The sequence below is a fragment of the Ambystoma mexicanum genome, chromosome 5p (genome assembly GCF_040938575.1).
Source record: "Ambystoma mexicanum isolate Mex_15411 chromosome 5p, UKY_AmexF1_1, whole genome shotgun sequence".
Taxonomy (NCBI): domain Eukaryota; kingdom Metazoa; phylum Chordata; class Amphibia; order Caudata; family Ambystomatidae; genus Ambystoma; species Ambystoma mexicanum.
In genome coordinates this window covers 724,659,931-724,948,288 of record NC_090930.1, presented here as the reverse complement: position 1 = coordinate 724,948,288, position 288,358 = coordinate 724,659,931, and the positions used below count along the sequence as shown (strand labels likewise).

Here is a 288,358-nt window from a genome sequence, read left to right as displayed (position 1 = left end):
CACCCGATTGATGAAGCGTGCTTCGCGTTATTCTGCATCTGCAGCAGAACGCTCACCGAGTCTGTTCCAGCTTTTCTTCTTCCGATCCTGTACCTGCAAGAACAATACTTACCATTCCAGTATCCAGTCTTCAGCAGCGCCTGTAAAAGACAAGAAACAACAGGTTAGCACGACGACTTCACATGCAACGCATTCCTTACCTGGTCCATCGGCAGCGACCATTTCTTCACGCTGCACCTCCGCCAGTGGAGACAAAAGCATAGTTATTACTTACCGGCAATCCGCGAATTCCGGATGTTTTCAACACTGCAACCCAGCATCTGAAAGACAAAAGAAGAGACATTAGACAGGTATTTACTTACGCCCATCGCGCTCTCCACAATAGAGCGCCTGCAACTACTCCGGCGTTTTCCATCACCTCTTCAGCACAAACTCACAGCTGTGAAGGAAAGAGACAGTTAAAGCGCTTGCATATACTCACGCATTTCCAAGCGCTTCTTTCCAAGGCTCTGGCTCCAGCTTTGGCTCTCCTCATACCATCTTCTAACGCTAGAGCCCTGCAAAACAAATAGAACAAAGCATTATTCCGAGCCCTGTTCAATACTTACATGTCCACGCACCTAAAGACTATATGGACTAAAAGGTGTCCGGAAACTCACCGCTCGTGCTGTTAACGGCGGTTGCGATCCTCTGATGTTAAGAGGCCTACGTTTCACCCAGTGAAGGAACTGGCAACGGCACCCTGCACCAGACGCAGATGGAGAGCCCAGCATTCACCAATCTAAGGTGAGCACGTTTACCTGGGGGCTCTACGGAGAAGCTTAGACGAGAGAGAGAGAGAGAGAGAGAGAAGGACACTCAATTGCCCAGATCTTTAACCCCATATATTCTTTCATCTGCAGAAATCTCACCCTTCGAGTTCGACACACAGTGCGAAGAGGCTCAGCCCCAGAAGCCAATCGAGTCCTGCACATCACTTTTCGAGTCACAGACTCCTTCCTGCCCAGACCAGCGCCTCCGTGGGAATCAGGTGAGCGTTACAGAACGCGAAGCCCACCACAAAACTCCTACCCAGGCGCAATGGAAACCTCGGACACAGACCAACTGGCCCGATTGCTTGGGGAACTAAGAGCAGAGGTACATGCAGCTCGTCAGGAAACAAACTCTTTGAGAAGAGAGCTGATAATATCCAAGGAGCGAACGGAGGACCTCGCTAGGCAATTACTACAAACACAGGCAGGACAGACTCCTTTGCCTGCTCCAGGAGTAAGTTACCCTTCAGCATCTTCAAATCCAGTGCAAATCAATCTACCCGGTAATGTGCCTTTGGCTCCACCCGAACGCTTTTCTGGTGACCCAAAGAAATTTGCAGTGTTTATCAACCAGTGCCGCCTACACTTCTTATGTCGCCCAGCTGCCTTTCCAACAGACCAGACCAAGGTGGCTTTCGTGCTTTCTTATCTCAGTGGCAGTGCCGCAGATTGGTCGATCCCTTTGGTCACTCAGGATGATCCGGTCCTTCACGATTTGCAGGCCTTCCAGTCCAGCATGGAGAAACTGTTCGCAAGACATGCCCAGGGGCAGGCCTTGGACAATGAACTCCTTTCGTTATGACAGGGTAATCAAGACCTCTTGACTTATATTGCCTCATTCAATAGACTTATAGTGGAAACTCAATGGCCGGAGGATAAAAGAATAACGCTTTTCTACAGAGGCCTGCGTGGAGAGCTCAAGGATGTGTTAGCTCAAATTGTGAATCCTCCACAAGAATGCTCAGACTATATTGACTTAGTTGTCCAATTAGACCACCGATTACAGAACAGGAAGGCTGATCGTTCCAAATTTGATACCCGAGTATTTTCTAAACCACAGACCTCTACTAGGGGAGCCGACACCGTGGAACCCATGCAACTAGGGGGCATGAAAGGACCTTTAACTCAAAAGGAGCGGGAAAGAAGAAGACAGCTGCAATTATGCCTCTATTGCAGAAACTCGGGGCACTTTCTTCGAGACTGCCCAGTGAAACCAGCTAAGAAGGCTGTAGGAGCCGCAGATACCTGTACCCAAAATTCTGAGCAGGGAAACGACCTAGCCCGACAAGTGTAGAGGTCCTCTTGCCGAGCGTTAAAATCTGTCCCGTGACCTCGCATTTCGTGGTGCCTATGGTCCTCATTAGCCCAGAACGTCCGGATCGTTTGCATGCAATTGAAGCTTACATCGACAGCGGAGCAATCGGTAATTATGTGGACCGTGAAATGGTATCAAGGATGAATCTACCTCTTGTCCCTAAGGCAGTAAAAGACGTCATTACTACAGTGGATGGCACGGAGATAGCCTCCGGACCAGTAACGCATGCCACCCAAGAAGTGACGTTAGTGAGCCAAGATGGACACCGGGAGAAAATCGTGTTCGATGTGATCAAGGCCCCTCAGTTCCAGACCATTCTGGGAATTCCTTGGTTAGAGAAGCACAATCCTCAGATCGATTGGCGAGCAAAGACGGTTCAGTTTCCAGAATGTTTTACCACTTGTTATCCTCGTCCTGATGTTTCACTGGCAGCGATCTCTTCCGAGGTTCCCAAATTACCTCCCGAATACCAGGAATTCCAAGACATCTTTCGGAAGGACCAAGCTAACACCCTGCCTCCTCATAGGTCCTACGACTGTCAAATAGACCTGATACCCGGAACAACTCCTCCTTGTAGTAGGATTTATGCCCTCACCAAGCCAGAGAATCTTCACCTCAGACAATATCTGGACCAATACCTAGCTAACGGGTTTATCCGTCCTTCAAAATCTCCAGCTTCCTCGGCTTTGTTCTTCGTTCCGAAAAAGGAAGGAGACCTTAGGACTTGCATAGATTACCGCGCCCTGAATCAAATCACCGTTAAAAACAGATACCCGTTACCTTTGATCCCTGAACTCCTGGACCAAGTCAAAGACGCATGTATTTATACAAAGTTGTATCTCAGAGGAGCCTACCACTTGGTACGAATAAAAGAGGGCGATGAATGGAAGACGGCATTCCGCACCAAGTATGGGCTGTTCGAATATCAAGTGATGCCCTTTGGACTTTGTAACGCTCCTGCCGCTTTTCAGTATTTTATGAACGATGTCCTTAGAGAACTCATAGATGTGTGTGTTGTTGTCTACATTGATGACATCCTCGTCTATTCATCATCTGAAGAGGAACACCAGAGACACGTCAAAGAGGTTCTCGAGAGATTGCGTCAACATAACCTTTTTGCTAAGCTTGAAAAATGCGTTTTCAACGTAACTGAAGTTGAGTTCCTGGGATTCATATTGTCACCTGACGGAGTCCATATGGATTCAAAGAAAGTCGATGCAATCATTAAGTGGCCATCACCAACCTCTGTAAAAGGAGTTCAAAGCATGTTAGGCTTCGCTAACTTTTACCGCAGATTCATTCCTGAATTCTCTCGGATAGTCCAGCCCATCACCGCTCTGTTAAAGAAGAACAAACGTTTTGAGTGGTCTACTGAAGCAGAACAAGCTTTTCATGACTTAAAAGCTAAATTCATTTCTGCACCTGTTCTAAAACATCCTCGCCCAGAACTCCCCTACATCGTGGAAACGGATGCTTCTAGTCTTGCTATGGGGGCAGTTTTATCACAAAGAGATCCGGTCACACACCAATTACATCCTGTAGCCTTTTGGTGCCGCAAATTCTCGGCTCCCGAGATCAACTATTCAATTACAGACAAGGAACTTTTAGCCATCAGATCGGCCTTTAAAGCCTGGCGGCATTATCTTTTGGGAGCCAGACACACAGTCACCGTAATGACTGATCACCGCAATTTACAATATCTGAAGACAGCCAAAGCTCAGTCTTCCAGACAGCTTCGCTGGGCTCTGTTTCTGGCTGAGTTTGACTTTATAATTACTTATCGACCAGGCAGTAAAAACGGAAAAGCAGATGCTCTCTCCCGGATGGGAGTAGATGAACATTTGACCAATCCAGAACCAATACCCATAATCCCAGAACAAAGGATTTTGGGTTTGGTCAGCGCTCAATCCTTTGAAGACATCAAGACTACAGTCAAATCACTCCTAAATCCGGCCGATTTGCAGGACTGGCAATTAAAGGGAAAAGAATTCTCAGTGGATCAAGACCTACCATATTTCCAAGGACGATTGTACTTGCCCTGTGAGAAAATACAAAAACAAGTAATCTCCTGTTATCACGACTCTCTAATGGAGGGTCACCCTGGCATTACCAAAACCATGGAAAAGATCAAAAGACATTTCTGGTGGCCATCATGGAAGAAGGATATTAGAGACTTTGTAATCTCCTGCGGTGTGTGTGCCCAGAATAAAAGTCAGAAGGAGAAACCAGCCGGCCTATTACACCCATTAGACATCCCCCCCTGTCCATGGCATACCCTGTCCATGGATTTCATCACGGACTTACCTCCATGCTCAGGGTATAATACCATTTTAGTAGTCGTGGCTCTATTCTCCAAGATGGCTCACTTCATTCCCCTGAAGGGCCTACCTTCAGCTTCAGTATTGGCCCGAGAATTCTTAGAAAACATCGTTCGGTTACGGTTTTCCCTCGGTTTTGGTCTCCGATAGGGGAAGTCAATTCATCTCCCACTTTTGGCGAAGTTGCTGTCGTCTAGCCCAAATTGATGTAAGACTTTCAACCAGTCACCATCCCCAAACTGACGGACAAACCGAGAGGACAAATCAGACTTTAGAGCAATATCTACGTTGCATGCTCCAACAAACTGAAAACCCTTGGAAGGATATTCTTTGGATCGCTGAATACGCTTACAACAATTCGACTCATTCTGGAACCGGGAAGACTCCCTTCTTCCTATTATACGGACACCATCCTAGAACCTCTAACCTGGATCCTCCCCAAGAATTCGAAACACCTGCTGTGGATTACTTGCACTCGGAGATCACTCGTGCTTTTAAGGAAGCCACTGCCCATCTGCAAAGAACTAAAGCTCAATTCAAAAAAGGAGCAGATCGACACCGTAAAGAGGCCCCTCACTATGCAGTAGGAGACCAGGTCTGGTTATCCACTAAGCACCTGCCTCTAAAAGGACCCCGCACCTTCATCCCAAGATACCTTGGACCCTATCTCATCTCTGCCATAGTTAATCCGGTGGCTGTCAAATTGGAATTACCTGCGCATATGAAAATACATCCAGTCTTTCATGTCTCCTTATTAAAACCAGTACAACCAGAAACCCGATTGACTAAACTCCCAGAACCTGTTTTGGTAGAAGGAGAACTTGAATTCGAAGTAAAGAACATCCTAGATTCCAAAATCGCCAAATCTAAATTATATTACCTGATTGATTGGAACGGATACGGCCCCCAGGAAAGATCTTGGGAACCCTCAGAATATGTCCACGCACCTCGTCTGGTCAAGAAATTCCATCTGAATCACCCCCGACAAGCCAAAACCCCCGGAGAAGACACGCTTAGGAGGGGCCTTGAGGGGGGGTGCTGTCATGAGCCGGAACTATTTTCTTACCTGGATGGGGCAAGCTCCACGCCCTGGATGGATACAACACTGGAACTCTTCTGGAACAGGAACTCTTTTCTTACCTAGGCGGGGCCGTGGAGGAAGACGCCTCATCACTCTTAGGCTATTTAAACTACACCCGATTGATGAAGCGTGCTTCGCGTTATTCTGCATCTGCAGCAGAACGCTCACCGAGTCTGTTCCAGCTTTTCTTCTTCCGATCCTGTACCTGCAAGAACAATACTTACCATTCCAGTATCCAGTCTTCAGCAGCGCCTGTAAAAGACAAGAAACAACAGGTTAGCACGACGACTTCACATGCAACGCATTCCTTACCTGGTCCATCGGCAGCGACCATTTCTTCACGCTGCACCTCCGCCGGTGGAGACAAAAGCATAGTTATTACTTACCGGCAATCCGCGAATTCCGGATGTTTTCAACACTGCAACCCAGCATCTGAAAGACAAAAGAAGAGACATTAGACAGGTATTTACTTACGCCCATCGCGCTCTCCACAATAGAGCGCCTGCAACTACTCCGGCGTTTTCCATCACCTCTTCAGCACGAACTCACAGCTGTGAAGGAAAGAGACAGTTAAAGCGCTTGCATATACTCACGCATTTCCAAGCGCTTCTTTCCAAGGCTCTGGCTCCAGCTTTGGCTCTCCTCATACCATCTTCTAACGCTAGAGCCCTGCAAAACAAATAGAACAAAGCATTATTCCGAGCCCTGTTCAATACTTACGTGTCCACGCACCTAAAGACTATATGGACTAAAAGGTGTCCGGAAACTCACCGCTCGTGCTGTTAACGGCGGTTGCGATCCTCTGATGTTAAGAGGCCTACGTTTCACCCAGTGAAGGAACTGGCAACGGCACCCTGCACCAGACGCAGATGGAGAGCCCAGCATTCACCTATCTAAGGTGAGCACGTTTACCTGGGGGCTCTACGGAGAAGCTTAGACGAGAGAGAGAGAGAGAGAGAGAGAAGGACACTCAATTGCCCAGATCTTTAACCCCATATATTCTTTCATCTGCAGAAATCTCACCCTTCGAGTTCGACACACAGTGCGAAGAGGCTCAGCCCCAGAAGCCAATCGAGTCCTGCACATCACTTTTCGAGTCACAGACTCCTTCCTGCCCAGACCAGCGCCTCCGTGGGAATCAGGTGAGCGTTACAGGTATCCTGAGGCAATTCCTATGAGGACTGTTACAGCTCCGGCTGTGGCTAAGGCCCTCCTTGGTATTTTTACTAGGGTCGGGTTTCCTAAGGAAGTAATCTCTGACAGGGGGTCACACTTTATGTCCCACTACATGAAAGCCATGTGGAAAACCTGTGGAGTTACTTACAAGTTCTCAACAGCTTACCAGCCACAAACAAATGGGTTGGTAGAACGGTTCAACCGAACCATGAAGAGCATGATAGGTGCTTTAGAGGAACCCCTTAAGCGTAATTGGGACCTTCTACTGCCATGCCTTCTATTTGCTTATAGAGAAGTCCCTCAGGAGGGAGTAGGTTATTCTCCCTTCGAGCTTCTCTATGGTCACCCCGTCAGAGGTCCATTGGCCCTGATTAAGGAGGGGTTGGAGAGTGCTCCTTCCCCCAAGCCAGTCAGAGTGACTGACTATGTGATAGGTCTCCGGAGGAGAATGTCGCACATGATGACAGAAGCAAGCGATAACTTGAAAGCTGGACAAGCATTGGTCAAGCACTGGCACGATCAAAAGGCTAACATGGTTGAGTTTGCTCAAGACCAGCTCGTTCTCGTTATGATCCCAACAAGGCAGAGGGCCTTGCAAGACAAATGGATGGGACCCTTCAGAGTGGTGGGTAAACTCGGGGAGGTCAACTATCTGGTGGACTTGGGCAATCCCAAGGAGGCTCCGACAGTCTTCCACACCAACCGACTCAAAGCGTATGTCTCAAGACCTGATGTGAGAGCGTTGCTTCTAGCATCATCCGAGGAAGAAGAAGAGAGTGAAGCTCTTCCAGATCTCCTCAGAGGCTTACCTTTAGACGAAAAAATTGAAGGAGTAAATCTCGCTTCAAATCTGACACCCGAGCAATGAGAAGAGTGCAAATCTATGTTGAATCAGTTTGCCTCCCTGTTCTCGCTTTCACCAGGCTTGACCCCTTGGGGCCAGCATGACATACTCACTGGTGACTGTCTGCCAGTCAAAAGCAGAGGATACCGAATGTCAGAAAATGTACGAACCCACATCAAAGGTGAGGTCAGCAAGATGCTCGATCTCGGGGTAATAGAGCCCTCTACTAGTCCATGGTCTAGCCCAGTTGTGTTAGTACCAAAGGCCGGATCTAAAGAACTTAGATTCTGCGTGGATTATAGAGCTCTTAATGCAGTCACCAAGACTGATGCCCACCCTTTGCCAAGAACAGATGAGTTGGTGGACAAAATTGGCGCAGCCAAGTTCCTCAGCACATTTGACTTGACGTCAGGCTATTGGCAAATGGCCTTGACAGACCATGCCAAGGAGAAAACTGCATTTTCTACCCCCGTTGGCTTATACCAGTTTAAGGTAATGCCTTTCGGATTGAAGAATGCACCTGCTACATTTCAACGGATGGTAAACCAGGTTCTGAATGGGATGGAGGACTTCTGCATGGCATACTTGGATGACATAGCAGTGTTCAGCAATTCCTGGGAAGAGCATGTAACCGACCTGAGAGATGTTTTGCAGGCTCTTGGACGAGCCAATCTGACCATAAAGGCGAGTAAATGCCAAATTGGACAGAGTAAGGTAGTCTATCTTGGACATGAGGTAGGAGGTTGAGAAATAAGGCCTTTTCTCAGTAAGATTGAAGCTGTGCAAAATTGGACAACACCTACTACTCAGACCCAGGTGAGAGCCTTCCTAGGCCTCACTGGGTATTACAGGAATTTCATCGAGAACTATGGGACCATAGCTTCTCCACTGAATGTCATCTCCTCGCCCAGATTTCCTAAAAAGGTTAGATGGAACGAGGAGTGCAATCAGGCTTTTGAAAACCTGAAAAAGGCTCTTTGCCAAGCCCCAGTACTCAGAGCTCCTGATTACCGCCAAGCTTTCATTGTGCAGACGGATGCTTCAAATGTAGGAATAGGTGCCGTACTCAGTCAACTGGATGGGAAAGGTAGGGAGCACCCCGTTTGCTTCATCAGCCGCAAGCTGAAGGATCCTGAAACAAGCTGGGCAACAATCGAAAGAGAGTGCTTTGCTATCGTGTGGGCTCTGAAGAAGTTTAGGCCATACTTGTATGGTTCTACTTTTGTCATTCAGACTGACCACCAACCCTTGAGATGGTTAATGCAAATGAAAGGGGAAAACCCAAAACTACTGAGATGGTCGATCTGCCTGCAAGGGTTTGATTTCACCATTGAGCACAGGTCAGGGTGTCACCACCAAAATGCTGATGGTCTCTCTAGGATGTATGTCATCGACTAGAGGTATGAGATTCATCCAGGCGTGGATTAAATCCTCCTGTCCCTTAGTCTGGGGGGGGCAAGTGTTAGGGAGAATTCTCTGTTTAGGCTGAATTTCCTAACCTAGTGAGTCCCCCAGCAGCTTGGCTGGATTTCTGGAGTTTGTTTTTTTCCATCCTGCCAAGAGTGAGACTCTTTTTCTGCCACTCTTGGACATGAATGTGTGTAATTCCTTTGAATGTCAATGTGTTCTATGGGCTATGGGGTCTTTTACCCCATAGGGTCTCATATGTTTTTCTATGTGTGTTACACCGCACCCTCCGTGCCGTAGCACTGGGGCGTCCTAGCGGACCTCCATCATAGACTCCATACCCGGGGACTGACTACTGTCTCCCCGGGCATGTAAAGTCACCATTGGCTTTACTAGACCTTACTAACAGAACTAGTACACACCATCCTATTGTGGACGTACTAGTAGGGGTAATTCAATTACTCCTGGGTCTGTTATTCGAGGGGGCACTGTCCCGTCCCCCCTCGTCGAGTTTTGGCTGGTGGCAGTGGAAACTACTTGTTATATTCGACCCCGAATATAACCCTATGGGATTCTTCCCATTGTTGGGGGTTAATACTTTTTCTTGTAAATCTCTAACATACCACCGGTTTATTTATCTTAAATAAATCTATCGGTTGGTATTTTCTGCCAGAACTCGGTTTGTAAAATGGCGCCTGTGTTCATCTCTGTGACTCCTAAACCAAAGGTTGAGCCCTTTGTTCCACTTTTGGCGGGCCTCTACACAGAGGCCCTCCAAAGTGGTGCCATTCTGTCTGGGTACCACAAGGGGTGTGGGAGGGGTTTTAGGAACCCTGGACTGAGTTGCCTTGCCAACTCAAGTCGCACTCTGGTGTGATTGGCCCAAGTGGTGAGCCACCCCGCTCACCACTTAGCGTGTTTTGAGTGACAGCTAGGCTGAATGAATGGGGGTTTTCTGCATAAAAGCAGGGCTTTTGGGACTGGATCCTCAGAAGTCGCCACAGGACCTAAGAATCCGACGAGGGTAAAGCTGAGGTGACCTGCAACGACGACACCTCCGGTGGAGCCCTGCTGATCCGACTCACCACTTCCCGACGACAGAGGAGATCTCCCCGCCAGAGAGTCTCTTCCCCTGACTGGTGGGAACAACCAGTCCCCTTTGCTTTTTCTTCGTTCCAGGACGTAGTGGTCGAATTGCCCGTGCAGAGCACCCCAGCAACTGGATAGCCAATACCCCTGTACCGCGACCAAAAGGTGGTGCCTTGTGGCGGAGCACTCCGCGGCTGGTCTCTTCCCTGGTGGTGCAACGATCTCCAACTTTCCTTCGATGACGAGATCATCTCTTCTCTTAGCAAAGACCCGACGTGCATCCACCACCAGAAACAACTGCCCCCGCCGGAGCTGTCTCTCCACAAACAAGGTACCGTGTCCGCCTGGCTTCCCTTGTGTCGGTTAGTGTGAGGTGTCTGAATCCTCGCCTCTCCATTGGGTCGCCTCCAAGCTTTCTCACCTTTCTGTTTTGAACTGGTCCAATCTTTCTATAACAATTTGCGACAAAGACTCAAAGTGCATTTCCACTGTGATACTTTTTTTGGACACATCGCCTTGCCTCTCTCCGAGTGGGTCTGGCCTCTGAACTTTGCGATCTACAGGAGACCCTGCCTTACTTGCCTTGCATTTGTTCGTAAAAGTGTTGGTACCGAGTTGATTTCATACCCTGCCTTTTCTCTCCCGTCCTAACGAATACTAGAGTGCCATCTAGGTTAAAGCATTCACCTCTGTCTGCAAATAAGTGGTGCCGTTGAACCTAGACTTGTCAAACTATTGTTAGGGGGATTGATTTTTCTTATAGTAATTGTGCTTGAAGTGTTTACCGTATTAGTGCCAGTGTGTTTTCATAGATGTGTTTTTATAAATAAATAACTATATATCTTTACACCGAAGCCTTGTTCCGTGTTTGCTTGTTCTACTGTGTAAATTGACCTATTTTGTATACTCCACATACTGCCTAACTCTTCTTGAGGGAAGTCTGACTGCTCAGCCACAGCTACCAAGTGAATCTGTGTGGTACAGACTGCTACCAAGTGGGTTTACTGCCAAACACCTGTAGTCCTAAATCTTTTGCAGTGGTCCCAGAGGGAACTGCACAGGTTTCCGCCTAACAGTCTGCCCCTGATAAACCCAGCTTGGTCAGGATGTATCAGATCCGGGAGGATGGAGTCAAGCCTGTTGGCCAGGATCTTGGTGAAAATCTTAGCATCCAGATTAATCAAAGCGATAGGGCGGTAGGAAGCTCTGTCTTCCGGATTTTTATTTGGTTTCAAGATTAGGGTGACTTTAGCCTCCTCCATAGAGGGCGTAATCCTGCCCGAGAGGCGAAATGAGTTAAATAACGAGGTGAGATGCGGGGTTAACTGCACGCTGAACAACTTATAAAAGGCGGCCGTGTAGCCGTCCGGACCTGGAGCCCTACCTGGTGGCAGAGCCCCTATCACCCCCCGCACCTCCTCCTCGGTAATTTCTCGATTGAGGACTTCACGCATCTCACTGCTAATTTCCCCTAAGTGGATTTTTTTGAGGAAGTCCTCCTGCTTATCACCTGAAGGGCGTTGGGAGGTATAGAGTGACTCATAGTATTCAGCAAAGGCCTCCTGCACTCCCACATGGTCCGTGACCCGCTCCCCCATTGGCGACCTCAATGCCGTGATCGCATTTCTCGACCTTTTACCTCTCAGTAAACGCGCCAACAAGGGGCCAGTTCTATTAGCCTTTGCATAATACTGTTGTCGCACGTACAGCAAGGCCCCTGCCGCCCTTCTTAGTGCGCAGGAGTTCCAGCTGCCCAACCGCCCTTCTATATTCCCGCATTGCTCTTCGAGAAGGGGTGTCACCCGCCGCCTGCCTAGCCGCCTCCACTTCAGCCTCTAACTGCGATTCCAACACTTGCAATTGTTTCACTCGGTGGGCGGATATCGCTATTAATTCTCCCCTGAGAGTGGCCTTAAAGGCGTCCCACCTCACGTCTTCCCCCGTGTCCTCCCTCTTGTTGGTATCAAAAAAGAACTTAATCTTCTCTTCAAAATCTTTTCTGATTACAGGGTCCCTCAAGATGGCTCCTGGGAGTTTCCATCCCCAGATTCCCCTTCTTCTCTGACCCACATCCATCTCTAAAGAGAGTATCTTATGATCTGCAATCCCTATCGGGCCTGTGCATACCTCCCGAATAGCTCCAACTCGGGCAACCGAGACCCATATATAATCAATTCTGGATTGCGAACCATGGACGCCCGAGAGGAAAGTATGGCCCTCCTCGTCCCCCCTACACTCCCTCCAGGCATCACGTAAACCCAGCTTGCCCACTCTTTCTTTCAAATCCGCTGACATTGTAGCTCCTCCCCTCTCCCCGCTACGTCTAGACCTATCTTTCTCCTTATCCCAGGCAATATTGAGATCACCGAGGAGAACGATTTGGCCCCACGAGTACTCTTCCAGCAACTTCAAGACCCGCTGCAGAAAGGGTTCCTGGCCCGTATTAGGAGCGTATACTACCGCTATTGTCAGAGGGACCCCTTGACACTTCCCTTTTGCTACGATATTCCTCCCTTCCTTGTCCCTAAGCACCCCGTTGGGTTTGAAATCTACCGTGTTCCTGATTGCCAGGGCTACCCCCCTAGCCTTGCAGTGGCTCGAGGCGTGCAGAATCTGGTCAAAGCCCCGCAGTTTCAACCTGCCCTGATCCCTATGAAGTAGGTGCGTCTCTTGGAAGCCCATAATATCCGGCTTCTCCTTCTGCGTGAAGTGCTCCAATTTTTTCCTTTTAAGGGGGGTATTCAAACCCCGCACATTATGCCTTAGCCACTTAAGGGAACCCCTAGCAGAGGACGATCGGTAAAAGCGGGGGGTGTTGTGTCCCCCTTGTCCTGCATGCTTTTGCTCGTTGCCACCCACCCGAACCCTCCCCAACCCGCCCCCCTCTCCCCTGAAGGCCAAAACCTTCCCGCCCTCTCCTCCCACCAAACTCGGGCATCTTCGCCCTTTCTGCTTCCAACATGGTTGCACCCCCTAACACCCCTTAAACTAAAGCACCCTATAGAGGCCCACCACCACTGTCATCATGTGCCGAATCAAGGCTGCACGGGAGAGGTACTTCTTGCATCACCAGGTGTACCCTCCCTTCGGCGACTATTTCCCCTGGGGCCCCTTCTCCTCCTTTCTCGAACCGTCGTCCAGACCCAAGGCCTTGACCCAGAGCGACCACTCGTGCCCGGAGGACCCGCGCCGGGGGGTGTTCCTCCAGCTCGATATGAAGAAGGGCAGCCCCTTCTTGAAGGGATGTGATTCGTCTCTGGGACCCCTCCCAGTCGAAGAGCAAGCCAAAGGGGAAGGTCCACCTGTAACAAATCGATCTCTCCTTAAGAACCTTTACCACCGGGCCCATTTGTCGCCTCTTTAGGAGAGTACTGCTCGCCAAGTCTTGAAAGAGGGTGATCCGCTGACCCTCGAACATAATTGGCTCTCGTAATCTCGCCGCTCTGAGAACCGCTTCTTTCTGGGCATATCGAGTGAAAGCAGCTAGGACATCCCTTGGCCTCGCCTCCTGGCCTTTGGTCAGACGACCGGTTCTGTGCACTCGATCTAGCTCCACCGATTCTGGACTGCCCGTAGCCAATATGTCTGCGAAGATACCCTGGAGCACCTCTTTCAAGGACAAATCGGTCACAGATTCAGGCAGCATTTTGACCCGGATGTTGACCCTGCGGGACCTGTTTTCCAGGTCTTCCACTTGGAGTTCGAAATTCCTGGTGGTGACATCCAGCCTCTCAATAGCCTCACTATTTGCTGCATTTTCTCTATCCGCTTCTTGAAGACCTTTCTCCAGGATGTCAGTCCTCTCCCCCAGTTGACGCATCTCCTGCTTTAACTCCCCTACAGCTTCGCTCAAGTCTGCGCGCATTAACTGAAACTGCTCTTGAAAGGTCTTAGCCAGGTTTGCTTGCAGGGAATGCAGTTCTCCAATGAACTCCTGTCTGGGCATATTTGCCAAGTCCTCTGCTTGCCTTGTCACAGATTCCTTTCCTGTCGCGCCTCCCGAGGCCCCGTACCCCTCCTTCGAGTTCTGTGCCGACCACATGGCGTGGAGGGTACCCGTGCTGTCTCCAGAGGTCTGTAAGTGCTTTCCCCTTCTGCCTTTGAGCCTCGTGGTCATGCCGGTCACTTCTCCTCCAGATGGGCGGCTCCGATCCTTCCCTGACTTCTTCCTGGGACCTTAGCCGCGAACAAAAGCTGACCCCAGGACCGCCCCCGGAGCCAAAATTCATCCCCCAATTTCTAGGGGACCCACAAAGTCTGATCCCCTGCCTCCGCACCCAGGTGCCGCTCAACGCCTCTCCTTAGGGTAGTGGGTTGATACTCGCCGCGCTGAACTTGCACCCGATGGCCATACGCAGGACCTCCAGAACCCCGCCAGTCCCCTGGGGCAGGGTGAAGCGGGTCTTAAGTTCCCCGGTGGAGCGAAGCAGGCAGGGCCACTGATGACCGTCCTCACTCCTCAATGACCCAGGAGTATGCCGCCTCCCAACTCAGCCCCGGGGCTCTCACCTTCCAGCCTCCGATCTCTGCACAGGCCCAGGCCACCGGGTCTGCCTCCGACTGCGTCCTCACCTCCCGGGTCTCACCCTCCGGGGGGGGCCGGGTATGGGAGGCTCCACTCACCGCCGCCCCGGGCTATCCTCCTCAGGCGAACCTCCTCCGTCCCGCCACGCAGCCCTTGGCTGAGGGGCGCACCCCACCGGATTTGCCGGTGGCTTCCTCCTCCTCTGGCCGCCACCACTCTCCGACCTCTCCCGCCGGGGATCGCTGGGCCCCGCAGCCTCCCGGCCGCACTGGAAGCTGCCAGTAGAGAAGGCGGGAGGGCCGCGCAGGGCTGGAGACGCTCCTCCCCGGATCGAGCCCTGCGACGGCGCTCACCGTGGGGGCAGGTCCTCGGCGACTCCCTACGATGCGGTGCGGCACTCCCGAGGCTCTGGCTCCTCAACGCCACACACGTGCGGGCCCGCAGTAGCCGCCCCGGCGACTCCTCCTCCACTCGCCGGACACAGCGGTCCACTCCCGCTAGCTGCAGCGTCTCCGGCCCGCAGTAGCCGCCCCGGCGACTCCTCCTCCACTCGCTGGACACGGCAGTCCACTCCCGCTAGCTGCAGCGTCTCCGGCTCCCAACTCGCCGGCAACTCACTCCAACCCCCTTGAGGTTCGCGGGGGCCCAAACAATGCCAGCACGGGTCCGTTGAGGGGGTGGTGGGCACCTTCCCAACAGACGGGTCCAGGGAGCGCCGTCGGCACAGCTACTCAGTGCCGGCGGCCATCTTGGAAAAAAGATCTCACTCCGGGCAATACTTCTTGATGTATTGCTCAACTATTGCCTCTTCCTCACTCGGACAATAATTGTTACAATCTTTCTGCAACAATGTTCTCTGGTTATTTTGCCAATGTAGATTATACACTTTTTGAGGTATTGCCTCCTCTTTACTTTGGCAATGATGGTTATAGTTAGCTTGCTTCAGTATTGCCCCCTCTTTGTCTTGGCAATACCGTTGGTCTTGGTAGTAATGATTATAACCTCTCTTGTCTTGTCTTGCTACAACGTTCTTATTACGCCAATGCATCTTCCTTATATTAGTTTGGTATTCAAAATTGGTATCAATAGCCAGCGGTCGATTACAGAGCATACCGGGATTACCGGACAATGGTAAACTCATCGGTTTCAGCACACGTGTTCACACAATCCGCTGCCACTGTTTGTTTTGCCTCTTCTGCCGCCTTCTGCACTGCAGACTGCTTCAGTCTTTTTCCTGCGGATCGCACTGACTAGGAAAGGAGCTTTTCTCACTCCCAGTGCACTCTGGTACTCGCCTGCCACCGGGACACTGCACGCAATGAGGAGAGTTCTCTCCACAGGGAAAGTCTACTACAACACTGCGTCCCACTGCGCAACCATTGCACTTAAGTTCATCAATATTTGGAGAACCTCTCAGGACCGACATCCGCTTTAAAGTTAGCGTCTGCCTTCTTCTGCTGCAACTGCGACTTGTAGTCTCTGTAACAACTCCACCTTCTGTTTCTAATGGCCTGCACCTGAGGGGGTCTTATATATTCAAAAGTCCTGCTCAGGTGTGGGTCATGTGAGAAACCTGAAAGTGTCTCCCTGTTTAGTCCCCGGGGATCTGTCATCCAGTTGGCCAGGACATGGCCATCGCTTTTGGATCCAGTTCCTGGGAGTGGACCAGTGCAGGATGATCACCTGGATGGGGGTCCTTGGGGAGTGGGACACTTATGGGTGAGATGCAGTATCCCCTTTCTTTCAACACCTTTTCCCCATCCTACCAGGTAGGATATTCCAAAACACTGCCCCCCCCCCCCCTTTCCAACACAAACCCTTTTGCACAACATGATTTATGATTGGTTATTCATAACGCGCTTAATACCTGGAGGCTTCTAAGCGCGGACCCGGCGAACAAACCTGTGTTGCTCCATGTCGTCTTGCTTCCAAGGCGAGTGCGTTGCTCCTGAGCTATCCTCCCGAGACAACATGAAAGACAATTGACTAACACCCGTGCCGTTCACCTGACATGTCCCAATACAAGGGTCAGGCAAAGTCCGGCAATTGACCACAATCACACAGACCTGACGGCCCGTTCCCTTCCCCATAGGGATAAAAGGTGGAGCACGAGAGCACAGGTAGAGCAAGACACTGAGACAACATGAAAGACAACGGACTAACACCCGTGCCATTCACCTGACATGTCCCAATACAAGGGTCAGGCAAAGTCCGGCAATTGACCGCAATCACACTGTCAAGGATGGCACTCTGTCAAGAGTGGCACAGGGCCCCCAGGTAAGGTTTGGGTGGCTGTGCTGATGTAAGGTGACAGATAAGTACACACACACACAGCAGGAAACTCATCAAGAAAGAAAAGTAGGCAACTGTAGTTGTGAACAGAAAGGGGCCCACTCTGTCTGCTCATGGCTGGGAACAACAGCTGTGGGTGTCTGTTAAACAGAAAACGCGACAAGGGGAGGGGCAGAGGTTACCTGCCGGAAACCAACAGTCAAACTCTGTACAAAGGATGAACATAAGACACAAGAGAGACAAGAACAGAAATAACCAGGGACAAGGAAGTCTAAGAGATATCTAGCAGAAGGGAATGAAGGAAGAAACAGTACAATAGAAATGGGTAAACTAAAAGGGAGGACAGAGGAGTCAAGGAAGAGAAGGACAGGGATCAAGAACAAGGGGTTGCAAACACGGAAGAGAGCAAGGGAGCAGCAGGCAGGAAAGAGGGGGGCTGCAAACAAGGAAGCAGGGCTGCAGTACTGAATGGTACAAGGTACAGAAAAACTGTAGTGGATTGCAGAGGACTGTCGTAGGCTGCAAGGCAGAGAGTCCAGAGGAGCAGGACTAAGAGCTGTAGTAGGCGGCAGACAGAGAGCCCAGAGGAGTAGGTCAGCAAGGAGCGAACCCAAAGGAACAGGGCGTAGAGGCAGAGAGACCAGAGGGTCAGGGCTGAAAGCAGAAGAGAGTAGCAGGCTGCAAGGCAGGGAGCCCAGCGGAGCAGAGCAGCAAGGAGCAAGCTCAGAGGAGCGGAGCAGCGAGGCAGGGAGCCCAGAAGGCTATGGCTGTAGGCAGCAGAGTATAACAGCCTGCAAGGCAGGAAGCCCAGAGGAGCAGGGCTGTGAGGCAGGGAGCCCAAAAGGCTAGGGCTGTAGGCAGCAGGGTGTAGCAGGCTGCAAGGCAGGAAGCCCAGAGGAGCAGGGCTGTGAGGCAGGGAGCCCAAAAGGTTTGGGCTGTAGGCAGCAGGGTGTAGCAGGCTGCAACGCAGGAAGCCCAGAGGAGCAGGGCTGTGAGGCAGGGAGCCCAAAAGGCTAGGGCTGTAGGCAGAAGGGTGTAGCAGGCTGCAAGGCAGGGAGCCCAGAAAGAGCACTGGGACAAAAGCAGGAATATGCAGCAGCAGGAACAGCATACAAATTTGAGTCAAAAAGGGGCTGGGAGGACTCTTGATGCAAGAGGCTGAGCTCCTGCAGGCAGCTGCTTAAATACCGCTCTGTCCTGTACTGAGGCAGGCTAATTGGCAGCAGCTGGAGCAGCACACCTGAATACAATCTGCCTCCACCCTCTCTGGTCCTGAGATGGTGGAAGCAGCACTGATCCCTAGGCTTTCTGGGGATTGTGGCTCCAATGCTGACGAATGGGAATGGCCAGGAATTGATAGCTGTAGCAAGGTGCATTGTGGTACATGTAGTTAGTTGAGTAAAATAACAAGGCACCAAAGTCACGCAAATGGGAATTAAGTACCAAAGTGTGAATAGGGGTTGTTCCAAGAGTATTCTGAAGATAAATGAATAACAAATAGTCCATGATGGTTGCCAATGTGTGCGCCCATGGCGCAGGCATGACACACACAGACCTGACGGCCCTTTCCCTTCCACATAGGGATAAAAGGTGGAGCACGAGAGCATAGGTCGAGAAAGACAGACCGCACAACGTGAGAGCTAACTCAGCACGGCAGTTCAAGAAGAGGCGAAAGACGGCGCATACTCATAGGGTGACAAGGAGAGAAGCGACCTTTCCCTTTCCGATCAAGGCCTGTGAAACCTCCACAGATGAAAGAAAGAACATAAGGCCGCAGACAAAGGCCAGCGTGTATTGCAGCAGATGTCTATGGTACGTGAGACCCTCCTCCGCTTATAACCAAGGACGTTGGTCTCGGTGGTACCAACCTTGACTCCAAGGATAAAGAAAAGCAAGCGGTTCCTCACAGCCGTTGATTCGAGGGGAGAATCGATAACAAACTGAACTGTGTTGAACGAAAAGTAGCCAACTGCTAATTTGAACTTTGAGAGTCTTAAGAGGGGGAAAACCAGTAACAGAGGAGACCAGCACCACCTGGGTGCTTAGACAGGAAACTCTGGGTGATTACTGAATGGGAGAAAGACTACTGTCACCAGAAGGCTTTGGGAAGAGGCGAAGAGAGGTCAAAGTGATCATACAGGAGTCTTGTAAAATCCTCAATACCGTTGAAAGTCTTTGACCGAGATATGATTATGAAAGAAAGGTGGGCAAGAGTGAACCTGGCAGAGGGATGCTAACGAGAAGGGGTAAAGTCTAAAGTCCCATAATGAACTGTGTATCGTAAAGGTTGGCAAGAGTGAACCCGGCAGAGGGATGCTAACGGAAAGGGGCGAGGCCTAAAGTGCCTATGAACAGTTTGTTTTCAGGAGTGAACCAAATCGAGGGAAATTCACATGGCATTGTTTGAAAAGACAATAAGAGTCGTGAAAAAAGGAAATATTGCAAGACAAGGAGAAGTGAAGTGTCCCCCCTGTCATTTAGGGTCTCGGCCCGGCCGAGGGAGATCCAGCGGTGTAAAGTCATGTGAACTGTCCGTATAAGTTGGCGAGAGTGAACCCAGCAGAGAGAAGCCGACAACCAGGGGCAAAGCCTGAAGAACTGTTTAAAAAGACATTAAGATTCTTGAAAGCAAGAAGCATTGGAAGACCAGGGGAAGTGAATTGTCCCCCCTGTCAGTTAGGTCCGAGCCCGGCCGAGGGAGATCCACAGGTGAAAAGTTATCACCCAAAGTTCATTTGAAAAAGGAACTGTTTCGTTGTTTTGTTGAATCCAACTTCAAAGGGGCCTGCGCCCGGAAGAGGGAGACCCAGGGGTGAAGCCGTCACCCAAAATGTATGTGAGCAGAATTTTGTGTTTGTTTGTTGAAAGCATCAGGCCCTCGAAGGCAAGAGACTTTTCTTGGAAAGAGACTTAACCATTGAAGAACCTGATAGCTGGTACAGAACTGTTGACTCATGCTGCGAAAGCTCAAGTGTGTGCTGCGCTCAGGAGATCCACCTTGTCCGATGCTCAAAACGTGGGGAAGGGAGACCCCTGGCAATCACATCCTGACTTATTATTTGTGAACACTTCTTTCTTTGTTGAATACTTATCCCCCACTCTTTGTGTAATTAGTTGTAAGGATGTGGCAATAGGGCCTTCACAATATAGACCTTTTTATTTTGACACAGCGCCACAAGGACTGCCTTATTTTCAATTGATGGTAGACGCTTGCACCCATCTTAGATTTAATTTTAGGTTAGGCGTTTTTCCACCCTGCATTTAAAGTTTAATAAACACCCTTGAATTGTGATCACTTCTGTCTGTCTTTACTGTTGCAACCATGAGTTCCTTACAGTCATTAGAAACACTAGACTGCACTTTGCAGTTTAGTACCTCTGAGTCCCTTTTCCTCGTCCCAGTACTTAGGTCATTGTGGGACTTGAAGTCACAGATGTTCCGATTACCTTTTTCTTCATGAATACAAACTTCAACTTTATTGGATTTACTCTGGGTATTGAGTAGATCTCCAAAGAAGGTTTTTAGAAGGGTCAATGGTTGGTCCAGATTTAAGAATTATATTAATCAGAAGTCAGGGTATTAAGGTTCTGACTTCCACATGTATTGTTCACCTGTCAATCAAAAGAGTTTTCACTACCATCAATGTGGGTAGCTTTGTGAAGGGAAGTCTTACTCTGACAAGCCATTAAATATGTTGGCATTATAGAAATCTCCCTCTCTGAAGAGGATAAATACTGCGTGTCTCCTAATGAAAATCTCCTGCTCCCTTGGGGGCCTTCTCCTCCCATGTGATCCACCCAGCTAATACCACTCCCAGGGTCAGGATCAAGTAGAGACTGCCTTCCACTGGCCACCTGGCAGGAGACTTAACGCAGGGACTCTGTGTTACGCTCACCTTGTCTCTGCGGGGATGGCGAGCGCTGATGCGTGGAATGTCTGCTTCCCTGGTTAGAGGCGCTGCGCGTCCTTTGTTCCCTGGACTGGCCTTGGGCCAGCTCTTACGACAGGGGAAATGGTGGTGAGTGAGACTGTCTGTGCCTGCTGCCTGTCACCCCCACCCTGCTCCTTCCACGCGTGTTCCCCATCCCGGGGCGCTCTCACCTTGTGTATTTGGTTGGTGGGCTCTCCATCCTGCTTAGTCTCAGCAGGGCCGCAATGTCCTGTAGGATCCAGTTACTTCACTGACCCTTGAAGTCGAGTGGCAACCCAGTACTGCTGTGGTTGCAACTCGTGTTGCTTGTGTTGCTCTGCTTATTATTGTCTGTGTAATCCGTTGTATTGTATGTTGTCCATGTCCAGTTATCTGTGTTGTCCTTTGCTGAGTGCCACAGTTCATGCTCGTTTCACTGTTGTGACTCGTGTCGCTGTTGTGGCACTAAGCCCTCCTTGGTGTGCGTTTGTTTTTTGCAAAGCGTGTGAGCAGTTGAGCCAGTGGGTCAGGGTGGCCTGCCTTGTGTCTACGGCCCAGCGCGAGCTCAGGTGCGGTTTGTGTGATCTAACCTGTTCTTTCTTTCTCCTTTCCAGGTGCCTGTGAGCCGGCGCGATGAATGAATCCAGTCTATGGTGATGGAAGCGGTGAGTAATGCGCGGCGGTGACAGGGCGCGATGAATGAGCTCAGCAGTTAGCCTTGTTTTCTTTCTCTTGCTTCTGCAGGTGCCGGCGACCGAATAAAGCTGGAGTCCTCAATGAAAGCTGGAGTCCTCGACAAACAACCGGGTCGTCGCTGTAGGCACAGGTAAGTCAGAGCAGGTGAGTATGCGAGGCCCGATGGTTTACGGCTTTTCTTTGCAGGTTTGTAGAAGATTGCTGGCAGGAGTTCCTCGGAGAGCGTTACGCTGCTAACTGCAGAATAACGCGAAGCATGCCTTAGGGTGTGGATGGGGCTTATATAGCCAACCACGCCCTGCCACTCCCTTTGTGCAATTAATTCTAGAAGCTCTCTGCCACACCTATGATTGCAGACTAATGCACAAGCTAATGCCTTAGAGCCACGCCCTTAACTGCAATTAGCACAGAAGTCAATCACTCAGTGGCAGACCAACTATAGCTGTGTTTTCCTTGAGGTTAGCCCCATGAACCTGGTGCTAGATGCGCCAGGACTGTGTCCAGGTGGCCCTCCTTTGAGGCTTGATCTAGTCAGGGCCCTTAATGTGCCCCAATGTTCCCACTGCTACTGGGCTAGGGCGATCTGGTCTGCTCATCGTGACAGTACTCCCCCCCAAGGCTCTTCTCAAGGGCGGTTTTCACCATGGTCCTGGTTTGGTAGGGTGATTGTGATGAAAGCGCTTCACCAACCGTGGAGCATGGACTTGGTCACTGGGTTCCCATGTTCTATCCTGGGGTCTGTATCCTTTCCAGTCCATGAGGTAGTACAATGTGGACTTTGTCACCTTGGAATGCAGGATGTCCTTGACCTCGAATTCAGGCTCGCCATCCACAACCACCAGAGCTGGTAATGGTGTAAATCTTGTCCCTGGTGGCACTGGCTTTAGAAGTGAAAAATGGATCACCCGGTGGATGTGCATGTTGGAGGGTAGGGATAGTTTCATAGCAACAGGATTGATACTGGCCTCAATGGTATATGAAGCTATGTACCATGGATGACATTTTTTTGGTCCCTTCAGGGGTACGTGCTTAGATGCTAACCATAGTGCATCCCTGACCTGGTAAGCTAGAGCTTCCTTTCGGTGTTGGTCAGAAAACTTCTTTTGTCTTTCCTTGGCCTTGACGAGGTGTTCAGTTGCTTGCTTGAAAACACGAGTGATTGTGGAGTGCAAGGTTGTTACTGCTGGCATCTCCAGTGTATCAGGTGGATCGAAAACAGATGTCCGTGGGTGTCGCCCGTATACGGTGTAGAAGGGGGTCTGTTCGGTGCTGGTAGGGATGGAATTGTTGTATGCGTATTCTGCTATCCACAACACGTCTTTCCAGGTGTCTTCCGTTTGGTGCAGCATGCAACTCAGGTATTGCTCCAGTGTCTGGTTTGTCCGTTCGGCTTGTCCATAGGTCTGGGGGTGATGGCTTGTAGATAGGCGAACGTCCATTTGTGCAAGTTCACAGCTCTTTCTCCAGAACTTAGAAACAAACTGGCTGCCTCGGTCTGATATCAGAATCAATGGGAATCCGTGTAAGCAAACAACTTGCTCCAGAAACACCCTTGCCATGGTGCATGCAGTCGGCAGGCCTTTCAGTGGGATGAAGTGGGCCATCTTTGAGAACAGGTCTAACCCTACTAGAATGGTATTGTAGCCCTTGTGGGGAGGCAGGTCCGTGATAAAGTCGAGCGACAGCGTGTGCCAGGGTGTAGGAGGTATAGCCAGGGGACGTAGTAGACCCCCAGATCTTTGTTTTTGGGATTTGTTCTGTGCACAGATCCCGCAGGTTAGCACGTATTGGCCCACATCCCTCCGCCAGGTTTGCCACCAGTAGTTCCTCTTGATTTTGGCCATCATCTTGGTGATTCCCGGATGTCCCTCGATTAGTGAGTCGTGGTAGTTGCCAATGACTTGGTGTTGCAGCCTTTTGCTTGGGATGTAGAGACCTTCCTGGTAATAAGGTAGCCCTTCCGTGAGCGTATTATTTTGTCCTTTCGTCACTCTGGTTCCTGGCTTATAAGACGTTGAACTTCGGCCTGCAGGTCATCCAGAGGTGAAGCAGTGACAAGAGCAAACTGACCACAAAAGTGATGGGTGGAAGGTTTCGAATGAATCTAAACCACTGGCAATTGCTCTGGGCCAACCTTCCACACCACCGTTTTTTAGCCCGTCTGCGCCATTGCAAAAGGGGACCAGCCATGTGCAAATCAGTCAGCAGCTGCCGCCACCGAAGGTAGCAGCCCAGCCCGAACTGCTAGGCCAGGTCACCTCTGCACAGAAAACCAAGCAACCCAGACATCTTTCGGCCTTGTTGGACCTCCTCAGTGAGGTGCAGCCTGGTTCCCTGTGGCGCAGCGAGCAAGGGACCCACGTCTGGGCATACCCTCTCTAACAAGGAGAAACAAACTGACCACAAAAGTGATGGGTGGAAGGTTTCAAATGAATCTAAACCACTGGCAATTGCTCTGGGCCAACCTTCCACACCACCGTTTTTTAGCCCGTCTGCGCCATTGCAAAAGGGGACCAGCCATGTGCAAATCAGTCAGCAGCTGCCGCCACCGAAGGTAGCAGCCCAGCCCGAACTGCTAGGCCAGGTCCCCTCTGCACAGAAAACCAAGCAACCCCAGACATGTTTCGGCCTTGTTGGACCTCCTCAGTGAGGTGCAGCCTGGTTCCCTGTGGCGCAGCGAGCAAGGGACCCACGTCTGGGCATACCCTCTCTCACAAGAAGAAACAAACTGACCACAAAAGTGATGGGTGGAAGGTTTCGAATGAATCTAAACCACTGGCAATTGCTCTGGGCCAACCTTCCACACCACCGTTTTTTAACCCGTCTTGGCCATTTTAAAAGGGGACCAGCCATGTGCAAATCAGTCAGCAGCTGCCACCACCGAAGGTAGCAGCCCAGCCCGAACTGCTAGGCCAGGTCCCCTCTGCACAGAAAACCAAGCAACCCCAGACATGTTTCGGCCTTGTTGGACCTCCTCAGTGAGGTGCAGCCTGGTTCCCTGTGGCGCAGCGAGCAAGGGACCCACGTCTGGGCATACCCTCTCTCACAAGGAGAAACAAACTGACCACAAAAGTGATGGGTGGAAGGTTTCGAATGAATCTAAACCACTGGCAATTGCTCTGGGCCAACCTTCCACACCACCGTTTTTTAGCCCGTCTTGGCCATTGCAAAAGGGGACCAGCCATGTGCAAATCAGTCAGCAGCTGCCGCCACCGAAGGTAGCAGCCCAGCCTGAACTGCTAGGCCAGGTCCCCTCTGCACAGAAAACCAAGCAACCCCAGACATGTTTCGGCCTTGTTGGACCTCCTCAGTGAGGTGCAGCCTGGTTCCCTGTGGCGCAGCGAGCAAGGGACCCACGTCTGGGCATACCCTCTCTCACAAGGGGAAACAAACTGACCACAAAAGTGATGGGTGGAAGGTTTCGAATGAATCTAAACCATTGGCAATTGCTCTGGGCCAACCTTCCACACCACTGTTTTTTAGCCCGTCTGCGCCATTGCAAAAGGGGACCAGCCATGTGCAAATCAGTCAGCAGCTGCCGCCACCGAAGGTAGCAGCCCAGCCCGAACTGCTAGGCCAGGTCCCCTCTGCACAGAAAACCAAGCAACCCCAGACATGTTTCGGCCTTGTTGGACCTCCTCAGTGAGGTGCAGCCTGGTTCCCTGTGGCGCAGCGAGCAAGGGACCTACGTCTGGGCATACCCTCTCTCACAAGGAGAAACAAACTGACCACAAAAGTGATGGGTGGAAGGTTTCGAATGAATCTAAACCACTGGCAATTGCTCTGGGCCAACCTTCCACACCACCGTTTTTTAGCCCGTCTGCACCATTGCAAAAGGGGACCAGCCATGTGCAAATCAGTCAGCAGCTGCCACCACCGAAGGTAGCAGCCCAGCCCGAACTGCTAGGCCAGGTCCCCTCTGCACAGAAAACCAAGCAACCCCAGACATGTTTCGGCCTTGTTGGACCTCCTCAGTGAGGTGCAGCCTGGTTCCCTGTGGCGCAGCGAGCAAGGGACCCACGTCTGGGCATACCCTCTCTCACAAGGAGAAACAAACTGACCACAAAAGTGATGGGTGGAAGGTTTCGAATGAATCTAAACCACTGGCAATTGCTCTGGGCCAACCTTCCACACCACCGTTTTTTAGCCCGTCTTGGCCATTTTAAAAGGGGACCAGCCATGTGCAAATCAGTCAGCAGCTGCCGCCACCGAAGGTAGCAGCCCAGCCCGAACTGCTAGGCCAGGTCCCCTCTGCACAGAAAACCAAGCAACCCCAGACATGTTTCGGCCTTGTTGGACCTCCTCAGTGAGGTGCAGCCTGGTTCCCTGTGGCGCAGCAAGCAAGGGACCCACGTCTGGGCATACCCTCTCTCACAAGGAGAAACAAACTGACCACAAAAGTGATGGGTGGAAGGTTTCGAATGAATCTAAACCACTGGCAATTGCTCTGGACCAACCTTCCACACCACCGTTTTTTAGCCCGTCTGCGCCATTGCAAAAGGGGACCAGCCATGTGCAAATCAGTCAGCAGCTGTGATAAGAGCACCCAGAATCTTTTCTTCCGGGATGATAGCTACGGGCGCTATGTATTGTATATGCATCTTCACCCTCACCCATGTGGGACAATGCGTCTGCTTTTCCATTGCGCAGTACGTGATCACGTAGTCGTATTCTGCTAAAAAGAGGGCCCAGCGGAGCTGACAAGAAGACTGTGCTTTGGCTTATTTCAAGTATTGCAGGTTGCGATGGTCTGTAAGCACCGTGATTGTGTGCCTGGCCCATAGGAGGTAGTGTCTCCATGCCTTGAACGCCGCTTTGATGGCCAGGAGTTCCTTGTCAGTGATTGCATAGTTTAGTTCTGGTGCTGAGAACTTGCGTGACCAGAATGCTACCGGGTGTAACTGGCCGGTATCTGGGTTTCTCTGGGAGAGGATTGCTCCCATGGCGACGCTGGAGGCGTCAGTTTCTACCACATACGGGAGATCGGGCTGAGGGTGTTGCAGGACCGGGGCTGTGGTAAACTTCTGCTTCAGCTCCTGGAAGGCCTCTTCTGCTTCTGTGGACCAACTAAAGCGTTTGTTCTTCCGAAGTAGCGAGGTAATCGGATGGACGATCTGGGAGAATCCTGGAATAAACCAGCGGTAGAAGTTTGTGAAACCGAGGACACTCTGAACTCCTTTCAAGATGTTGGTGATGGCCAGTTTAGAATGGCGTCCACTCTGCGGGTGTCCATTTGAATGCCACGCGGGGTGAGAATGAAACCCAAAAACTCGACTTCGGTAACGTGGAAGGAGCATTTTTCTAGCTTGGCGTACAGATGGTGCTGCCTGAGTTTTTGGAGGACCGCTCGGACGTGGGCGACATGATCTTGCCTTGAAGCTGAGTAGATCAGGATATCGTTGATGTATACTAAAGCACAGACATCGAATAACTCCCGGAGCACATCGTTCATAAAGAACTGAAACGCTGCCGGGGCGTTGCATAGCCCAAACGGCATGACCTGGTACTCGTACAGACCATACTTTGTACGGAAGGCAGTCTTCCATTTGTCTCTTTTTTTAACCCTTACCATGTGATAGGCCCCTCTAAGGTCTAGCTTGTTGTAGATCTGGGTGTCCTTGACTTGGTCTAAGAGTTCTGGAATGAGTGGCAAGGGGTATCGGTTCTTTACCGTGATCTGGTTCAGGGACCTGTAATCTATGCAGGTCCTCAGGTCGCCTTCCTTTTTGGGCACAAAAAAAAGGGGCGAGGCTGCGGGTGACTTGGACGGGCGTAGGAAGCCGTTTGCGTGGTAGGTCGTTAGGTGGTTGGTTTCTTGTTCCGTTAGTGCATAAATCCGGCTACAAGGAATCTGTGCTCCAGGTATAAGGTCGATTTGGCAGTCGTAGGGCCGGTGTGGAGGAAGCCTGTTTGCTTGTTCCTTCTGGAAGTCATCTTGATAGTCTAGATATTCTGGTGGCAGTGTCCCTATCATACCAATCGTTGCTCTTCCCTTCTGGAGGGGCTTCACCTGTCCACCCGAGGGGGCTTTTTCTTCATAGCAAGTTTCTGCACAGTTACCAGAGAAGGTTAACACTCATAAGCACCAGTCGATTCAAAGATTGTGGGCCTCCAGCCAGGGTATTCCCAGGATCATCTGCAATTGCTGAGCGCTGATGAGATCAAACATGATGTTCTCCCGGTGACCATCCTGGCAAAGAAGGGTCACTTCTTCCATGCAGCGTGTTACAGGACCCGAGGATAATTGGGTAACGTCGACTGCTGTGACGTTTTCTTTTGCCAATTTCCTCCGGAGGGGTAGACCGATCCTTTCTGCAAAGTCTTGATCCAAGTAATTGCCAATTGCGCTGCTGTCCACGTACGCTTCCAATGCGTACATTTTGGACGGCTGGTCGTGACTTATCAGGATGACTGGTACGACTAGGTGCAAGGTCTGAGGTAATTCCTTATCCTTGCTCGACAAGCGGACCCCTATGCCTTCCGGACATTGTAGTTTCCCGAATCGGATTCCATGTCTTTGTCTGTGGCCCCCACTGTCTTTCTGGGTGGTTTCATGGGGCACTCACAAAGAAAATGGCCTGGCTCGCCGCAGTATAGGCATAGCTGCTGTTGCTTTCTCTTTTCTCATTCAGCTTTGGTAAGAGGGCTCCGCAAGCCTCCAATTTGCATTGGTTTGGGATGGGTCTCGGGTTGCCGAGGTAGAGCTTTTTTGGGTCGCACATACACTGTTCGTCTTTCTGACCGGGCTCAATCGGTCTTCCAGTCCTGTAGCCTGTGGTCTAGTTGCACTGCCAAGTCAATGTATTCCGCACACCCTTTGGGGTGGTTCACTACCTGAGCCAACATGTCCGTTAACTCTTCTCGCAAGCCCCGGTAGAAGAGCTTGGTTCTTTTTTCTTCTGGCCAATTAGTTTCAGCCACTAGCCTGCTATAGGTGGCGATGTACGTTAATAGATCCTGGTTACCTTGTCGTAGGGACAGCAGCTCGTTATCCAAGGCATGACGTCTGGTGTGCCGGGCGAATAGCTTCTCGAGCTCGTGTTGGAAACCCCTGAAATCACAAGGCAATGGATCATCACGGTTGACCAAAGGAATAGACCAATCTGCAGCACTGCCTTCCAGATAAGAGAGCACAAACACGGCTCTTGACTGGTCGTTTGGGAAGGCCCCCGGTCTGCACAGGAAGTGCAAACGGCACTGATCCATGAATATTGAATATTTGTTGGTATCACCTGTAAAGGGTTCGGGCGGGGCTAGGGGTACAGCTCCAGGGAGGACAACCTGCACGGGCATTGACTGCGGAGGTGCGGTAGACGGAGCGGATCCAGGCAGTGGGGCTTGCCCTGCCTGCGTTTGTAGTATCTGCCGGGTTAGTTCTTCCGTGCGATCGCGGTTTACAATGAGTTCTCATATCACGGCATTGGTTTCCTGTCGGGCGGCGTGCTCCTCAGCACGCAACTCCCCCAGCAACTGGGCTAATTGGTCGATGGAGTCTGAGGCTTCCATGACGCCCAGGCAGAGGTTCAGGAGTGGCTTTGCGTTCAGTTACGCTCACCTTGTCTCTGCAGGGACGTCGGGCGCTGATGCGTGGAGTGTCTGCTTCCCTGGTTAGAGGCGCTGCACGTCCTTTGTTCATTGTACTGGCCTTCGGCCAGCTCTTACGACAGGGGAAACGGTGGTGAGTGAGACTGTCTGTGCCTGCCACCTGTCACCCCCACCCTGCTCATTCCACATGTGTTCCCCACTCCGGGGCGCTCTCACCTTGTGTATTTGATTGGTGGGACTCCTTCCTGCTTAGTCTCAGCAGGGCTGCAATGTCCTGTAGGATCCAGTTACTTCACTGACCCTACAAGTCCAGTGGCAACCCAGTACTGCTGTCGTCGCAACTCGTGTTGCTTGTGTTGCTCTGCTTGTTATTGTCCGTGTAAACCGTTGTATTGTATGTTGTCCATTTCCAGTTATCTGTGTTGTCTTTTGCTGCGTGCCGCATTCTGTGCTTGTTTCACTGTTGTGACTTGTGTCGCTGTTGTGGCACTAGCCCTCCTCGGTGTGCATTGCTTTGCTAGGGTACAGCGCAAGCTCAGGTGAGGTTTGCGTGATCTAACCTGTTCTTTCTTTCTCTTTTCCAGGTACATGTGAGCCGGCATGATGAATGAATCCAGTCGATGGTGACGGAAGCAGTGAGTAATGCGTGGCGGTGACAGAGCGTGATTAATAAGCTCAGCGGTTAACCTTGTTTTCCTTCTCTTGCTTCTGCAGGTGCCGGCGACTCATGAAAGCTGGAGTCCTCGATGAAACCTGGAGTCCTCGACGAACAACCGGGTCATTGCTGGAGGCACAGGTAAGTCAGAGCAGGTGAGTATGCGAGGCCCGATGGTCTCCGGCTTTTCTTTGCAGGTTTGTAGAAGATTGCTGGCAGGAGTTCCTCAGAGAGCGTTACGCTGCTAACAAGGGTTTGGTGGGGCTTTTATAGCCAACCACGCCCTGCCACTCCCATTGTGCAATTAATTCTAGAAGCTCTCTGCCACACTCATGATTGCAGACTAATGCATAAGCTAATTGTTAAAAAGCAGGCTCCAGGCACTTTAAGATTTCTTCAGGTAAGTTTATTTCCAAGTTCTTAGTTACATATCCACATGAAGACATAAAGGACATAAGCTGTGACAATACCGGCTCCCATCACCCAGGGCCAGCCAGCTGTAACCGCTTCTACACAGAACACTCAGAATATTCCATCATCCACACATAAACATTCCACATGACATCTCGAGCTACCTCACCTCAGACAGGCACAATACAACACACCTCCCTCCTTTACTAAACCATACATGCACAGAACAAGTCACATACCAGAACAACACAACTACCACCTTCCAAGATATACGCACACGTAATACTCAACTGGCAAACAGACACTTCCACGGCCAAACCCAACCATCAAAACATCACACCCTGACAAACTACATTCCATTTACCAATAACAAAAATACTGTTATCCATCTGCCTGTTCCTGCCACAAACAAGCAACTGGGCTCTCACCCCAGGACCTGGCCAACCCTGAAACTGGGCTACTTCACCTACATTCCTGAACAACCACAAGACTGCTACACCTCCTACCACCTGCCCCCGCCTACAACAATGTGGGTGTCCAGGCTGCCACCCTGGAACCCCAGCAGGCCTCTAGACTGCCACTCTAGAGAACTGAGACCTCAAAGCCTCCAAAAAGACAATCACAACCTCACTCCAACAGGGATTCACAAAGTGGAAACATACAACATCACTGAGATCACAAACACCCATGGTCTTAATACCATACTCATTACACCAGACCAGGATGTACAAGCCTTCCAAACACATTGGGAGCGGTGGCTACGCACTCCCAATGCCAACATCAATGACTGGTAAAAACTAAACGGTCTTATAGCAAGGAAAACATCCTAACGCAAAAAAAGCTGTTGAACCCATGGATACAACGGAATCCACAATAAATACCACAAGTAACATAAAAAACAATTTACTCATCATCTCAGGACTTACCACACTCAATACCGACGGGTCATTACCAGGCGTCCCCAGCTACCCCTTTACCACCAGCAAAAAACCTAGAGGAGGTGCTACCTCCCTCACAGAACAACCTCAACCGCTGTTCAACCTTTACCGGAATCAGGTAACCCCTATAACCAGACCAATCCCCTCACATGAAATTAGAAAATCCTAACATCCTTAATGAAAGAGTCGAGGCGCTACCTCCCTCACAGAACAACCTCATCGCTGTTCAACCTTTACCGGAATCAGGTAACCACCCAAACCAAACCAAAACAATGTAAGGAAAACTATATACCCCACTGACATTACCCAAACAATTCAAACCATGTATTTCACACTGCAACACTTCCATGCTGAATGTGAGTTCAAGCAATACCCAACACTCACTGACTCTCTCCAACCTATCTGAGTCAGATTCATCATAACATGCATTCCAAAATCATAGAATGCTGCAACCATATGCTGTAAACAATACATAAACCGCATTAAAAACATTTGCGTTGTGCACATTTAAATACAAAACAATGTTGCTCATAGTAAGTAAAATCCCCAAAACTAACACTTTTATTAATTAAAACGTCCATAGCCATTTGTAGGCTCTTAAGCAACCCTATGAGTCCATAGCCATTTACACAGGCTCTACTGACATGTGCAATATAGCTGAAAATCCTCAAAATGATTAAAGCTATCACACTCATACACATACCACCCATCTTAAACTAACAGCAACGATTTATGCACATTAGTGTCCATGTGCCATGGTGCTTGGCACTCGAAACCTGCAATTCGTCAAAATAATTATGCTAAATACCCTTCAATACAACATATTACCACACTATATTGTCACTGTTTCACTTACCCATTTACATAACAGAACAGCGCTGTTTCAGATGCATGTATATCTTCTATAAACACAAACTCATTTGCATCCTCGCAGTGCCCCCATTCTACAGATTCACAGCGCACGAAGGCACTCACCATCCTGCACATGCAAAAATGCTCCGTCAGTTTTAAATAGGTATATTAAAGTTCCAAACTACCCAACATTATGGCTGTTGGTCTCTGCACAAGCCTATACCCCACCATACTGTCATGACCTAAAAATGTCACCTTATTTGTTGGCCGCTACCTGTGGCCTCACTAACTGAGAAGGAGTGGCATGCCAGCATCACAATCCGCCGAAAATGTCTCTTTTGCCAAGCAGAGACCACAGCATTTGGCACCTAAACAAACCATGTCTCTTGGATCCGATTCGTATCATAGGGTTCCCAATTTCTAAGCATTGTTCATTCTGTCATGATGCCTACCTCCAAGGAGCCAGGTCCGACCCAGCAACCCCAGAGGCAGGCATCATTTCCCCCAGGGGAGTGCCAGCGGGCCCAAGCTGGGGCCCTTTGGACTCAGTCCTGGCGCCTTAGGCGCCAGGCTCATGTTGGACCTTTGTCCTGGCGCCTTAGGCGCCAGGCTCATAAAGCTAGACATGTGTTCAAGTGTTTTAATGTGCACTTACCTGATGCAGACCATGCTGCCACATCCAGGCCCTCTTGAGGCCTGAATAGGAACTACTTTACCTGTGGGACTACTTTCCACCCGGGTGTGGTCGGGGAAGGATACATACCTGATCGGAGGAAGGATACACACTTGGAACTTCTTCCAAAGCTATTTAAACCACACCCGATCAGCAACTCACGCTTCGCGTTGTTCTGCTCCTCGCAGCTGGACGCTCACCGTGTCAGCTCCTGCATCTGGACTTCAGCCACGCCTGTCAGCATCCTGGGTCACCTGCAAAGGGAGACAAGAGACCTACCAGCTAATCTGCACCACGGAGACATCACCGACGATCCTGAAAGGGAAGACATCATTTTTAAAAGCATTTCGTTACGATCGCTGCAGCGCTGCATTTCACTCACCTTTCCTGGGTTCCTCCATCTTCAGCAGCGATCATCCGGATACACAGCCACTTCCCAGAGCCTAGAGAAAAAGACAAGAATAAGAGGTGAGAGAAGGAAGGGAATAGGAAAAGCTCAGTTTCATACAGACTTACCTGTTGGGTCATTCCCATTTCATTTCGGGTCTTGCTGCTTCCAAGCAGGACCCCGGCCCCTATGGGGAAAAAAGACAAAGACATTAGATGAGCAAATGCAAAAACATTACCTGAGCGCTCATCTAGGACTTACCAGATCTTTACTGGAACTGCACGTTTCACTTCGGGTCGGCGCTGTAACGCTCACCTGATTCCCGCAGAGGCGCCGGTCTTGACTGGGTGAATGCCGTATCTTCAAAGGTGATGTGTAACACACGGTTGGCTCTTTGGGCTGGACCTCTGTGCACTGTATGTCTGACTCGAAGAGTAAGATGTCTGCAGATAGAAAATATGGGATTAATGAACTGGGGTTATTGGGTGCCTCTCTCCTCTTCCCTTTCTCTTCTCCTGTAGAACCCCAAAGGTTAACACCCTCACCTTAGGTAAGTGAACGCCGAGCTCTCCATCTGCCTCGGGGCAGGGTGCCGTAACCAGTTTCTTCACTGGATAAGGGTGCAGGCCTCTTGACCTCAGAGGACTGCTGTCCGTCGTTAACTGCACGAACGGTAAGTTCTGGGCACTTCAAATGTCTTAAAAGTCTTTTGTAATGATATCTCTTGTTTTGCAGGGTTCCGGCGATGGCGGATGGCGGGCTGATGAGAGTTGAGGATCGAACCCGCGTGAGGAATAGAAGCGCCTGGAAGCACGTAAGTAAGCGCTTGTAGCCTGCTTCACGATGCGCACTAACTGTCCCTTTTATCTTGCAGGTACAAGTTCGGAGCTTTAGAGAAGCTGAAGGGTGCTGGAATACCCACTGGATTCGGCGTGGGAAGGAGTAATGGCACGTGAGTAATAAAGTTGCCCAATGTCTTTAAACGCACCTTCTTTTGTCTTTCAGATGCGGGATGCAGCGCCGAAGGCCTCCGGAGCGTGCAAAGAGCTGGTAAGCTTTTGTCTTTCAGATGCCGGAATGCAGTGCGAAGACCTCCGGAGCATGCGAAGAGTAGGTAAGCCTTTGTCTTTCAGATGCCGGAATGCAGCGCGAGGCGTTGGTGACAGCCGATGGACCAGGTAAGAGATGCGCTGCCACTGAAGACCGTAGTGCTAACCTGTTCTTTCTTTGTCTTTACAGGTGCTGCTGAAGACTGGATTCCAGGATGGTAAGCCTTTGTTCCCTTAGGCCCAGGATCAGAAGCAGAAGACACGATGAGCGTTCTGCTGCAGAGAATGCAGAATAACGCAAAGCAAGATTCATCCATCGGGTGTGGTTTAAATAGCCTCCTGTAGTGCTTAGGTGTCTCCTTCCACAGCCACGCCTAAGAAAAGAGTTCCTGCTTTCCAGAAGAGTTCCAGTGTTCTGAACCTAGGGAGTGGCTCCTGCCCCACCCAACAGGAAAAGTAGTCCCAAACAGAAGAGGATCAGGGGTTCAACTGGCAGGTAGGTAAGCAGCATGGTCTGCTGCAGGTAAGTCCACCCAAGCATTATGAGCCCGGCGCTTCCAGCGCTGGGACTGGGCATCTTTATGAGCCTGGTGCCACTGGCGCCAGGACAGGGTCCAAAAGGTCCCAATTGGGACTGGCTGGCACTCGGAACCGGGGTTATGGGTCTGCTTCCAAGGGAGTCGGGCAAGTCCTGATCTTTTGGAAGCAGAGATCATGACAGCACCCCCCCTCAAGGCCCCTCCCAAACCGGGCTTCTCCGGGGGTTTGGGCTTGTTAGGAAATGTTCGATGAAATCTTTTGATTAGACGAGGCGCGTGGACATATTCTGCAGGTTCCCAGGATCTTTCTTGGGGACCGTAGCCTTTCCAGTCAATCAGGTAAAATAGTTTAGATTTGGAGATCTTGGAATCCAGGATGCTTTTGACTTCAAACTCGAGTTCTCCATCAACTAGAATAGGTTTTGGAGATGTAGTTAGTCGGGTTTGAGGTTGCACGGGTTTTAATAGAGAGACGTGGAAGACCGGATGTATCTTCATGTGAGGGGGCAAGTCCAACTTGACCGCTACTGGATTTACTATGGTAGTGATGGAATAGGGACCAAGGTATCTTGGGTTGAATGTGCGTGGTCCTTTTAGAGGTAGATATTTGGTGGATAACCAGACTTGATCTCCTACTTGATATTGGGGGGCTTCCTTCCGATGTTGGTCTGCTCCTTTCTTGTATTGTTCTTTAGCCCTTTGAAGGTGAGAAACGGCTTCCTTAAAGGCTTGGGTGATTGTAGAATGCAGGTGGTCTACTGCTGGTGTTCCAAGATCTTGGAGTGGATCCAACTCCGAGGTTCGAGGGTGACTACCGTATAAAAGAAAAAACGGGGTCTTCCCAGTTCCCGAGTGGACAGAGTTATTGTAGGCATATTCGGCTATCCAAAGGATATCTTTCCAAGTTTTTTCAGTTTGTTGTAGCATGCAGCGCAAATACTGTTCCAGAGTTTGATTGGTCCTCTCGGTTTGTCCGTCGGTTTGAGGGTGGTGGCTGGTCGAAAGTCTCACATCAATTTGAGCCGACCGACAGCAACTTCGCCAAAAATGAGAAATAAATTGACTACCTCGATCCGAAATTAGAACTGAAGGAAAACCGTGCAGTCGGACGATGTTTTCGAGAAATTCTCGGGCCAGAGTTGCTGCTGTTGGTAAGCCTTTGAGTGGAATGAAATGCGCCATCTTGGAGAATAGGTCCACGATTACTAGGATCGTATTGTATCCGGAGCATGGAGGTAGATCGGTGATGAAGTCCATAGAAAGCGTATGCCAAGGGCGAGGCGGGATGTCAATAGGGCGTAAGAGGCCGGCTGGTTTTTCCTTTTGACTCTTGTTTTGGGCGCATACTCCACAGGACATTATAAAGTCTCTGATATCTTTTTTCCAAGACGGCCACCAGAAGTAGCGCTTGATCTTTTCCGAGGTCTTGGTCATACCGGGATGTCCTTCCATTAAAGAATCGTGATAACAAGAGATTACCTTTTTCTGTAAATCTGTGCTGGGCAGGTATAACCGTTCTTGGAAATATAATAGGTTGTCCTTCACCGTAAAGTCCTTTCCCTGCAGATGCCAATTCTGTATGTCTGCTGGAGTTACCAGTAGCCTGGCTTTATCCTTAACTTCCTCTATGGATTGTGTGGCGATTACACCTAGAATTCTTTGTTTGGGAATGATAGGTACAGGTTTAGGATTGATCAAATGTTCTTCCACTCCCATCCGAGAAAGGGCATCAGCTTTACCGTTTTTTGTACCAGGTCGATAGGTAATTATGAAGTCAAACTCAGCAAAGAATAGTGCCCAACGGAGTTGCCTAGAGGATTGAGCTTTTGCGATTTTCAAATATTGCAGGTTTCGGTGATCTGTAATCACAGTAACGGTGTGTCGGGCCCCCAGAAGATAATGCCGCCAAGCCTTAAAGGCGGACTTGATAGCTAGAAGTTCCTTATCAGTAATAGTGTAATTGATTTCAGGAGGCGAGAATTTGCGGGACCAAAATGCCACGGGATGCAACTGATTGGTTACTGGGTCCTTTTGTGATAGAACTGCCCCCATGGCAAGGCTCGAAGCATCAGTTTCAACGATGTAGGGGAGTTCTGGGCGAGGATGTTTTAAGATCGGTGCAGAGATAAATCTAGTCTTCAAATTCTGGAAAGCTTGTTCCGCCTCGGTAGACCATTCAAAACGTTTGTTTTTCTTTAACAAGGCGGTGATGGGCTGGACTATTCGAGAGAATTCGGGGATAAACCTGCGGTAAAAGTTAGCGAAGCCTAACATGCTTTGAACACCTTTTACGGAGGATGGCGATGGCCATTTGAGAATTGCATCGACCTTCTTTGAATCCATACGCACTCCGCTCGGTGATAATATGAATCCCAAGAATTCAACTTCAGTCACGTTGAAAACACATTTTTCCAACTTAGCGAAAAGTTTGTGTTGACGCAATCTCTCGAGGACCATTTTCACGTGTTTCCGATGTTCAGTTTCCGATGAAGAATAAACGAGGATGTCGTCAATGTAAACAACAACACACACATCTATGAGCTCTCTGAGGACATCGTTCATAAAATATTGAAAGGCGGCCGGGGCATTGCAAAGTCCGAAGGGCATGACCTGATATTCAAATAGCCCATACTTGGTGCGGAAGGCCGTCTTCCATTCATCGCCCTCTTTTACTCGTACCAAGTGGTAGGCTCCTCTAAGATCCAGCTTTGTATATATTCATGCTTTTCTGACTTGGTCCAGGAGTTCAGGGATCAAAGGTAACGGATATCTATTCTTAACGGTGATCTGGTTCAGGGCGCGATAATCTATACAAGTTCTAAGGTCCCCTTCTTTTTTTGGAACGAAGAACAAAGCTGAGGAAGCAGGGGACTTGGAAGGACGAATAAACCCATTCGCTAGGTATTGATCCAGGTATTGTCAGAGGTGAAGATTCTCAGGCTCGGTGAGGGCATAAATTCTACTACAAGGAGGAGTAGATCCAGGTATCAGGTCTATCTGGCAGTCATAAGACCTATGAGGAGGTAGAGAGTTAGCCTGATCCTTCCGGAAAACATCTTGGAATTCTAGGTATTCAGGAGGTAACTGAGGAGCCTCCGAGGAAATTGCTGCCAGTGCAACACCAGGTCGAGGGTGACAAGTAGAGACACATTCTGGAAACTGAACCGTTCTTGCTCGCCAATCGATCTGAGGATTGTGCTTCTCTAACCAAGGAATTCCTAGAATAATCTGGAACTGGGGGGCCTTGATCACATCGAACACGATCTTCTCATGGTGTCCATCTTGACTTACTAGCGTCACTTCTTGGGTGGTATGCGTTACTGGTCCGGAGGCTATCTCCGTACCATCCACCGTAGTAATGACGTCCTTTACAGCCTTTGGACAAAGAGTCAGATTCATCCTCAAAACCATTTCATGATCCACATAATTGCCGATGGCACCGCTGTCGACGTAAGCTTCAATCGCATGTAATCGATCCGGATGTTCAGGGCTAATGAGGACCATAGGTATCACGAAATGCGAGGTCACGGAACTGGTTTTAACGCTCGGCAAGAGGACCTCTATTCTTATCGGGCGAGGTCGTTTCCCTGCTCAGAGTTTGTGACCCTGGTAACTGCAGCTCCTACTGCCTTCTTGGCTGGTTTCACCGGACAGTCTCGAAGAAAGTGCCCCGAGTTTCCGCAATAGAGGCATAATTGCAGCTGTTTTCTCCTTTCCCGCTCCTTTTGTGTTAGTGGTCCTTTCAGGCCCCCTATTTGCATGGGATCCCCGGAGTCTACTCCTTTGGTAGGAGTTGGTGGTTTGGAAAATACTCGAGCATCAAACTTGGAACGATCGGCCTTCCTGTTCTGCAGTCTGTGGTCAATTTGAACGACTAAGTCAATATAGTCTGAACAGTCTTGCGGGGGATTCACTACTTGGGCTAACACATCTTTGAGCTCTCCACGTAGACCTCTATAAAACAGCGTAATCCTTTTGTCCTCAGGCCATCGAGTTTCCACTATCAGTCTGTTGAAAGACGCAATATAAGCCAAAAGGTCTTGATTACCCTGTCGCAATGAAAGGAGCTCATTGTCCAAGGCCTGCCCCTGTGAATGTCTTGCAAACAGTTTTTCCATACTGAGCTGAAAAGCTCGAAAATCATGGAGAACCGGATCATCTTGATTAACTAGAGGGATCGACCAGTCTGCCGCATTGCCACTAAGGTACGAAAGCACGAAAGCTACCTTAGCTTGATCAGTTGGAAAGGCTGCTGGCCGGCATAAGAAGTGCAACCAGCACTGATTAATAAATACTGCAAACCTCTTTGGGTCACCAGAAAATCGTTCGGGCGGAGCCAGAGGTACATTCCCAGGTAGGTTGATCTGCACTGGGTTCGTAGAGGATGTTGAAGGAAGATTTGCCCCTGATGCGGGTAACGGAGTTTGTCCGGCTTGTGACTGTAGCAATTGTCTAGCGAGATCGTCTGTTCGCTCCTTAGAAATAATCAGTTCCCTTCTTAGAGCATTCGTTTCCTGACGGGCTGCATGCACTTCTGCTCTTAGTTCCCCAAGTAACTGGGCTAGCTGGTCGGTATCCGAGGTTTCCATAGCGCCTGGGTGGGAGTTTTGCGATAGGCTTTGCGTTCTGTAACGCTCACCTGATTCCCGCAGAGGCGCCAGTCTTGACTGGGTGAATGCTGTATCTTCAAAGGTGATGTGTAACACACGGTTGGCTCTTTGGGCTGGACCTCTGTGCACTGTATGTCTGACTCGAAGAGTAAGATGTCTGCAGATAGAAAATATGGGATTAATGAACTGGGGTTATTGGGTGCCTCTCTCCTCTTCCCTTTCTCTTCTCCTGTAGAACCCCAAAGGTTAACACCCTCACCTTAGGTAAGTGAACGCCGAGCTCTCCATCTGCCTCGGGGCAGGGTGCCGTAACCAGTTTCTTCACTGGATAAGGGTGCAGGCCTCTTGACCTCAGAGGACTGCTGTCCGTCGTTAACTGCACGAACGGTAAGTTCTGGGCACTTCAAATGTCTTAAAAGTCTTTTGTAATGATATCTCTTGTTTTGCAGTGTTCCGGCGATGGCGGATGGCGGGCTGATGAGAGTTGAGGATCGAACCCGCGTGAGGAATAGAAGCGCCTGGAAGCTTGTAAGTAAGCGCTTGTAGCCTGCTTCACGATGCGCACTAACTGTCCCTTTTATCTTGCAGGTACAAGTTCGGAGCTTTAGAGAAGCTGAAGGGTGCTGGAATACCCACTGGATTCGGCGTGGGAAGGAGTAATGGCACGTGAGTAATAAAGTTGCCCAATGTCTTTAAACGCACCTTCTTTTGTCTTTCAGATGCGGGATGCAGCGCCGAAGGCCTCCGGAGCGTGCAAAGAGCTGGTAAGCTTTTGTCTTTCAGATGCCGGAATGCAGTGCGAAGACCTCCGGAGCATGCGAAGAGTAGGTAAGCCTTTGTCTTTCAGATGCCGGAATGCAGCGCGAGGCGTTGGTGACAGCCGATGGACCAGGTAAGAGATGCGCTGCCACTGAAGACCGTAGTGCTAACCTGTTCTTTCTTTGTCTTTACAGGTGCTGCTGAAGACTGGATTCCAGGATGGTAAGCCTTTGTTCCCTTAGGCCCAGGATCAGAAGCAGAAGACACGATGAGCGTTCTGCTGCAGAGAATGCAGAATAACGCAAAGCAAGATTCATCCATCGGGTGTGGTTTAAATAGCCTCCTGTAGTGCTTAGTTGTCCCCTTCCACAGCCACGCCTAAGAAAAGAGTTCCTGCTTTCCAGAAGAGTTCCAGTGTTCTGAACCTAGGGAGTGGCTCCTGCCCCACCCAACAGGAAAAGTAGTCCCAAACAGAAGAGGATCAGGGGTTCAACTGGCAGGTAAGTAAGCAGCATGGTCTGCTGCAGGTAAGTCCACCCAAGCATTATGAGCCCGGCGCTTCCAGCGCTGGGACTGGGCATCTTTATGAGCCTGGTGCCACTGGCGCCAGGACAGGGTCCAAAAGGTCCAAATTGGGACTGGCTGGCACTCGGAACCGGGGTTATGGGTCTGCTTCCAAGGGAGTCGGGCAAGTCCTGATCTTTTGGAAGCAGAGATCATGACAGGCGCCATATCTCCGGCATTCCGAACCCCGGCCCCTATGGGGAAAAGACATCAACATCAGCGCTTTGTTGCAAGAAGTCTCCAAAGGAATCTTCATTCATCACCTGAAAAAAGACAATGAACATTATTATTTAAAGCTTGAACTTTTGAACTTGCAACAGAACTTTTACAGCGCCTTACCAGTATAATCAAGCTTACCTGAACTCCCATCCAACCTCAATCCAGTGAAGTAACTGGGTTCAACGTGCCCCTGTGCAGGAAGCAGGATGGAGAGCTCGTCCTTTCAGACCCTAAGGTGAGACTTCACGGGGAATCGTGGAAGGGTATCGGGGAGGGTTGGAAGAGAGTGGGAGGCTTGAGCATAACTCAGTCAGTAGGTAATACTCCCTTTTCACGCACAGGGGAATATTCCTGCGAGCCGGAGAAGCCAGAGTAGAGGGCCCTTCCTGTCCATCTTCAGAGTCCTGCGCTTCACCATTGAAGAAGCATCAGCACTTGAAGCCAGACCTGCGCCTCTGTGGGAATCAGGTGAGCGTTACAGAACGCGAAGCCTACCCACAATTTCCCACCCGGGCGCTATGGAGACTTCCGAGACTGACCAGCTGGCCCAGCTTTTGGGGGAATTACCGGCAGAGGTGCACTCAGCCCGCCAGGAGACTAACGCTCTCAAAAGAGAACTGATCTTATCTAAGGAAAGAACTGATGACCTAGCCAAAAGGTTATTACAGGCCCAGGCAGGGCACACTCCTTTACCTAATTCCGGAGACATTTCCACATCAATGGGTTTGAGTAACCCGGTACAAATTAATCTACCTGGACACATGCCTTTGGCCCCGCCTGAACGTTTTGCGGGGGATCCCAAGAAATATGCCGTCTTTATGAACCAATGTCGTTTACACTTTCTATGCAGACCCGGAGCCTTCCCTAACGACCAGACCAAGGTAGCCTTTATACTATCTTACCTCAGTGGCAGTGCTGCCGATTGGTCTATTCCATTGGTAAATCAGGATGATCCCATTCTCCAGAATTTTCAGGGCTTCCAGGCCAGCATGGAAAGATTGTTCGCTCGACACTCTCAAGGACAGGCCCTTGATAACGAACTGCTATCCTTACGACAAGGTAATCAGGATCTTCTGTCCTACATAGCCACCTTTAACAGACTGGTTGTGGAAACTGGATGGCCAGAAAGCAAAAGGATCACATTGTTTCATCGAGGCCTGCGCGGAGAGCTTAAGGATGTTCTAGCTCAGATAGTAAACCCACCCCAGGTCTGCGCAGACTACATTGTCTTGGTGGTTCAACTTGATCACAGACTTCAAAATAGAAAAGCAGATCGGTTCAAGTATGAAAACCGAGCACCGATCAAAACCCACGCTACCTCCAAGAGTACCGACGTATCTGAACCTATGCAAATCGGTGGTGTTAAAGGACCTTTAACGCAGAAAGAATGAGAGAGAAGGCGGCAAATGCAACTTTGTCTGTATTGCGGGACTTCCGGTCACTTTCTTCGAAATTGTCCAGTTAAACCACTTAAGAAGGTGGTTGGAGCTACTGATATGAATTAGAGACACCTGATTCGGGAAACGAACTAGCCCGGCAAGCGTAGGGGTCCGCTTGCCGAGCTTGAAAACTAACTCTTTGACCTCGCATTTCGTCATGCCAATGGTGCTCGTGGACCCAAAACAGCTTCAGCAGTTGCATGCTATAAAAGCATACATCGACAGTGGAGCTATTGGAAATTACATAGACCGTGAATTGGCTTCCAGGATTAAGCTTCCTCTCCGCCCGAAAGTAACCCAAGATGTCATTACTACAGTAGATGGAACCGAAATAGCCTCAGGGCCTGTAACGCATTCCACTGTTGAAGTGACACTGGTGGGTCAGGATGGACATCGGGAAGCAATCGTGTTTGATGTGATCAAGGCCCCACAATTTCAAGTAATTCTTGGAATTCCTTGGTTAGAAACACATAATCCCAGAATTGACTGGCGAGCAAAGAAGATAAGTTTTCCTGATTGTGAACCAACTTGTTATCCAAGAAATCCAGCTATGGGTCTAGCCACAGCAACTTCCACCCCTGTACAGCTACCGTCAGAATACCAAGAATTCCAAGACGTTTTTCAGAAAGAACAGGCTAACACGTTACCTCCCCATCGGTCTTATGATTGCCAGATCGATCTGGTACCCAATGCTCAACTAACTTGTAGTAGGATTTATGCTCTTACGGAACCTGAGAACCTGCATTTGCGTCAGTATTTAGATCAGTACCTAGCCAATGGTTTTATTCGCCCGTCCAAGTCTCCTGTCTCTTCAGCTCTGTTCTTCGTGCCAAAAAAAGAAGGCGACCTTAGAACGTGTATAGACTATCGTGCCCTGAATCAAATAACGATTAAGAATCGTTATCCTCTGCCCTTGATCCCTGAGCTTATCGACCAGGTGAAAGACGCTTGTGTGTACACCAAGTTAGATCTCCGAGGAGCTTATCACCTGGTGCGCATAAAAGAAGGCGACGAATGGAAGACTGCATTCCGCACCAAATTTGGGCTCTTCGAATATCAGGTGATGCCCTTCGGTTTGTGCAATGCACCTGCCGCCTTTCAGTACTTTATGAATAATGTTCTTCGGGAACTTATCGATGTCTGCGTCATTGTTTACATTGACGACATCCTGGTGTACTCTTCTTCAGAATCTGATCACAGAAAACATGTTAGGGCAGTTCTTGAGAAACTGCGCCAGCACAGACTATTTGCAAAACTCGAAAAATGCGTTTTTCATACCACAGAAGTTGAGTTTCTCGGATTCATCCTGACACCTCAAGGAGTCCGAATGGACTCGCGAAAGGTGGACGCCATCCTCAAATGGCCATCTCCAAGCTCGGTGAAGGGAGTTCAGAGCATGCTCGGCTTTGCCAATTTCTATCGAAGATTCATCCCGGAATTTTCCCGAACAGTCCAACAAATCACCGCTCTCCTAAAGAAAAACAAACGCTTTGAATGGACTCTTGAGGCCGAACAAGCCTTCCAGGACCTGAAAACCAAATTCACCTCTGCACCTGTATTGAAGCAACCGCACCCAGATCTCCCGTACATAGTGGAAACCGATGCTTCCAGTTCGGCTATGGGAGCTGTCCTGTCGCAAAGAGACCCAAAAACTAACCAACTACACCCAGTGGCCTTTTGGTCCAGAACATTTTCTCCTCCTGAAATCAACTACGCAATTACCGATAAAGGGTTACTGGCCATCAAATCTGCTTTCAAGGCTTGGCGTCACTACCTTCTCGGGGCAAGACACACCATCACCGTAATTACGGACCACAGAAACTGACAGTATTTAAAGACGGCCAAAGCTCAATCTTCACGACAACTCCGATGGGCTCTATTCTTTGCGGAATTTGATTTTGCAATTACCTATCGCCCTGGCTGCAAGAATGGAAAAGCAGACGCCTTATCCCGGATTGGCATGGAAGAACCTAATTCGAGCTTAGAACCTGTGCCCATCATACCTGAGCAAAGAATCTTAGGCTTAACTTCATTGCAATCTATTGAGGATATCCAAACGCAAGTAAAACAACTTCTAGACTCTTCAACCTTACTGGAATGGAGTCAAAAGGGTCCTCATTACACCGTTAAGGATGACTTACCCTACTTCCAGGAGCGGTTGTTTCTGCCAAGTAAAGAATTGCAAGAACTTGTTATTGCCCATCATCATGAATCTTTAATGGAAGGACACCCTGGTATCGCTAAAACGGAGGAAAAAATCAAACGCCACTTCTGGTGGCCTTCTTGGAGAAAAGACATAAAGTCTTTTGTACTGTCTTGTGGAATTTGCGCCCAAAACAAGGCTCAAAAGAAAAGGCCAGCCGGCCTACTTCAACCCTTGGATATTCCACCGGCACCATGGCACACCCTGTCAATGGACTTTATAACAGATCTGCCTCCTTGTGCTGGTTACAACACAATCCTTGTAATTGTGGACCTATTCTCCAAAATGGCCCACTTTATCCCTTTAAAGGGTTTGCCTTCAGCTTCCACCTTGGCCAAGGAATTCCTGGAGAATATAGTTTGCATACATGGTTTTCCTTCCATTTTAGTCTCGGATCGTGGAAGTCAATTTATCTCACATTTTTGGAAGAAGTGTTGCCAACTAGCACAAATAGATGTGCAGTTATCCACCAGCCACCACCCCCAGACCGACGGACAAACCGAGAGAACCAATCAGACTCTCGAGCAATATCTTCGGTGCATGTTACACCAATCCGAGTTAAATTGGAAAGACATCCTTTGGATCGCAGAATATGCATACAACAATTCAGTGCATTCTGGAATCGGACAAACCCCCTTTTATACTTTGTATGGTCACCATCCTCGGACCTCTGATCTAGATCCACCTCTGACCCTGGAAAAGCCCGCAGTAAATCATCTGCATTCCACAATAACCCGAGCCTTCAAAGAAGCTGCAACTCATTTACAGCAAGCCAAGAAAAAGTATAAAGAAAACGCTGATTTGCACCGAAGTAAAACTCCTCCTTACCAAGTAGGAGACCAGGTATGGCTAGCAACTAAACATTTACCCCTCAAGGGCCCGCGAACCTTCAATCCCAGATTCATAGGACCTTATCCCATCAAAGCTATAATCAACCCAGTGGCCTTTAAACTGGATCTACCATCCAACATTCATCCAGTTTTTCATGCATCACTTTTGAAGCCAGTACAACCAGGAACCCGATTGTCCAAGCCTCCAGATCCAGTTCAAATTGAAGGGGAATTAGAATTCGAAGTTAAAGACATTTTAGACTCCAAGGTGGTAAAGTCGAAACTCTTCTTTCTTGTTGACTGGAAGGGATATGGACCTCACGAGAGATCGTGGGAGCCTAGTAACCATGTCCACGCACCTCGATTAGTACAAAGGTTTCACCGGAGATTTCCGAACAAGCCCAAACCCCCGGAGGGAAGAACCTTTGGAGGGGCCTTGAGGGGGGGTACTGTCATGATGCCTACCTCCAAGGAGCCAGGTCCGACCCAGCAACCCCAGAGGCAGGCATCATTTCCCCCAGGGGAGTGCCAGCGGGCCCAAGCTGGGGCCCTTTGGACTCAGTCCTGGCGCCTTAGGCGCCAGGCTCATGTTGGACCTTTGTCCTGGTGCCTTAGGCGCCAGGCTCATAAAGCTAGACATGTGTTCAAGTGTTTTAATGTGCACTTACCTGATGCAGACCATGCTGCCACATCCAGGCCCTCTTGAGGCCTGAATAGGAACTACTTTACCTGTGGGACTACTTTCCACCCGGGTGTGGTCGGGGAAGGATACATACCTGATCGGAGGAAGGATACACACTTGGAACTTCTTCCAAAGCTATTTAAACCACACCCGATCAGCAACTCACGCTTCGCGTTATTCTGCTCCTCGCAGCTGGACGCTCACCGTGTCAGCTCCTGCATCTGGACTTCAGCCACGCCTGTCAGCATCCTGGGTCACCTGCAAAGGGAGACAAGAGACCTACCAGCTAATCTGCACCACGGAGACATCACCGACGATCCTGAAAGGGAAGACATCATTTTTAAAAGCATTTCGTTACGATCGCTGCAGCGCTGCATTTCACTCACCTTTCCTGGGTTCCTCCATCTTCAGCAGCGATCATCCGGATACACAGCCACTTCCCAGAGCCTAGAGAAAAAGACAAGAATAAGAGGTGAGAGAAGGAAGGGAATAGGAAAAGCTCAGTCTCCTTCTAAGACTTACCTGTTGGGTCATTCCCATTTCATTTCGGGTCTTGCTGCTTCCAAGCAGGACCCCGGCCCCTATGGGGAAAAAAGACAAAGACATTAGATGAGCAAATGCAAAAACATTACCTGAGCGCTCATCTAGGACTTACCAGATCTTTACTGGAACTGCACGTTTCACTTCGGGTCGGCGCCATATCTCCGGCATTCCGAACCCCGGCCCCTATGGGGAAAAGACATCAACATCAGCGCTTTGTTGCAAGAAGTCTCCAAAGGAATCTTCATTCATCACCTGAAAAAAGACAATGAACATTAATATTTAAAGCTTGAACTTTTGAACTTGCAACAGAACTTTTACAGCGCCTTACCAGTATAATCAAGCTTACCTGAACTCCCATCCAACCTCAATCCAGTGAAGTAACTGGGTTCAACGCGCCCCTGCGTCAGAAGCAGGATGGAGAGCTCGTCCTTTCAGACCTTAAGGTGAGACTTCACGGGGAATCGTGGAAGGGTATCGTGGAGGGTTGGAAGAGAGTGGGAGGCTTGAGCATAACTCAGTCAGTAGGTAATACTCCCTTTTCACGCACAGGGGAATATTCCTGCGAGCCGGAGAAGCCAGAGTAGAGGGCCCTTCCTGTCCGTCTTCAGAGTCCTGCGCTTCACCATTGAAGAAGCATCAGCACTCGAAGCCAGACCTGCGCCTCCGTGGGAATCAGGTGAGCGTTACACATTCTTGCCTTAATATAGCTGCACACATATTTTGCTTCCTTCCTTCTAAGACACATGTCTTGCCAAACGTCAGATTCCTTAAAGTACTTTCCCTTTTACATCCTCAGGGCAAACAGCACTTATAATACGAAGCTCTAACAATAGCACATTCCAAAGAACATTCTACGCTTCACCATCTCCCCCTGCTGCATGTGTGACATCATCAGTCACTACTGCTCAGCAGGGCTATGCAGAGCTTCATAGGCCAACGGTCGTTCACTTCCCAGGAGACCTCGTCACGAAAGGCTCATAAATCACCAGAGTTTCAGACAGCCGAAAACATGATGTGCACGATAAGCACAGTACGGTGCTGCCTAAGGTGAGACTTCACGGGGAATCGTGGAAGGGTATCGTGGAGGGTTGGAAGAGAGTGGGAGGCTTGAGCATAACTCAGTCAGTAGGTAATACTCCCTTTTCACGCACAGGGGAATATTCCTGCGAGCCGGAGAAGCCAGAGTAGAGGGCCCTTCCTGTCCATCTTCAGAGTTCTGCGCTTCACCATTGAAGAAGCATCAGCACTCGAAGCCAGACCTGCGCCTCCATGGGAATCAGGTGAGCGTTACACATTCTTGCCTTAATATAGCTGCACACATATTTTGCTTCCTTCCTTCTAAGACACATGTCTTGCCAAACGTCAGATTCCTTAAAGTACATTCCCTTTTACATCCTCAGGGCAAACAGCACTTATAATACGAAGCTCTAACAATAGCACATTCCAAAGAACATTCTACGCTTCACCATCTCCCCCTGCTGCATGTGTGACATCATCAGTCACTACTGCTCAGCAGGGCTATGCAGAGCTTCATAGGCCAACGGTCGTTCACTTCCCAGGAGACCTCGTCACGAAAGGCTCATAAATCACCAGAGTTTCAGACAGCCGAAAACATGATGTGCACGATAAGCACAGTACGGTGCTGCCAGGCTCCCATAACGTCAAAGCCTGCAATTATCTCGTGAGAAGGACACCGTTTAAAACAACAGCTCCCCATTACTATGAGTGCACAAGACATGGGAGTGACATGTAGTCAGGCAAACAGTCCTCCTTGTTCATGTCAAATTCACATCCATTTCCCAAACACAGAGCAGCGTCTCTTTTTTTCTATTGCCATTCTAACGTTTTAAAAAAAATGTAGAGTAGCATCACATTCCTCCCAGTGGGCTAGCTCTTCATTACATCTCACGGAGGACCAGGGTACGGCATTTGCTTTCAACATCAATTTCCCAGTATTGCCAGTATTATCTTTCACCTGCTGGTCCAGCGCCATCTCCAGCCCCCAGGGCAGAGCTCTGCCTCCTACTTAGGAGCTGCCCATCCAAAAAGGGTCTCTTTCTTGGACTTCCCCTGAACCCTGGGACGCAGTCCTCCTTCCTGCTCCTGGAGCTGATCCCTCTGCAATCGGGCCCAATTCCTGTTCCTGCCCCTGCGCTCTGGGGAGCCATGTCAGAGCTTCTCCCTGAAGACTCCCTGGGGCCCAGCTTGCCCACTACTTATGTGCGCCGGTCCCACCAAAGGTGGGGCTTTAATCCTCCGGCTCCCCCTGCACCCTGGGTGATGGGACTTACAGTTTTTGGGGGCGGTGTTATCCTTCTCCAGAAGTTTGTCCTTCCTGCACCCCTCGCAGCAGGGTCCTCAGTCCATCAGCTTGTGGCACGAAGGTTACCAAAGACCGACTCGTCGCCATTGTTAAAAAGCAGGTTCCAGGCACTTTAAGATGTCTTCAGGTAAGTTTATTTCCAAGTTCTTAGTTACATACCCACATGAAGACATAAAGGACATAAGCTGTGACAACACCGGCTCCCATCACCCAGGGCCAGCCAGCTGTAACCGCCTCTACACAGAACACTCACTCAGAATATTCCATCATCCACACATAAACATTCCACATGACATCTCAAGCTACCTCACCTCAGACAGGCACAATACAACACTAATGGCTTAGAGCAATGCCCTTAATTGCAATTACCACAGAAGTCAATCACTCAGTGGCAGACCAACTATACCTGTGTTTTCCTTGAGGTTAGCTCCATGAGCCTGGTGCCAGAGGTGCCAGGACTGGGTCCAGGTGGCCCTCCTTTGAGGCTTGATCCAGTCAGGGCCCTTAATGTGCCCAAATGTTCCCACTGCTGCTGGGCTGGGGCGATCTGGTCTGCTCATCATGACACTCTGTGAGGATTCCACAGGATTCATCACAAAGACAAACTGTGTTTTGATAAACTCAGGCACATTCTGTGTAGTGAACCCATGTTAAAGGTGGCAGATTTCAAAAGAGAATTCATTTTACAGACGGATGCTTCACACATTGGGTTAGAGGGAGTTCTTTCACAAGATCACAATGGCAGGGGCGTTGCTAAGGGGGGGCTAAAGGGGCTATAGCCCCTGATCTTTTGGTTGTAGCCCCGGATAGAGTCTCAGGAGCTACAGCCAAAAGACTAGCTAGCCCCCAGTCCCAACAGTACCGATATCAGCTTAGCCCCGGGTCTTTTCCAGACCTAGCAACTCCCCTGCACAATGGTATTGAACAACCTAGTCTGAGTAGAAAACTGTTTGCCAGGGAAAGGAACTATGCCACTACTGAATTGGAGGCCTTGGCAATAAAGTAAGCGATAAACTACTTAAATACTACCTCACTGGCAGAAAGTTTAGATTGGTCACAAATCACACTCCATTGACATGGATGAGCCTCTGTAAAGACACCAATGCACAAATCATGCACTAGTTCTTAGACCTGCAGCCCGATTGTTTCAAGGTAGAACATTGAAAAGGAAGAGAACAGGGCAATGTAGACTTCCTTTCCTGTTTTCCAAAAAGTGCTGTTAGAACCAGCAGCATTAGGGCAAGGGTATGTGATGAACCCGATGGAGTCATCACTGATTTTCCAGTGGTGACCTCCTCCCATGTGTCCAGGGGACAGCAGCCTCTACCTGATCCTGAACTTGGTGGTGGCTATATGAGGGAGGGTAACATGGGGGGAGACAATCTCCGGGGACATGTCATGGTTTCATCGGGTGAGACATGGTACCCCCCATTTTCCCTTGAAGCGAACCCGCCCATACCTAATACCCTCATGGTCTATTGTCATACGTCTACTCATCCCCCTATGAAGAATAAGGAACACCTTTCCCCAAGTCCTATAGGCTAACCTTACAACTCTGGTCTGCTTTCTGAAACTTGTGAAAACACCTTCTCCAGTTCCACCTATCAATCATCCAAGACAGGGAGAGAAACTGAAAGGCTGAGACCGGTGTGGTGGAGCCTAATAGCTCAGGTACCAAGCAGGTACCAAGCAGGAAGAAGCTGCTGCATGAGGAGGACACAATGCAGGAATGCCAGGAGCAGGCGAGAGACTCCTGGGCGTTTGCAGGTACCAGAAGGCAGTGCTTCACTCACAGGAGTCTGGAACGAAGCAGATGAGCCAAATGGATGCCGCAAGAGATGGGAAAGCCAAGAGGAGGCTTTCTCAAGAAGGAAGCAGATGAGAAGCTTTCACCGGCTGACCGCGTGAGAATCCAGGAATGCCAACAAGAGCCGGTGAGTCCACCCAGGGACAGCAAGCCCACCGGGGCGTATCTCTGGGCACACCGATTGCAATCAATTGTAAATAACCAACCAAAAGAGAAAGAAAGAAATAACGTATTATTAAAGGGGAATTGAACTACAGGCAAAACACTTACAAGAATATGAATGTGCAAAGTGCACGTATATGGGAAAACTGGGCAGGATAATATATCAAGAAAATGCAAACAAAGTATATGTGCAGTTCTGGCAGAGGGCAGAGACCCCATATGAGCTGAGGTTCTAGCAGGAGAGTATACCATGCAATTACAAGTGTGTGAATACAAGAAGCCCTGGCATGAGAATATACCAGGCAGTTACAAGAAATAATTGTAATTGTTTTAATTAGGAACAAAGTGGTCCTGAAAAGAAACATCATAACTGAGAAAAGGATTGTGTTAACCAGGAGAAGAGAAGCAAAATCCTAGCAGAAAAATATATCAGAAATCCTGAAAGAGACATAAGTACAAAACCGGGGGGTTTTATGTGCCAGTGTTGTTGCTGGCCAAGAAAGGTACAAGCAACTGTTGTTTGTGAAAACACCAGAGAGTGAAGAGAAATCCAGGGGATGGGAGCCACACTCCGGTGCAAGGACCTTTATCATTGAAGAACTTTTGTGTTGGAGCTAATTATTTTTCCTTTATGAACACTTTTCTAAACCACCCAAGGTTAAAGACATTACAATATTCACCTTAGTTTTAGTTTGTAGTGTGACGGTCAGAATAGAACTTTGGACACAGAATAGTTTTGTTTTGGACATTCTGACGCAGACAGATCCTTCGTTTTTGGTTTAGGTAACAAAATTCCTCTTGGAGCAGGCTCAGAGAGGCATTTTCCCAACCCCTTTTATTTTCAATAAAAGTCTTTAACCAAAATCATGGCTATCTTGTGTCTGAGTTTCATTCCTGACTCCTCACACTCCCCTTACCTCTTCCAGGCTTTAGATAATGTGCCGGGACTTCCAGGGCACAGGGTGCACCTCTGCGCCTCGTGGGCTACTCTCTGCTGCAATCGCAAAGCTGGTGTGCCTTCCTGGCTTTGGGATTTGGTTCACCTTTTTTGTGGTGAACGGAAAACTTCTTTGGCATCTTCCTGCCGTGCTCTGCTTCTCCCCAGCTACTGTTCCGCGCTCTCCTCTCTTGTGCTGGACACCGACTGCTCTCCCCAACAGGACAGGACACTTCCTTACAGAGTAATTCCTTGCGACTTCTCAGTCCGTTTTCTCCTTCCTTCAGTCCATCTTCCCTTTTATTGTTAAACAACTGGTTACTTGGCTGTGCACTCCCCCACGGAAGACTAGAATGTTCATCCTTGTTCCACAGAGTGTTCTTCATTACTCCACACCTTCTCTTCATTTCAGTATTTATCAGACAAGTCTCCCTGAGGTAGTCTATGTTCTTCTTCATCTCAGTAGAGTTTAACTCCATGGCCCTAAACATATAAATGGATTGGTTAGGGATGGTCTTTGTGAATATGTGGTATGGAGGTGCGTAGGGTATTGTGTGAGGGATGCCATACCGCGTTCTCCCTAGATGGCCATCCTTGTCCCCAGAGGGGGAGTCTCTCCCCATGAGATCCTCCCGCTATGTACCACCCGCATGGGCACTGTCGGGTAGCATCCTCACCTCCCTGGCCTCATGGGAAGGCCCCCCCCACGGGCAGCAGTGACAATATCTAAGGATTCATCATACATAGTATTGTGATTGATAATACTTCTGACAGAAACCAAGATAAGAACCACCCCTTAAGATTCTGTCTGAAAAGAGGGGCTTCTACAAAATGAAAGGTCTTCCTTGCGGGAAATCATTTTAAGCCAGCAGCTACAGATAATACAGACTGGTCTTTGTTTCCAAACATATTTAAATTTAATTATCACAATAACAACAAAGAAATCTGGTCCTGTAGCGCTTGTGAACCAAAACTACTGTCTTTGAACACACATGGCTACAGCCATCTTTTTAGGGACACAGCAGATCCTTTTAAATTAAAGGATTTTGACACTATACTGTCACAAGAAGTTTGGCTTAGAGAAACCCCCTGTTTGGATTGCTATAATGTGTTCCTACAAGCTGCTCCGAAAAGGAAATGGGGGCCGTCCGCGGTGCCATTGTTGATACAATGCCAAGCCAGACACTTTAGCGATGAAAATGATATGGGCGGGTGATTAATATTTAGCAGATAGTACACTTTTAGTTAACATAAACTGGAATCCTTTACAGTCCCACAGAATGGTTTTCTTGACAACTTGACCACCATCCTTAGTATTTGGAATGATCATCATAAACTGGAATCCTTTACAGTCCCACAGAATGGTTTTCATGACAACTTGACCACCATCCTTAGTATTTGGAATGATCATCATAATTCAGACAATTTACTGATTGCAGGTGATTGTCACAGATTTCGGACCAAAAAGTAAGCCAAGACTAGGGATGGGTGGACTGGATCCTTGCAGGAAGGAGCAGGTATACTCCTTAAAGACAGAATAAAAAGAATCCACGATAGAATATCATGCTGACATTTTCAACATAAACCTAGTCTATGTGAAGCACTATAATGACTGCATAGTTCTACAGGAAGGGGTAATCGAAAAGAGGCATTGTGTACGCCCAGTTCCGATCAATGCTTGAGATGCACTAAAGAACTTGCTGGAGAACATGGGAAGCAATGGAACCATCAAAGCAATGGAAGCGACATGTTGATTGAGCAAAGGAAGGAAAATTAACAACAGACTGCTGCCTTCATGATTGTCAGAGATAGGAGAGAGAGGCCTCATGAACTATATCAGGACATTTGATACGGAGTGAGGAATAAGCAGATAAAAAAAAAGGAAAGATACGACACAAGGAAGTCAACAGTGGCACCTGCAGTGCAAGAAGGGGACACAGTTAAGGTGAAGCTGAATAAAAAAGACAAAGAAACTCTCTCCAAGTACAGTAAACCCAAGAGAGAAAACAATGTTATAACTGAAGGCGGGAAAAGATGAAACGTAGAAAGAGTTGCGTTGTTCAGAAAAGGAGACAATAATATGAAATAAGAAGACAAGCATGACAGACATCAGGAAGATTCAGGGACATTCAAACCAAGCACTAGCTGCATGAGTGAGAATAAAGGGAGGTTAGATGAAAACAATCAGTGTCATCAGATGATTCAATAGGACAGAATCACAAGGAACAGATACAAAATTAAAATTAAGAAGGAGAACCAGAACCAAAGAGAGGAGACCCAGGATGACATGATGGTGAAGGGAGGCCTCAAAGGAACAGAGGAATTGCAGTAAACCTATGTCACCATAGTCTATATTGTTTTCTTGTAGGCTGTTTCCATGGGTGGGAATATATGTGGTGCTGAGTCCTCTTTCTAGCTCCCATATCTCCCAACCCTTTGAGTTCCTAGGGCAATGAAAACCAACGATTATGTTTTGGGTGGGTGCAAGCCCACTGAAGTGCATGGATGGGTAAGGAGCTTGGCAGTGGAGTGACCTAATGCCATAGCGGGTGACAACCGCCAAAAGCGTGTGAGTTCAGAGGTATGCCACAGAGAAGAGTACATGCAAAGAAACAGGGGCTTCGCACACAAGGGTGCACACATGGAGGAAGAGACAGAATTGAATGGTCTCTTCGAGCAGCACCTCTAGACAGAGCGCAAAAGATGTAATATGTTATTAGCTCCATATCCCTCTTCCACACCCCAGTACTTACCTTAGAGTGTGTCCCGCTCTCACAAGAACTCCTTTCCAAGGTATTCTTTTCCTCAGCTCGGAAGTTCAGATCGATCATTGTGCTAGGCATGCTGTGAGCAACAGTTGGAGGCCCTCGTCGGGCAGCACCCCTGCAGGGCTTAGGTGTCACAGGGCTGGAGGATGCCTGCCAAGGCCATTGCAGGATTGTGGGATCTGGTGGAAGCAGAGAGCAGGAGGCCAGAGGTTACGCCTGGCCACAGGCATGTGTTGCTTTACCGTGGTAGGGGTTCTGTGTCTTGCCCCGGGTGACGGGTGAGTCCCGCCCAACGGCTTGGAGAGAGCTGGCTGTCAGGCTTTCTGCAACCTCTTTTCAGGTGCCGTGTGAGCAGGTGACAACGGTCCGCTCTTTGGTTTTGCCTCCAGGCGTGCTAAAAAACAACCTCCCATTGATGCTGAGGTGATATGATATGATATGGCATTTATAACGCGCCTACACACAAGTGTTTCAAGGTGCGAGGTGGTGAATGGAGGGGGCAGGGTCTTGAGCGACGACGCTCCTCTCTCTCTCTCTCTCTCTCTCTCTCTCATCCCCTCGGCGCACCATGGTTACGCATCCCGGTTCCTGGGCAATGGGGCCGCCCCCCAAGGTTTTTTCCCAAGTTGATTTCTAAAATGGCGGTCTGGGGCTCCATTACAGGGTTCTCTACTGTCCTTACTGAAAATAGCTATGGGAAAGCACGCTGAGAAGAGGAAACATGTGGCTATGGGTTCTCCCTCTTCTTCCAGGCCTGCCAAGAAGAAGTCTGATGCTGTTGCTGCTGGTTTTTCAAAGAAAGAATTTAAGGTTCTCTTTCGTGAATTCCTGGCCAGCCATCCGCAGAAAAGAGGAAAGTCGAACTCTACCCCTGCTTCTTCATCTTTCAACTATTCCACTTCTTCTTCTACTTCTGATGCGGACTGTTCCTCTCTTTCTTTGAGGGAGGATGAGGATGCCACAGGGAAGTACCTGGACTGGGACAATGTGCAACTGGTCCTGTAGCAGATTTACCAGTCCATGGGGGTTCAAGGAGCAGGCATTGGTTGTCAAGAACCGAGGCTTCCTCCCCCAACTCCTCACCTGATTCTTCTGGGAAGGATTCTTTAGGGTTGGCCTCTGGCTTCTTCTGATCCCTTCTCCTTGAGGGAGTCTTGTCCTTTGGAGTTCGGACCTTCTTATCGTGTAGGTAGGGTCTGGCCCCTCCGGAGGCCACCTTGGCAGAGATGTAACTCTAACCTCGGGGATTCCCAGAGGGCCAGTCCTAATTTCCAGGGAAAAAGCACGAATGCAGAAAAAACCCTGTTTCCGGATGGGCTCAGATGGGGGACAGTCGGTTCCTCTCAATCGACAAGGAAGGCGTTGTTTGCTCCACACCAAAAAGGAATGCTGGTTGAATAGATGTCTGATTCCACAATTGTCCAGACTGTAGGGAGTATAAATGGAATAGAACACCAGAAGTTCTCCAAATTGAATGCTGATAAGAGTAAAGGGATATAAGGTGAAAAGGCAACACCACGTGATAAGAGACCGAAGATGGATATAAATAGGATTAGGACAAAAAGAATATCCTGAACTGGTTATGAAAGGCTGACCGAAAGGAAATAGAAATGTATACGGATCTAGTCTAAATAAGCAAGAGCAAAAGGTTCCCAGGGTGTAGTCAGAGCAACAGGGACCCAACAAGTGAAAGGCAAGGCAGCGCCGATAGAAGTAAGAAATACCGGCGCCTACAATTCAAAATAAAATAATAAAGGAGAGGCTGAGTAGCGAAAGGAACAGGAGCAAAGAAGGACAAACTAAAGGCAAAGGCACAGAACAGGCGGCGCCGAGACACCGGGAGTAGAAAGATGAAGAAGATAAGGCGGGAAGCAAAACAGAGCAAACAAACAAAAGAGGCAGGGGCAGGAAGGAGGAGGGTGACTAGAGCAGGATTCAAGGCGGTACGTAAGTTCGCTGTAGGCACGGAAGGATCCAAAGAAGAAACTCCAACACACAAACCGAGCGTTGACAAACAGATACAACGCACCGGCTTGTGGGAGGAGCCAGCCTCTTAAAGGTACGGCGGCCATCTTGGGTGAGGACTGGAGCGCGCGCTGATCATAGCCTCCAGCGCTTCCACAATCCCCAGTTCCTGACAGTATACCCCTTCTTCCTCGGGGCACCCCCAGGTTTGCCCGGATGAAGTCGATGGAACATCTGCACCAGACGTGGGGCATGTATATGGCTCACAGGTTCCCATGTCCTCTCTTCTACTGGATAATTCTTCCAATGAACCAAGTAGTATAACTGCCCTTTGCGGTAACGGGAATCCACCAAATGAGACACTTCATATTCTTCGGGTGTCGAGATGACTCGGGCACGTGATCGGTTCACCGGTCTCTTGAAGGGATCTTCCTTATATTCTTTGAGAAGGCATACGTGAAAGACCTGATGCACCTTCCTAAGATAGTCTGGTCTTATATGCAACCGGATTGATTTGTTGCAAAATGGAAAAAGGTCCAAGAAAACGAGAGGAGAACTTCCCCCTATGAACCCATCTAGGTAGATACCTGGTGGATAACCAGACCAATTGTCTGACCTTCCAGCTTGGATGGGCGCGACGACCTTTGTCAGCCCACCTCTTCTGCGCTAGTTGACTTGCTTGGTGTGCTTCCTTAGCGAGCTTGTGCACCTTCTGTAGGTCTTGTAGAGTCGAATCTAGAGCCGGGATCATGGTAGAAGGAGGACTGAGCCAGGGTAGGTGTTGAGGATGGTATCCGTATGTACAATAGAAAGGGCTCCTCTGGATCGAGGTATGCAGGGAATTGTTATAAGCGAATTCCGCTTGTGGGAGGAAGCAATACCACTCTTCCTGTTGTGGACTGCAAAAACACCTAAGATATTGTTCTAAATTGGCATTAAGTCTTTCCGTCTGGCCATTGCTCTGTGGATGATATCCTGAGGAAAGAGCCTTGTGAATCCCGAGAGCTTGGCAAAGGGAGGACCAAAACTTCGAGGTGAATTGGGGTACCCTGTCAGAAACAATGGTCTTAGGTAAACCATGAAGACGAACAATGTCCTGGAGAAAGGTTGCGGCCATCTCAGAGGCTGAAGGGATTTGCTTGAAGGCAGAGAAATGCGCTAGCTTGCTAAAGGAGTCGATGGTCACCATGATTGTGGTCATGCCATATGACGGAGGGAGATCCACGATAAAATCTGTGGATATATGTTCCCAAGGATGGTCTGATAGGGAGTGTTGTTGCAACAACCCCAGCGGCCTTCCTGTTCGGTTCTTGTTGGAAGCGCATACCGAACACGCAGACACATACTGGTCTACATCTTTTCTTAAGGTAGGCCACCAGAATCCTCCTTGGATAAGATCAAAGGTCTTCCTAATTCCGGAATGACCGGATAGGGGGGTGTCATGACAGCAAGAAAGTATCAGCCTTTGCAACTCCTTAGTAGGAATGTAGAGAGCTCCTTCATGATAGAACAATCCATCCTTATCCTGGTTAACAGATAACGGACGTTCGGAACACCTCTGATACTGTGGGATTAGGTCTTGAAGGAACGAAACTGTAGAAGCTAGGACTGTGAGATGCGGAAAAACCAGTTCATGTTCCTTATAGGAACTAGATGACTCTCCTAGGCTTCTGGACAAGGCGTCCGCCTTACTGTTTTCTGTGCCAGCTATGTAAGTAATCATAAAGTTGTATTGTAAGAAAAAATACGCCCATCTGGCATGTCTGGCGGCGTTAGAACATTCTAACTTTTGCAAAACCCGAAGGTTACGGTGGTCTGTTCTAATGGTGAATTGATGTGTGGCTCCCTGTAGGAGATGTCTCCATTCTTGGCAGGCCAATTTTATGGCCAACAGCTCCTTTTCGATTACAGAGTAGTTGCACTCACTACTAGTCAGTGTCTTGGAGTAGTAAGCAACCGGATGTTCATAGCCGTCTTCAGTCCTTTGGAGTAAGACTGCCCCTACCGCCCCTGCAGAAGCATCCGTTTCCAGAATGAAAGGCTTGGCCTGATCCGGTTGGACCAGGATGGGTGCTGTAGAAAAACGTTCCTTTAGGAAACTGAAAGCTCTTTGGGGTTCATCTCCGAATATGAACCTCACACCCTTCTTCAATAAGGAGGTCAAAGGGAGTACCTTCTTGGAGAAGTTGGGAATAAGCCTCCTGTAAAAGTTAGCCAGTCCTAGAAACCCTTGTAGTTCCTTGACATTGGTAGGTTCCTTCCAATCCCTAATGGCCTTTACCTTATTAGCATCCATCTCAATACCATCCTTGGACAGTATGAAACCCAAGTAGGACACTGTTGTGGATGCAAATGAACACTTCTCTGGCTTTACCAGTAAATGATGGGACTGTAGACGCTGTAGAACTAATCTGACCAATGATCGGTGCTCAGATAAAGACTTGGAAAAGATTAGGATGTCGTCCAGGTAGACTACTACCGACAAAAACAACATGTCGGCGAATACCTTGTCCATGTACCTCTGGAAGATGGCTGGTGCGTTTACGAGACCGAAGGGCATCACACAGTATTCAAAGAGTCCGAAGGGGGTGCGGAACGCCGTCTTCCACTCGTCACCTTGCCTGATTCTCAAGAGGTGATAAGCGCCTCTTAGGTCAAGCTTAGTAAAGTACACCGCCCCCTGTACTGCCTCCAAGATATCCCGGATTAGGGGCATGGGATATCTATCCCGGATGGTAATCTTGTTTAGACCCCTGTAATCTATACAAGGGCGGAGCTCTGTCGAGTCCTTCTTGGGAATGAAGAATAAGGAAGCCACACAGGCGGACTTGGACTCATGGATTAAGCCGTTCTGTAAATTAGCGTCGAGGTACTCTCTTAAAGCCTTCCTCTCTGGTAGCGACAAGGGGTACATTCTACCAAAGGGTACCACCGCTTCCGGAATTAAGTCAATGCAGCAATCCTCAGGTCTATGGGGCGGTAGTTGTCTGGGTATGGTGTCCATAAACACCTCTGAGAAGTCTTGATAATGTACGGGAACTGAGGCCACAGTGGCAGGTTCCTGAACCCCACGCTGGCTGTGTTCTAGGGTGTTAGGAGAAGCAGACAGGTTCATACAGTGGGACTCACAGAAGGTCGAATTGAAAGAGACCCTGTTGGCAGTCCAATCAATGTGAGGGTTGTGTCTCCTTAGCCAAGGAATTCCTATAACTAACGGAAAATGAGCAGCCCGGATCTGGTCAAACACCAAAAACTCTTCATGTTGGCCTAGCCTCATCCTTAATGGAATGGTCTCCAGCGTTATGGGTCCGGATGACAGGGGCCTGCCATCGACCCCTTCTACTGGAATCGGGGTGGCCTTGGGTATAGTGGAGATTAGATGCTCTGCCGCCCACTTAGAGTCAATGAAATTTCCAGCAGCCCCGCAGTCTAGCATAGCGAACACCTCGGTGGGGGAATCCTCGGCCAACCACAGGTTGACCCGAAACACCATAAGGCTGTTATCTTCTGGGGTGCTCACTGCTCTTGTGTAGTAGCAAGGGTGCTTGTTACTTCCCCCGAAACCTCCCTTGCTGTGGATCGGGGGGGGAAGTTTCCCTGTCGTCTAGGTGGGACTTCCGGACAGTCTCTCAATAAATGCTTCGAGGAGCCGCAGTACATACATAATCCTGCCTCTCTCCTTCTTCTTCTTTCTTCTTGGGTCAAGGGACCGCGACCCGCCCCAATCTGCATAGGTTCATCCGTACTAGGGTTAGTTCGAGGTGGAGGAGTAGGGGATGGTTGACTGGACTGTTGTGGGAAGCCTCTGGTTCTTCTTCTTTCGGATCTTCTTTCTTGGAGACGGAACTCGATCTGAAGTGATAAAGTCACCAATTCCTGAAAGGATGCCGGACGAGCCACTCTGGCTAGCTCGTCCTTGATTTCTTCATGAAGACCCCGTCTGTAGATTGTTTGCTGAGCGGAATCAGGCCAATCTGCCTTGGCTGCCAGCCTCTGGAAACGGGAGAGATAGGTCTGTATGTCCGTGTTTCCCTGTTGGACATCAAGTATTGCTTCCAGAGAAGAATAGAATACTTCTGGTCTATCAAATCTTTCACCAAAAACTTCTGTAAAATGATCATAGTCGCTCAAAACGGGATCATCTCTGGTAACCAAGGGTGTGGCCCATGCGAGGGCGTTTCCGATTAGATTGGCTATGATGAACCCCACCTTAGATCTGGCAGTCTCATAGGCGTGAGGTCGGAAGGCGAAATACACTCCGCAGGCATCCAGAAATTCCTTCAGACCTCCCGGGTGACCATCATATTTGCCAAAGGAAAGGGGCATCGTAGGCAGGTCTCCACGATCATCCCGATGTAACACTACCTGCTGCCGAAGGGCTACGTTCTCTGTCCGTAAAGCCTGCACCTCTACAGTAAGGTTCTGTAAAGCAGCTACCAACTCCTGATACTGCTCTAGTGAGGCCATGATGGTTATTGGGCGTTGTATGCTGTCAAGAACCGAGGCTTCCTCCCCCAACTCCTCACCTGATTCTTCTGGGAAGGATTCTTTAGGGTTGGCCTCTGGCTTCTTCTGATCCCTTCTCCTTGAGGGAGTCTTGTCCTTTGGAGTTCGGACCTTCTTATCGTGTAGGTAGGGTATGGCCCCTCCGGAGGCCACCTTGGCAGAGATGTAACTCTAACCTCGGGGATCCCCAGAGGGCCAGTCCTAATTTCCAGGGAAAAAACACAAATGCAGAAAAAACCCTGTTTCCGGATGGGCTCAGATGGGGGACAGTCGGTTCCTCTCAATCGACAAGGAAGGCGTTGTTTGCTCCACACCAAAAAGGAATGCTGGTTGAATAGATGTCTGATTCCACAATTGTCCAGACTGTAGGGAGTATAAATGGAATAGAACACCAGAAGTTCTCCAAATTGAATGCTGATAAGAGTAAAGGGATATAAGGTGAAAAGGCAACACCACGTGATAAGAGACCGAAGATGGATATAAATAGGATTAGGACAAAAAGAATATCCTGAACTGGTTATGAAAGGCTGACCGAAAGGAAATAGAAATGTATACGGATCTAGTCTAAATAAGCAAGAGCAAAAGGTTCCCAGGGTGTAGTCAGAGCAACTGGGACCCAACAAGTGAAAGGCAAGGCAGCGCCGATAGAAGTAAGAAATACCGGCGCCTACAATTCAAAATAAAATAATAAAGGAGAGGCTGAGTAGCGAAAGGAACAGGAGCAAAGAAGGACAAACTAAAGGCAAAGGCACAGAACAGGCGGTGCAGAGACACCGGGAGTAGAAAGATGAAGAAGATAAGGCGGGAAGCAAAACAGAGCAAACAAAAGAGGCACGGGCAGGAAGGAGGAGGGTGACTAGAGCAGGATTCAAGGCGGTACGTAAGTTCGCTGTAGGCACGGAAGGATCCACAGAAGAAACTCCAACACACGAACCAAGCGTTGACAAACAGATACAACGCACCGGCTTGTGGGAGGAGCCAGCCTCTTAAAGGTACAGCGGCCATCTTGGGTGAGGACTAGAGCGCGCGCTGATCATAGCGTCCAGCGCTTCCACAATCCCCAGTTCCTGACATTGGTGGACCAGGCCTCAGACTCCAAGATTCGCCAGTACAAGCATACTCCCAAAGTGGGACTGCCTCTGATCTCGGACATCCGTAGTAAGATCCTGCGGGAGTGGTCTAATCTGGAACACATCTCCATACCCCACTTCAGGGCAAAATTGTACCCCCTCAAGGGGGAGGAATCCCAGCTGCCCACGGCAGTTGAAGTGGATGATATCCTCACAAGCCTGTAGGGTCTTTCCTCCATGTCTGCTAACGAGGCTGCTATCAGTGACACCGGTGGATAAGGTGGACTCGGCTCTCAAGAGGTCTTACGTTGGGTGCCATCTGGCTTTGCGTTCCAACACCTATGGCTACTATGCTGCTGACACAGTGTTTATAGCAAGGGCGTTGCTAGGGGGGCGCTAAGGGGGCTATAGCCCCTGATCTTTTGGTTGTAGCCCCGGATAGAATCTCAGGGGCTACAGCCAAAAGACTAGCTAGCCCCCAGTCCCAACAGTTCTGACATCAGCTTAGCCCCGGGTCTTTTCCAGATCTAGCAACTCCCCTGGTTTACAGTATTTGAAAAACGGATGCAATCACTGGACGATGGGGCGGACTGCTCCCAGCTGCTTAGTGACATGCAGCGGCAGACGGAATTCATGTCAGATTTTTTCTATGATGGGGCTCGTGGCATGTCCATTGCCATGGGCTCCACTATCTCTCTCAGACGTAATTTATGCCTCTGGGACTGGAAAGCAGAGGGGTCTAACAAAATGGCGTCTCTGAAACTTCCCTTTCAGGGCCAGCAGCTGTTCGGAGATGCCTTGGAATCGAAAGTACACAAGGTGTTCAAGGCTGATAAACATACAGGCAAGTTACTGAAGAAGACCGCGCCTGCCTTTGCTGTGGGGTTGGGGCCTCCCTGCAAACCCCACGCTTCCCGGTATCGGCCTGACCAGAAAAAGCTAGGATTTAGGGGCCTGTTCTGATGTCCCAGGTCTCCACCCAAGCCACAGAAGTCCTGACAATCACAGCATACTGGTGGGTGGAAGACTGGTTCACTAGTCTTGGGTCTGGACCGCTTGGCCTGAGATGCTTGGGCATGGTCCACTGTTCGTCTGGGGTACAGACTGGAACTTTTTTCCTCCCCGTCCTCCAGAGTCAGGCCTCAGGGTGACTCCACTGCCCAGGGACTTCAGGGAATGGTCAGCAATGCTCTCGGCCCGCCAGGACCTGCTGCAGAAGAAGGCAATCGTCTTGAGCCCACGTTGCAAAGGGGTGATTGTTTCTACTCCAGGGTTGTCCTGGTCCCCAAACTTGGGGGTCTCTCATTTCGACTCATTATCAACCTGATGGGTCTGAATGCCTATGTGAAGGCCAGGAAGTTCAAGATGGAAACCTTGGAAAGGATCATTTTATGGGGTCCTATGGGGGGTATTGGCTGGCATAGATAGAATTGCACGCCTCCTACCATGTCCCCATCTTCTGGCACTCCCAACGCTTCCTATGGTTCGCTGTACACAGGGACCATTACCAGTTCCATGTCATCCTCTTTGGGCTCAAATCCGCCCTGAGAGTATTTACAAAGTTGCTGGCCCACCTGGTGGCGTCCTTACACTTGGGCGGGATACAAGTTTATCTATACCTGGATGATTGCTTGGTTAAGGCCAGGTCCGGGAACACAGTGCTGGTCCATCTGCAGACGGTATGTCAGGCTCTCACCAGGTGGGGGTTTGTGACCAATTTCCCAGAGTCCCAGCTGACTCCCTCTCGTACGGTAAAGTTCAGCGGTGCTCAGCTCTGCACTCTGGAGGGGATGGTGCGGCTCCTGCGTGACAGGCCTTTAAGGCCCGGTACCTGTTGTGGGACATTCTGAGCAATAACTGGGCTTTGGCCAGGGAACCGTTGTCTCCCTAGAGCCACATGGCCTCTTGCTTGTTTGTGGTTCCGTGGGCGTGGCTGTATTTGAGAACTTTGATTCGACACATAAGATGAATGGATAGAGCAGATGAGTGTATAGAGCGGATGAATGTATAGAGCTGATGAGTGGATAGAGCGTATGAGCGTATATAGCTGATGAGTGTATAGAGCGGATGAGTATATGGAGCGGATGAGTGCACAGAGAGGATGAATGTACAGAGCAGATGAAGGTATAGAACAGATGAATGTAGAGATGATTATATAGGACAGGATATTTCTGTTGAATGCGTGAAAAGCACGAGTGCTTAAAGCGGATGAGTGCGGGGAGCGGATGAGTGCGGAGAGCGGATGAATGCAGGGAGCGGATGAGTGCGGGGAGCGAATGAGTGCGGGGAGCGGATAGCGGATGAGTGCGTAGAGGGGATGAGTGCGTAGAGGGGATGAGTGCATAGAGGGGATGAGTGCATAGAGGGGACGAGTGCGTAGAGGGGACGAGTGCGTAGAGGGGACGAGTGCGTAGAGGGGACGAGTGCGTAGAGGGGATGAGTGCATAGGGGGGATGAGTGCGTAGAGGGATGAGTGGGTAGAGGGAATGAGTGTGTAGAGGGGGTGAGTGCGTAGAGGGTATGAGTGCACAGAGGGGGTGAGTATGTAGAGGGGGTGAGTGCATAGAGGGGGTGAGTGCATAAAACAGGTGAATGCATAGTACGTGTGAGGACATGGAGCGAACAAGTGCCTAGAGCGAACGGACGTGTTGCGTAGAGCGGACAAGTACATAGAACGAACAAGCACAGATTGCATCCAGTACTGATGAGTCCGTAGAACTGCTGAATGCGTAGAGCATGGGGCAGACAGGAGTGCATGCGTGGGGCAGACAGGAGTGCATGCGTGGGGCAGACAGGAGTGCATGCGTGGGGCAGACAAGAGTACATGCGTGGAGCAGACAAGAGTGCATGCGTGGGGCAGACTAGAGTACGCAGGGCGGACTCGAGCACGCGGGGCGGACTTGAGTAGGCGGGGCGGGCTAGAATGCATGAGTGCGTCGAGCGGACCGGAGTGTATGGAGCAGACTGGGGTGCATAGAGTGGATAGGAGTGCATGGAACGGACTGGAGCACATAGATTGCGTGACATGTATAATATGGTTTGGAATGCAGAGAACGTTTGAAAGAGCATATAACCCATCATATCACAACACCATGCTTACTCTCTCCTTTACATCACCACTCAACTAGAACACAGGGATACTATGACACCATTCGGTATAACTGTTCTCATTCCTACATCCGCTGCTCACTCCACATCATTCTAAGTAAACACTGCTGGTTACACACCCCCCAGCCAGGCGTTCTCCTCAGGCCTAACACAGCCACATCCGGTCTGGGTAAATCTTGCCAGAATGAACACATACTCCTGATCTCTCAACCACCACACCTACCGCTAAGAAGCAGCTACTACACGAATACTGCACGAGCTGCACACATACCCGGTGCTCACACGCACCTTTTGACTCCTTCTACTCTCTCTACTGATCTGAACTTCGGTTCCCAAGGGCGTTCAACCTACCAGCACCTTCAGACCATACCAATGGTATATAAGGCACTATATAAATGCAAAATAAAATAACATAACATAACATACTGCCGAACTGGAACCCGGCATCTCAGACTTATGACTCCTTGCTCCCAGTTACTGCTTCCCTTAGAAAGACTCTCCACTGGTGGTCATCGGGTTCTAACCTCCTCAGGGGAGTGAGCAGGTTTTCAGGGCTCCAGACCATACTTACTACCAACGCCAGCGGTCTGGGCTTGGGGGTGGCGCTCTCCTCGGTCAGTCTCATCAGGAAAGATGGACTTTGTTGGACCAACGTCATTCCTCAAATTGGAAAGAACTGTTGGCTATCAGGAGGGTCTTGTTCTTCAGGAAGTCGATGCAGGGGAAGACTGTTCTGGTGTGGACTGACAATACTGCAGCCCTGTCCTATGTGAATCATAAGAGGGGTACAGGATCTCGTTATCTGGAGGACCTGGCATTGCCCATCGGCAGCTTGGTTGAGTCCCACCTGGTCTCCCTGCAAGCGGTCCATATCCGGGGTGTGGACAATGTGACGTGGACAGAGTCAGCAGGGTGTTCCCGATTTCAGGGGACATGACACTTCAATCCCAGGTGTTTCAGGAAATATGTAGGAGGTTTGCTCAGCCCTGAGTGGACCTGGCTACCCCTGTAATGCCCAGCTTCCCCGGTTCTGTTTCCGGACCTCGTCGCCAGGGTTCTGTGGGGTGGATGCTCTCGACTCTGCTTCATGCCTTTCCTCCGATCCCCTTGATCCCGAGGGACCTCTGGAAGATCTGGGAGAGCCTGGTTGAAATTATATTGGTGGTGCCTTACTGATCTAGAAGCGGGTTGGTTCCATGATTCCTGGAGCTACAGTTGGTTCCCCCTTGGGGCTTGCCGCAGTGGCTGTACCTGCCGCGGGTGGACGCACTCGGTCCCATCCTCACTCATCCTTTGGGGGCGGTCTGGAAACTGTGAGGAGGGGACTGCAGGCCTTGGGTCTTTCTGCCGCTATGGCAGTCCAGAAAGCATGTCGGTCTTCCACTCTTAAGACCTAAGATAGGCATTGGGCTAATTTTCTTTCATGGTGTGACCGGAGGGGTCTCTAGGCTCTGCTATGTGACCTTCCTGATATTTTGCAGTTCGTCCATGGGGAGATTGAGAATAGGTTAGTCATTGCTACTCTTCTTCGTTCTCAGTTGGCCGGCTATACAGGCTTTTCAGGTTTCCAGAGGCTCTGGTCACTAGACTTCTTAAAAGTGTGTCGGGGTCTAGGCCACTGGGTCCTGTGGGGTCCCGCCCTAGAACCTTCCCTTTGTCCTGTCTCTGTTACAGAAACCTCCCTTTGAGCCCTTGAGAGTATTTGCCTGAAGTGGTTAACTCTGAAGTCAAACTTTCTGGTGGCCAACTCTTCTGCCAGGCACTTGGGTGAGATTGCGGCCCTCCTGTGTAGGCCGCTCTTTCTGGCGATCAGGGAGGAGGCTCTGGTTCTATGCAACCCTTCCTTTGTTTCTAAGGTCTCCTCTAGGTTCCACTGCTCCCAGGAGATTGTCCTCCCGGCCTTTCGGGTTCCACGCTCTCCCGAGGAAGAGGCCTGGCATTGCCTCAATGTTAAGCATGCGGTCTTGCATTAATTATAGCTATGATTCAAGGGGTCCTTATGTTAGACATCTGCCAGGCTGCCACCTGGGCTACACCCAATGCTTTTATTTGGCACTACCAGCACAATGTTGATGGGCCTGATCTACTTCCTTTGGTGTAGGGGTTCTCGGAGCTGTCTTTCATTGACTGGTGGGTGGGAATCCTTCTTCTGTTCTGCCTCCTTACTTCTGCTGCACAATAAACTGGGTGTTGGGTTGGTGGAGCATTACCCTTGGTGTCTGTGTGTTTTGTTTTGGGCATGGGCTGCCTTCCTCGGTTCTGACTTCGGTACAACTCAAAAGTAAGTCCTGGGACGAGGTAGTGGGACGCAGGGGTAATGCTCTGATTACTTACCGGTAATATTCATTACGCCTAGTCCTACTCTTCCTTGTGCCACTTTGGGGTTAAAGCCGGTGCTCGTGTCTCTGCTTTTGGACCTCCTCCGGAGTTGTGGATAAGTGGGAGGTTATACCTCCTGGGAGGGGCAGAGCCAGAGGAAAAGAAAGCTTGGAAAGTGTTCTGTCCTAGGGTCTCCGATGGTGCGGGAGATCTGCACAGGGTGATTAGGAGGTTCTGCCTCCTTACTTCTGCTGCACAATAAACTGGGTGTTGGGTTGGTGGAGCATTACCCTTGGTGTCTGTGTGTTTTGCTTTGGGCATGGGATGCCTTCCTCGGTTCTGACTTTGGTACAACTCAAAAGTAAGTCCTGGGACGAGGTAGTGGGACGCAGGGGTAATGCTCTGATTACTTACTGGTAATCTTCATTACGCTTAGTCCTACCCTTCCTCGTGCCACTCTGAGGTTGAAGCCGGTGCTCAGGTCTCTGCTTTTGCACCTCCTGCGGAGTTGTGGATAAGTGGGAGGTTATACCTCCTCGGAGAGGCAGGGCCAGACGAAAATAAAGCTTGGAAAGTGTTCTGTCCTAGGGTCTCCGATGGTGCGGGAGATCTGCACAGGGTGATTAGGCACGCTCGGGCCGTCGGTGATTGCGCAGCACAAAAACACACGACTCGATAGTATGGTGCATAAACACGAACTGGCCCCTGTTGCGCAGTCCCGGTGGTTCCTTTATTTTCCCGGTCCCGCCCCCAGCATGTGACCCAGCCCCACCCCCAGCATGTGACCTTGGTCTCCTGCGATACACGTGACATCACATTTCTCCCACACTTAGAATGCTTTTCTACTAACAGGTATTTAACTTTAACTATATTCTAGTCCCTTCTTGATCATGCCCTAGCTCCTCCTGTTCTGCAATACACGCCTTGCACGACATATCCATGGAGCCGGGATGATGGCTTCGGTCTTTCTCTCAGGTGGTAGCCAGGGGGAGCCCGTGCAGTTCCTTCTTCTCTAGGGGGGCTCAGCGGGGCACCTGCAGTGCTGTAGGTCAGCTCCTCGGAGGCTTGGGGCATCTCGTCCTCCCCGGCATGTCTCATTGCCTCCGCTTGCCCCAGTGGTTCATGCCCTTCTCTTGGGCTTCCCGTTCTTTCTTCCCACATTGTTGCGGGGACTTTCCGGAAGTGCGAGATGTTCCCGGTCACTACTTTGTTGTCCCTGGTAGCCGTGATCATGCTGTGATTAGCATCACATACCATCCACGGTCGTGATTTGACGTTTAGAGACATCTTCTTGGGGGGTGCTCGATTTCTGACAAGCACCATGTCTCCTGGCTGCAGCTTGCGGTGCCTGGCATGGCGAGCTAGGCTTTCTTGCTCATTCCATCTTACTCGTTTCACCTCTATGAGCGGAATGTCCGGTTCTGGGGATACCCAGTTTGGGTGCATCACGAGCTCTGCTTGGATTGGCACCCCAAACATGAGCACTGTAGGACTGACACCTGTTGAGATGTGTGGGGTTTGGAGATGTGTTTGCAGAAACTGGTACACGGCGGTCAGCCAGGAGTGGTTTTGTTCCTTGGCAATACGTATCACCTTGTTCAGTGACCCCATGAACCGTTCCATGTCGCCATTAGCTTGTGGCCAATACGGGGTATCTTCCTGTGCTTTATACTTAAGTCTTGGAAGAACTGCCTCAGTTCCTGGCTGATGAATGGTGGGCCGTTGTCACTTTTTATCTTGGCCAGGATACCGTGTATGGCGAATATCTTCTCCAGTGACATGATCATTGTTTCTGCGTTGGTGGACTTTACATGTTTGACTTCTGGATAGCGACTGAATTCGTCCACTAGGACCAGCAGATATCCTTCCCCTGCAATGCTGCAGAAGTCGATGCTAACAGACTCCCACTGTGTGTTGCTCCGTGGGGCGCTGATGATTGGCTCGGGTGCCACGGCTTTTCTTGTGGACTGGCAGGCCGCGCAGGATTCAATGAGGCTCATTACGCGCTGTTGCATGCAGGGCATTCACATCCTGGACTTTAGATATGCAAGTGTCTTGACATTGCCTTGTGGTCTGCTGTGGGCTAGTTTGAGGGCCCTCTCCTCCAGCGTTGTTGGTAGTATGATCCTATGCCCCTTTAGTAGTATCCCTTTGGGCGCTATTGTGAGTTTGTGGCAGATCCCGAATAGGGCCTGCAGCTTCTCGTGAGCCGATGGCATTCGCTGTGCCACGGTGGCTAGGTAGTTCTTCCAGCTTCCTGTCTGGGCAGCTGGCATGGTTCGTGTTAGGTGGGTGTCGGCTTTCGTCTCTTCTGCGATTTGTTGTAGAGTGAGGGGCCGCGGCCGTGCGTATGCAACAACGTGGCATACATACTCCTCGGTTTCTGCCGCGTGATGTTCTTCCAGCTCTGTGGCAGGCTGCGGATGGCGGGAGAGAGTCTGCGGGGTTCTCTGCCCCAGCTCGGTATTTGACTTCGATGTTGTATGGTTGCAAATACAGCATCCATTTTTCTAGCCTCGCTGAGGGGTGTGGTGCTGAGCCCTTGAAGATGGGGATAAGGGGTTTGTGGTCAGAGAGGACCTTCGCCCTCTTTCCTAGCAGGAAGACCTTGAAGTGGTGGCACCCCCAGAGGATCGCCAGCACCTCCTTTTCAATGTGTGCATAGTTCTGCTCAGTCTTGGTTAAAGCACGGCTGGTGAAAGCAATGGGGTGTACGCTGCCATCGCTGTTGGTTTGGGTCAAGACTGCCCCTAGGCCTACCAGGCTTGCATCTGCTAGGAGCTTGGTGGGCCGCTCGATGTTGAAAAACACCATGGTCATGGAGCCGGACAGCAAGTCTTTGATTTGCTGAAATACTTGCTGGTGCTGATTCATCCATTCCCATTTCTGGTCTTTCCTGGTTAATTCTCGAAGGGGGATTGCGAGGGTGGCGAGGTCAGGGATGAACCTCACGCAATAGGTTGCCATGCCCATAAAACTCCTCACCTCGGTGGCTGACGTTGGGGCTTTGGTGTTTTTGATGTCGCTCACCTTTGCTGGGTCAGGTGATACCCCGCTGGAATTGAAAATGTAGCTGAAGAAGGTAAGTTCCTCTTTACAAAATTCACACTTCTCGCCACACAGTGTAAGTCCAGTGTCTTTGAGCTGCTGTAATACGACTGCAATGTACTCGTGGTGTTCCTTGGCATTGGTTCCATACACCATGATGTCGTTGCTTATGTTAGTTGTGCCTTCCAGCCTGTTTAGGAATTTCCGTATTTAGTTCTGGAATACTTCGGCAGCGGAAGATATTCCAAAATTCAGGTGTTTATATCTTCTCAGGCCGAGGTGGGAGAAGAATGTGGTGATATATCTCGACTCCCTCGCTAGGCGTAATTGGTTGTACCCTGACCTGAGGTCTAGGTGGCTGAACAACTTGGCTCCGGTCATGTCGACAATGAACTTGTCAATGGTCGGTGTGATGTGCCGCTCTCTTCCGATCGCTGCGTTCGGGAGCCTCATATCTATGCAGATCCTTACCGCATTCGGTTGTTTCGGCTTCTGCACCACCACCATGCGTGACACCCAGGGGATTGGTCCTGATATTTTCTCTATGATGCCAGCTTTTTCCAGTTTGTCTTACTCTTTTTCAATGACCTCCATTAGGTGAAAAGGGAATCGGCGATGCCGTACTGCCTTCGTTTCAATGGTGGGGTCAATATGCAGCTGATGGACCTGCCCGAAGGCATCCTATGCCTTGGAACACGCGGTGTTGCCTCTTGAGGAGGTGGTCAATTTCGGTTGGCTGGATGCTGAAGGCGAAGTGGATCAACTGCAGTTTTTCTGTTGTCATGCATCTCAGGAGAGTCTTGCACCAAGCATCCACGACCTAGATTCTTGTGCGGCATGCTGTGTTGTGTGCGAGAAATTCAATGAGAAGGACCCTTGTACTGGCAGTGGCTTCTTGCAACCATATGCAAATAGTTGTACACTTCTGTCTTGTAGCGCCAGTTTCGGGCTGAGCTTGTGGAATGCCTGCATTGGCATCACGTTAACAGTTGCTCCTGTATCGATGACTACTTTCATCGGGTTGCCGTCTAAGATGATGGTGCATGAGGGCGGCATCCGTTCCTTCCTGACCTTCCTTCACTTGGTCTTTCGTGGCTCTACTGGGGATATCAGGTGTACTCAGTGCAACTTCTTGCTTGCCTTCTTCCGCCTTTCTTTCTCGCGTCTGTCTGGTGAGGTGCTTTCTTCGCTCTCCTCACTTTCGCTGCTGATGACCTTTGCAAGCAGTCTACTGCTCTCGCCCTTCCTCTCCCCTTTTGTTGGCTAGGAGGCTCCCTTGGGGTGAATTGTCTCCTGTGGTCTCGTTGTTGTGGTAGTTGTTCTCTTTCTTTCCCACCAGGCGGGTGAAGGCGGACTGCTGCAAAGTGGTTGAGGCGGTTGCGTTTGCTGTCGTAAATCTCCCCCGTCTCACCTGTGATCGGGATCTCCCTTGTTCGGTCACAGGACTCTTCCTGTGGGTGGTTCGGGTCTTGAATAGGCTCGATCGAGCCTCGTCAGGTTGCAGAGCGCGTTCAGAGTTCCGGGATGTTCGTGGTTCCAGGGTGTCCAGGATTAGCGATAACACTAAATTAGAAACTGGTTCCCATGTTCTCTCGCTAGGGGGGTAGCCTTTCCACTCGACCAGATATTGTAATCGACCCCTTCTATACCTGGAATCACATATCCTGGACACCTCATATTCCAACTGGTCGTCCACAACAACAGGTGTGGGTTTGAAGGGTTTTCGAGTAGAACTAACGTAGGGTTTCAACAGGTAAGTATGGAAGACTGGATGTATCTTCTTCCAGGAATCCAGGAGCTTAAGTCGGAAGGAGACAGGATTGATGATCTCCTTTATAGAAAATGGACCATAATAGCAAGGAGCCAATTTATTTGGTCGTAGATGTCGAGGTAACAGTTTCGAGGCTAGCCAGACTTCATCGCCAACTGAATAGGAAGGTGATGGTCTTCTCTTAGAGTCCGCATATCTTTTGGTTCGAGTCTGGGCCTGTTCTAACTGATCCTTAGCCTCTCTTTGTAAGTCGATCAGCGTCTGAATCCAAGAGTCAACGGTAGGTACCGGAGTAGATTCTGGGAGAACTGATGGTAAAACAGACGGATGATAACCTTGACTGTAATAGAAAGGGCTGATCTTGAGAGCTGAATGATCTGAGTTATTGTAGGAGAATTCGGCTAAAGGTATAAGGAGAGACCAATCGTCTTGAACCTTGGTGGCAAAACAACGAAGATATTGTTCCAGGGTTTGACTTACTCGTTCCGCTGCCCCATTGGGTTATGGATGATAGCCTGAAGAAAGGGCACGTTGGATTCCTAGAACACGACAGAGATGTTTCCAGAATTCTGAAATATATTGAGGTCCCCGATCCGAAATAATCTTGGAAGGGAGGCCATGAAGATGAAAAATATGTTCCAGGAAAATTCCAGCAAGTTCTGAGGAAGATGGTAGTTTATACAATGGTGTAAAATGAGCTAGATGAGTGAACAAGTCAATGGTTACCATGATGGTTGTATATCCTCGGGAAGGTGGTAATTCAACAATGAAGTCAGTGGCAATAATTTCCCAGGGTCTGGTTGGCAACGTAGGTTGTAGAAGCAGACCCGCTGGCCTTTGATTATCGTATTTGTTCTGACTACAAATTGCACAGGTCTTTATGTATTGAAATACACTGGACTTCATCTCTGGCCACCAGAACTGTCTTTGTATAAAACGGAAGGTGTTGGTGAAGAGTATCATGGCATAGATTCATTACCTTCTGTTGAAGTTCCTTTGTCGGAATGACCACTGAATTGTTCTTGAATAAATATCCTTCCTTGATTGTCAAACGCCAGGGATTTTTCTCGGATATGTCCTTCCAGAGTTCAGATGATTGAGTCTGTACTCTGATTTCTTCCAGGAGATTGATCGCTTGAGCTACAAAGATTGTAGGTGGAAACATTTTAGGATAGATCTTATCCTCCAAGGGAACGTAGTCGGGACACCGAGAAAGGGCATCGGCAATCATGTTTTGCGGTCCAGGAACATGTGAGATTTGAAATTCATATTGAGCAAAGAAGTAGGCCCATCAAGCTTGTCTACTGTTCCTGCACTCCATGGATTGTAGGACCTGAAGATTTCGATGATCAGTACGGACTTGAACTGGATATTTAGCACCCAGGAGTAGATGTCTCCATTCAGTGAAGGCATGACGAATGGCCAATAACTCCTTCTCCAGAACTGAGTAATGAGTCTCACTGGTAGTCAGGGTCCGTGAAAGGTAAGCAATGGGATGTTCCAACTTATCATCGGATTCTTGTTTTAAAACTGCTCCTATGGCGTAATTGGAGGCATCTGTTTCCACTAGAAAAGGTCGATTTATGTCAGGTTGGGCCAGGATGGGGGCCTGAGTGAATTCTTCTTTCAAGATTTGGAATGCCTTATCTTGTGGTATAGACCAGTTGAATGGAACGTCTTTGTTCAGGAGATTAACAATGGGTTGAACAATTTCAGGAAAATGTGGGAATGAATTTCCGGTAGAAGTTAGCAAGCCCCAGGAAGGACTGTATTTGCTTTACAGATGTTGGGGCGGGCCAAGCCAGTATGGCCTTCACCTTTGAAGGGTCCATACTAATTCCTTCTGAACTAAGGACAAACCCCAGATAGTGAACTGATGTAACATGAAACAAACATTTTTCTGGTTTGGCTAAGAGTTGATTTTCACGGAGACGTTGAAGTACTGCCTTTACATGCTCTTCATGTTTCAAGGAATCTTTTGAGAAGATCAATATGTCATCCAGGTAGACGATAACATTGAGAAATAACATGTCAGAGAACACCCTATCCATAAAACGCTGGAAGACTGCGGGAGCATTAGTCAGACCAAAGGGCATGACTAGGTATTCAAAGTGACCAAAGGGTGTTCTAAAGGCTGTTTTCCATTCGTCTCCTTCCCGGATATGGACCAAATGGTAAGCACCTCAGAGATCCAGTTTCGTGAATATCACTACACCTCTCACAGCTTCAAGGATATCCGAGATCAGGGGTAGTGGGTATCTGTCTTTCAGGGTGTGTTAATTTAGGCCCCGTTAGTCCAGGCAAGGTCTGAGCTCTTTGGTATTCTTTTTAGGAACGAAGAACAATGAAGCACCAGCTGGTGATTTTGAAGGTTTTATGGTGCCATTCTCAAGATTAGTGTCTAGGTATTCCCGGAGGGCTCTCTTTTCAGGTTCTGAAAGGATAAACATCCTGCCAAAGGGAATCACTGCTGAGGGTTCAGTATCTATGGCACAGTCTTCGGGTCTATGTGGAGGTAAGGCTTGAACGATGGCAGTAGACAATACATCAGCATACCCTTGATAGATCTCTGAAACTTGTACAATATTGGAAACCATGAGTGGTGTCTCTGGACACCTTGGTAGACTTTTAGGGGCTGTGACTGAGGTATCCAGGTTTAAACAATGGTTCATACAGAACTCCGAGCCCAGGAATAAGGATCCGGCCGTCCAGTTGATATATGGATTGTGCCTTTGTAACCAGGGCATGCCCAAAACCAAGGGGTAATGGGCTGATTTAATAATGTCAAACACAATTCTTTCCTGATGATGATTTATGGAAAGATAGATCTCCCTTGTTTGCAGACTTATGGGTCCTGAGGAAAGAGGTCTTCCGTCAATTGCTTCCACTGGCTGTGAAAAACTTCTTGCTTCATACGGAATGTTATGACTTCTGACCCAATCTTGATCAATGAAGACTCCCATTGCTCCGCAATCCACCAAGGCCAGTATGGGGTAGACCTTGTCCTTGGATGGCGATAAAAAGGCCTGTAATATCACCAATTTGTTTTGTCCAGGACAGTTCAAGGATGGAATTGATGTGGAGCAAACATCGCTCTCCCGAAACCTTGCTCCATTTAGGATCAGGAGCTGGCGTTTCCCGAGCGTCGGGGAGGAGCCAGAGGACATTCTTTAACTAGATGTTTATCCGAGGCACAATACATGCATAAGCCTGTGTGTATTCTTCTTAACCTTTCCTGCGGGGAAATTGGTCCACGAAAGGCTCCAAGTTGCATGGGTTCAGAATCAGTGCTCGGACTCTTGGCAGATTCTGTCCTTGTAGTATTCTCTAGGGGGTTTCTTTGAATTGATACTTTATTCTTTTTCTTTTCGGCCTTTCTTTCTTGGATTCTAAAGTCTATTTGCATAGACAAGTCCAGGAGGGCCTGGATGAACTAGGACGTGCCACCCTGGCTAGCTCGTCCTTAATCTCTTCATTTAGACCTCTGCGAAACAAAGTAAAACTGGCTTCCAGGGGCCAGTCCGCCTCTTTGGCTAGCTGTTTGAATCTGGTAACATAGGTCAACATGTCTTGGGATCCTTGTTGGAAGTCAAGTAACTTTTCTTGAGCACTGTGAACCAGCTCTGGTCGTTCGAACATGGTCTTGAGTTCCGCGATGAACCCTTCATAATCATCCAGGAGAGCATCCCCTGAATTGAGTAAAGGAGTGGCCCATGTAAGGGCATTACCGGAAAGATGCGATATTATGAAGCCCACCTTAGCCCTAGGAGTTGTGAAATAGTAGGGCTTGAAGGTAAAATGTACCAAACAAGAATCCAGGTATCCACGTAAGGTCTTTGTTGAACCGTCGTATTTATCAACCACTCCTCCCAATAATACGCTGTCCTTGTTCGCGGAGTTGCGTGACAAGACGAGCTGTCTTAGTGCCGCATTCTCGGCTTTTATATTCTGCATCTCTGTGGAAAGTTCTTGCATTCCGCGCATCAGGTCCTGAATAGCATTCTCCATGGTAGAATCCGTATTGATCGTTCGGCGTCTCAAACTGTCGTAAATCTCCCCCCGTCTCACCTGTGATCGGGATCTCGCTTGTTCGGCCACAGGACTCTTCCTGTGGGTGGTTCGGGTCTTGAATAGGCTCGCCCGAGCCTCGTCAGGTTGCATAGCGCGTTCAGAGTTCCGGGATGTTCGTGGTTCCAAGGTGTCCAGGATTAGCGATAACACGCAATGTAGGGGGGAAATCCAGGAACATGAAAAAAGGCAAGGAAGGAAGTTAGAGGATCAAGGAAACAAATGTAGAGAGCAAACACACGTCGGGTCACTATCGAAGATAGCGTTGAGACGCGCGGACCCGCAGGGGCGTGACCAATTTATAGTACGTGCCACGACGTGAAAGCTAGTGCGTAGCACGGAGCTTGGTACGGCCATGTTGGGAGGAACAAGGAGTACAAGCCCTTCGTGATAATGACCATGAGGTCCAGAAGGGGCAATTTCGCCGGGTCATGACATTTGCGGCATGTCGACCCCATGCGGGGGCATGGTTTACCTCGGTACCACGGGCCTCCGCACCATTTGCACGTGTCGCCTTGCCTTTGGGGTTGGTTGTGTCATGATGCCTATCCCCGGGGAACCAGACCAGGTCCAGCAACCCCGGAAGCAGGCATCAAGTTATTTTGAGCAAGCCCAAAAACCCCTGCTAGGGGCTGTTTGGGTGCGGTCCTGGCGCCTATGGCACCAGGCTGATATGGAGAGTGAGTCCTGGCGCCATAGGCGCCAGGCTCATAGAGTAGAACTTACCTGATGCAGACCATGCTGCAAGCTTACCTGATGCAGACCATGCTGCAGAGCTCAAAGCCAAATGAGGCTTGGAAGGGACTATTCTACCTAGGGACAATTTTTTACTCGGGTGGGGCTGGGGAGGAATACTTACCTGGGACTACTTTGGAGGCTATTTAAACCACGCCCGAAGAGCAGCACACGCTTTGCGTTATTCTGCATCCAGCAGCGTAACGCTCACCGTGTCTGCAAGCCTGCATCCAGTCTTCTGCCACGCCCGCCTCGAGTCTGCAGCTCCTAGACAAAGGGAGGAACAGAAGGAGAAGAGGTTAGAATAAGAGCAAAACCTTCGATCCTTACCTGAATTCCGGATCCACCGCGCCTTCAAGCTGGAAGAAAGAAGCATTTTACACGCGCCGCCTCGCCTGCTGCAGCGCAGTGCTGAACTCACCGGCCTTCGCAGCATCCTCACGATCCACCGCATCCTTCTGCACGTTCCCACCGCACTCTGGCACCTAAGGGGAACACAAGAACAGCAAAGGTGAGCCAAGGGAATAAACAGAGGTAATAGTAACTACCCCCATAGACTTACCTGATTACCGCCGGGGGTACTATTCCTCTTCACGGGTCGGCACAGTCTCCATTGCATCCTCGCCATACCCCGGCCCCTAAGGGAACAAAAGGACAACAAGGTGAGACGAAGGAACAAACATGGGGAACTCTTCTCACCACAATAGACTTACCTAATTTTACCACTGGAGGCATTATTCCCCGAACTTCATATTTTCTCTCCACACCTGAATAAGGGAGCAAGCCACAGGTTACATTCTGGCCTTATTTTATTCAACTGTGTAGGATAAGCCAAATCCTTACCTGAACTTCCTCAGCTACCACGAGGAACTCTTCGCTGGGGTCAAGCTGCAAACTGAAAGGAATCGGACAAGAGTGAAAGTCAGACATGTGAACTCTTACGAACTACATACTTTTCGGAGTCAATATTGTTCTGGAACTCACCAATTCCTTCGAGCCAGTGAAGCAACTGTTTATCAACGCGCCCCTGCGCTCCATGCAGGATGGAGAGCTCATCTTTTCAAACCATCAGGTGAGACTATAAGAGGGGACATCAAAGGTGATCTGTGGGGAGAACAGCGGGGGTGGGGGGATTTACGCTCAACCCCACGGGTGGTTAATTCCCTTTCTCCATTTATAGAAGAATATTCCTACGGGCCAAGCAAACGAAGCTAGCTGGGCCAGTCCAGTCCGTCATCTCGGCCCTACGCGTCACATTGGTGGAGACCGCAGCTGTCCAGTTCAGATCGACGCCTCTGTGGGAGCCAGGTGAGCGTAACAGATTGGGCCTGGATGGGTTTGGGCTGTATCTCCCTTGTTCTCTGGTGGGCTGCCATCTCTTGATGGCTCCAATTTCTTCACTTTTCAGGGGATTGTCCCGAGGTAGGCGTTGGATTGCCGCTTCTATGACGGCCACTTGGTCATCAATGCATTCACGAAGGCGTCCCATTTCAAGGATGCGTGACAGCGCTACGTTTTTCTCGGACAGTATGGCTCTTTGTAGCTTCTCAAAGGATAGTCTGTTAATGATTTGGAGGCAGATTGCGAATTCTTCGTCGTGGAATTCGCATCCAAAAGCCATTTCCCATAGCCTTGCGTGGAAGTTACCCATGGTCTCATTTTCGCGTTGTATGGCCATGCAGAAATAGAACCTCTCATAGTCCCAATTGTGGTTTGGTTTGAAGTTGCCGGTTAACGCTGCCTTTGCCGCAGTGTAGTCGTCAGCTGCGCCATTGTTGGGGAGCTTGTTGAAGAGGCTTAGGGTCGCTGACCCGACATTGAGTAGAAGAATTGTGTGTTTTTTCCTGTCTTCAGTGATTTCTCTGGCTTCCAGGTTCATCTCAAATTGTTGTAGCCAGATGCCCCAGCGAACTGCCGCCCCTGTGGTATATAGGTCGAATGGTCCCATAAGGGTGGTTTGTGCTGGGTCTTGATGATCAGGGTTAAGGTTGATACTTCTTCTGTCAGCTGCACTCGCTCCTGCCCTTGTTTGGCTAGGATTTGTACTAGACATGGTGCTGGCCTGGTGCTGTCTTGGTGAATGGTAGGTGTGCGTGGTATCCGGTCAACAGTTTGCCAGGCGCATGTGTGGGCAAGTTCTGATTAGCCGACTTGCAGGCAGTGGGAGATTGTGTGTTAAGAAACAAAAGTTCTGCCCCTGAGCATATGCAGGAGTCTTTGGTGCTGTGGGCCTCCCTAGCCTGACTTTCCCCAGTGAGAACTAGCAGCATGCAGCTTAAACGGGATGTTTCTTGGCAGAATAGTTCATCTGCGGGTGTGAAGAATGTTCAGAAGGAAGAAAAAGTCATTAGAACGTTGGCGGAGCTTTGTTTCAGTGCTCGCGTACGTTCGCGAGATGATGGAAAATTCAGTAGTGCAGAAATGTGTCTTCCGAATGTAGGAGGAGCTTTTCATGCGTGCTCGCGTGTGTTCGCGAGATGATGGAACGTTTGTGATGCTTACGGAAACGTTTGGAATGTTGGGCGTCCTCTACCTGGTCTCTGCCTTGAAACGTACATTGCCTGGGCATCCGCGGTTCCGTGCGACATGCTTGGTAGTTCTCCTTACCGGAATAGACTGTTACTAAGACATGTACTAATGGATTGTGAAGGCACATGGCCACTACGATTTAGACTTTTTAGAGATCTCGTGCGGAGGGAGGAAGACATAATTACAGACTTCCTCTGGGATAGAATCATCTCGGGCACCAACGCTGCATTGATGTTTGCAGCAACCCAGGTCATAATAGAAAGTGGCCTGACAATCTAATATAAAGTAAAGTAGAAGTATTTGTAAATTTGGAACCAGCAAAAATTAGGAACATTTAGGAGGGTTGCTGGATAACAATGAAATACACATGTAAATTTTATAATTTTATTATTTTGTAAAGGCTTGTGCCAAAACAAATTAAAAAAAAATAAAAAAAAATAGACTGTTACTGCACGGTCTGCGGCACGGTGAGACAGCAGCTTGACGGAGGTGACTTGTGCAGATACAGGATGGGCGCGTGTGGAGAAGCGCCATCCTCGTCGCCAGTGTTCTGTCCTGGGGTCTCTGATGGTGTGCAGGAGATCTGGACAGGGTGATTAGACCCACCCGGGCCGTCGGTGGTTGCGCAGCACAAAAACACAGGACTCGATAGTATGGTGCATAAACCCGGACTGGCGTCTGTTGCACAGTTCCGGTAGTTCCTTTATTTTCCCGGTCCCGCCCCAGCATGTGACCTCAGTGCTCCTGGGAGGGTGGGACGCACTCAAAGGTAAGTACTGCAACAAGGAAGAGTAGGACTAGGAGTAATGAAGACTACCGGTAAGTGATCAGAGCAATCTTGGACATAAAATAAATACAGCACAACTAAGAGCGCTTTCAGAATCTTATTTATTTGGTATTCCACCACCTCATTGCAGCCATTTCCCTGCATTTAGTGAACAGTCGTTTCGACACATTTATTAGGGGCAGGGTAAGGGAACATATATCATTGATTTTTAGGGCAGTGAGGAAGTTGGGGAGAATGGGAGGGAAGTATGGGGGTTTGATAAAAGGCAGAAAAATGCAGTGAAAGGGGCAGCTTGATGAAATGTCCAAACCCCATTTATTTATTGGCCTGCATCAGGAAACAAAATGCCACAAAATTGTTGCAACAATGCTAAAATGGAAACAAAAAAGGCTACATGTATCCCTGAAACGAAGACTATTCTTGTTTATTAGTCAGTCGTATGTTTATCGATTAGCCATTCTGGGTTGTCATAACTCTGCTGGCTGTTTCAGGGCTTTGGATGTGTTGCCCTTTTTAAGTCTTCTGCATACTTGCCAACCCTACAGATTTAGGCAGTAGGTAGGCTACTGCTTTTTAAGCAGTCCTACCGCCTACAGATTTGGGCGACAGACCTACTGCTTTTTACAGTGGCAGGTAATTTATGTGACTCTAAGGCAGGCTGCAGGACAAAGCATGCAACACATTAATTAGTCTGTCTGTACAGTGGGCTGGTAGGTGATTACTTTGATTGGGCTCAGACCAATCCACTAACCTGACAGCTACATGACTCGGTCCTGCACTCTTGCCGGTACAACCCTTAGGTGAACCACCAGTGAAGGCAAGTGGCAGAGCGTACCACCATCACACAGCATCTGCCTATTAGAATGAGGAGGGTATCAGTCACTATGTCACATAGCTCTCAACTCACAGGCTTTTGGCGGGTGTCACCCACCTTGTAAAGGGCTGACTCACCCGCCAAGCCTCCTGCACGCCCATTCATTCCAATGGGCGTCTCACCCGCCAAAAACAAAATCGGGTGATTTCACCAGCCTTTGCAACACAAATGGAGAGCTGTGATGTCATTCAGTGTTCAACTTGCACTGCAGGAATACATATGTATTGCCCAGGCTGCTGCTACAGAGCAGTGGCAAACCTTGCCTACCAGCTCTGTGTGATTACCTGCTGTGTAATTGAATTTGGTGTTAACCTACCGTTAAGAATTATACATTTTTAACATTTGAACATCTTTCCATGTTATGCTGTTTGATGGGTTTTGTATTTTCCTGTGATGTCATTGTTATGCAAATTATTATTTTTCATACTTGAAAAATCCTACATCTTTTTGGTCACAAAATGTAGGAAAGTATGTTTCTGTATTGACTCTAAACTACAACATTGTTCTGTTTTTCTAGTCCGATCATTCCGTTACTGTACCTTAGGCCCACATGGCATCAACGGGAGCAGCCCAAACCTTCTGTGCACGCTCTAGTGTTTCTTAATACCTCTGGCTTGCGCTATTAGTCCTCTTACTTTGTCTACAGCTTTACCCTTCACTAAGCGAAGAAGTCGAAAAGAGAAAACGGACAAACCATACACTAGCAACATGCTAAGAACAGCATGCCGGGCAGGATGGTGTTGGCAAATTGTCCAGAGGACATATGTCCCCCGCCAATATGTCGCCCGCCGGGAGGTGCAGCAGAGCTCCACTGACAGGAGGCTCTTGCTCAGCACCCCGATCTTTTACGTAAACGCGGGGCCCCACTTGGGTCATGTCTATTCAGCGCTGTTGGCGGACGCTATGCACAGGCACAGGCGGCTGGTGCTGGGCGCGGAAGACCCCGGAGCAAGACTATGCACAGGTAAGTGTGACTGCACTGCTTCAATCAGAAGCAACAGGAACCAGTTGGAGAACGTTCTCCCTGTGCTCAGGCTGACTTGCGTGTTGTGCGCTGTTGTTAAAGTCTTTTTCTTGCTGACAGTTTTGATCTGTCAGTGGCGTGTAAACCGGGGAGGCAGTGTGAAATGCTTCATAAGGCTCCATTGCATTAATATAAAAGCTTGTAAATTCACGCAATGGAATGCACATTTGGTAAGTGGTTGGTGCTTTCCAGTGAGACCAATGCGTTTGGAAACGAGCCTTGGCACTGCCAGTAGTTTTTGGCGTTTACGGTTTTTCGCATTTTGCATCTATAGACAGCTATGTGCAAGAAGAGTGCAAAGTTTGAAAGGAGGATGTGATAAGGGGTGCAGGTGTGTAATAGAATGAGATAGGTTATACAGCAATGGACGAAACCACTGATCAGGGATATGATGCGGCATTTATAACACGCCTATACACAAGTGCCGCTGATGAGCAAGAGGAAACGTGTGAGAAAGGGTGAGAGTGTAACAAATAAAGTGAGAAGGATGACTTTACCAAACACGTACTAACGTATATTCTTTGGGCTAATAAACCGACCATTTTTTATATTTGCAGTAATGACTCGCTGGCCTTGTCGATTCCTCAAAAATCAAAAGGAATTTTTCTAAAAGGGCAGAATATTCCCTGTTTCCAAAAAAGCCATTTCTTTCACGCCCCTTGAACTCAGTTTTACCATTTGATTTTTCTCACAATGAAATGTCTTGCCATGCTGTCTACAGAACACATGCAGCGAGGCATGCTGTTATTACATGTATGTGTTGTGTTGCATGGCGCAGAACCACTGTATTGACTCGGGGATGACCACCTAGGCCTTCAACAATTGTGGTATGTGTTTGCCCTATAGCTGTAACTAAGCGCAACCCACTGAACACAAATCATCTCCTCAATGCTGGTTATAGAGTACAACATCTACAGCATTGTGCAGTTTAACTTCTTCTTCGTTTTTGATTGGCTAGGGAAGGAAGTGGCTGGCTGACTGCCCTGCCTTTATGCAAATTAATTGGTTACTGTGCAGTACAGACCTAGAATGTCATTTATGGGTTCTTTTCTTGACGTTAAACAGGAAACTGAGCCCTGGGGTGGCATTTCATGGCCATAACACATTTCACATGATATATATCGTATTTATGGCCTATCACTGGCATAGAATTCACGTGCTCGTGGAGAGTATTTTAGGTACCCTGGGTCTTACTACCTACAGTGGTCAAACCCTAATTTTTTACATTTTAAAGGTGTGTTTACAGGGGGGAAGGATTTTATTTACGAAATGTATTCCGTAACGCACAATTTGAAAACAAAATAAAATGGCGTGAAACGCCAATTGTGAATACAACACATTTTTTAAAGTGCAATCATGCATACAGTGTGTAGAATGTATAGGAGCTATTTAAAGTAGTTGTTCAACAAATACAGATAATTAATCACAATGTCACAATCAAAAAGCAGATTTATAAAAAAAAGGGCGCCTGGTTGATGCCTTGCTCTACCCAGGAAGTAACAAATATATAAGACGAAAATGAGCAAGTACATATTAACCCCACATAGAACAAAAAGGCACTAGAACCTGTTAGTCCATACAATGAAGAGAAAAATCTGACGGCTACTTTAATTCAGATTCGAGACATACATAAGTAGCCAGGATTAACTTCAATTAATCGAAGTTGGCATGGGACACAAAAGTAAAAAGAACATTTATACAGGTAGAACAAACCAAACATCAATCAATTTACAATTAGGCAATTACATTTCATAGTTATCATTGCCAAGAGTGACATAGTAGCATGATAAAGTAATTGCAGTGTGAATAGTACAAGTATTAGAAATATGATTAATGAGTCAACACAACTGTGTTTCGGCATTAGGGCTATCTTGAGTAGCAGAAAATGGGTCGGCCTTCATCAGGACGGGGACAAGTATACATGAGAGATCCCATGCATTCGTGGTAAGGTGCACGCAGGCACACAATCTGAGAGGGCACGTCTTCAGATGCAGATAGGCTGGGAGAAAGCTCAGGTGAAAATTCCAGCCTATCTTATCACGATATGATGTAGACTTATTTTGCAATCAATCGTGAAGTGGTCCAAACTGCCTTTTTGTTCTATGTGGGGTTAATGTCCTTGCTCAATTTATTCTTAGATAACAATCAAAAAGCACACAAACCCTAATGTTTCTAAAAATAGGAAAGTCCAAGGGCAACTAATCTAAAAAAAGAAAGTGTTGGTCTCCATCAAACAGACAGAACAGTCTGGTTTCATCAGGACTGAAAGGCAATTAACTGAAAAACAAAACGCTAGAAAGCATATTTAAGTACCTCCCATTTTTCCACATGTAAAATCATTAAAAATGAAATTCAAGGGGGTCATGGGGGGGGGGGGGCATCACCAGCAGCGCCACCGATGTGACAGCTCTGCTAATGGCCTCCGTCTGAAGCCTGTTATGTTTGAAGTGTAAAGAATGTTCCCTCCGATTATGGAAGTCTAATAATCCAGCAGCCGTTGTCGGAAGGTGCCGGGTGCTTGCTGATGCCGTTTGGGGGACTGTCCCTCATTGCAGAGCCCTGTATTTATCGGATATGCTGAGCCCAAGACTGCAGAGACATTGCTCCAAGATGGCAGATGAGCGCGGATAAGACCGGGAGAGATGGCTCTGCCACCCGACGAACAGGTAGCTGGAGAGACAGCTACAGCTGGCCCAGTGGGGTAACAGACAAAATAAAGCGGCGACTCCGGAGTGCAGGCTTCTCCTGCAAGAGAGGATAATCTCCAGTGGCCGTGAGGACATACCCCAGAACGCTGCACTAGGAAAGCGGGAGGTGGCTGACCCCTCCTCCTTGCCGAGCCGCCGTGTGCAACCCGGGACCCATTCGGGGCGCACAGCTCGTACGGTAGCTTCCGTGGCCCATGATCCCTGCTCCACCTAGTGCATTGGGTTCTCAGACCAGACGACCCGGATGAGGTCTCCTTCATTCTGGCGAGCGGGGAATCCTCCGCTTGAAGCTAGATTGCAGAGGCTCCTGCTGAGGGCTCCAAGGCCCCCCCCCCCCTCGCTCCCTGACGCACACAAGGCATGGACATTCGCCCCAAATAACGGGGGTTCTCACCATTCCACTTCCACAATCCAGGAAGGGAGATATCTAGGCGACGTGGGACATCAGAGACCTGCCATCACCGCTGCTATTGGTGTGGAGGAGGGCACCTCCTCCCCTCCGCCTCATACACGAAGAATCATACAGAACAAGCAGATGGCCACCGGCTCTACGGTGCAGATGAGGGCTCAGTGCAGCACGACAGTATAAGAAGCAGGAGGGTGAGGCCCCCCCCCATCTGAAATTCCTTGACCCCAGGAGGGTCGTGGCCCTGGAGCAGGCAGCAAAACCCAATACTCCATTGAATACTGCAGGGAGATGACAGTTGTAACACCTTGATGGCTGACCCCGCCCTCCGCCGCTGGGTCCCCCTCAGGAGCCTCCCAAGCGACATCAGGACCCCAAAGCACAGTAATTATATAACAGACACCCTCATATGCTGGTTATTGGGGAGGGGGGGTCTCCTGGGACGGGGTAGTACATTCCTGGGTAATGAACCTAGCTCCCACTTTCTAGGACAGCAGCACCGGTACAGAGCCCAGTTGAGGAGCTGCCCTTATGTCCAAACATCTTAAGACCCCTAAGAGTGGAGATATCTCTACCATGTTGCTTCCGGCGGAAAAGTGGGGGGGGGAAGCCAGAAACAACCCAAATCTCTGCCTGAAGCCTCGTCCGATTTGGCTGGATAACCGGCTACCAAAGAAGACATCCAGGCATTTATGTTGTACATCAAATCGGAAATCCGCAGCTGTATGACAGAGCTTTCCATCAAACTGGACCATACAGATCAGAGAGTGACAGAGATGGAGCAGAGATTGGGGGAGGTGGAGGACCAAGCCAGGGAACATTCAGCCTCGCTCCTCGAGGTACAGCAGAAGCTCCGCGCCCTGGCAGATAAAAACGAGATCCTGGAGTACAAGCAGGAAGATTTAGAGAACAGGGCCCAAATGAATAACCCGTGAATAAGGGGTGTACCTTGCGGAATACGTAGAGGACCTAATTCAATGCCTCCTGCTGCGCCTTGAGAAATCCCAACTCCTGCTGGATCGCACCCACAGACCACGCTCTCGAAGAGGGCTGGAAACAGAATTCCCCCCCACCCCCCAGATGTGATCACCTGAGTCCACTTTTACACAACAAAGGAAGTGATAATGGAGATAGGTCACTCCCGAGATGGGTTGACGTTCCGGGGGTCACCCCTACAGATGGAGGGCCCTCGGACCATTGATGCTGTTCCTGCGAGACCAGAAGATAAGATATTGCTGGCTGTTTCCCACTGCTGTCCAATTCTCCTACAAAAGGGGGAGGCTGGTCTTCCTGATGATCTCTTGCCTGGAGGACGCAGAAACGATCCTGAACCCTTCCCTGTTGGATAAGGGGGTGGCCCCCCCCTCAACTCCTCTGGGGCAACAAAAGATTCCCCCTGCCACCCACAAAAGCAAGGCGATCGGTCAGGTCAAGAGTCCAGCAAGGCTGCAACAAGTAAATCGTCCTTGCGCTCCAGACCCTTGGGATGCGAATGGCCTCGAACCTCTGGCGTCATTCACTCGGTACCTCCAAGCAGTTCATCTAGCAGATATCGTGGAAAGAGGGAACATGATGATCGTAATTACTGTGCCCCCGACTCCGAGGTGGATGTCACCTGAAAGTCCTTGGAGTGTTTTGCCATTGGCTCTTGGTAACCGAACAGTTGGGAGTCCATGGTTCGGACTCAGTTTGATGATGTTCGGATTTTTTGGTTAAAAATTCAGTTGAAGCACATAGACAAGGCATCTCATATTTTAAATGGCAGTTCCTGAGCATCTGACTTCTAACTCCCCACATCGACGACAGAGGTGAACCCGGATATGCCAGTATGTGAACTTTGTGTCTCTAAATGTTAAAGTCCTCAATTCTCTGTTGAAACGGAAATCTATACTGAAAAGACTGAAAGATCTGGAGGTCGCTGTGATATTCGTTCAGGAAACTAGCCTTCTCCCAGAGGATTATGCCTGTCTCCGGAGCAGACATTTCCCTAAGTAGTTCCTCCCCTCTGGAGGCACCAAGAAGGGGGGTCGGGGGAACGGTGGTCTTGATGGCCAGAGGCTTTCAATTTGAGGAGTTAGACATGCTCACAGACCCAGGTGGCTGATTTATGGGAGTGAAGAGGTTGCTCTGGGGTCAACTACACTCATTGGTCTCAATCTATGCCCCGAAAGAGGGCCAATAACTTTTTCTGGAAAATCTGGAGGCCTCCCTCCTCCCCTTTCTGGAAGGCCAGGTCATCATCGGGGAGAATTCAATGGGGTCCCTGACCCGGACAAGGATAAGACACATGCTCCATCCCCTAGAGTCTATAAAATCACACTGAGGATCCTCCATCTGTTTAGATCTCTGGGGGTGGTGGACACTTGCAGAGTGCTTCACCCAGAGGAAAGGGACTATACCTTATTCTCACAGGTCCACTGTACCGTACCTCCTCACGGATAGACTTCATCATGGCCTCGCCCCAACTCCTGTTGTTCACGAATAAAGCCTGCATCGCCCTGAAGGTTCTCACGGACCACGCCCCAGTATTGCTGCAAATTAGATTTTGGAACCCAGCCCCCGGACCCAGACCACAATGGCGTCTATACAACCCAATCCTGAGTGGTTTGGCCTTGAGGGATGGGGTAGCAAAAGCAATTAAAGACTACTTTTGAGAGCACCCCCATGGATCTAACCTCCCCGGCTATAATGTTGGGTGCCATGAAGGAGGTCATCAGAAGGATCCTAATAGCACACACGGCAGCATATCACAGAAGGGAAAAGCAGACCAGAACCTACCTGGAATAAGAAATCCTGGACTTTGAAGGTAAATGCAAGAAGGGCTGGTCCCCCAAGGTTCACGCCGCCCTACGGGTGGCCCGAAGCAATTTAGAGGCCCTGTATGCTGAGGAGACGGCGTGGACCCTGCTTACAGTCAAACAGGGCTATTATGCTAAAAATAATAAGGCCAACCATCTACTGGCAAGGGAGCTGGTGAGAACCAGAAGGCGAACTTCATCATTGTCCTCCGCAACCACTCTGGGGCAACCCAATACGGTGAGCAGGATAAACTTCAGTTAGCTCAGGCCCATTTACTTGAGACCATGGCCAGCACTACCCCAACTAGCCCCCGAAGACACGGAGGCCCTAGAAGCCCCATTTCAGCAGGAGGAAGTGGAGACAGTAATGCAATCCCTGAAGTCCCGGGCACTTGGTCTGGATGGCTTCTCTCCTAAGTTGTATAAACTCTTTAAGGATCAGACCCGCCCCATGACCTCCCTTTTTTAATTCATTTCGAGAAGTGGGAAATGTGACCCCACGCCCCTTCCATGGTTTTGAAACCCGGTAAGGATCCTAAGAACTGTTCCTCTTCCAGGCCAATCACGCTATTGAATATTGATGCCAACATCTACTCAAAGGTGTTGGCAAATCGCCTGGCCCCACTCCTTCCACGATTGGTTAGCGCTGATCAAACTGGTTTCAGCCAATGCAGGAAACCGGGAGATCACATCAGGCTGGCGTTGAACCTGATTGAAATGGCCTCTAAGAGCAAGGAGAAGCTGGACTTCTTAGATTTGGACGCCCCAAAAGCGTTTGACAAGGTGTACTGGTCTTTCATGCGCCTGACTCTGGAGGCCTTCCCTTTTGGACCATAATTTAGGAAATCGATAGCCGCCAATTATTTCTCTCGAAATACCTCGCTCCAAGTTAATCGGGAGTGCTCACCCCTGATTTCCCTTACGTGTGGTACACTACAGGGATTCCTGCTTTCTCCCCTGCTGTTTGCTCTCATCATGGAGCCATTGGCCCAACGTATTCGTATGACGCGATTCATGCCCCAGTAGTGCAGCCCCCCATAAGGTATCATTATATGCTGATGTTGTTTTATCTATTACCAACATCACCCCCTCCATGCAGGCGACCTTATGGGAACTCCCAAGCATTTGGTCAGGTGGCCGGGTTTGACATTAATTTTGGGAAATCGGTGGCGCTAGGGGTGGGTCTAACCTCACAAGAGATCGGCTCCCTCCAAGCTATTTTCCTGATCCGTTGGGACACAACCTCCATAGTGTACTTGGGTATTCAGCTGACAGCGTCCCCAAAGGAACTTTATGGGGCTAACTCCGGCCCCCCCAGTTAAGACCTTGGAATAGGACCTGGAAAGGTGGGCGGGACAAGAAATGTTGTTGATGGGGCGGATCATGAGCCGCCAAAACGAATCTCCTTCCTCAGTTATTATATTGCTGCTCATCCCTCCTGGTGGAGGTCCCGAAACCCATATTGGAAAGGCTCCAACGCAAATTCTTGGGCTTCATTTGGAGGGGGGAAAAAATCTAGAATCTCCAAGAGGGTGATGATGGGGGAGGGGAGGGGGGGATCCAGACTACGGGTTGTGGGGGTTCCTAACTTGATATGCAGAGGCAGCCCAACTCTCCCATCTGTCCACTTGGATGGCAGACGCTCCTGCACATAAGTGGATGGAAATTGAGCAATCCAAGTGCTCTTTGCCCCTTCGCTTCTTACCTTTTGTCTCTTACACGTCACGTACGAGTTGGCCTCCTCTCCTCTCATCGACTAGGGCCACTCGAAAAATATGGGATGAGGTACTGTGGAGGAAAAGATCACTAGGGGTATGGGTCCACTTTCCCCTGTTTTTGGTAACCCTGCCTTTACCCCTGGTATCCCTCCGGGGGCATTTGGGCGATGGAAGCGGGGAGGGAGGGCTACGTACTCTGGGACTACTGTTTGTGGAGGGCCAACCCTGTTTGTTTGAGGACTGTAAAAGCCAATTTCACCTCTCAGAATTGGATAGATTCACGTATGCCCAGATCCGTCACTGGATCACGCCTTCTGCAACGAGACAGAAGGCTACCCGATCCCTATGCCCACTTGAGCTAACTAGGGTGGGATTTCAAAACTCTATAGACTCCTACGAGAGGACCTCTAACTCCACGCCGCCCAGACTATATGACCCCTTGGGAAGCTGACCTAGGCCTCCATTCGGATTACGTAGCCTGGTCAGAGATTTCGGCTAGGGCCCGCACCTCCGCTAGATGTGCAACAAACGAGCGTGCCTTGAAAGTGTTGTTCGGCTGGTACTACCCGCCAGTACAGATTGACCACTTCCAGGCCATGACCCCCCTCCCCTACGTGTTGGCGTAATTGTGGAGCTTGCGGCGCCTACTTCCATATGTGATGGGACTGCCCCTTGATGCAACCCTTATGGGAGAACATTGTGTAAATGATACAAGACATTACGGGTAGGCAACTCCCGATGTGCACGAAAACTGTTGTTGGGTGGGGGGGCCCCCACATGAGGGGGTATACCCAAAGTCGGGAGCCTGGGCGAAGCTGCTGACTCACTTGTTCCTAGCAACGCGTATCACCATTGCACGTTACTGGAAGACAGCAGAAGGCCCGTACCTGGGGCGTTAGTGGATTAAGGTCTGGGATATTTTGGTGGCGGAAAGGGTGTCTGCTGTGGAGGAGGGAATGCTCCACCTATTTCAAGCAATTTGGTCACCCCTGCTAGACTATGATCTACATTTCCAGGCCCTGTCTTTCAAACCACGTCAGGCCAGACTCTACTTGGGTCCGAGTGAGATCTGATGAGGGGCCAGACTGTTGTGCATGATGGGTATGGGAAACCTAGGGGTTTGGAGGAGGGGGGAGAACCCGGACCTCAGGATCTCCCGCCACGTAGGTAGAGTCGGGGATCCTTGGATATGATTTGATCTGCTTATGTTCGGAAATTGCTGTGTGGTCAATTATAATGTTGTTGCTCCAACTGTGAAACTAATAAATATATTTTTAAAACAAATGAAATTCAAAGATCCTCCTAAAGTCTGAAGAAATCTGATAATCCACTGGGAAAATAAAATGGATGGAGCTAAAGGCTCTCGATATGGGATGCATTCGAAAAAGCCTTTGTGATCCCAAATAACACACCCAAATTGCAAAAATTAGAATCTACATACTTAATAGTTGTAGTCACCAGGCAGGAGTTATTCTATTTCAGACTATTCATGTTTCCCTGATGTCGAAACTGTAAGGAGCTCATGGTGGCAACAGTAAAGACAGACACAAGTGATCACAGTTCCAGGGTGTTTATTGAACTTTATAATGGGCGAGATAAACGCCTAATCTAAACCTAAATCTAAGATTGGAGCAAGCTATGACCATCAAATAATAAGGCCGTCCTAGTGTTGCCTTGTCAAAATAAAAAGGGCCTATACTAATAAAAAAAAAAGATTGCCAATCCTTACCACTAAGTTTACAAAAAGAGTTTGGGATAATGTTCACCAGAAACGAAGTGTTCACAAAATGATAAATCAGGATGGTGTGGCTGGGTCTCCCTTCCACACGTTTTTAGCACGGGACAAGGCGGGCCTTCCCAACCCCAGCACACGCCTGGACCTCGCTAGCACAAGGTTACAGTTCCTTTCTCTGATACCAGATACCAGAAGTCCCTTTTCTACAAAGTCTTTTGCCTTAGAAGGCCTGCTGCACAAAAACAACAAACAAAAAGTTCCTTAGGTAATCTTGTATCATGGGTGATTGTGTTTCGCCCCTTGGAGCTCCCTCTGCCAGGCTCGGCTCCTTGCACTTCGGCCTCCCCTTTGTCGGGTTTACTACAGCCTTTCACAGTTCTTGGACCATGGGTGATTGTTCTTTGACCCTGTGATCTCCCTTTGCCCGGGCTCTGATCCTTCTTACAATTTGGGCCTCCCTCCGTCGGGTTCACTACGGCCTTTCACTCTTAATATCTACACAATGTTTTCGGGTGTGTCAGACTTCACCCCGATTCACAGGCATCCCTTCGCCGTGTTCACAATTGCCAATTTCACAGTTTACTTTTAGTTTCAACACAAAGCAGGATTCACTCTTCTTAGCTTTCCTTTTTGGCATCCATTCATCGGGTTCACATAGCCATCTTTAACACAGTTCATGCTTTTACTCATTCTTCTCAGAAAGCAGGGATTGCCTTCCCCTAGCTTGCTTTTGGCAAAGAAAGGTCAGATTTTCGATTGTACAAGGGATTTGACGTCACCCCTGTAGGACCACTCTGACACTTCACGTCACCCTCTCCTAGGGCCTTCTGATACTTGCAGTTTCAAAACAGGTCCCGCTGGATCCCTCTGCACCTGAACCATAACTGGCTTTCTTTTAAAGTTCATAAACGCACGTTCTTTGTTCCTCAGTTTTTTGCGTTCATACTAGGTTGCCGCTGGCTAACCCAACTGTGTTGAGCCCAAGTTTGCAATCCGCTTTTCCTGACTCACCGGCTGTGTGGAACCGCTGGCTTGTGTTTGCCTCTGGAGTCAAGGACGGTGGGTGTCACGGTAGCCAGCGTGCCTCCCTGCCTGGGTTATCGATGCAGGAGGCCGCCATGCACCATCTGCTACACCACACGTCAGCTGCAAATCTCGGTCTAATGTTTTCTCTTTGGGAGACTTTGCGGGTCTGGGTTGTAAACGGCACGGGCAGCTCGCTCCATGTCGTCCTTTCTGGTCTAGCCGCCTTTCGTCTCCTTTTGAACTGCCGTCTTGGAATAGCTGCTTCCTCGTGTGGTTGGCCTTGCTTGTAGTGTGCTCTCGTGCTCTGCCTTTTTATCCCTGTGTGGAAGGTAAAGGGCTGTCGGGTGTGCATGCTTGTCAATTGCCTGACCCGTGTGTTGGAACATGTCGGGTAAACTCTCTGGTGTTAGTCCATTGTCTGTCTCGATGTAAGAAAGTGTTCGTTTTGGAAAGAGGGTGGGGGTAGAGCTTCTAGGTATCCTACCAGGTAGGATGGGGAAAAGGTGTTATAAGGAAGGGGGGACCGCATCTCAACCGTCAGTGTCCCACTTCCACTCCCCGAAGACCCCTCATCCAGGTCCACCTCTCCCAATGATCCACCCCCAGGAACTTGACCAATTAGCGATGGCCGTGTCCTGGCCACCTGGATGAAGGATCACAGGGATTAGTGAGACACCTTTGGGTTTCTCACAAAACCCATAGTCCCACCCTGCAAATACCAGAACGTAGCATTAAAATATGAATGGAATTGCATCATAAAATTATTAACAGTTTGCAATGCAGGCTGTAGCCACTGTACCAAGTGCAGTTCACTAGTGGCATGCATTTGTCACTATGATGCTGGACTAGTTGCACCTCTGCACGTGGGAGCTCTCAGAGGGCTCTTTTCCCTTTAACAACTTTAGTCCCTTCTTCGGTGCATCCAATAATGTTGGCTAAGGACCAGTGGGAAAATTGTTTTTATTAATCCTCCCCAATGGTAAATGGCTGAACTGTGAAAATATAAAATGAACATAAGGAATACATTAATCGCCTATTTCACATAAGCGATATGAGTTGCTCCATTAGGAGTCCTTTCTTGATTTATGAAGAGCATTAAAACAATTATTTTTGTACCTTGTGTGGGACAGGTATGCCCAGCTTTGGGTCCCGTTGCTGCTGGGCCTAGACACCCAAGCTACTCCTCACTGATGAGGCCCAACAAGGCTGAAACATGGTTGGTGATGCTTGTGGTCTTGTGCAGAAGGGAAGTGCCCAGGCAGTTCAGGCTGGACTGCCCCTTTTGGGGTAGGACCAAGCCTGATTTGCATATGGTCTTTCCCCTTTAGTAATGGCTTGGTAGGCGAAGAACGATGGCCTGGAGGGTTACCCAGAGCAATACCAGAGGTTAATGATTCTAAACCTTCCAGCCATCACCTCTTTTGTATTGCCTTTTGTTCTCACGTGGAGCCATGACTTGACACAATCCTCTAATAGAGACTACAGTACTAATTTATCACTGCCTTTATATCACCGCCTGTTTATAATCTGTCGGCAAACTACAAGAAAAAGGTTTGTTATTAAAAATAGGGGGGGAATGCTTCGATATATTTTATTTATATCGTGCTCGTACACAAGTGTATAATTTCCGTCATTAAGCTTCCATGTGTACACAATGTAACTGCTTTAAACTCTGTGTGCTGGTGCAACAGTGTTCGTTCATTTAATCCATAAAAACACCTGTTAGCAATGTGTGTGTTACAGGTTTCGGTATTCTAAATGACCGCCAAAGCCCTCCTCAAAATTCTCATGTGCAATCCAATTGCTAATGCTAAAGATCTATGCTGAGAACGGTTGTGATCTTTTCAAAGGTGCAGTTGCATGCATTTCTTTCTAAAAAAAACATTGATGATTATTGATGGTCATGTCATCTACATATAGCACAATCAACCGACAACAGTGGAAAATGGCATTTTCAGATGCGCAATCCAATCAAGTTGTACATAGTCATGGTGTTTGCATAGGAGAGATATCGTCGGGTATCATGTCACATAGGTACATTCTATATGGGGCCCAAATGTCCTTGGGACGGCTTGTCCTGGGCATTGTCATCAAATATTGTTCCTCGTATTCATTTGCAAATGTTAGCTCTTTGAGAAAGTGTCCAACCTGTGGTGCATGAGGGTTTTTCCAACATACATTTTTTTCGCTATCACACAGGACACATTGAACAGTCTTCTTATGGTCTCCGCCTTACCAATGTCCTCAAACAAATATTTCTAGGGGGTGAGAGAAGCCGGAATCTGCGCTCATCTTGTCAATGGTCTCGGACACCTCCCTCCAGAACACAGCAACCAGCGGGCAGGCCCAGTGCATATGGAACGAGACCGCCCATGGATGACCACATTTTGGACAGCCCCCGGTACAGTTTTCAGAGAACTTTGCCATCTTGGCCGGTGTGTGATGTCGTTTATTGAGGGTCTTGAATTGGATCAATCAGAGGCCAGCATTTAAGGATGCGGACTTTGATAGTTGACAGTACTTTGACCACTTCTCCGCAGTAATCGCCACCCCCATGTCTTATCTCCCAAGTTGCTTTGACTGTGTTTAATGAAGGGGAATTTGTTTGTATCATGGCATACAATGTGAATATTCTGGGTCTGGTCCGTGAGGTCATGGCTGTGATGCTGGAAATGCATTGGAGGGACAGGGCCTCTGTACCCTTGTCCTTTACTGCTTTTTATCGTGTGTTCTGTCGTGTTTTCTGCGCAGGAGTTCATGTGGGACTCCTGGCAGTGCAGCTCTCTTTCTTTTGGTTTGGTGAACGGACCTGTGGGATACCCTTATGGCACCCATGGGTGGGGGTACAGGCCTGTGCCCCCCGTGTGTGTTTATGGGCACCTGTGGGTGGCCCGCAGAGCAGGGTATGGGCTTGTGGCAGCTCCATGCTGAATTTACAGGTGCGCGGAGTATCCTCCATTTTGGGATACCCCGGCTCTGCCATTGGGATCAGTTGATTCCTGATGGAAAACAAGATGGCCCTGGTGGCCTCTTGCTTTCTATTACCCATTACCTTGTTTTCCCAAAGTCCTGGGAAGCCCTGACTCTGTCCCTTCCCCCTGACTGGCTGTTGGGTGGAAATGCCATATATGGTGTTGTTGTAAAGGCCCGGCCAGACTAGCTGGAGCCTTCCCGGTGATGTATGTTGTGGGTACCTCCTGTGGGTGGGACCTGGGTGAATAAAGTGTGTGACTAATAGGCATTCTGTGTTGTGGGTGTCTAGTATCTGGTGGTTGACACAATGACTGAGACAACCCTGCCCAAAACCGGTATGAATGCAGCTTGGAGTGTTGAATGGCTCAGTACTTTTCCCAATACACATAACTTGTTGTGAGTGTCTGGAGAGAAGTGAATGTCCTGAATACCTTGTGTGCCTGATCGGCTGGCTGGCTGGCTGCCTGCCTGCATGAATGCCCGTAGCCGTGATTGGATGCTTGAGTGTGACCCAGCGGAATGAATATGAGATGAACGGTATATCTGGGGACCTCTCACTGCTAGGAAGTGTGTTCAGAAGCTGAAGTCCACTACGGCGAGTAACTGGAATAACTGACGCTTGACCTTGAAGCCCTGCTGGACGAGAAGAATTGCTGTTGCTCTGCTTTGCAATCTGAAAGCTGCTGTGCTTCCAAGGACTGACCCAGAGAGGACCTGGTAAGGCGCCCTCTTCCCGAGCTACGAGGGACCATCGTGCACAGCTGATCTTTGCCAACGCTCCGTGGTAGACAGACCTTCGACAGGCTGCCGACCCGATACGGGGACTGCTGCGGAACTCCAAGGAGAAGCACTCGGACTGTTGTCCGCCATTGTCGACGACCGCCGTCGCCGACCGGAGCCGCCGTGCTGCCGTTTGCCTAAGAACTTCAATTGATCATCGGACGCTCTCACCTGCATCGTCACCCGCTTGTCTCCCGCTGGAGAAGGCCCGACCGTCGACGCGCCGAGGAGCATCCACCGGTGGGTTTCCTGCCACCTAAGGACCACAGAGACGCTGACAACTTGACGCCCTTGCTGGGCCACAGTTCTTCATCATCTCTTTGCGGTCCAGAGCTATCGTCACCGAGGTGCCCGCACGCCTCTTCCTTGCAGGACGCGAACGCTCTGTCGTTGACGAGCACCGCTAGGAGCAAAGCTGTCACTTCCCTGTTCACTGCCGGACGTTTGACGACCCGTGACTCCTGCCTTAAAGGGAGGGCACTCAAGAAGGGCCGTCGATTCCCCGACACCGAACGCCAAGTTCCCCGACACCTTTCGACGATCCATGGCTCCCGCCTGAAAGGGAGGCACTCGAGAAGGATCGGTCGACATATCGTCGGAGAACTCTACTCCACCAGGTACATTGGGGGGTAAAACCCTAATAGGAAGAAGTGAGACTATTGAACATATGGACTGGGCTTGTCCTATATATCTTTATTTACAGGTTGCCCAAGTGGGGGGGGGGGGATCTCCACACAGAACTGTGCCTAGCGGGAGGGGTCAGCATTCTGCCTATTTCAACCATCTTACGTTCTTGCCTATCTCTATTGCTGGTTTCCTCGTTATTAATCTTTGTGACATTTTAACCGTACAGTTGATGCACTTTAATGAGATTTGATGACCTTGGTGGTACCACTTTAGAATTGTATATATTTTATCATTATTGACTTCCAAGCACAAAGTGAGTTATTGTGATCGTGTACATACCTTTGAATATTATATAAAGACTGTGTTTTCAGTAATACAGTGTGTGGACATTTCTTTGTGGGGGTTCGGGGAGTACACTCTACTTAAGAACCAGCCTGCATCACCTCCTGAGAAGCTAGGCCTTGATTGCTTGTCCATTGCTACCTTATAGAGAATCTTGGCTGGGGTCCGCTGTGCCTCTCCTCTACCATATAGAGAGCGGAAGTACAGACACCCCCTACCAGTCTTTACACTGGCCTGCAGACATTCATGAGAAGGAGGTTCGTCGGGGAATAACGGCCATCTAGCGGTGAACGCTACCTTTTATACAGTGATATTGGAGTGATCTGAACTGTCCTCCACCGACTGTTAACAAAGTCATCTAGGGTCACATACTTCCCATTTGGGAAAATATCCTGCATTTTTATCTCTATTGGGGTCCCATGTTTTTTGCAGAGCTCCGTCGAATGTGGGTGAAATACTGAGGAAATACCATAGTGAGGCCTCTGGGTCATAAGGTACCTCCATCTGTAATCTTTTATATATCGTGGACCACGCATGGACAGTGGCATTAACTGGGTCAAATTTGCATGGGTCTCTGTCGTGTGCTGAATAAGATGGAACGGCGCTTGGTCGGGGAAGCAGTATACCTTTCTATCGGGATGTGTGGTGCAGTGTCCAACGGGTCATACCGGTGCTTGGCAAATTGAGCCTGTGCCACCAGATAATATAGCTCAAAATCTGGTGCTGCGATACCCCCCGTGTTGTATGGTTCAACCAGCTTTTCCCTCTTCATCCTGGTCGCTCCCCTGTTCCATATGAACGTGGTGGCCATGGACTGGAGTCTCGCAACGAACGCCCTTCCCGGCCAGATCGGGGTGTTTCCAAAGCGGTACAGGAGTTTAGGGAGGACCACCATCTTCAGTATTGCAATCCGGCCATATAAGGAGATGGGAAGCCTAGCACATATTTGTAGTTTAATGGCAAGCGATTGCAAGAGTTGGTTGTGAATTTCTGTATATAATGTTAATCTCTCCTTGGATACAATTATGCCTAGGTAGCGAACATGCATGGGTGGCCGCTTGAGCCGATAGGCGTCAGCTGGACATACAGTGGCAGGTGTAAGTGAGAATATCTCAGACTTAGAGTTGCTAATTCTGTAGCCCGAGTACTCGGCAAATTTATGCATTCCAGTCATGATGGGGCCCAGGTTTTATTCAGGATCACGGATATAAAGAAGTGCATCATCCGCATACAGCGATATAGACTGGGTTGGACCTGTCATTCTAATGCCCCTGTGCCCATGGTTTTGTCTCACAAATGCTGCCATTGGTTCGATTGTTAAGTCAAATAGTATGGGGGGAGAACGGGCAGCCCTGCCTAGTGCCCCTGCGTAATGAGAATAATTTGGAGAGAGTGCGGTTGTTGAGGAGCTTAGCTCCCGGTTTGGTATATAGCAGCCAAACACATTTAATAAAGTAGGGGCCCATTTCAAAGCATTTAAGCACTGCGAACAAATATTCCCATTATACAGAATCAAAGGCCTTTTCGGCATGCAGAGAAACCACGGCTATCCGCGCTTTGGGATCGATCTGGGCCATGACCCCAAACAATCTGCAGAGATTCAGAGCAGTGGACTGAGTCGGGATGAAGCCGCACTAATCCGGGTGGACCAGTTAGGCACACTAGGAAGGAGCCTTGTGGCCAGGACCTTAGCGAATATCTTCGCACCAGAATTAATTGATGAAAGGGGTCTATATGATGACATATCGTGGGGTGGACGCATAGGCTTCAGTAGTACTGTTATTACGGCTTACCTCAAAGATTCTGGTAGGATGCCTCGATTGCTCCCACACCTTGAGCAGTACAGGGGCGAGTTCTGCATGGTATACTTTATACAACTCCACACCTAGACCGCCTGGCCCAAAGGCTTTCCCCGATGTTGGGGATTTTATTGCTTGTATTATTTCTTCACAGGTGATTGGTTGTTCTAGGGCTAATTTACCTCCAGAGGGGAGTTTGGGAAGGTTGAATGCATTTAGGTAATCTTTGTTTCCAAAATGGATCTTGCATCTCAATTAGAATAAAGGTCAAGTGCACCAGGGGCGCTGTTGCACACAACGAACATGGCTGCCTGAGAGGAGAGCTCCGGCTCTAACGGAAATCCTGTTCCCAATAAATCCTTTCAGTGCCGTTCCAGATGCTAAAAAGAGGAAGATTCCTGAGGCGGAAGATCTCCTGAACAAGCCCTGGAGGAATCATGCGAATACGTGCAGGAAACGCTATATTATCCGGCTGAAAGCACTTTGGTGGACAGGAGAAGTTGGCGCGGCTGCCCGGCAGGTCGACGGAACATCCACTGTATGCTGGAGGTGTGCTGGGGAAGAGCGGGCCACGGTGGGGGAGGGGCGTAGCGGTGACTGCCGTACCGCGTGGCCCGTGAAGCGAATCAGGGCAGCCGTCCCCAGCCTGGAGCGTTAAGCGGCCGCCGGTGGACAGCGCAGACAAACAAAGCTGTGCAAACACAAAAAAGAGGAAGGCGGGCGGGGCAGCCGAAGGAGCTCTGTATGGCTCTCGCTGCCGTGCTGTGCGCCGCGACCGCCGCCGGTGGGCTGGCCCCTTCTTCCCCCGCGATGGCAAACTGAAGAAGGCACGGAGGAGCAGCGTGGGGACATGCGGGAGAGTCGTATCCCATTCCCATCCCATCCCTTGCACCAAGTAAGTGAAGCAGGGTGGAGAGGACCCCCCCCCCCCACAACGACAAACACCAGTGCCCCGACTAAACCCAACGTGGTGGGGACCACGGGGAAGCTCCTTAACATATCCCACAAACTGTTGCTGGTACAGTGATTGAATGATTATAGAGCCCTGTGTACATAACACACGAAACGTGGTGGGGATCAATAAGGGTGCCCCCGAGTGGTTGCTGTGTACTGGTGCTGGCACTGCTGAGAGGGCGTAAGGGGTTTGCACCCCCCCACCCCCCAACACAAGGTGGTATTCGCCGATCAGGATAACAATACACCCTGATGTAGTGTGGCTACTGGTGCACTACGAACATCCTAAAATACAAGGGCAGAGCTAGGCGGCTTTCCCACCAAGTGCTCACGGTCCAGCTTAAACAAATGGTGAACAGAGCCACCAACTACCATTCAACCAATGCAAAGGATATAAACCTATTAATTATTCATTATTCAGTCTGCAGGATCCCGTCCCTCCTCGCCGGGTCGAGGTCTCATGTTCTGAACTGCCTTGCGTTTTCTGGGTGGCAGAGGGATGGAGGCCTCAATGTATGCCATAGCTGCAGAAAGAGTTTCAAAGAAATGTGCCCTTGCCCTGTGTTGGATCCTCATTTTGGCTGGGAAAATCAGGGCATAAGGGACTCTGCGCAATTGGAGCTGTCGCTTGACTGGTTCGTAAGACCTTCTTTCTGCTTGTATACTTGCGGTGAAATCTGGATAGATTGTTCTCCTCCTAGTGTAGCGTGCCTTTTCCCCTGGCCAGTTTAAGGATCACGTCTCTGTCCCTGTAGTTGAGGAGACGAGCGATTATTTTGCGAGGCGGCTCTCTGGGCCTGGGCAAAGGGGCTAGGGTGCGGTGGGCTCTCTCGATCAGGAAGTGCTTCGAAAAGGATTCTGTGCCAAATAGGGTTTTCAAAAGGGCTTCCACCTGCTCCTCCATTGGGCCCTTACAGAGGAACTCGGAGACCCCGACGATCCTGATGTTTCTCCTGGATCTGGATACGAGATCCTTGCACTTGCCCTGCATCTTGGATAAGGCCCCTTTTAGTTCTGCTATGTTGTGGCTATGCTGGGTGATCGTATCTTCATTCGTGCTGATCCTGCCCTCTGCTACAGTGATACGAGCGCTTTCCTTGTCCACCCTTGCCTTGAGGGATCCGATGGTTGCCACTATATCGTCTAGTTTGACGTTCTCAGCAAGGAATCCGTTGTATGGCTAGGGATTGCCCACGTGTGCTCCTTGTGGGGGCCCTTCTATTTTCCCAGTATGATTCAATGAATAATAGATTACGACTTGGTGTACTTAGCAGTGTTCTTTCCTAAGGGCGCAGCGTATCATCCGGATTTAGATTGCTACATGCCACTGTATAGCACATGCCATTGCACCTACGATAATTCGAATGATAGGATGGGCTGTGTTCTCCCACGTAGAGAGGACTGCTGGCAGTGCTCCTGATCTATGTGGAGACGTGTGTGTGTGTGTGTGTGTATATATATATATATATATCTATCTTCACTTCAGCTGCATTCTGCATTTGGTGTAGATTGCATGTTGTCTCAACCACATAGTGATGCCATTCCAATCAAGCTCAGCTCCACTATGCTGATACAATTGGCTATGGAGTTGGTTCCGTGAGCGGAGTCCGTGCTGTGGATTGATGTTACCTCCTCATTTTCTTGTGGCTGTCTTGAGCACGGTTCACTTCCGGGTCCGCCCTGGGGAGTACCAGGTGCACCCTCCGGTGTCCACTGCTATAGCGATTGTTTATTGCTCCCAGATACAATCAGGCCCAGTGTTTGTTGGCAGTGCCAGGAGGATGTTGCTCAACGATTACGGGCGGTCCGCGCTGCCTGTCCTACTGCTGCCAGCACGCATCGCGCAGCTCGCCGCAGCCCCCAACAGGCGCCTTTGCTGTCCAAACTCAGTTGTCAAGGATATTTGTGCAGCCGTTGGGCGGCCGCGCAGTAGCAGTTGACCCGCAGACGAGGCGGTTTGCTCAGGCAGCCGCCCTAGCGAAGAGTGTCGGGCCCGGCACACTGTTACAGTAAATGGCCCTGAGTGGAGCGTTGGGGCCAGTGGGTGGGCAATCCCACGTTTCAGCTCAGTGTCCCCCTCTGGACAGGACAGGGCCTGGATGTCCTCAGATGTTCCGTCAAGTAGGGGGAACAAGGGTTCTGCCTTCCTCACTAATTGTTGTGTGCAATGCTGCCGGGTCCGCCAGCCTTCAGGTGGAGACGTCCACCACTCCTTGTCTGACTGGTACTAACGGCCTCTGACTCTCAGCACAACCCGCGTGTCATCTAGGTCAGTTCTCCTGTAGCCCAGCGGGGAGCTGCCGGCTGGGCCATCCGTGTGCGGTCACCAGCCGATAATGTACAGAGTCCGTATGTAGCGCCCCCTGTCACCAGGGTACGACTCCTGTCCACTGGGCTGCACACCACCGGCCGTGGCACTGGCTCAGGATAGGGATGTGTGGAGTATCTCGCCCGTGCACTGTGCATACAGTAGGTGTATCAGCCGCACTTGCCCGCTCATCGGGGGGAGAATGTGCCTTAGCTCATTCCAGCATATTGATATTGGTTGCAGGGAAGCTCCGGCGTTCAACCGCCACCCCAACAAACCTTGCAGCTTGCTCCTCCCCCACACGGCCCACCGTATGGCTCTGCCTGCGGACTCCAGTAGATGTCACCTGGGTCTCGTGGGCGGCCCGTTCACCATGGGGCCACCGCGCAACTCGTTAGACGGGATATCTCAGCCGCTGCTCGCTGGCTTCTCCTCATGTTTTCACAGGATGTGCTCCGGTCTTTTATTCATCGGTACCGCATCGTGTTCAGTAGCTAGGTGGCCCGAGCCGGATTTATTTCGAATTAGGATTGCTCTTGGATCGGAGCTCCTGAGCTTAGGCAGCCATCTCACGAGTGCGCAATAGCACCCCCTCATTACATGCATTTCTTAATGCACAGGTTCAAGTCATTGAGCCCAGTGGTGATTGTTGTAACATATGCAGAGAAAGGAAGCTGCGTGCGTACCCGCGTGGCCGTGATCATGTAATGACCATACCTCATCAGGATCACTAGCCTGCTAATGCCGCTTGTAACAGGGAATGTAGCCGGAAATAATAAACTAGCAAGGGTTCTATGGATGCGTGGTTGTTAACAATGCGTGAAGACTTCTGTTTTTACTGAACACAAATATATAATGAATTAAACGGGTCCATTTTTGGTTAAAAAAAAAATGAATCAGAAAAAAGAGTTTGGGCATAATTTCACCTTGCCGGTGTTGGAATGCATACATCCCTTGTATCCCACTTGGGATGAAAAAAGTTGTCTCCCCACAGCGGGGGGGAGGGAGGGTCAAGATGGCACCATATTAGTGAGCTGAGCAACCATGTCCAAGCTGCTTCTTTCACTTCAGATATGCATGCGCTCTGGATAAAAATACCTGTGGGCAGAATTCCAAGATGGCCGCCGACACTAGATAGACGCGTGTCGACGCAGCGCTCCGTTAGCCTCTAGCCTGGAAAGCGTTCCACCACCCCCTTTCAGGCACCGGAGAGGCGAGATACCACGAGCAATTGTGGTGTTTTGGTGTCGGTCTGTGTTGGGATCCGGCCCATTCATATTTTCAGGCGGTTTAAAGTTGGCAGGCAGAACCCAGCGTACACACGGCGTGAGGTGCCTGAGGCTGCGGCGGGTGAGATCTGGGAGCGGAGCCCCCCCTGCCAATGAGGCAGACAAAGAAGAAGCCGCAGAAGCGGAGCTGGCCGAATCGCGGCAGACCAGTCTACAGCAGAACGGAGGTTCGGGGGGGGCTCCTTGGTGCTCCAGAGCGGCCCAGTGGTGCACACGAGCGCTGGGCGCCTCTCCCCTCCCCCTGTTGGAGCCACGGGAGGAACCAGGTCTGCGGGCGCATGTCATGATGCCTACCCCCGGCGACCCAGACCAAGTCCAGCAACCCCGGAAGCAGGCATCAAGTTATTCCAAGCAAACCCAACAACCCCTGCTAGAGGCTATTTGGGTGCAGTCCTGGCGGCTATGGCGCCAGGCTCATATGGAGAGTCAGTCCTGGCGCCATAGACGCCAGGTTCATAGATTAAAACTTACCTGATGCAGACCATGCTGCAAGAGCTCCAAGCCAAAAGAGGCTTGGAAGGGACTACTTTACCTAGGGACTATTTTTCGGGTGGGGCTGGGGAGGAATACTTACCTGGGACTACTTTGGAGGCTATTTAAACCACACCTGAAGAGCAGCACACGCTTCGCGTTATTCTGCATCCAGCAGCGTAACGGTCACTGTGCCTGCAAGTCTGCATCCAGTCATCTGCCATGCCCGCCTCGAGTCTGGAGCTCCTAGAAAAAAGGAGAAAAGGTTAGAACGAGAGCAATACCTTTTTGATCCTTACCTGAATTCCCGATCCACCGCGCCTTCGAGCTGGAAGAAAGGTTATTTTATGCGCGTCGCCTCGCCTGCTGCAGCGCCACGCTGAACTCACCGGCCTTCGGAGCATCTTCACGTTCCACAGCATCCTTCTGCATGTTCCTGCCGCACTCCGGCACCTAAGGGGAACACAAGAACAGCAAGGTGAGCCAAGGGAATAAACAGAGGCAATATTAGTTACCCCCCATAGACTTACCTGATTTTACCACCGGGGGTACTATTCCTCTTCACGGGTCTGCGCAGCTTCCACTGCATCCTCGCCGAACCCCGGCCCCTAAGGGGAAACAAAAGGACAGCAAGGTGAAACAAGGGGACAAACAAGGGGACAAACAAGGGGACAAACCTCCTCGCCACAATAGACTTACCTGATTTTACAGCCGGAGGCATTATTCCCCGAGACTTCATACTTTCTCTCAGCGCCCGAATAAGGGAGAAAGCAACAGGTTACATACTGACATTATTTTATCGAAATGTGTTGGATAATACAAATCCTTACCTGAATATTACCGGTTCCCACGAGGAACTCTTCGCTAGGGCCAAGCTGCAACCTGCAAGGAATCGGACAAGAGTGAAAGTCAGGCATTTTAACTCTTACGAACTACATACTTACAGCGTCTTGCCGGAAATCTCAGTCAATATTGTTCTGGAACTCACCAATTCCTTCGAGCCAGTGAAGCAACTGGTTATCTACGCGCCCCTGCGCTCAATGCAGGATTGAGAGCTCATCTTTCCAAACCATCAGGTGAGACTATAAGAGGGGACATCAAAGGTAATCAGTGGGGAGAACAGCGTGAGTGGGGGGGAGGGGGTTAACGCTCAACTCCACGGATGGTTAATTCCCTTTCTCCATTTGCAGAAGAATATTCCTACGGGCCAAGCAAACTAAGCTAGGTGCGCCAGTCCAGTCCGTCATCTCGCCACTACGCGTCACATTGGTGGAGACCGCAGCTGTCCAGTTCAGATCAACTCTACTCTATGAGCCTGGCGCCTATGGCGCCAGGAATGACTCTCCATATGAGCCTGGCGCCATAGGCACCAGGACCACACCCAAACGGCCCCTAGCAGGGGTTTTTGGGCTTGCTCAAAATAACTTGATGCCTACTTCCGGGGTTGCTGGACCTGGTCTGGTTCCCCGGGGGTTGGCATCATGACAGGCCCAGGCGGGGACCCGGGAGCGAGGCCCAGGTGATTTACCTATCGGTCCCCGGGGAGACACTGGCCACAAAGACACTGAGGCCCAGGAGGGCGGGGACCGGTGAACCGAGGGGTGACTGAGTTGGCAGGACGAGGAGGGGCCTCCCAGGAAAGGAGGTGCAGGAGGCATAGCTGGTGGAAGCGAGGCATCCAGCAGCTCCACTCCGGAGTGACAGCTCCTGGCCGGCAACCAGGAGGATCACGGTGAGGAGGCATGGGGGGGCCTTGAAGAGGAGGTTGACCCCTCCTGAGGAGTGGGGGCAAAGTTTAGAGGCCCAGGCGTGGGAGAAAGCACTTATTCCTCCAGAGACGGGCACACAGGGGTATGTCTTGCAAGGAACTACTGGGGGAAGCTTTGAAACTCGGGGGGGGGGGGGGGGGGGTGCCTCTTCGGGGCACAGACTGGGCTATATAAGAGGCCCTCCTCTAAAGAGAGCCTGGGATAAGGGAGTGCATTTTTGCAGGCTGGATCATCATCATCGGCGGGGCGGGGCTTTCACATATGTGCCTCCCCTCCACCCCCCGAGATAAGGAGAGACTAAGAGTCTAAATTCGGGGCTCAAGTCGACACTGGTGGGTGGGGCGTCCATACTAGTCACCTGTTAAGTCAATAGTAACATGGCTGCCAAAGGCAAAAACTGATCCAATAAGAGCGGGCTCCCACAGGCAGACTTCTCGGGCCCCCTCATCACTATGTGGGCAATTAAGGACGCTCGGGAGGAAAGTAGCAGTCAACAAGTTGGGACTCCAGAACAGGCCCGGCCGGCCGGCCGAAGTCCACCAGGCGTAACTCCTCTCCCGACAGGATCTGCATGGGGAAATACTCTGCCTACAAAATACGTTGGCGAAGACTTTTCAGGACCAATTTCAGCTCATAAGGGCAGATTTAAATCAGGCCATGTATGACATCAAGCAGGAGATAGGCCAATTGGGGGAGAGAACAGACATGGTGGAAAGAGGCCTGCAGAAAGTGAGCAAGGATGTAACCGAGAATAGTGAAGCGATAGAAAGATTGGACGCGGCGACTCTGAACCTGGAGATCAGAATGGAGGATTTGGAAAACTGATGCAGACGGATCAATATCGGACTGAAGTGGTTGCCAGAGACAGTTCTGGACAGAGAGCTGAAAGGGAATTTTTGCAGATTTGTTGGGGGAAGAATCGCCGGACAAGATCGAGTAAGAGTACATAGAGTGGGCCGCCTCACTAATGCCCAGCATGCAAGACCAAGAGACGTGTTGGCAGTGTTTACGAGGTATGCACAAAAGGAGGCAGTGCTTAGAGCTGCAAGGCCCAAGGAGCCGATAATGTACAATGGGCAGAGAATTGAACTCTTCCAGGATCTCGCCAGCAGTACGTTGCTCAAGAGGAGACAGATGGGCCCCGTTTTGGCGAAGCTTCAGGATCAGGGGATGAAGTACAAATGGACTTTCCCTTTTGGGCTTTTGTTTGATTGGGATGGGGCTCCGAGGCGGATTACATCACCACAGGAAGGGGCGGCTCTTCTACAGATTGATGGGGCATCCAGTCCGAGGAAAATGCCAGTTCTGGGGCATGGTCCTAGACCATGGGAAGGATCAGAGGCAGGGGAGGGCAAGCGTAGAAGGTGAGTTTGGCGGGCTCCTGTCGGGGGAAAGGAGATGTCCGGTAGCAGATGAGGGAGCGGAGCCGAATGTGGTCTAAAAGGGAGTGTGTTTTAACAAAAGGGGCTGGTGGTCAGAAGGGTTGACCATGAGGAGAGGAGGGGTGAGGAGCAAACATCATGGGATCGATAAAGGTGTGGAAGCCTGTGGGAGGGGTTCGGAGGAGCTAGCCTGTGCTTGAGGCAGGGAGGGAGTTCCGCCACTTGTTATCCTAAGCATGGACCCGGGTGGAAGAGAAGGGGTCTAGGGGAACTCATTTTTTCTCGTCGTTCAAGTGGGTCACGCATAATGTGAGGGGGCTTAACTCCCCATTAAAGAGGAAAACGCTTGAGCTTGTCGCGAAGAAAATCCGACCAGATTTTCTGTGCTTGCACGAAACTCATCTACTTCGAGGGGACCAACATCGACTCAGATTAAGAGGCTTTGATCAGATAGTGCATGCTTCGGGAGAAACAAAATCAGGGGGGGAGGCCCTGGCGATAGGAAATTCGACTAATTTCAGGGTAATCGATACGATCAGGGACAAAGAGGGCAGGTATCTAATGGGATTAGTGGATGGTGGACACTGCACAGTGGTCATAGTCTAGGCTCCCAATTCAGGTCAGGAAGCATTCCTTCGGAGGATTGGGGAACACTCAAAGGGCCCAATAATTCTAATGGGGGATCTGAATATCGCATGGGACAGGGCACGGGATAGGTCTGGTAACAAGATGAGGCGGGGGGAGGATGTCTGCTTTAGGCCTGCGGGACGTTTGGAGAGAAGTGAGAGGGGACGAGGAGGGGTTCACTTTTTTTCTCGGAAGTTCATGGGACACAATTGAGAATAGATTGGGTCTCAGCTGGCATGGTGGGGAGGATCAAGTGAATGGAGGTGGGTCCTATGGGGATATCAGACCACAAGATAATCATAATGCTACTCGAGCTGGGTCACAAGAGTAAGAGGTTATGGGGCTGGAAATACCCTGAGTATCTGCTACGGGATCCTGTAGTATTGGGGGAGATGGAGAGTAAGATAAAAGAATACTTTGATTACAATGAAAGGGGAGAAACGGGGGGAAGATATCCGATGGGATGCATTCAAGGCTACATTGAGGGGTGAAATCATGGCAGCCACAGCATAACACAGTTGCTAGCCCTGGAGACCCAGTTAGAAGTTGAGGTTGATGAGGCAAGGAAAAGAGCTGCGGAGGCGCCTAACAGACGGAACAATAGGGACTATAGAAGGGCGGTAGGCCAGTTGAGCCTACTACAGACTAAAAAGGAGCCCTCTTGTCTGTAAGGCAGAAATTCTATGCGAAAGCCAACAAGGCAGACTCACTCTTGGCGTGCCACCTACGGGGGTAGGGTCGAGAAACATAATCACCGCCTTGCATACAGAGGTGGGGGAAAGGGTCACCCGACTCGAAGACCTTCAATAAACCATGACCGAGTATTATGAATCGCTATACAGGTCGCAAAACCCCCAGGCGCTGCTCCAGGAGAAGTTCTTAGAGAGGGTCCAATTATCCAGAGTAGGGGGGGAGGTTCAAGAAATTTTAAATCAAGACATTACAGAGGATGAAGTGAGAGGGGGGTCATGGGGAAGTTACCCTTGGGCAAAGCACCAGGCCCGGATGGTTTCTTGACCTACATTTACAAAATGTTTGCGGGGCTGCTGGTTCCCCACTTAACCTACTTATTCAACACATTTAAAGTCACTGGCAGTATAACCCCCTCTATTAAAGACGCTAAGATCTCGTTGCTTTTGAAACCAGGCAAAAACCCTCTGGTGAGATCCTCCTACAGACCGATAGCCCTTATTAATGTGTACGCTAAAACGTATACTAAGATCTTAGCGAATAGACTGGAGGGGCTTCTCCCTAATTTAATACACCAAGATCAAGCGGGTTTCATTAAGGGCAGGCAAACGGCAGATAATATCAGGAGGGTGGCGCAACTGCTGGAAAAAGTGGATAAAACATATACCCCCGCAGCCCTTTTGTCGCTCGACGCTGAAAAAGCATTCAACCGGGTGGAATGGTTGTTCCTTTTCAGGGTCATGCAAGGCATGGGGCTTGGAGGGCATATCTGCAGATGGTCAAAGCGAACTATGACGGGCCTCAAGCTAGGGTGGTGGTAAATGGAGTGGCATCCAGACTGTTTTGTTTGCAAAGGGGCACAAAACAGGGCTGTCCCTTGTCTCCCTTATTCGCTATTTATTTGGAACCCCTACTTCAGGCTATTCGGGAGTCAGGGGACATCCGGGGAATCCCGTTTGGGGGGGTCCCAGCATAAGGCGGCCGCCTTTGCTGACAACATGTTGCTCACCCTTACCAATCCGCCTCAATTTTGCAGGGCCAGTAGACAACTCCTTGAAGACTTTGGGGAAGTGTCGGGGCTACGCATCAATATGGGTAAATCAGAATTGTTGGATCTGAATCTGGGGAAAGAGGAGCGAGAAGAGCTCCAAGGGTCCTCACTCTTTGCGTGGTGCTCAGGTGGGATTGTTTATTTGGGAGTAAAGATCACTCCAAAGCACCCGGGATGGTACGCAGCCAAATACCTCCCCGCCCCCCTCTCTAATGAAATGCATTAAGAAAGACCTACTTAAATGGCGGAAGCTCCGGGTTTCCTGGCTTGGGAGGATTGCAGCTATAAAGATGGTAATAACGCTGCGCCTTCTATACCTATTCCAGGCTATTCCTCAAGCAGTCCGGGAAAGCTTCTTTAAGGAATTTCACGCCATAACGAACTAATTCATTTGGGAGGGTAAGAGAGCCAGGGTTAGTAGACAGCTACTTTCAGCCCCTAAGGGGGAGGGAGGACTGGCCCTTCCTAATTTCAGGCAATGCTATGAGGCAACTCCATTGCGGGTCATTAGAGAGTGGCTCCACCAAGTAGAGGAGAAACACTGGGTGAAAATGGACAGGGCAGTAACTAAGTGTGACCTAGATGTGGTCCTGTGGCTCCCCAAACACCATAGACCAAAGCACATGTACATGAGCTCCATCACTAAACTGGTTGCGGATGACTGGGATAGGCTGGCCCAGCTAAGGGGTATTACTACCTTCCCGTCCCCTTTCACACCTATATTTGACAATGGGGATTTCACGCCTGGGTTGGAAGGGGAGCTTTCAAAAAATGGCAGGAAGGGGGGTGCAGGAGGATGCGAGATATGTTTATTGGGAAGGAAATTTGCTCCTTTTCCGAGTGTAAAAGGGACTTCGCCCTGGGGGAGGAAGAAAGATTGAGATACTACCAACTGCGGCATTGGCTATTACACCCAGAAAATAGAGGCGGCTGTCCGGGACCCCACCAAGTTTGAAAAATACTTGATGTCTAATGATGGCTCAAAGGGGCTGATCTCACGTCTGTATAAGGTTCTAGATGAGGCCACTCCAAGGCAGAGCTGGGCCTTTATTTCCCTCATTGGGAAAGAATCTTGGGGAGAGAAATAGAAAGGAGGGAATGGGAAAGACTTTGGAGGATAATTCCGAAACTAGCGAGAGCGTTCCAAACCCAAGAGGCCTGGTACAAAGTTATATACAGGTGGCATTATACTCCAGCCCGTCTACACAGGCTTTATCCTGGGTCATTGAGTAATTGTTGGAGGGGGTGTGGAGCGGTGGGAACAGATCTAGTGGAGGTGCCCAAAAATACTGCCCTTCTGGGAAGATATTCGGCGAGCTCAACAGCAGGTATTTGGTCCAGGGGGCGTAGATCTTCGGAGCTGGTCCTAATGGGCACTCGGCAAGATGACTTGGCCTGGGCACCTGGCCCCAGAGAGAGCGCGCAGGTGAAGCTTATTTTAGCGGGAATGACATTGATCGCCCAGAACTGGAAAAGCCCTAGGGTACCAGCATTTCAGGACTGGCTCCGGAAAATCTGGGAGATAGTCTCGGTGGAATGGGCGACGTACGCTATTACCAATGCACTGCAGAGCTTTGCAAGCGAATGGGGAGAAGTGATGAGTTTTCTTTTTTTTTTTTTAACTCTGTTTATTGAGTTTTAACAACATAACATAGAGAAACGTACATGAATAAGACATGAATCAGCAGTGTACACGTTGAAGGCAATTATCCATAGCAACAGGGCCCGTAGGGCCGAGGACCGCAAGACAACAATAGGACAAGGCAGGCAAACAATGCTAGCAGCGTTACCGGTGTACCCCCACCCGCGGGGCTCAATGAACGTCTAGCCATTTACCCCATATTTTTTCGAATTTGCGGGGACAGCCCCTTGCATTATAGATCCGGCGCTCTAAGGTTGCGCACGTGTCCAACTCATTACTCCAACGGTTCAGGCTCAGTGGTTCGGCAGATCCCCAATTGGCCGCAATAAGTCTTTTGCCTGCCCCCAGTGCAATTGCCAAGAACATTTTTTCATATTTGGACAAGTCTACTCCACCCCCAATGCCCAGGAGTATCATCTTGGGGTCCCTAGGGATTGGTGTCGCCAGAGCGGTTGAGATTGTGTTGACACAGCCCACCCAGAAGGCCTGTATCGCCTGACAGTCCCATATCATATGGTAGAAGGTGGCGGGTTCAGTTTTGCAACGGACACATGTCCCGTCTTCTGTTCCCCCCAATCTGGCCATTGCAGTGCGTGAGTGGTATGAACGATGGAGAATCCTCAGCTGTATTAGTCTGAGCTTGGATTCTATTCCAATTTCTCTGGGGGACATTAACGCCTCCACCCAATCTTCAGGTTCCAGGGGGCCCAGATCCCTTTCCCACTTTGCCCTTAGCCCGTCGAGTTGTGTAGCCCCGAATGAGTTAAGGGCCTGATAGAGAGTGGAAGTGACCCTAGAGGAGATGTGCTGTGGAAGGATATTGGTCTCGACGGGAGAACCGGGAGGTACGACCGTAGTGTCGGGGAATTGGGTGCGGATGGCGTGGGACAGTTGCGCATGCCGAAACCGGTCCATGTCTGCCAGGTCGAATTGTTCGTGCATGGTCTCGAAGCTCAGGAGGCGGCCCTCTTGTATCATGTGTGCTAATGTGTGTATCCCTTTTCCCAGCAAGTGACCGAAGGGGCCCATTTTCACTAGTTCCGGGAGGAGCGCATTGTGCCATATGGGTTGCGACAGTGTTGGCTGTTCTTCCCAGCCGATTAGTTTGTGTGCGGCCCGCCATGCGCGCCGGATGTGGTGGGTCATTTTGGGTAACATCGGGAGTTGATCGTGGGTGGCGTAGAGGATTTGGAGCGGTGTTAGCGGGGACATGGTCTCCAGCTCTATTCGGGTGTGTGGAAGTGTGGGATCCGCGTGGATCCAGTCATTCACCACCACTATCTGTGTGGCCAGGTAATAGGTGCGTATGCAGGGTAAACCGATGCCTCCCTCCCACACCGATCTCTGGAGCGTAGCAAGGGCGATCCTGGATTGTTTCCCGCCCCTTAGCAGTGTGCGGAGGTTCTTGTCAATGAGTGCGAATGTTTCTCGGGGGATGGGGAATGGGGCATTTTGGAGGACATACAATAGTCTGGGAAGGGTCATCATTTTGAATAATGCGGCCCGGCCCATTAGCGATAGGGGAAGAGATTGCCAATGGGGGGTGTCTCTGTTGAACCGCTCTATGACTGGCTGTATATTAAGCTGGGGGAAACCCATCAAGCGTCGGGTCAAGCCGTATGCCCAGGTATTTGAGTTCCCTGATAGAGACGTGATATGGGCAGGTCTCCGGGATCGCCAATTCGCCACCCTGGATCGGGAAGAAGATGGTTTTGGCCTCATTAACCTTCAGGCCTGCAAAGTACTGATATTCCCTGAGTATGCGGGAGACCACCGGGCATGAGATACTCGGGTTACTGAGGTATAAGAGCAGGTCGTCCGCATAGAGCGAAAGACGGTCTTCTCCCCCTCCCGGCCAGGCGAAACCAGTCCAGTTGGTGTTGGCTCTAAGCTCAATCGCTAGTGGCTCGATGGCAAGGAGGAAGAGGAGTGGAGACAGCGGGCATCCCTGTCTTGTGCCCCGACTCAGGGGGAAAGGTTTGGAGGACCTGCCGTTCACCCTCACCGTGGCTTCCGGGGATACATATAAAAGTTTTACCCAGGATATGAATGTCTGCCCCAGGTTCATCCTAGCCATGATCTCCCACAAAGCATCCCACCCCACAGAGTCGAAACCTTTTTCGAAGTCCACGGCCAGGAGGGCGAGTGGGGCTGGTATTTCCTTTGCCCTGGACAGTGCCAATTGGACTCTGCGTAGGTTCATCCGAGTTGATTTATTGGGCATAAAACCACATTGGTCCGGATGGACGAGGGTCTCGATCACCTGCAGCAGCCTGTTAGCGAGTGTTTTGGCAAGAACCTTCGCTTCGCCATTGATCAAGGATATCGGACGATAGGAGGCGCATTCCTCCGGGGGTTTCCCAGGCTTATGTATGACAACTATGCATGCCTTCCTGAGGTCTGGGGGAAGGGCTCCTAGTGATGAGTTTTCTTCGAGACGATTTCAGGATTGGCTGGCGCCCTCAGAGCCTTAGGTTATTGGACCTACAGTGAACAGTGGAGGGGCCTGAAGGCACCTAAGAGTGGCAGGGAACACTGGAGAGTGGCTTGTTTATCTGTTGGGGTTTTTTCTTTGGGTTGTGGGGTGGTGGTGGGGGGGGGAGAGGGGTTTTAGCGGGGAATGAATGTTGGAGTTGTTTTTAAAAAATGCAATTAAAATGTATACAAAATAAAAATACCTGTGGACAAAGCCTCCAGCACAGCTGTCATGTCTGGGAGGTAACAATATGAATACTAAAAATGCAGAGCCTGATCCATTTAGAAATAAATTGAAACTCTGCTACAACGGAATGAAAATGATTACACGTTCATCAAAGATCGGCTTGACTTACTCACTACAGCCTTAGATCCCTGCTTGGATTCGGTGAAAGAAAATGGCTGCTGTGTGTGTGGGGGGTGTGTGAGGGGGTAAGGGGGAAGCACATACTCTAGAGCCAATAACAAAACTGGACTGCCAATCCGCTACTGTTTGCATTTCAAAGCACTAGAGCAACCCCAACAAATCAGTAAATGGGCATTTTCAGAACCATTTTAAACCAAAATGCAACAAGTACAGTACTTTGTTTTAAATCTAAAATACCGTAAAATGTGTAGCATAACTTGAAAGCTGCAGTAAATTATTTTAAAGCATCAATCACGTCAAATAACGTTTTAATAACCTTAAAACATGGCAGCTGTCATTTTGGAAGGAAAAATGGCAGACAAATACACCACACAGTAGAAAATCAGCCAAAGAGTGGTGTGGTTTGAGGGGGAAAAAGGGTGGAGATGGGAGACAAATCCTGTAGATTTCCCTTAGCTGTGGGCGTTAAATGGATGGGACACTTAGCCAAACAACATATATGCATCCTCATATGTCAACCTGCATTGAAAAGCATTACAAACCTGCATTCAAAGCCCCTATTTCAAGCTCTATTGTTAAGGCTTTTTTTTTTTTAATGACAATAGTTTAGGCTTTATAGTGGCGCCAACTAATAGCCACAACTAAAAAGGCAATTGCGAGCCTTATGAAGCATTTCAAAACACATTTTTACAATGTGAGCCTGCCACTGCGTGTATTTACAAGCTTTTATATTAACGCAATGGAGCACGTTTGCTCATCAAAATACGAGGCTGCAGCGTGTTCACGCCCTTTGATTTGATTATCAAAGCAGGTTGTTGCGAGAGGAAGACTTTAATTACTATAACATGTCATTTAAATACGGACTGCCATAAATTGTACAGTAGTTTGTGCATTTTTCTAGTTGGGCGCAATAAGGTGAAGAGCAACATAAACCCTAAAATTAAATAATTCAGGAGAGGAAATAGATGACATGAAAGGATTAGCTAATACACAGATCATAACATTGCACAGTGATGCATCATTTGTAATCTTTTCACTTATGATGGCATCATCCTCTCCCTTCTCCTTCCTTATTTGTTTTTTGTCACCCCCCTGCTTATCTTAATTCAGATCTCATTATTAACCTATTCATACATATTATATTTAATATCGTATGGTTAATATCTGAAACTATATACCAAGGTAAACGTTTTACCTGTTTAACTTTCTGGTTTAATCAAATGCATTAATGTTTGTATTTGCAATTGTATTTATAAAAACCTTAAATAAAAAACAGAAAAATACAGACTGCCAGTGAGGAAGCCATACATGATCTATTATCCCAACAGGCACAGCTAAGAACTCTCCTACTTGCTCAGAAGAAGGGGGCGGTGATCAAGCTTGTGGTGGTGGTGCTGAGGCTAATGCAGCCAATCGGTAATGGTCCCGAAGTTCAGGGTACCGGAAAAGGTATGGGATCTCAACACCGGCCCAAGGAGAATTGTGGGACCAGTGCAGCAAATGAATTGCGTGGCCCCTTAATTTGCATATGACATCACAGGAAGTGACAAACCTTTTACCTGAACTTAGAAGGATGAAACATTAGGGTATTGGAACCCTTGGCCAACAGTTTAAACATAGATATCAGCAGTGTGCACATTAACTCAATTGCTATCCATTGCTGCATGCATATTAATTTATGGCACAGTGAGTTTAAAAGGTACTTTCTTGTCTACCTGCCCCTTCACACACACTCTTGCTTTTTATTCAACTATAGACTATGTGCTATGCAAGATTCAATAACGTAACATAGCATAACAGGGCATAGCAAAAAGTTTCCCATGGCTATGCATGAGAATGCCATCTAGTCCTGATTTTTTTCCTGGACTTCTGGGACTTAAGTTTTCCTAAATTTCAAACGGGAGAGACAAAACGACAGGTCCCAGAATCTAAATGGGGTGCGCGTGGGTGGGGGTGTTTTTGGGGAGACAGAAAGTTTGTGGCCTTCTCGCATGTGGCCCAGAGAAACTTCAGAGCTCAGATATTTTACTTATACAATACACATCTCATATTATTACTTTTTCTGCTGGGGGCGGACATGGGCTTTAACAGTGCGCCAGCCTGAGCTTTGGTAGACTTTAAAACCCAACTATTGGACTTGCTGGCCAACTGATTTAACTCCTTTCTTCCAAGGCTGTGACCCCTGTTATAGCGGAACCAGTCACAGCCCTTATTCTAAAGCCTTGTTAAACACACATTTTTGTCAAGGTTTTGGCCAACTAGCCCTCCACTATCCTCCCAACAATTATCCACCTGTTCAATCTGGCTTTATTGTGCGGAGGTACACCCAGGACAGCGTTTGCAGAACATTGAACCTTCTAGATTTGGGCAGGCGGCAGGGTCAAAACTTCTCCTTGGTAGAATTAGACAAAAATAAGGTGTTCAATTGCCTGGACTGGGGCTTCCTTAAGGAAGCCCTGATGACCTTCGGAATCGGCCCGAACTTCAGATACTGGATTGAAGCAACCCATGCGGTTCCCGTCACTAGGTTGGAGTGAATGACCAGCTTAGAACTCGGATATATCTGAAGAGAGAATGCATCAGGGCTGCCCCCACACCCCCTATTATTTGCCCTCGCTATGGAGCCCCTCGCAAGCAATATAAGATCACATGCACTGGTCCAGGGTATTATAGTGGGGCCTGCTCCCCAGAACATTGCCCTCTACGCTGATGACGTTCTCATGTTTCTGGAGAGCACGTAACATTCTCTCTCGCATGCGATTCACAAGCTCGCCGAATTTTAAGCTTGCTCCGCTTATAAGGTTTAATATTTTAAATACCATGGGCTGTTTTTCTCGCAGCCGAATGAGGCGATACATCATCTAAAAGATGTTTTCCCGCCTGAAAGGCAACTGACTCCCTATAATACCTGGAATTCATAGAATGAGGCAAAGGAAAAAGCTTCTTGCACATAACTTAACGCTCCTCCTAAAGTCCCTGTCCGCAGATATGGATAGGTGATGTCCGTGGAGATCTCTTAGCTGGGACGGATACATGCAATTAAAATTAATGTTCTCCTGAGACTCTAATTTCTCTTTGGCAACCTCCAGATCCCCAGGGCGTCTCTTCTGGACTTCCAGAAGATGATCTTCTCCTTCATTGGGGCTTTGGGGGCAAACGCCTAAGGTTTCTAGAACTCTCTTGTATCGAGCCTCAGCGTTGGGGGTTGGCGGGGGGTATGGTATTTCCGAACGTACTCGGTATCTGTTAGCAGCCCAGTTAGCACACGCAGGGAAGTGGGGAGACACTTTTACAGAGTCCGCATGGCCATTTTTGGAGCAAATGGAGACTAATCTTCCCTGTAAATCCTTACCGTTTACAAAGAGGAGTTGCCGCATAAGAGGAGGCTCATTGTTGATCTCCACGCTGGCAATGCGATCATATTGGGGCACAGCTCTCGGACTTCGAGGGGTGCGAGTGGACGTGGACTTGGGCCCATTGACCCCATTGTTGGGGAAGCCAGACTTCTCTCCGTGTCTGGATAGAAGGGTGTTTTGCAGGTGGCTCGGGGGATGTGCAGGCCAACTGTAGGACCTCTAAACTTTGGGGCTCCCATGCATGTTTGAGGAGTTTAAAATGAAATGTTCCTTACCGGATGTTGAGCGAATGCGATACTGCCAGCTCAGACACTGGATTACTTCCCAGGAGGTCCGCAGCCAAGGTACCCGAGAGAACCCCTTGCTTTAGAATTGCATCTGAGCGACCCAGCAGGTAAAGGTAGCACCTAACAAGGTCTTAGGCAGCCTAAAACCAAGATGCCGTAAATGTTAGCGTGGGAAAAAGGCCTTCAAGTGGATATCCCTTACATATCTTTGCTTTGATTCGGATGAGCGTACAGAAAAGTTCAAAATGCACTATAGTCAGAGAATGCTTGTAAATTAGTCCTCTGTTGGTACCTCCCACCCTACAGTCGGCATAAGATTTCCACGGGCTACTCTGCTGGAGGGGATATGGTCTCAGTCACCTTAGGACACGTGGTGGACTTGCCCCAGCGCCCAATTTTACTGGATGGAGATACTTTTAAGAAGTGGGTGAGTTATGGGAATGCAGCTCCAGCTCTCCCCTTTTACGTTATTCTTGGGGGACACCGATCACCATGGGGCCTATAGCCAAACTGGGGACAGAGCCTTCCTGATCATTCATCTCTTGATGGTGGCTCGTCTGACATTGGCAGGCCCTTGGAAGTCCCCTGATGGACGATTCTGGGATTATGGTGGACGGGGATGTGTGAAATATGGCCCCTAGAGAAAATAACAGCTACTCTGAATAATACTTTACCGAAATTCTCCAAAACGCAGCTTCCTTAAGTTACATACTGCAGGGATACCCTAAACCCACCACGTTGCACCACATTTCCTCCTCCTGATCATCCCGCACCAGGCCACTGCAGGTAACTCACGACCTATGCTAGTATGAAACGGCCATGTTTGGAAGTGCCCTTGGGGCAGGGGGGTGGAGGGAGGACAGGATTTGGCACCCATTCTATGTCCAACTTGTGATTTCACCCGACTGCACAGTGGTGACACGCGCCTCTTTACTTGCACAATTCCTTTGTTCTAGGCCTATTAGGTCACCTATTTACTTCTTTCCATCAATTTACTTGAAGGCAATTGACATTTTGTGCCTGTGTTGCATTCACTACTGTCCTACATGCTCCTTCTATTTTGGAAAAGTGAAAAAGTGGAGTTAAAATAAAAACTGTTTCCTCAAACATGTAGTCTTTGTAGTTTGAAAACTTGAATGTTCTCAATGGAGTGTCACATGCCCATCACCAATCGGGATGATCACAGCCCATAACCTCCTTCCTTATCCTCCCTCTTTCATTCGCTGCTCTCTTGCAGCCTTCTGTAACTTTGCAACCGACTGCCTGAACAGTGACTGAACAGAATAACCATAACTCTGAACGGTAAACAATTCTCTGTCTCCTCCGAGGATGCTGCTGAAATCGAATCTGCACTCATCTGCAAGAACTCTCAGGAGCCCGCTGGCTTAGCCTCTGCCCCTGGAGTAACGGACAACCAGACTCTGTTACATTGTCTGTGGGTGCGGGGGCAATCGCAATACTGCTTACACTGAGATCCTGGCCGTGCTTTTAGCGCCTTCTGCTGCCACTCTTGCCTCTAGGGGCGCGCTCTTTAACTACAGGAAATTGCGCAGGTGGGATAATGCGTCACCTCTGTCTTTTAATAGATTCATGACTTTCCTATACGTTAGTTTGGAAAATCTGAATTCTATGGCAAGACCTGGATGCTCGATTATGCTTGTTCAAAGCTCACTTACCATCCCTGAGGCTACCCGAAAGATAACTGCATGGAATAGATCTGTCTGCCTCTGCTACAGTCGGACGATACGGAACTCCTGGGAGCTCCCATTACTCTGCAAGAAACCTGCACCACAGTTAAAGATTTGCCTGATCATAAAATCTCCTGGTCCAGATGGGCTTCTGGACCATTTATTTATAGCTTATATCTGCCTACTTGCCCCGTACCTTCTGAATGTGTAAATGGAGGTTTATTACTCTGCTCACCTACCCAAAACATTATTGGACACCAATCTAATCCACCTGTTGAAAACCAGTAAGCTATCTGAGAATTGTAGCTTAAATGACTTTGTCTATGTTAAATACAGAAAATAAAATACTTGTGATTATCCTGGCAGCTAGTCCACTGAAACATATATACCTTGTCTAATTCAACCAGCTCTGTCCAGACTCAATTAAACCTGCATCGATTTTTGGCAATGGTAGCCATCCTAGACTCTTTGCAGAATGTGATGGTGGCCTGCTTGGACACTGAGCAGGCCTTTAACTTTAATTGGGGCTTTCTATCAAGAGTTCTGACCAAATTAAACTTAACAGACTGCAATCCGATAGGTTGTAAAAAAATCTGAGGGTGTTCTCACTCCGTGATCCCCTGGATCCTCTTCTCAGGTGGCCAGGGAAAGGCCATCTCTTTAGGATCCTGACCGTGGGGGTGGAGAAGCGAGGGAGGATCACCTGAGTGGAGGGTCCTTGGGATCCGGGAGTGGGATACCCTTAGGAGAGACATAGTATCCCCCTTAGATTCAACCAAACCCACCCGACCTTTATAGGTTATTGTAAAGCTGTCCCCCCCCCCCCCCCCCCCATTTACCCTCATAGAACAACTAACAGTACTGAGAATAAGAAGCGGTAATTAAGAGTAGTGAACACCACACACTTTCACCACTTTGGTACTGGGACAAGGAAGATGCCTGCATGGAACTATAAGGGTTGGGCATGTCCCTGTAGTTATGGTAAAGCAGATCTCATTAGAGACCCACACCTGCAGCCTGTCAAGGGGCTGCAGGTGTATAAAAAGACTGGTAAAGCTGAGCGGGGAGCAAGAGGGAGGCCTGGAAGGAAGAAGCCAGCAGGGGATTGTGCCCCTGAGGAGGTAGCCGTGGTAGAACCAAACGATGAGCCAGGCCACTGGCAAACTGCCCAGAGGATTTACACAGCCCGTGGCAAGGGGGCTGTGTAAGTGTTGCCTGTCTGGGAGCCTCTGTGACCTGTATTCAGCAGCGGGACCTACTGGAGAGCACGAAGTAAAGAGGATGCCGTCCGCGACTGGGAAACAGCATGCCGGTCGGCTGTGTGGGAAGAGCGACATGCGGCGGGCGAGCGGAGCAGAAAAGGTTGAGTTTCCCGATCTCCACATTGCAGAAGGAAAGGGAACCACCTAATGGAGAAGCCACAAGCCGGTGAGTGGCGGGTTAGATGTGTGCACACCGGGGTGCTCCTACAAGCATATATTGATTACCGAGTGGAACTTTACAATTGGATGAAAATGATGCTTACGACATACCAAACTAATGAAACAATGCTTCTTGAATGTGGAATTGAAGGAGGCTTTAAAAATCAAACAAAAGAAATGTTTATTGAATATCTAACCGAATGTAACTTTAAAAACAGCAAATTGTGAGCGTGCCTGTGCCAGCGATGTGGCAGCTCTCCTAAGGGTCTCTGTATGAAGCCTGTCGAATTGCTTGAATACATCATCTCTTTGAGGATGCCTGAGTTCTAATAAGAATTTTCGGCTGTCTTAAGGTGTGAGGCAGGCACCTCAGCGATCTACAGGTCTAAGTAGCCTGGAGTTTGCTAGCGAGAGGGAACTTTGCAGCAGCAAGCTGGCCGCAGCATCTCTCCAAAATGGCCCTGTGCGGCGGTGAGGTGGCTGTGAATGGTGCCCCCAGCCCGTAGCAAACTGGAGACAACCGTACAGCATTCCTAGTGGGACTTCCAGAGCTTGATTGGCCAGCTGAAAGGCTCACCCCGCTCACCTGGAGCCAGCGGGCAGACACTGGAAAGACAGGCAATGTGAAGAGCAGAACAAGGGAGAAGCGACCCGAGACGCATGTAGTAAGTCGGCTGCGCTTGTTTCTCCCTGACCCTCAACGCGTCCTTCTACACGCTGTCCCGGCTCTTGCCCTGCCTGACGGCGCTGACCTGGGACTATGGTGTAACGAACGCCACTCAGCTGTCCCTTCGAGGTGGCCCGACACCGGAGCTATAAACACGATCCCGCCAGGTCCTCGGCCAGCACCACGGCCGCAACGTGTCTTTGTGTTCCTCTGGTCCCCAACACCAGATAGTGACTTCTGGAGCCCCCTGCTCCCATTGGGAGGGACAAACGTCCCGGCAAAAGGAACAGGCAGCCTTCACTCAAAATAGTGGCCAACAGCCATTTTATCTGGGGCAGGAGACATGCACACCCCTCACTGGAGTAGCAAGATTCAGCGCACCCCAACATGACCAGGCCTTCTGCCGCCATATCCGGCTAACCAGGGCATGTAGCTTCCTCCTCCTACTGGTAAAGGGGGTAGGAGCATTCAGCCATCAGAACCCGGCTTCCCTTTAAGCAACACACTGGGGAGAGGAGTCCCCATAGACCCATCAGCTTGCTGTGGCTAGCGTCACGCCCCAGGCACTCGGGACTGTTGAAAACCTACAAGGGATCACTGGGAAGCGTGCCCTCGCCTCCAGCAGCTCCTCCCTGGAACCACGACACACAGAGAGGCCCATCTACTCGCTCAAGGACCCTGATCTCACCCAAAACCGTCCGCCACCATGTCCAAACATCAAAGTCCAGAAGAGTGGGGATATTACCACCTGTTGGGAAAGACTTCCATTTCATGTGTAATTTTCCCTCCAGTTTTGTTACCCCCCCCCCCCAACTTTTTGCTTTGTTTAAACACCTTAAGCACAGCCTTCTGCTGCACTCCCCTGGGCTTTTTGCTCACTTTTTATGGGGCAAATGACATGCTCTTAAAGACAGTCTGTACTGGTAGACTTTGTTTCCCTTAGTCCTTGTCAATGTTGCAACTTTTCTGCAACATGTTGCATGTGCACAAAGTACCTTGCAGTACAGTGCACTTGGGTCTTTTATCATTTCTAGAGGCCCTAGTTACTCGTGAAGGATTTTTGAGAAGTGCAGATGTGCCTTGGACAGGGCTGGTGGCAGCTTATCGTTTCATATATTAACCCTTTCTTACCAGGTAAACCGTGATTACCGTGTTTGGCACGGTTAGGTGGCCTGGCTCCAAAATGGCCATGCCACGAGGTTCTTTGTCCTGTCCTTTGGCCATCTTGCCCCTTCACCTTTCTCTACCCTGACACTAAGGTGAGCGTGTGGATGTGGTCCCCCTGGCCCCCCCTGCACTGTACCATCATGGTGCTGGAATATCCAGCAAGGCCCTTGCGGGCTAGATTGCTGCCTTGCAGCTTCCCTTTTCCTGGTCCCGCCACACAATGGCTCCTATTGGCCCACCCCTCCTTATCCTGGACCTTCCCAGGGCAGCCCTCTGCCCGGCAGCCCCAAGCCAACAGACACCAACAAAACTAATTGTGGCATGGGTGGGGTGTAGAGCAATTACTCTACTCCAAAAAGCCCTCACCGCTCTAACTTACCTCTCCATAACATAGACTGCCATAGAATTACAACATGCCTAATTAGAGAGATTTGTGACCACCAGCCTAAATCCAGTACTGGCTGGACTGTAAATGTTGTATTGCATTACGCACTAACATACTAGCCAATGTTAACTAATTCCACACCTATAGAGAACGGTCAAGATTAGCCTGCGTCACCTTTAAACGGGTGTAATATTGTTAGCATGTGCCACACTTGGATGGAATTCTCAACTTCAGCCTGCATCGCATCTAGATGAAAATGTGAATGTTAGCATGCGCCACATTTAGATGGAATTCTCAGCTTTTGCCTGCGTCGGATCTAAATAGAAGTGTGTATGTTAGCATGAGCCACACTTAAATGAAACTGTGAATGATGACAAGTGCAACACTTGAATGGAATCGGGATCACTAGCATGCCTCACATCTAGACAGAATATTGAAATTCGCAAGTGCCACACTCTGATGGAATAGTGAATGATAGTAAGCATCACACCTGGACACAATTGCAAGGATAGCAATGCCAACTAACCAATCCACTAACAATTTCATCCCTCTGCCTACACCCCTCATACTCTAACCAAACACAACCACAAACCTTAAACGCAGCAATCTGCACAAACTTCACTTCACTACACTGCAATAACAAAACAAACCGCACATAGACTTGCACAACAGCACACGACAACTACCGACGACTACATCACTGCTATCTTGCACTTTTCCAGCTTATTCCCACTAACTTACCCCCCCCCCCCTCCCTCTCTCAGAGCTGCCTGAGCACACGGGGACCACTCCGGTGGTGATAGTGCGCGGTACAAATATCCTTTAACATTAACCTTCCCCAGGTCGAGCCAACCTGGGTCAGTGCTTATGTGAGCATGCATTTTCCCGCTAAGCGCCAAGCTTTCACGGGCTTCTGCATGCCTTGTGTGTGCGCCCCCAGGATGTAGGCTCAACTGTCTAGTTCCAATATACATCCTGGGTGCCAGAGAGTGTGATGTGCTGTGAATGTCTGGGACCACCGTGGTCCATGATTGGTCCACGTATGGTATGCCTGTATGTGAGCAGATCTCCCATTGGGTCCTCTTCGTTTTGGCGTGAAGGAGATTTTGGATAAGAGAAGGCTCCAAACACCCATACCATGTCGATCTCTGGAGTTCTCAATGAAGGAAGGATAGGATCCAAGTATCCTGAAACTAAGGAGCCGAGTCGAGGAACCGCTGGAAGGTTTGGCACCCTGAGCCCGCTCTCGTCCCGTGGGACCCCTCTGCATCTGGTGGTCCTAGAAGGTCTGCGAAGACGCTTCAACCCATTGGAATAGTGGGACCAACAATTTTTTTTTTTGTTACCATTTTCTTTTTTTTAATTTGTTATAGCTGAATTTAATCAACCTTTCAAAAGATTAACAAATCACAAATACAATAAAATATTTCGAGGCATACAATTCATCAATTAGTCAATGCAGATCATACATAAAAACATTTCTTCATTATGTGCAATTGACCGAATGCAAATGTACACATTTGTTTTACATTGTCCAATATTATCTGAAGTAAAAAGATCTAAACCTTCACATCACATCATGACATTCAATTTGAGCATATTGACAAAATTTACTGCAATTTTTGAATGGGTGCATACGAAGAACATATAAGACAATTTTTGCTTGTCATTCGGGAGACTCGCATACGAACAATATTTTGAAAAATGTGTAACTCTGAATGTTTTTTTTTATACTTTAGTTTTTATTAGCATTTTTAGATACAACAAACACATTCAAGAAACCAAAACCCCCCCTACCCTGTGTTCAAAAACCTATATTTGCCTTGGGAGAATGTCCATGTTCAGTCCTTCGTCTGTACCATGGAGATGATGCGATTTGTGGCCTTTCATCTGTTGTTTAGATGCCGCTTTTCCCCAGGTCGCGGGTTCCCTGGCGTGTTGTCTCACCTTTCGGGGTCAATCCTGGCTCGTTCAGGCTAGAAGCCTGGCGTCAAAATCAATGAACGTCCCCAGCCCCAAGACCGCTTCACACCATACCAGTTTGTGAGGAACGTGCTGCTTTCTTTGTTCACCATCGCAGTTAGTTTGTCCATCAAGAACATATTTTTCAGATTTAGCAGCCAGTCCTCTTTGGAGGGGGGCTCGGGACTTTTCCACTTCTGGGCAAGGGCCACTCTGCCCGCTCTCAGCATGGCTTCCCACATCCTAGGGTATCGATCTAGCTCTGTTTCCTCCGGGGGGAGACTCAACCGCAATGTTAAGGGATTCAGTGGCAAACGTTCTTCTATTACCTCCGCCATCCAATCCCGCACTGAACCCCAGTAGTGCTGAACTTTCGGGCAGAGCCACCACATGTGTCCTCTGGTGCCAGACTGTCCGCATCCTCTCGGACACCTAGGCGAGACCCCGTGAACATCCTCAACTTTGCAGGGTCCCTGTGCCACCCCTGTAACACCTTAAAGTTATGCTCCATGTCCGAGGTAAACCAATTTCAGTGAAATTTTATCTTGAAGATTCTGGCCCAGGAGTCCTCGGAGATCTCTTGCCCTGCTAGGTTGTTCCAAAACATACGAAAGTTCCTTCTGCCTTGAAGGTCGTAGGTGTTTAAGATTTTGTACATGTTGGACACCGCCCCCTTCCTTGAGGTCGCCAGGTCGAGGAGTTTCTCGAAGGGGGTCAGCTGTCTCCTCAGGTTCGGGCCCCATGACGGGTTGCAGAGGATGCCCTTCAGGCGGAGGTATTCGAAGATGGATAGCGAATCTCTTCCGAGAGCGTCCCTCAGGTCCTCGTGTTAGGAATTCCCCTTCTCTGAACAACTGCCCCTTCCATTCCCTTATCCGACCATTCCTGAGAGTGCCGGAACCACCTGCCTCCCAATCTAAGGGGGTGGCCCCAGAGAGAGGTCATCGGGGACGGCCAGGTGGTGAGGTGAGCAGTCCGGGGGCCCTCTCTCCAAATGTCCCAGAGGACTCCCAGGGTCGGGTGGGACCTTAAGTGTTGCGGAATCGACCTGCGAGGGGCCCACAAGAGGTCTCGGACCTTCAGGGGATGGGCGTCCATGTCTTCCAAGTATGTCCAATACGTCCCCATTCCCTCTTTCATATGCTCCAGTAGGACGCGCAGTTGGGCGGCACAAAAGTAGAGGTGAAAGTCTGGGGGCCCAAATCCCCCCTCCTCCCTAGGCAGAGTCAAGGTGGTCCTTCCTATTCTCTGGGTTTTCCCCTGCCACACAAAGTCTTGAACCCCCTTTTGTAGCTCTCTAAAAGTCTGAGCTGTGATGTTGGTTGGAAGAGCCGCGAAGAGATAGAGAAGCCGTGGTAATATATTCATTTTTACTGCAGTCATTCGGCCATACCACGATAGGATCATCTTGTCCCATCTCCTCAAATCTGATTTGATCTCGGCCATCATGGGGTCATAGTTAGTGGTGCTCAATTTCGATACATCTCTGGTGAGGAGTACCCCCAGGTACCGTACAGCGGCCTTCTCCACTTTAATCCCGTGAAACCAGTCCAGAAGGTCGAGCCCCGGGTCTATTGTCCTCATAGGGGGCAAGACAGATTTTGCGGCATTTATCTTCAGACCTGAGAAGCGACCGAACGCGGCCACCAGCGCCAGGAAGGGGGGGGGGGAGTGAGGCGCCAGGGTCCACCAGATATGCTAAGATGTCATCTGCAAACAGGGAAAGTTTGAATTCAACGTCCCCCCCTTCTGATCCCCCTGATGTCCGGGTGAGCTCTAATTGCTATTGCCAATGCCTCCATCGTGAGGACAGGCTCCCTGCTTTGTCCCTCGGGAGAGGGGGAATGGTTCGGACAGGCTCCCGTTCACCTGAACCCTTGCCGTGGGGGCCCTGTAGAGGGCGGTCAACCAGCTCATGATGTGGGGCCCGAAGCCCATCCTCTGGAGGAGGAGCCCCATGTATCGCCACTCAACCCTGTCGAAGGCCTTCTCCGAGTCCAGGGACCAGCCCCCACATGCGTTTAGCCCCGACGATTGGGCAAAGTGGAGCAGGTCTATTGTCTTGCGTATATTGTCCGACCCTTGCCTTCCCGTAATAAAGCCCACTTGGTCACCATGGCGGCCAAGATGTCCCTGGGTATCCCTCACCCCCTTTACCCTTCTGCTTCTCTGGACCTCCCTTAGCTTCCAGGCCAGGCTAGGATCTTATCCGCTTTGTCCCCCTTCTCATAGTATTTTTGTTTTACCATTAAGAGGCTCCTCTCGGTTTTGTGTAGGAGCAGATCTTTCAGTTGGAGCCTGTAGTCCTCCAGTGCAGCCACACGGTCATGCTCTAAAGCCTGGTCCGGGGATCCCCCCGGCTGGAGACAGGCTATTTTACCCCGCAGGGCTTTCTCCTGCGCTTCCCTCTCCTTCTTCATGGAGCCTATTTTTATGAGGACTCCCCGTAGGGTTGCCTTAAAGGCGTCCCAAAGTGTGTGCATGGCCACCTCTCTGTTATCATTAAACTCAAAGAACTCTGCTATGGAGTCGAGGATTTCCTGGGCCAGTACCTCATCTCTTAATAGGGCATCATTGCATTTCCAGCACCCTCTACGTTCTTCACACGAACCCAGCGCTAAGGTGATTCGGACCATGTCGTGGTCCGACCAGGGGACTGGGTCTATCCCATAGCCCGCTACATATGGAATGAGGTCCTCGTCCATCAAGATGTGGTCTATTCTCAAATGAGTTATGAATAGCTGAGTAGTAGGTAAAGGAGGGGCTCCCTACTCTGGGAGATGGGATCGTATCCGACAGTCCCAGGTCCCCGTTAACCCTCTGGAAGTGCTGCGCCATGGCCTCATCCGTGGGTCTGAGGTTCTGGGTGCCAACCCGTCTTCTGTCTATAGTTGGGTCTAGGACCATGTTGGAATCTCCCCCCCACCACCAGTGGGCCCTGTACGATCAACCTCAATTTGTCCCCTACCTCCTCCCAGAATTGGGCCTGGCCTTCGTTAGGACTATACACTACTGCTAGAGTCAAGGGGGAGCCCTGCAAGGGACCCCGCACCATCAGGTACCGACCCTCGGGGTCTCTCTGGATGGCCTCCTTCTCGAAGTCCATGTCCCTCGCCACCAATATGGCCACCCCTCTTTTTTTGGCCTTGGAGGCGTGAAAGACCTCCCCACTTCTTCCCCCTCGCATTCTAGGCTCTTTTCCCTTTGCCCAGTGTGTCTCCTGCAGAAAGAGCAGGTCCAGTTTCGCCCTCCTAAACTCCGTATGGACCAGGGACCTCTTCGTGGGGGTGTTCAGCCCCCGCACGTTAAGAGTGCCCACACCCAGGGCCGGCTGGGCATCAGCTAAGATCTATGTTTTCCTCTCTGTTAGCCACTGTCCTCGCATCATTACTCCCTTCTTGCTCCCCTTGTTTCATCTTTTGGACACTTTCGGAACCTTCCCCCAACTGCCCCCCCAAACCCTTTCCCCAACAAACCCCAACTAATTCGTACTCCCCATCCCCCCACCCCGGCGTCCAGCCAGATAGTTCCGCCATTTCTGGCATTTTGGCCGGACCACCAGCCCGCCTTCCTCGGCCAGGCAATCGTTTCAAAAACACCTATCTTCTTGAGCCCCCCCCCTCCCCTCGTCCCCCCGGTTGGCCCCGCCATACTTGCTTTACTGGGGGATTCAGGGAACTACTTAGACTACAGTTACTCATTTCCAGACCAACAAGTGGTCATGCCCCATTACACGTCCCCATGTTCCGAACTCCTGTGCCGATCTCGGCCGGGATACCAGGCGTTCATCCCTCGGAGTCATTCCGTTCTCCCTCCTTTGTCGGGGAGGGTGTGTTCATCTTCCTGAATTTCCTTGGGCCAGATTTCTTCCTTCTTTCACTCGACCGGCCCTGGCCTTTCGCTCCACCCGAGACTGGTCCAGTTGGTCCCATCCGAGGGGCCGGGTCCGTCACGTAGTCCTGGATGGCCCCCTTGATATCCTCTTCGGTGATCAACGTCGTCCGCTGACCAGGTATTCAAAGGTTAGAGAGAAGGGTTAGCCCCATCTGTATCGTACCCACTTCTCTTTTAACAGATGTGTGAGAAGGCGGCACATCCTGCGCTTGGCCAAAGTATATGCGGAGAGGTCCTGAAAGATGGAGACCTGGGAGTTGTTCTACGTAACTTCCTGAGCTTTTCTAGCGGCCTCCAGCACCAGTGTCTTGTCGGCATAATAGTGGAACCGGACCAGAATCGATCAAGGTCCACCCGCACGACCCCCCCGCCCTGTGCACCCGATCAAATATGAGTTCAGTGGTCATCTCATCTCCAAAGAGGAGAGCAATAATGTCTCGCACCACTCGGGTGACCTCTCTCTCCATCTCCCCCTCCGCTTCAGGGACCCCAAAGAATCTGAGGTTGTTTCTCCTTTCCCTGTTTTCAAATTCGTCCATTTGTCTCGACCTCTCCTCCTCCCGTTTTTCAAGGGCGGATAGCCTCATGTCCATCTCCACCTCCAGGGTCGCTGAGGATGACTGGTTAGAGTCTACCTGAAGGAGCCTGTCCTCCACTTTGTCTATTCTTTGGCTCATTTTGTCGAAATTTTGGGCAAAGTCAGAGCGCATGTCTTATTTCCTGCAAAATGGAGGCGAAGCCCCCTACCATTGCCTCCGCCGAGGCTTCAGACTGGGCCATTACACTGTAGTGGGGCGGGCTGAAAGCGCGGGGACTGGATTCTTGCTAACATTTTTGTAGCTTCCTCTGCCAGCCCATCTGATTGCCCCGCTTACCGTGAGTGTGCCTCGCTCCCGCGGGGGCTACAAAGTCACCTGGCGGGTCCGCTTATATCTCGCTCTCCCTTCCCCGGGCCTCCTGGGTGTCCGAGCGAATGCTGTCAGGCGGGCACACGCCCCACCGGCCTCCACCCAGAGCAGGGGTCCTCTGCGCACTCCAGGGAGGGGGGGCGCTTGGTTCCCTCCGGGGTGAAGAGCCGATGCCCCGACCCGCCTGTGGTGTTGGTGGCGTCCCTCGCGGAGACTGTCGTCGGGCCCAGGGAAAGGCGGGTGAGGCCCCTCCTCCGCGGGTCCCCGGCGGTTCACGCCGCCCGATCGGGAGCCGCGGGAGGAGGTTGTCGCCGCGTCCGCAGGTGGTGGACTCGGTCCGCGGAGGGAGACGGATTCGCTGCTCTTCAGGCCTCTTGCGTGGGGCGCCAGCTAACTCTGAAGGTTAACAACGCAGAACAACATAATAATAAATGCTCTAATGCCTCTTTAGTATCCTTGTCCTGACAAAACCGACAAAAGTTAGTAGAGTGCGCTAACATTTTGCTCCTGGCCAGGATATCTCTTGTATGGCACAAAAACTTATTCGAAGGAAGCCCTGTCGAAATTCTGGAGACGAGGATCTTATCAGGTAAGATTCTATGACATGACACTTTTTCAGAGGAAATCTATAGTAGTCAGTGTTTTTGTAAGTCAAGCATATTTGTCTAGTTTATATCCAGTCCAAGCAATAAATTACATAACTCAATAATGACATCTGCATTTATCAAAATTCTGTACACTTCTCTCAACCATGTTACCACGAATGAATGCTGCGTAGAGAACCAATAAAAGGACAGATTTCAAAATCGTATCTAGGTCAGTTGATATTAGACATTTGCAAAACAGTGCGCACATACGCCAGTGAGAGTGCATGGAGCGATGTGATGCCTACTTCATATCCTATCGGGTCACCGGAGTGGCCTAGGGTAGGGTTATCAAGATTACATGTTAGCCAGGGTGCTTGAGTTTCAATTCCATACAATAAACATGGAGTGGCTTTTTGGTTCCAAAATATAACAGCCGGTTTTATGGAAAAATTAACCATAACGGTGCAAGATGATTTTAGATTGTGAAATGGCAGTATTTAATTTGCACTCAATGCACTCTACTTGGCCCTTTGCATGCAGCGTTCCTTCAAAGATCGTTCCTAGGTATGTATACTGTGGTACAATCAGCAATTTTGTGTTATTAATTGTCCAAGTAAATTTATTGCAAGCTCTCTTGGAGGCTGAGTGTAATACAAACTAATCTGTGTCTTACTCGTATTGATTTTTAATTCGTTTAATTGAACATAATCATTGAATGCTGTTAGTAATTTCTGCAAGCCTACAGGTGTCTTGGATATAAGAACAAGATTGTCTGCGTAAATCAAAGTTTTGATTGACACCCCTTTGAGAATAGGAGAATCTGAACAAATGGGTGTAAAAGAGGTACTGACGTCATGAATGAAATAGTTAAAGATCGAAGAGGCCAAGAGACACCCTTGCTTTAATCCCCTATTAGTAGGTATGGCTGCTGTTCATTGTCCATCGAGTGATAAGCGGATTCGTATTGAGGTCTCTGAGTGTAATGCATAAATGATGTCATACAAGGTAGGCGAGCAACGATCTCTGTTGAACTTGGCCATCAATAATATTCAAGAGATAGTCAAAAGCAGAGTTCAGGTCTACAAAAGCATAAAGGACTGACTGCTTGGTCAATTGGCATTGTGTTTTAATAGCATTGAGGCACAGAAGGTTTACGTGATTACCCATTCCTGAAACAAAGCCTGTTTACTGGGGATCACGTAATTGATTTGCTAAAGTCCATGTGTTAATCGAGTGGGACCAACTATTCTCTGCACCTTCATCAAATCCTGCAAGTAAGCCTTTTCGGAAGCGTCCCAGTGCCAACCAGTGGGCTGAACAGCTTGTGCAGGATTTTCCCCCTGATAACGCCGCTGGTTCGAGGAGGCCCTTAAAACTTGGTACATCGCAAGCTCTGTGTTCACGGCACTCTCACACCGAATTTTGTACACTTGGCGTTCCCAGGTCTGGAGTAAAGTGAGTGCGCCTGAAACGGAGTATACACGGTTACCGTGTCGCCCAGCCGTGGTGACGAACTTTGCAAATTCTTTGCAGCTGTGGTCCTCTGTGCCCTGTAGCCTGCTGCAGCAGAACTGGCCTGATCCATCCACCAGGAGCAGAGAAACTGACACTGTCCTGTTTTGGAATCAACGCTGTAGCTTTGATTTTTGTTGCTGAAAGCTGCAGAGCCGCGATATTGCCATATTTGAACCTGCAACCAAAGTGGACTCGACTGCCGAAGTTTGGTCCAGAGTTCGCCGGGGGTCAGTGAGTAATTGTAACCCCTACCAGTGGCCCCTAGCGCATCCATCCATTTTTACGCACATGTGGCCCCTGAGGGCCCCCTCTCCTTTCCACTGCTAGTGCGAACTACTGAACTATTCTCGAACTCTGGAACCTGTTCTGCCCTGTTGGGGAGAACCCCCACGAATAGTTGGAACTTATTCTTCATCACCTCACCCACCTTTCTGAGCTGCTACAGACCCTTGAAGAGACCCTGTTTTTCCCATCTTCATTACTGCGTGCGCCAGCATAGCAAGTACATTTGAGCAATAGGCTCCACTCTTAGGGATTGGACTGCCTCTCGGATAGGCTTGTTTGATGCAGAAGGGAATAAAGACTATTTGCACTGCCTGTTTCCTTCCCCTTTAAGGTTGTGGACCCATTTCGTGCATCAACCCTTTAGACCCCATTGGTCATGTATGTATGTATGTATGTATATATATATATATATATATATATATATATTGGTTTAATCATATTGCTGTGATTTTGTTACTGTGTGTTGAATTTCAAAGGCCTTAGAATAAATATATTTGTATTTTTGATATATATACACCTGACTTGGAGTGATTAATTGTCCTTTATTCTGTGTGCTCATTGAGGTCTTTGTCAACCTCACCCCTCCTGAGACCTAGTCTTGACCTCCGCCAAGCTACCTTGATTGGTCTGGCTTGTCCAGAAAGTTACACTGTTCTACGAAACTAGGCTGGCCTTCTGAGTTCAGAAATCCTTCTTAACACCACCATGCTGCTCCCGGCAGAGAGAGGGAAGAAACCAGAAACTGCAAAATCTCCATCCCAAGTTTCCCCTGGTCCCACGGGGCAATTGGCCACCAAGGAGGACATCCAGGCATTTGTTTAATATCAAGGCAGAATTCTGCAGCTGCATGACTAAGCTGAAGTCCAAAATTGAACACACAGACCAAAGAGGGACAGAATTGGAGCAGAGACTGGGTGACATGGAGGAGCAAATGGCCTCCTTACTGGATGTTCACCAAAGATTCAAACCCTGATGAGATCCTGGAGTATAAGCAGGAGGATCTGGAAAACGGGGCCCAGAGAAATAACCTCCGGATCAGAGGAATGCGCACATCAGTCCAAGACCGTGACCTGTCTGAATACATAGGGGATTGGTTTCAATCTCTCCTGCTACATCTGGAGAAATTGCAACTGCAGCTCGACTGCACTCAAAGATTACGCACCCGCAGGGGTATGGATTCAGAAAATTTGCTGGACATCACTCCTATACAATAAAGCAGGAGATCCTGACAGTGGGCCATACCCATGATGAACTGTCATTCCAAGGTTCTCCCCTACAGGTCTTTCAAGGCCTGGTGACGGGCACGATGCAAAAACAGAGGTATATTCGGCCCTTGACTCTTGCTTCGGGACCAGAAGGTCTGGTACCGCTGGCTATTCCCTACAGCTGTGCAATTCTTATAAACGGGGGTCTGCCTGTCGATTTCATGCCTGGAAGATGCAGAGAAAATCCTGAATGCATCCTCACCAAACGAAAGGTGCAGTTCCCCCTGGGACGCCCTCACTGGAACAGAAGACCCTCCACAGAAGGCAAGGCGACTTGCATGGTCCAAAGGGTTCGCAATCCAAATAAACTGTCCTCGTACATCTGAAATGCAGGGGCCGAGTGGCTCTTGAGCACCTCGTGCTCGACCCCAACACCTAGATACATGAGACTGTGGTATCAAGAAAACCTTAAAGAACAGACGAGTCAGCGAGACAGGCTTCACACAACCTAAGCCTAACCTCAAGGCGGATGACACCTAAGAACCCTTGGGGTGTTTTACCGACAGTTCTTGGCACGGACAGTTCGGAGTCCATGGTTTTAGTTTGAAGTTGCCGTTGGGTTACCTTCTTAAAATTTCAGTTGGAGCTTGATTACAGGAATTTACAAGCTCGGGATGGCCACCACTACCCACCCGATTTCCCCCTGGCCCCCTTCCTTCGGGGAAGGAAGAAAACCCGGAAACACCCTACCAAAGGTTGGATTTTGTCGCTAAACATCAAAGGCTTGAACACTCGCATGAGGCGTAAATCCATTCTGAAGGATCTGGCTGCAACAGTGACATTCCTACAGGAAACCCATCTTCTCCCGGCTCCGAAGCAGAGACTTTCCCAGACAGGTTGTGGCCTCAGGAGGTTCTAAAAGAGGGGGTTCAGCAATTCTAATGGCAAGGGGCGTCCAGTTTGAGGAGCTAGGCACTATCAAAGACCCAGGAGGCCGATTCATTTGAGTAAAGGGAATGCTTTTTGGTAAGCTATACTCGCTGGTATCGATCTATGCCCTTAATGATGGTCAAGAGCTAGCTTTTCTTTGAGGTTCTGGAAACCTCTCTTCTCCCCTTTCTAGAGGGCCAAACCGTCATTGGGGGGAGGGGGGTATTTTCAGAGACCCTGATCCGGACAAAGATCGAACTAACACGCCATCCACCAGGGATTTCAGGATGGCTTTGAATATTCTTCATTTGTTCAGATTGCTGGGGGTGGTGGATACCTGGAGAGTTCTGCACCCAGAGGAAAGGGACTTCACCTTCTTTTCCCAGGTTTACTGCTCCTCTTAATAGAATAGACTTAATCTTGCCCCCCCCCAAGCTTATGTCTTTCACAAATGAGGTGGACATCCCTCCAAAGGTTCTCTCAGGCCTTGCCCCAGTACGACTACAAATTGCTCCGGGGCTCAGACCACTATGGCGATTGTACGACCCAATCTTGAATGATATGGCCCTAAGGGATGAGGTAGCAAAGTCAATTAGAAACTACTTTCAAGAGAACCCCACAGAACTCCGGTCCCCAGCCATCGCATGGGATGCCATGAAGGCAGTCATTAGGGGTATTTTGATTTCTCATACTGCAGCTTACCATAGAAGAAAGAAACAAACTAGGGCCCTTCTAGAACAAGAAACCTCAGAGATTGAAGGTATACATAAGCAAACTCATGCTCCCCAACATCAGTTAAATAGGGTTACTACGCAAAAAGCAATAATGCCAACCAACTTCTAGCTAGGAAACTGGCGCAGGCAAAAAAACGGAACATTATCATAGGCCTTTAAGACCACCACGGGGTATCCCATTATGGGGAGCGGGATAAACTCCACTTGGCACAAGCACACTTCTTAGAGACTGTCTAATCCTGGGAGGTAGGCCTCAGCTCAAAGAAAATATATTGCAGAAGCGGCCCTACTGCGTCTGGCCCAGAAAGAGATGGAGGCACTAGAGGCCCCGATCCGACAAGAGGAAGTGGAGGCAGTAATGACATCTTTGAAACCCAGGGCTCCGGGCCCGGATGGGTTCTCACCCAAATTGTATACACTTTTTTTCTAGTCGGGTACTCCCCTCCTACCCCCCCTAACTGCCCTCTTTAACTCTTTTGATGAAGTGGGTAGTGTGACCCCCCATCCCCCTACATGCAGGCTTCAATCACGATTTAGCTATTAAAACCTGGCAAAGATCCAAAAGAATGCGCCTCTTACAGGCCAATCTATCTCCTGAATTTTGATGCAAATATTTACTCAAAGGTATTAGCAAATCACTTAGCCCCCCCTCCTTCCTATGCTAATCAATGCCGATCAAAAAGGGTTTATCCAGGGGATAAAGATGGGGACAACATTAGACGGGCACTAAACCTAATTGAATCCGCTACGTTGAGGAACGGGAAACTGACCCTTTTAGCACTAGACGCGACCAAATCCTTCTATAAAGTAGACTGGTCCTTTTTGCATCCATCCCTGGAAGCGTTTGGACTTCAATTTGGGAGAATTATAACTTCCAACTATTTCTCGCCAAACACTCTACTGCAGGTTAACCAGATGCGCTCACTTCCTATTCCCCTAACATGCGGCACACAACAGGGATGCCCCCACTCTCCTCTTTTGTTCGCCCTTATTATAGAACCATTGGCGCAACATATATGGAGGAACAGTTCGATTCAGGGAGTGGGGACCCACAATACCTCCCATAAGGTTTTGATGACGTACTTGTCACTGTATCTGACATCCGGTCTTCTCTCCAAGCGGCCTTACAAGAACTCAAGCCTTTGCTAGCCTGGCAGGATTCAAAATAACTTATGGGTAATCAGTGGCCCTGGGGGTGGAATTGACACCACAAGACATTATCTCTCCCCAAACTTCATGCATGTTCCACTGGGATACTAGGGCTATCGAATGCTTGGGGGTCCGCATTACAACTTCGCCAGCAGACCTCTATATGGCCAATTTCTCCCCCTCTTTAAATTGCTTGAGAAGGACTTGGACAGATGGGCAAACCAAGAGATCTGCCTAATGGGCCAACCTACTGCCGTAAAGATGAACCTGCTGCCTCAGCTACTTTACTGTTGCTCATCCCTCCCTGTAGTTATTCCCAAAACAGCATTGGACCAGCTCCAACGTAAATTCCTTTGATTTCTATTGCAGGGTAAGAAACCTAGAATGCTCAAAGTAATGCTGGGAGGTTCCCGATTGGAGGGGGGGGGGGGGTCCCAAACCTGCGGAAATACAGAGGCAGCCCAGCTCTCTCACACATTGATGTGGACTTCAAAAGCTCCAGCACCAAAATGGATGGAGATTGAGCAATATCGATGCTCTCTCCGCCTGCGTTTTTTGCCATTTATCCCCCACACGACATGAAAACAATGGCTGCTCCTACTCTCATCAATTAAGGCTACCCTGAAACTCTGGGACGAGGCATTAAAAGGAAAGCAGATTACTAGGGGCATAGGCCCACTCTCCCCAGTCATCAGCAACCCCACCTTCTCACCGGCTATGCCTTTGGGGCCTCTTGGGAGCTGGAAGAGGGGGGAGTCACACTGGCAGAACTATTTGATGGGGGCCACCCCCTCGCATTTGAAGATTGCAAAAGGGAATTCCACCTGTCAGAATCAGTTCTCCTACTCATGTGCGCCAGTGGATCTCTCACCCAGCAATAAAACAAAAAGCCATCTGTGCTTTAAGCCAGCTCAAATTAACAATCTGGGAGGGCATGGGTAAGGGTGGAATCTTGAATATTGAAACTTTTGGGTGATGATCTGTTAACCCCCTGCAGACCAGGCTTTGTCCCGATGGGAAAGGGACCTGGACCACCAATTGGATAATGCAGAATGGCTAGATATTGGGGCCAGAGCTCACACCTCATCCAGGTGTGTGACGAACAATGAATGTGCCATAAAACTATTGTTCCGATGGTACTGTCCCCTGACACAGATAAACCACTTCCAGGTCTCCATTCCTTCTACCTGTTGGGGAAACTGTGGGGCCCAAGGATCATATTTCCACATGTGGTGGAGCTGCCCCGGATCTATTCGTTTTGGGAGGCCATTTTGGAAAACTTGCGCTACTGTTGGGTGCCCCAGTGGAGGACATATACCCAAAGTCCGGGGCTTGCGCCAAACTACTGACAAATTAGCTACTGGTGGGGCGCAGCTTCATCGCTCGACGCTGTAAAGCTCTGGGTGGCCCAGACTTGATCCTATGGTGGATCAAGGTTTGGGATGTGCTGGTGGCGGAGAAAGTGTTTGCGGCAAGGGATGGAAAACTTCACAAATTTCAAGTGATTTCGTCGCCATTACTGGAATACGACTTTAAATACCCAGCCATAACCTGCAAACCCTGCCTGGCACGACAATACTTAGGCCTGGGAGTGAACGGGTGACGATGGCAGTACTGGGGAGATGAACTTCCTGGAGGGGTGGATGGGAAGTTTGGGACAGAAGCAGGGTTATTTGGCGGTTTTTCCCGGGTGTGCTTGAACTGGGGGATGGGTAGTGTCTTTAACATTTGACTTGCATGTAATGTTTGCCTTCTCCTGTTATATGCTCCAACTGTTTAATAACAATAAAAAACGTTTTCAAAAACAGCTAATTTAATGTACATTGAATGCCACTCTGAATGGAACGTATTAAGCTGTCTGAATGCTTTTTGAACACTGAATTACCTGAAAGTAAGCATTTTCAGTGTTAAAAGGAATAAACCAAGTACCAAGTGACTGTTCCCAATGCCCAGGGGAAAATGCATTACAAAAGAGGGCACAAGAGTGACCGATATAAAAGGTGGGTGTGAGTAAAACACCCGAACAGAACCGTTGGGAGTAAATGCAGAGTGACCCAGCCAAGGACTGCAAAGGATGTGTGACAACTGATGGCAGCACCAAAAGACTGAATAAGCCAGAATATTGTAAGGATAAACATCAAAGCCAAGAGTCTGGGATCCTGGTGGCATGCCCTGTGATGGGTGGACCGCTTTGTCGGACAACTGCGCCTGGACCTGTGAGCCCTACATATTGGAAACTTAGACATTGCGACTATGAAGATAAAGTCTTGGGGAAGGGAACCCTGAGACCTGACAAGCTGCATTGTGTGGTCTTGAGAACAAAGCCTCAAGACCATTTTGTTTTCTATGAACTGTGGTACTTGGGGAAGGGAACCCAGAGAATTGGTTTGGAACTATATCACTTTGAACTGAAAAGTTAACCTTTGACTTGTTTGTGGAACTTTCTCATACTTGGGGGAAGAGGAGTTGAATGAAATCTGCGAGCTGGAAGAAGCTCAGAACTTTTAAGTTGCACACGATTTCTTTTGATTTTGACATCCATACACGTTGTTAAGCTTTAGTTGTGAGGGCAAGTATAGGTTTTGGACACGGACAGACTTTTAAGTTGAACTTTTGGACTTGCGCTTTCCTTAGTCTCGTTCAGGTAGGGAAATCCCACCTTAGCAAGGGGCAAGTTAGGCCTTCTACCGTCCTAACATTTGATTTAATAAAGTATTTTATTTTGAACTCTAAGTCTGTTGTCTGTGTCTTGCTTCATGATGCCTTCACAAGGTTCAATTATTATATAGCACCACGGCCCAGAGCCATTACAAACACACATCCATTAGATTTCAGTTGTCAAGAGGTACCAGACAAGGGTGGTGTTTCTGTTCCAAAATCTTTGCTTTGCTCAGATGTTAAAACAGAGACAAATACAACGAGGGGGATTTAAAGAGGGGGATTTGTTGTGGAAAAAGCTGGTAACTGTTTTCGCTGTATGTAGATGATCTGGTCCTCTCATGGCCATGGACCCACAAATCAACCTTTACTCTATAACTGAAGAGATTGCTTGACATTGCTGGTATGCAGAATTAACATTATACTGGAATAAATCTGTAATACTCCTCCCCGCCTAACACTCAAACAAATGCTTTTTAACAAACTATATGTAATACCTTTGGATGGCGTAAGCAGACAGTTAAACACTTTGGAGTAAATGTTGCTGTGGATCCTGAAACAATTTATAATCATAACTATGCTCCACTGCTCAAAATGAAGACTGAAGACTGAAAGATGGATGATGCCTCTAATCTGTACCTGGTACGGCCTTCATACTTAAATAATTTTACTTCCTAAACATTTATATTTATTTGAAGCCATCTCTCAGTTGAGAATTTGTTGCTGAACTGAAATCCATGTTAGTCAGACCTTGTGTGTGGAGGCAGGCAGCCCGTCTTAGCTGGAATCTACTCACCAGACCATCCAATACAGGGGATCTGTCCATCATATTTATGTGAATGAATAAGAGTTCCATCCTGTCATTGGGATTGAATCCAGTTTCTACCAGATTTCTTGCCTGCTGGAAAATTGGTGTCCTTTTATGTGAAGCAGTGCTTTTATCCCTTCAGTTCCACTGCTGGAAGGTAACGATGCAGATATTGGGTCCAGTCCTTATATACACAAGTTAGTGGATGGTTAATCTGGCCTTGTTCTTAGGGGATAGGAGCACCTCTGTCTGGGCGGGGAGGGATACCTGGGTGGAAGCCAGAGCCAATTCTACCCCAGACGGGGACAAGGCAGTTGCGAGGGCCCCAATTCCTGTCCCTTCCCAAGTGCCAGTTTGTATCTGAATGGTACCACCTTGCATAACTCCATTCCTCTGAAAACAAATGCTTGCCAGTCTTATTCTTATCGTTGCAGGCAACCACAATCTCCAGAGCGGACACCCCGCACAAGCATAGCTCAGAAGAACCTCCAGACAAGACATTCCAGTCTACAGAGTTCTCTGTATCACAAGAAAGAGAACTGGCAAGCAGAGACACGAAGATCCACGCACCTGTGAGGAACATGGCGCACCACTAAGGGGCAGCAGCGCAGGTCATAAGTGGCTGCCCCCTAATAGAGACTCCTACCGTGTTGCCGCAGAACAACTTATCACAAGACTTCAATCCCTAATACTCACCTGGAACTTCACTGCGATGCAGCATCTGAACATGAACTGGGACATGACTGCTAGGAGCCTCTGTTGTTGCAGCACGGCGGTCCCACCCAGAAGAAAGGGGAGGGCTTAACCCCCTTTTTGTAAATGCTGACCCTTGTAATAGTTCTCAGGCGGGAAAGACAGACAAAGATTGGTATGGCCAGAAAATCAATGGAAGAGGAGGAGAGAGGATACAAAGAGGGACATGAAATGGAAAGGTGGGGGTTCTTTAGGTGAGGTCAAAGGAGGAGGCAGTGACGGACCAGCAGGAGGAAGGTGGACGTCCTGGAGTGTGGCTGCGTTTTGAAGAAAAGGCTAAGGGTTTGTTGGTTGGAGCATGTTGTGTGTACTTGCAAGATCAGTGAGTGAGAGTGTTAGAGGGCGTGTAGAGAGTTAATGGAAAGTGATCGTGAGAGTGGAAGGAGGATGACTGAGTAGAAGGACGTGTAGTAGGGTTGTAGAGGGGAGAGAGTAGTAAAGGTGTGGCGAGGGGAGATTAGTAGCGTGTGGAGAGGGGAAGAATGGTAGGGGGGGAGTAATATCGGAGAGGAATTGTAGAAAATGGTGAGAGGGAGACATTGGAAGGTTAGAGGCAGGAAGAGAGGCGAGGAGGTGGGTGGAGAGTGTAGTAAATCAGCAGGAGACGGGGAAAGAAACATCAGGTTGTGAGTGAGGAAGACGGAGGGGGCGGGTTGATTATCTCTCTGTAAGGAACATTCCAACAATCCTTTTAGGACTAAAAACATTGGTAGCATGGGCTCAGCATACAAAATCCAGGAGGGAGCCTAGGTAAGGTTATTACCTTCATGCCCTGATTTACTGCCAGTTAGAAAGTAGATAGTCGTTCAATAAGCTCTTCATGCTCACTGGGAAGATAAGGACTTTTGGGATGGGGGAAATGTTTTGTCTCGACTCTAGTGAGGACTGCCCTCAAACCCTGCCTAAATATAAATATTCAGTCAAAAACTCTTGATCCATATCTAGGAGTTGGTGTGTTCTTTGTCATTTGTAGCAAATCTTACGTACAGGCTAACAGAACTCTCGCTGTGCGAATGATGGCTCCTAGTAAGTAGGATTGTGATCTGCAAGTCAATCAAAACACAGAGCAGTGGGCACAAATATGTGGTTAATCCCAGAATATATCCCTTAGTTCAAGACTTTAATTAATACATTTTAAGTATGTCCTTCGATTCTGTTGTACTACAGTTAAAATAAATCTGAGTTCACTTACTGGAGGAAATGTCCAAAATATGGGTTGTCCCCGGGTGATTTTATTCATATGACTTGGTCATGCAAGCTGATAAGCGAGTGAGTTCTGGATAAAATGTGTAGTATTTGAGTGAGATTGCTGTAGCAAATGCTCCACTATCTCCAACTGGTTTCCGGCTGGATTGATTTATTGAACATGCGAGTTTGAATAAAACTGTATTGGACTACCTCTGCTGTTGACCTTAGGAAGAAGTGGCTTACGTTGGATGCGACGCACAGTCCCGAAGCATGAGGACTTGTTGAATGACATGCTATATGTAAAAGAATTTTCTAATCTGTTAACTATTACTCAGTGCCAGAAAGATAACATTCAATAATACATGCCTCTGGAGTTCTTGAACAGACAAGTAATGGTCAATTTAATTCAATTCTTCATATTAACCGACAGCGATTATGCTTCCTTGTAGTGGCTATTCTGCTGGTGCAGCATAACTGATGTATTACTTGCTTTGTATAGCTTTTTTCCTTTGCTTTCAATTAAAGACTTCTTGTTGATATGTTTAGCCAGGAGCAATTCTATGTTGATATATTTTTGATTTATTTTGTTTTGCTGTATGTTTGGTATCTATAGTTTTTCACGCAAAGAGAAATGCTGTTGAGTTGAAAGCTATGTCAATTGTGTACTTGATACATTAACTTTGTTGATTAATAAAAACATGCTTGAAGTAGTTTGTTGGAAGAAACTACAGATGAAAGTGGGTGGGACAGATGGGAGGCAAACTGGACATGCTGTGTATGCCCCCCTAAGTTTCTGCCCTAAGGTGGGAAAACGTCAGAGCTGGTCACATAACTAAGGCACTCGGAGGGAATGGCTGCCAGACAGAGGGCACCTGTGGATGGCAGTTTCAGTGGTGGATTGGGCAGCAGAGGGCTGAGAACTTCAGTGTTTGCTATAGGGGCCCACCCCAAAGCAATATGTGGTCAATATTTATCAGAATGTATGATCCATTTCTCTTTGGCCTATGGTTTACTTGTGTGGTGCCATTAAAACCCTGCTAACTTTGAAAAATAATTGACTTTCCAAAGTTCTTGAATACTTAATGGTAAAATTAATTATAGTATATGTCTAGAAATGGGTCCGAGGGTGTTTGTTTGGTTGGCTCTATTACTCATTTGAGAAGTTAGTCGTTCTTTGTTATTAAAACATGTAAACTGGCATGGATTGGGGGAGTATGAAATCCCCCTGTAGACTGGTTGGTTGATGCTTTTTCGAAACTGACTATTTCAGGCAGATGTCGTTAGTAAGGCAAGCGTTAACCAGGAACACTTAAATGTACTTTCTTAAGCATTCATCGGTTTGAAAGAAACAGTTCTATAGAAGTTTCTTCATACTCTTGTCCTGCAGCTCAGTCTTTCTGAACTGCTGAGGGCTTCACGCCACATTGTTCTGATGAGTCCTAGGTATCATGTTCCAATGCTGAAGCATATTTCATAGTACACTTAGGTAGCTAAACAGTTAATCCTGCTTTCAGTGCAAAAATAATCGTTTTATACGCGAGGATAAAAGGCCTGCTTGATGTGTGCATTTGTGTACAGTCGCTGCTGCCCTTATGAGACATGCCTATGAGGAATGGAACCAATTAATTTACAGTGTTTTTCTGTGCAAACGTGGAAGGTGAGGTTTAAAATACATGTTATCTAAGAAATGCTGCCCTGCTTGTCCCGAGAAGGAACACGCAAGATAGGTTTACCTTACCAGCTTCTGGGATGCAATATGAGGATGTGGCAACGCAGGGCAATGTAACCAAGTACAGAATGGTGCCTCTGACTTGAGCCGTTTTGTGATATAAATGGATCTACGTGAACAAAAAAATTAAATTAAAATATTTTGACCTTTTTTGCACTTTAAAAAAAATAAAGATGCAGGGTGCGGGAGAGACCCACGTAACCCTACCCCAACATTTCCCCTATCCTAATCTATTCCCTTACCCCACTCCCTATTTAATTGCAAAAAAGGTCCCAAAATTCGACAGAAAAAAATTGCCATTTTTTTTCGGCCTCGTTATTTTGGTATTCTAAATGTTTGGGCATTATCATGTAAATGCAACTTTAGCAATACATTTTCTAGGTATCCTGCGCTCTTCTATGTATATAGCTGATGTTGGATGTACTCCTGGTGTCCTCTTTGTTGGGCATCTTATGTTGACGCCCAGTTGAGGCATGTCAATAATTGCATTGGCTTTTCGTAAACTTGAGATCATACCAGTCCAATGCTTGTGGTGTGATTTCTTCCATCCACTGCCAATAGCTGGTTCCTGTGGAAGGGGAGGAGCCGAGGCGTTTATTGTTGGTTCATGGAACCTTCATTCCTTAAAATTCTAATTTCTGCCTGGATCCGCTGAGTGTCCTCCAAAGGCTTTCGGAAACCTCCTTGGGTTCTTCTTAAAACATGGGTGTAGAGACTTTTGGCAACCTCTGGGTTGTCTCTAGCAAACGCTGTTCAGACAATCTCCATTGAGCCCTTGGATTTGTGAGACAAGCCTTCCTCTGAGACTTAAACAGCCTGTTGGCTTTTTCAGGGAAGTGTTCCTTCAGGAGACTTTGAAACTCTTGACTTTTCAGTTAAATGTCAGAGTTTTATATTGCATGTCATGCTTGTTTCCTCCCAACTTAAGCACTGCTATTAAAATTAGTAACATTATTGACCTCCAACTTTGTCATGCAAACTGATTTGTAAAGTCTTTACCAGCCTCTTGCCTTTGTCAGGCCAGCGTTTTCCCTCCGAGACTTGCAACAGTGGCAGAATAGGGTTACCATAGGCAGCGCAGCCTGGCCCCTTACTATAGGGAGAAAGTCCGGTTCCTCTATTCACTCATTCAAGCAGTTCAGTCTGGTCTGGCTTCCGGAACTGCTTTCCGATGTCTGACTGCTTTGTGCTGCCTCCCATTGGATTGATGGTTCCCTCCCCTTTCTCTTCTTCACGCCCACACTAGGAGGTGGAGTATTTTCAAGTGGGGATACTGCATGGACGTCTGTTGCCTGTGTTCATTCTTGGAAAGCGGTCTTGGAGCCATAAAACCTCCCCTTCCTAGCAGAGCAACACGCAGTGAGATAGTGTGTTTTTCGTGTTCCCGTGTCCTGTAGCCTGGAGGAGCTACACTTGTTAATCATCCGGCAAGTATAAACGAGACAAAGCTACAAGGCTTCACCCAAATCATCGAATCACAAGAAGTGAAGCAGGGAAGGGCTGAGTGACTGTTAAGGTGTCCATTGTCATTTAAAGCACTCGAGGGCCCACCGTAATTGACCTATAAGTAATTTGAAAGGCTCCATTAGTGCTCTATAATTGATCTGCATGCCCTTGCTGAATTATCTGAGGAGCGGCAGTTGGAAGGACAACCTGAATGCTCCTGAAATGGATACAGATACAGTCAGGAGGCTCATAGCTCTCACAATGGTACAGCAAGGAGGCCCGAATTAACTAACCCACAACCCCTATTGGAGATTGCGAACAATAAGGCAACAACATTGTGCAGTGAAAGATCGATGAGTGAAGTGCTTAGAAATAATCTGGAATATACACTCTCAGGAACGTCAATGGAAAAAAAAAGGATTACAGACCTTTTCACAAAGAGAAAGGTCCCGTAGTCTGGGAGACTCTAACATATTAAGTATACCAAATATTTTGTTGGCCCTGGTGCAAGGCTTATCGCACCGTGATTTTCAAATGAGGTAATAGCATTCAGCCATGGAAGATATTCTCATAAATAACACTTGCTGGGTTCACCGGTTGGGACAGTGCCTACCTTGAGTGGTTATTTACAGGTTGTGGATTTAACAAAGGAGTCCAGTGGTATTCCGCAACTTGCGCTGACAGCGCCACACTTAGTTTTACATTTTATGGTCCGTGTTTTTGAACTTCTGAAAGGCTTAAGTGCAAACACACTATGGTGCACTTTTGGAAATGACCACCGAATTGAGCAGTTGTGAGCCTTCGCTAGTATGCCTGAAAAATGCACTAGTTGCTTCAGTAGCAGAGGTTTATAAAGGAAGTTGAAACATCCTTTAGAGAACAAGCAGGAAATATGTCAAAGCTCAGTGGAAGCATTCTTGGCATTAACTCACAAATGGCCCTTATGAGAGAAGACTTTAAGATGATAAAAATGATGAAATCAGGGGAGGATCAGCAAATGATGCTCTTGATTCCATTGCGAATGACGGAGCCTGGTAACTTAACTATAAACAACACCCCACTTCATAAAGCGGAGGAATTCGGTTGCCAGACATTTGGTCGAAAAAAATTCGTTGACAGGACATTTGGTGGAAACCATTTGGTCGAAAACCAAATGGTCGAATTTTTTGTATTTTTATTTTCATTTTTTATTTTTTTATTTTTGGGTGTCCCCAACCCCCTTTTTTTCTAAAAAACCCTTTTTTCTCTAAACTACAACCTAAAAAATATATATAAATAAAAAAAAATTCGACCATTTGGTTTTCGACCAAATTACATCGACCAAATGTCTTAGGACGAAATGACTTTCGACGAAATGTCCGGACACCGAGGAATTCTTCATCTGTAATAGATCTGGGAAGGAGATCTATTGGTCAGTGTTCATCAGATAACCTGAAGTGCGCAAATAAAGATTTCCACAAATATAAGTAAATCAAAAAAAAAGATAAAAAGACTGTGGAGTCGGAAACCCAAACATGGGAAGAAGGGCCCAAAAGGGGTTGAAAAGGAAGGTTTAAGAAGCCGGGGAAGCAGAAATTCTTCCAAGCTTTGAATAAAATCTGTGAGGAGTCTGAATTGAAAGAAAAAGCTGGCAAAGTCAATGCTAAGTTAAAGACCTGTGGTATAGAAACGATGAGTCCGGCAGAGCAATTTCCTGCCAATGAAGATTCTAATATTGTCAGTTACTCAATGTGTGGAGGCTCGAGGTTTGTCTGTGCCGGATGCTGCTGGAGGTCACATACTGTGTCGGTGTACAAACGAAAAACCGTCTACACAAGTAGTGACATGGGAACCCATTGTTTACAGAAGTAGAATGAATCTGGTTGTTTATAAAAAAAATAGCAATCCTCAGGAAGTTGCACCTAGGAATACTGTGCCAATACCCTCTACAGCGGCGGGAGCCATTTTAATAAGCTCAACTGAAAAGATGCAAGTATCTGAAATTGCCCTCCAACAAGAGGAGGGATTGGCAATGGAAGGAGGAGAGCAAGCTCAGGTGAAAGACGAAGTTCAGCGGATATCTAGATAAAGTGAAAATTTAGGGGCAGTCAAATTCTCAAGCATTGAAGCCTTTTGCAGCACCTAAAGTCTGGTTGAGACGAATAAACAAAGAGGCTGCTTCTAATGCATTAAATCATGGTGAGATTCTATCCATTCTGAGGGAAATTCCAGGCTTGTGCTTGTTTATATCTTATGATATTGAATATGTATGTTTTCCATACCAAGAGTCAACAGACATAGTGGAAATGGCTTTGAAGTACAGGTGGGGAGTGACTGCATTATTAGATTCTGCAATGGAATTGAGAATGCGTGGAATTGAAATTGTGACCTTTCTGCCAGTTCTTGAGTTAAAAAAAAAAAAAAGCCAACTGGGAATGAGATTAAAAAGAGCAATGGTCGAGAGGCGAACCTGCAGTCAATGTTTTAAGGTGAAAATGGAGTGAGCCCAGGGAGTATTACCAACGGCTCATCAGTGTAACTCTAAGATCTGGTCTCTTCTGCCAGACATTTTGACTCTGATATTCCAAAAACCTAGTGAAGTGAAAGTGACAAGTTGATTTAGTGCAGCCTATGTAGAATGTGCTGTTCTGGAACATGCAGGGTTCCAATCCACAAGGGAATACATCTTTTGCAATCCTGATTTAGTTCTCTTACAGGAAACGTGGCTTCAAAATTGATGGCTTTGAGATGTTTGAACAATTAGCTACGCACCCAAATGGCTGTAGTTCAAATAAGCTGCCCGTAATTCATCAATATTACATTTATAACTTCTAAGCAATGAGATAGAAGAAATCATGGTTGCAAGGTTGCTCCTTAGAAGGAATTATTTGAAGTTGGTGATGAATTTATATTGGAACCCCGCTAGAGCCAGTTTATCGTCTTATTTAGACCCCTCAACTCTGACAATGGTAAACTCCATATTTGGGGAGGATAGCATATTGTTAGCCTGTTATTTAAATTCACATTGTTTTCATAAGGATGGTAAGCATTGGTTGAAACTGCTATCAAATTGGAATTTAAAATTGGAGAATGGAAACATTAGGGGGGGATTTAACTCCAGCATGGACCTGGAAGAATAACTGTTTCTATAATTATCTGATGCTGTCTGCTGATCTTTTTGTCTCCTGTGAAAACTTTTGTGGAAAATGTATGAACTCGAGCGACCATAATCCCCCCGTTTGCTTCCTTTGCTTTGGAAAATCAGCCACGAGTAAAGGTGTATTGTTGGGACTGCAGCTAAACCCGGCTAAAAATAGGCTAAGACAATACAGGAATGATGGTACAAGGCTGAATAAAAACTTCTGCAGATATTAAATACCTCGGCGGGGAAGGACTTGGAGAAGTGGTGTTTGCCTGTGGGTTTTGTTGATTTTCTGTGGGATTTGGACCAGCCACTAATAAATAGATGACAGAAAGCCCGTAGGCATGAGCACAGTTTTGATGTGGAAACTCTGGAAAGGGGAAAACAAAAGCTCAGAAATGAGATCCGTATTCTTAAAACTTTACACATCACAGCATCTGAATTTATTCTGGAGAAGAAGCTGTGCATTTCCTATTAGAATTGGTGTAAGCAAATCCGATTTCTCTGCAATGTTTTAGATGGCCAAGAAACATTGGAGGCGGTTACTGGTGGAAATTCTAGGAGTTTTGTATGATTAATAACCAATTGCCCTCTCAATCCTATTTGCCGAGTAATGTGGTCCCAGAAGCAGTCTGGTCGAATTATTTGAGTGAAACATTTAAAGAACGGAATCCCATGAGAATAGGAAATTCAAAAAAGGTAGAATGAACCCTTTCCATTCATCAAGAGGGTGTGAAGGATTTAATAATGCGAGCCTGAAGGTCAAGGGCTCCGGACCCAAATGGGCTCACTAATCGCTTCTTTAAAGATGCTGTAACTTGGCCCGAGATATTGTCATTTATTATTTAAGAGGATCTTGAAGACTTGCGAGTGCCCGCATTCCTGGAAGTGTGCTGTCTTAGTCCCTATGTTTATAAAAAGGGCAATTGGACCGATCCTGTGAACTGTCGTCCGATGCCCTTTTGGATGCTGACCTTAAAATCTTCTCTGCTGGAATAATTCTGAAGGAACTGGGGTCTGGGCGGAGAGTGGGGGATTTTATCAAAACGCCAGATTGGGTTTAGTAAGGGCCTTTCAACAACTTTGAATGGGTTAGTAATAAACATCACTAACGGAAAATCATGGCGAAAAAACGGTCCCCCTCTATATAGCTGAAATGACCTAAGGCAATTGATGCGGTCAATGGAGGTAAAATGTGGTTAAAAACTCCAGAGATGGGATGTCCGGAAGGCCTATCAGTCATCATTATTTACCTGCATGAAAACACTTGTGTGCAGGTACGACTGGATGGACTTGAGCATCTATCGTCCTGCATTTCTACTGAACATGGGGTGAGGCAGGGATTCATTTTTGCTCCATGTCTCTTTAACCTCTACATAGCTGATCTAGGAAATACTTTATCGATAGATTAGCGATTGTGTGATTAATTGGTTGGCATATGCGGATGATCTAGTCCTAGACTATACGCCCATAGGCCCCCAACGCCTACTCGCAGCTTTCGATAACTATGCTTTTTTAAATAATCTTTTGGTGAATCCAGCAAAATCACACATACTGGTGTTTAGTAATCACCGGAAAAAGAGCTCCAACTATGAGTGGAAATTAACTAACCATACACTCCCAAGGGTAAATGAAATTCTATATTTTGGAATGCATGTGAGAGCGAGCCCATCATTGAGAAGGGTGGAAGGTTATGTAGAGGAGAAATAATTGCGCCTACATAGTCGAATGAGAAATCTTGAACTCTACTTGTAGGTTCTCCCTGCTTCCTTTAAGCAAAACTTTATAAAGGAAAAGTCATCTCGAGTGTGTTCTATGGAGGAACATATTGGGCATCCCCATGTCCTTGCCCTTTGCGCATTTAAGGTATGAATTGAGCCTCCAGTCGATGCGAGCACACGTGGACTGAAAGGTTGTCACTTTATAGTGCAATTTTGGCTCTGAAACAGAACTCGCTATATGTGGCTATGGGAGTTCATTTGGAACGATAAAGAGTGGGGCACGCTTTGCTCCAAGGAATGACGCTTTGGAAATTCTGGAAAAATGTGACCAAACAGTGTGTAAATTGTTTGAGAACTCTTTGAAAGTAAAAAGTGAAATAATGACTAGAGATTGAATTGAGACCAAGGCGAGGATAAGCAAGTCACTTTTTATTTTTTAGGTCATTCCCAGTAATGGACAAACATAGAGGCTATTTTCTGTCCTAATCGAGAATGATTTCCAAACCCAAGGTGGAGAATGGAATCTTTGCGATTTAGACTTAATATAAATCAGACTGAAGAATTGAGGAGTATTCGAAGTAAAGATCATGCAATTGATGGAAATTGTGATCGTTGTGGACGCTCCGCAATTTGGAATCTGAAGCATGTTTGCATCTTATGTGATGAAAATGGGTCTGTAAGAATTTGATATTTTTCACGTTTTTTGGACAAAATGAGTTGGTTAGACACTGATTTTTGACACTGATTCAGCCGGTAATGAAAGGTTTTTGGCTTTGGAATTGCAGAGGGTTTTGAATGAATTTGGTTTTATAGAATTGATTCATATATGTATTCATTTGATTTTTTTTATTTATCAGATGCTTGTTATGAAGAAATGTGTAAAAGTCGGATGTCGGCTATACACAACTAAAAATAAAAAAATAAAACAAACTATACAAAGACAAACTATGCCTCTTGCACATAGCAATTTAGAATTCATCCTTACCAGACCTCAAACAACGGAACTCTACACATTGCAAACCAACTTACATACCACTGCTCTGGCCAATGCACCATGGGCACTCAAGGCTCACGATTGGACACGCAGATGGAATAGATGGAGTTGATGGAATGGTTAGAGTGGACGGAATAGATGGAACAGGTGTAATAGATGGAGTTGATGGAGTTGATGGAATAGATCAACTGGAACAGTTTGAATGGATGAATGGGACAGAATGGATGAATGGGGCACAATGGATAGACTAGATAATAGATGGATAGTGTGGATGGAATAGTTGGAATGAATAGAGTGGATGGAATAGGTGGAATGGATAGAGTTGGTGGAATAGATGGAATGCATAGAGTGGGTGGAATGGGATAGTCTATGGAATCGATGAATTAGATTTAACATATGGAGTGGATGAAGTAGAACGAATGGACGGAGTGCACGGAATGTATGGGGCATGATGGAATGAGCAAAATTTGATGGAATTCGCCCCACATGTTGTATCACTTTGCACCCTGTCCCCCCTTTCCCCCATGCTGCTGCTACATATCTGTATCCCCCTTCCTTTGCCATATATCTCTATCGCCCTATATATCTGTATCCCCCTGTATACGCTTCTCGCCCCCTGTCCTTAAGTGTCTGTCGCTATGTTCCCACCATCCTGTTCACGTGCCTGGTCTCGGACGCTTTAAAGATGACCACCATATCACACCACTATGCTTACTCTCTACTATGCATCATCATTCAAATAGAACACAGCTATACCCCTGATTAATTCGGCCTAGCTGTTCACATACAAATACGACCCCATGAACACCTCATCACCCTAATAAAACGCAGCTAGCCAAGCACAATCTGGTCTTGTTGCTCACATATGCGTTCAGGCCTAAATGCAGCCAGAACCCAGTCCGGGCGTCCACCCACCAGACTGCACACATACAACTGATATCTTCAGCACCACACCTATTGCTAGGATGCAACTACCATGAGACAATTACACCAGCTGCACACATTTATGTTACCAATGACACGGCAAATGGTCATAGATGCTTAATCAGAAATTTGCCAAATCGTCAGCGCTTCAGAATTTCTCTAGATGCCTTATCCTGATCCAGGGCAGGACTGAAGGCCACACACCGAAGGGGGACTGACATTGCCTGATTACGAGGTATACTATGCAGCGGCTCAACTGCAAACAGTTTCCAACTGAGTGGGTACACCAGAAGGAAAGGGATTGAATTACTAAGGGACCCAATGGCAACTAGGGGAAAGAGTGGGATCTATGCAGTACCAAGGGAAATCTGGAAACGGGTATTAGGGAAACTACAACTCCCATCTGTATAGTCTGGATCTACCATTGAGCTTTGATCTTGTGATCAGGGGGATACTGACTTACCTCGACTGGGCTAAACTACGAAGCAAAGGGTGTACGAAAATGGGGGATCTCTATGAAGAAAGGAAATTGCTACCATTCCAGGAATGGCGCCAACGGTATGACATGCCTGAAGGGGCTTTCTTAAGTTGCGCCTGAATTGTAAAAACAATAGCTGACCTATGGGAGGAAATGTGACTGCCGAGTATCATACAAAATTGCATTGTGAAACCTAGGCCTTTCTCCCGCTATTCAAGGAGGTTTGCAATATTGATGCATTATTTTCTTATTTTTTTTCATAACTAGAACAAATGTGCATGTGGTTCAATATTTTACTTGCTGAGAGGGGTGGACTGTAAATAGAAGGATAACGAGAAGGGAAATCCCACCTGCGCGTGCAGACTGGCTGTGTGTGAAGCGTTTAGCTGATTTTCTAGTAGCTGTAATGGGCTTGGAGATTGTGCCCATATGGCATTGGTCATGTTGGAATGCAATGACTCATTTGTGTGCATGATAGTGCAGCTACGGTTTCATTATCTGGGTTTTCTGGATCCCACAGTACGTATGGTACTGTTTTCTACATTATTTCCACGGCTGTCCAGCTTGTTGAAATTTCTTGCTCCACTTAATCATTTGTGATGTAGAGGTCGAACCGAATGCATGATGTGCTTGAGGATAACAATGATGGTGGGTAAGGCGTGTGTCCTTATTAAGGCTTATCTCAATATGCTATTTGACCTACACTGGGCACATGATTTGTCTTTTGAGTGCCGTCCATTTAGTAACGATAAACACCAGGACACACAGTTAATAATAGGTCTAGTGTTAGGGTTTCAAATGTATGAATGCCTGTGTCTGTTTGACAGCCATTCTGCTGTGGGTGCGTGACTCTGGTGTAGTGTGGGTAAATGTCTGAAAATGCATGGTGGGGTTCAGTCTACAAACAAGATCTAACTGTCACATGGAGGTGGGTTTGTTTCTTCAGGTCTGCACTTCTGATTTGGGGGTTTATATGTGTGGTGAATTTGAGGATTCTGGGACTGTAATTGACCATAGTGGCACAGTTAATATCATCACTTTTGTCACTATTAGGAGATCTATTAAGTTGTTGTATTGATATGACTCCTGTTGGAGGTGATGGTGGTGATAAAAGAACTCCATGGTCTCAACATATAGTCTCCGTTTCTAAAACAGTATCCTTTGTATTTACCCTATTTTACAGAATAGAATACATCTGGAGAGATATTCCCAAAGAAATGGAAATCTTTGTCCCATTTTATTTACCATTGGGTGGTAAATCCGCCGCCTGTGGAACTTAGTCACCACAGTTTGGAAGGTATGTAAGAGATAAGCATACTAGTCCCCCTAGGTGGATCGGGGGTGTCACTATCTTAGTCTATTTATAAGAAATTAATGATAGTAGATATGTGCCAATAAATATAAAAAAAACCCTAATAGGTTGTCTTTAACCCACAGGGTTCGCAAACCACTGAAATATACCTGACAAAGAGAAAAGTGGTAGGAAAGAAGACTCTATCACCACCATAGAACACAAGCAACAAAATACCCCTGATGAATGTCCTACATCGATTGTGTGTTTAGGGACAGAAAACTAGTTGGGTCTAGTAAACAATCTAAATATCAGTGTGTAAAAAAGGAAATACAACTCCAATGTGAAGTTTCACATGCTGTTGATCGAGTGATCAAGTGATTTAACCCACAATATTTATATATTCTTGTCTTTCTTTTGTTTTGTGTAAAAATTTGTTTTACATGGTTTGTCATGGTGCTTTTTCATGGAGCTTTTATGTAATGTGATCATTTTTATTATCTACGAGTTTAATAAAAAGATGTTTTAAGGTTTATAAGAGAATTTTGGAGTAACAGATATACCCTTTGTCATAGGAATCCGTCGGTTTTCAGACACATATCAACATACCTTCTTTTTTGAAGAAAATATATCCTGTTGGAGTGGTACCATTTGCTGCACGCAGTTGAGCTCATTTTTATTTTTGATCGCCTTGCCTGAAGGGTTGTTGCTACATTAGAACCCTTTTCTTGTGCATAGACTACTCAGAAGTGATGTGAGTGTTGTGTCTTTGCAACTGATTTCATGTGCGTGCTCAACCAGTATATAGTTGTTCAGGAGGGGGTTGAGTTGAATGTCTACTTTCTAGCTGTAGGAGGGGTTTCAGATCTGGTATTGGTGGTACTGTGAAATCCCATGTTGTTCGCCCCTCTTGTAGTTATGTAGTTATGTCGCGAGAATCTCTGGCTGTCCTAAGTGTTGGGTGTTGCTTTGTTTCATGACGGGCACTAGTGGTTTTGTGGTATTATATGGTGTTTCCTATATGTGGTCTATTTCTTTGTGGGATGACTTTCACTATAGGTGTCTGTCTTGTTAGATGCATGTGTGGCCGGGACGTGGACTGAGATCGCCTTACCTATTCCCGAAGACTATGCACGCACTGTGTATTCTGGGGCGGCATTTCAAGGGTTGGTTTGGTGTAACTTGTCTGATATTGTGGGCTCCTTTGTTTATGGGGGATTATTTTTGGTGCTTTACTACTGAGCGTATTCCACGCTGTTCTGTACTACGTTGGAATGTTTGCCTTTATTATTGATATTTGTGATTCTCACTGACGTACGTGTGGATATTGTATGAATGATGTGTCAAAGTGCATGGTCTTCAATGCTTGACTTTTTTAGTGTGTCCTTATTGCACTTGCGGTTAATTGTTTGTTGTGTTGTAGTACATGTTTGGTCGTTTGCCTATGGCGGGAAGTGGTGATACTTTGGTTATGTGCGCCTGATGGCGGGGAGTGATGATATTTTGGCCATGTATGCTTCATTTATCGTCAATGCTTTATATTGATAGGGTGGGGGGGGATTTATGGTCTTTTGCTTTTTTACTCACTTAGAGTTACTTTGGAGTACTATTTTAGAAGTGCTGACTTGTTGCTGTCTCTTTGCAGTGCGTCATCTATTGGTGGCTTATATACTGCTTTTCTGGTAGCATTTTGTCCTTCGGGACATGGGTTACTGCCTTTTCCTTTTACTTTCCCTTTTGCTCTTTCTTTTCTTTCAACCTACTTTGCTATACTTGTCTAACCAGAGAACTTATTTCAGAAACTGTAAAAGACTTGTCATTATGAACACTAGAGTTGTGGATCATCTCAACATTATCTCATGGACCGTGAATGGACTTAAGACTGTCACCAAGAGAACTAAAGTGCTATCATACTTAAGGGCAAATTGTTGGGATATTGCACTCTTCCAAGAGACTCATCTTACTGACCTTGAATCTGAAAAATGAAGCGAGGCTGGGCTGGTGAAACCTTTTTTTTCTACTTATACGTCCAGTAAAAGGGGAGTTTCTCGACTGATTAAGAAGAATCTGCCCATATCTATCCTCTCTAGTAAATCTGATAAAGAGGGGAGAGTCATCTGTGTCTTGCTCAGCGTTCAGGATTCTAAGCTACTTATATGTAATGTGTATGCACCAAACCTGGACGAGCTAGTTTTCTTCCATGAGCTTGCAGCTCATGGAAGCTCATGGATTCAAAGCTTTAATGTGGACTCAATTGTACTGGCTGGTGATTTCAACTTGGTGTTGGACCCTGCTCTAGATCGCTCAAATGGGGACTGCTCGAGAAACTCTAAGAAAAGTAAGAGATCTTTGGGTGATCTCATGAAGGAGTTTGCTCTGGCAGATATATGGCGACTGGAGCACCCGTGTGAAAGGGACTATACATTTCATTCTCAGTGTCACAATACGTACTCCCGCGTTGACTTTGTCTTAACTTCAGGGCAGTGTTACTCACCACTCCGAAATAGGCCGAAGATGCGGAGGAGTGACCTTGGAGATGATGGTACAAGAATCGATATTCAGCCTTCCATCCCAGCTCCCCTGAGTACAAGACTCAGGCTTCTTCAAAGAGGGGCTCTTTTCTACAATGTACCTCTCTGCTGTTTCAGTTGGGACAGACAGAGGTGTCAATTGAATAAAAGAGCGGGGAGAACACACACCGCCAATACCAATGCTGCAAAGGAATACAAAGATATTAGACCGTGTTGAAGTTGAGGCAAGTAATCAGAACAGTTGAATTTACTGGGAAACTACCTAGATAAATATTGGAGTGGAGCTTCCCCGGGGTGGATCTACAAGCAATATAACACAAAATGAGTGGGAATGCTCTAAAGAGCCTTTTAAAGCATCAGTCCCAACTTATATATATAATTGGTAACAACTAACCTGAATAAGGATATTTTGAGGAAAGGAATCCAGGACACAGAAGACAACGAAAGGAGAAAATAACAAACAGGAATGTTAGTATAGGGAAGTAGCCCTGGACAGCACGAGGGTCACACTAGTGCCGGGTTAGTGCAGTTTCAGCAGAGCGTTTATATGCACTTGAAGACAAGTTCACAGGATAGTCACTCAATGTCCCAGAATCCAGCAGGAGACAAATATCCAAACAAGTAGTGGAGAGAAAATAGTAGCAGAGACGGGATTTGCCAATTAAGTATGTAACTGAGCACACATGCATCCAGAGTAGGTGTAGAAAAAGTTCCGGATAGTTGACAGCAAGTCCTCTGCTTTGGTTCCGTGTGCAGAAGCGGCAACCTGGAATGAAGTACCGCAAGAGAAAGAAGGGAGCCGGTGTAACGCTCACCTGACTCCCACGGGGGCGCTGGCCTGGTTCGCGCTGCTGTGACCTCGTCTAAGGTGATGCGCAGGGTTCGGAAGACGGACTGGACCGGGCCCCAGATCTGGCTTGTCTGACTCGCAGAAGTATCCTTCTGTAGGTGAGAATATGGGGTTAACTGTCTGCGGGGTAATGCAATCAGCCTCCCACTTACCCCTCTCACCCTCCTCAAAACCCTTCTGTGCTTCCCCGTAGCGTCTCACCTTAGGTTCTGGAAGGACGAGCTCTCCATCCTGCTTCTGATGCAGGGGCGCGTTGGTATCCAGTTACGTCACTGGATTTTCGGATGGGTGAGAACCAAACTTGCTTGGCTTCCAGGTAAGTTTTCTATAAGTGGTTCCCCTTGTGTCCATGCATTAATGTTCTAATGCTAGTGTCTTTTTCCCCATAGGGGCCGGGGTACGGAATGCCGGGGAACAGGCACCGACCCGAGGTGAGCGGTGAAATCCTTGTGGAAATCAGGTAAGTCTTTAATGAGTGTTTTGGTAATGTCTTTTCATTCACTCATTAACGCTGATGTCTTTTTTCCCCTTAGGGGCTGGGGTCCGAAAATGCCTATGGCGCCAGGACTGACGTTTTCTATGAGCCTGGCGCCATAGGCGCCAGGACGCTGTCCAAAGGGCCCCTAAAAGGGGTTGCTGGGACCTTCCCCGGGGACTTGATGTCCGCTTTCGGGGACGCAGGGCCTGAGCCGGCTCCCCGGGAGCGGGCATCGTGACAGCCGGATCCAGTAACGTTCCGAGTCAAAAAAACAGACGAGCACGACAGTAATAAAGGAGGAGACAAGCCAATCCAGTAGTCAGGCAGGGGTCAAAACCAGGAGTTAGATGAGGAATCGTGTGGAGAAGACACGAAGAAGTGACGTACGTAACTGTCATGCATGCTGGACGTGGTCCTACCTCCCACGCTCGTAGATCAGCTAGACCGTTCTATTCCAAATGGCGGTTGTTCGACACCTTGCCAGGAAAACGACGTTTGCACTTTTCACATCGCTAACATCACGTGTATTCTGCTTCGTCACGTGAACTACGGCATGACGTATTTAAGCAGCGTGGAAACTTCACTCGCTGCTTCTGATCGAATCATTTGGCGTTGTGTAGCTGATCCTCCGGTCTGCATCCTTGCAGGTTACTACAGCTAACTTTTGGCCTTCTATAGCGTGTTTTCCGCCACACGCTGATTCCTGGAGCTGTTTGGTTGCGTGTAATTCCACACGCGCACGCTATCTTCAAGCGCCGCTGGCCTGGGCTGCGTGAATCCTGTTCGCGTGTAAATCCACACGCGCACGCTATCTTCAAACGCGGCTGGCCTGGGCGGCGTGAATCTTGTTCGCGTGTAAATCCACACGCGCACGCTATCTTCAAACGCGGCTGGCCTGGGCTGCGTGAATCCTGTTCGCGTGTAAATCCACACGCGCACGCTATCTTCAAACACGGCTGGCCTGGGCTGCGTGAATCCTGTTCGCGTGTAAATCCACACGTGCACGCTATCTTCAAGCGCTGCTGGCCTGGACTGCGTGAATCCTGTTCGCGTGTAAATCCACACGCGCACGCTATCTTCAAACGCGGCTGGCCTGGGCTGCGTGAATCCTGTTCGGGTGTAAATCCACACGCGCACGCTATCTTCAAGCGCTGCTGGCCTGGACTGCGTGAATCCTGCTCGCGTGTAAAATCCACACGCATATGTTGTCTTCAAGCGCTGCTGGCCTGGACTGCGTGAATCCTAATCGCGTGTAAATCCACACGCACACGCTCTTTTCTTCGCGGCTGTCCAGAACCGCGTGTACTTTGTTTATACCTTAAAAGGAGCTCTATTTCCAACTCCTGCACCTGTGTTGTTAACAGGGGGATTGATTCATTTCTATACTTTACACTACGTGGGAAGGAAACTTATCAAGGATAATTGGAAGGCGACAGTGAACAGTACTTTGGACGCTATCCTGTGGTGCATTCAACCCGGTATCTAGCGTGAGCCTCGTTCCGTTCGGGATAAGTCTCCCTTACTAATCTTCCCTTCCTTGTCGTTTGTTCTACCTTGGATTCCTCAAGAGACTCTGCTGGATTCATCTGCCCTAGACTCAAGGTCAGTGTGTACATTCATGACATTTCCTATTCCACCATACCCAGGTCGGGGCAGTTATTCATGATACTTTATTTTGTTCTAGGCTGACTTCTTATACCTTACCCACGCCCTTTCCAGTGATCCATCGCTCTGCCTGTTTTACCAGTCAGAGAGTTGTATCATTTGGAAGGTCTTAACTTGACTTCACAACTATCAAAACGCGTGAACAGGGATCCGGAAGACCCTACCACCTGTATCCTTTTAAGTACCGTATCCTTTTCAGTTAATACTTTGGTGCTTTCTGACAGTAACCGCGTGTAGCTTGTAACGCGAATTAGCAGCAACGAGCCCCTTGAAAGACGGTGGTTTTATAGTCGCAAGGGGCCGTGTCTTGCCGTACGTCTTCCACGTACAGGACGTGTCAGCTGACCCGGAGTCCGTCGTAGTTTGTACAGGCGCCATGGCAGCCTGTATCTGGTCCACAGAGGAGCTTGTAAAGAAGTCGTATTCTGCAAGGAGGCACGCGGGGAAGCCGTAAGTGTAACGGGCAGATAACTTCCCGTTGTTATGATTCTAAAATCGGACTTATTGCGCTGTCAGATCATGCGCCTGTGTCTCTGAGCCTCTCTTTACAATACACTTTGATAAAATCACCACGATGGAGGATGAACTCTTCTATTCTTAAAAGTGAAGTGATCAGGGATGAAATCAAAGGTGAACTTGAGAACTTTGTGCAGTTCAACAGAACTGATGTCAAAATCTCTTCAGTGTGGGAGGCGCTGAAGTGCTTTGCCCGTGGTCTTCTTATTAATAGGACTGGTAAGCAAAGGAAAATGAGAGCAAAGGAAATCCAGAGACTTTCCGATGAAGCAAAAAGACTGGATAAACTGTTTGCGAGTAGCAGGGATGAAGGTACTAAGAATGATCTGAGGAGAGCCAAGTTTGAACTAAATAAAATAATTTCAAAACAAGTGGACTATGCTCTTTTTAGGCAAAAAATAAATTATTTTGAAAATGGTGAAAGAGCTGGAAAGCTGCTGGCATACAGATTGAAGGTAGCGGAGGGTGATCGTTTCATTTCTGCAATTGCAAATCAAAATGGTAGAATGGAGACTAAGCAGAGAGAAATAAATTGTTTCGTGACTTTTACTCAAAACTTTATGACTCAGACCTTGGCTGTAATGAGTCAGGTATTTTACATTTTCTTGACTCTTGTGACCTACCCCAGCTCTCAGAAGTTCAATCGGAGTGCCTTGAAGAAGAATTTACAGTGGATGACATAAAATTGGCTATTTCGAAACTTGCAGGGGGTAAATCGCCGGGTATGGATGGCCTTCCAAGTGAGTTTTACAGAATTTTGCCAGAGTCTGCTATACAACTTTTGTGTGATGTCTATAAGGAGGCCTTTGGTTCGGGTTTGTTGCCGGAATGATGCGGCATGCATTAATAACTGTACTAAAGAAAAAAGGCAAGTGCCCTACAAGGTGTGAAAACTACAGACCGATGAGCCTGATTAATTGTGATTGTAAAATACTTGCAAAAATGCTGGCAATGCGACTGGAACCAGTGATTACAACTCTAATTCACAAAAATCAGGTTGGATTTGTTACAGGTAGGGCTGTGGCTGACAATATGCACCGTTTACTGTTGTCTTTTGAACATGGTCATCGACAGAGTGTAGCCACTGCTGCCATTTCTTTAGACGCTGAGAAGGCGTTTGATCGAGTGGAGTGGGCCTCCTTGTTCTCCTGCCTGAAGAAGATGCACTTTGGTGAGACATATCAGCAGTGGGTAAAACTTCTGTACAACGGCCCATCAGCTAGTGTGCTCACAAATGGCCTAATTTCTGATTCATTTACTCTGCACAGGGGCACGAGACAGGGTTGTCCTCTCTCTCTCCATTGTTGTTTATCCTGTCTATGGAACCGCTGGCGCTCTGTCTGAAGGCGGACGTGAACCTTAAGCCAATAATTGGAAATGACCGTGAAAATTTGCTGCTTTGGTTATATGCTGATAAATTATTGGTTGCACTCCAGTATCCAGTTAATTGCATTCCGCATTTGATGCATGACATTCAGGAATTCTCTGTTGTATCTGGCTATAAAATTAATTGGAGCAAGTCTGAGATCTTGCCTCTCAATGATCTGTGTTTACCTAATGCTTGTGCACATTTCCAATTCAGGTGGTGTAGTGATCGAATCAAATATTTGGGCATCTGGATTGGTGCAGACGTGGTGAAGTTGCCAGCTTTGAACTTTGGGATGCTCATTCAACACTTAAAATCCGACATAGCCAGTTGGGGACTTTCACATTTATCCCCTTGGGGGGAAAATTAACTGCATTAAAATGAACCTGGCTCCTCGAGTGAACTATTTGCTATCTATGTTGCCCATCAAGGTTCCTGGTCATATTTTCAGAGCAATAGATAAACTTATGCAACAGTTTATTTGGAATGGGAAACCACCCAGATTAGCTATATGGAAACTACAACTACCATTGAAAAAAAGGTGGGATGATTTTACCTAACTTCAGTGAATACAGTCTTTCTTTTTCAACTCGACATCTCTGTCAATTCCTGGTTCCGTACGATGAATGTTCGCAGTGTGTGATGTGGGAATGTGGCGCTGTGTCCCAGTTGGAACCTAGAGCTCTGTTGACTTCGAAGAAGAATAACACAATGGGAACAAGTCCTTTGACTGGTTTTCTTCGGGATTGCTGGTGTGATATCTCGAAGCGCATGAAGGCAGATCCTTACCTACACGTGGATGCCTCAATTTGGTTGAATTCTGCTCTGAAGAGTCAAGGGAAGGTTTTGTTTTGGCCAGAGTAGTTCCTGGCGGGAATAAAGTACCTCCGGGACCTGATAGATGGAGGGAACTGGATCCCGTATGCACAGCTGTCGGACTCATGATATGGCTGGTTGTTCATTCTCCGAGTATAGAAAATTGAAAGGCATTGTCACTGCTTGCATTGGAGATGTTGATTTGTTGGAACCAAATACTGCCTGGTCGATGTTGCTGTTATGTGGTAGTGCTGCTCATCCTGCTGCTACGATGTACGGATTTCTGAAATCATTTAGGAAGGAAGATTTGCAACTGCCTGTTATCGGGGCTGAGGAGTTGGGAGAAGATATCGACGAAATCTGCTGGCAGCGCTGCTGTGAGAAGACCCGGTTGGTAAGTCTGGATTGGGGTCTTAGAGCATTGCAAACAAAACTGCTCTTTAGGTCCTATTGGACTCCAGTCAGATTGTTTAAGAGGCACCTCGTGGAAAATGAACTCTGTTGGAAATGTAAGGGAGCTAGAGGTTCCCTCAGTCATCTGATATGGTTCTGTCCTAAGACAAAGATATTCTGGGAGAACATTTGTGAGCGGTTGGGACTGGTTTTGAGCTGTAAGATTCCCCTCTCTGCCACCTTGCTGATTCTGGGGGACGTTTCAAGAGTTGATGACATCTCTTTTGGGCAGGCGACTTGGATACTCCGAGCCAGCATGAAGTCGAGCTGCTCCTTTAACATTGATAAATGGGTGGATGAACTTTTAACTGTTTCAACTTATGAGAAGGCAATTTACAAGGACGCGGATGATGTTGAGAAGTTCTGGGATATTTGGAATAGATTCCTGGAGGCCTACGGTTGAATTTTCTTTTTTGTACACAATGGGATGTCTCTGTTGTTGTAATTGCTATTGCTGTGCAAATTCATATCTGTAATCATTTGATTTAATGTTTCATTGATTTTGCATTGATGGCTCCATAAGTAAACCAATTGCTTTCTGGTTTTCTGTCCTTTCCTGGTTTCTAACTTACTTTCTTCTATCCTCCTTGTTTTCCCTTTCTTTTTAGTTTCTCTCCTCTACAAAACTGTTTTTTTTTTATGGGCTGTTCATTATTTGTCTAGACAATATATTGCTCACTTCTGACGTTTGTTTTTTGTGATGTTGAAATAAATCTTTTAAAACAAAAAGGATTCTCAAACTTAGAGGTCTTCCCTCCGGTCTTAAAATGTGCATTTTGTGATCTCGTTAATCATCCGTGTCGTCCTGTTCCGTTGCTCAAGCTGCTTGCCTCTCGCTGTCCTGTTCTGCCTGCTCTAGTTGTCCTTTCTAGTGTCTTCCCCCTCTCCCTTCCACCTCTCCCACCTACTCTATGGTGCTCTCTCTCTCCTATCTTTCCCAACTGCTTCTCTATTGACTATCCTGCTTGCCTCACCAAATCTGGTAGGAAGAAGTTTAAAAAGGGCATCCTGGTCTCCAACCCAGGCCTTCCTATTTCTGACACCTACACCAGTGCCGCCTCCAAGGAACCTCTCGGCGACATCCTCTGTCGTTCCTTTGCCTGATCTATGGACTCTTCATACGGTCTCTGTGCTCTCTCCTTTCTCTATCTCTCCCATTAATGGTGGCACCTGGTGGGACGCCCTCCTGTCCTTTCATTCCTCTAAGGCCATCATTAATGTTTACTCTAATGGGACCGTCTTGGTCCAAGGCCTTAAGGCCAACCTTCACCTCTTTGATAGACGCTTCCCGCGCCTCATCAACTTCCTTTCTTCTCCTGCTGTCCCCTCTCTTTTCCATGACTACCTCGCCTCCCCCTTCTGCCTCCTCCTCTGCTACCTTGCCTTCTCCTTCCCTCTCTGCCCCCTCTCGGGCTCCTTCTACACCTCCGAAGGGCGTGCCTCTGATTTGTACCCCTCCCCGGAAGTCCTTCAAGGATGGCAACCTTATCCATATTGCCACTCTTAACTCTCGCTCTGCTGTCAAACACTCCTCTGATATCTGCTGCCTTCTTGAAGAACTTGACCTTGATGTCCTCGGTCTCACTGAGACATGGTTCACAGCCAGCTCTAACACTAGCTTCGACACGCTCCTACCCGACTGCTACAAGATCCTCTCTGCACCCAAGTCCAACCGCTCCGGAGGGGGTGTAGCCCTCATCTTCCATGAGTGGATCCCTGCCTCTGTCAATCCTACGCAGGCCTACTCCTCTTTTGAATGCCTCGCCTGCAGTCTCTCTCTCTCGCGCTCTCTCTCGCTCGCTCTCGCTCTTTCTTTCTCCCATCTGGTCAAATCTCCTCCTTCCTCTCTGAGTAGGCGGACCTCTTCTCCTAACTCCTGGCCTCAACCACGCACGAGTACATTGAAAATGTATGTTGTAAGCCTTAAGTCCATAGAACACGTTGGAGAATATTTAGCAATTAAGTGAAATATACTGTGATATTGTATACACTTCTAATGTAATAATGTTGGATGAAGTCACTACTTTACCAATAAACACATTTTAATTAAAAAAAGGGCAGAACCGTAAAAGGCTTCACATACTTATGAGTCATTTATAACGTGCCTGTAGTAAGTGCTTTTAGGTGCAAATAATATATATTCCTCAATGTAAATATTAATTTCCCTTTTTCTTAAAGGAACGGATGAGCATGGATTGAAAATTCAACAAGCTGCGGCTGCTGCTGGAAAAGACCCTTTGGTATTCTGCTCTGAGGTTTCTGAACAGTTTAAGGATGTCTTTAATCATATCCTTATCTCATACACTGATTACATCAGGACCACAGAGGAGCGCCACCAAACGGCAGTCGAACACTTTTGGGCAGTTTTATGTCGGAAAGGCTTTATTTATAAAGGAGTCTATGAAGGCTGGTATTCCACGCCAGACGAGAGTTTCTTGACTGATTCACAAGTCATGGACATCTCAGGCAAACGGGGGAACACTGTGAAAGTATCCACAGAGAGTGGCCATCAGGTAAAACACATTTCTTTCTGGATAAAAGAATGTAATGATCTGTGTCATGGACTTTAATCTTCCATTAACATGCAGTGAATAGTTGATGAGACAAATATTGTAAGTGAGATTGATTGAAATCATTCAAATTGTATTACCTCTGAATGTATGACCAGGTGGTGGAGTGGAAGTAGCTACTTGAAAAGGTGTTCCATTAAGCTGGGTGATAATGACACTTAACATTTAAGTAACAAGTGTCAGGTTTGTGTTGTACTATGAAAGTGACACATTGTAAATATATTGGTGTATGTGTTGTGAGGATGCAGAAGTAAGACTCTGACACGGAGGGGCTGTAGTGGTTGTTATAGACTTTTATTCAAGTGGCAGAATGAAAAGAAAACCCGATCTTGTCCTAACGTTTTAAGAGGGGTTTCCCTGCCTCAACCAAAATACTAATGTCTCAGTCAAGATGTCAAATTAATAGTCCGCAGTCCTATGTCGGAATCCTCTCTCCGTCCCCTTCACTTTACACTAAACTAAATCAAAAGAATATCTGGTAGTCCAGAGGAATGCCTCCCTCCCCCTGGACGAAAGGCAGTTATTGATTTGCAAGTTCTCATAATTAAGTTCCAACTATTGGGGAATGTCTCCCTTCCTCTGTCTTCCTTGGTCTGAAGCTTCTCACAGCAACAATTGGTGGGGGAATGTCTCACTTCTTCAAGCAGTGATGGGTCCCTGACCCTGATGGGCAGACAAGGCATTGCAACGTTTGGTAGACCATGTTCCTGTCATTCCCCGGTCTCTTGGGTTTAAACAGGCTTGGTTTACTCTCCTGCAAAGTACTGTCTTCGTATATATTATTTGCACAGTTCTTGTTGCCTTTTCCCTTCTTCTTTGACAACTCCGAGTCAACTCCCCATCCCCCCCCAACCAAGTATTATCACAAGGAAGATTAGGTCTTCTTGCTCCGTGATTAGTCCTTTTCAGGTAAGGGTCCCAGCTCCTATTCTTTTTATGCTATCTTGAGCAATTTTCTCTTTTCTCTTTCTCCCACTTCTTATGTTATATATGCTTTTGGGTTTCTTGTATCCTCTGGGGTTCCCCAACTATACATTCAGCCTCCCAAGTACATTTAGGGTCCTGGCTGTAGTCCTCCGTGGGGGCTTTCCGGTGTGTCTCTCCGGCTCTCTGGGACACTTCTCGGCTTGTCAAGGCGACTCCAGAGCTCCTGCCCTGCTTGGCAAGACTGTCGGAGTTGGGCTGCGTGGTCCTACAGTGCCTTGTTGCCTTTCCCAGCCAGCCTTCTTCTCTTCTTGCTGGGTTTGCAGGACAGCGTCCTCCCCGCTCCTCACCAACCTAGTCGTTTCCTGCTGCTCTTTGCAGCTAGCATCCGCCACGATCCTGGTGCCTCTAGGCAGAATCTCTGATTCAGTTAAGCCCTTTCTGTTTTTTCGGTCTTCAACATGGTCTCTAGTTGTAGACTAGACCGCTCCTTCAGGTTCTTCCGAGTGATCACTGCAGATCCACGCTTCCTCCTACTTGCAGTGCCTTGTCTCTGATCCTCATGGACGTTACCTCCACTTTTCCTCGTCTGTCAATTCTACCTCCTGAGTGCTGTAGAAATATATTGGTTAGGAAGGTAGGGGTGGAGAGTTTAGGGGTGACGGAGAGGTTTACGTGTTATGTGGGTAGCGTGTTCTCCCATGACGATAGTCACTGGTCCCATGGGAAGGGTCTCCCCTACGGAAGCAGTGATGACCTCCTGGGATTTGTCAGTGTCTTTAATTCATTGCTGGTATCCATAGTTGTTCATTGGGTTAATCATCTCTTCATTCTTTTTGAAGGATTAATGAAACCTATTGGGGAAATGCTGGATAGGGGGTAATTTGGATTTCTGATAAAAATCACAGGAGGGACGATTAAGGGAGACTGGGGGAAACTCTGGAATTAAAGGGAATCTACCAACTTCATGATCAAACCCCTGGAGGTTGTATTTGGGGGGATTCTGCAGAGCTCCCCAGTTCCTTTCCCAGATGCCCAGGGCCATGTCCCACTATTACCCTTCTTAGGTAATAATTCCATTTCCAACCTTGCTAAAGGGTGCCTTCTGAGAACTGTGAGAAGTTACCCCCTCTGGATATATTATTAGGGAGATGAGTGGAGAGAGAAGAAACTCCTATAGAAAATTACATCTGCAACGATTGGCATCTGTGCAATACAAGCAAGTGATTTTACAAGCACTTGGAGCCCCTTAGACAGTTTTATGTGCGGAGTGGGACTTGGTGAACAACGCAATTTGTTTGCAAAAGCCCTGGTATGGGATATGAACTGGAGCCCAACGAGAATCACAAAGCAACTCTAAACAGACTGCTCACAACTGAGCGAAATTACCCTCCCTGTTTCCAGCACAGACACTGGAGCGCTCTGCCACCATGATAGTTCTGCCTGATCCCAAACCGGTGGACAGGCTTTTTGAGACCTCGAACAATCTGTGCCTGTGGTGAGGGACACATTTAAACTGCTACTAGGTAAAGCGAAGAGGCAGATACATGACATTGAGGTGTAACCATTAGGAGAATACCCACCATGAATGATCCCATTTATGGGGAAGTTAATCCACCAACCACAACACACATTGAATGAAGCACTGCCCTTTGGTGAATCTAAAAAGGGGCAGAACCCACTGGACTTTGAGGGTGCGCGTTTAAAAAGGAATACACCCGAGTTGTCCAAGACAACTGAGCAACCCAGTAAGGGGGACAGAAAAGAGGAGGAAGCTAAGGAAAGTGAGCTATACTCTGGACGAGGCCTTGGTTTGAGAAGGCCTAGAGTAGGAAGCCTTCTTGGAGCATTGGCCGAAAGTTTGTCAGGCGCAGAGAATTGAGCAGAGAAGCTGATTTTTACATCTCTGAAGAAACTCTTCAGTTTCGGGCACAATTACCAGAGTCTGATAAATGCCCAGGTCGTTGGGGGTGGGGAGGTGGTGGGTACTCTACTCACAGGAACCTCCTAGGCCTAGTTGGGAAGCTACAGCTCTTGCCCCAGTAGAAACCCATGGAGCAAAATGGATGACACAACGGGGCTTCTCCAGGTAGGTGTTCATCAAGGCTACATAGTCCCTGGTTGAAAAATAATGACCGGTTCACAGGGTGGTGCCCCAGATAGGGCAAAGCAAGAGACTGACAAACGGGAATAATAAGATCACCATGCATAACTACAAAGTGGGTTGTTCCTGCTCTCCAGAAGATGCGATTGGGGGGAGAGGTAATTTCTTCGTACTGAAGGGGCAAAACAGTAGACTCGATTGGGGAAACCAAGCTCATGTAGTCATTTTTGGCTATTAGCAAAGTCAGAAACTACTTTATTCTCTTGCAAGACAATCAAGACAGGTTTACTTTATCAAAACTATCTCACAACAACCTGATTCTCACCCCCCCACCAGACCCTCACCTTTCATAGGTCACAAACGTGACCAAAACTGAAACTAATTGAGGAACCTTTGAGAATAGAAATTCAACCTGCAAGCCCCTAAGAGGAAGCCTCCCTCTACTTCATTGTGGAAGGTGCAACATTCTATCGTCTACGCAGATGTCACGTGCTAGTGTCCGACTACTTCTGAAAAGCTCCTGCCAAATGGTGACTAGGTTTGCATTTTTCTTCATAACATGTGTCTGTAAGTTTCCATGACTACTAAGTTCAAGTCCAGTCAGTTCACATCACATTACTACAGTTTGGGGTCCTTGGCATAATTGGATTTGCTAGAAATTGTCATATTTTGATTGCACATATCCTATAGGTACCGAGTAATAGTGACCGATCATTGAGAAACACAATCTTTGCCAAATAACCACTTGTTGCGATTCAATCCATGAGAAATCTTTGTTACTTACCTGTAATTGTATTTCTCCAGCATTGCTATCTTTCATAGATTCACATGCTTGAATATTCCCTGTTATCAGACTGGGAATCATCTCTGCCTCACTTTGGTCCTATATGACCCCAACTACTGAGGTAGCAGGGCTTAAACTCCACCCCAGGCAGCCATCTTCAGATTTTCAGCTGTAGTGACTGTAAAATGATGACTGACTGGCTTTGGAGCTGCCTTCCAGGGGAGGAAGGTGGGCGCATGTGAATCTATGAAAGATGCCAGTCCTTGGGGAAATATAGTTACAGGTAAGTAACAAAGACTTCTCCAGCATTGGATCTTTCATAGATTCACATGCTTGAATGGAATACCAAGCAGCTATGCATGTGCCATGTAACTGTCCACATAAAGCATAACAGCTGAAAATGCATGCGCACTAAATAACTATTTGAGTATTTATAATGCGCCTATACTCAATAGATGGTAAAGAGGGAGAAGCATAGGCTGCTCCTACCTTATGCAAACAGAATGGTGGAGGACTGCCTGTTCGACCGCTTATTCCCTTCCAACGTCTTCTGCTAAGCAGTAATGTTTGGCAAATTATGGAGCCTGCTCCAGTTGGCTACTCTACAAATGTCTTTAATTGCTACTCCCGCCTGGAATGCCGTTGTTGCTACCCTCCCTCTGGAGGAGTGTGCAGTAGGTGCACCGGGAAGTGGATCGCCTCTGGATTGGTGGCAGTGACTGGTGCAGTTCGTCACCCAACGTGATAGCCCTTGCTTTGATATTCACTGTCCTTTAGTGTGGCCTGAGAAAGCAACAACAAGTCTGCACTATGCAAGAAGATCCTTAAGCTCGGGTGAGAGGGCCTGTAGCTCACCAATTCTTCTAGCAGATGTTATTTCTACAAAAAATTCTACTTTCCAGGTTAAGAATCGTAAGTCACATCTGTGGATGGGTTCATACAGTGCTGATAGGACAGTATTCAGGCTCCAAGAGGGCACCAGTTTGGGTGATGTAGGGAAAGTGTGTAAAAATCCTTTGATAAACATTTTGACAACTGGGTTAGTGACTAGTGAAGACTGACGCGGGCCTGTTTAGGCTAAAAAGGCTGATGACTGCGGTAACCAGCTTCTGGCCATGTGTGAAAGGTAGGGCAACACTTTGTCCACCTATATAGTAAGCTGGTTAATTTGTGAAGTTTGACACCATGTGGAAACGCGTGTTAATTTCTTGGTGTAAGTCAGACGGGTGGATTGCACCCTGGATGCTTTGACCTCCCAGCATTCAGCGGACAGTGTCATATTTGCCAGCTTTTGCTTTCCAGGAACCATGCTTTGAGTGACCGACTTGTAGGATTGTGATGGAGAGTCTTGCCTTCCTGTTAATAGGTGCCAACATGTGCTGGTGCGGTCTGAGGCGAACGGGCGTCTCTTGAGATTGTTTTAGGCGAGTAGGGTCCCAAACCTGATGTGCCCAAGCCGAGGCTATACGAATCATTGGACAAGGTTGTTCCTTCATCCTCTGCAGAACTCTGGCTAATAAGGGTGTTGGAGGAATCCCGTAGAGAAAACGCCCTTTCCAATTCAGATAGAAGGCGTCCCCCATGGACTGTTTCTCTGAGTACCTGGAGGCTGTGGAAAATTCACAAATGAGATACAGCAATATCTCTACTGGAATATAATAAACAAGGATGAGACACCATCGCAGAGTAACATTTTGCAAAGACCTTTATTTAAGTGTCAGCAAAATGCACTTGTGTGTAGGGGGGATGGGGCGCGGCAACATAGTCTTCGCAAGAACTCTCTGCTGGGTCCACAAATTCATCAACTTAAATCCAGATTTCCAAACGAAGTGCTGTGATACATACAGAGTGGAAGGCACATAGGCAATGACCTTTGGCAGTTGAAAACATGTATGGTTAGTAAATCATACATGGCAAAACAAAGAGGCTCATTTCAAAAGAAATATGGTTGGGGTAAAACCTCATCCACCCTCTACCTCCAGGGTGGGTGATGAATGGACATCGGACATTTCAGCATCGCCATAAATTCTCCCCATTGATGGTCGTACCTTGGGGATGCGAGTGTCCAGCTCCGCCCAGAGGAAGAGAGCGGTTTGGGCCGGTACAGGGGTGTCTCGTTGATGGAGAAGCCTAGGGTTTCTATGATTGATCTCGTCTTTGCGACTGCCACGGTTGTGAAACTGTGGAAGTTCGCCTTTATCAGCCATTCAATCTGGAAACACCTACGCCTACTCGCGTGAGGTGTTGCTACTGGCGCTAGGCACTTAAAACCCCTGGGGCCGATTTGAGGCTGAAAGGAGGCATGCAAACTGAAACCGTGCTTGCCCCACAGAAAACCTGAGATACCGTCTGTGTGCTGGGTGGACTAGAACATGAAAATATGCATCTTCTAGGTCTTAGGTCGCCAGGAAGTCGTTTTTGTTTAACCATGGAAGCACTTGCTGAAGAGACCCAAGTTTGAACTACATACATCTTATGAATTTGTTTAAGACCTTTAGGTCTAATATTGGGAGCAACTGTCCGTTTTTCTTTTTTGATAAAAAAGAACCGAGAATAGAACCCTTTTCCTCTCTAGGTTTATGGAACTAGTTCTATGGCCGCCTTTTGCAGAAACTTTTCCACTTCTATTTTTTAGATGCTTCAGCAGATGGGACCCTTCAATGTTGCTGAGGTAGAGAAGGCGGGTGGCCCAGAAATTCGGTTGTCGCTGTTTGCACCACCTGTAACAACCACCTGTCTGAAGTTAATTCTTGCAAATGGTGTGAGTGTTGGCTTATCTGATCTCCCACCAGGGTTGGGTTGTGGTGGATGCAGATATATTTTTGGGGCCTAGCGTGCCCCGACCGCCTCTTTGCGTGTGGTGTCTGGAACTTGACTGCTGGTACCTGTGATCAGATGTAGCTTCCCCATCCGCCACAATGGCCTCTGCTTCCTCGTGGAATTCCTGTGGCAGATGTTTTGCCAGTTTCGACATTCTTAGCCAGAGTTCCCTGTCAAAACGTGGGTGTCCCCGCCGGCAAAAAGGCGCCGGATCGAGAGATTTATATTTCGCTTCCGGACGAGAAACCAGAGCTGTGGTAGATAAGGGAGTAGATCATATTTTCTCCCCTGCCTACCATATAGTGTTGAATAGGAATAGTTGTCGCTGATCTGCTTTTGTCCCTGTGTTCATAGAGCACAGATTTCTTTTGCTCACAGGAAACTTGAATCTGAAACAGCTCTGCAGCCTTAGCTATGATAGTGTGGAATGACCTGTGATGTGACACATCATCCGGCTGGAAAGTACCCCCTGTTGATTCACGATTTCCTTGCTTCTCAATAATGTAGGTGTCTCATCAGTATCTTGATGCAGTGTATCCTTGGGAATAGTACACTGCAGTTTCCCCGAGTCCTTGGAAGCATTGATGGCCTTGGTGATGCCCCTCTTTTTAGCGATCTGTCCCGGGAGCCTGCCTTTGGTACAGGGGAACGTTTCTGCTTTTGAGGCTTACCCAGCAGTGACAACCTATCTTTAAGTGCTGGTTTGTCTCGAGGTGCTAGAGACCTGTCCCGAGATGATCGATGTGGAGAGGTAGTACATGGAGATGTGCCGTGTTGACTTTTCACTTATTGCCGCCGGCGATCTGCTCCTATGTTTTCTTTCCTCTCTTCTTGGTGGTGGTAAGACACTTCCTTGTCTTGAGGTTGATGGGGCTGTGAGTCGAGCTCTCTGCCGTCTTTGGAATTCCTCAATGTTTCTCTGCATTGATTGCATGAGTGCAGCGTCAAAGGGATTTGAAGTGCCCTTTATGGTGGGGTGCCAAGGTGCGCTTTGTTCCTTTTGGTGTGTGCGCGTGTAAGGATAGTCCAAACCCTTCTTTAGTATCTAAATCCTCTTTGTGGAGGATAATGTCTGGCAGTTCATCTTGCTCACCTTATCTCCACTTTCTCCCCTCACTTCCAGTGTTACGCAGATGACGCCCAACTCTTCTTCAAACTTCCCTTTGATGCTCTCCCTACTTACTCCATCATTCCTGACTTCTTATCTGCTATCTAGTCCTGGTGTGCCTCTAATGATCTCTGCTTCAGTGCCAGCAAGACAGAGATCCTTCCTATTGGGACTCCCGCTCCTTCTTTCCTGCCTTCTCTTTGGTCACCGTCTATGGGCCCCCTTCTCCTTCACCTGAAGCCAGAAACCTTGAGTCCTCTTCCTCTCTCTCTTTCCTCCCTCACATCTTGGACCTTGCCAAGAAGGCCAATTTTTAACTCCACCTCCTCGGAGGTATCCTTCCTTTCCTCACTTTTCCCCACAGGCACAATGTCTCTAGAGCTCTGGTACTCTCTAGGCTGGACTATTGCAATTGCCTCATCCTCCTCCTCTGTCCTCTCCAGCTTATCCAGAATAGGGCTGCAAGACTTATCCTTGGCCTCAAGCCTAGGCACCATATCGCTCAAGCCCTAAAATCTCTCCACTGGCTTCCGGTTGCTGCAAGGATCAAATTCAAATCCCTCTGCATCATCCATAAGGCTGTCTGGGGCCGGGGACCACATTATATACAACTTGCTCTCCCCAAATACTCTCCTGCCGATCTTTACGTTCCTCCAGCTCCAACTATCTGCATGTCACCAGCTACTCAAAGCAGAGAACTAGTCCCCGATTTCTTTCCTCAGCTGGCTCCCTCCTCTGGAACAGCCTCCCCCTTCCTCTCCATCTTGAGCTAGATCTCATGAAATTCCAGAAGCTCCTCCAGTCTCTCCTCTTCACCTCCACCTTCCCGCTCTCCCTTCAGCGATAAACCCCAGAGTCGCTGAGATTGGTGGCCTGGGCCTTCATGTGTCCTTATGGGTCCAGGCCTTCCGTCCAATCCCTTTTAAACCTCTGCCTTCTCCCAGCACTCACCTTCAGACTCCCACTGACCTGTGCAGTCCCACTGGCCTACACTTACTGTAGCGGCAGATGAACACTCTTCACCTAGTGATCTCTGCCAGGCACTTGCCTGCTATCTGCAATGGACTTCTGGCACTTCCCTTCTCGGAACCTCTTGTACTTACCACCTTTCTTTGTCCTCTTCTCGCTCTCTCTGCACTTTCGACGTTCTGAATGCTCACATGCTTTCATCAGTGCTTTACTTTGCCTATTTGTTCCCCTGTTCCCTGCCCTCGCCCTGTGGGTACTTTGAAACACAATTTCGCCCTATAAATGCACAATAAAATAAAATAAATACATTTTCCCTGATCAGTGATAGGCTTCTGGCTGTTCCTAGGCTGTCTGAAATTGTTGTGTTCTACTCCTGTCTACCTGCAATGGACGTAGATGTTTTGTTGTAGATGTTGGACCTGCCATTGCAGTCTTTCTTTCTTCCCAAGACTGTGAGTTCCCCGTCAACGAGACACTCATGGATGATCTTTCTATACTGGTTTTCGTGGACAGAAACTCCGTCGACGGAACCTCCTTAGTGCTCCGGACGACTTTGCGAATGAAGTGTTTCTTCGTGGATGTAGATTTAGCCATCGACAAGGTCTTCGAGGGCAAAGCTTTGCTGGTGGACATTTTAACTGTCACTGTGGATGGTCGACCCTCCGTGGATGATATTGGCTTTGACGGCCCACTTTTTCTTGAAGACACACATCCACTCATGGACCGTATGGAGGAGATATACGTTGACTGAGGACCTGTCTACGACCGCTCCGATGACGAGGGTTTGAAGGTGTGCGGATGGGCCCCTAATCACCTTAACCTAAGCAGGCCTACCTCTTAAGGAAAGCGTATTTGTTTGTACGTAAAGCAAGTGTGAGAAACCTGACAGTGTCTCACCAGCTAGTCCCCAGGGATCTGTCATCCAGGTGGCCAGGACACGGCCATCACTTTTGCATACAGTATCCTGGGGGTAGCCCAGTGCAGGAAGATCACCTGGATGTGGGGGGTCTTCGGGGATTGGAGGTTGGGTTTCCGCATGGCGAGACATGGTATCCCCCTCTCCCTGAAATACATTTTCCCCATCCTACCAGGTAGGATTCCTAGGAACCCGGCCCCCCACCACCCTTTTCTGATGCAAACACTTTCTCACAGACAGTTCACTGTGAACGACAACGGACTAACAGCTGTATATCTGACATGTCCCAATACCATGGTCCGGCAAGGTCGGGCAATTACTGATCATTACACACACACCTGACTTCCATCACATTTCCCACACGGATAAAAGGTTGAACACGACAGCACACTGTGAGCGAGGAAAAGCACACAAGGATATAGCATTTCGAAGATGGCAGTTTAATACAAGGAGAAAGACGGCGAGACCAGAGACGGTTGCAAGGAGGGAAGTGCTCTTGACCTCTTAGACCATTACTTTCGCGAACCTTGGAAAGTAAGAAGCCTAAGACCGGGAACTAAAGCTGAACAAACCTACACTGTGCACTGACGGTACCCAGAGCTCTCCCGCGGCGATAACCAAAGCAGGAAGGAGCGATTGCCGCTGTAGTACTTTCCTTGGCTCCTACAACAAAGCAGCGCAAGTAAAGACAGCACAGCCGGTGAGTCGGAGAGACTGATAACAAACCAGCTTGTGTTTGAACCAAGAATGCAAGTGGCAACATCGTATGAAGAAATCCAAAGAGACAGTGTGTGAAACGCATGTGTTGAGCGACGTGAATATAATTGGAGACCAAAGGCGTGAATTAACTTCGGGATGCCAAGTGATATACCGTATAGAGTAGCCCGGCGCCACCGGCGTGCTCATTCGAAGGTCTCTGTTAGGTATCCAACGGAATGGTGGTGACTGTATTGTGAAACCGATGTTTTTATTGAAGTGGTCCCGCAACAGGTCAAGCTAAATCCCGTGCACATTCAAAAGCCTTTGATAAACCAAGGTGAACTACAATTAGTCAGAGCCTGGCTGAGGGAGACTAATTGAAAAGGTGAAGGATCTGAGCCCGGCTGAGGGGGATCCGGGGTGAACCGCAAGTCACCTGAGAAAACTAATATTCTCTGAACTTTGTAATAATACGGATCTGAGCCCGGAAGAGTGGGTATCGGCACAAACGATCATAAAAAAAAAACAGGGATCTGAGCCCGGCTGAGGGTCGATCCAGGGTGAAGCACCTGAGTTGAATCCTTTAAGAAGAAAAGAACTGTGCATCTTAATTGTGTGTACATCAGGCCCTCTGAATAAAGAGATTTTGATGAGAAAAGAGACTTCAACACAGAAGGCCCTGTTGCTAAAAATCAAACTGTATCTTTGTGTCGAAGAAGCCAGAGTGTGTGCTTTGCTCGAGTGAACCGCCTTGCCCCTTGCTGAAAATGCTGGGAAGGGAAGCCAACGGCCAGAACATCCTGACATATCATTTTGTGAACACTTTTTTTCTTTTCCATGAACATTACCCCACACTATTTGTAAATTAGTGATAAGGATTGGTATTAGTTATTTTTTGTTTTAGTATAGGCCCTTTTATTTGACAAGACTCCACTAGTACTGCATTATTCTTATTATTTTTATTTGGACGTAGCTTACTCCCATCTGTAGATTTAGAAGGGCGTTTATCACACCCTTGTGAAAGTTCAATCAACGCCCTTGAACTGTGGTCACTTGTGCCTGTCTTATTGTTGATACCATGCCTTCCTTACACATGTTTATTGTACAATCGTCCGGGTAGGAGCTAGATGACGCTGCAGAACCAAACTAACCTGAGTCTCAACAAACCACATAAGTTGACACATTATATATGTTTGCAAGTTATATATATATGATTGCAATCCACCCCCCACATGTGATTTGACTAAACCTATACAAAGAAATCCAATCTTTGTCGAATTCTTACATTCTCATTGGTCGTAATCTTGACTACCAACATGAGATTGTATTCATAGCACACTCCTTTGGATTTCGTGCATGGATACTTCAAATAACATGAGGAAAGCAGGAAAGAACAGGTTCCCTTTGAACTGGTGATAACTATCTCATCGACCTCAACTTTACTGGTGTCCCGGAACACTGTAATCTAAATGACTACCATTTCATCACGCACAGCACATCTGAGAATACAATTGAAACCCCTGGGTATCGGTCACTCTGGCCTCAAGCGTCACTTCACCCCATGTTTATCGCTGGTCAAAACAAATGACCAGGTCCCTCTGGAAATTCCCATGTACTTAAGAGATTATATCTTGCCTCCTACGGAACTACTAGGTCATAAAAGGGCCATGCACAAGGGCCGCAATGCCTGTCTTGGCCTGTCCTGGCCGGCTCGGGACGTGGGACTCCCTCGATGCCGCCGCACTCCAGATTGGCAAAACGCCCAGAACCACAGAAGACGCTGCAGCGCAGACCCACCCCAAATATTGGACACAAGGTAAAGATCCCTCTGCCTTTCACAAATCCGCCCTGCCATGTCCTTAAAGTATGCAAGTGCTCACTATACACCTATTGAACCTGCCTCCCCATCTGCAACCTATCGAACGTCCCCCACCGCAAATCCATCCAAAATCACTCACTCCACAGACGCATACCCACCACCACCATCTATCACCGGTAGCTCAATCCTCTCCGGATTGAAACTATTAGAGTATGTATTACCCCATCTACACCATTCTTGCCACACCTTCAGTCCTTTGCAAGCCACAATGACCCAACACCAGATGACAACCAACTCCCGCGTGTGCACCACTCCTCCAATTATCCTTAGCCCAACACGCCCACAGCACCACATAGACACTCCCAAAAACCAACCACCCACTCCACATTGACCAACCCTCCCTCCACGCTCACCTCTTTGACTCCCACTACAGCCACCAGAAACACCTGCCTGAGGAACCGCACGGCCACCATGCAACATACCAACCTTCCCTCCACGCCGATCTCCCTGCCTCATACTACAGCCACCAGAAACACAACCACCACTCTAAATATCCCTCCCAAACATACAGCTGATGCTAATCGCCCTAAAGTCGAGAACCATACTCACAAAAACACCCACACCAGCAATCATTACGCCAGCCAGATGCTCCCACTGAAAGGTGCACTCATTAACGCAAGATCTATCCACGCACACGCACTGGACATTAATGACTTAATATCCCCGCAGGATCAAGACTTCCTAGGAACCACAGAAATGTGGCTGCACTCGGCAACTGGCCCTCCAATCTCTATCGCTCTGCCCGCCGGCTATACAATTTATCGGGCTGACTGATAGAATGCAAGGGGAGTGGGAGTAGCACTCATCGCAAAAGATCCACTACCGATTAGAGTCACCAACTCTGCAATGCCCGAACACTGAGACCTATTATCCACCAAACCGACCATTACAAACTTGGACACGATCTCTATCCACATCGTCTAACCGACCGCCCCCCCCCCCCCCCACCACCGACCCGGCCACTACATTTGAAGAGAAGCTCTTGCACACCCTGGGAACCTCTATCAAACAATCGTCTCCAAAATGATTCTCATAGGAGACTTCAACCTTGGTTACAATGACGCAGACGACACTGCAGCTACCTCGCTCTCCAACTCCCTCAACGCACTTGGCCTAACACAATGTATTGGCACCCCAACTCGCAACAAAGGCTGCATCCTAGACTGGAACATTGTCCTCAATTGCCGGGTCAGCATGCTCTTTAACTACCCATGACCTTGATCTGACCACAACATTGTGCAATTTGCTATCTCCCCACCTCTGCACCCCCCATCACGGTGCTGCCTATCCTTGCACAAAGCTCCAAATCCCCTACCAAGGAACGCCTTGTCCCCATGTGCACATCACTCCTACTAATAGTCCCTCTCCCCACAGACCACAGCTCACTAGTAGACCTGTACACCAAAACCTTATCAGATGCTAGCAACACTGTAGTTCCCCTCAAGCCACGCGAAACAAACCATCAGCACACATCAACTCTTGGTTCACCCCCGAACTCCAAGCTCTCCGCTCCAACAAACGATCGGCAGAAGCCAACTGGAAAAAAATCACCCTCCGAGGAGAACAAATCGCTGTTTACATTAGCATGCAAACAGCACACTAAAGCTATCTGCCAGGCTAAATCCTCCACCTACAGCACCCGCATCACCAACGCCAAGTCCAATACCTGAGAAATCTTCGATATCCTTGGGGAACTGGAAACCCCGGCCTCCCCGGCAATGACCATATCAAGACGCCTGGCGCTCCAGCATTCAGAATGCTATGCTTGGAAAAATAAGCACCCCACACAGCAAGATTGACACGAAACAATCCCTCATCGATCTCTCACAAGTTCAACAAGCCACCATTCCGCTATACCCCTCCACACCCCACACCTCACAGTACTCCTAGGTTCCACTTTACCAATGTCACAGTAGAGGAAGTAAAAACTATCTTCAATGGCCTCAAAACCTCACGATGCAAGGGAGACATTTGCCCACCCTTTCTGATCAAAGAATTTACAGATGCCATAGCTTCTCTAATCACAGCCTTCATCAATGCCTCATTTAATACGGGCTCTGCCCCCCCCGCACCACCCCAACCTCAAGGAAGCCTGGGTACTTCCATTAATTAAAAAAACATCATTAGACCCTGCCATCCCCACCAACTATCGCCCCATCACCATGGGCCGATTAAATATCCTGGACAGAGCAGTCTATCTGCAAATCCAATGCCACTTAGAAGCCAAAGAAATCCTAGGCATACGCTAATCAGGCTACCGCCCAGGTCACGGAACTGAGTCAGCCCTACTTAACCTAAATATCCAGATTGATGAAATCCGGGATGAAGGCAAGTCTGCACTGCTACTCCCGCTCGACCTATCGGCAGCATTTGACCTGGTAGATCATAAAATCCCAGGTCAACACCTCACCTCCTCAGCCTACTTCCCCCCAGAAGCCATCACTTGGATGAACTCCTTCCTAAGAGATGGATCCATCCGAGTCTTTGCAGAGAACTCCAGCACCCCCCGATTCCCATCACCTGTGGTGCGCCACAAGGCTCCTGTGTGTCCCTTACCTTGTATAACATATTCACGATTCCCTTATTTGACCTCCTGAACTCCCTCTGCATATCTTATACAAATTACGCAGACACTCAAATCCCCCTACCCATCTCAGGCAACTGCACAGACTCCGCCACTTTATACTCCATCTACCTAACCATCCAGGCCTGGATGGCCGCACACTGTCTCAACAACAATAATACTAAGCTACTCATAGTGGCCACCCCCTCGGTTTTAAAAAAGACTTAACTCAATATGCCTCTTTTAATATGGATGGCCTGCCCATCCCGGTCTCTCAATGATCACCTCCCTCAGGTCCTCCCGGAATCCCGAGTCCTGCAAGGCCTCAGCTCTGAGCTTCCACGTCGGGATTCTCGCTGTAGGGGGCTGATGTCGCCACTCCAGGACCAAGGGGGAGTGGTCCGAGGGCACTCTGGCCTTGTATTCAGCGCCCGTCATTTCTCCTACCAACTCCGAAGCGGCAAACATGTAATCCAGCCTTGTGTTCAGGTTATGTGGGGCCGCGTAGTGTGAATCCTGCCTATCTGCTGGGTGTAGCTGTCTCCAAATATCTTCGAGTCCAAAGTCTCTCAGCAGGGCCTGTAATGCGGCCGAAGTGGGTCTGTCTGGTTTACCATCTGATCTGTCCATTTTAGGACTTAATGTACAATTAAAGTCCCCTCCCCATAGGATCGTGCCACCCAATAGGGGGCCAATTTTGCCATGTAGGGTCCTAAAGTAGAAAAAAAGGAAAAATGTAAAGTACAGATTGACTACCCCTCTCCAAGTCCTGAATGTAACGCAGGTAAGGGTAAAGGTTAACCTGTTTAGTTAATTGAGCAGGATAAACACTTTTTTAGGGAAAGTTATTGAAGCAATGCAATTTTGCAAAATATAAATTTATTTAATTATTTTTCATAAAAACACAATAAAAGACATTACAAACAATTTCTAATGATCATCAATCATACCATTCAATCACCATACTCCTATTCTAACAACGGGGTACTCTAACTCGAAGAAACTTTTGTGCATAACAGTTGTTGTAAATATGCATACAAGAAATGGGAAAAAGAAATTAGATTTTCCCTGATCAGTCGACATATGTTTCGGCCTTTGATGGTGTACCACTTATGTCAACAATGGTCACTGAAATAGATATTGGGCCATCTTCAGGACAAAGGTTACTTGTAGAAGATCAATCTTGTTCCCCATTTGACACAAATTGACACATCTGCGGTCCATAAACTGTAATTCGGACTATTGAGCTGTGTTAGACATTTGGAAGTTGCAGTAATTTAGCATCCAGTCTACAAATTCAGGTTAAACACCTCTGTATGTATCTTCTTATCCGGTCTTGATTATGCCAGAATCAAACAGAAGTTTATGTGCTGAACTGTTACGGCGAGCACAAACAAATGTTCCACAAAACTGGTGGACAGCCTTCGTCAGTTTCGTGCTTGCATCGGAATTGAAACCGCTTTGCTTCTCTCGTCGGCAGTAGGCCGCTGTATCTTGGTTAGGGGAGTATACATTTGTAATGCTCACTTCCCGGTTTTCCAGCTTCCCCCACACCACTGTCATTCTGCCTTCTGGGTCTATTGTGGTCTGAAGCAGTTGAAATGGTACATGCGGGGCTACCCACGTAATGACCCCCCCTCGCATAAGCTGAGTATGTGGCTCCCGTGGTGCACCCTCTCCACTTTCTCTTGACCACCTCCATCTTTTCCTTAGTGAGATGGGTTTCCTGCAATAGTGCTATGTCAATCTTCAGCCTCCTTAGGTACATCATTACTTTATTTCGCTTCAGATAGCTGTTGAGGCCCCTCACGTTCCAGGTCACCACTCCAAGGCTACCCGACGCCATCTGTAGGTTTGCTGAAGCGGCCTGGACACAAATGTAGCCGCAGCTTTGGGTTGGCTGAAGTGGCCTGGACACAAATGTAGCCGCAGCTTCCCGTTTCTCCTGGCAGCCACAACTCCCGACGCGAGTCTCCTGCAGTTCGCTCGCGTGGGAGACAATGTTGCACTCTCAACAGGCCCGTCTTCTTCCTTACTTGTACAGAGCGTTCCTTGCAGCGGGCGGTCTTCGCTCGGCTTCCGCTGGCAGTCTTTGCTCGGCTTCCGCTGGCACACGCTGGCTTCGTGGTTCTCAGGATTATGGCGCTGCACCACAAAGCCTACCACGGGCACCCGATCCGGTTGCCAGGCTCTCCCCACGTTCCTCTCACACAGTCCGCGCTCGGGCCAGTCTCTCCTTTGTTCACCAGCTATTCAGGCGGCAGCCATTTTCTCTTTGTGTGCCGCGGGCACCCGCGATCTGAACCAGGCTCCGGCTGCCTCATCCATACCGGTGGTCCGCGTGTTTTTACAATGTATGCTCCACTGCTTCCCCTGCACGGGCATCTAAGTTGCGGACTAAATAGTTCAGTTGTAGCGCTATTTTCACAGGATTCTGTTCGGATCAGCAGGAGCTCTGGCCGGACACGTCCTGTTACATGGCTTCTTAGCCATGCCCCCTACTGCTGGTCCTAACATATCCATGGAGCACAAGGTCATATGGGTCTGTTTTCCATTTTTTTGTATTCCCTATTTTTATTTTTTGGGAGCATTTGCCTATTTTTAGGGAGTAAAAGTGGACCATAACCTCTCATCTGCATCTAAAGGCATGAGTGTCCTTGTCACTCTTTTTCCAGGCTTTCGAGGGTGGAGAGCCTCACCTTTCTACTGAAGAATATCTTCGCTAAGAAGCTTGCTTCTCATTACTCTTGTGAGAAGATGAAGTTGCTGTCATTGAGGATTCCTCATCTGATGATTGTTGTTTGCTTTCCAGATGAAGCAGTAGCCTCCTGTGCCTCTCCTGTAACGTTTCTGAGAGCAAGATTTGCAGATTTGACAGGTTTGAATATTATGAGGGTATGATCTGTATATGCAGTACTCATGTGGGTGCCTTACAAAGATGACCTTTTTTCTACACATACAGCAATCTTTAAACTGGGAAGTTTTTTCCTTTAGTAGATTCTTCCATGACTGCTTCTGCCATGAGGTGCCTCGAGGAAACCTTTGCTCGATTTCACTGGCAAAAAAGGATTTTCCGAGCCCAGGAAACTCTGAGGGTAACAAAACCCTTACTGACTTAAAAAAATCCCAAAAACTTTTCAAGTTGAGTATGTTTTTACCAAAACGGATGAAAGCTCACAGAGCTGAAAAGGATTACCCTTTCTAACAGGTGGCGGTGAAAAAATCTGAAGATGGGATTCCAAAATGACCGCTGGCACGGAGTAGAAGTGCCATTGACTGCTTTTCCACCCAAGTACGACTGTAGGCTGCCCCCACCACTCCCGAAGGCCAGGAACTGAGGGAAAGGGCAACAGAAGGCTCCCACAGCCTGAAGCAACAAGGGGGAAGGCGAGCGGACCCACCGAGAGGGATATAACAGAACGAGCGACAACGTGGGAGGCAGAGACCGCGCTGGTGGCGAGGAGGGCTTTCTCCCATCCCCAGAGAACGAGAAAGGAGGGAGAGTGAAACGTACAGAGTAGCAGCACGGAAAGGGGCCCGGCACGGAAGCAGAGTTGAAAGGCTGGACGCCGCGACCAGCAACGGGCCCGGAGGGCTGCATCCACACCACAGGGGCGGTGAAACGAATAACTGAGGCACGGAGCAAAGCCCCTTAGACTGCCGATCCCAGGTGTGGAAGTATGGTATGACGTTCTTTCATCGCCAGGCACTTCAAAGCCTGCAATTTAAACGTGTACAAAAGTTCATCAAATTTTTGGGGGGGGGTTGGGAAATGGCAGATAAGTGGTTGGGGGGGGTCATGTATAGTAAAAATAGGTGCAGGCGGGGGCTGTTGTACTTTCATACACATTTAAATTACAGGCTTTGAAATGCCCGCCGATGAAAGGACATAGAACCGGAAGTACGGAGGAAGGAGAGCTGAGCCCCATCGAAGAGCAAGAGGGGATAGCCTGGAGATAATGGGCTCAGCAGACCCCGGGCGGCCCACGGAGAAGGCGCAAGCTGGGGCTCCACGAAACAGACCCGTGATCCAGGAGAAGCACAGCCACTCCTGGGGCAGTGCAGAAGTCACAGCGAGGAGAGGGTCCGGCAGCCCGCCAGAGATTGAGGGAGAGAGCTCCATCTACACCCACTGCACCAGTCACCGGAGGTCAGTAGCAGTGCGCGGGTCCCACGGTTATCAAGGGGAAACCGCAGGGGGTAAACCCAGTGACCCCAACCCAGCAGGAAGAGCGAAGAGGGCAGGGGAGCAGGCAAGAGGAGCCAGGGCCCAAAGACTGGGAGAAGCGGCAGCCACTCCTAGGGCAGAGCAGAGCAGAAGCCGCAGTGTCGAGGGTTCGGTCGGAGAGGGCTCTGTCTACACACAGCGCACCCGTTGCCGGAGGGAAGTAGCAGTGACCGGGCTCCACGACCACCAAGGGGAAGCTGCAGAGAGTTGGACAGCGGACCCTGCCACCCGAGCCCGTCAGGAGTGGAGGGGGCAGGGGAGCAAGCGAGAGTAGCCGAGGATCGGAAACTAAAAAAGTAAGGAGAAGTGCAAGCAAGGGGAATAGAAGAGGGCCATCTGAAAGGGGCCCATACTGCCGGGTGAGGGGCATGCTAAATCAAGGCAGAGGCCCTACGACACAGGAGAAAGGCCTGAGGGGGAGCCCTGAGTTAAGGGCATTCACCAGCACCCAAGACAGCAAGGGCTGGGGGCTGCATACCGCAGGCCCTACGGGGCCACGAAAGAGCGGACCTGAAGAGACAGGCGGGCACCCCTTTAGAAAAAGAGGGGAAGGGGCCTCACAATAAGAATGAGGGCAAAAGCAGAAGGACTCGGGACAGCTCGCACAGATCCAGGCTTGAAAGCCCACAGAGGCACAGGACAGATAACCTCCCAGACATTAGAGGGAGGGAGGCGGAAACCAAGAACGGCATGGGGGAAGCAAACTGTTATCACCAGATGTTGGAAGGAGACGCACCCCTCAGCCCATACAGCCTGGGCGTAGGAGCATGGCGAAACCAGTATTAGGGTGACCCCACCCAACAAGGTAAAAGAAGAGGAGCAAGCACACCCTCGAGTATAGGAGTGAACACGAGGGAAGACAGAGGCCCAGGCAAGGGTCCCTCCTGTTACGGGGCAAACAGCAGACAACGAGCCGTGGCAGGAGTGAAGTATGCCACCAAGGAGGAGAGGAGGGGGCACCCCTAAGTGCAGAGAGGGAAGTGTTGCGTTGGAAAGGGTGCAGGGAGCCGGCCAAAAGGGCCTTGCACTCTAAGCCTGTGCCCATCCCATGGCACACGTAGCACTATTCCTAATGTCAGCTAAGGCGAAGGGCAAGGGCGGCCCACTGGCGGCGGACACTCCGGTCACCCTAACAACCATGTGGTCAGTGTTGGAACAAAGGGACCTCACGGGCAAAGGAGAGGCGGACTGAGCAAAGGACCAGAGAGATACAGAAGAAGAGGAACCCGGTGCCCCGATAACAAAACAGGATTTCAAGGGGGAGATGCCCTGGCTCCAGACATCGCTGGCCAAGACCTTCCAAGAGCAATTTCAGTTGATGAGAACAGATCTCAATGCGGCACTATGGGAGATGAGACAGGAGGTGGCTCAGCTAGGGGAATGGACAGACATCCTGGAAAGGGGGCTACAGGAAGTTGAACAGGAGACTATGGACATTAGTGAGGCAATAGTGTGCCTGAACACAGCAACACAAAATCTGGTATTCCAACTGGAGGACTTGGAGAATAGATTGAGGAGAATCAACATACGGCTATAGCGACTGCCGAAAAACAATACAGGACTGGGAGCTAAAGGGGGGGACAACAAATCTTTGACCTCTGGGGGGGAAGGAGGAGAACAGGACCCCGGGTCAGTGGAACTGGATAGAGTTGAGAGTAGGGTGTCTCGACAGGGTCCCCAATGCCAGACCGAGAGACTTTTTAGCAGCTTTTACGAGGTACAGTCAAAAGGAGGCGGTACGGAGGGCGGCCAGGCAGCATGAACCTTTCCTATACAAGGGTCAAGAAATAGCACTGTTACAGGACGTGGTGAGCAGCACCCTAGCCAAAAGGCGGATTATGAGCACCATATTGAAAGAACTAAGAGGGAGATCAGATATAGGTGGACCTTCCCAATTGGACTCATGTTTGAATATGACGGAGTGCAGAAGGGTTACCTCCTCACAAGAAGCGGCAGATATACTCCACGTGGAACTGGACGAGGACCGGCCGAGGGGGGGGGGGGGGGGGAACCATCACAGTCTGAGAGCAGAGCTAAATCCCGTCCTTGGGAATGGGCAGTAGTGGGGGAACGCCGCAGAAGGGAAAACTACCCTCAGAGGGCCAGGCTCAAGAGGGGAAGGGGGAGATAGAAGGAATATCGAAGATTAGGGTCACTCGCAGACAATCTACGCAAAGGTATGGAAGGGGGTGGTCGACCTGAGGAATAGTTATTGGGCAGGGAAACGGGGAGTATAAAACATATTGGAACCAGAGTGGGTGAAAGCACCTGGGGGTAAGGGGGAGCAGGAGGAAAAGTCAGGCTCATTCCAATGTTTGGGGGGGGGGGTAAATGAGGGGGGACAGAGGGGAGGGGGAGGCAGCGAGACAGCGAGACATCAGGGATAGGGGGGGAGATCAAGCAAGTAGGATGGTCAAAAAGGGAGGGGAAGCACACCTAGGACGGGAGAGGCAAGGAGAAAGACTGCCGAAGGGAAACGAGAACTAAATGGCAAGGTGGGAGGCATGGGAACTGGAGGGGACGGAACTAATTCAAATGCATGACACATCATGTGAGAGGGCTCGACGCCTCTCTCAAAAGGAAAAAACTTGAAAGGTTCACGAAGGCATCCGGGCCGGAGGTTGTGGCCCTACAGGAAACCCATCTCTTAAAGCAAGACCAAGGGTGTCTTAAACTTATGGGTATACGTAAGTGTTCTCAGCATTGGGACCCACTAAGGTTGGAGGGGGGGATGTGGCCTTGGCGTTTAAGAATATCCTTGACCGGTTGTGTGAAATCATAAGGGATGCTGGGGGGAGATACTTAATAGTCAAGGGGGATCATGGCGGAGAGGACTACACAATAGTGTCAGCATATGCACCAAACTCGGGCCAGAAACAATTCCTGGGGAATCTTCTCAGGAAGGTGGAAGAAGCCGCTAAGGGATACATAATTATAATGGGGGACCTCAACCTGGCTTGGGATAGGATGGCTGATAGGACTGCGAGCAAGCGCTGGGGGGGTTGGGGGGGGGGGGTCAGTGGCCTCACCGCAGATGCGGGAAAAATTTGAGAGATTGGGCCTTAAGGATGTCTGGAGGACGCTAGAGGGGGCAGGGAGGGGCATACCTTCCTTTCAGAAGTATATTGTAACTAATAAAGGATAGATTACATACGGGTAACAGCCCACCTGGTGTGGAATGTAGAGGGAGTGGAAGTAGGGCCCCTGGGGATTGCTGATCACAAAGTGGTAACAATAAAGGTGAACGTCGCACACTGCAAAACTGGAATATCGGAATGGAAGCTCCCGGGGGAGATACTTAGAGACCAGGTGAGGAAATAGGGGATAAGATCAGGAGTTTCTTCGAGGCGAATAAGGGCACGGAAACAAGCGCCAACACATGGTGGGATGCATTCAAGGCCACTATAGGAGGGGAATTCATAGCACATAAAGCCCAAAGGGAGAAACAAATAAAGCTTTTGGAAGACCAACTCATAGAGGAGGTGGAGGAGGCACGTCACAAAGTGGTCAAAGCCCCAACAATAAAAGCACTGAGGGAGTATAGGGGCGCAGTGAGGCAGTTGGAGTTACTGAGGACTAAAAAGGCGGAAAGCGCTTTGCTATTTAGGACGCAGAAATATTAAGCCAAAGCAAACCAGACAGACGCCCTCCTCGCCAGATTACTGCGGGAAACCCAAGGGCTAAATACTATAGTGGCGATAAGGGATGAAGGGGGACAAATACTCACCTGAACCGAGGAAATACAGGAGCGACTGCCCCAATACCATGGGCTTTTGTACGCATCACAGAACCCGCTAACCCAGAACCAGGCAGATTCTTGAAGACCATACAATTGCCCACAATCCCCTTAGAGGAGAGGGAGACCTTGGGGCGCGACATTATGAGGAAGTGCAGAGGGCAATACGGGATCTACCCCAGAATAAAGCCCCGGGCCCTGACTGCTACACAGCCGTGTTGTATAAAACCTATGCTAATATATGTCACCCACACCTAGCCCAGCTGTTTAACACATTTAGAACTACGAGGCCATTAGAGCAACAAGATCAGTCATCCCAAAACCCAAAAAGGACCCCTTAGAATGTACTTCATATAGGCCCATTGCGCTTATTAAGGTAGACCCGAAAATATATATGAAAATCCTGGTGAAACGACTGGAAGTATTGCTCCCTATGCTGGTACACCCGGATCAGTCTGATTTAGTGCTAGGCAAACAGTGGACAATATGAGGAGACTTGTTCTTTTTCTTGGAAAAAGGTCACAAAACGTCCACTCCAGCGGTCTTGCTGGCATTAGATGCTGAGAAGTGTTTGACCGGCTGGAGTGGACGTTCCTATTTAAGGTAATGGAGAAAATGGGCCTGGGGGTGAGTTCCTCAAGATGGTGCAAGCAAACTACAGGCGCCCTACGCTGCGCCTTAGCGGTGAATGGAACCGTGTCTCGATTGGTGGAACTGGGTAGAGGAACCAAGCAGGGGTGTCCGCTCTCCCCCCCCTCCTATATGCATTATACCTGGAACCCCTGCTTCAGGCAATAAGGGAGGAGAAGAAAATACAGGGGATCCCCTTTGCGGGGGTGCAACAAAGTGGCAGCGTTTGCTGACAATATGCTCATGTCCCTAACGGACCCCAAGAACTCGATAGATGCATGTAGGAACCTATTGGCTAGATTACGAGAGATATCTGGCCTGAAAATCAACCTGGGCAAATTGGAACTGATGAATATAATGATGGGGGAGGAAAGTGCCAGAGAGCTGAGAATAGCGACCCCATTGCAATGGAGCCCGACGGGGATCAAATACCTGGGGATTGAAATCACCTAGTCATTATCAGGGTGGTATAAAGCAAATTACCCTCCCACATTGAGGGCAATCTGGCAAGATTATCAAAGATGGAAGAGTCAAAGGGTGGGAAGGATGGCAGGGGTAAAAATGATTACGCTGCCAAGGTTGCTTTCAGGTGATCCCCCTGCGGGTGCCCCAGGAGTTCTTCAGGGAATTGGGGAAGTAAACTAGGGAGTTTGTATGGGAGGGAAAAAGAGCAAGGATAAGCCGCCGTCTCCTGACGGCTCAGAGGGGGAGAGGAGGATTGGCATTTCCCAATTTCCAACAATACCAAGAGGCAGCTATACTCCGGGTGATCAGGGAATGGTTCTCCCATGGGCAAGCTAAACAATGGACGCTAATGGACAGGGCGGTGGCGAAGCATGACCTAGAGGCGGTCCTGTGGGCCCTGCGGCAGGATAGGCCCAACACTTATATAGGAGCGAAATTACCAAAGCGCTGGCAGACACTTAGGACAAAGTAGTACAGAAGGGGGGGTTAACAACTTTCCCCTCACCGTTCACCCCGATATTCAACAGGAAGTTCATACCGGGGCTGGAAGGGGGTATTTACAGCATGGATGAAGGGGGGGGGCTGTAGGAAGAGTAGGGATATGTTCTTGGAGGACAGAGTGAAAACATTCCAAGAATGTAAGTAGGAATTGGGATTAGGGGAGAGGGGGAAAGACATGGGTACTTTCAAATAAGGCATTGGGTGATGAGTGGAACGATTAAACAAGTGGCCACCTGGCAGCTGACTCAATTTGAGAAATACCTGGTGACGAACGACAGGGCCACAGGCTTAATATCAGGGCTATACAAAATACTAGATGAAGCCTCCACGCAGCAGAAATTGCCATATATGACCCAGTGGGAGAAGATGGTAGACAAAGAGATCTCGAGAGAGAGGACTCGGAAAGGTTATGGAGGATAATCCCGAGGGTGGCGAGGGCAACTCAACTCCAGGAAGCATGGTATAAATATCTGTTTGGGTGGCATTACACACCGGCACGCCTTCATAGAATTTATCCGGTTGTCCCCAAAGATTGCTGGAGGGGCTGTGGGAAAGAGGGTACTGCCGCACATATTCGGTGGGGATAGGGGTGTAACGGTATACCGTTATAGATACAGTGAACAGCTTAATTGAACTATAATAGCCGTCACGTTGTTTATAGCGGTATACCATTTTAAGGCCTGCAGCGATTAAGTGAGCTTTTCAATCTGATTTGGAAAGGCTGCAATAAGCAAGTCCTGCGCATTTTGGATCTTGCACTGTGGGATGTGGCGTTTGGCAGACAAGAGCATAGGGAAAGTGAGGCCACATTAGTAAATACAGCTTTGATGCTGTGACCGCTCTTTCTCTGTGGTCGGTAGAGTCGGGTTAAAGATCAGCCGATTTGTAGTTTTCACACCAATTTGAAAGATGGGGAACTACACATCCCAGAATTTAAAGGGGGGAATGAACTGGTTGCCCTTCTGATGCATGTCCACAAAAAACGTTAGCTCTGTAGACTGTAAACACTGGGCCTATCAGTGCTGTGTGCTAGTATATAAAATGTGCCCCCCCCCTCAACTGTCCTCTGTGTCGATTTACACATTGGCAGTAGAGATGTTGCTTCGCTTGATCTTCCACCTCCCTTCTGTGTATGGCACTGGACTCAAGCAGGTAGGCTAGATTCTACATTCAATTTGAAGTATCCAGAGCAATGGGGGTGACATATTTTTCAGGTCTATCCTTGATTTGTGACACCACCCATGAAAGCATTCCTCCATCTCAACTTGCATGACAAGGGTCCTAATGCGCTCAGACCTGGGGAAAATGGTAATGATGGGGCTGTGGTGATGTGGTGGCCTAATGCAGGTCGAGGCCGATTTTCAAAGCGATGACATGTCACTGAGCAGCAAGCTCATTGCTCAAAATGTGCATTTTAACACTTCCACTGGTCACCCTTTCATTCAAGGTGATCAACGAGTGAGCGCCATGAAAGACCAAATCTGCAGTCGCCTTAGATTCCTGGAGGATCAGCTAAAAATGGGCAGAGACAAGTTTCAAAATGCGGGCAATTTATGACCTTTAAGATTAGTTAACTCCACCTGCTATACCGTGGTAACCATGATACACTGTAATTTGGCAAGAAGGTTATTTTATTTTTGAATGATTTTATTGGCATTTGCTTAGTTACAGGTGTGCATTTCAATTCCCTCATTGCATGCCTATGCTTGTTAATTACAACTGTTAAACATTCCCATTTATTCAAACATTTCTTCAACAACAACAAATAACCTTTAACAACAACTTCCTACACGTGCTTGTGTTCTGCGTATTGTTCTTGGGGCAAGTGCTTCAGTGTTCGAGGAGGTGGTTACCGGTCCCTTATCTCGGTTGCGGGGTGTATACGTATCGCAGGGGTTTGATTGTCTGGGTTGCTCTTCAGGTGTAATTTACTTCAGTGGGAGAGTTCATGGGGGCTTATCATCGGACGGGTGAAACATGTCCCATAGTAGTGCTTTCCTTGCCGCACATTTGTCAATGCCATCTGGCTCTGATCTGGTTGCTCCCTCCACCCACACCTTGGTCTCTGCCTCTGCCCACCTTTCAAATTCTTTGCGCCACTTTCCATATTGCGGCCCGTAGTGTGTTTTCCAGGCCCTGGCAATGGTTCTTTTGGCCAGAATGCAGGCCAGGTCCATGAACTTGGCCACGTGTTTTTGCTTGCTGATCTGGGGCTAGGCGCCAAGCAGGCATTCCTTCAGTGACCACTAATATCTCTTTATTCCCGCTTCACTACATGCTCGCTTTATTCGTACCCAAAAATTGCGCACTCGCACACACTCCCAAAACATATGCAGCATGTCAGCACTCTCCATTGCACCACGGCACTGGGAACTCGCTTCCTTTTTGAACATGGCTATTCTGTATGGTGTCATGTATGTGCTGGACACCACATTCAATTGTATTAGTTTGAAGCGTTGGTTCCTGGATACCACTTTAGGAAAGCTCAATGTTCTCTCCCATTCCTTCTCTGTTGTGCCAAAGTCTTTTTCCCTTTGCTCTTTCAGCTATGTACTTTTGGGGCTGGGTGTATCTATCAGAATGCAATACAACCTAGATGTCGGTCTCCAGCCATCATTCAGATTGTACATCAGGGTCCGTAGCAGGCTCTCTTGTGGTTCCTCCGGCCAACCCTTCCATTTTTCTTTAGCAGTTTCCTGGACTCTGTGGTACCAGAGGTAGCCAGTCTTTTTCTTGCAGTGAAGCAAATTCCGGAAAGTTCCGTCTTTATATACATCGCCCCATGTGTATATCTCCATCTCTTCCCATTTTCTCACTATCGCCATGTCTGAACCGTCCCTGCATGTGTCGGCCGCTATTGGCACCTCTGGTGAATAGGGGTTTACTAGTTTTAGTAGGTTGTGTGCTCTCTTCCAGACCCTCCTGCCAAGTGTTATCAATATTGGTATATATTGTGGGCCCTCAAGTTTGACCCATAATGCTTCTTTCAGTTGGGTGGGGGCCACTAGGTGTTGTAGTAAATCTGTTTCTAGGGTGGGTTTGTCTGCTAGCCATTTGACTACATGGCTAAGTTGGGACGCCAGGTAATACATTTCCAGATTAGGGAGTTTCACCCTGCCCTTGTCGCACTGTAAGTACAGTATTGCCAATGAGAGCCTGTGACGCGCAGTGCCCCACAAGAAGTCCCGAAGCATTTTCTCTAGGGAGCGAAAGAAGGATGCTTGTATGTAGTAGTGCACATTGTTGAAGTACAGGACCCTCGGGAGGATAATCATTTGGTGATGGCTACCCTGTCTAATAATGACAGTGGCAGTTTCGACCAGAACTTCATGGACCTCTTCAGACCTTGCACCACCTTGGCCGTGTTGTGTTCATGCATTTGTCCTGGTGAGTGTCTAATGTTCACCCCCAAGTACTTGAACGTGTCCACTTCCCAGTTGATTCCCACCGTTGGTAGTTGTTCCACTGCCTTCCCCTTGAGTCCCGCCAGCAGAAATATGCAGGATTTGGTCCTGCTGAAGTGTATCTCGGATACTTTGGCATAGTTATCGAGTATGTCGAGGATCACCGGCACGTTCAGGTGCGGATCCCTCACATACAGCAGCAAGTGGTCCGCGTAGAGCGACAGGAGATGTCCCTTCCCCCTACCCAGATACCAGCATCCAGGTGCTGCTTCCTAAGGTACACTGCTATGGGCTCTAGACACAGTACATATAGCATCGGAGATGATGGGCATCCCTGTCTTGTCTCTCTCCTGATGTCCCAGATAGCTGACACCAACCTCCCCGTTTTAACCCTGGCCTTAGGGTTTATGTATAGTATTTGCACCCATCGGATGAATCCCTCTCCGAAACCAAATTCCCTCAGCGTTGCCACCAGCCATTTTCAAAATATCCTTTGTGGCGTCCAAGGAGAGTATAGTGTACTGTTTTTGAGATGTCGCTTTTTGCTCAAGTATATGTTGTAGTCGGCGCAAATTCAGCGCAGTGCTATGCCCTGGTATGAAGCCGTTTTGATCGCTGTGTATTAAACTCCCCATTATTTTATTCAGGCGCTTGTCCAATATGGTGGTTAGGATTTTTACGTCCTAGTTTCATATCGCTAGGGGGCAATATAAATCACATTCATTCATTGGTTTCCCAGGTTTAGGTATTGGTACGATTAGGGTCTCTCTCATAGATGTTGGCAGGTCTGCGTTGGTGTATGCTTCCCAGAAAACCTCTAGCAGAACAGGTGAGAGTTGTCTGATATGTTTCGTAGAATTCTGGGCTGGGGTGGGGAAGTCCGTCGCTTCCTGGTGTTTTACTGGAGGAGAGCGATCGTATTGCTTCGGTATTATCTTCCCCTGTTATTTCCCCCTCTCGGGATTCTTTCTGTGTCAAGTCTATTTTTGGGAGGCCGATCTCATCCATTGTATCTAATAAATCATTTTGTGGCACCTTTTGGTCATGGCTGTACAGGCGGGAATAGAATTCTCGGAATGTGTCATTGATTTCCTGCTGCGTTTTGCGTGTTCTGCCCGTAGCATCCTTGATCTCTGTGGTTTGGAATCGCAGGTGCTCTCTCTTGCACAGCCACGCCAACAACCTGCCTGGTTTGTCTCCCTCAACGTGTGACTTTGCAGTTTTCACTGCAAAGTCAAATTAGGCCAGCCTCCCCCATGCGTCCTGGCAGTCCCCTCTTAGCTTGGCTAGGCCCCCCCTCCTCTTCCCTTGTTCCCCTTGTGTTTGACTCCCTGTGTTTTATCTCCTCCTCCAGTTCGGTTCTCGGTGTCCTCCGTATACCCCCGCTCCCACGATTGCTTCGCCCCTCACCACAACTTTCATTGCTTCCCAGACTGTGCCCCATCTTTCAACACTACCTACATTCTTTTCCACATATTCTTCTATTTTTTCTCGCAGCCCTTCCGTGAAGGCCGGGTCTGTTAGGGCGTCTGGTGCCATACGCCATAGTGGTAGGGGTGGTCTAGGACCCCGCGTTCTCCAGTTGACCAGCATCGGCGAGTGATCCGATATGGACAGGCCCAAGTATTGTGCTGAGTCAATGTGCGTTTGGTGCCCTATGGCCACAAATATGTAATCTAATCTTGTGTGGTGATGAGTAATAAGAATAACCTTTGGGGTGCAGCTACCTCCACACATCTACTAGATCTAGGGCCTCTATTAGTGTGTTCAATGCTCCAGTTGCGGTGTCACGCTTGACCACCGCTGGTCTCGATCTGTCTAGTTCCCAGTCCCAGACGCAGTTGAGGTCCCCTCCCCATATAAAAAGGCTCTTGCGGCATTGGGCTAATTTGGGCCCCAGTATGTCTAGGTGTTTAGGAATCCCGTGGTTTGGGAAATAGAATTTATTATGCAGACCTCCACCTGCTCAATACATCCTCTCACTATTATGAACCTTCCTTTCGGGTCTGCCTCCCAGCCCAGCTGCTTAAACGGAGTCGCTGGGTTTATCCATACGAGCACCCCTCTGGTGTATTTAGAGTAATGGGCACCATAGCACTGCCCGTCCCAGTGATCAGCTATTGTGGCCATGGTTTTCTTGGTCAGGTGGGTTTCTTGTAGCAGCGCGATGGCCACCCTCTTCCTGTTGAAGGATTTCACCCTATTTCTGCGCATGTATGTCCCCAAACCTCGGACATTCCACGTTATCACTCTGAGTTTGTTGGCCATTGTGGTGTGTGGGTCCCTCCCTCCATCCTGGCCTCTGGCCGCTTTCCTTCCCCAGATGGCCCCCGCTCCTACCCCATAGTGTAGAGCCACATCCACGCAATTTTGGACACATTCCTCGCCCCGTGTAGGATTCCAACCGTCGTAACTTCTGAACCAAACTTTAATTAACAAACTGCGCTCAGCTTCCACTTTCCAACCGTGGCGCCCCCGCAACTGCTCGGCCCATCCGGGCTTCGACGTGCGGACTGTGGCGTATCAGCAACTGGCTGATGCCTACCAATTCGTGGGCTGTCTGTTCGGGAGTCTGGTCTTGCTCCCGCTGTTTGATGCTACAAAGATGACTCATTGTTCCATGTTGCTCACCCACGGAATTGCTTTTGGCGAGTCTGACCTGCTCCTGTTCTTCTCATGGGCCAACTGTTGTTCAAGTGTTTGCCTCTTGACCATCGTCTAGATTATTGGGTTCTAGCCACATTGTGGCTGCCTCTGGTGTTTCTAGAAAAATGGCGTGTCCTTTGTAGAGCACTTTGAGCCTAGCCGGGTACATTAACATATATTTGAGGTTCAGTTTCCTGAGTTTAGACTTGATAGGGACGAATGAGTTCCTTGCCCTTTAGTACCGCCGTTGTGTAGTGCGGATATATAGCAACACTAGCAATGTCTCGATGTATTTCCCCGCCTTCTCTGGAGAATTTTAATATGGTCTCTGTCGCAGAAGTTTAGTATCTTTGCTATCATAGGGCGGTGGTAGTCTCTTCTGCAGGGATCTGTGCGCCCTCTCGACCACAAACCCTTGCGACGGGGACTCTGCCCCAACTTCTTGCAGGATCAAGTTTTCGACGGTTTGGACCCCTCCATTCCTTCCGGGATCCCTAGCAGGTGTATGTTGTTGCGCCGGGCGCGCCCTTCTGCATCCTCCGCCTGTGCCTCCAATGCTGCGTTCTTTCTTTCTAGCTCTGTCATCCACTTTTCTAGGCCTTTGGTGGTGTCTGTTGTTTCCTTCAGCACCATTTCAGCGTTAGTGACCCTTTCCGTAAGGTTGCAGACGTCCTGTTGCATCCGTTGGACATCAACTTTAACCTCTTCAATCTTAGTGTCTATAAAAGCTCTTAGCGCCGCAATTGCCTCCAGCACCTGTCCGTCGCCATTGGTGGCATTGTTGTTTGGCTGCGTTGGTAGCACTTCTTGGGTGCTGTGCGGTTGGCCTTTCTGTTTGGCGACGTGAAAGGATTCCATGATCGTTCATGGCCTCCTTGTTCTTACTTGTGGGCATGATTCCGTTGTCGACTGGCTGTGTTAGGATTATAGCCTTGGTGTTAGACTCGCTCCCAATTCGTGCTGCTCACCTTCCGATGCGGGTTCCTTCTGGTGTACGTGCCACTCATTCATAAGGTGCATTGATTTGTGTGTTTGTGTGTACAGGCCTTGTGTTTTGGGGGATATTAATTCGGGCTATAGGTTCTCCGACTCTTGTCACAGCGCCACTGTTTGCCCCCTCTGTTTTGCGAGTACTCCTTGTCGTTCTGGGTCGTCACTGTGTCCCAGGCGCCGTGATGGTGGAGGCCTCCGGCACCCAGCTGTTTACTTGGGGTGCCGTCGGGTCTGGGTGCTTAGTTGGGTAGCCACGAGTTGGTGGTGCAGCACTGTTGTAGTGGCTGCGTTGCTGTGGGCTGCTTGTCCCCAGAACTCACTTACGATGTGTAGTGGGCGCAGTCCGAATGGCGTGCCTCTCCCCTCTTGTGTGGGGGTCCCTCAGAGTTTGTGTTCAAGTGCTGGCATGCCAGCCTGTTCTGCCGTAGCTTTCGTTTGATTCAGGCCTCACTCTGTGGGGGTGCAGCTCTGGTGTATTGGGTTGGGTCCTGCGTGGGACTACCCCACGTTGGGTGTGTCCCGGATTTGGGGTACCGGGGTGTCTTCTGCCTTTTCTTGTGTAGAACCCTCCAGGGGGTGATGTCACAATTGAGTGCGAGCCCCACTTACTTTCTACTCAGTTCCTAGGCCAGGTTAAGGCTCCAGTCCCTTTTTGTACTCCACTGGTGCGGTGGTCTAATTGTTGGTGTCTTTGTGGCTCAGCTACTCAAACTGGCCCTGACGTCTCAAGCTCCAGTGAGCTTGGCACTTGGTACGGTCTTTGTCGTGCTCAGGCGTTATGGGCTTGGTGTCAGACACTTTTTGCTTCGCTCGCCCCCGTGGGATGGTTTCAGGTCCTCGTGCTCATTACTGCCGTGTCTCGCGGGCAATATGTCACCCCCACACAGTGCCAGGTGTCTTTTCCGAGTTTGTGTTCACAGTTGGGTTATCTTGTTGCAGACGAGCTTCAGTCCGAGCTGACCCGGGGCTGTGAGGCTACGCTCCTGCACGTCTCCAGTGCGGTGGCACAGTGCCCCGCTCGGTCCGCATGGCTCCTTCCTCAGTCCAGCCGCTTGCGCACCGGGCTGGTGCGTCACCGGGCTAGTGTGACGGATGCCTACTGTTAGGGAGAATTCTCATAAATGGTTGATTTCCCTTACTACTGAGTCCTTCAGCAGCTTTGCTGGATGTATAGGATTTCTTTTTTTCACCTGGTAAGAGTGTGAGCCTTTTTTCCCACTCTTACATGTGTTTTGCTATGTGTATTTCTATGTGTGATCTTGGGCACTGGAGCCTCACCTACTCCATGTACACCACTTTTTGTGTGTGTTACACAGCACCTTCAGTGCAATGACACAGGGTTGTCTTTGAGACTTCCCACTGACACAATTTTTCTGGGGCTGACGACTGTCCCCCAGAAACAGGTAAAGTTGCCATTAACTTTATATAGTCACTCTAAACCACAGACCCAGTACACCCCATTTTACATGGAATATTGGAAAGGGTTAACTCTTATCCCTTTTTGTCTGTACCTCTTGGAGCCTTGTTTCGCTCCCTTAACATTAAGACTTGGCTGGTGGCAGTGGTATCTACCCTAACTTTTCTACCGCGATTATATTCTATAAACGTGGTATTGGTTCAGGCTATTTTATTAGCCTCGAACATAGGCCCGCTTGACCAAATACATTTTATTTTGGTTCTGGTTGGGTTTATTCGCCATTTCTTTTTGTTAAAGTATTTCTCGTGTTTTTCTCTGCGTGCCAAACCGGGGATGAGTCCTTTGTTCGCTGTCTTTTCGCGAGCTTCTGCACAGAAGCCCTCCTTAAGGCGCCTGATAGTCTAGGTGGGCAGGATGTGAGGGAGGGATCTTCAGACCCCTGCCATGGGTTCTCTTGGTAACCCAAGTTGCACTCTTGTCTGATTGGCTAAGGGGACTGGCTTTGCCAGGCCAGCCGCCCTGCTGTGTGATTGACAGCCAGGCTGTATGAATGGGGGAAAACTGCATAAAAAGAAGGTCTCTAGGACTGGAAAGACAGAGTCGCCACTGGAACGAAAGAACCAACGAGGAACTGGAAGAAGAGGACCCCTACCACGACTGAACTGCCCGGTGAAACCCTGCTGCAGGTCCGAATTGCCAGAATCCGACGACAGAGAAGATCCTCCAGGAAACTTCTTCCCTTGAGCTGGTGGGACCAACCAGTTCGCCCAAACTACAAGCCAGGACCTCTCCTCTGGTTGAATTTGCTGTACAGAGCTACAGTGGTCCGGATAGCCAGGAAGGTCAGACCCTGCTTGGGTTTTAAGGAGCGCACCTTTATTTGTTGTTTTGCTCTGCTGCTGGTTTCTTCCCTGGGTGGCGCAGGTCCCTCCAGTCTGCCTACTTCATGTCAGTCCGACAGTCGCTTCAGGAACCATGAGCCTGCAGGAACCACCAGGAACGTCTGCCTCAGCTACAGCTCCCTCTGTTTTAAGGTACTGTGCAAATCTGGTTGTCCGTTTTGGTCCGCCGCGATGAAAGTGTTTGAAATCTTTATCTAAACCGAGGGCTTGTCCTTCACTTCTCTTTGAACTAACTTTTCTACCAACCAACCTCGTCCAGAATCTGTGCCACGAACTTTAACGCAAACTACCCTGAACTGTGTGATCTTGAGCAAAAGACTTTTGACCCATTGACTTTGTCCCTAAGCCTTTTCTAGCTGTTCTCCTCACTGTAGTTTCTCTTGTTCAATTGCCCGGAGTACTTACCTGTTGGTTTTGCCTAATTTCTAGTAACTTTGTATTTCCCCTCCCTTTTTAAATTGCTGGAGTGCCATTTTGCTTCCACTTCATTTTGTGAGCTTAACTTGTCCGGAATTTAAGGGAAGTGGTGTGGTGTATTTATGATTGTGATTTTTACCTTGCTTAGAATAGTGAAATGTTATACAACTGTTGAGTAAATAAATACATATTCTTTTACTTAGAAACCTTGGTCAGTGTTTGCCTGAATCATAGCGATTGCTTTCCTATGTGTAACTATTCGTACTGCTCACTTGCTCTTGAGATAAGTCTGGCTGCTCCGCTACTGCTTCCACTTTAACTGTGTAATAGTCTTGTACCAAAGGTGAAATTGTACTGTCACTTGTAGTCTTAATTGTGTGTAGAGTTCCAAAGGCTATTGCATATAATTCTGCCTAACACCTACTTCCCGGATTCGTGCGCCGCGCTTGCCGTTCCCCAGCTTCGACGTAGGTCCACAGGCTGCTGTGTCCTAGTCGCCCTGTGCCGGGGGACGCCTGTTGTCTTGGGCAGGCGATGGAGTTTGGGCACCTCTCTCGCCGCGCGTTGGTAGTCGATGGCGTTGCCTTCCTCTTAGTCTTGGCGCGCCATGCCTGCCATCTTGTGGTCCCAGGGGGCTCACTGTTTCGTCGTGTTTCACCACGGTCACTCTTCTGTTTTTTGGTCAGATTGCAATCGGAGGTCGGGAAATGGTTGCAGTTTCAGTAGCTATGTTCGTTGGCATCAGGATTTCAATATTATCCGTCTTTGCAAGGATCATTGAGGATCTCGGCAGGAGCTCCTCTCAAACGTGGCCTCACGCCATGAGCCCAAGCCACGCCCCCGCAAAAAGGGGTCAAGGGGCACTGGCCAGAAAACTAAGAAAAATCTGCATAATTCCTGAAGCCCAAACCACTAAACATCTTTTGACATCCTGTGATGGCATAAGGAATTCTAGATTGCTTTTCTTCAGCAGATTCATCCCTGAACCTATACAACATCTGCAGGAATCATTTTGGGAAAGTCTGATTGAAGGATTCTCACATCAGAAAACAATAGCAGTAATTCAGATGCTAGAAAGTTGCGAGATAGCCTTATAATCTCCAGACAAAAAAAAATATTTTTTTTGGGTTGGAAAACTTGATCTAGTTGCAGTGTGTACTGCATCGAAATCCCTTCTTAGTGTTTTTTAATAATCAGAAGATGTTGTGTCCTGTTTTACTATACTATATTTTTTATTATATTTCATTATGATAGGAGTACTGAGAAAATGAATTAAGTTATGGTTAGTAGGTCATATTTATTTAGTGGTTTATTTTTTGTTTGTCTCTTGCTTGCTTTAGGGTAGCATTATGTTTGGGTTTTTTTTTTTTCTTTCTTACGTCTTGTCTTTTGATCTTGTTTGTTTGTTGGAAATGTTTGTAAAAGGTTAATTTAACCAAATACAAATAAAACAAAGATTGTGTTTATGCAGAAGACTTTTCTGCAGAACATGACGCCACGCACCCTGTTTCTGCTCCCCCAGCTCCCCTTACCTTCTGCTCCTATATCCGGGCCCCTTGCAGCCACCTCACCATTCCTGCCCATGCCAGTCCCATTACTTTCCTTTTCTCATTGAGTTCCCAGCACATGTCGTCCGGCTTGCACAGGACACTTGAATTGTGTGCTCTGGGTACAGGACGGTGCCCTTTCAAAGAAGACACCTCTGCGATCTTACCATCTCTTTTCTCTTCAGTAATGTAGTGTAAGAAATCGTGGCCATGATAAAATAACCCACTCCTACTGGGCCTCTGTCTACATTTGGTAGGCTGGTGGGGGGGCAAGGGTAGTGCGGCCCTTAAACAGGTTGGGTCAGACGCATCAATGACTCCAGGGCTGGTCCCTTGATGGTTTAGGGCTGCCGCCCTGCATGAATCGCCACCTTCCTCCGTCCCCATCAAGACCAGGGCTGCCTCAACAGACACAAAACAATTAAACCTGCATATCAGTATAACTAAAGGGCCTGTGAGACTTTCTGCATGACCTTCCTCCTACAGTTCAGTGCAAACAGCGGACTGGTCACATGCTCACAGTTCGTGTTAATAAGCAAGACAGATAGCTCAGTGTTAACTATTTGCTGCTGAGATCTGTGCTCAGTGTGGATACCATTTTCAAGCCCAAGAAGAGACACATTTGTTCTTTCTGTATAAGAATGTGTATTAACACCAGTGTTATGAAGCATGGTATGAAGGACTACTTAAAACAGTTTAAACAGTTTGTTTTACCATGGCCTGCGCTCGTTGCCTTTGTACATTGTTGATCAAAGTGTTTGAGAGAGGACATCACTTCATTACTTGGTGACACAGCCATTTTAGCAATGAATTTGGAAGTTCTTTTTTTTTGTTTTTGTTTTTTTTTTGGCTACCCTCTGTGCTTAGGGGCATTGATGCGTTCACAGTGGTGTGCATAAAGGGGACTACTTTGTTTGCACTGGACTGGAGTTCATTACTTCAAAGGCTGCTGGTGGCTTCCCAGGCCGCCATGGTAGCAGGAGTTGGAGTCTGATTAACATATGTTTCCAGGTGAAACCTCCCCTTATTTGTTTGCTGGCAGTCTGTCTGGGGAATATAGGGAGGGCTGTAATGTCCCTAGGGCCAACTGAAGTTTGTGTGAAAAATCGAGCAACATAGTCACTGAGTCTCTGGAGGGAATCTTCTCCTACGTAGCCAGGGAAATGCACACGCTACCTGACATTGGGTATGGTTATCTGCAGGAGGACCATGTAAGGGGGGATCAACTCCAGGGAGGCAAGGTTATATTGGATTTAAACAAAACCCTTGAGTATTAATGCTTAGTAATATCCAAAGACTTATACCACGCTCCTGTATCGCTTATTGTAATGTGGACACTGAATTCCCAGGCTTTCCTAGCCAACAATAATATGCGACTCCATCACCTCCCCTTTTCCAGTACTGAGACGAGGAAGACGGATGGAATAATGAGGATAACCACATGGGGCAAACCAATGCTGCATTCTAGTCGTTGGAAACTATTGAATAAGACCGGGAACATTTAAAATGCACACAGCTGAGTGACCAGGAAGAGCGAGACAGAGCTTGCCACTGCATCCGACTAGTTCTGCCACTGTTTGGGACACCGTAGGAGAGCAGAGTGTGGAATGCAGCTCAGGAATCGACGGAGTTGGCGTTCAGCGACGACAAGCCGGGAGAAGTTTGACACGTCCCTGTCATAGACAGCTGGAGCGGACAGACAAAGGGAAGCCAAGCAGGAACAAAGCGGCCTGCGGAAGGCATTTCCGGACAACAGGCGAGAAGCGGAGAGGATGGAGAAGTGTGACGAAGAACACTGGTAAGCCCAAGGAGAGCACATGGGTTACTGTGGTGCTGCAGGGTGATTATCGCTTACTGTCCCCAACGCGGGAGAGCCCAAGCAGAGAATTACATCTAATTAATGCAGAAACAAACATTGTGAAAACAGTAGGATTGGTACAGAACCAAACAAGGTTCAAAACCCAATTAAAGACAGTATAATTGATGCAAAGCTTTCGAAGGACGGGTCAGTGACCCAGTACTGGAGAAGTGTAGTTTTGTGGGTACAAAACAGAGTGAAAAAGCGAAGAAGACCTGGCAGGATAGTGAACCAGGGGTGGAAGAAGTGAGCAAAAAGGGGGTTAAGAAACCTTCCTTGAAGTATGCAGAAATTGAGCAAAGGGAGGACCCATACCCCTTTTGTAAGGATACACTACAATACCCTGACAGGACGGTATACCAGGGAGAAAAGACCCACTAAGGAAAGCTCCCCCTGGGTCAGAACCCCTTTCTGGACTTGTGGAATAGTGATAAAATGGAAAAGGGATAAATCTGGTGCCATTTGAAGAAATCTAGGGGAAGGGAGAAACTAACCCCCCCTGACCTCCTCCCACTTTTTCCTGGTGGAACATTATTGCTTTTGTTTCATTTCTGCACTTGAACCCTCAAGAATAAACTATCGGTTTATAGCGCGACAAATCCCCTTTCACCTTGTATTTAGTTTAGCATGGAAGGGTCAGTTTAAGATTTTGGGCACACAACTGAGGATGCTTTTATTTAACAACCTGACACAGACGTTACTTAGTTTTTTTGAGGCAGGAAAACCCCCTATAGAGTTAGGGATGGGTAGGATTTTCCCAAACCCTCTTTTTATTTTGACAATAAAAGTCTATAACCAAAAACTAACCTGCCACTGTGTCTGAGTCGTACTCTTGATCCCTTACATCGGCCACAGGCCTATTTCAAAATGATGCATGGAATGACCCTGGGAAATGCCTGGCCCACACTGCTATGCAGGCACCAATGATTTAAACCTATGCCTTTTTATATTAGTTCTGAATCTACACCTCCATGTATAATGCTGCATACACATATTCAGCATTCATACCCTATGTGCATTTTTAGTATTCGTATACAATAGTATGCTACTTACATTTTGCTGGAAAATTTAAGATTTGCAATTATGGCCTCATCTGGTTTTCTTGGCAATTTCAAAAACCAGTTAATCCTGTGTTGATTTTTATAATTGACATTCTTCCTTTCGCAAAAGTCTTCGTAGGGTGAAAAAAGCTCAGTCTTTCTTTTTGTTCCATGTGAAGACGCATAGTTTTGATTCCTGAGCGGAAGTTCATGCTTACTCTGAAATATTAAAATGCATGTTTCAGTTATGGCCCCTTCAGACAAGCATTTAGATGATGGGCTAGGACATCAGGGACCATAACAGTACATCTTTAAACAATTGCTATTTTATAGACATGGTTAGTGTGTTGGAGTTCAATGTGGACTGTCTGGATGCAAATGCGAGAACACAGCCATATACTAGCCCATGAAAAACTATGCTTTGGAAAAACAAATGAGATTTTTATTGGCAGATGGGAGGATGAGACCTGCTTAAATAGCGCATTACAGGATTCAGTGTAGTATCCAGCTCCTGTTGATAACACGTGCTGTTGTCTGTCAGTTCCCATACACGTGAACACACAACGTAATCCGGAGTGCGAACGGTATGGAACTCTGGCAGCAAACTGAAGACAAACATCATTGCTGAGACTGTGTCCGATGGGGCTCATATCCTCTCCCTCTTAGATATTGTTAATTACAATATATGTAAAATAAAACCTTTCCTTACCCACTATCCGTGTGAGCCCCTAAATACGCGCACCCTACAGATTCATTTATGGGCCATCGCTGCTGTGTTGCCTATCAACGCTGTCGTTCACAAGGTGGCATAATCTGTGATTGATGTTGTCTGGTCAGTGCTTTAAGTAGGATGAAAAGGTAGGACGATCCCAAAAGGGTTGCCTATGAGGATGTGACTTAATTATGATTTTGTTATGCCACATATCATCATTATTCCCAGTCTTGCACCCTGAAATATACACCTTCAGTATCCCAGTGCTTGGATTCAATATCTTGATCTGTGTAATTGGAGCCAGGGTGCAGTGCAACTGTTTGGACCGCTAACGTGCAGACTGTGTCAACTGTTTCGATTCAGGTAGGAGATCGGCTAATAGTGTCAATGCTGCTTTTCATTTTCTTTGGTTTTAATGTAGTTCTTTGACTCTGGTAATAAACATAGGCCTCAAGCTTTGACCGTGCTTCTTCCTTTCTGTTTGGGACAGGGCTCCATCCAGGTAGTATGTTGAGGTGAAAATGTATACTCCTTTTTATTTTTATTTTTTAAGTTTGTAGTAAGGTGATATTTTTAGGTGTTACAAAAAAAAGTTTGGGACCCGATGAGGGCACTTTTTTGGAGAAAATTGATTTTTACTTTTTAAGCATTAACCTTATTGTAACCAATACTTAGTTTCATCTTGTAATTCATGCATGCCAATTAAAAGGTATTTTTAACTTAAAGTTAATTTTCAAATCGGGCAGTAATATTAGGCTCAGTCCCGTGGATTTGCTCTGCTTGTATTACTGATACATGCATATGCACGAAGCTGTGTGAGTTCCTGTCTGTTCGGGAGTCTTTTTTACTCTGTTGTTTTTTTTTTAAAGAAAGATTTTTTTATGGGAGTATTTGTCTATTTCTTGAGTGAATTTGCTGGTATGCTGCCTGGTATGCTGGTATGCTGGTAGTGCATGTTTTGGGGGCCACCAACACACACAGCTTTCCTGAGAGCAGGTGATCGATCTTGGTCAAGGAAAGGGTTGTCGGTAGATTTTGGTGTCTGTAAATATCAGGCAGAACCTTGTAATCAGAAAAATTCTAGTGGGCGCGAATGAGCAGCAGAGGTTCTGCACAATTCCTCTTCAATTCATCTGTGCTTCGCAACTCATCCACAGGTTTAATACAAATGTTGATCCCAGACCCTTGCATTATTCATGAAATTAGGAGCCATCGTGCTCCTGATGTAGATTTAGTTGACCACGGAAAGAAGTAGAAGCCCTGAAAAGTTTGCAAACCTTTCTTGGTAAATGCTGGGTGGAGCTGGATTGGTTCCAGAGGGTAGCAGAACAGTGCAACAAACTGGAGACTTTTGAGATAAGCGGCGTATGTCTGCAGGTAGCTTTTGAGGAAAATGCATCTTATGGAGGAGTAAGTGAATAATCGAAAGGCATCAACAGATGTGCTTTGTCAGCGTGGCAAATCAGCAGCAGTGAAGCACTGGTATTCCGTAACACTTTAAACCCAGCCCGCAAAGGGAGTCAACAGATCTTCTCAGTTATGGCTTTTACAGCTTGGTCCCCCAAAGCGCAGAGGCCTTCATGGTCGAAGCTATGAAATCAGCCAAGACTTCTATTTATTCCACCTTTTTCAGCACTATATCTGCAAACCTGATCCTCAACCCGAGGTGGATAGCATTGTGGTTTTTCTCCCCCAACATAGTGTGACCTGCTTTTAGTTACTATGCAGAGTTGAGGAATGTCTTTGAGTTTTGATAAGGCCAAAGGAATTAACCATACAGTAGAATAACATCCGAGGGGGCTGCACACATAAGAATTGTTGTGTGAAAGAACATCGTAAAATAGACACTCATATTTCTCTGACACATGTGCCGAGACCAGGGAGCGACATCTCTGTATATTAAGTGTTTCCCATACTGTAAAAGCTGAAGCATTACAGGTGAGAACAGCACTAAAATCAACAAGAATGGGTTGGTAATCTGGCCCCTTAAGTTTGGTGTCTTGAAGTTATACAAAAAAACTCTAAAACTTTGCATAGTGGCCTGTAGAAACTTTGCAGGCTGGGAAGATAGAGAGCCCTGCAAGAGCCAGAGACCAAACGCAAGAAGGGAATAGACGGATGCCAACGTCTGAGAAAATGGTCCTATTGTCCAAACAATGCCATAAGGACTGCCTGGACCTGTTGAAAGAGGACCTTACACACACCTTAAAGCAAGAGGTACAAAGTGCCACGGCTGATATCTGTTAATCCCTTTCTGATCTATCTGAAGACCTTCATCACATGGATGCCTGTTTAGAAATTGTCAAGTCCGCTGTACAATTCCTTGAATAAGACACCATCTATCTACAGGGGTAATTGGCTGACACCAAACGGAACATGGAAATATTGGATCCACCATTGCCGATTTGGGGAACTGCCATTGTCACAGAAATCTGAGGCTACAGTGGATTGCAAAAAGAGGGATAATGATGGGTAGGATACTGTGAGAAACCTAAGGGTGTTCTCACAAATAATCCCTGAGGATCCTTTGTTCAGGTGGCCAGGGGATAGCTATCACTCTTGGATCCCAGCTCTGGGGGCGGACAAGTGAGAGAAGATCACATGGGCAAGGGGTTCGTGGGGGCTGAGGGGAGAGCGCCTGAAGGTGTGACATGGTTCCCCCCCCACGCCCCCAATCCCTTGCCCCAATCCATCCTACCCGCCCACTACTTTCATAGGATATGGTCATCCAGACCCCATCTTCCCCCATTACTTTCCGTCAAGAGGAAGGACAATAGAGAAACCTGGATCTAAAGGTAAACCGAACCTTTTCCAAAACATGACGCTATCTTTTTTTCTTCCCTCAAAAGCTAGAGGGTTTTCTGTAACCCAACTTTCTCCTTCCCGGTTATCTTCCTCTAACAAGACTCTTAAGACTAGGGAAACTAGAACAAACACCCATTCATTACAACTCCCCCAATACTCCTAATCAGAAGAAATGAGAAACACCACTCATTCAATATCCTACACATCACTATAATCCTGAGGCGAGAAAGGGAAGATTGGAGGCGTCACACTTTATTATCCGAACCACAACTCCACCCCCCCCCCCAACAAGTACTGGGACGAGGAAGAAGTGACCTAGAATAATGATTACCCATAGCAACACATAGGGATACAAAGAGAGGCCTACCATCTAACATCTTTGAATTGTCCCACTAATAGTCAGGCACCTTTCTCCAACTGTGCACACTGTACTCCAATTGACTCACCTGCAGCATATTTCTTCACCATGAATGTAACCTCTAGGTTTTTCAAGTGCCCAGTTACCTCAGGGTTTTGTACGCGATATAAATAATACACAAATACAAATAAAGGGTGATTCTGCCCGGGTCATTGAGCGAGCTGGGGTTGCTGGATGGAACCAGGAAGCCAAGGAGCAGAAGGCTGCAAGGAGAGAGGTGCCCAGAAGGACCAGTGGAGTGCGGGGACACAGATGCTGGCCCGGTGTGCGTAAAGAGCTGCAGCGTGTCGAGGGAGCCGTGTCTCCAGGGAGCAGGACGGATGGCAGTCTATTGGCCCTGTCTAGGCCAGTGCTTTTTCCCCTGGGACGTGTGCGGGTCCCAGGGGTGTCTGAGGGGCAGGTGGTGAGACCCTGGCCTCGACCCCAAACCCATTTGAACTGATTTGACCTGCTCGTCGGCGCTGCGCTATTGTTGATGAGTTTTGTGAAGCATGGAGAAACTCGGTAGTGTGCAGGTGGCCGGAGCAGGAGCGCTGGGAACGGTAGAGCCTGGAGCAAAACTGGGAAGAAAGCAAAGCGAAAAAACGCAAAGCGAATCAAGTGAAAGCTGGAAAGCGGCAAAAGAAAGAAAGCGGAATGTAAGAAAAGGTGCGCTAGAGGCGTGGAGGTAAAGAAAGACCTTGCGATTGTGCTGGCGGTGCAAAAGCAGCAAAGAGGGGGTGTGAGTGATTAAAAATAGGGAGAGGGGCACACGCGACCCGAAACAGAGAGAGACAACAAAGACGGTGAGAAGAAAAATAGACAATGAAGAGAGGGTGAAAGTAACCCGAACATGAGAAAAGGGTGCAAGCGACCCACAGAAAACACAAAGGGTGCAAGAGAGCACAGGGAGAGAAGAGTGTCCAAGAGGCACTCAAAAGTGAAAAGAAGGTGCAAGTATGCACGACAAAGTAAAGAAAGGACAGAGTGAAAGTAGCACAGAAGAGGAAAAGGTGCCGGAGAATAAGGAGATGGGTAAGGGGTCAGAGTGGTTGTGCTTGGGGGAGGAGCAAAAGAACCTGGCGTTCTCAATAGTCTCTGATACTACCCCCATGAAAGAACTGTACATTCAAAAAAAGTACATCATGACAAGAGGAACTTTTTGGTTTGAGAACAGAGGGTGTAGGTTTGGTGAAGGGAACCCTAAAGGTACGACGTCCTATCAACACCCGTTTTTTCGACGGGTGTTTTTCTGAACATTTGTGGCTGAAAAAACATATCTACATTTTGGGGGGGCGTCAGAAAGGGCATATAAATGGTTGGGGGGGGGGTCGGGAACAGTAAACAATAGGATGGAGGAAGGGGTGGCTTGGCGGGGGGAACCCCCCCCCCCCCCCCCCCCCCCAAAACAATAAATTCAATTAGTTTGTCGGGCAAAAATTGTTCGGATAAACACCTGTCGAAAAAATGTGTGTTGATATGACATGACATAGAACCACCCTAAGAAGCCCACAAGAGACCTTTGTGAACTTTGTAAGAAAGGGTCTACGCTTTTGAAGGGACCCCTGGGATGCCTGAATGGAACTGTGAATCCTCAGTTGAGTTGTAAAGTAAGAAACTGTGAATCTTTTGACCCAGAGGGGCATAAGCTTGGAGAAGGGAACCCTAAAAGGCCCACTAAAGACATTGTTGAACTTTGTGATGAGAAGCCTAGACTTGGGTAAGGGAACCCTGAGAGGCCTAACGGGAACTGTGTCGTTTGTTTGGAACTGGAAGGATTGAAGCTTGGGGAAGGGAACCGCAAGAGACTGGAAACCTTGTGAACTTTATTGATTTGCTGCAAGATCCCTGCATGGAAGGTTCCAAGGGTAACCCTTGTGAGTTGAGCTATTTCTAACTGGCAGACTTACACCTATTGGTAAGACTACCTGAAACCAACTGTGGTTTACATTTTGTTTTGAATCACCATGTTTCCTTTAAGAAGACCCTCCTATCCCATTTGGTTTGAGTGAGGGCAAGCATAGGTTTGGTCACAGACTAACTTTGGTTTTGGACTTATGGACATCGATGGCCCTAAGAAACATCAGTTGAGGGAACAACCTATTTAGAGTCAGGGCCAGATGGACATTACACCAACCCCACAAAGTTTGATAATAAAGGTTTTCAAACTTACTTTTGAGTCTGTGTCTCTTGATACCATGCCTGTCTCATAGTACATAGTGTGGACCCTATTCACCAGAGTCCTGCCTAGAGACATTATAAAGCTCCATGGATATAATCCGAAAGAAGAACTCCTATGTGCATCGCGGTAGAAAAATACCATCTCATATATGGAGCAACTGAGGGTCATCTTTCAGGAACTTGCCACTCTGACACCCCAGAAGAGACCAACAATTGAGAGGGATTACACAGAAGCTCGGAGAAAGAAGCCTAAAGATCAGGGGGGGGGGGGGTTGCGTGTTTCTGTTGGTATTGACTTTTCATGAAATGGAAAGCAGGTCAGGTGCACAAGACTTGGCGAGGCATCGCTATTCTTGGGCTGATGTGTGGGACCGTAGAGAAAATGACCCAAGCAGGAAATAGAGAAAGCTATCCTCACACCTTAAATTATGTCAGGCTGAAAACTCTAAGGGAGAGTTCCAATTGAGTCGGTAAAAAGAACACTAACAACTGAGGTGTAATAACGCCCCCTTCACCCCCCCATCTAAAATTATGAATGTTTTGATTTGAGATCTGTGTAACTAAACACGGGGCAATGCTAAAAGGGGTGGGTCTTCCATCATCAACATTGGGGCCGCTATGCTCAGTGTGCCTACAAGAAGAGTATGGGTGGGCCATAAGAGACCAGAGGATGGAGTGATCACGTGATATAGGCCTTGGCGGTGTAGTGAATTGAATATGGTGGGGTACAAGGCAACATAAATATATTATCGATACCCAGTTTCAGCGCGCCCTAATTCTGTTGATTTCATAGTTGTTATAAGCGTTGTGGGAAATGTTCATGACTTAAATTCCTTAAGCATAGTTTAGCCTAAAACAGGACATCTTTCTCCTAATGAGTCTGGGTAACTTGTAGGATTTTCCTTGAAACAGCACATTTCATCTTAAGGCCAGGCATCTGTTTCTGAGGGCACTGGTGGAAAGGGGCACTATATCTTGGCTAAGAATTTACATTAATTCTGCAACTTTTGTGTATAAATATGGCTGTGAAAAGTAAACTACGGATCACTTAACCTTGTTATCTGTGTGTGGTGGTCGTTATTGCAGTATGAGCAGGCCTTTTGCACATTACATTCTTGTAAATACGACAGCTTTTAGCTTTACACGCAAATCATTTACGCATCAGTTAAGATCAGAGGGCAGGTGACTTGACGGAAACCAGAACACTTCTTTTGATTTTTGTCTGCAAGAATGAAACTTAAGGCCATGGAGAAGCCTCTGAAAATAGACATTTTCTTTCCCTGAGATGTGAACAGAGCCTTTCAGAAATAAAACGCACACAAGTGAGAGAAGGAATAGTTTTCTTTCTGTTCACCTTCTGCTGTATTTTGTGTCTAGATGCCTATGAAGCAAACCAACATTATGCATATTTATTTTCCTCACAGTTTAGGAACTTATTAATAAAATGGAAAACTGAGTTACAATTGGGAAGTATCCTTTGTAACAAATTATGTTTTCAGTGAAAGTATGCCTATACTGCAAAATGTTTTTTCGGAGTGCCTGTGCTGTATGAATTTGTCATCAATATGCATATATATGGTGTGTTGATGCACATTGTGTAGAAGGTTTTCCACAAATGTAATACATTGTTTGAAGCCAGACAACTTTGCTACACAACTCTCGTTTCTTATGGTTCCTATTCATTTTCAGTTTTGTTTGCCTGTCACATACTTTTTAAACTGTTGCAGAGGCAAACTGTTTTTACTCTTAAAATATAATGTACACTCAAATTATGAAAACGGTGTGTAAATTATGAAGCTCATGGTATCTCAAGCTCTGGTTCTCTCTAGATTGGACTATTGTAACAGCCTCTTTCTAAATCTACCTGCCTCTACTCTCCGCCCTCTGCAACTAATCCAGAACAGGACTGCGAGACTTGTCCTTGGCCTCAAGCCCTGGGATCGTATCTCTCCAGCTCTGAAATCTCTCCACTGGCTCCCAGTGGATGCAAGGATTAAATTCAAAACCCTCTGCATTGTCCACAAGGCTTTCTGGGGCCTGGGTCCAAAATACCTTCAGCTATCCCTCCGCAAATACCTCCCCCTCTCGAGCTCTTCGCTCCTCTATCTCCAACTCACTCAGGGTCAGTCGTTTTTCTAAGAAACAAGCTGGGGGTAGATCTCTGTCTTCGGCTGGGGCCACCCTCTGGAACAGCCTCCCTGCCACTCTAAAACTTGAGGAGAACCATCTCCGGTTCCGGAAGCACCTTAATACCTTCCTCTTTTCTTCTGCCTTCGCTCCTCCTCTCCCCTGCTGATCTGTTCTCTCTTGGCACCGTGCACCTGGCCATCCTCTGTCTTTTGGGCCCAGGTACCTGCTCATCCTGCCACCCTCCCGCACTGCTTCCGGGCCACCCCTTGCACTGGGGTCTGTATCTGTACCCATACAGCCCCCCCTTTTTCTTCCTGCACTTATCAGATCTACCCTGCCTGCTGTCTTAAACTTAGCACTTGCAAATTGCTGGCTGCATTACCACTGTTTGTTGCCTTTATTATTTATTTATCTGTTTCTCCTCTGCTTCGCACTTTCCACCTCTCCCCCCTTCCATGCACTTTTCCCCTCCCCCCTCTCCCATGCACTTGCGCGTTCTCAATGTCACTGGGCCTAGTAAGATCGCTGTTTTGTTCTCCCCTGTTCCCCTGCCTTGCCTTGTCGCGCTCTGAAACACTTGTGTACGAGCACGATAGAAAAAATATCAATCAAAAACTTCTAAGCACTGTAGTTATTATTACAATAATTCTATACTCCATTTATCGACCTCTGAAAGATGTAAAGCCAACTCTCTCCAGACATTTGATCATGGGATTAGATCCAGAATTTAGCATGTTGCTCTTAACTCTCTGTGCTATTGTATAAAACATTGGGATATTATGAAGTAGTACTAGTTTTAGACTTTTATTAATCAAGGCATTTCTGTTATCAAACCTTAAAACCACAGAATACAAGTCAAGTTTGCTTTTCTGTGTAATTGACCAGGTTTGTTTTGTCTTAAAAATTAAAATATATACAGAATAAATCAAATGTCCAGAACTTTGTAGAGGAATAAGGGCAGGCTTATTGTGAGATGTATCCCCCTGAATTATATTAACATCCCCTACTGCAACATGCTTTAGTAAGTGAACCAGCCGGAGGGTGGCTGGGAATTGGTACATTTTTATTCCATGGTTGAACTCTTACTCATTCGAGTTAGCCTATGTATTTGGTCACTCTGTTATATTAGTTGCACCTGTGAGGAACTTGAACTTCTGAGCATGTAATATGTGAGTGATGCTCCCACTGCTGTAGTTATGCTGTACCCACTCTATGTGAAGGGACCTTGGATCGCAGAGACCCATGCAGGGCATGGTCTTTGTGACAGGAATTTGGACTGCTGAGGCTTATGATTTTCTAGTACTAAGTGAGTGTAGCTTATGGGGGTGCTTACACTGCTTCATCCCATGCAGCTCCTTCTGATATGGTTGGTTATTTATAATGCGCTTAATACCCAGAGGTTTCTAAGCGCGGACCCGGGGATCTAACCTGTGGTGCTCTGTGTCCTCTTGCTTCGAAGATGAGCATGTTGACCCTGTGCTATCCTCCCGAGACTTCTCTATGCAAGTAGAACCTCTATTGCTGTGACTGACTGATCTGTGGTAATTCTGTACTGTTGAGACCCACAACCTTCCTGTTCCATGTGAGGAAAGATTGATGTGCAGCGACCCATAACATACCTTTTCTATATTAGGCGGGGAGGGAGTACTCCTTAAGTTTATGCTGAACCTGTTTTGTGTGAGGGGAGCTTCTACTGCAGAAGAACATTCCTTCTGTTGTGTGTATGTGAATCGTTTACCCTTGCTTTACAGCTTGCACTGATCCACTCCACCTGTTCTACATGATGAAAGAAAGCTTGCATTGGGGTTGCCCTGATTCACCCTTTCTGTGTTTGTGTTGGGGAAGACCGCTCACATGGAACAGATCAGTTTGTGTAGGAGCTGTGCAAAGTATTAGAAAGCTTATGCTGCTGTTGCACCTATTCCTTGCATGCAGGGGAAGCTCATGGTGTTAGTGCTAAACGGTTCCATTAGTGACATGGGGTCTGTGCAACGGCACCCTGTGCTTGAACTGTTGTGAGGAAAACCTATTTGTCTGTCACAATGTGGCCTGCTGCCACATGATAATGACTTCAATACAGTTTGAATTATTTGCTGCCGGCTGGATGTCGCATACCTTTTACTCTTGTAAGTGAGAACACATTTTTTTCTCCCTTGCATTTACTCTCAAAGTTAAAATGCATGAAGAGGGTCGAGAGCCATAAAGGTGTGAAACTTACCACCCTATTGCAGTACTGAACATTGATGCAAAAATGTATGCTTAAATATTCACGAGATTAGAGAAGGTGCTGCTGAATATTATAGGGATAGAGCATTTGGGCTTTATAGTTAAAAGGCAAGCATCCGATAAGGCTAAACCTGATTGTCATTGCCCATAAAATGAAGTTACCTGCGTTATTAGCATTGGATGCTGAAAAAGCATTCAACACGGCTTTTTTTACGTGGTGGTATGGCTGCAATTGGCAATTCATTAATTCGAGGAGTATTTGAACTATATTCTAACCCCACCTCCTCCCACGAGTAACAATAGTATTTGATGCCTCGCTTTCTAAGAAATTTGGCCTTGTCTGTGGTACAAAATGGGGGTGCCCCACTCTCTCCCACTACTATTTGCGCTAGCAGTGTAACTGCTAGCCAAGACAACCAAAAGAGGGTACAGCGATAAAGGGCATCTCCTATGCCGGTAACTCCTACAAAATTACTGTCTGTGGACAACATCATACTTTTATTGCGCTTGCCTAATGCTCCACTCCCTTCACCTACAAGACTGCTAGAAACGTACAGATCAATCCCAGTGTTTAAAGTTGACTATGACAAGAGATCCTAAAGATTATTTAGCACTCTCCCTTTTAAAAGGGTTACCCGACTTGGGGTTTTCTTCACCTTCCACTCTAAATACACATAGGAAAGAGTCGGCACTCGATTGGGTGGAATCATCCGATCACGCTTTGATCACTTTTACCACCACCATCCCAATACCCAAGAAAGTGGTATCTGTTTATTATTAATTTCTCAGAGAAACAAAAATCGAAAGCAGAACATCTAAATTCACTGTTTTAAAATCTGGAAACCTCTTTTCTGGATAATGTGTGCTAACTGCTGCTTTAGTGACTATATACAACAACTCAATTCAGTCAACTTTAGACCGTGTGTAGCCCCTTTAAAAAAGGGAACATATATGTGTAATATGGTATGGCAACAATGAATGCCTTTGTACAGGACTTTGAAACATAAACGCAGATGTAATCACTGCTATGAGAACCGTGCTTGCTTAAAATATTAGCAGTCTAAATGTTAGAGGACTGTAAGAGACTAAACAAAAATGTTTGGCCTTTTTCGTATTGATAAAGCAGCCAGTTCCTATAAAGCTCTTTTGGTTCCTATATGAAGAAAGATTTCCATCTCGTAGGATCAGCACTAAATGTATTAGTGCAGAATAGTGCAACAATATGCAATCATTCTTTATAAATAAAATGGAGGATATTTGAAATACATAGCTGAGTCCCTCTACAATCAAAAGTCTCTTAGGAACGATAGCCCGAACCAGATTGATTTCTTTTTAATGTTCACACATATTTGGAGATGAGATCTAATTCTTACTCTAAATCTGACAAACTGCTCATTAGATCCCTGTCAAGCATGTATCAATAAGGAGTGTGTTCACTCCCTCTTTGATTGTCACGTATCATCAACACCTTTTTGATAAGTCACTTAGTGTGTCTAAAAGGCTCTTGGATGAAACCCAAATTTAAAAAAAAGAAATTTTGGAACAAGCAATGATCGTGAATTATAGACCAATTACGAAAGCACCCTTTCTCCTAAAAATAATGGCTATGGCAACAAAGCTTAAATTCCAGGAACAACTGGAATCCTGTAATCTTCTTGGAGACGAAGAACCAGGTTTTTTAACTGGCAGAACTCTCATCGATGTCAAGGATACTCTCCTTCAGATCTCGGGTAAAGGCAATAGTGGGATCCTAATGTTGCTAGATCTCTCCACAGCATTTGATACCCTGGGCCATTCTGTACTATTAGATTGAGAAACGTTGCTGCATTATCTAATAAAGCTTGAGCCCTGGTTCGAAGCCTTTCTCAGAAACCTGACTGTCAGTGCAGAAATAAAGGACTTTACTTCATATCCTGATGTACTGACCTGTGGCGTTCCACAGGGCGCATGGTCTCACCTTTTTATTTATTTTTTTAATTGTATTTGGTAAAAAAAACCTTTTACAATATCTCAACGCAATATGATTAATAAAAACAAGAGATAGAATCCGAAATAAATTCTCATAAAACATTCATGATCGAAAAACCAAAACAGAAAAACTCAACCATTTTATTTTTTTTCTTCCCCCACGCTTTTTTTTATTTTATTTTTTTTTTAAACCTCCATACATCCATTTAAACACAAAGCTCAAAAGAACAAAAGAAAAGGGGGGAAGGAATGAGGAGTGTAAAAGTAAAAGCGAGCAAAAGAACATGATCATATAAGGAGGTTAGGGAAAGGAAAACTATCAATGTCAGGCTTCTTATTGGCCAAAACACCCAATCCTGCAAATCAACAGCAATGAGGCCAATCCCCAATTTGATTGGCGAATTGGACTTTTAGAACACATTACTTTTCTCCAACACCTGAACCCCTGCTATTATTAGGTTCTGAGATCAAACTGTCCCAAAACATGTCCGGGACAAATTTCTTAGACCCAACACCAAATCTTGCAAACGCTGATTCTGCTGGCCAGGTGCCCTCCTAGTCCATTAATAGATGTTTAAGGAATTGCTCCTCTGGATTTTTGCACACATTACAAAGGATAATGGATGAGTCTCCCAACCCCCTTTGAGACAAAATTTCCCTGGTATGGACTACATTTAAGTGCATTCTGAGGACGTTTTTTCTGTCAGGAAACTTCACCTGATAACTGGCAATACAACCTTGCTTTTTGTCGATTTTCAAAAATGAATTTTTGCATGCCAAAGTACGCAGTTTTTCTATAGCTATCCAGTCCATTTCAAACCAGGCCTTTTTTGCCTTCATTGGATCCTCGGTCAATATTTTACGGTCTGAAGCTGCATACTTGGCCCTTCTATTGCCAGGCTTCCAAATTTGAGCGCATCTTAGAGCAACTATTCTCAAGATGGGATTTAATATCTGTGTACAAAGACCCCCCCCCCCCATTTGATGTCATTATGAGCCAATAGAAAGAAATTAGTTTCCAACCTGCATGGGCTTTGAGTAATTGCAAGCCTAATTCGAATCTGAGGCTTGCTAACGGGAGGCTCAGCGGAAGGCCAGAACATTCTTCCAGATGAGACCTTACCATCTATTCCAATCACCGTCCCACAGAAGGGGCTTCGCCTCAAGCCCATAGAGGACTACCCCCACCTTTGCCTTGTAATATTTGATCAGTGGGATAAGTGAGAAATTATAATATTTCATTAGGACTTTTTTCATCTGGGGGATGAGTTGTACGATCTTATTGTGCGTATCCCGCCCCACCTTACAAATTGCTGGAGAGGCGAAGATTTTATAGCCGAGATTTATCAAATCTTCAACTCTTGAAATGGGCTGACCTCCCATCTCCCAGTGCGTGTAGATGACTCTTTTATTCCTATGCCTAAACACCAGAATCCTTGATTTTAATTTTTTTTGTACATTTTTTTACTTTATTTTTTTTTGTTGTTTTTTTAGGTTTCAGTGTGAGTCCATTCTCTTTGGCATAACAATCCAAACCATTCAAGAGACGTTGAAGCCCCACTGCCATATTGTCCAAAAGGACCAAATCATCGTCGTAGGCAAGCCAGTGTATACTAGAACCGTTGATCACTGGGCTAGCCAACGCCGAAGACTTAAACTCCCCCACATCTGCCAAATACAGATTGAAGAAGAGGGGGGCTCCCAAACAGCCCTGCGGAACCCCCCTCTCCACTCTGATATGATCGTATAGGTGCCCCGCCTGATCTAATCGAACTCTGACTGTAGTCTCTCTCTCTGAAGCTCAACCAACATAGCCAGTAGGCCTTCTAGAATCCCCCAAGATCTTAACTTCAACCAGAGGTAATTTCAGTTTACTTGGTCAAATGCTCTCTCAAAATCCACCCAAGCCCCGAAAAGTTGGAGTTCACCCTTCTTCCCTGTGTGTTCACTCAAGATGTTAAGTGCCACTCCATTGAGAGCAGTCGAGAGACCTTTTCTGAAGCCCATTTGATACTTTGATAGTATTTTAGCCTCCTTCACCCAAACCTCCAATTCTCCTAGGAGAATTCTCATCAAATAGCTTGCTATCAATGTCCAGGAGGGCGATCAGACGGTAATTCATCGGAACCGTCCGGTCGCCCCCTTGAACAGCGGTATTATAATTGCAGATTTCCACGATGGTGGAAACCTCCATCTTGCAAGAATATCATTAACAACCAAGTCAATAGTTTTGCCCAAAGAAGGTGGTTGTTCCTCAGAACTTAGTACGTTAATCCATTTGGACCGCTGCCTTTGATGTTGAACTGGTCATGATAATATCCGTTATGGTCTGCTCATTAAAGGAGAGACAGCAACCCATTGGCTTAATGGGAGAGAATGGCGACTCAAGGATATCTTTAAAGACCTCCGACAGGTAATCAATCCACCCTTTCTCCAGCACCAGATTGCACGCTACTTGAGTTGCCCTCTAATTGATGTATAACTGACCAAACATTTCTCGAGTCCCCATTAATTTTTGTATTCACCATCCTTTTGGAGTCCCAGCATCTTTCTGCCCTTCGACCAAGACTTTAATTCCTGCAGAAGGCATCTTGATTCTCTTTTGTAGTCTACCTCTTTCAGACCCAACTTTTTCAAATGTCTCAAACTACAGTTTAGTTTCTTTTTCCTCTGACATTTCTTCGTCAAATGAGTCGATGGATCGGTTTTATACCACCCCCTCCGACATTCGGAGGACAAGTGGCCCAAACAAATTTGGTAAACACCTGATTTATAATTGTCCCATTGGACCGCTTCAGGAATCTCCGTGAGGCGACCATTTTATGCTCTCCACTCCGACTTATATTTCAGTAGGTGTATTCTACCTTTCCTGTTGACAATGTCCTGATTGTCTATCCTGTGTTCTGGAGACAATGTCAGAGATCGAGAGCTCTAGACGCGAATGATCGCTTCCTCCATCTTGCATGATGTTGAGTGATACAGGACGATTAAAGAGATCTGACATAAAGATGTAGTCAAGAATAGACTCGGTTGATCCTTGACGCCTCGTTGGGTTTGCAGGGATATGTCCCAGCAGCCTGCCATTTGCCATCTTCAACCCCCCATTACGTTAGGAACTCCACCCATAATCTGCCCTTCTCGGTTACTCTGCGTGGACTCTGATCATTTCTTTCTATAATGGGGTGCATTGTGTATTCAAATCCCCTCCCAAAATTATCTGAGCACCCCCACAAAGCAACTTAATCTTTTCCAATGACAATGCTAATTCTGCCAGAAAGTCCTGCAGACTGGAGCAGGTGGTGTTCAGTATACATTAACAAAGATCACTTCTAGAGTTTTCTTCTGGTGTTTAAGGAACACCTTGCATACTTGAATTTCCATTTTATTTTTAAAAGCAGTGTGGCATTTCCAATTGTGGTATTTTTAAACGCCGTCAAAAGCCCCCCGATGGTCTGCCTTTGGCTTTTTGGAGGGCTGGTTGCGAGAAGACTGTAAAGCCTTCAATTTCGATCGGGTTAACCAGCCACGTTTCTTGAAGCATTAGAACATCACCTTTTGACAAATAGATGTTGTTTCAGTTTTCTTGAAGTAAATGTATTGGGACTATGTGTGTTCCAGCACATCAAGAATAAATCTGTTGGGGGGGCGTGGCCAACTGCGCGATGCAGTAGACGTGCGCCTCTGGAGCTCCCGCTGCCGCGGCCTAACATCCTGTTACAAACGACTACTTAAAACCATCTGGTGACCCCCAAAATATGATCGCCTGTGCGTGATACCCCAGGGCACGTCTGGGGCGAATTCCAGCCTGAAACGCGCTGGGCTGCAAAGGTAGGAGCCCAGGAAGGAGACGTCAGAGAGGCCCGACGACGAACCAAGATGGCCGCCGGAGCACTGGGCGCGCTTTGAGCGGGGACCAGGCCTTCCACGCACTCTGAGATGGTTGCAACTCGGGGACGGAGCTCCGGAGGACCGGCAGAGGCCGGGAGTTACGGCGTGGCCCCGTGGGACCCCGACAGGAGGAATCGGTTGGCCGAACCGCTCCGCCCGGACGAGGAGAGACGGGCACCGCCACTTGGTTGCTGTGACTAAGACCTGCATACAGCGGTGAGTGCCCGGCCACGGACATGGGGAAGGACAAAGCTAGACGGCCCACCATGCAAAACAGAATCGAACAGTATACAATCCCTCCAACGCAGTCCCCCGACTCTCAACCGCTGCCGTCGGTAGAGGAGGACTCGGCACCTGGACTCTCCCTGAGGGACATTATGGCGGCCTTAGCAGACTCCCGCACATCGATGGAGCAGAAGATGGACGGAATCAGCCTGGACGTGTCCCTCCTCCGACACAACCTGCAGAAATTGTCAGCACGAACGGGCGAGGCGGAGCAGTGTATTTCCAACACGGAGGATGGACTGCACGCAGTGCAACAACAGGTTCAAGGGGTCACCGCCAAACTCAAAACTCTGGAGGCCAGAGTCGAAGAAGGAGAGGGCAGGTCCAGTCGCAACAACATTCGGATCTTAGGTATTCCCGAGAAAGCCGAAGGCCCCTGCATGGAGCTCTTTCTGGAGCAGTGGCTGATGGACCTGTTCGACCAAACATCGTTGACTCTCAGAGTGGAGCGTCAACCTTACGAACCCCCGTTTAAATTAATACTAAAGTAGTTAGGGGGGCCCCGGTAGTCTTATCCCAGGTGCGATGGAGATACGCCACAGCTAGCCACAATATTAACAACATAAACGACTTACAACTGTTCGTGGCACCACTCTGCCTAGTCCGTGGTATCCGTTTGGTCTCAGACCTGCATGTGGGAGTCGATTTCCCCCAACCCCCGCGTGGGCCCGCCAGAATCAGTCCCCGGCTTCCGCCGGTTGGTTCGGTGAGGGTGGTCGATCCGGCTCCGGTGGGTGTCATGCCGGTGGCCTGGGATTTATGTCTGTTGGCTCGAGGTGCCGACCAGTCTCCCTCGATATGCTGCTCTGCCCAGCACCAGGCCTCCCTTGGGTCGCTGAAGTGGACCGTTGTGCCCTTGTGATAGATTTTCAGCTGCGCCGGGAAGAGGAGGTCGTATTTGACTCCCATCGTTTGCAACTGCCTTTTAAGTTTATCAAAGGATTGTCGTGGTTTCTGGACCTCCCGCGTGTAATCCGGGAAAAAGGCCATCTTGGATCCATTAAAGGTGACCGAGCCTTTGGTTCGTGCAAGGTGCAGCAGCGTGTCTCGATCCCGATAGTTCAGTAGCCTTGCTATCACCGTTCGCGGGGGAGCACAGGGCACTGGCCTACCCGTGGGCATTCGGTGGGCCCCCTCTACAGAAAAGAATTTAGAGAAGGATGCTGGGGCTACAGGTACTTCGTGTTGGGGTGGAGTATGGGGAGGGGGTGGGAAGGGAAAGTTATAGGGAGTTTTTTGTTACCCTGGGAGCAACGGGTTACCGCAAACTCCAGGGTTTGTTGAGGTTCATGGGAAGACGAGGCCACAGATGGTCCAGACAGTACAATACCGTTGACCCTGGGCAGACACCGCAATACACCACCATTGACGGGGACACCCTCCTCGTGAATTACCCGCCCAATCTCTTATCCCGATTATCGGATGGCATCCAGAAAACCCCAGTCGAACCCGACTGAACGCTCCAAATCTTTGAAGGTACTCACCTGGAACGTAAATGGGATGGGCTCCGCGATCAAAAGGCGTCTGATTAAGCAACTACTTGGCAGACACTCTCCCGACGTGGCCCTGTTATCCAAAACGCACCTTGCGGGATCAAACTGTGCCCATTTCCAACGCACGAATTACAGGGCGGCCTTCCATGCGGGTTACACAATGGTATCCAGGGGCACCCTCATTCTTTTACACAAGCGCATTCCTTTTGCTATTCAGAGCCTGGAACAGGACCCTAGGGACTGCTATGTGCTGATTCTGGGAACGCTTTGGGATGAGAGGGTCGCTTTCGCTTCAGTATACTCCCCACCTGGGTTGGGACAAGAGCTGCTGGAAGGCTTGACGGCCCTCATTAGAAAATACCAGCCGGATAGGCTGTTTCTGGGGGGAGATTTTAATGATGTCATGTGCAACACCACTGACCGTACTCGCCTTAGACACCGCAACCCAGATACCCCTACGAAACTGTAACTTTGCTTCTGCTTTGGGTTTGCGTGATGTATGGCGAGAGTTACACCCGGACACCAGGGGGTACTCCTTTCACTCTGGAGCCCACGGATCCCTCTCCAGGATCGACTATCTCTTTGTCCCACACACAGATATTTACAGGGCACGAGCGGCCGACTTCCTTCCCCTGTGCATTTCAGACCATTCACCCCTACTTGTGGAAATTCGCACACAGGGTCCCCCCCCCTAGAACTTGGAGATTGAACAATTACTATCTGGGCTTCCCCGAGCTAGTTGAACACCTTTCAGAAGTCTCCACCGAATACTTCGAGCTTAATGATAACGGAGAACAGGACCCAGTGGTAGTATGGGAGGCCTATAAGACAGTCCTGCGGGGCGCCATAATCTCCTGGGTGGCAAATAGGAGGTGGGTGAGACTCCAAGACATAGCAACAGCAGAGGGCGAACTGGCCCGATGCGATTGCGAACACATTCTTGACCCATCCCCACAGACTCAGCTTTCCCTTAAACGAGCCACTGAGCGGCTCCGAAACCTCTTATTGGATAATGCTAAACAAGCCCATTGGGACTCTCGAGCCAGAATCTATGAACATGGGGACAAAGCCGGCAGAATACTAGCTTGGAGGAAAGGGATGAAGGACAACGGTGCGTTCGTATGATTGTCACCTTAAGGGGTGAAAGGTGCGCATCGGACGCCGAGATAGCCGAGGCCTTCGCCCAATTCTATGAAACACACTACCGGGCCCCGACCCTGCAGCTGGACCCAACTCTTAGTGACATACCACTCCCAACTCTCTCAGTACAGCAAAGGGCGAGTCTTGACTCTGCCCTCTCGGAGACCGAGGTGGCCGAAGCACTAGCGCAATTGCAAACCGGGAAGACACCGGGCCCGAATGGGTTCCCAGCTGAAACTTGGCGGAAGCTGGCGGGGGGGGGGTGGCGCAATATTACATCTTCCCTCCATAAAATGTTTTTGACAGCCCGGGAACAGGGCACCCTCCCGCAAGACCTCTTTAAGGCCACCATTGTGGTCATCCCTAAACCTGATAAGCCCCAGGACCAGTGCACCTCCTATAGGCCAATCTCGCTAATCAATGGCGAGGCTAAGATCCTTGCCAAACTCCTAGCCAACAGGTTGCAACCGGTGGCTGAGGCCCTAATACACCCGGATCAATGTGGCTTCATGCCACACAAATCGACACGTATGAACCTGCGTCGACTCCACCTGGCGTTAGAGAGGGCTCCCACTATTAACGACCCGCTCGCTCTCCTAGCGATTGATTTTGAAAAGGCCTTTGATTCGGTCCAATGGGATGGCCTCTGGGTGATCATGGAACGCATGGGCTTCGGGGAGGGATTCCTGGGATGGGTGAAACTGCTGTATACAAATGTCCGGGCGGAGGTCAGGGTGAATGGGTGGACCTCTCGCTCTTTCCAACTGGGCAGGGGTACAAGACAGGGGTGCCCCCTTTCCCCCCCTTCTCTTCGCTCTCGCGATGGAGCCGTTGGCCATATGGCTTCGTCAGAGCACATCCTGGATAGGGTTCAGGTGGCCAGAGGGACACGAAGACCGGATATCCCCATACGCGGACGACCTCCTGATTTACCTGGGAGATCCTGTCCGGACCTGCCCAGTGGTGACCCGGATGCTTGTTCAATACGGGGAATTTAGCGGTGTAAGGATCAATTGGAAGAAATCGGTCTTCTTCCCGATGAAAGGTAGGGGTCAGCCTGATCCACCTGACTGTCCATACCACATAGAACAAACTGGCTTTCGATATCTTGAGATCTGGATAACAGATCTTACCAGTTATACCATGCACAATCTCAAACCGATCATGGATCGATTCTCCAACGATGTACAACACTGGAAGCCTCTCCCCCTGACCCTCATGGGTAGAGCCGCCCTTTTTAAAATGTTAGCCCTCCCGCGATTCCTTTACGTCCTTCAAAATGCCCCGCTGCAGATCTCGGGGGTGGAATTTGGCTGTGTGGAGACCCTCCTCAGGGAGCTCCTATGGGGCTGAGGACAAGCACGTATAGCTCTGGCTACACTCCAGAGGTCGATCTGGGAGGGTGGAATTGGAGTGCCCCGCCTTCAGACCTATTACTGGGCCTCCCAATTGGTGGTGGTTAATGACCTTCTGCATGGAGACCGGGAATTGCCCCATAAAAAAGCCGAGGTAGGAGCTATGCACAACACCGACCCATTGCAACTACTGTACCAAACCCCCCTCAGATCTTCCCCACTAACAATGAAGGCACAGATCATTACCACCTGGAGGAGCGTCCATAAGTTTATGGGGTGGGGGAACAGACTATCAGCGGCGCAACCCCTGTGGCGTAACGCCAACCTGAAAGAAATTGCGAAGCTCAAGCCCTGGCCATGCTGGGTGAGGGCTGGGATCCAGAGGGTGGGGGACGTCTTGAAAGATGGGAATCTTGCCCCGTTCGCAGACCTACAATGCAGGTTCCAGCTCCCAGACAATGAGAGATACTATCATATGCAAATGTCTCATGCCCTGAGAGTCTATATATCGACAGAGGATAATATCCCGGAATGTTCGCCTCTAGAACGCAACATTTTACCCGAATATATTCCCTCCAAATGCATATCCATTCTTTACAACGCCATCACTTCCTTCGCAACCCCTGAGTTGGCCAGTCTAAAGGCCAAGTGGGAAATGGATGTAGGGGAGATCGAACCTGAGGAATGGATCCGGGTACTAATGCACCCACGAGAAGCCGCCATTTCCTCCAGACTTAGACTGGTGCAACTGAAAATACTGCATAGAGTGTATTATCCCAGAACTGCTATGTTTGGTTGGGGGAAAGCAACGAACCCGAACTGCCTCAGGTGCAGGAGTGATGAGGGGACCTTCTTTCACATCCTGTGGTCCTGTCCCCGGATCTGTACTTTCTGGGAAGCCTGCTGTCGGGAACTGACTGATACTCTCCAAAACTATAGACCTGGACCCGAAGGTCTTAATCCTGGGAGCACCAGGGGAGCACGAACTGAACAAATGGGAAGAATTGCTATTTCAAACGGCAGCAGCCCTAATCAAGGGCAATATTGCACAGAAGTGGGGAGCCCCGGACTCTCCGACACTGGAGCAATGGGAATTGGACATTGACACATGTGCTATGATTGAAAGGAGGATCTATACCGCAAGAGGCTGTCCCAATAAGGTCTCCAAAATATGGGCGGCATGGGAGGAGGGAGGGTCCTGAGGTATACGGACTCCGGGGACATCAACCTGAACACTTATAAGGTGAATCTTGACCGTACTCCATGAAGATGGTGATGCAAGACAGTTATTATTGTAAGGTGGGCCGGGCCGGCCCAGTGGATGTAATTGCCTCGTCTTTTTTCTTGTTCCTCCCTTTTTGGTCTTGGTGGTTTTGTTTATGTTGTGATTAAATGATAATAAAAAATGTTTTATCCAAAAAAAAAAAATCTATTAGTTTAAAGATACTGTGCCCCTCCCCGCCCCCCCAGTTTCTGGAAAACTTGTGTCAGAATTTCTGGCAGCATAGATTATGTCCTTTCCTGCTGATTCTCTTAAGTCATCTTTGCTGTTCTTCCCCTGCCCTAGTTCGCCATTTTGATGCAGGGCCACTATGGGGAGTTTCCGATGGATGAGACCTAGAAACCGCCAGCCCCGAACCTCCAGTTCTCTTGCCACCCTCAGAATTGCTTCTTGACCTTTTCTTGTTGTAAGTCATACTTCCACCATGTATGGATTCCTTAAATCTGAAAACTGGAGAGATTCCGTAGCTTGTGAATTCAAGAGATAGAGACTTGGGATTTTTTTGAAAAGTGAGAGAATTTCACCTCTGCAGAGGGACTTAATTTTGTTTTTATTTGCAGTCAAGGTGAGCCAAATCTTTGGCATTGCCTCTGCTTCCTCTTTTGATTTTTCTTGTTCCTGCAGTTGAGTTGGACCTCCCCGGGTAATAGCAGAGGCGACGTTATTCAAAGGGATTGGTTGCTCCGAGGTATTCCACATCTGAAAGGTAATCACCACAGCTGTGCTGCCTTGGAAAATTTTTGGCTCCTGTGTCGATTACGTCGATACGCTGTCCTCGAGGGCCTCCGTCGAGCCGACGTTACCGGATGTTATAAGTCGGATGCACGACGCCCGTAGCCTCAGTTCCGTTTTTTCCATGAATGTGTTTGCTTCGGAGATCTCTGCGCGCCTCGGTTCTTCTGATTTCTATCGGTTCTTCGAACTTGGTTGTTTAAGATATCATGTCTTTGTTGTCTTCTACCCCACGGTCGGGCTTCAAGAAGTGTCGGGACTGCGGTTCCAAGATGTCGCTTACGTACCCGCTCAACGTCTGCCTCTGGTGCCTCGGCGAGGACCGCGCCACCGATGATTGTAACAAATGCCAATCTTTGACGTCGAAGGCCTTGCAGGAGAGGAAGAAGCTATCTGTACGTAGGGTTTCCAAACTCGAAATCCGCTGGGCTTTCGACCGACGATTTGAGGGGTGACTTTCCGCGTCAGCATAAGTCCAGGGGGTCTCGGTCCCGGAGTGGTTTCCACCATTCCTCTGCCTCTTCTAGGCACTCACGGAAGCGCTGTCACCGGTCGCCTTCCTCGTCCGAGGACTCTGCCAGACGGCGGGTAGCTTGTCCTACCAGGCATTCCTCTCCTGCGGTATGGGATGCATTTCATAAGGAAATGATGGCGATTTTCGAATCGCAGGGCTCTGTTCCGTCCGCGCCTTTGAGAGAAGCTTGCAAGGAACGTGCTAGGGCTACTGCTCGCACGCCTTCGGGCTCGGGCAGTCGGCGCGATCACCGGGAGCCGTTGCAGTCCCGATCAGACAAGGTAAATCGCTCTAGCCATGCCCGTTCCAGGTCCCGGTCCTCGACGCCCTCGAGACCGTCGGAGCATGTGAGGTCTTCTAAGAAGACATTGACGCCATCAGCGCCATGTCCGTCGAGGGACTCTTGAGGCTCCGCCTCTGAGGAAGTCATCGACGCCATCGTTGCTGAGGCCGTTGTAGGACACGCTCGGGGCTCCGGCCTCGAGGACTGTCTAAGCCGTCAGCACCTCGCTCAACGTCGACGCTGATTCCGTCGACGCCCTCAACTCCTTTTGTGGAGGCTTTACCGGATGTACCCCATGCATCGGTGGAAACTCAAGAGGAAGGCCCTGAAGAAGTCAGTGAAGACTGTATTTGATCCTTTTTCTGTGCCAGGGATTTATTCCAGCCTCTGGATTACATCTCTGAGGTGGATGGAAGGGTCTGAGGATGGTTTGGTTCCCAATGAGGTTCCTGACGACCTATTGTCTGGTCATAGCCATTTGGAAGACCTGCGTCAGTATTTGCATGCCGCCAGTGGTCTTGATACCTCCCTGGCAGTGGAGTTTGGCAGGCCTGAGCCTGGTGCGCATGCTGAATCTTCGTACAGGTGCCTCATGTCGAGGGTGACGGAGTACTTGGGGTGGTCTGCGCCACCAGTGGATTGTCTACAGGATGACCTGACAGATATCCTTGACCAAGGTCCACCCACTGACCCGGTGCTGCCATTTCATATGGCCTTACAGGGAAGGGTGGCGGCGGCTTGGACTGCTCAGAAGAGTCTCCCGGCTGTGAGCAAGTCGTTGCCGAAAAAATACCGTCCAGCCAGTAGCAACCCCAGCTACTTGACTACGTACCCCACTCCGGAGAGTTTGGTGGTGTAGGCCGCTAAGTCCCCAGCAAAGCAGGCGTCGTACCCTACCACCCTCCTGATGGGGACGACAAACGTTTTGATGGTTGGGCGAAGAAAGTATTTTCTTCAGGGGGTATGGCTCTGCAGGCAGCCAACTCTGTGTGCCTTAGCACGTTTCACTCACACTCTGTGGAATTGTATATCGTTGGCAGCTGAACATATTCCCGAAGGGGAGGAACGGGATGGCTTTCTTGCCCTGGTACAAGATGGCAAGGATGCCATGTGTGAACCCGTTCAGTCGGGTCTGGACGTGGCAGATTGTGTCAGCCGGTCCATGGCGGCAAGCACCATGATGCACAGGTTTGCGTGGTTGCGGAAGTCAGGCTTTGCTCCTGATGTACAAGCCCGGCTTCTCAACATGCCCTTTGATGGTGGACATCTTTTTGGCAGCAAGGCTGACGAGAGCTTTGAGAGGTTTCAGACCTCCAAAGCTGCAGTGAAGTCTTTGAGCGCTGCAGTTCGCCAACCTCCGCCTTTTTGTCCTAGGGGACAGCAATGAAGGGGACGTTCCTTTCGATACTACTCTTCCTTTGGTAGATCGAGGGGAGCTGAAAATCAAAGGGGCCAACGTAGGAGTACCAGAGGTGGAAAACAAGGTACTCAACGTGCCAAAGCCGCACAGGCAGTTGCCTCTTTGCCCTCAGGCACTGCCGCAACCGCTTCAGCTCAGTCATGAGGCCATGTCCCATGGTTCGCCGGTTGGGGGAAGGCTGGCGCAGCATCTTGTAGAATGGTGTGCCATTACTTCAGATGTGTGGGTTTTGGAGATCAGAGCCCACGGCTACTGTCTTCGTTTCCGGCAGAGGCCTCAAGACAATCCACCAGGGAATCTCTCTTTGAAGAGTCCGGATCCGCTCGTTGCGCAGGAAATCAAATCCCTGCTGGTGAAATGCGCCATAGAACTGGTGCCTGTAGCGGAGAGGAACAAGGGATGGTATTCCCCATATTTTTGGATTCCGAAAAAAGACAGGGGATTGAGACCTATCATGGAATTGCGTGGTTTGAACAAGCTCCTCGGGAAGGACAAGTTCAAGATGGTTACTCTCTCTCAAGTCCTCCAGACCCTTCAACTTCAGGACTGGCTGGTGTCTCTCGACCTAAAGGACGCTTACTTTCATGTGCCGATTCATCCCAAACACACAAAGTATCTAAGGTTCGCGGTTGGTGACTCGCATTTTCAGTTTTGGGTCCTGCTGTTCGGCTTGACTTCCGCCCCGAGGGTCTTCACCAAGCTTATGGTGGTGGTGGCAGCGTATCTCAGGAAAGGGGGAATTCACATTTACCCCTACCTGGACGATTGGTTGATCAGGGCGCGCTCTCCCAAGCAAGTCTTGGATCATCTGTCAGTCACCTGCCACTCCCTTCACAAGCTGGGCTTCTCCCTCAACTTCAAGAAGTCCCACTTGACACATACCCAGCGGCTCCAGTACATCGGAGCGGTGCTCGACACTTCCCTGGGGCATTGTTCTCCTCCCCAGGTGAGGGCTCATCACATTCTGCAGATGGTGCACAAGTTTCAACATGCCCAGAGTCTCCCGGCGTTTGAGTTCTTGAGGTTGCTCGGCCTCTTGGCATCCTGCATTCTCCCCGTTCAGGTGCCACCCTCGGTCGTCCAGGATCTTCTGTGGTGGGCCGTCGAAGGCAATCTGATGAAGGGGGCTCTATTTTGGCTACCTTGGCCGGAGGTAACGATCGTGACGGACACATCGCTCACGGGATGGGGAACTCATGCCAACGAGTTGACAGTCAGCGATCGTTGGTCTCCGTCGGAGTCCAGACTCCATATCAATCTTTTGGAGCTGAGGGCCATCAGGCTAGCCCTGAAGGCTTTTCTGCCGTCTGTGCAGGGGAAGAATGTCCTGATTCTGACGGACAATACGGTGGCTATGCACTACCTTTAAAAAAAGGGGGGGGCAGTGTTTCTCCCTCTGTGCAGAGAGGCGATGCAGCTCTGGCTCTGGGCCATCCAGCAGGAAATTTCGATCTCGGCAGTTCATCTGGCCAGAGACGAAAACGAGGCGGCGGATGCTCTGAGTAGGCAGAGCACGGTCTGTCACGAGTGGGAGCTGGCTCAGGAGGTTCTCCTGGAGATCTTCACCCTTTTGGGAGACACCGCAAGTGGATCTCTTCGCCACCAATGTCAACCGGAAGTGCGAAAGATTCTGCTTGCAGGAATTTCCTCCAAGAGGAGCCTTAAGGGACGCGTTCGTATTGGAGTGGTCCTTCCCACTGCTGTACAAGTTTCCTCCAGTCCCCGTCATTCCGCAAGTGCTGCGGAGGTTACGGAGGTTCGGTTCCCAGATGATCCTCATTGCTCCGGCATGAGCCAGGAGAACGTTGTACCCAGACCTTCTCGACATGTCCATCTGCCCTCCACGCAGTCTTCTCTACCAAGACGATCTGCTCTCACGGGAGAGGGGTCAGGTTCTCCATCCAGAGGTCCAATCTCTCAACCTTCATGCTTGGCTTCTGAAAGGTTGAGGTATAAGGATTGGGACCTCCCTGAAGACGTGATGGAGGTGTTGCTTTCGGCCAGAAGGCCCGCAACAAAATCCCTGTACCGTTGCCGTTGAAGAAAGTTCTGCGACTGGTGCAGGGTTAAGAATGTGGATCCATTTCCATGTGCCATTCCTGTGGTTCTGTCTTTTTTTGCTTTCGTTAGCCCACAAGGGCCTGCAAGTGGGTACCATTAAAGGTTACCTGGCGGTGCTGTCCATATTTAAGCGCTTGTCTGAGGAGTGTTCTTATTTTAAGATTACTTTGATTTCTCAGTTTCTGAAAGGGCTCACTAATGTGTTCCCACTGTCCCCTTTCCAGGTGCCCGGTTGGCATTTCAACATGGTTCTAAAATTCCTAATGGGAGCTACATTTGAGCCTTTATGTTCTTGTCCTTTGAGACTGTTGACCTTTAAAACTGTATTTTTGGTTGCGCTTACTTCTGCTTGCAGAGGAGTGAGTTGCAGGCACTATCCGCCAAGCCACCCTTCTCGGTGTTCCATAAGGACAGGGTTGTCCGTAGGGTTCGTCCTTCTTTTCTTCCAAAGGTTGACGGAATTTCATTTGAGCCAGATGGTCATTCTTCCGGCGTTCTATCCTCCTCCGCAAGGTAAGTAAGAGGAGAGGCTCCATAGGTTGGATCCTAGGAGAGCGTTAATCTTCTACATCTCACGCATGTACCGGGTCAGAGTTTGTAGGATACACTGGAAGGCGTTTGGGTCAAGCTGTTACTAAGCAGAACTTGTCCAGATGGATTATCTTGACCATCTCGGAATGCTACCGTCTGGAGGTTAAGGAGGTCCATTCTACTAGGGGTGTGGCTGCCTCCACTGCTCTGCAGAGGGGTGTTCCCATTCGTTACATTTTTGAAGCAGCCACATGGGCCTCTGTCCATACTTTTGTAAAACACTACTCGCTGGATTCTATTATCTATTCTTTTATCCTTTGGTAAGGCGGTCCTCTATTCTGCAATTTGATTGGGCATTCTAAAATTCTAAATTCTTTTCCCACCCCCATACGTTGGTACTGCTTTGGGAGTCTGTCATAGATGTGGAATACGTCAGAGGAACCAATCCCTTCGAAGAACAAGTTACTTTCTTACCTGGTAACGTTCTTTCGATGGGATGTTACGATGACGTATTCCACATCGAACCCTCCCTACCTGCCCCTCTACAGAATTTCTTATGCGATTGCAGCTTCCGTTTCCGCAAGCCTTTCTGTAGTCGTTCTGGCAGAAGATTGGTGCCACACGTTCTGGGGAAAAAACTACAATTGAGGCTACGGGCGTCATGCGTCCTACTTATAACAACCGGTGACGTCGCCTCGACGGAGGCCCTCGAGGACAGCGTCATCGACGCAGGCGCCGAAAATTTTCCAAAGCAGCACAACTGTGGTGATTACCTGTTATAGATGTGGAATAGGTTGTCAGAACATCCCATGAACGTTACCAGGTAAGAAAGTAACTTATTTTCCTCCATTCCCACTGAATTTCCCGCACCGTTGCAGTTAATTTCCAACATACGGTGCTTACCTTGTCCCAGTCTCGCCTCTTTTCACAGTAGATGTTAATTCTGACTTTTTTGGTGCGGAGTTCAGGAAAATTGGAGTGATTTTCATTTTCACCCCTGTCATTGTCGCTGATGCTCCAATGGGGCTGGTCTCTGTTGTTCCTGGGTTGTGTTTATTCATCCGGAAGATCAGGGCCAATGATGTTGCCTGGCTATTAGTGACCCAGCAATCCTTAGGAGCTACCAAGGTACGTGTGTCTTTCTGTACCACAGTGACAACGATTTCTTTATTTCCCTTTAACTGCTCATTTATGATCTTATACTCCAGACCTTGGCCGTCCGTTTGAAGTCCACACTTAAATTAACAGTTTTGATTTCTTCCCTCTGCAATCCCTCTTGAATCTCCAACTTGCCTTTGAGTTCTTCTGTCTTCACACCAGCTGTGTCTCTTTTACAGTTTTTCCCCTTGATCTTTCTTTGTGACAATGGTGTAGTTTAAAATGTCGCCTTCCTCACCAAGGGCAGCTGAGGAGGATTTTTTTTGTTCCTCCCAAGGTGAGATGGTGATTTTATTCTTCCTCCTCCTTTTTCGCTTCTCTTCCTCACTCTTTCGCCTTTAGAGATACGGTGGCTAGTTTCAGCACAGATTTGCTTAGTTGGAACCAGATTTTGTTGCGCCCGTTCTCGTGTAGTCTGTGACTGGAGGAGGTCTCGCTCCTGAAGTCCTTCTACCACATTGGCCAGTCTTTAAAACTCCTCCATGACTGACTCTGAGAGAGATGTATCATAAAAGTGTGAATTTACCTCAACCACCCCGCCACCCTCTCTGTTCTCCCCTTTCACCTTTATTTAATGTATATATTCGCACCTTCATCGATCTATTGAAGGGTTCTTGTATCTTGTTCCAAAATTACGCTGACGATATTCAGATGGTGTTCCATTTGTCTCGGGAGGATAGCTCAGGAGCAACGTGCTCGCCTTGGAAGCAAGACGACAGAGCACCACAGGTTCGATGCCTGGGTCTACGCTTGGAAACCTCTGGGTATTAAGCGCATTAAAAATAACACATCATATCATCTGAAAGAACCTATTCAGGATAACCTGGGTTTTATCCAGAAGATATTTCAGATTCGATGACCACCAACTGGTTAGATGTTAAATAAGCAAATTGGATTCTCCTGATGGGATTGTTTTATATGATTGCTCCATCTCATTATTAGGCTAGGTTAAATAATTGGAGATGTTCCTGGATGCATCTTTATCCATATAAGGATATATTAGCAATCTTGTAAGATCCTCCATCTTATGACCCTGGACAGTTAAGACCACTCTTATAAGAGGCACACTGTGCTATTTGGGGCTAGACTTTATTAATGTAATCTTCTTTGTTGGTTCAAGCAAATAAGCTGTTCAATACTTACATAGGCTTCAAAATGTAGCAGGCCCCCCATTATTAAAAAAAGAGAAAGAATTGTTCGTCTGGCCCCCCGTGGACCCTGTTTCCCCAGGTGTCGTCCAAGTCGCCCCGTACATTCGACAGCATGTCCAAGAACAAGACCAAGGACTCCCAGGCCCCTCAGAGGCCCTGAAGAGGCCGCAGGAGAACGCTCTCACCAAGCTCTGGGCTAAGGAGACAGATGATTCTCAAACAGCATCCCCTATCGAGTGCTCCACGGGGGATTCCTCTGTGGACGTGAACCCTCTGGAACAACCGGTTACCCAGGCAGCCCTGAAGCTTCTCCTGGCTGACATAGTGGATAAGATCACCACTGCGGGGCAAAAACAAATGGACGCCCTCAGGGAAGATTTGGCGTAGGGCCTCCAGGAGATTAAAAGGGACATTAATAAGATAGAGGAAAGGGTTGACACTAACGAGAGGGCGATCCAGGACATTACTGAAGATTCACGGAAAACTGAGATCCTCCTGGACACGCTAGCGACTGCTACTCACAACTTGGAGCTCCAGGTTGAGGACCTGGAAAACAGGTCTAGGCGCTCGAACATCAGCATAAGGTCCCTTCCAGAGTACATCTTGGATCAAGACCTCCCTCAGGAAGTGAAGGGTATCTTTGCAAACATCCTGGGAGAGCCGGGGTCAGATGACCTGGTCTTCGACAGGTTACACAGAGTGGGCCCCAAGCGTGCAGACCCAGGTGTCAGGCCCCAGGATGTCCTGGTAGCTATGCATAGCTTTACGGTGAAGGAGCGAATTCTAACTGCTGCGCGGAGGGCTGGACGAATCACTTACAACAGCACAGAGATCGCGCTATACCAGGACTTGTCACAAGTAACAGTAAATAAGCGACGGAGAATAGGCCCGGTCCTTTCTCATCTGAGGGCGCAAGGGGTACGATACAGATTGAAGATATAGAAGCAGTGAGGGGAAAGCCGGTCAAGGGCCAGGGAAAAATCACAACTTATTGAAAAGAAATCAATCAACTAGGGGATAATAATCAGCAGCAGGCCTCCGTTTCTAATACACCCATGGTTGTTGATGAGTCATTAGAGATGGATCCCATTCATAACTCCCTCTTAAATATGGTTCAGAATTTGAGGGATAAGACGAGTGGAGCTAAAATGGGGCCTGCGGTTGAAGAAGCCAGGACATCTAGACAAATAGACTTCCCGCAATCCAATTTAGTGAGAATTGCAGAGACCGTCCAAGCCGCCTCACCAGTGAGACATAATTCACTTGCATCTTCAGTTTCTTCGGAGGATGATGATGATGGCTATGAGCCAGAACACCGAAACATTCTTAAAGCCCTATTCACAGTTTGCAATAATCTTTTGAAGAAACAAAAACTAATAAAGGCAGGTTTAACCATGCTGGTGGATGTTGTCCTGGATAGTAGTAACAGCAGTGACAATATGGGATTACGAACGAGCGCCAGTAACGCGCAAATGTTCTGGTAATAGAGATGGGGGTGGGGGGCAGAAAGATCCCTGGCGATTTTAGTAAATGCTGATGACTTCATACTTAGGTGCATGACGAGGAGAGATTGAATCTGGGGGACCTGGCTTCTTGGGTCAGTGACTCTTCCCCTATTAAACAGTCATTGAAGCCTCACATCAAAAACATAGGAAATGCAAACAAAAAAAGAAACATCTGGTTATACCTCCTAAGAATAGGGGTGAGCACAGAAATTCAGGAGCCTTGGCAGATAATACAACTAATAGAATTGAATGCATTGTGACAGGAAAGCAGGGAGAGTCGACCAAGAACCATGTCCAAGGTGTTTATCGGGGGAGAGAAGGGTGGATTGAAATGCAAAAAATCAAAGGGCATAGAAACTTGGCTAAAGGCCAATGAACAAACCGGCAGCCATAGTAGGAAATAATAAAGTTACACCAGAGCAAAATGATATAAAAATAGAGGAGCCTTCATAATGGGAGATTTCAGAGATTTCTGGTGGTGTGGGGTGGAGTGTGGCATAATGGAAGCCAAGGAGTTTAATGACTGGGCCACTGAGGCTAGAAGAACAAGGAACAAGGAAATAGACTTCTGACTTCTGTGTAAGGTCAGAATTAAATACAGCTTCCATTAAGATCACGGATATATATGCTTCAGTAAACAGCCCTTTTTTTTAATAGAGCCAACACATTAGAATTGATCCACCAGATATCCCACCTGGCGATTTATCTCTTGTAGGGATATTCAGCTAGTCCAAATTCCCTCTTCGTTTGACGAACCCAATTGGGCCATTGTACAGTTGGTTTCGCCAATCTTGGTGGAATTGATAATGGCCTATAAAGCGGAATTTGTGGAATTGGGTTACACCTTTGACAAAATTGGAGTAACCAAAGAGAGGCAGGGATAAGAGAGTAACAAAGTGGAGTTCCTGGATACGGAGAAGCTGGTTAAGCGGATTGTGGAAGAACTAGCTAAGTTCTCTTCTACTAATGTATATAATGGTGGGAGCGGGAATGTGTAGCCGAGCTGTGAGGCGGTAAATTGACATGGAATGACGTACTACAGCGACACATTGGCATTCCTGTCTTGGAATACTAGAGGTCATCATGCATTCATTTTTATCTAAACAGGAAGGCCTTAATTGTATTCTTAATGTTGGTTCGCCCTACAAAAAAACCTGCCTAATGAGAATTTGAATTGGACGGGTACAGCGTTATCCAGAAAGGGGCTAGAAGGAAAGAAAAAGGTAGACCGTTTGGACACTTGGCCTTGGAGTGAAAGAACCACTCAAAACTTAAGAAATATGAGGTTGCTCCAAATCGGTATAACATACTAGCTGGGACAGTGGAAGTAAAAGTTACTGATAAAGAACTTAGCCTACTAATAATAAATGTGTATAATCCACCTGACAATGTGAATGGAGTTGAGATAATTGAAGAGCTTGAAAGAATCCTAGAGCGCTGGAAGGAGGCAAACGCCCAATAATTGTCTTTAATATTGGGGGACCTTAATTACCAACGCTTGAGGAAATACTTGGCTCGAGGGGATCAAAATATAATTTGCTCAAACAATAAGCAGGCCACGATCATCCACTTTACAGAGGATAACTGTATAGCCCAAGACTTGTGATACAAATGGTCTATACCAGTTGTTCATTACTAAGGAAGAGCTTAACTCGCTCCATTATACAGGGTCAGTGGGTACGTAATCGTCATGGATTGATTTCATACTGTTTCCGAGCTCAATGTTTCACCTGATAGGAGATCTTACATTAACTCCTATGGAGGTCAGTGATCATGTAGTGAAACAATCGTATATCACACATAAGACTAAAAGGTTGCTTGCCAAACATGGATTACCTCAGGTGGCAACAAAATAGTGTGGTCCTCAAAAAATATGGATAGATACATTACTGGTTTTTTAAAACCTGTTGAAGTCTTTGTTCCCAAGGGGCATTTTTGGATCCAAAAAATGTTACTGCTTATCTGTGGCAGCCAACCAAATTGCGCAGAACGGCAGGAAAAAATCATTTATTAAAAGTTCATTCAAAGAGAATACCTATCATAAAATGGTGTTGTTGGCAAATGGAAATACATATAGAGAGATAAGAAAAATGAAATCTAACGTTCTGGATATTGAGGCACTAAAAAAGATTGCCATCAAAACGAAGAATAGAAACTTTGTTAGGGGCCATAACGCTCCCATATTTGTGAAAATTGGTTCCTAATGTTCAATTTAGTAAGGGATTGGGATGCAAGCCAATTTTGGAATACATTTTAATTACATGCTGGTGTGCAAGAGATGGGTAAAACTGCGATTAATTGCATCCAGAACAATCTTCGGTTTCTTACATAGATCAGCTGTATCATAGGAAACCAGATGTTTACACTTGGTCGGAATTTCCATTAAGCACTGATGCCCTCATCTGGGATATTGAGGATATGCAAGGGATTATAGCCAAGATGAAGAATTCTAGGTCGCTGGGTCCTGATGGGATTCTGAACTTGATCTACATGAGATATCCAGGATACTGGGACCATACCTTGTGTAATCTATTTCTAACCATAGAAGAAACTGACATAATACCTACCAGTTGGAAACCATCAATTATGATTCCCATGTTCAAAAAAGGTGCAAGAAATGACCCGGCTAATTACAGATTATTTGCCGTGACCGATGTGTGCTCAAAAATCTTTGCTAAACTTCTGTTGGTGGAATTGAATAAATGGATAAAGAGTAATAGTTTATTTTCGAACCAACAGGTGGGTTTTATGCACAAAATCTATGAGTATTGATGTATGAAATGTGTAAATGTTGGAATTAAAAGGAAGGCACACTTGTACATATGCTTCGTAGACTGTATGGGGCATTTGACATGGTGGATAGTGATCTGTTATGGCTGAAACTGCAACGATGCTACATTAATCCAATGCTGCTCTATTTTATTAGAGATTTGTATCTTGATACCAAGGTGCAGATAAAATTAAGCCAGGAGGGGTCCTTGAGTGACTTTATTAACACCAATTATGTACTGTACAATTTCTACGTCTGATCTGGGCCAAGCATTGGAAAGTGCCCATACCTATTCTACCCAGAATAGGTAAGGATAAAAAAAACTTGGCTTCGCGGATGACACCTTGTTACTGGACAAGACTCTTGTAGGTTTGCAAAGGAATATGGATACCCTAGTTGAGTACTCGGCGAAGAATAAGCTCATAATTAACTATCAGAAAACAAATTATGGAGATTAGAAGACCAAAAAAAGGGGTGGACATAACTGGAATTGGTCAATGGGTACAGAGAACATTGACGTTATGCACTCGCATATCTATCTAGGCTTCCTTATCTCGGACAAGTTGTGCTCGATCCAAACTCAAGGACACATTATGTTAATGATCTAGAGAAGATATAGAGCTATACAAATTTTTATCAGACATAAACATGTATAATCAACTGAAGGTTTCTTAACACTATATAAAACTTGCTTGATCCCATGCTAAAAGAATTGGAGCCCAAGATTTGGAAGAATATTTTGGCTTTACCAAGGAGTGCCCCAATAGAGGAAATGAATCGAGAGCTTGTATTTATCACTCTGGACACGAATTATAGCCATGGGTATTTTTTATACAAGAAATTTAGACAAATGTAATTCTTGAGTTTATATATTGTAACTTTAAAAATATACTCATGGAAGACCACCTGGTAAGGCTCTGGTGGAATGGATGGGAGATGTAAGCTCCTTTTTTGCCAAAATTAGATTCAACATCTCAGAGAATCATTACAGAAAACGAAAGGCAGTTGAAAGAATGCCCCCATACATTTTGTATCGGGAATAGAGTATAGTTAGACCGAAAGAACTTGGAGCCTACCAGTTTTATATTTTTCACCTATTTGCGAAGGATACACCTTGCCATTGTTTGATCATTTTGATCATTAAGTTAGATTTGTCCTATTAAAACTGGTGCTGCTCCCTAAACTATCCAGCAGGGGCTTGGTCCAAAATTGAATACAGATTGGTAGATTATGTAGACAAGAAATTGAGACTTCTAGGCATCTCTTAACTAATTGTGCCACATTAGGTATGGTATATAATAGAAGCTATTCAAATTTGAAGCGCCCTCTCTCAAACTACCAATCTGATCAAATGTGGGAGTTTTTGTTTGCTGCTAATTGTACGCTGATGAATTTTGCTTTATACCTTGTTTGGTGTGCTGTTGAAAAAAGACTAATGGGACCCACCCCTGTGTGGGAAGTACCTAATCAAGTTAATCCTAATATAATGTAACTCTGGCCCAGGATAGTAAGATATCCATTGTGACTTTATTTTTTTCTTTTATGGAAGAAATGTTTTTATAATTATGACTATTGAATCTGTATTTTTGTATGCCGAACTAACAGACAAGACAGTGGTCACTGCAATATGCAGGGTATTTCTCTGTATCTTACTGTATTGTTTTTACAAATGTATATTTAAATGTTTTTACATGTGTTGTAAAGGTTTAATTAACCATAAACAAACACAATAAAATAAGTGTTTGAAATCTATTGAGAAAAACATTGTAGGCAAACCTTTGCGTTTTATGATATGGTTTCTGAAAAAGAATAGGCCCCTAGCTATGTATGAGCTTCCCACCACAAAAAAATAGTATGAAGCTCTGTGATGGCAAAGAAACTAAACTAAAATTTACCACATTCCAAGGACCAGCTACCCCAATAGTGCACAACACTGAGTTTTCTCCTGCCTATAAAGATAGGGTGTTTGGTCACTGGCCTACTTTTTAAAGGAGTTCATATAGGATTCAAATATTGCAAGGAAACCTTTTGAAATTCCAGATAAAGACTGCTTTCGGTATTGGTGGGTAAGACATTGAGCAATGAAGAACATGAATAAAGACGGTGCTACCAAACCGCTGACGAAACAGGAAGAAATCCTACTTGTTGAGTAAGGTCTCATTTCTACAATGTATTAGTTGCTGAATAATGTGGTGGAAGTAAGTACACCATTATACATATCGTCATGGAAAAAAGAATTCATGAAGTGCCTTATGATATACTAGCAGGTGTACCCGTACTTTACATGCTAATTCCTACTTCAGTCCTAGTTTGAAGTTTATTCAATGAGCTAAACCAATACTTCTTTATAATTGTTCTTTTATAAGCATAATACAGAGCTTTGTTTCTAAGCGTGGGATCGGGGTTCAAGCCTGTGTTGCGCTACATTGTCTTGCTTCCAAGACAAACGCCTTGGCCCTGAGCTATCCTTACCCTTTTGTAGACAATCAAAAAAAAAAGTCCATAGGCTCCGCTCTACGAGAACAAACACGGCCTATTGACCTGTTCTTTGGGAAGGTGCCCACTCGAGAGTCCGCAGCCACACTTTAACTCACTGTACCTCAGAGAGGCACAGCTCCACCTCACCGATGAGGTCCAACAAGGCTGAAACACGTGTATGAGGTTGCTGTTGGTACTTTTGTTCAGAAGGGAATTGCCATAGCATTTCGGTGCTGGACTGCCCATGTGGGTAGGACAAAGACTGATGTGGAAATGGCCATTTTCCATCTGTGAAGGGTACAGTGAGCAAAAAGTGATGACTGCGAACTCTCGAAGTCGGACAAAACCACAGAACACGTTATCATGCCATGTTCTTTCTGGAGAGGGGCACCTGCTACCTTTTTGAAACTCATTTGTAGACAACATTGCTAATCTTCCCTGTAGGAGCTAGTATGAGCAAATTGTCTGTGTCGAACTCTGGAGCAAGCCACATAAAGCTGACCATGAGAAAAGAATGAATCACGTAAATCTATTCCAGCTACTTTGAATTGGAGTGTTGAGATTGCGCAGCAACATTACTGGTGTCCTGATCTACAGCGGAGGCAGCAGTGGCCTCAACATAAATGCTGTACATGTAGGGCTGAAACATGTAAGCTTGAAGTGCCGTACCAATACAGATGAAGCATGTAAGCTTCATACTGTTGAGATGGCATACATTCATCAACTTCTTTAGGAAATGAAGTTCCTGTAATTATCATGAGATTTGCCGCGATGTGCCAGACAAACGTCATTGCGGACATTATTGAATAGACATTCACGGTTTACTGTCACCCACATTACTACAAAAGCACTGTTTTGTGTCACCTGCATGACTTCAAAGGTGAGTGCTGCTAATGTCAGCTAGAATGCCAAGATAGCGGCCGGAGCTTGAGGCTGCACATCTCGCTTTGGGCCATACCTAAACAAGACCGAAGCAGGCGAATAAATACCAAATAAGCCCCCACAAATTGCACAAGTGCTGCTGATAAAAATACTTTCCCAGACAAAGGGTTTCAACTGGATGGGGTCTGGATTATGAAGAGAAACAAAGCGGAGAAGAATAGGCGTGAAAACATGCCGCTCGACATCCCCTCCCACAGTGGAAGTGCAGGTAGGGGAAGAGAAGAGGGGAACCGGCAGCCCCTCAGTTGAATCAGGCTTGGATTACGAGGTGAAGCGGAACGGAGGAGGGAAAGTGCGAGAACGGGCGGCCCGACAAACCCCCACGGTTGAAGTACAGTTTGGGAGGAGAGGAGACAAGCCGGCAGCCATATCGGGTCAGCAACTCCCAGCAACGGTATCGGAGGTGGATCGGAGCAGAAACTGGGACAAGCACCAAGGAGGCAACACGTCGCTCCAGACCCCAAAGCTCGGAGCCGCAACGAGACTGAGCGCTCCCCAGGACTCAAGATCTAAGGTACGCTGTTGCCTATAAGCAAAACGGAAGCAGCGCTGGGGAAATGACTGATCACTGGTGCGCGGAATATAGGGAGAGAAAAAGACAGAAGCTGCAGTTATCACCACCAGCGCGCTGCTACTGGAGACAGCAGCAGGCACAGACAGGAGGAGGGCCGTTCAACTACTGTAGTCCCCCCACAGACCTCTAAGTGTGCAACGCGGGTGCTAGGATTGAGGGATAAGGCCCTACACGGACCCCGACGACCCAATCCACTGATTCCGGAGAGGGCATATTGTAAGCTTGGGGCACATGCAGAGAGGAAGCTGAGGGCATACAAAGCAAAAGAGACACGTTTGAGCCTAGGGCATGAAGGGACAAAACAAAGGTAGCACTGAGGGTGCAAAGAATTAAAAAGCTGCAGGAACACAGGAGAAGCGCCCTCCCCTTGCTAAGACACTAGAAAAGTGCCGGATGCACACAAGAGGTGTTGGAGGAATAAACATAGAAACACGCCCTGGCATTACATAAACCAGATAAAAAACAGTACACAGACGGACCAGGAGCAGATAGCGGTGGTGGAGGGGTGAAAGGAAAGCAAAAGCAACAGTGCAGCACAGGTGCCCCAACATACACCACCCGGAAATAGTGAACTATACGAATAGGAAGTGTGCCTCCCCCCCCCCCTCCCCCACAACCCCCCTATTCTGCATCATGGTTGAAAAATAGGGAACGGAACTGAAGAAGAGCATATGCAACAATAGTCGCAGCATGCTGAATAAAGGGGAACAACTCCCAGATGCCAGGGATGAAATAGGTGTACGCCGGCAAGAACAGAAAAAGAAAAGCTGCTGGAGAAAACAGCAGGAAGATGCACAGATATCAACGACTGAGAAGAAAACGGGGGGGAGAAGAGACGGCCTTAAACAATGAAGAATTGCAAGAATGCCTGAAAGGAATGGAGAGCAGAATGATTGAATTGTTCCAGGAACAGTTTGGGAAGATGAGGAGCTGAAAACATTGCTACATGAAATCAGGAAAGATATCGGTGATCTTGGGAACAGAGTAGATGGAACTGATGATGGCCTATCGGAAATGTTGGAAGTCAAGCAAAATAGTATCTTGATTGCACGTGCCACGCATAACCTGGAACTCCAGGCGCAAGACCTCGAGAAACGCTCACGGCAGTTCAACATTAGGATAAAGGGGCTGGTAGAATCAGTTCTAGATAGAGACATCAAAGAGACCTTGCAACAGTGCTTTAATAGCTTATTGAATGGAGTACCACCAGACGAAATAGGAATGGACCGTGTGCACAGAGTGAGACCCAGGAAAAAATGCACAGGAGCAAGACCTCAGGACAGCCTGGTTGCTCTGATCTCATACACTATGAAGGAGGAAATATTGAAAGCAGCACATTCACAACATCTAACAAACGGGTCCCAGATTCAATTATACCAAGACCTGGCACTAACCACGCTACAGAAGAGGTCAATGTACCTAGTCACGAAGGAATTGGTGGCCCAAAAGACAAGTGAACCTTCACATTTGGTCTCCTATTTACGTGGGTGGGCAAACCGCACCAAATCACCTCATTCGAGGAAGGACTGACCCTGATGCACATGGAAGGAGACGAACGAACGGAACACAGGCCAAGAGATAAATCATCGGCTGAAGGCGCCAGAAGATGGGCATGGTCAATGGACAGGGAATGAAGGCGTGAAAGAGATGTCAAACTGACTGGCCCTCACAACAAATGATGGGTCAAACGGGAGTAAGAACTTGAATGACAGATAAATGTGAGGAATATGGCGGGGGACAAGGAGCATTGAAGAGCGGGTAAAGTTACGGCTAGGAAGGAATGAGCCCGGACAAAGAGGGTGATAAAGGGCCGTCTTGGAAACTAGATCAGGGTATATAATATCCTGGCTGGGGAAATTCCCAGGTTGTACCAGACCCAACGCCCCCGAGTGCCAACTGGAGCAGGGGGGGTCCAAAAGGACCCAGGTCATGGACAAGTAAAGTTAAAAGGTGTTGGGAAAGGGGGAGGTGGGATGGGGAAGGAGTTGGGAAGGGGTTGTTAAATGGTACAGTTTTTCTATTTGGTCCGAAGGAACTGGAGTGGAAAGTGGTAAGAGAGTAAATTGGTATCAAGTTTCCCTGGGCATGGCTAAAATGAAAATTTTGGCTTGGAATGTACAGGGTTTGAATATAGCGACAAAACGCCTCTCGATCCTGGGGAGACTTGTAGACCTCCAAGCGTCAATAGACCTCCTCCATGAGACGCACCTCCTCCCCGAGGATGAACAAAGAATGTCCCACACAGCCTAACACAAGTATTCTAATGCTCCAGTGGTGTGGGATGTATCAACCCACTCATCCAAGCCCTGCAACATCACTGTGCATTGCTGGCAGCAGAAACATCATAATGGTCGCCGGAAAGCATGCGGCTTGCCAGAAATCACCAGAAAGTGCGCAGTAAAAACCTGAAAAATAGGCCTCCATCCACTTTTGCCTATCTTAGTGAGCACAGGAGATCACTGCCTAAAACCACCATTGGGCTACCCACAAAGTAGCCTGAAACCACTTGGAAATAGCAATGCTGATTGAAAAAGAAACACAGAGCTGTTTGAAAATCCGTTTTCTTGATTGTCAAAAATTGCTAAAATCATGGCTCACAAATCACCTAAAAGATCCAACCTCTTTGTTGGGTATTCCACATCATTACTGCAAGAATCCACATCAATACAATGTCAGCAAAAATCATATGTTCTCAGAACAAAATCCTATTTTAAAGATCCTTGATGGAAAGACAGCTGTCCAAAATAGGTGTAATACCGTTGCTCACCCCTACCAGAAAGCCGGCATTTGAAAACCATTTATGTAAAGTTGAACAATTGAACCCAAACTATGTCAAAAGAAAATTCCATCAAGATGCCATATAGAGTGGCACACAGTGATTTCATGTCGAAAAAGACTTGATTTAAAGATATGTTGATTATTTTAAGTTTATAAATGTATTTTTTTTTTACAAGGAACTGTGTTGCAATTGACCAGAAAGTAACCTGATGAAGTTAAAACTCCAAAAGGCTTGCTTCCCCTGAGAACCCTTCACACCTTGGGCCTTCCCACCAAAAGGGAGGATGTCGCATGGACATGTTAATCAGATGGGGAGTAGATTCCTCTGCTGGCAGGAGAAAGAGACCATAGAGTCTTTCAACTGAATAGGGAATGCTAATTTCGGGTGTGACTGACCTCAAACTGCTAGCAGGAAGCAAGACATGTGACCCTCTGAGTCAGCCCAGCTCCTGGAGGCGGAGACAAACCATTGTGTGAATTGAAAGCAAATGTATGTTTTATAAAAATGCTTATAGCAAAGTGTACCGAACTGACAAAAATGTAAAATTTTGAGTGTGAAAATGAAAAATTCCCTCACGATTTAAGACTAAGCTGGATGCCGTGTGATGTTCTGAGACCAAACCCCGGAATTTAATATTGCAGCTGCAGTGTTTGTGCTATGAACATGAAAATTACAGAGATGTGCTCAGATGGAGTGTGTATGCCTGTGTAAAATTTGGTGCAGAACCAATATTGGGAAACCCACCAAAAGCGCGAATAAGTGGTCATTTCTGAACCCAAGCTCGTAGGAACATGGGACTTGAACAGAGACATGCCTTAATTAATCTGTGATGTGTATATGTATTATGAACAACTTGTGTATCTGGGAAATATGTTTTCTGGGTAAAATAGATTTTCTATGTAAAAGCAAAGGGGAGGGATTTCACTTAAGCCATAAAACACAGCATCACTCTGACACATATGACACAGTGCTCCTGTGTCAAATCAGGGGACAGGGAATCCTCTAACCTGTCAAATCCTTAGAGGGTTGGGCATTGTAGAATCAGCCTCCCCACCCGCTTTGGAAATATATAAGTATAGACTGCTTAGGACAGGCAAGGACACACATTTTTCCACTACTCAACTGATTTCTTGGCGCACCCTGTGGGAAGACTCCAGATCTAGCACCAACTCTAGAACCAAACTCTAGAACCCTGGAGCAGAGAGGCCTAATCCAAAAGCTGAACCCTTCTCAGCAGGCCTTCAGAATCTTTTGCAACCCGATTCTAACCCCTAAACTTCCACAGGGCCTAACTAAACCATGCAACAGCCTGGCTGAGCTGTTTTGTTTCTAGCTAAGAACCCTGTGCTTAGAACCAAGATCCAGACCCAGAAAGCAGCTTTGTATCCAGAACCCGTCAGATCCAGTCTAAGGGGCCGTCCAGACCGCAGTGCAATGCTGAGAGCAGAACCCAGAGTGCCCGAGACCTGTCCGGTGGCGAGTGAAGCCAAACCCTTGACCAGATCCTGACGGGGGGGCCCCCTTCCATTCCCAAGCCTAGGAGTGAGTATCTAGTCTAGAACTGTGCATAGTCATCTCTTAGTCTAAAGTAATCTTATTCCAACCATTTCAACCTATCCAGAACTGCATTCTAGAATCTTGTGTCCATCCTGTTGATTCCAAATCTGTATAGCGCGATCTGTCATATTTGAAATCTTGACTTTATTTCTGAAAATCTACCTTCACGAAAACCTCTAACTTTTGAACCGCACGTCCTAGAACCGAAATGTAACTGTCATTTTACCTAAAACTACATTGCAATTCATTATAGTTTTTCCATAATCGTGTTTCACGCACGCGGAAAAATTGCAGCGAATTGCAATTTTGCTCCATTTCACCACATGTCAGAATAGCTGTTTGTTTTCAACTGCTGAAATTCGTTTCCAATCTAACAATCCTTCATGAATCATTGCTAGTGTTGACCTGTACCAATCCAAAGTAACTTTCACTTATCCTGAATCTCCTTTAGTGGATTAAAATCATTTTAGCATATTTTCCCATTCATTGCTATCCCATTCAAAAGTTTTTTTTGCCTGTTTTAAAATCATACCTGTTTTCTCTAAGCTTGCTGGGGGAACTGGGATTGAACTGCATTATTGATAATATTCCTGATACCTGTGTGCCCTCATTTCCATCTCTTCATATTGCATAGCGGGGGGAGTGAGTAATAACAGGGGGAAAAGTGATCATATTGTCTTTTGATTGAAACCATATCAAGTTTTTCTGAGTTGCATGTTTCCTGTCTTGCATTTCCTTGAGCCCATTTCAAGTATTCTCTGCTACCTTATCCTTTCTATTCCTACTCCTAAGTGATTAAAGAGATTGTTGATATTGTGATATTACCCATTACTGATTACTGTTCATATTCATAAGTGTGCTAATCAGATATTGTTTTATTCATAAAAGTGTGATATATATATATACACATATTGTTCAATTCTTCAAATAAACCTTTTAATTTGCAAAACAAACCTACTTCTTGGCCCAGTGAGGTCGGGGAGATTCAAAGAGGGGCGTTATATAAGGGTTCATCATCCAGATTTAAAGAACTTTGACATAAAAATATATAAATAAGGGCTTCCATTGGGCATCCCAGACTAGGCATTGACTTAGTTGGAGTCCTGGATTGAAGTCACTTGCAGTGGGACGAAAAAGGAGTCTCAATTTTGATAAGCGATAAAGTAACCTTTTAAAAAGCAATTTCTCTACAAGGATCCTTGGTGGGAGGTACCTGGTCCTCAAGGGCTTAACAGGAGAACGGAAATGCACAATAATGGTGTGGTCTATGCTCCTAATGAGAGGCAAGACCTCTTCCTGAAAGAAATTCTGCAGAAAACTGGGAGTTGGTGTGAAGGGCAGGTGATTTTTGGAGGGGACTTTAACTGCGTGGTGGACCCTGTCGTAGCCGAAACGCTTCCGCCCCTCCCCTCTCAAACCAAAGAAATAGGAAGGCTCTGGGGAAATTATTTAGGGACCTAGAGGTCTTAGAGACATGGAGATTCTATCACAATGAGGAAAGGGAATATACCCACTACTCCTCAGTACACAAACGCTACTCGAGAATAGATATGCTGGTCTCGTCGACACTCCTACCTCAGGTGGTAAATATAAAAATTGGGGTTAGGTATCTATCGGATCACGCCCCGGTGATGCTACAAATTGAGCCAAACATGGGCCACAAATGGACCCAGAAATACTGGAGACTCAATGAGCTTACCTTGAGGGACATTGCACTCAGAACACGTATGGAGAAAGTAATTAACAATTACTTTAAGGAAAATGATAACGGGGAAACAGACTGGAAGATAGTTTGGGGCGCAGGGAAAGCGGTGGTCCGGGGGAATCCATATCCCAGTCCATAATATGTCAGGGGGGAAGAAGAAATAAGGAAGAGAATGGAGGGTGAAGTTAAGGAAGCAAAAGCAAATCATAAAACAGATGCAAAAAACATTAAGGGCACTATGGAAGGTTGGGACACAACTGGAAGCTCATGTGGCAGATCGTAATTAACACAAAACAAACCTATTACACGCTGGGAGGGAAAGCCAACCGATTTCTAGCTGCAAAACTGAGGAAGCAAAGAGCCTGGAACCATATCCCCCAATGTAGGCATGAAGAAGACGGACCATGTACAGCGGAAGCTGATAAAATTAGAATCATGGAAAGATTTCATGCGGACTTGCTGAAACAGGAGGGACTAATCCTCTCCTTCAGGATAGGTAAATGGAAACACTACAAATAGCACAGATACCCAGAGAGCAAAGGAAGTTTTAGGTGCATCACGGGGCTGGAAATAGGCAATGCAATAGCATCCCAACCAAACAATAAGACCCCTGGGCCCGATGGATTTGGGAATGGCTTTTACAAAACTTTCAGGGCACAACTAATCGCACCACTGACGCGACTATTTAGCCAAATAAGGGATGGAGACACAATTACAGAGGACATGAGGAAATCCACAACAGTATTAATTCTGAAACTTGGGAATGATCCCTCAGATTGTGCTAGCTATCGCCCTATCGCCTTACTAAATAGCGATGCTAGGATATATGCAGAGATACTTGCGGCTAGACTCATGTAGGTACTCCTGAATATAATTCATACAGACCAAGCGGGTTTCATTGTGCGAAGGCATACGCAAGATAACATACGCCGAGCCATAGACCTCATAGATAGGAGTACTAGAGGCCTTCAGATCTGGGTCAGAATTCACTAAAATATTAGCATATTTCCAAATACCATCGACAAACTTCTTGGCTAATGGGCAAACCTCAGCATTGATTAAAATCTGGAAAGGCACGAGACAGGGATGCCCTCTCTACCCCCTAATATTTGCCATGGCAAAGGAACCACTCACGATTAGAGTAAGGCAAGCCCTCGGAATTCAGGGAATGTGTGGGAGAGAAATGCACAAGATTGCAACCTACACGGACGATATATTGTTATTCCTGAAATACACCCCAACCTCGCTACCTGGGGTAATAGATAGGTTATAGGAATTTGCCGTGGTCACGGGATTTGCCATAAATTATTTAAAGTCCAAAGCCTTAAATATATCCGAACACCCAGGAGACATTAAGTAAGGAATATCCTTTGATATGGGAAGAGGAGAGTATAGAATACTTAGGGATTCACCTAACGGGATATAAGGGACTATATGGGGCAAACATAATCCCACCGTGGAAACAGTTAAAGGACTACCTACAGAGATGGGACGCCCAGGACTTCTGGTTCACTCGCATAGCTGCGGTTAAACTGACCTTGCTCCCCCGACTACTGTACATAGTGGGCTCGCTCCCAGTTGAAATAACACAAATGCATAAGTCATTACAGTCACAGATTAGTTTCTTTATTTGGCAAAAGAAAAAACCCAGGATACAAAAACGTTTTGACACACCCTATGCTTCTATGGGGTTTGGGGGTCGCTGATGCATCACGATACTTACTGGCGGCTCTGATGGCGTCTATGCTGAAATGGGCCGCTGATGAAACACAACAAGCATGGTGTCCGATAGAACAATGTGTCATGTCCACCCCCCCCTTGCAAACACTCCACGCCATGCGTACTGCAGCTCGGATAGCTAATGGACAACTCTTGGAAGCAATCAAAGCATCACTAAAGGGATGGGATCAGGCATTGAAAAGACGGACAACTCCCCAGGGCTTTTGTCCATGCACCCCAATGGCTTACGATACAGACTTCACACCGGGGCAGACGCCCAAATTCTTGGGCACTTGGGTGGGAGGAACAGCCTTCACTCTGGGAGAATTCTATAAAAACGGGACCCCCGGAGACCACTAGGGGGCATGGACGAAGATGGCCTCGTGAGCAGTGCTCCGCACCAGGCGAGGCCGTAAAGTTATACGCGAGCCCCTGCAAGGAGCTTGGTGAAGGGCAGCTGTCCCCCACCGGAGGTGTAAAGTGCAGCGGGACGGTACAGGCGGGCCTCTGGCCTCGGGCACTGTCTGAGCCGGGGGTCTGAGGCACTACTGAAGCGGCGCAGACATTAGGGATGAGGGACCGGTAGCGGAGTCTCGTGCGAGGCAAAGGGAAGTGGGCGAGCCTCGCCAACACCACTAAGTAAGGTGCCCGCTCCCTCCCCCTGCACTCCAGCAGTGGGAGGGGATCTCCGGCGCCCTGGAGGAATAGGCCCGGCCAATATAAGGCGGCGGGACGTTCCCTTCTCCCCATAAGATCTGCATCAGCACAGAGGCAGGGAGCGGACACAGCGCTGCGGGACACCCGCCAGCCCAGTGACTCCTCCCACGCAGGAAAGAAAGGTGCAGGAGCACCGGCACCACCATGGGGCGGGGAGGGTGGTGAGGGAGAGGCAACGTACCAGCTCCTCCTCCCCATTGACTTGCCTTGTGGAGCGGCAGTCAGCAGAGGCGAATAAGGGAGAATTGGAGAAGGCGTTGGAATAACTGGCCCCAGCCCCTATTCCCAGGGCAAAGGACAATATAAAGGCCCCCAGTGCCCGAAAACAGGAGACGCAGCCACAGAGGAGTAGTGGAGTGGCTTCCCTTCCCCGCTACTGCAGGGAGGAAAAGTGCGCATAGCGCAGTGCAGCTCATGTCTCCCTGTAGGCCCCACTGCTGTGACAGTGGAGTAGAAGCACCAGCACCGTTGGTAAGTGAGATAAGTGGCTGGTAAGCAGCGAGGTGACCGCCATGCCCCCACTGGCCTGCCTCGAGGAACAGGCACTCGCAAAGGCTGGTGGGGAGAGAATTAGATATAGCTCTGGACAGCCAACCACAGGCCCCCTCCCATTGAATTCACCAAAGCATCAGCAGTGTCGGGGGGTAGGACTGACATGCAGTGTAACCCCTGCCAACGCCAGCTGAAACCAAAGTCAAGCTCACCAGATGAAGGCCCTAGTGGTTTAGACACAGACAGGGGTCCAGCGCCCAACGGCACCTCGAACAGTGTTGAAAGCCTAAAAGAAGTATGGTCAGTGAGGCTGGAGCGAGAGCAGAGAGACCGGTCCTGGGGGGCATACAACAGGACCTACATACAGTCCTCTCAGAGCTAAGGGCATTCAGGGCGGAGGTCCAGGGGTCACTCTGAGTGCTTACAGAGAGAGTTACAAAGGTGGAAGACCGAGTGGAAGCCCTGGAACACTTGCACCATGTTCAGGACATTGGGGATGTGGAGGTGGAGATGCAACTGAAGGAGCTGGAGCGCAGAGACAGAAAGATGCGATCTAAAGTTTAAGACATGGAAAACAGGGCGAGGAGGAATAACCTCTGTATTTTGGGGCTCCCAGCCCACGACACAAACATCAAAGGACCTCAAATTCCCTGAAGCAGCTATTCCAGAACCTATTGGGGGCCACGCCAGAGAGAAACATTAAGTTTGATAGGGTTCATAGAGGCGCCGGTCCCAGCAGTGGACCACGCTCAGTGGTGGCTAAGTGCCATCAGTACACCGACAAGGAGGAAATCTTATAACGAGCAAGGGAGCAGGACACTATCGAATGGGGAAGGAGTTCAGATTGGGATCTTTCAAGACCTTACGGCCTACACCCTAGTCCAGCGTCGCAAGTGCAGACCCCTGACGAAATGGCTTCAGGATAAAGGGTTCAGGTACCGCTGGCACTTTCCCTTCGCCCTCATATTCAGGCTTAAAGGAGAAAATGATGTACTGCTTCAAGGTAAGGACGCAGACAATCTTCTAAAGGAGCTACATACCGAAGAGGAGCAACCAGAAAGGGAGAGCCAGGGCCTATTGCGTGAGCGTTTTAAGAGCGTGTTCTCCCAACCCAAAGGGAGGAAAAGAGATGGAGGGCCTAAACGCTCTAGCAAGCCAAAGACCAGACAATCGCCCCCGCCAAAGTGAACCGTTGCTCTAATAAACTGTTAACAGAAGGTAGGTGAACGAGATACTATGCTGCCAAAAAAGGGGCTTGCTAGGCCGGCGCGAGCCCTCACACATTCTGGTGACCTGGGGATATCCAGGTGTGTCCACTTAGTTGGGCTTCAGGCCCCGTTCTTGTTCACTTGTTTTTTGGGGGGTGGGGGGTTGATGTTCGGGGTAAGGGGAGGTTCCACGGGAGGGTGCTGGGGGAGAAGAGGGGTGGGGGAAACGGCATGCACAGAGAAGGGACATTCAAGTCACATGGTAGAATAGTCTCCACAAGTACAGGGGGATTTCTCAAGCAGGACTATGGTTGATCTTAAAGTTCCTACTCTCAACCTCAAAGGTTTGAACTCTCCAAACAAATGATCTGCCTTATAATATGTTCCGGTCTCTCAGGCTGTCAGTCCTGTTCCTTAAGGAAACACATTTCAGGTAGGTGATGGAGCGGGAGAGGGGAGTGGGGGGGTCAGGGGGCAAATGTTTTGGGCCTCCAACAGGGAACAGAAAAAAGAAGGGGTAGGGATTGTCCTGACAAGATCCTTCTGTATGGAGGAATATCAAATTAGGAGGGGCTTTTCGAGGTAGATTCCTGGCACTCGAGGGTTATGTGGAGGGAGTTTTGTTTACCTTGGCCACGGTCTACTCGCCCAGCACAGGGCAGATTTGCTTCCTTAGGAAGGTGTTCGCTGCACTTGATGAATGGGGGGGGTGGGCATGTGCTAGTGGGGGGGCGGGGGGACTTCAACCTGGTAACAGACCCGGAGCTGGATCTGTGATCGGCAAGAGCGGGAGCAACTAAGCAGACGGGAAAGGAGAACAGGGAATTTGCAGCCCTCCTCGAGGAGCACTTTTGGGAGGATGTATGGATGGCATCCCACCCTCAGTCGGGAGGTTACATTTCCCCCACTCCCCCCCCCCCCCCATGCCACATATACCAGAATAGATCTATTGTTGATCCCACAGGAACAGGCGTCCGATATTACCTCCCCCAAAATAGAAACGGTCACGTGGTCAGACCACGAAATGCTTACGGCATGCTGGAATTTCGAGACCAAGAGAAGGTTTTACCTGGGGTGGAGATGTAATGGCGTGCTGCTCAGAGATCCGGTGTTTAGGGAATATTTGGGTGATGGAATCGGAGCTTACTTTGAGATCAATGAGACGGGAGAAGTCCACCCCAATACTTTGTGGGGAGCGATGGACTTATTGAGACCAAAGTGCGGGATGAAATCTGAGGGCTCAGTTGAATGTTGCGGGGAGGAACAGGACAAACTTGCTACACAATATCCACGACAAAAGGCTGGCCCTACATACCACACTTATGAGGGAGGTGGTAAAGAAAATGAGATACAAAAAAGCAACATTATTATGAGAAGGGGGACTTGGTGGGGTCACTGTTGGCCAACAGGGTCAGGGGGAACAGGCGAGAAAGAAGGGTGGAAAGGATCCAGACAAGGAAAGGGGTATGTTGGGCCCACGGGAGGGGATCCCAGAGTGCTTCGCAGAATACTATGAGGAGCTGTATAGGAAAGCCCAGGAACTGGGGGACCAAGCGATAGACATATCTTGAGGGCCTAGCTATCCCCAAGCTCACCCCCAAGGAGATTGAGGCCTTAGAGGCCGAGGTCACGACGAAAGAGGTGATAGCAGCTATAGGGAGATTAAATGCTGGGAAGGCCCCTGGGGAGGATGGGTTCACTACGGACTCTTTCAAACCATTCCAAGAGGTGCTGGCAGGCCCCCTGGCAAGGGTCTTTAACTCTGCTAGCGAGGTGGGCGAAGGGCCCCACTCCTTTTTGGAGGCTACAATAGTGGTATTCCCAAGGCAGGGAAGGATCCTACGTATTGTTAGGCGTATAGACCCATCTCCCTTCTCAACGTGGATGCCAAGATCTTTACAAGGGTGCTCACCAACAGGCTGAAGAACAACCTCTGATTCACCCGGTCCAGACGGGCTTTGTCAAAAATCGGCAGAGCGCAGATAACTTGCATAAAATCCTGCATTCGCCAACGGTCAAAGAAGAGGGAGCTCTGATACTGTCCCTAGACGCAGAGAAGGCAGTCGACCAAGTGAGCTGGTCGTTTCTAAAAGGGGTGCTGTCATCAATGGGAATGGGAGGTAAGTGGGTGAGCTGGATAGCAGCCCTATATTCCATCCCTGGGGCAAAAATGGTGGTTAATGGGGGAAGAGTCGAAATCCTTTGGCCTAGGCAGGGGAACCAGGCAGGGTTGCCCCCTGTCGCCTCTCCTCTATGCGCTGGTCATGGAACCCCGGGCTAGAGATATTGGGGGCAATAGCCGAATCCGAGGAGTGTGGGTGGGAGAGAAAAGTTTGTTTCTTTTCGGATGACGTCCTTCTGTACATCACCCAGCACCGGACCTCCACGCCACTACTGGAGAGGCTCGAAACCTACAGGGAGCTGTCAGGTTTTAAGGTGGATCTCAGCAAATTGGTTGCTTACCCGGTGGGACCCGAGAAAACCCAGATTGGGGAATATATGAAGGGAATGGGTTTTAGAGTGCAGGGAGGCAGGTTCTGCTATTTAGGTGTGGAGATTCCAGGTGACCTTGGAGTCTTATTCGGCAGGAACTTCCCACCACTTTGTCAGAGAATAAAGAGGGATCTCGACCGGTGGGCTAGACCTAATCTCACATGGATGGCAAGGCTCAATAGTATTAAAATGGTGATCCTTCCCAAATTGTTGTTCCTACTCGAGATGCTCCCGGTGATTGGACCAACACACTTTCTGGATGTAGTCAAACGCAGGCTCCTGATTTTCCTATGGGCTGGGAAGAGGATTGCATACAGTACCCTTACTCTCTCACGGGAGGAGGGTGGGGTGAGGCTCCCAGATCTTGTGACATATTACAGGGCAGCCCAGTTGCATGTACTGGTGGACCACATGGAGTCTAAGTCGGAGAAACAATGGGTTGCAATGGACAATACTACCCTTCACCCGGTCACCCTGGGCGAATGTCTGTGGGTCCCACAGAGGGATATACCAAGTAGGGTCCTCCGGCACCCCATGCTGGAGGTGGTGTGATCAATCTGGAGGGAGGGGAGCGAGATGAGGTGGATCACTACCTGGCCCATTACTTGTATCTGGGCTCCCCTGCTGAGATGTTATAGCAGATCCCTTACATACCAGGCATGGTACGAAGCGGGGCAAATATGGGTCGGCAGGGATATTCTGTCCCTGAGAACCCTGGCAGACTATCTTCAGATTGGCCAGCTCTCCCTGTTTCGTTACTTACAATTGAAGGGTGCTCTTAGGGACCTGCGGTGGGGACACAATTTGAAAAGGGACTTCACAGCCTTCGAGTCCTTGCTTTTATGGGGCGGGGGGCACAAAGGGTTGGATAGGTAACATCTATAAGGTACTACGTAATTCGGTGCCCCAGCGTGACCCCAAAGCTAGTGAGGTAAGGGCCAAGGATATGCAAAAAGGGATACCTAATGAACTATGGACCACTATGTGTAGGAGGGCCTCCCGATCTACAGCCTCCCTCCAGTTCAGAATGCAAGCAGTCAAGATCCTACACCGCTGGCACAACCGGCCTTCTTTGTTGGCCAAAATATACCCAAGAGCAAGCTTAAAATGCTGGAAGTGCCGAGCCCCGGTAGCAGAGTTCTGCCACTGTATATGGTGGGGATGCACCCACATTCATACTTACTGGGGAGAGGTCCTCTCATGGATCAAAGGGAGCGATGGGATTAATCACAGCCTGTCTCCCTGGGGGCTCCTGTTTGGAGTGTGGGAGGAGGAAAGAGAGGAGCGTGGAAACCATATGACAGATACCCTTTTGGTGGCAGCTAGAAACTGCGTTGCTCAGTTTTGGAAGCGGAACACAGCCCCCACGGAAAGGGAATGGTTAGGAAGGTCAGAACAGTCTGGAATATTTAACACACATCATTAACGAATCCAGGGTCAAAGTGGGTGAAATCTGGTTACCCTTTTTTTAAAAATATGGTGCCCAACCTGATGGGTAATATCGGTAGGAGTAAATGAGTGACTCTGAAGTAATAATATGTGGCTGTAGGGGTTGCATGCCGGGGGGAAGGTGGGATGGGGTAGTGGGAGGGGTTTTGAAGGCAAAGTAAGGACAAAATGACTAGTGGTTCTTTGTGTTTTGCAAACATTGGTTATTTCTTTGGTATGTCCTGATTCTTGGCTACAAAATGAATAAAGTACATTTTATATTAAAAAAAAAAAGCGGACCCCCCTTTTTGAGGAATGTAAGGAAAAATTCAGTATAAACGAGAGTGACCATTATAAATACGTGCAGATTAGGCACTGGATCACCCAGAGAGGTCAAAAAGGCAGGAACAAGGGCCCCAGTGGGACTAGAACTGATATTGCAGGAAGGAATAACTAGAGTGTTATCGAGATTATACAGATTGCTGGACAGGGCACAACTGGGGGATGAGCTCTTATACAAGGATAGGTGGGGGAATGATATTGGCACCCCCCCCCCATCACAGAGGAAGAATGGGTGCAAATATGGAGGAGGGCACATAATACATCTAAATGCACGGCCATTAAAGAAACCACATACACAATTTGCTATAGGTGGTACATGTCCCCTCACCGGATACATGTAATTAACGCAGATTACTCCCCTCTGTGTTGGAGAAAATGCGGGGAAATAGGGGATATATATCATATGTGGTGGACTTGCCCCAAAGTTGGCCATGGAGAAGGTGTGCTCGTTGAGAGCCGTGAAATATCTAAAATGTATGTCGATATGGCTACTGTTCCATGAATATGTGAAAGATGGGGAAGCTCACTTTTACAAACCAATGTTATTAACAAATGTACATATGAATTCACCCTGTCTGGTAAAGAATGTTCGATGGAAAGGATGCTAGAAGAATGTCAGTGGTTGTAATGTGATTAAAGAATTTGATCATGAGGAAATAAAATTCTTTAAAAAAAAAAAGAATCAACAAGATGGCCAGATTACTCTATCCTGACATCTCTAAACTGGGAATATATATTGCTTTATGTGGGCATATGCGGTGGATTGGGGGGGGGCAGCAAGGGAAGGGGGTTACCGTGTTGGTTTATAATTTTATTCTGCCACTTATTTACATTACTGTGTGCTATACATATAGAGTGAACGTATATAAATGAGTGGTTTTTGATGGTATTGTTCTTGTTAAAATGTCATTAATACATGAATACAACAGAAACTTAAGATAAATGAGCCACAGTGTAGAAGTGGTGTACATTATAGGAAATGCTGAAGTAGAAAAACTACTGGATTCTCAGACTCAAAGTGTTGCAGGCGAAAGGCATTGAAAAGAAAAGGGATGAGAACACCCAGCTGGGGGCTCTAGGTCACGTGCCAGTGGCAGCTGCAAATTCACCAGCCCAACAAAAGAAGTCTGCAAACCTAGCGTACCCATTCGAAGGGGTGGGGGGGCCTTCTCAGAAGCACCCAGGTAGGGAAATCATTTCTGCACAAAGAAACATCCCTAGAGCAGGAGTGGAAGCTGTAGTTCTTGGTCACAATACCGACCTTGCTGCAGTGGTAGTTTCAAGGAAACCCTATGTGCAGAGTTGATGGAATGTTGACACCAAGGCAAAGCAGTGTGCAGGGCATTTATAAATCCCTTAAAGTGGGTATTTCCAAGGGCACCGTCGTTGATTTAGAAGAGATTGAGACAGATTGGGCTCAGAACATTTGGCCTTTCTACAGTAGGTCCTCTTCAGAGGTTTTGTTATTCCCATCCCCTAACATTATTTGCCTGATGTCTCCCCTTTTATCTTTATCCCATAGGTCCTGTAATAGGTTTCCCAAATTCATCCATGGATCCTACAAACACAAGAGGTCTACTTACCCATTAAAAAAGCGGTCAAATAACTTTGATAGAATGTGATCCTGCACTAAAACCATTCCCACACTAGTATTTTCGTTCACCCTCCGTGCTCATTATTGTGTACAGTTACACCATCCTATTTTATTGTGGTAATTTACCATTATTATCCTGGGTGTTATGTTGTCACAGAGGAGGGTGGGTTAGATGAAGTGTTAAACCTGTGGTGTGACTTTTCACTTTACCCGACAGTGGCACCTCCCAAGAGTTCTCTTCAGTCATTGGACCACAGCTACAAAGAAAGCTGAAGCTTTTCCCTGTTTACCTAGGTTTAGGGAGGTAATTACAGGCCCTGAGCATAGGGCAGAGAGATGTCTCTTAATACATAGCTCTGCTGCGCATTCTCCACATTCTGCAGCACAGCATCCTGTGGGAAGAAACGTACTATACCAGTGAAGATGGTATGCGTATACCAAATGGTAATGCAACTAAAGCCGACACCTGTCCTATAGACAGCTGAAATGCTACCCCATAACTAATTTCCTCAAGTCTACAGCAGACAGTCTTCACGCAACTAGAAAATAGACGCACTTAATTTCAGCAGTTTCATGAAGCATATGTTGGTCCTGAATTCGCATAGGAAATCATTGTAGGCTCCGCCCAGTCCCGCGGTTAAGAGACAATGCCGGGGAGGTTATAACTTGTGACAAGAACCTTTGAAAAACAAAACCACCATGAGACACATTTCCTGAGAAACTTGCCACCCAAGTCAGGAAATTCTGCCCATTTACCGGATCCCCTAGTTTGTCTCTGTGGCTGTGGTTGCTGTATTTACTCCTTTATCATTGTAGTGCTCATCGGTACTCATTTCACGGATCACTTGCATTTGAATGAAGTGTGCAGTAAATGCCACCCAATTTCGCATTAAAGTAAACATTGTTCTACTTCCTTCTGAATACTTAACCTGTTAACTTTGCCTTTTAGTTGCTAAACCGGCCTCCTTTCTTTCAGAAGCCAGCGAAGTTCAACACTTTAACAATGCCACCTTTGCCCTCCGAGTTGTTTTTTTTTTTTTTTTGCTAAACGCCTTCTTTTTTTTCATCTACTCTACAGCTCATCTACTCCCTCAGCTGCTCTACTGCTCCGCATTTTTTCTTTTTTGGCTCCCAATTATCCCTTTGCAACTATTCAAAATCTTTCTTTTCAACAATTCTCTTCTCACGAAACCCCACATCCTGTTATCCAGATTTGGTGGCTTCCTATCACCTGTTGACCTTGAGGTATTTTTCCCAACAGCCTTGAATGCTCGATAATGCCTGGAACTCCTATGCCATTAGGCTCACCCTTAATGTTATTCAGGAATGCGCTACAAATACACAAGAACATTACATTAATTTGTTCTTCATGCACCAATACACTTCTCGTCTTTACAAACGTCCTCCCATGCTTAATGCTATCGCTATATATGTATTGACTGTGTGAGGGTGGCACCAAGATTTGCCAACGTGGTATTCAGTACTATGTTGTAAAATTGTCTTCAGATTGGTTCAGGGCAACATAGTTTTCCTTAAAAACCTCTATGATAATAGGGTCAAGCTTATAAAATACTTTATATAAAAAGGGTTTGTTTTTGTTTGTGGGAGATTGCCCACATACCATAGTGCTTACCGTCCTGCCCTCCATCCCTCGTAATGTTTTTGTTTGTGTTTAACTCTTTTATCCTTTCGCCTTTGCTTGATATATTTTGTTGCCCTTGACCTTATTGCAAAACATGTTGTTCAGAAGACGTTTTCACATTACTCTTTTCTTTCCAATAACTCATCCTGGCTTTGCCTAGGGTATGAACATGTAAGGATCACAAAATATGTATTTCTTTGAGAATGTGCAGCTTTAAAATAGCATTTTATTTCTTGTTTTCAGGTTCACTGGACCAAAGAAGAAAATTATATGTTCAAATTATCCGAATTCAGACTTCCTCTATTAAAATGGCTTGAGAACAATCCATGTGCTATTTATCCAGAGAGGTTCTACGATGTGGTGCTGCAAATGCTGCAGGAGGATCTGCCAGACCTTTCGGTGTCCAGGGAAAGAAATAGACTGACGTGGGGTATTCCAGTTCCTGGTGATGTGACTCAAACTATATACGTATGGTTGGATGCGTTGGTAAATTACCTCACAGTGGTCGGCTACCCAAAGGCTCATGAAAGCTGGTGGCCTGGTGCACATCATGTTGTGGGCAAAGATATCCTGAAGTTTCATGCAGTCTACTGGCCTGCGTTTCTGTTGGCTGCTGGTCTGGAACCGCCGTCTCGTATTTATGTGCATTCTCACTGGACAGTTCATGGTCAAAAGATGTCTAAAAGCCTGGGAAATGTAATTGATCCCATGGACTGTTGCAACCGATTTACAGTGGATGGCTTCAGGTACTTTCTTCTACGGCAAGGAGTCCCAGACAGGGACTGCGATTATTATCATGAGAAGGTGATGAAAGTAGTGAACGCAGAGCTAGCAGATGCCCTTGGCGGCCTTCTGAATCGCTGCACTGCACATGCCATTAATGCCACTCAGAATTACCCTTTCTTTTCCAGTGCCTGCTTTCCAAGGACTCCAGGGCTCTTTGAGAAAGAAGCTTTATCGAGGGTAACTGCAGAAGATTACAAGCTTCTGGAGTTTGTGGAATGCTTGCCTTCTGAGGTGAACGACCATTATGGAAACTTTCAGATTTATAAAGCGATAGAGGCCATCAATGTAAGAGTGAAGCAGACAAATGCTTTCTTTCAGAGGCATGTCCCATGGAAACTTGACCGGGATAACACAGCAGACAAGCTGTGGCTGGACACAATTCTATACGTCACGTTGGAGTGCCTGCGTGTGTATGGCATACTTCTCCAACCAGTTGTGCCAACCATTGCGGATAAGCTACTTTCAAGACTAGCAGTTGCACCTCATGAAAGGACGCTGAAGGGATTCCAGTTCCTCGCAAGGTACCATGGAAAAGACTGTTCCTTTGAGGGAAGGAAACTAGGTCCAGACACTGGCATCTTATTTCACAGACTTGAAAGGCAAAACTTGCATACAAAACAAAACATGTCTCTATAGCTCTGTTAGGATGGTAAACCACCATTCAGTACTGTGGACACGACAAATGCCTGTAACTGCAAACACACTCTGCTGAACAATAGGGCTCCCTTCACATACAACACCTCTCCCGCTGCATCATGTGCATTGTTTTTGATGCAAGACAATGTTTAACATGCAGCACCTGCAAAGGGTGTCTGTTGCTGCCTCATCCTATTGAAGGGTGCTTCAAATTCATGTCAGTTTAGCCCGCTTAAAGGCCAATAGATGGTCATCCATCTTTCAGTCAATGCACCTGCTTGCCATTGGAAAGGAAAGCCACACACGTCATGTGATTTGAGTGGTTGGCAGTTTTGTCCCTGACCCACCCTAGGTTTATGGTTGGCAGGTGGTTCCAGTGACATTACCATCTTGCCATATGGGTCTTGGGTTAATGTTCACTGCTACTCCACTTGGATCCAAAATGTGGTTATTGCAATGCTCATTACGTGGATCAGGTCTCTTTTACCAACCTGTAAATCTCAAGTGTCAGGATTTAAAAGTCTGGCGACCTTTAATTGAGGCAAGTATAATGCAAAGTCTGAAAAGTAGTGACCATGTATTGGCAAATCTGAGAATAAACCATCCTCGTCTCTTGCATCGTCCTTTCCATACCCTGTGTGTAATGCTCTGCCACTTAATAGCCTTTTATTTTAGGTTAATATTATGTTTAAAGCAACATCTTTAAAACGGTGGTAGAGGACTTTGATGCAATTTGTGCACATGGTCCAGGTGCGTTTAAGTGCTCTGTGCAATACAGAATATATTTATGATGCTGGAATACCTTGTATGCAACTGCCTGATCCCTTAATTATTTGTTGGCTGGTCTGGTGCTTATTGTGGTGCTGTTGTGCATGTCAAACATTTCTTAGTCATGTGCATTTTCCGTTTGAAGTGTTCTTTGATGTCGAAATTTAAGCTACAACAGAAGTAGGAAGCCCTGCTTTTAACACCGGAGGAGGCGCAGAGGGTGCAGAGCTGATGCTAGGAAGCTGGGATGCTAGGAAGCTTTGGGACCCAGTTTAATTCCACAGCTTCTATCCCTTTCCTGGTTATCTCAATGGCCCTTATTTCAATAGGGCAAAGAAAGGTGTTTCTGGGGGAAGTCTTTTCTCATGGACACGAGGTGGATTAGGGACAAATGTAAGGATCCCAAATATTTGTTCTATGTTCTTTATATATATTTGCAAATTAACTGAGTGTGAAGAAATGACTCGTGCTCTGTCTCTGTAGAAGTGCAGGGATAGGTAATGGAGAAACCCCCTACACAGCCCCACCACCCTACTACTAAACCAGCCGTGATTCCAAGGTATACCTCCCTTGCTTGCCTCTTTAAAGTTGCAGGGACTGAGGGCATGTTAAAATCTTCAGGACGGATGCGAGATGGCACAGAAGCAGGCCAACCATCACTTGTAATAAATAAAACAAGTCTAAATAAAGGATATATATATATTAATAATTAAGCTAAACCTACACGCACAACAATCAAAAACACTATAACCCATTCCTGTAAGACAAAACACAGAAAATGCAGACTTTGTAAAGAAAGTGGGCACTGTATGTCTGAAGATGGGGGGTGGAGGAGGGTAGCAGAGGCAATAATGTCAGCAACAAAGTGCAGTTCACTGAAGATGTCATTTTAAAATAAAAAGTAGTCATTAGGGACCTTTAAGGCAGGCCAGGGGGAAAGAACCTCTTCAGGTTCCTTTAATGTTAGTTTATGGGGCTCAATAGCTTCGAGCCAGGTTTCAGTTTGCTGAACTTTTTGGGAATCGGCACTACAAGGCTATCCCAAGGGTTATGAGATGGCTCAATAACCCCATGGTCCAACAACTTACTTGTGTATCAGAGTGCCCTGCACTGCAATTCAAACATGGCACTGATGAACCATGCTCATCAAAGCCTGCTATCGAAGAGGCGAAAGTACCTCCCAAAAATGGCACGCAGGTGGAACACACTGATAAACGGGTGCTGATGCCGATGGCACTGTCAGAACACAGTAAAATACAGGCATGGCGGGACAATGAAAGAATTTCACACATGACCCAGGAGAAAATGTGTACAGGTGTAGGTGCCAAACCATGCAGGAAGCATCTTGCCACATAAACTGGGAAGGCTTCTAAATCGCCTGCCACATCTACACCTACCATAACAGTAATTCTGATGTTTGTTAATCTGCTTAGAATCACATGCTGTGCATATAGTCCGACATCCAGTGGTTAACCGCAGAGTATTGCATCTTGTCTTTCGAGAATCGAAAGGGGACGTCGACATGGGCGTGCCTGTAACGCTATCCCTACGTGACGTGTAGTGTACCCAAGATCCCTCATGCGTCGGTCCCTCAGATTGATTTTTCCGCCCAGCATACTGGTCGCCTTATGCAGAGCTCGTCAGACATTGCCTATTGTCCCTTCGACCTTTGGTTGAATAGTTTGTATATAAAATACATAAGAGCACCCTATCCGTCCCTTATTTCAACAGCTATTCCAGATCTCCGCCGAAAACCTGAATCATCAGAACTTCTACGGGTGTGTGATCCAGTCGGTGCTGCCGGGCCTTCTGCCGGCATACACAGTAGGGAGAGTGGAGTCGGGGGTGAACATTTCTGTACAATCTGAGAATGCCTTTCCCTTTCCTTCCCCTTTCCCTTTTGGTCTTCGTCACTCTACCCATCCTCAGCTATGGACAGGACTCCATTTAGGTTTTGCCCCATTTGCAAAGGCACATTTCCTTGGAGAGATGAGCATAAACGGTGTAACCATTTCTTGCCCCTTGATCACAACGAAGTAGATTGCACGGCTTGTAAGCTTCTCCGTCCTAAAACATTAAAGGAGTGCAAAGTCAAGCGGTGGACGGTCTACGGGATGTCGAAGGCGGAGTTATCTGCCGCAGCCACTGAATGTGACAACGACAATAGTGACGAACAGACCTCTGACCCGGAGGTCTTTGACCTTTCGACAGAGCGCTCCCGATCCCCATCGTCTGTCCCCCGGCGCCGCCAGGCACTGCTCAGGCTTTGCTATGGGAAGGTACACCCCGGCGACAAAGACTAACATTTACATAGCACTAAGCACAGAACCCCAAGTCAATCTTCGACCAAGTCGAAGAAGAGCTCTGCGCCAACGGGTACACCGGAAGTTCCGGTGGCACCCGCCGACCGTTAGTATCGGCAGCCCTCCCCGCATCCGCATATGAGCCTAGCGACCGGGTCAACAAAGACAGAGGGTGATATTTCTAATATCCCGGGTTCCGTCGAGATGCCTTGCAAGAAGGCGCCTGGCGGCGATAGGGTTTCGGCTCCGCCAAAGAAGGCCTTAGCTGAAGATGGGGCCTGCCAATGAAGGCACCTGCCGAAGACAAGGCCCAGGCTCTGCCGAAAAAGGCTCCTTCACAATCGCAGGCTGAGGCTACGCGCCTCCCGTCTGCGGAGGACGTTGCCGACAGCATAGCGAGAATTTATTTCCATAAACGGCAGTCAAGAGATTCACTGAGGCCTACGGAAAAGGCCAAGGATCTGTCGATATCCAAGGATAGCCTAAGATGCGTACGGGAACCCTCCGCTAAGCCAAAAGAAAGGCACAGGGATACCCCACCTCTGCCGGTCCCCCAGGAGGAGTTTTGGGACTGTGAGGAAGGGATTTCTTCGACGTTGAGACAAATCTCTACGTTTCACGGCAGAAGAGCGTTTTCAAGATCGTTTTCCACCTCTAGACCATTCTAGGTCTTCTGTTTGGACTAGAGAGAAGTTTGAAAATTGTATGAAACGGCTAGACAGGTTTGTTACCCGTTAAGAGCAACCCACGCCTAGAAGACCACGAGATGAGAGCCCTTTGGACCCTGTAGCAAAATTCCCAATACTCTTTGACCCCTCTCAGGAAGAGAATATATACACCTATGACCTCACTGAGGAGGATATTCCTGCAGACACTCAGGATGAAGGTCAATTCACCAATCCTGAGGACATGCATGATACCATAGAGGGGTGGGGGGAAAACCCGGATATGAGTGACCCTCAACCATGGCAGCCTCCAGATCCTGATGCCCTGTGTTTGGATTCCCCCCAGACCACTCATACTAGACCACCATCGCCAGTGGGTGATCATTTGACGTTTAACGTCATGTTGCGCAAAGCTGCTGAACACTTGAAAATCGCCACAGATAAAGCTGTCCCTGAAGCTGACTTTGTGGAGGACATTCTCAAAGAGAAGCCACCGGCCAGCCAGGCTATTCCTCTCCTCAATTCGATTAAACAACGTCTGGCTCCCTCCTTATCAACACATGCTCTTACAAGAGGTGTTAATCTGAGGATGGAAAAGCTTTCGTCCTTCTCCCTCAGACCCCCTTTATATCAGAGGTCACTCCACCCCAGACTCTCTGGTGGTGACCACTACAAGAAAAAGGGCAGGAGTTCCTATGTCAACTGGCGAAGCACCCCCTGATAAAGAAGGTAAAAGACTTTACGCCCTTGGAAAGAGGGTCACGGCCGCAGCAGCTTTTTCAACTCGTATCGCCAACAATACTGCCTTATTGGCCAGCTATGCAGACGCTCACTGGGCCTCGCTACAAGAAGGCCTACAGGAGGTTCCCGAACCACTACAAACTTGTCTCCTGGCCACAGTGACTGAGGGCAGACAAGTGAACCAAAGCATACTTAAAAACACTTTGGATTCCGCCGAAACAACTGGTCGATCTCTGGCTCAGGGCACACTCCTGAAGAGACACTCTTGGCTAAGGAACTCTGGGTTCAAGCCCGAGACGAAAGGTTTGCTTATAAATAAACCCTTGGAAGAATCCAACCTGTTTGGAAAAGCAGTGAAGAGGCACTCGAGACCACAAAAAAGGCGCATGACACCCTGAAAACACTAGACCAATTTACACAAAGACCCTCTACAAAACGAGGATCTGGGTCCAGTAGGCTTTTTCGTGGCCAACGCTTCCCTCAACAACAGTACACCTCAGGAAACAATTGGTCCTCTCCACAGGGAACCAGCGGATACAGCACCCTGTATCCCCAAAGGGGTCAGTGTCATGGGAAAGAAAGGGGCCGGAACTCTACCCCAGAGGCTCCCTGGCCTCAGGTTCAAAATGACCCGAAGATTCAGGTCCACTCCCGTGCCTCCCTGGTCGGGGGCCAGGTCCCATCGTTCCTTCAGGCATGTGAGGGGATAACTACAGACCAGTGGGTGCTAAAAACCATGACCCACGGGTACTGTATAGAGTTCAACCGGTCCCCACATTCAGACCTCCACGAGCAAGACGACTGACACCAGACCATCTTCGTATCCTTCTTCAGGAAGTCGAGACACTACAAGAAAAGGCCAAAGAGGTCATACGTCTGTCACAGGTAAAAGAAGGTATTTATTCAGTGTACTTCCTTGTACCCAAAAAGGATCTAGCCATGAGCCCTGTACTAGATCTGCGCCCAGCGAACACATTTGTAAAGCCACAAAAGTTCTGCATGGTCACTCTGCATGAAGTTATTCCCCTGCTATCACAGGGAGATTACATGGCAACACTGGACATGAAAGATGCATACTTTCATATTTTAATATTGCCAGCGCGCAGAAAATACCTCAGATTTACGGTACAAGACCAGCATTATCATTTCAAGGTACTATCCTTCAACATAGCCTCTGCACCAAGGGTATTTACAAAGGTACTAGCGGTGGCAGCCGCACACCTGCGCAGGCAATCCATCCCGGTCTATCCTTACCTCGAAGAGTGGCTCATAACATGGGACTCTTACGAAACCTGTCTCTCAAATACCCAAAAGACGATGGCGTTTTTATTCAGTCTGGGATTGTCTATCAATGAGAGAAAATCCAGCCTAGACCCCAGTCAGGTGAAGCAGTTCCTAGGGGCTCTAATTTCAACAAAGGATGGCCTTGTCTTCCCCTCCGAGAGGGTCCAAAACATGGTGTTTCAAATCCCTCAATATGTAGCCGGTCGAGAGGTGATGGTACGCAAGGCTATGCGACTGTTATGAATGATGGCGTCATGTATTTACTTGGTTCCTCATGCGTGCTTGCGTCCAATGCAGGAGTGGCTCAACAGCCACTGGTGTCAGGCCAGCGGACAATGGGACGATCTAGTGGTTGTCTCGCCAGCCCTCGTTCTCTCGCTGCGGCGGTGGTCGAGGGACAACCTCTTGAAGGGGAAATCCTTCACCACCCCCGCAGTGGAAGCCACTCTAACTACAGACGCATCTCTCACAGGTTCGGGAGCTCACCTGCTTCAACAGACAGCGCACAGTTTGGTCGTCAGACATAGCATCCAACCACATAAACCTGTTGGAACTGTTGGCAGTGTTCAAAGCATTAAAAGCTTTCCAGACACAACTGCAAGGGAAGACGGTTCTGATCCTCAGACTGCACCACAGCCATGTACTATCTGAACAAACAGGGGGCCACTCACTCTCCAGGGCTGTCCAAACTGTCACAGAACGTTTGGAAGTGGGCTCTCAAACACATGTTCCTGTTGTCACAACATGTTCCAGGGGAACTCAGTCTTTAGCAGGCGTACTCAGCGGAGATTTCCCACTACCCATGGAGTACAAATTGGCGATTACACGAAGACATCGTCTTTTCGTAGAATGGGGCTTCCCAGAGATTGACTTGTTCGCAACTCTGGAGAACGCTCCATGCCAAGATTACGCCTCCAAGTACCCCCAGAACGGTTCCAAGAGGAATGGATACTGGATAACATGGTCAGGGAAATTTGTTTACGCTCCCCCCCCCCCCTCCCGGGACTACCTTTCTCAACAAAATAGTGCACAAGATGCACCAGCAACCAGTCACGATCATACTGGTGGCCCCCATGTGGGCACGCCAACCCTGGTTCGCCCATCTGATGGAGATGTCCCTAGCTCCTCCAGTGAAACTGCCTTGCCTGTACAACATGTTGTCGCAAGACAAAGGGGAGACGCTTCACCCATGCCCGCAGACATTGAACTTGGTGGCCTGGCTCCTGAAGTCAGAGTTTGGGCACCTGCAGCTCCCTCAGTGATGTATGGACATTCTCAGGGAGGCAAGAAAACCGAACACTCGATACTGCTATTCCAGTAAGTGGAAACGGTTTGTCATCTGGTGCAACTCAAAGAGCATTAACCCGATTAACTCCTCCCACACACATTGTTTTGTACCTAACTCATTTACTCGACTCAGGCCTGGTCTTTAACTCTCTAAAGGTTCACTGAGCTGCGCTTTCAGCCTACACTACATCACAAGTATTGTGGTGGAAGATACCAGTTATTAAGGCTTTCATGGAGGGAGTGAAGATTTCACCCTCCCATTACTAACCGGCTCCTGGATGGGACCTAAATGTGGTGTTGACTAGACTTATGGGGCCTCCCTTCGAGCCCATGCACAGAGCGAGGCTTAAAGATCTCACCTATAAGGCTGCTTTTTTTAATAGCTATTACCTTGATTAGGAGAGTAAGTGAACTACAAGAACTCTCAGTCCTAGATCCCTTTGTAACAGTTCACAAAGATAAGTTGGTTCTACGCACTCACCCTAGGTTTGCGCCTAAATTCATTTCTAAGTTCCATGTGAACCAATCAATAGAACTACCAACGTTCTTTCAAAAGCCTTCAAGCATGGGAGAAAGAAGCCTGCACACACTTGATGTATGCAGAGCAGTCATGTTCTACTTGGAAAGAACTCAACCACTGAGAAAGACTAATCAATTTTTTGGTTCAGGGGCAGCAGGAAAAGGAGATGCGGTCCCCAAATCCACTATCTTTAGGTGGATTGTCAAATGCATCATACTCTGCTACACTATTGCTAACGGAGAACTGCCCTTCAAGCCTAGAGCACATTCTACTTGAGGCACTGGGGCTTCCATAGCATTCATTGCAAATGTTCCCCTTCAGCCCATTTGCAAAGCAGCAACCTGGAGTTCTGTACACACCTTTACAAGACACTATTGCCCAGACACTCAATCTAGGTCTGATTCTCAGGTGGAACAGGCTATGTGATTCTAAGCAGATTAGCGAACATCAGAAGACATGCATTACTTACCGTAAAAGCACTTCTGATGATTGTATCTGCTTAGATTCATATGTGGCCACCCTTCCTCCATGCTCAGATGGAAGGAACATAGATGTCTTACTACTTTCTCTTTTCTGTACTCACTCACGATAGTCATAAGACTCCCTCACGGCAGAAAAAATACATTCGGAGGGACCTCGACGCGTGAGGGATCTTGTGTACACTACATGTCAAGTAGGGATAGTGTTACAGGCACGCCCATGTTGACGTCCCCTTTCGATTCTCGAAAGACAAGATGCAATACTCTGCGGTTACCACTGGATGTCGGACTATATGCACAGTATGTGAATCTAAGCAGATACAATCAGAAATGCTTTTACAGTAAGTAATGCATGTCATTCACATCCACAGACTTCATCACTCATGTTCATGATGCCGCATTTTTCAATTTCAAAACCAGCCTTATCACCAACGTCGTATATACCAGTCTGTCAGAAGTGGAATCCACATATCAAGAGGAATATGGAAGGGAAGCTTCAACAGGAAGAAACATATTGGCGATATTTTCTTTTTTGAATTTTTTTATTAAGCATTACAAAAATACAATAATATATACCATCAAGTAGTTAATAATAACATGATCAAAAAAATTATCTATAGTACTGAAAGTCAGTACAATAAATGAACATTATAATTGATATATAGATCAGTGTATCAAGATAAAGAAGCATTCAAATGTTATGTATTTAAGAACCAGTACAAAGCAGTCGAATGTTTTAGGAGTTAAATGAATACATATAATAGAGAGGAAAGAATATTCTGGAATTGAATACAATATTTAGAAATATTGCTAAATGGTACAAAATGCATTAATTTTAAAAAAGTTAATGAAGTGAAACAAAATAACAGGATTGTTAGCTAGATATGCAAGGACATACGGGGAGACAAAGACATAACTAGGGGAAGATTATGGAAGGGGAAAGATTATTTTTAACAGAAAATGAACATTTGTAATGCTTTGATTAAAACAAGGTGTATGTGCGCAGTGCATTTTGGGTGCTTCCAAATCTCATCGTCGGAAGCGGCTGTGTGTTCATGCCATTGCTGCGATTACTGAACGTTCATTCACAGTGCGGCTTGACGTGCCTGACGTTTCTGTGAGGTGCACTCTAATGAGAATCTGAAGCAGAGTGAGGAAGTGTCGGAGCGCGACTGGGAGCCTGCAGATGAGAGCCGACATGGATTAACTTTGCAGCCAGCTATTGTTTCAACAGAGCTGCTGATCGCCAACTGTACTATTTGTGCAGCTGTCAGCCGGCGGGAAGCGGAAGGCTGCAACGTGGTCCCAGAGTGCTGCGGCGCCCTCGCAGCAGTAAGTGTTGCAAACTAGCGGAGACTTGAGGCAGCGTCCTTACTGCGAGAACCACCCATGGTGTAGTCTGGGCGAGGGCTTCGGTCTAGCTGGCCCTCTGCTATTTCAACTCTAACAAATCTTGTATCCTCTACCCTGCGCTTCTTTTTAGTTTGACGCAAAGGGTACTGGGGCACCTGCTTTTGGTATTATAGAAAAGCGGGTGGTTGGAGGCATTGAGACAATGGCTATTAACAATGGTTAAGGGCCGTAGCAGGCAGATGAACTAGAGCCGTTCAGTAAAGTGCCCCAAACTCATATAATACAAACACCGGAGACTTGGATTTTGCTAAACCTTGTGGCCCATCCTTGCCCCATAAAAGGTACCGTGGTTCTGGGGCTACCACTGGAGAAGTGGAATTAATATGCATGAGACCAACAGCCAATCCTCTCCCCCCCCCCGGGACTATGAGGACCTGGGGGAAAAGGGGTTAGAAGCCCAAACCTAAATAAGGGTGGGTTAAACTAGCTGCCGAGGGGGAACAAGTCTGTTTGCCCTTTCACCATGCCTCTGACAAATGCACAACAGAACATAAAATCTTTCTTCTTACCCAAAGACCCAACGGTCCGTGTTATCCTGCCTTGGTATGGCAGAGCAGGATTTGCTAATCTCCATTGATAACAATGGGTCTCTTCTAAAATTATGTAAAGTGGCAAAAAGGAACTCGATGATGCCTGGTGATTTAAACTCCAAGAACTTACTAACATCAAATCTATCAGCCTCTCCAGGCTTAGAACAATTTGAGACCTTCTGAATCGGCCATTGAAGAGACGGACGACAAAGAGGCCAGCATGGCCTGTGAAGAAAAAGCAACCTGGGGATGTGAGCCCTCGAGAGAGAGAGAGGTATGCTCCCCAATAGATCTGTCAGATGGAATTGAGACTCGAATCTAAGATTGAAGCACTTTTCCAACTATGCGCCAAACGGAGCAAAAAGCTGCGAGAGAGGATATGTCAGAAATTATACTCTTACTGAAAAACTGGAAGGTCCTCTCTTGCGGAGCCGGATAAGCAGGATCTTGACCACATTAAAACCCTCACATCCCCAAGAAAACCAGATTTGCCCCTAGAAAGGGCTTATGTAGTCGCAGAGTCAGATAGTGGGATGCTTGATATGTGTTGACATTTCTCTAATGAATGCTCTTAAATCCCCCCCCCCCCCCCAAGAAAATTCTGGCGGGTTAAATCATTTGCGGGTCCGGGGGGAAAAGCAAAAAATAATCCACAAGAAAGAGTTGCAAGAGGAACTAGACAAGTGCAACTCGGGCCCACTGGATGATTGGATCTCTAATCCTCAACCTTCTTATACTAACAAAGCCCCGAAAGTAGGGAACAAACAGGAAGAAGGGCAGCATCTGGTGGGGACCACTGCCCAGTCAAGGAAAAGTTACTCTGCCCCTCTTGACTGCTTAAAGAACCCAGGATGCAATGGGGAAGAAAGAGGGCCAGTGGTGACAACAATCTCTCAATCTCTGCAGAACGGCCTGCAGGGTGAATTGGGACCATGGAAACGAGGGACCAAGAGCCCCAGATAACCGTGGAGGGCAGAGTAAACCAGCTAAGGCCAAGAACAGCCATCAAAGAGAGACAAATCAAAGATCCTCAATGGTGCCAGGACTTGATTCACATGAAATTGGTGCAAAGAAACCCCACAGCCAACAGCCCGTTTCTGAATAGAAAGTGGCTGTTGGGGCTGTTACAGTTGGTCCCAGATCTGGCTTTGATATCCTCTAAAGACATTGTAAAACTGGAGCACCCTGAGATCGACAGTGCAGACAATTGGGTGATGACTTGTATCTCCCTTGTAGTGATTGATGGGATATGTAAAAACCAAGAAGCATTAAATCAACTGGGATTTGACATGCACATTTTCATTGCTACTAATCCAGAACAGGTTGGCTATAAAGAAGTTAGAAATGGGCAAAATAGGAGGGCTACTGATGAGAATGTTTTTGAATTAGAAGTTAGAAAAGTGGAAGGTCAATGGGAAGAGATCCAGGCAACTGCCAACTGACAAAAGAACCTGATGAGCCCTAATATGGGACTGTCAATTCTATCATGGAATTCTAGAGGGCATGGGTCGTTCCTATGCAATGCTGAGGTGTTGCTGACTTTGAGTGAAATGTCTTGTTTTTGCTTGCAGGAAACATGGCTGTGTGAGTCATGGGTGTTTGTCATGACCCTTACCCCTGGCCCTCATTGGCAAGTCAGCCTTCCAGTTAGGGCCAGGTCAAAGGCCTTAAAACCTCATCCAAGACTCTCTTGGAGTCAGTCCTGGCGCCTTTAATGCCAGGCTCATAACCATCATGAAGACCAACATTGGAATGGGACTATTTAACTTGGGGGGGGGTGGAGGGGAGTTCAGCCAACATGGAGGCACACACATAGCTCAGTTACAAGGAACTGAGCTATGTGGTCTAGTCTTTTGGGTGTGGCAGGCCTAGGACTATTTTATCTGCACTACTTTACCTGAGACTATTTTAAACCGCCCCCAAACAGCAGAACACGCTTCGCGTTATTCTGCTGTGGGCAGCGTAACGCTCACTGTGTCCAGTTCTTTGATGCCAGTTTACCTGAAACCAAGGACCTGCAGAGAGAGAAAGAACTCTACGAAACTTACCTGGCAGAGTATCTTCTCTTCAATCCATCGCCGACTTCAGTTCCACTCACCTGGAGGTACGAACTCCATCATCCGGCACCACATGCATCCTGGAATACCATAACCTGGGAAGAGGAGAAAGAAAGACAGCATTAGTAAGCGTTTACTCGCGTTTCCTCCCGAACGAAGAAAGCCACACAATTCTTACATGGGTAGTCATCTCCTGGTCAGTATTATCGCTGGAACATTACAGCGCTCGGCAAGGAACATCGCGACCTGCAGGGAGAGAAAAGACACAGGTTGGCAATATGAAAGGCGAAACAGCGCCGCGCATCGCGCATTACTCACCGGACAGCATCGCGCACACCGCGCTTTCGCCTACCGGCCCATGCTCATCTTCAAACTGCATGACAACACCAGAATACCTTTCCATACCTAAAAGGAAAGAAGCAAGACATTATTATTCGAACTAAGAGGAACATAAGAACTGCATATAAAGACTGTAAAGCAGCAAACCTACAGAGTTGCAGCAGGCCTGGATTCCCACAGGGGGCTTGCACCAGTGAAGTAACTTGGTCACTGCTCGCCCCCCACATCTATGCGCCCCTGCCATGAGGGGCAGGAGGAGAATCCACCTTTTACAATATTAAGGTGAGGAGAAGGCCCAAGGGGGGAGGAAGGAGTTGAGGCCAAGGGAGGTTGGAAAACAAAGACAATCTAGTATTGAATCCAGCTCTCCTATATTGCAGACCCATCTTTAATGAGAGGACTTAGGGACCGGGAGAGGGTTCGAGAGTGCAAATCATCCAACCAGGGCTGCGTGGCGTCCCTGTGGATACCAGGTGAGCGTAACAGTGTTAGATGGATATACAATGATACATAGATTAGCAGAACATCTGGTAAAAGGAAGACCAAATGGGGGCCTCTGCATAGGGGTCAAAACTTGGTTTAATTTGGCGAAATATACAGAGGGTCCCCAAACATTTTTGGCAGCTACCATTGTTAACCCCACCAACAGATCCCTACCTATTCTGGTGGCAATGCTATATGACCCCACGGGTGGGGCCATGATTCTTGACATTAGAGACACTCTGATTAGAACTCTGAGCATGGCAAGCCACGAACAAGGGTGGGGTGGTGGCGATAGCTGGGGACTTCAATGTGGATTGTGGTCAAACCGCCTTGGGAAATCGGTGCGTGAAGACAACCCTTTGGTCGAAGGGCACCCAGAGAGCCACAGCGTGGTCTAGAACCATAGCAGAATTTGACCACATTCCTATCTACCCAAATATTGGGGTAAAGAACACCACCTGGACAAATGGTAAACTTTTGTCAAGGATCGACCTTATCTGTGTGAATAAGCAGGAAGAGTGGAATCCCTTGAAGTTTGATTTAATGGACACTGAAGCTAGTAATCATGTAATGCTCAATGTTAAACTATACGAAAATATTTTGAGACCTAAAATGTATTTGAGAAACAGCTTAGAGGTCAATTCTGGTGGCAACCTTCTACGCTGGAGCCCAAAGACGATGTCTAGATGTAATGCTCTCCTGACAACCCAATTGGTAGCCAGTGAAGGGGTTAGGGTACAAGAGATCATGGCCGAAGTTCTTTGCCAAGTTGCATCTGAAGTAGTAACTTGTAAGAAAGTGGCGCATAAAAATGTATTAAGCCCGGTACGGCGGTTTGACCCTCTTATTGCTAGGAAAAAGAAAAAGAACTCGGCTATCGGGAAACTAGGGAAAAATCTTGAAGGGCTCCCGTTAGTTCTAAAAGAGCATATAACTACTATAAGGAATAATTATAAATCATGGCTTCGCAACCATAGAGAGTCGTTTGAAGATGAAGGGTGGAAATATCAGAATAAATTAATAAGAACAAATGACACAAAGTTTTGCTATTGGTTATAGAAGGCTCAGGGATTGCCGGGAGCACAGAAGGAAATAGTTGCGGTCACAGATGACAATTGGATAGACTTTATTAAATACTCCTTCCAGGGCCCAGAAAATGTCTTCCAGGTTACCCGTGGCCTGCAAAATAGCAAAGTGGGTGATCACTTGAAAACAATTGACCTGGTAGCGAAAATTAAGAAACTAAAATCATCCGGCGCCACGGGCCCGAATGGCTTAAACAAGACTTTGAAAAGCAACCCTGAGCTATGGGCTAGTACGTTAAGACATATGTTCCTACAGGTATGCCATACTGGGGAGTTCCCAGAGACATGGAAAGAGGCCATCTTGATCCCTGTGTTTAAAAAAGGCCGGAGAGATGGGCCAGAAAACTACAGACTCTTAGCAATGCTAGACTGTAGTGGGAAGGTATTTGCTAACATCTTACTGGAGCTACTCACGGATTGGGTAGCCTAAAAAGGTATACTTACCTACCATCAAACGGTGTTCAGAAAGGGGTGTTCTACAACTCACCCTATCTGGACCCTGTTAACACTGATATCTGACCTAGAAGCCAAACCAGGGTTGGCTCTGTTTGCCTGTTTCATGGACTAATCGTCCGTGTTTGACAGTGTCGACAGAGAAATTGTGGACCATGTTAGAAGACTGGGAAATAGACGCTTCCCTCCTGAATTTTATAAAAGCATTGTATGGAGATACGGAGTAAAAATCAGGATATCACAGGATGAGGCTCTTTCAGATAGTATCCCGACTCCGAGGGGTTTGAAGCAAGGATGCTCTTTAGACCCTTTGTTTTTTAATATCTACCTTTCCCTGTTGGCAAGAAGACTGAAATACATAATCCACCCCCCCTACCCCCCCGCAATATGGTAACAAGGGACTGGTATGTATTTCCTATGCAGATGATGTGGTGATTCTTGACGGGGCTAAAGTGGGTTTACAACACTCACTTCCCGCACTGTCTACTTTTTCATCAGAGTTGTCACTTAAGCCAAATATAAAAAAACAAAGATTATGGTATTTGGCGGAACAACTGCCGCTAGTAAACATAGTGGTTGGTGGTTAGGGAGAGAAAGAGTAGAAACCACCAATAGCTATCATTATTTGGGAATCGCCATAAGGGCAGCTTCCATCCTAGAGGAAGTAACCCAAAAAGCATGGGGGAAATGGCTATAGCTCTGAGAAAAATGATCGATGCACAAGAGGGCAAATGCCTTGAAGCAAAAGTGTTGGTGTATAAAACATAATTTGTCCCGAAAATGATGTAATTATGTATGCCTTAGAGGTCTTCCCCTGGAAATGGGTAGAGGCAATCGATAAACTAGAAGGAAAGATTCTGCGATCAATGTTAAGTTTACCTCCTGGTACCCCAGTCCAGGCGATCAGACTAGAGCTGGGGCTCGCTTCTCTGGGCATGCAGTGGTCAGTAGCCTCTTGTAATCTATAGCCAAAAATAAAGTTCGGCCCAGACAGTCTACTTTTGCTTACTGTACAACATGCAAGTAGGAATGAGACTAGCAAATGGTTCAGTGAACTGGAGACCAGAGTAACAAATTATATGTGTAAAATTGGAATCACACAAATGCTGAAGACCTGGTTGGAATTTAATCTGGCCAAAATTCCTGCTAAAGCAAGGATTAAAGATATAGGTTCTGCTTTGAACCCACCTTGGTGCATTAAAGAAACTTAGGGAATATGTTAGACAATCTTTTGCTAGAAATAGCCCCAAGTTGTACCTGATAAGGAAGCGATACCCAATAATGATTAGGATTATGTGGTCAGGCTCCAAACAATGAAGGTGTTCGAAAATACGGGCGCATGGAGAGGTACCCCTCGACAGCAAAGGCTACGTAGACTCTGTGGGAGAACCATAGAGTCTGCCAGACACTTGTTAAAACAATGTGAAAAATTGGGAGCTGTATATAAGCTGGCGTATGAAAAATACAATGACCCGAAGTCTGATGTATTTTGGACCGGCCTGTTTGGTGCCAAGTCACCAGTGTTAACTACTGCGGCATTGCATGTGTAGGAGGTTGCATGTAAAAAGATAACACATATCAATGGGGACAGCTTTTAAGATGTTTTAACGCTGCTGTCTAAGGAGGGCAGTTTTATTAATTGCTCTTTTTATGTCTTTTTAATAATATGAATGTAAAATTTATATTTTTGTATATGTTAGTGTGAAAAGGATGCAAGACATCCAATAACGCACTTTAATAAAATACCGAAAAATAAAAAAATAATGGACATTTTCTTCAGGCCGCGGTGAAAGCTGCACATTTTCTTCAGGCATCAGTGAAAGCTGCATTTGATGTGAACTCGTAACGTGGTTTGTACTATTCTACTGGCAAACATGTTTTCTTGCTTCTGCATTGCTTCAAGGTCTGTTTAGAAGAAAGTGCCAGCTGGTATTTGATAACGTTGAGGGGGAATCTTGCCAAGCTGAAGAAAAGTTATATAGCCATTTTTGCGCATTCATAAAAAAGGGACGTGTTGTGCCTCTTACAGGGTTACCATGAGACACTCCGGCCGGGGGCCCATGGGAACTGTCAACAGCTAGAGACTTTGAAAGCCAGAAAGGTCTGGAAAATGCCATCATCCATTTGTGGGAGACTTAAAATGAGGAGCACTGGGACGGTCAGACGGAAAGCTTCTCTGGAAGTCTGGACGCACTGCTTCCATGCCTGTTAATGTGAAGATCTCGCTGCTTGCCTGTTTTGGGAGCTTTTCAGTACATTCTTGATGAGATGAGGATTTCTTTTGAGGTTGCTTCAACAGTGAAGGATTTGTAAACTTTTTTACATTCCTTATATGTTTAGTAACTATACGTTCATTTATTATTTTTACTGCATTTATTCATTCATGAATGCTTTTTATGAATAAAGGGCCCTAAAAAGAAATGTTTACAATTTAGCTGAGTGTGTACATAATTGGCCTTCATTGTTTAAGGTTTCTTCATTTTTTTGTATGCTGGGGCTGTGAAATATTTTCTGTGCACTTATGAAGCAAAACGTATGGCGCTTTCAGGGATCTGTGCTTAAACGCTGGTGGGAAATGGTGAAAGTGAGTTGTTTTTTCCCTCTTTGAAGCAGTTTGTGTGTATGCGTTCTGTGACTGCATTCAGGTTACTGTGAATTAGATCATTGTAAGTTATTATAAATATGAATACCTTGTTTAATAAAAAATATAAGTGGTCTTCCGTGGGATGAGATTGCATTCCAAGCTGGTCCAAGAGCCCATATGATAAATTAGCGCAAGAATGGGCATGCAGGTTTGGGGTGAGCGAGCCGTGGGATGAAAGTCTAGGAGAAGCAGGACCCGCAGAGGTTGTGTATCGTTTACATCCCATTTCTGTGGAGAAGGAGAAATGAATTTGCTGCGCTAGGAAAACAGGTGAATTTTATTGCATGCTTTTAGAAAAAGGCACCAGAGAAATGTTGAATTAAGCGAAGATATTTTGCTTTTGGAGAAAGTTAGCTGCTGAGAAACGCATTTCACTGATTCAGCAATTACAATTGAAAATCTGGCATGAATAAGCAAATAAAAATCAAGAAGTTGCTGAAAGGACAGCTGTCAGGGTTGGTCGATATAAAAAGGCGAGGTAACATAACTAAGCGGAAGGTGGCAACTTAATTACCACTGCATGAGCTGATTGGGACCCAGATAAATGGGAAGGTGATATTTGTAGCCCACAGGTGGAAGCAGGATCTAAATTGAAAACGGACAAAAAGACAGTCCGTGCTAACCCAGTAACAAGGCGTAGGGCTGGCAGCCCCATCCCCATAATCTGAGGGGGGTGGGGTTGCGGATTTGACTGCACTAGAAGATTAGACGCAGCTGGAGATTGGTGAGATTATTACTCGATTGAGGCAGAAGTCAGGGGAGCCCTACTCGCCTGGATGGTGCACATTTCCAATGGGGTTTCTGGGGGCCTTTTGGTAGAGGCCACAGATTCCTACCTTTGTCCAATGACACCAATATACAAAAAGCATTGCTGGCTGGGCCTCCTCCAGATGTGAATGGCCAAACTTTGCAGGTGTCTCTGTTGCACCTAGCAGGCCGGGGTGTAACCACAAATATCCTATTAACACTGATTGCCCCATTGAGGCAAAGAAGTGGTATCCTTTAAAAGAGGCAATTCAGAAAATCAGAGAACATGCTATGAAGGAAGCAATTCATGTAAATAAACCAGTACATATGGGGGTGGTGCCACTGTCAGCCAGAAATATGGTTATAGGAACTGCCCCAACGGCATATAAGAGTTTCATTATCACTTTGTTAGTGGGTATGACAGGGAAGCCATCTGATGAGCTGGTGAATGCAATTCGGCAATTGTCTGTTCTGGGTAAATGGGACAAAGGTGAGGACAGACCGAGAGAGAGGGGGGGTGCAGTGAGAATATAACGGAGGGCAGGATACAAGATAGCAGTGACTCCTGAGTGTCAAGAAAGGACATGTTCTTGGCATTGTTGAAAGATGGTGTGCCATGGGAGGAGATTGATGGTATTGAACTCAGGGAAATGTAGGAGTTATACAAAAAGAGGGTGTGCTGGGAAAGGAGCACTATAAACAAGTTAAGAGGCAGGTGGTAACTAAACTGAAAAGGGACACTCACCTTCGGCTCTTCCTGAGGTGGAGCAAGGAGAAGGGTCCATGGGGATCCCTTCCCAGTACCAGCCAACATATGCTGATTTGAGGAAAGTGGTGAGTGCAATTTTAGAGTCTGAGTCTGGATACACTAATTCCAAATTTGACTAGGATTATGGCCAAGCACCAGAAGCGTCCGCTCATATAAAGGTTGACCGACAACGTCATGTTAATGATAAGATATTTTGGAAGCCTGGAAACGCACACGAGGTCCAAGCTTTGATAGATACCGGGGTGGAGGCCTTATTGATTCACGGAAATCCTACAAGATGTAAAAATCAACACTTTACCATTACTGGGGTTGTTGGGGCGGGGGGGGTAAGGACACCTGCAGTACAGACAGGAGTGGAGATGAAAATATGCAATTTGTCAAAGCAGCAATATAATTTGTAAAGCGCACCTAACCCTTAGACATCTGGGCGCTGAAATTTTTAGGAAGGACATATACATGTTATCAATAGCCCTTGCATTAGCATAGTTAATTTACATAAAAATGCATGGAGTGAGTATGGGATGCAGTAGCATGCAAGAAATGCAGATTAGTTATATTTGTATGGTACACGATTCGTAGACTGTATGGGTAGGTAGCATTGCATATTGTGGTACAGTAGGTGAGGGTGTCTGCAGGTGTGGCAAGTGGGTTGTATCAGTTATGAGGGTGGGTTAGAGAAGTTGCTCTAAAGTGAATAGTCAGGTTTTCAGATTTTGCGTAATGTCCAGAAAGAGGATTCAGATCTTAGTGATGTGGGTAGAGCGTTCCACTGCTTAGCAGCTAACAAAGGGAAGCTGTTAACTCCGCTTTCTGAAGTTAGTATTTGGGAATTGTGAGTAAGTGTGTGTAGGTGCTGCATGTGGGTCTGTCAGATTTGTTCAGTGCAAACTTGTTTGAAAGGTATTTGGGGTAGATTGTGAGATGCATTTGTGCATCAGGGAGAGGGTTTTGAAAAGGATACAGTCTTGTACTGGCAACTAGTGGGCAGAGCGTCTTGCTTCACTGATGTGATTCTTTTTTTGGAATGTTGAGTGCTGCGCATTGTTTGAGATCAACTTTTTTTTATGTTGCGTTTGTTGTTTCTGTTGTAGAGGGCATTAGTTATTCAGTCTGGATAGGATGAGTGCTCTGGCTAGGGTCGTGCAGCTGACGGGGGACAGGGAAGGTCTACAGGCGTTGATGAGCTTGGATATATAGGCTGCCGCAATAGCTGTGGTGTCGACTTGTCTCGTTAGTTTGAGTGGAGTCAAGATAGATGCCTAATGTTTTTACTTGGATACTTTAATGTTGATGCCGTCTATCGTAATAGAATTGTATGTGTCGTCAAGCTTATTTAGTCAGTGTCGAGATCCAACGAGGAGAAGCTCTGTCTTTTCATCATTGATGCAGAGGCTGTGCTGGGCCATTCATGCCTGGATTGTTTGTTAAATTTGATTTCGAGATTTCGAATCATGGTCGTAGGAGCCTGTCAGGGGTAGGAGGATTTGGGTGTCTTCCGCATAGTTGGTGTAGGTGACACCCATGTTGTCAAGGAGGTCCAGTAAGGATTTTGTGAAAATATTGTATAGCGTGGGTGAGACGCATGATTCTTGCAGCACTCCACATGAGAATGGGCCGGTGGTGCTGCTGTAGAGGGTGAGAAGACCCTCATGGTTCTATTGGTAATGAAGGATTGTATGCAGTGTATGGCATCAGTAGAGAAGTGGGCTGCTGAGGGGAGGTGATTTATGTTGTGGTCGACTAGGTCGAAGGCCGCAGATAAGTCGAGTAGGAGGAGGAGTTCTAGCTTGCCGTTGTCATTAAATTCCAACAGCACTGTTTCAGTGCCATGCCCTGGATGGAAACCTGATTGGCAGAGACCTAGGAGGTTATTCGTTTCTAGGTGTTTTTGTATTTGCAGACAAGCTGCTTGATCCAATATTTTGAGGAGAAATGGGACCGTTGTTAAGGGGTGGTAATTAGTAGGGATGTTGGGGTCAAGTGTGGGTTTCTTTAGAAATGGAAGGACCCAGGCATCTTTGAGGTTGGTGGGGACGATATTAGTATCAAAGGAGGCATTTATTAATGTTGTTATGAACAGAGTTAGTTGGGGAGCGCAATCTTTGATAAGAGAATCTGGGCATATGTCACCTAGAGGGTTTAAGGTATGTGATGATATTCATTACTTGGTTGCTGAGACTGGAGCGAAGTTGAATTATGAATTTGCGTTATGTGCTGAATATATGGGGATCTTTGCCGGTTGGTTGTGTATGAGGTTTCGCTTTTTTAGTTCAATTTTAGATTGGAGCGAGGCAATTTTGCAGAGAAGAGCTTTTTGTATATCTGTGCACCAAGCCGTATCTTTGTAGCATGATTCTTGGGGAGGTACTGGTGACTCAAGCTCACGTAGAATAGTGAATAGTTATTTGGTGCCTGAATTGGCTTTGGTAATTCTATTGTATGTGGAGCTCTTGGTTAGGAGGATAGCCTTTTTGTAGTTTTTGGAGGTGCTAGTGAAAATGTCTTTAAGTTCAGTAGATGATTTTTATCCAGTTGCACTCTGCTGTTTTTTTGGAGCTACGGAAGGTTTTGCGTTCGTGGGTAAACCAGGCGTTAAGGTGGGCTTGGGGTTTGGCTTTGCGCATGCTTCGAGGTGCTACCTCGTTGATGGCAGCTGGGAGGGTTTGATTGTAAAGCTCCACCATGGAGGATGGGTTGTTCCTAGAGTTCTTCTGATTGTTGGTGATTTGAGTCCATAGTGGTAATAGTTTCTCTGGCGTTATGTTGTGAGAGTTTCTGGACGGGACGAGGCTGTTGGTGCTTGGGGTGGTCGTGTGTCTTGGGTCTTGTTTTTGGGAATGGTGAAAGAGACGATGTGGTGATCTGACCATGGGCATGGGGCGTTGGAGAGGATCTTAGTCTGGCAATTGTGGTCTGCTAGCTAGTCAAGTGTTCGACCTTTTAATATGGGTAGGACCAGTAATGCAGTGTGTGAAGCCTAACGCTTCAATGGTGTTGGTGATGGTGGAGGCGTTAGTTATCATTTGGATCCTAGAGGGCAAGGTTTAAGTCGCCCAGCAGTATAATTTGTGATGGCTTGGTATGAGTTGAGCCACGTCTTCTTCAAATGAGGACTGCTCCAGGGGGTCTGTAAATGAGGTGGATTGTCAGTGTTTGAGTGAGTTAAGGACATTTTAATGGAGAGTAATTCCCCTGAGTGAAACGATTGGTTATGACTTTCTCTTAGATGGTTTTTGGCAATGAATGCCACTCCTCCACCTTTGGCGCCCTGTCTATCTGTTCTGAAGATGGTGTCGTTGTCAGGGATGGCCAAGGAGAGTGAGGGTCCAGCTGCTGTGTAGAGCCAGGTTTCAGTAATGGCTAGAAAGTCTAAGTTATTTGTCATTATGAGGTCAGCGATGTGTAGTGCATGAGCTGGAAGTGATCTTGTGTTGATGACCTGGCCTTTTGAGTGTTGAGGCTGCAGGGTTGCTAACATCGGAAGTTAGCAGGCTGCTCGTAGTTGCTGATGTATGTGAGGGTTTGGAGAGTATGGTAGTAGTAACTGCATGAGTGTTGTTGGATTTGAGGGCATATATGGTAGGGTCTTTCTCGTTGGGTCTGATGGGTATAGTTTCCAAGGTGGAGGGATTCATATTTCGTTTGGTAGCTGTGTGATGTGGTGAGTGGACTTTATTGGTAGTAGGATAGGGTGTTCTGGAGTTAAGATATGTATTTCTCCATGATAATGAGGGAGTCGTGGTTCGTGATGGAAATGGGACTATAGTTGGGTGCAGCGTGGGTCCGCATTTGTCTGTGGCATGTGGGTGTGGATGACATGGGGTAGAGGGTGTTGAGTTGAGGGTGATGTACCGGTTGGTCTGTGGCTTGGCTTGGCTTGTGTTTGTGGTCTCTGGGAGTCAAGAGTATAGTGTATGGTTGGCATGTGTAATGTCGGCAGAAAGCGGGTGGGGGGATGGTGTGAAAATCTGGTAGGTTGGATGCCATGCTTAGGGTTGTGGTGTGTTTGAGGTTGTCATAATGGCAGGGTATGACTGAGCTGGTGGTGGATGACATGCTTTGTTGGTGGTGTGCCATACTTCTAGCAAGCAGTGTCTAATGAGGTCTAGTTGAAGGGTACTAATGGCGTCTGAGCTGTGTGCTGGGTGGAAGGTTAAGCATGGTCATAGGGTCTTGATGGTTGAATAAGGTGAGTAGCTGGTTAAGGTGCTGCCAGCTGGTAGTATGTGGGCTACACTAGAGTGCCGGGCACTGAGGGGGCTGTGTGTGGGATGTGGCAATGTTAGGGGTGCGCTGTTGTGATTTGTTCTATGGTGCTGCTAGTGTGAAGGACTTGGGCCTATTTAGTGTAATAGGGTGTCCTTTGCTAGTAAATAACTTGGGAGTGCGTCTGATCCACACCCGAGTGGTGGTCGTGTTACATTTAACACAACGTTGGGGCATGCAGGCATGAATTCATTTCAAAATGCGCAGGATCAGAATGATCGACATGCATTTGGCAATCAATAGTGCAAACAGGCATGGATACATTTCATTGTGTGCAATATCACATTTGGAGGGGTCATAGAGGCATGCAGGCAGGGATACCTTCAGCAGAGTATGGCTCTGTTGTGGGGTCAGAAATAGCAAGTCATGGGTTGTTATTGGCAACGCTTGTGCGCATCAGGGTAGGAATCAAATGTAGGGTGGTGTACGGAGAAGGGGGGCAGTTTGCAGTGAGTTTGGTACCAGGATGTAAAATGTAATCAATTTGGAGTCAACGCATTGACTTGTACACCTGTTATTGTAGGCAAATTGAAAATCCCTTCGGTGCACGTGCCTTTGGCCACAAAGTATCTATCTATGAAGCAATACTGCATTCCAGGAAGCATAAATAAACTTCAGACACTGTTAAGGAATATGTAGAAGCAAGAGTGTTAGGCCCTGTTACTACTGCTTGGAATAATCCATTCTGGCATGTGAAAAGGGGGGATGGGAGCTGGAGAAGGATGGTGGATTTTAGAGAATTGAACAAAATACACTCCTGCTTTAGTCCCTGCAGTCCCAGGCACTATCACTTTGAGAACGTACAAAGGTTTGAGGGAACTTGGTACGCTGAGTTAGATTTGGCTAAAGCGTTTTTCTCTGTGCCAATTGCCAAAGTGTGCCAGGAGCAGTTTTCATTTTCCTGGAGTGGGCATCGGTATACCTTCACGAGATTGCTTATGGGGTACTTGTATAGCTCAACCCTCCATCACCGGCTGGTGGCAAAACATTTAGATAAGATGCCCTGTAAGCCTGATATACAGATGTCTCTTTACATTGATATTCTGATTCAGGTCAAGGATGAGCAAAGTGTGCAAAATCAATTGGAAGTGATCATTTATGGGTTGAAGAAGGAAGGCTGGGAGATTAACCCTAACAGATTTCATGGGCCAGCCGAGACTGTAGTATTTTGGGGAATTCAGTGGCATAATGGGCCTCAAGAGATGGTACCAAAAGCCAGACAAAAGGTACTTAAATTTACCACTCCAGTGAACAAGAAACAAGCTCAACAGTTTATAGCGCTGTTTGGATTTTGGAGACAGCATGTACCATATTTAGGGCAAATATTGGCCCCACTTTACAAAGTAACGCAAAAGAAGTATGAGTTTGAATGGGGCGAGGAGCAGCAAAGAGCTTTTGATTTGGCAAAAGACACAGTGCAGCATGTGCTCGATTTGTGGCCTTTGAAGTCAGGAGAAGTGGAATTGAATGTGTCTGCACAAGAAAATTATGCTAACTGGAGCCTATGGCAAAAGCAAGACCGTAAACGAGTTCCCATAGGATTTTGGAGTTGCCAATTACCTGAGGCTGGTCATGGGTACACTCGGTTTCAGAAGCAATTGCTAGTGTGTTTTTGGTCTCTTGTTCAACATATGACAGTGGGTCATGATGTACTGGTCGGGCCCGAAATCCCGATTATGCTGTGGGTTTTGAGATCTCCTAAAACACACAGGATAGGACACGCACAAGAAGCTAGTATAATCAAGTGGAAATGGTATATCCAAGACAGAGCAAAATTAGGAATGACTGGGGTTGCAAAACTACATGAGCAAATGGCTAATATACCACCTGTAGACTAGATACCGCAGGAAGTGACAGAAGTACATGAATCTCTAGTGAAATGGGGAATACCTTATGGGGATTTTATGGTAGAACAGACGGAACATGCCTGGTTCACAGACGGCTCTGTTTGCTTTATAGGAACTGAAAGCTACTGGAAAGCGTTGTCGTACAAATGCAAGACAAAAAAAGATTCTAACCATGGTAGGTAAAGGAAAGAGCAGCCAGTTTGCATAACTTTATGCAGTATGTCGAGCTTTGAAACAAGAAATACCTGGTCAATGTCATTTGTACACAGATTCATGGTCACTGACCAATGGGCTAGCTGTTTGGCTGCCGACATGGCAAAATAATGGGTGGAAAACGAATTCCAAAGAATTGTGGGGAAACGAACTGTGGCAAGATATTTGGGAAATGCTATCACAAAGTCAGGTAACGGTGTATCATGTGGATGTGCACTGTACTACTGACTCATTAGAACATCGGTTCAATTCTGTTGCAGGCAAACACACCAAGATTTCCTCCATGGACACACCGGTTCAGAAGGACAATTTGTAGGGTTTGGCCAAGTGGACTCACAAGAAATGTGGACACATGGGAGAGAAAGCTACTTTCATGTGGGCACAAGCTTGGGGGATTAATAGCCCCTAAGAGGTAGTGAAAACAATCATTTTGCAATGTCCTGTGTGCCGGCATCACCAGCATAGACCCATCCCTCATATTGTCCGGGGCACTTTACAAAGAGGCAGGTTGCTGGGTCAAATCTGGCAGCTTGATTATATTGGTCCTATGCAACCAGTAAAGGTTGTCAGTATGAATGTACAATTGTGGACACATATTCTGGAAATCTGATGGTGCTACCATGTAAGAGAGCCACACAACTGAACACCATCAAATTATTATATCAGATCATGTTGTGTTACGGTGTGCCCTTGCAAATTCAGAGTGACAGTGGCTCACACTTACAAGGCAAGTTAATTCAGGAATGTTGAACATTGAATGGCTCTATCATGTACCGTATCACCCTGAAGCGTAGGGTTTGATTAAACGCATGAATGGTTTGTTGAAAGAGCTTTTGCGCAAATCGGGCAATGGTAGGCTGGTGTGATCGTGTGTTTGATGGGCATGATTGTGTGTTTGATGCTGTGCAAATTTTGAATAATAAACCATTGACTAAGAATGAGACACCTTTGATGCGAATGGTAACGCCAACATTACTGTCACGACCACAGCCCCTGGTCCTGACATTCAGGTCCTCAGGACCACATCACAGTACTCATGCGGGGCCCCAAGGGCCCAATCATGCTTCCAAAAACTCTCGTGGAGTCAGGCCTAGTGCTTTTGGCTCCAGGCTCATGTTATTAATAGAGAAGCCATAATCCCCAATGGCACTAGCACAACATGGATGCCTCCACATGGTTCAGTATCAGAACTGAACCATGCGGTCTAGCTTTTTGGGTGTGGTCAGGCCTGAAGATACCTTGGATGCTTACAGACTATAAAAGCCACGCCCGAGCTGCAGAACATGCTTCGCGTTGCTCCGCACTCGCAGCGTGACGTTCACCGAGGTCTGATCTCTGCCTTTCGGGCCTGTACCTGTGGAGAGAAGAAGCAGAACAGCATTATTCATATCCTTACCTGTGAGAATCCAGCATCTGTTGTTCACTCCAGTGTCCTGCACCTCCAGCATCACGGCAGATGCTCCCTCTGGAATCGACCTGAAGGGAAGAAAGGAAACGAAAGACGATATTAGTAAGCGTTTCATTTTCATTTAAACCATCATTCGCAAAAACGCTTACCTGAACAGAATTCGCTGTGGGCTTATTCACATCTTGGCCTTCCATCAATCTGCCGCAGACTTACTCGACGGTGGAGCCGGACATTTTCCTTTCACTGCTCCGCATCCTTTCGCCAGCCATCATCTGCAACATCACGGCGAACTGTGAAGGAGAACAGGTTAGCACATCATAAAAGTGCACATAGCGCCGCGCCTTGCGCAGTCACCTACCATCTCAGGCGCAGCCCCAGCCTGCTCGGCGCCTCCGCCATTCTTCCGCACCTAGGGAGATACAAGACATTAACAGGGGCAATAACAATCAAGGACCAATAAACCAAGCAAAAGACTTACCTGAAGAACTGAGTCGCAGCAGGACTGGACTCACGGGCCTGCGCCAGTGAAGCAACTCCGCTGCTAAGCGCCCCAACCACAATGCACCCCTGCACATAGTTGCAGGACGGAGAGCACACCATATCCGAATCCAAGGTGAGAAAGGCTCTACGGGGAATCTGAGGGTTCACGAGGGAGGTGGGCCCAGAGAAGAGGAGACTGTGGACTAATCCAAAACTCCTGTATTCCAGATCAGATCCTTGGCAGAGTGGGAACCGCGGGAAGAAGGATCCGGGTCAAAGGCAGTCCAACCAGATTGGGTGGCGTCCCTGTGGATACCAGGTGAGCATTACAGAACGCGAAGCCTCAATAATTATAATCCACCCGGGCATCCAGTATGGAAACCTCGGACACTGACCAGTTAGCCCAGATGTTGGGGCAGTTACCCGTCGAAGTGCATTCAGCCAGACAAGAGACCAATGCATTGCGGAGAGAACTAATAATGGCCAAGGAACGCACGGATGATCTCAGTAGACCACTTCTTCAGTCGCAGGCCAGACAAGCTCCATTGCCTGTGCCCATTCCATCTATACCAACACCACCAGTCAATCCGGTACAGATCACCCTTCCTGGAGCAGTTCCTTTAGCCCCTCCGGAGCGTTTTACGGGGGACCCTAGGAAGTACGCAACTTTTATGAATCAGTGCCGCCTACATTTCTTTTGCAGACCTGCGTCATTTCCTAATGATCAGTCACGAGTGGCCTTTGTACTGTCTTACCTGACTGGAAGTACTGCAGATTGGTCTGTGCCTTTTGTTAGTCGGGATGACCCTCTACTATGTGATTTTGGGGGTTTCCAGCAGGAGATGGAGAAACTCTTCGCCCGCCGTTCGCATGGGCAGGCTTTAGACGATGAACTCTTGTCCCTCTGTCAGGGAAACCAAGACCTATTGACTTATATAGCGACCTTCAATAGGTTAGTGGTCGAAGCAGAGTAGCCAGAGGACAAAAGGACCACGTTATTCCATCGGGGCTTAAGGGGGGAGCTAAAAGATGTTCTTGCCCAGGTAGTGGATCCACCCAAAGACTGTGCCGAGTTTATCAACCTGGTAGTGCAACTAGATCATAGGTTACAAGATCGAAGAGTAGATCGGAGCAGTCCAGATGTGCGTCCCATGCTCATGTGTTCCAAGGACCATGTTCAGCGAGGAACGGATAGCTCCACGGAACCGATGCTAGGGGGGTCCGACCCCCTTTAACCAAAGCTGAAAGGGACAAGAGGAGAGAACAGCAGTTATGTTTATACTGTGGAAAAGCCAGTCATTTTCTCAAAGAATGTCTAGTAAAACCACCAAGAAGGTCCGTAGGAGCCAC

At 47.9% G+C, this 288,358-nt stretch overlaps 1 protein-coding gene across 1 annotated transcript; it reads left to right on the top strand.

Moving 5' to 3' along the window:
* The first annotated feature begins 81,797 nt into the window (after positions 1 to 81,797).
* MARS2 (methionyl-tRNA synthetase 2, mitochondrial) lies at positions 81,798 to 260,845 on the top strand. Its single transcript, XM_069613097.1, has 3 exons — positions 81,798 to 82,105; positions 164,207 to 164,541; positions 259,049 to 260,845. The coding sequence occupies exons 1-3, from the start codon at positions 81,850 to 81,852 to the stop codon at positions 260,225 to 260,227; spliced, it is 1,770 nt and encodes a 589-aa protein (XP_069469198.1). The 5' UTR covers positions 81,798 to 81,849; the 3' UTR covers positions 260,228 to 260,845.
* The last annotated feature ends 27,513 nt before the right edge of the window (positions 260,846 to 288,358 follow it).

Coding starts and splice junctions, on each gene's coding strand:
- MARS2 (XM_069613097.1), top strand. CDS start 81,850: ATGCTAAGAACAGCATGCCGGGCAGGATGGTGTTGGCAAATTGTCCAG. Junction 82,106..164,206: donor CGGAGCAAGACTATGCACAG/GTAAGTGTGACT, acceptor TTTTTCTTAAAG/GAACGGATGAGCATGGATTG. Junction 164,542..259,048: donor CCACAGAGAGTGGCCATCAG/GTAAAACACATT, acceptor TCTTGTTTTCAG/GTTCACTGGACCAAAGAAGA.